At 47.8% G+C, this 260,282-nt stretch overlaps 3 protein-coding genes across 7 annotated transcripts; 2 read left to right on the top strand and 1 right to left on the bottom strand.

Moving 5' to 3' along the window:
* The first annotated feature begins 23,903 nt into the window (after positions 1-23,903).
* Positions 23,904-123,511, top strand: LOC134601104 (high affinity cGMP-specific 3',5'-cyclic phosphodiesterase 9A-like). 4 transcript variants are annotated; one of them, XM_063445538.1, is made up of 12 exons: positions 23,904-23,988; positions 26,666-26,738; positions 62,753-62,821; positions 66,693-66,779; positions 76,445-76,549; positions 77,021-77,103; positions 77,233-77,389; positions 115,178-115,288; positions 117,395-117,499; positions 119,427-119,555; positions 121,902-121,976; positions 123,337-123,511. In XM_063445538.1, exons 1-12 carry the CDS (start codon positions 23,975-23,977, stop codon positions 123,355-123,357), a joined length of 1,029 nt encoding a protein of 342 aa, XP_063301608.1. In that variant the 5' UTR covers positions 23,904-23,974; the 3' UTR covers positions 123,358-123,511. The 4 variants fall into 4 exon arrangements, with proteins under 4 accessions (XP_063301608.1, XP_063301614.1, XP_063301627.1 ...); XM_063445544.1 differs by having other exon boundaries at positions 26,666-26,714; XM_063445557.1 differs by lacking the exon at positions 115,178-115,288.
* A 1,704-nt stretch (positions 123,512-125,215) lies between these two features.
* Positions 125,216-165,301, bottom strand: WDR4 (WD repeat domain 4). The gene is made up of 11 exons (XM_063445526.1): positions 165,204-165,301; positions 159,278-159,343; positions 148,345-148,485; positions 145,675-145,831; positions 143,807-143,919; positions 139,341-139,401; positions 139,148-139,237; positions 131,171-131,235; positions 129,374-129,554; positions 129,020-129,089; positions 125,216-125,637 (listed from the first exon to the last, which is right to left on the bottom strand). The coding sequence occupies exons 1-11, from the start codon at positions 165,269-165,271 to the stop codon at positions 125,474-125,476; spliced, it is 1,176 nt and encodes a 391-aa protein (XP_063301596.1). The 5' UTR covers positions 165,272-165,301; the 3' UTR covers positions 125,216-125,473.
* Positions 165,302-165,343: 42 nt separating this feature from the next.
* Positions 165,344-175,214, top strand: NDUFV3 (NADH:ubiquinone oxidoreductase subunit V3). 2 transcript variants are annotated; one of them, XM_063441791.1, is made up of 4 exons: positions 165,344-165,400; positions 169,964-170,015; positions 170,346-170,432; positions 175,000-175,214. In XM_063441791.1, the coding sequence occupies exons 1-4, from the start codon at positions 165,371-165,373 to the stop codon at positions 175,161-175,163; spliced, it is 333 nt and encodes a 110-aa protein (XP_063297861.1). In that variant the 5' UTR covers positions 165,344-165,370; the 3' UTR covers positions 175,164-175,214. The 2 variants fall into 2 exon arrangements, with proteins under 2 accessions (XP_063297861.1, XP_063297855.1); XM_063441785.1 differs by lacking the exons at positions 165,344-165,400; positions 169,964-170,015; positions 170,346-170,432 and adding an exon at positions 170,439-171,338.
* Positions 175,215-260,282: the final 85,068 nt, after the last annotated feature.

The following is a 260,282-nucleotide window of genomic DNA, read 5'->3' on the forward strand; positions in this document are numbered from 1 at the left end:
CCTTTTGTTCTCAAATGGGCATCAAATTGAACTTTTCATCTGCCTATCACCCTCAGTCTAACGGAGCTGCTGAACGTACTAATCAAAAGATCGAACAGTATCTGCGTTGCTTTGTTTCCGAACACCAGGACGATTGGGTCGGTCTGATTCCTTGGGCGGAGTTCGCACACAATAACCTTGTTTGCGATTCAACTCGCTCTAGCCCTTTCTTCATGAACTATGGCTTTCATCCTTCGATTTTTCCTTCGGTTTCCTCTTCTCAGGGGATACCGTCGGTTGATGATCATGTCGCCAACCTGAAGAAATTATGGGATCAAACTCGACAAATTCTATTACATAGTTCCTCGCTGTTCAAGAAACACGCTGACAAACATAGAAGAGCGGCTCCTGTTTTTGTTCCTGGGGATAGGGTATGGTTGAGTACTAAGAATATTCGCCTAAAAGTTCCGTCCATGAAATTTGCTCCTCGTTACATAGGTCCTTACAGGGTTCTCACTCGTATCAATCCGGTTGCGTATCGCCTTGCTCTGCCACCTGCCTTACGCATTCCTAACTCTTTTCATGTCTCCTTGTTGAAACCCCTCATTTGCAACAAATTCTCCTCTAAGGTCTCCTCGCCTCGTCCTGTTCAGGTGGAGGGTCGGGAGGAGTACGAGGTCAGCTCCATCATTGACTCCAGAATTTCAAGGGGAAAATTGCAATATCTGGTCAACTGGAGGGGATATGGTCCTGAGGAGAGGAGTTGGGTACCTCAGGAGGACGTCCATGCTTCTCGCCTTCGCAGAGCATTTCACCTTCGCTTCCCATCTCGCCCCGGTTCATTCCGCCCGGTGGGCGTATCTGAGAGGGGGGGTACTGTCAGGGTACCTGAGGCCTCTACCTCTAAGGGAGGTAGAGACTTGGTGGTGTATCCGTCCAGGCGAGCTGTCTCCTCCGTTCCTCGCGGTTCATCCAGTCACTTAAACACCGGCCGCGAGGAATCCACGTCCTTTTCTAGCAGGACGCTCAATACGTGACGTCATGACGCTAGCACGAGCAATCTGTCACTCAAGTGTCCGATATCCAATCGGTACTTTTCAGAGGCGTGATTTCCATCCAGAACCAGGGTATTTAAGCTTACTCCTTACTTCAGCTCATTGCCCTGTCGTGGTTCTAGCTTGTCTAGTCACTCAGTGCTCTGGTATTCTAGTTTGCTCTTTTGGTTTTGACTCGGCTCGTTGTACTACCCTGTTTCTCTGTTATCCCTTGACCCGGCTTGTCTCTCGCTTATCTGTCTTCTCGTTCCCTCGACCTCGGCTTGCCTCTGACTATTCTTTACTCTCGGTACGTTAGTCCGGCCATTCTAAGGCCCGGTATACGTACCTTTCCACTCTTTGTACTCTGCGTGTTGGATCCCTGTCCCGATCCTGACACACTCCTGGCAGTCAGCTTACAATCCAATTCCCCCCAAGAACGAGACGACACTTCATTTTGAGGGTTAAACAGGAACTCTGGACTGGCTCATCCAGCCTGGCTTTTATTTCCAACTCACACATACAGGCCACACCCAGGGGGAGGCATAAAATAACCAATCACATAGATGTTACCTCCCACATCCCCTCCCCTTAGTGTGACACATAATCCCATTATGCATACAGTGTAAAATATACTTTTACACAACTTTCATAACTTTAAAACCATACATCACTGTGGCAAACCTAGCCACTTCTGGACTGTATTATTAAAGGTTGTCCGTAGGCTGAATGTATATTGTATATTTTAGATTGTGTATGTACCGTATCATGGCCGTTCGCATGCTGGCAGCCGCACGCTGCCAGCATACAAATCCCTTTCGTCTGACGAAACCCGGCTATCCAGGCCGTTCGCCATACGAATGTGGGCTCCCCAGGTAGACCACCCACTCACCAGTCGTGTGGCACCAATTAGCCGATTGCAACAATGTTGCAATCGGTAATTAAGGGCTCTCCTAGGTGGCCGTCGTTCGGCTACCGACCATGCGGCAGTCGGCCATCTTGGATCCTTTGTCTCCGCAGCGGTGTTCGGTCCTCGAGAGCCTGGAACTGAAAACGGCTACTCAATGATCCGAACACCGCTGGACTTCCAGAGCGTTCGGGAGTTCCGCGTTCGGCACATTATGTTCCCCATAAATCTTCGGTACTTTTAAACCGAACTCCATGTTTTACTGTATTTTGTGCGGCGTTCGGTTAGTTTAGCTGGGATCGGAGCGGTATTCTCCCTAAATGTACCCGCCGACCCCAGCTATCTACCGAACGGTCATTCGTCTAAAAGAGAGTAAAAATGTATAAAATATGGATTTCTGTGTAAATTGTCGGTTTTGCTCCACGAGGGGATAATCCACTTAATCGTCCATTTTAGTGGGAGTATCCCTCTCGTGCAGCAATGCCTGTTGGGATAATTACAATGCCTGATGGGAGAAATCCCCTGTAACATCTGTAAGGAAACCCCTTGCATGGGGAACTGCATAAATATGGAAGTCTGTGAATAAAGCAAGTTAGTTGACTCCCAAACTGTGTTTCGTCCGGTTATTGGGAGGATGGGGAATATTGCCGTGCTTTCTGCTCTGACTGTGGATTTCCTGAGGATACCAACGGATATCGTGAACTAGGATACTGCATTCCGTTACAATTGGTGGCAAGCGACGGGATCCGAACCTTACAGCCGAAAAGCAGAGTTCGTGTAAACTGGAACTACCGAACAAGGAAAGCAAAGGCAATTCGTATGGAGATTGATTATACCATACTGAAACGACAGACTTTAAAGGAACTACTGGAAGCCAGGGGTAAAGTAGCCAGCAGCAAAACCAAGGCGGTACTAATTGCCGAGCTGATGGAAGGAGACCAAGCCCGCAGCGCTACACCCCCAGCAGTGATGGAAGAAACGCTCTATGAAAGAGAGATGAGGACCAGGCTAGCATTTTTGCCGCAGCCTATATCGGATGCCATGTTGAATATGGTGATGGCAAACGTGCAGGAATACGTAATGGCACACAGCCCGCAGCACACCTTGACTCGAACCGAGTCCAACACAGGGTCCCTCTACAACCCGGTAAAGCCCAAGATCCCGTACCAGGCCTTCAGAGCCTTTTGCGAGGAAAAGGATGAGATCGATGGGTATTTGCAGGACTTTGAAAGACTGTGTGATCTACATGAGTTAGAACGGACAGTATGGGTGCAACTGCTAGCAAGCAAACTAGCGGGTCGGGCAGCCGAAGCGTACCGTGCTGTGCCCAGTGAGGACAGCAAAGATTATGAAAAAGTAAAGCGCGCAATCTTGGAGAGGTATGCCATTACCCCAGAGGCATACCGGCGCAAGTTCAGACACTTACGCAAACCAGAGCGAGATTCACACGCAGAATGGGCACACAAACTGGATCAAGCCTCCCAAGGGTGGATACAGGCCAGCAACGCCACCACCATGGAGGAATTGCGTCAGATGATGTTGCTGGAACAGTTTTTTAATGGACTATCCCCGGAGACTCAAGAATGGGTGCGGGACAGGAAACCCCTCACCCTAACTGAAGCAGCTAGATTGGCCGACCAACACTTCGATGCACGGAGGCACCAGGGACCCGTAGCCAAAAGTTACTCCCGACCCACAGGACTACCTAGCGCTACACCACCTCTAGCGCCCACAGCCACCACGTTCCGTCCTTCACAAGGGCATGTACCTCCACCTTCCAGATACAACGGGCGGGCTAACATCCAGTGCCACTCTTGTAGACAATGGGGGCATATGGCCCGGGAATGTACCCAAAACCGTGGCAAGCCCACCTGGAATCAGGGGCGTCCAAACTTCGTACCCAGGGCGGCTGCTCACCATTACCAGCGGGAACCAGCCACTCAGGAGTTGTGGAGTGTTCATGCGGAGGAACCCCTAGGTATCTTGCACGAGGTAATGTCGGTCCGAGCCACCGATAACCGGCAGCATCACCGGCAGCTGGTAACTCTTGAGGGGAACGAGGTTCAGGGACTGCGGGACTCGGGAGCTACCTTAACCCTGATAGCACCCCATTTGGTATCTGAGGGCACGCATACTGGCGGATCTGTGGCCGTTCGGGTAGCCGGGGGAGCTGTATACCGACTACCCACGGCGAAAGTACATTTGAACTGGGGTGCGGGAGAGGGGACAGTAGAAGTGGGACTAATGCAGAACTTACCAGCGGATGTTGTTCTAGGGAATGATTTGGGCCAGATGACCTCTGCCTTTGTTCCACAGGCTCCCTACCAGGAAGCCCATCCAGTAACCACACGGCAACAGGCTCGCACCACGGCTACACCAATACACTCTGAGGCTCAGGTAAGAGACCATGACCCCCACCCGACTCCCATGTCTTGGGATACCCCGACTACCTTTGTGACCGAAGTACAGACCGACCCCACTTTACAAGTCTATAGGGACCGGGCACAAGCTGACCAGACCGGGCTAGAGGGGGAGCGATACACGTGGGAGAAAGGGTTATTATACCGTGTCACGGCCAAGGACGTGGGGGGGGCTGTCACCTTGACTAACAAACAGTTAGTGGTACCGCAGAAATATAGGCAGGAGCTGCTTAGAATTGCTCATGATATCCCCTTGTCAGGACACCTAGGGATGACCCGCACCCGATTACCGCCTGACGCATGCATTTTTCTGGCCCGGAATCTCTCAGGATGTGCGACAGTATTGCACCTCCTGCGACGTCTGCCAGCGAGTAGGTAAACGAGGGGATCGCCACAAGGCCAAGTTATGCCCTCTACCCATTATTGCCGAGCCCTTCAGCAGGGTAGCGGTAGACATAGTAGGGCCCCTGCCAAAACCCAGCCCCTCTGGTAAAAAGTACATTCTAACCGTGGTGGACTACGCCACCAGGTACCCCGAGGCTGTGGCTCTCACTAACATTCATGCTGAAACCGTAGCTGAAGCCTTAATGAAAGTGTTTTCCAGGGTAGGGTTCCCCCAGGAAATAATATCGGACCGGGGCACCCAATTTACTGCCGAGGTCACCCAACATATGTGGAAGGTATGTGGCATTAAGCCAATAGTAAATTCCGCCTACCACCCCCAGTCCAATGGACTATGTGAGAGATTCAATGGGACGCTGAAGCAAATGCTTCGGACGTTCGGGGAAACCCACAAAGACTGGGAGAGGTTCCTGCCTCACCTACTCTTTGCGTATAGAGAGGTCCCCCAAGAATCGACCGGATTCTCACCGTTTGAACTATTGTTTGGAAGAAGGGTACGGGGACCCTTGAACTTGATTAGGGAACACTGGGAGGGAGAGAGTACGACTAGCGAAACCCCTATCGTGTCATATGTACTGGAGTTCAGAGATCGTCTGGAGGCGCTAACTCAGGCTGTGCACACCAACCTCCAGGCGGCTCAGAAATCCCCTGTAACATCTGTAAGGAAACCCCTTGCATGGGGAACTGCATAAATATGGAAGTCTGTGAATAAAGCAAGTTAGTTGACTCCCAAACTGTGTTTCGTCCGGTTATTGGGAGGATGGGGAATATTGCCGTGCTTTCTGCTCTGACTGTGGATTTCCTGAGGATACCAACGGATATCGTGAACTAGGATACTGCATTCCGTTACAATCACATTCACATAAAAATACATATCCACAATCAATCCATTCAGGGGAACAACATATTAAAAAATGGCATGAATCCGACCAGGGGTTCAAAAGTTACTAAAAGTATCTTTTGTTCCTTTCTGGCTGGCAGAAAAACATCCCCACAATGCACCCTGGTTTCCTCCCTTCTGCCCTGGAGTTAATTGGAGAAGTAATCCAATTATCTAGGACTAGAGGCAGACTCCATTAACCACATGGTTGCAAAACGACATAAAACACTTTAAAATACATAAAGTCACATTTACACATAACACACAGACATTTCACCTATCCCCAGATAGCTGGGATCTGCACGCACAAAACTACCGAATAGCGCGCAGATCCTACTCACACAGTACAATTGCCATGGAGCTAAAGTCTTTCCCATAGTCTTTCATTATATGAATAGGCTCCATGGTATAGCTATCTGGGGTATCACATTCCCATAAAGTCTGGTCCATAGTCCAAAGGCAAGAGGCAGGCAAGCAGCCCCCTCCAAGGACACGTGGCGAGGTCGGTTTCGCCACACTTCTCCCCTTTTCCAAATAGACTAAGAGGGTATCTGACCTCCTGCCGGTCAGTGCCCTGGTTAGTCCAGCAGCCCACCCACAAAACAGAAACAGCAGTACAGCCCACCCACAATAAACGGTTACTACACCTGGGTAAGGGAGAATCTGGTCCATGTCCAGGTGCCTTACCATGGCTGTGTGGGGGACTGGTAGGCTGCCTTGGTGGGTTGCTGAGGGGGCAGAGACCAGCGGTACTCTGTCCTGGTGCCCGCACTACCACGGGAGTAGTCTGGTTGGAGCCTGGTTGCTGGAGACTGACTGTCTCCCCTTTAGGTGCATAGCTCGGCTGCCGGAGGGAGAGACCGACTGTCTCCCCTTTGGATACACCGCTCTGTGGCTGGGGGACAGGACCGACCGTCCCTACCCCTTGTGCTGTAAGTGCAGAGACTACGGTCCCATCTGCACAGTTGTGGGGCTTAACATCTCCCCTTGGTGGGTTAGGCTGCCGTTGGAGAGCGGGTGTAACAAGCTCCTCTCTCTGGACGGTGAACTGCCGCTGGGGAGAGGGGTTAGCAGGCTCCTCTCCCTGCCACTCTCTCTGCTGGTGGAAAGGGAGACCAGCTGTCTCCCCTTTCATTCTCTTGTCCTGCTGCTGGGGTGCGAGACTGACTGTCTCTGCCCCCTGCAGGACACACTGCCGCTGGGGAGGATGGACGACACCATCAGCTCCCTGGGGTACACACTGCCGCTGGGGAGGAAGGACGGCACCATCAGCTCCCTGGGGTACACACTGCCGCTTGGGAGGAAGGACGGCACCTTCTGCTCCCTGGGTTACACACTGCCGCTGGGGAGGAAGGACTGCACCTTCTGCTCCCTGGGACACACACTGCCGCTGGGGAGGAAGGACGACACCTTCGGCTCCCTGGGTTACACACTGCCGCTGGGGAGGAAGGACTGCACCTTCTGCTCCCTGGGACACACACTGCCGCTGGGGAGGACGTACGACACCATCAGCTCCCTGGGGTACACACTGCCACTGGGGAGGAAGGACTACACCTTCTGCTCCCTGGGGTACACACTGCCGCTGGGGAGGAAGGACTACACCTTCTGCTCCCTGGGGTACACACTGCCGCTGGGGAGGAAGGACTACACCATCAGCTCCCTGGGGTACACACTGCCACTGGCGAGGAAGGACTACACCTTCTGCTCCCTGGGGTACACACTGCCGCTGGGGAGGAAGGACTACACCTTCTGCTCCCTGGGGTACACACTGCCGCTGGGGAGGAAGGACTACACCTTCTGCTCCCTGGGGTACACACTGCCGCTGGGGAGGAAGGACTACACCTTCTGCTCCCTGGGGTACACACTGCCACTGGGGAGGAAGGACTGCACCTTCTGCTCCCTGGGACACACACTGCCGCTGGGGAGGACGGACGACACCATCAGCTCCCTGGGGTACACACTGCCGCTGGGGAGGAAGGACTGCACCTTCTGCTCCCTGGGACACACACTGCTGCTGGGGAGGACGGACGACACCATCAGCTCCCTGGGGTACACACTGCCGCTGGGGAGGAAGGACTGTACCTTCTGCTCCCTGGGACACACACTGCCGCTGGGGAGGAAGGACGGTACCTTCTGCTCCCTGGGGTACACACTGCCGCTGGGGAGGAAGGACGGCACCTTCTGCTCCCTGGGTTACACACTGCCGCTGGGGAGGACGGACGACACCATCAGCTCCCTGGGGTACACACTGCCGCTGGGGAGGAAGGACGATACCTTCTGCTCCCTGGGTTACACACTGCCGCTGGGGAGGACGGACGACACCATCAGCTCCCTGGGGTACACACTGCCGCTGGGGAGGAAGGACGATACCTTCTGCTCCCTGGGGTACACACTGCCGCTGGGGAGGAAGGGCTGCGCCTTCAGCTCCCTGGGACTTACTCTGCCGCTGGGGAGGAAGGACGACACCTTCAGCTCCCTGGGATTCCTTTTTGGCCAAATCTACTAGGGATTGCAGGTACTCTCCTACTAGTTTCCTGGCGAGCTGCACGGCTCTCTCCGGGGGGTTGGGTCCATAGCCAGACAGCACCTCATTGACCTCTCTGTCCAACTCCTCCTGAGTGTAGTCATATGCCATGCTTGCTCTGCTGAAGTTGATTCTTTTGTAGATAGGGTCGCTGTACGGGTACTAGCGTTGCCCTCAATTTGTAATCCACGGAAATGGTGTTTCCTGTAGCTGTCCTTCTGGCTGTAGGAACGATCCCGCCGCTTGCCACCAATTGTAACGGACCGTTTCAGCATAAAAGGGAATAAAATCCGTTTAGGCGATAATCCCCTTTCTGAGAGACAGGCACAGCTACTGCAGAACACCAAACTCCCGAACTGGATACAAGATAACACTCCGAACTGGAACAGCTGAACAAGAAAAGCATACAATCCGCTTACACTCTTGGCAGTCAGCTTACAATCCAATTCCCCCCAAGAACGAGACGACACTTCATTTTGAGGGTTAAACAGGAACTCTGGACTGGCTCATCCAGCCTGGCTTTTATTTCCAACTCACACATACAGGCCACACCCAGGGGGAGGCATAAAATAACCAATCACATAGATGTTACCTCCCACATCCCCTCCCCTTAGTGTGACACATAATCCCATTATGCATACAGTGTAAAATATACTTTTACACAACTTTCATAACTTTAAAACCATACATCACATTCACATAAAAATACATATCCACAATCAATCCATTCAGGGGAACAACATATTAAAAAATGGCATGAATCCGACCAGGGGTTCAAAAGTTACTAAAAGTATCTTTTGTTCCTTTCTGGCTGGCAGAAAAACATCCCCACAATGCACCCTGGTTTCCTCCCTTCTGCCCTGGAGTTAATTGGAGAAGTAATCCAATTATCTAGGACTAGAGGCAGACTCCATTAACCACATGGTTGCAAAACGACATAAAACACTTTAAAATACATAAAGTCACATTTACACATAACACACAGACATTTCACCTATCCCCAGATAGCTGGGATCTGCACGCACAAAACTACCGAATAGCGCGCAGATCCTACTCACACAGTACAATTGCCATGGAGCTAAAGTCTTTCCCATAGTCTTTCATTATATGAATAGGCTCCATGGTATAGCTATCTGGGGTATCACATTCCCATAAAGTCTGGTCCATAGTCCAAAGGCAAGAGGCAGGCAAGCAGCCCCCTCCAAGGACACGTGGCGAGGTCGGTTTCGCCACAAGGAGCGATTATAGCTCAGTTGGGAGCGGGTAGGGTGATCCCTGACACCGGGATCAAAGGCAGCGTAAACAGGCCATTCGGGAGACGAATGCTCCCCCTGGTGGCCATTCGGCCATATGAACCGGCAGCCATCCAGGGGCGGCACACGCCGCTCGTTGGTTCCCGTGCGGTCTGCGGCCTTCACACCTCGTTAGTGAGGTGTGAATGTTCTAATTGGAGCATCATGGTGGTCCGGCACTGTTCGGGAGACGAATGCTCCAACTGGTGGGCAATGCGAACCGACGGCCACTCAATGGAAGCACAACGCGCTTGTTCCCTTGCGGTTTGTGGTTTTCACACCTCGTTAGCGAGGAGTGAACATTCTAAGTAAACGTTCTAAAAGTGTAGTGTAGGGTTTTACAGGCAAAATTATAGAGAAAGGAATAGGAAAGAGGGCAAACACACATTCTAATAGCCACATGCACACGCAAAAGAAACAAGGCAATTCACAGTTTAGGCAATCCCGCCACACTGCTCCCCTTTAACCAACAACCGGCATTCACTGCCTGATCCCGACGGATCAGCTGGGGAATGTCCGGGGAGAGGGCTCACGGATCATTTGTCTAGGGCTGTCTGTCTGGACAACCCGTCAGCGTTGCCATTCTGCTTACCGGGTCGGTAGTGGATGGTAAAGTCATAGGGTTGTAGGGCCAGGCTCCACCGGAGCAGCCTGGCATTGTCTCCTGTGACCCGGTTAAGCCACACCAACGGGTTGTGATCCGTGAGCAGAGTGAATTGCTGTCCATACAAATAGGGCTGCAGCTTCTTGAGTGCCCACACCACCGCCAGGCACTCCTTCTCAATGGCGGTGTAGCTTACCTCCCTTAGCAGCTTCCTGCTGAGGTAAGCCACGGGGTGTTCTCCGATATTATCCCCGACCTGGCTCAGCACTGCTCCTAATCCAAACATGGAGGCATCTGTGTGAACAAGAAAGCGTTTTCTGGGATTAGAAGCAGCCAGGACAGGACAAGCATTAATCAGGAATGCTTGCTCACACTCTGGGGTCCAGCGGACCTGTCTGGGTAGGAACTTTTTGGTCAGGTCGGTGAGGGGCTTTGCGATGGCACTGTAATTGTGGATGAGCTTCCTATAATAGCCGGCTGTCCCCAAGAAAACCAGTACCTGGGTCTTAGTGAGGGGACGGGGCCAGCTAGCTACTGCCTCCACTTTGGCGGGCTCCGGCTTCTGTGTCCCACAACCCACCCGGTATCCTAGGTATCCCGGTATACCTTCAGCTCCCTGGGGTACACACTGCCGCTGGGGGGGAAGGACGACACCTTCGGCCCCCTGGGGTTCACACTGCCGCTGGGGAGGAAGGACAACACCTTCAGCTCCCTGGGGTACACACTGCCGCTGGGGAGGAAGGACGACACCTTCAGCTCCCTGGGGTACACACTGCCGCTGGGGGGGAAGGACGACACCTTCGGCCACCTGGGGTTCACACTGCAGCTGGGGGGGAGGAACGACACCTTTAGCCTGCTGTAACACATACTGCTTGAGACTGGGTGTCCATATCCTCAACTTCCACAGTAGTCGCTCAAATGCCATTGCCGCACGGTTCTCAGCACTCAACTGGCGCATTACTTTGGAGACCACCTCGTTTGTAAGGTCTGGGCCATAGCAGACCAACCGCCTCTTTACCTCCTCAATGTAATTGTCACCCTCGTAGCAACGTACCATTTTGAGTTGCTCTTCGCAGGGCTCTATCCATGCCTGCTCCATGCTGCTGTAGGTAGGGACGCTGCCCAATGGCTAGCGTTGCCCTCAATTTGTAACTCCAAACGTTACCAGTGTCTCTGAGCTGCTTCTCCTCGCACTAGGACGCCATCCCACCGCTGCCACCAATGTAACGGAGCTCCGTGTACTCCGACCGAGTACCCTCCGTTGATGGATGCTCCTAGCGCTTACAGAGGACTCCAAGCACTGCAGACGACACCACAACCACCGCACGCTCCACAACCGCCGTAGCTTAACTGGAGCCGCGCCGTCTTCCTTCCACCCTGGAATGAACCTCCAGCATTCAGGACCGTGTGGGGAAGACCTCTCCTCCAGGAGAGCGTATCCGGAACAAGCTCTTAAAAGAGCTAAGTGATTGAAAGCTCAGGGGAATATGCAGAGCATAGCAATCCCCAGTGTGATACAGCAATTCCCTCCAATAACGAGACAAGGCTACGTTTTGAAGGGTCAAGAAGAACTAAGGACTGGGACACCCAGCCTGCTTTTAATTACAAAAAGGTACACACAGGACACTCCCAGGGGGAGGATGAAATTAACCAATCACATGCATGGTAACACCCCCACGTCTCCTCCCCACGTCTCCTCCCCTCAGATAAACACATTTTTAGTCAAGTTCTGGATGTACCCTAAAAACAGGGGGTACACCTTTAAATCCAGCATTGCTGGATAGCCCTTGTTCAGGGGAGTAACATATCCGAAAATCAGTCAATTCGGACAAATGGTTCGGGAGATACAGAGTTCCAAAGTTTTGACCGACCGCACAGACCAACTAGCCGAAAATAGTTCCATGAGTTTTGGCCTTGCGGTCGGTCTCCGTTCGCACGGTGAAAAGACACGAAAATCTTGCCATCCATTCGAATCTCGGTGTTCGCTGAAATCCCCATAGACGATTAAGTATAACTACCGAACGGTGGGACGTTCGGTAGTTACAGTACGAATTTATGGAGGTCTGGAGGACTCAGCGGTGTTCGCCTGTTTGCGTATCCGTTTTTAGTTCCATGCGGTTACAGGCAAACACCGCTGTTCGTGCGCAAGATGGCCGCGAACACGTGTAAAGTCCCGAAATGGCGGCCACCTATATTTTACACACGGAATTCGTACTGAACCATAAGAACGGTTTTACTACCGAATTCCAACAAGGCATTTAAACATCTTCTATGTGTCCCTAGTCTCTGTACAGCCCATTTAAAGAGCCACAGACAGCATAATGAAAATTCATTAAGCCCAGATATAGTTTTTAACGTGTAATATGTCCTGGGGCCATAGTCGTAGGGTAGGAGGCTAGCCATAAGTTTCCTACAATGCCCAGTGGCAAATGGCAGTTTGTCACAAGAGCGTATGCTTCTGGGCGGTACAATCCCCACCTGTGGATATACTTGTTGCCTTGATCTTTTGATTAGGAATTTCTTGGGGCCATATCTGGTAGAAGATGGATATAGGAGAGGTCTCTATAAGAATGTTGGAATTCCATGCTCAGATTGTTAGTAATAGATGTTCACCGATGAGGGTATATACAAAGGAAATAAACCAAAATATAGTGCTCTCTGCAAAAAGAAGATTTTCTAAACAAAATGTTCTGAGATGTAATCAGGTGAGTCCAGAGTAGAATAATTAACACTACCTTTATTAGAAATGAATTATAAAACCAAAAAAGGATATTATACTAATGTGTTTCACCTGACAATAGATTTTTTCAAACTGTTTCAGAGATAAGAACCTGTCCTTTTTATATAGATTATACAAATTTAAAAAATAAATGGCCAGATGATGTCATAATCATGTGACCTGAAACATGACGTGCATTAAAACGGATTACAAAGTCAAAGAATTCAAAGAAAAAGGCATATTAATATCTGTAATACTTTTTTAAAAATCATTCATCTCTGTTTTTAAAAAAATTATGTGGTGGACCCCTGGTAACCTTATCGGTTACCTCCGCTGCTCAGGAACCACTTAGAATAGCAAGAGACCTATTTCCCCCCAGTAACTGGACGATACACATCTCTGGAGGTACAACACAATTTTATCGAGGCACACACGTTTTTTATGCATGGCCCCATGCAAGGGGTCTTCAACACACACAAAGAGGGGTCCTGTCCCAAAATTCTCTACACTAGGGAGCCCAAGCGTGGGATCGGGTGGGGGGTTGCTGTCCCTTTGTCTCCCAATTATGGAAAGCCCATCACTCAAGTAAGGGGTCTCCCACACAGGACAACAGGGAGGTCTTCATCCCCAGGAGCCTCTGTGCCTAGGAGCCAAGGTGTGGGAAATGAGACCGTCCCTTTGTCTCCCAGGCACAGAAAAGCCCGCCAAACTAGCCAGTGCCCTAAAAGTGTCCCCACCAACCTCAGGCAACCTCACAATGGCACGTTCCCTGACTAATCTCCATTCGCGAGGTGCTGAAACCTGCAAGATAAGCATCTCCTTTCTGGGTACAAATGCTCCCCCTGGTTGGCGTTTGTCTATACAAAATGGAGGCCACCCAGGGGAGTACTCACCAACTGCTTCAATTGCGGTTTCACACCTATGTTGCGAGTGCGAACGTTCTGTGATGTAATTCCAGTAAAATACAAGTTTAGCAGGCTAAGATTGCCACAAGGCATATGTATGTATATGTGTTTGTAGTATCAGTTGGTTAATTACACGTAGCTAAGATACTGTCATCACTGTACTGACCAGGTGCAGGAATGTAAGAACTGGAATTACGCGTCCCTCTCCTTTGTATCAGATGAGCCACGTGGTTAGACCGGATGGATGAGTTTAGACTCTATTCATTAAATAGGTTAAGGGTATGTGTGGGTGTAGTTAATTGTGGGAGGAGCTACAGTGCTATATAAGGAATGTACTCTATGTATTCAGTACTCAGACTTTGCTGTATTTTGGTGACGCTAGTCCCTCTGAGTCCCGATCGGTGATCCAATAAAGAATCTCTTCCTTCCTGAAGAAACCTGTGTCCATCTCTCTGTGCTTGGCTTCCGTCAGTTTCTCCGGTATCATTTGGTGCATTGGCCGGGAAGCTCATCGTTCAACGGTAGCTGAGAGGCAGAGGCGTGAGACGGTCTATCTTTGCCCACGTTCTCTACGGCTGCACCCCTGAACTTCTGCGTGGACCTCCCTTCGTCTCGGCGCCACTGGTCTGTTGTCCAGGAGATCATCGGCCTCTACGTGAGAAGTGCTGGGGTGTCCCCGTCGATGAGTGTGAACTCAGGTTCAGGAACGAGGAGGTAAGATAACTGCTGTTTTAGACGGCAGGACCCGCTAGGGGTATACCGATTGTGCGGTAGGCCCAAAGGGGTTTTTGAATCTGTATCTGCCCCCTCTGTCGGAGGGAAGGAGCGAAGGCGCACCGCTCGATCGAACGCTCTTTAGTCAGACCGTTTGATTTGGTTAGTCAGGCGGGGTCCTGGTGTAAATAGCCCTAGCCGGACACCGGTGTCTTGTCTAGACTAGCGTTCTAGGGTGTATATTACGTTCGCTAGGTCGGAGGGACCGGGAGACTAAGCGGCGCCTGTGTAAATTCGGTTCGCTAGTTCTCATCCTATCTGGGCTAAGTGGGAAGGCGTGTAAATTTGGAACCCACTAGACTTTTGATAGTACGACTAAGAGGCGCCTGTGTAAATTCGGATCTCTAGCTCGTTGTATAGTGCGACTAAGAGGCGCCTGTGTAAATTCGGTTCTCTAGCTCGCTATGTATATGTGGTGATTGGGCAGTGTGGCTAACCAAAACGGGTGTATATAGTTTTAGGTAGTCCATTCAAGGTACTGGCCAATAGTTTAGTTGGGAATTGTAAATGTGTTAACGATTGTTTAGTAAAGTGTATATCTTGTTAGATAGCGCGAGCTCAGCCGTCTAGCGAGAGTGTTAATAGTGTGTTGCTGTATTATAGTGCACGGTACCATAACCCTGTATATTTACTGACATTGTATAATAAGTACTAATCATTGTCGTCCATTGCATGTTTAACACCATAACCACTAATAATTGTATTGTGACCTTAACTTGTGCTTTGACCTATGCTAACCGTACTGTAACCGCTATTTGTAAAAGACGATGTTACTGGGGTGTGTTATAGACGGGTAATTCGTATATAGAGAATTATAGCGTGGGTGACTGTGTAGTTACGCCAAAGGGCATAATATTGATTATATAGTGACTGGTGTAGCAGCTGTGTGTGTACGGGAATTCCCTGAGTGTTTATTGTTATTGTGTACGTTTCACTTGGTAACCGTACCACGTGGTGCTGTTGCCAGAGGAAACGGGTGTGACTGTTGAATAGTACGCGTGTATAGTAATCGTTGTCGACGACGTTCCACTGTTAAATATGGGTGCGTCGCAGTCAACGATTCCGGATCCCTTAGGATGTATGGTTAAGAATTTTAAAAAGGGATTCAAAGTTTGTGATTTTGGGGTAAAGATGTCTCCTGTACGTTTGGTCACTTTGTGCACTAGGGAGTGGCCTACTTTGGTTGCGGCATGGCCGCCACGTGGCAGTTTGGATCCAACTCTGGTACAGCGCTTACACGTGGCTGTATCAGGTAGGCCTGAACTTTACGGCCAGTTTCCTTATATTGATTGTTGGAGACAGGCCGTAAATGACTCGCCAAAATGGCTCCGGACATGCCACGAGGAACAGTGTCGCCTCATGGTAGCTAGGACTTGTTCGTCCACTAGGACTGGTGTTAGGCCCATTTTGGACACGCCCCCTGAGTCCGAGATCCCTTTGCCGCCCCCTTACTTTCCGGTAAGAGGAAGTGACGCAAATACAGGAAGTCCTGTAACCCTTCCCTCATTACCCTCATCCACTTCCGCTTCCTCCTCCAGTACAGGATCCACCCCCCCTCGTACTAAATCTCCCCTTCCGGAACCAGAACCCACCCCCATTAGAAACGAATATCCTGATTTGGCGCCACTTCAGACTTCCGGTCAAGCTTCATCTAGCTCGGCCCGAAGTGTTCTATTCACTACCTTTTCCCAAAACCAACCTCCCACATCCCCATACCCTATATCTCCTCGACCGGAACCCATGACTGACGCTTCCCTACGTAGCCCCATCCAAACCCGACAGTTGACTGGTGCCCAACAATTAAAGCACTATCAGATGCCTCTTCGCTTAAATCCCGGGTCAGCTTATATCGATGCCGCAGGTCAAATGGCACACGCTGACCCTGTCTTCGTATAAGACCCATAATTCCTCGTATACTGAGAAACCACAAGCCATGACTGATCTGTTCACCTCAATAGTACAGACACATAATCCGACATGGGCTGATTGCCAGCAGTTATTAATGACTTTATTTAACAATGAGGAAAGGACAAGAATAAATCAAGCAGCCATTAAAGCATTAGAGGATAGAGCCCGTGCTTTGAACCAAGCTAATCCAGCAGCATGGGCCGCAACACATTATCCCAACACTGATCCCGATTGGAACGTAAATGGTGCTGATATGGTTCAACTCAGAGCCTATAGAGACGCTATAATTGCTGGCATGAAAGCCGGAGGAAAGAAAGCCATTAACATGTCGAAGACAGTTGAGGTGATCCAGAAAAGCGATGAAGCGCCCAGTGTCTTTTATGACCGATTATTGGAGGCGTACCGCTTGTACACCCCCTTTAATCCGGAAGACGCAGACAATTCCCGAATGGTTAACTCCGCCTTTGTCAGCCAAGCTTACGGAGATATTAAGCGCAAGCTACAAAAGTTAGAAGGGTTTGCAGGTATGTCAATCTCCCAACTAATGGAGGTAGCTAATAAGGTCTATATGAATAGGGAAGACAGGTATATTCCAGCAGCGCAAAGGTCTCGCGATAGAGAAGGTAGGGACTTTGTAGGATTGGCTGACACGGTCATGGAGGACTATTGATACCGACCGGGCTCCATCCCCCTTGGTCGAGCGGAGCCTATGGTCGATGTATCAATAGGGGGGAAAAGGAGTGCGTTCATGATCGACACTGGTGCTGAACATTCAGTGGTGACTAATCTAGTTGCTCCTCCATCTGGAAGGACTATTACTGTGATAGGAGCAACTGGAAGAAGTGCTGAAAGACCGGTTCTTAAAAGTCGACTCTGTACATTGGGAGGCCACGTAGTAAAACACCAATTCCTTTATATGCCTGAATGTCCAGTCCAATTGCTGGGACGTGATATGCTATCCAAATTACAAGCGCAGATTACGTTCCTACCAGATGGAACAACATCTTTAAAGTTTAATGGACCTTCAGGTATTATGACTTTATCCGTACCAAAGGAAGAAGAGTGGCGACTTTATACAGTGTTGACTAGCCAAAACCCTAGGAGTGATGAGACATTGTTTAACATACCAGGAGTTTGGGCAGAGAACAACCCACCAGGACTGGCCCGCAATATTCCACCAATAAAAATTGAACTGAAACATGGGGTTTATCCAGTGAGCCTAAGACAATATCACATTCCGCAGAAGGCTAAGAAGAACATCCAATCCTATCTGGATAAGTTCATACGGTATGGTATCCTAAAATTCTGTACTTCCCCCTGGAACACCCCATTGCTGCCTGTTCAAAAGCCCGGCACAGATGAGTATCGACCTGTGCAGGACTTAAGAGCAGTCAATGATGCGGTTGTTAGCATACATCCAGTTGTACCCAATCCATATAACCTGCTTGCTTTAATTCCGGGCGGGGCTACTTACTTCACAGTCTTAGATCTCAAAGATGCCTTCTTTTGCCTCCGAATTGCCGCAGAAAGTCAATGTATTTTCGCTTTCCAATGGGAGAACGCTGTAACGGGCTCAAAACGCCAAATGACTTGGACAAGACTGCCCCAAGGGTTTAAAAATTCACCTACCCTATTTGGTTCAGCCCTAAGTCAAGATCTATTGGATTTCGAGTCCATCCCAGGAGAGTGTGTATTGTTACAATATGTAGATGACTTGTTGATAGCAGCAGTTACAAAAGAAATCTGTCAGCAAGCAACGCACGATCTACTACACATTCTCTGGAAGGCAGGATACAAGGTGTCTAGAAAGAAGGCTCAGTTGTGTTTGCCAACTGTCAAGTATCTAGGATTCCATATCTCTGAAGGTCAAAGAATTATGGGGCCAGAGAGAAAAGAAGCTGTCTGCCAAATACCAATACCCAAGAATAGAAGACAAGTGCGAGAATTCTTGGGGGCAGCAGGCTTCTGTAGGATATGGATTCCCAGCTATGCGATACTAGCAAAACCTCTGTACGCAGCTATCAAAGGTACAGAGCACGACCCCTTCTTATGGACCCAAGAACAGCAAACGGCATTTGAAGATGTGAAGAAGGCTTTGATGAGTGCCCCAGCATTAGGTCTACCTGATCACACACGACCATTCTACTTATATGTACACGAGCAAAGAAGAATGGCTGTGGGAGTATTGACACAGTACTTGGGATCATGGCAAAGACCTGTTGCCTACATGTCTAAGCAACTGGATGCAGTGGCCAGCGGACTTCCACCTTGTCTAAGAGCCGTAGCTGCAGCCGCCCTGCTAGTAGCTGAAGCCGATAAACTCACTCTGGGTCAAGAACTTTATGTACGAGTCCCACATGCAGTACAGACGTTGTTGGATTACAAAGGAAATCATTGGTTTAGTAACAGCCGTATGACCAAGTATCAAGCAATGTTGTGTGAAAACCCAAGAGTGCATTTAGAGACTGTAAACACCTTAAATCCAGCTACCCTTTTGCCACAACCTACTGAAAGTCAACATGATTGTTTGGAAGTAATGGATGAAGTATTCTCAAGTAGACCAGATCTTCGTGATTTTCCCATCCAGAACCCCGATGTTCAATATTACATCGACGGCAGTAGTTATGTGAAAGAAGGGATCCGCTATGCAGGATATGCAGTGACAACAATAGACAAGGTGATAGAAGCTCGGCCACTGGCGAAAGGAACATCAGCACAAAAGGCAGAATTAATAGCACTAACACGAGCGTTACAATTGGCTGAAGGTTTAAGAGTAAATATCTATACGGACTCTAAGTATGCGTTTTTAACCACTCATGCCCACGGAGCTTTGTATAAAGAAAGAGGACTACTGAATTCAGAAGGCAAAGAAATCAAGTACGCAGCTGAAATCCTACAACTATTGGAAGCAGTGTGGGAGCCGAAAGAAGTCGGTATCATACATTGTCGAGCGCATCTGAGAGGTGATGGTGATGTAACCAAGGGAAATCGGATGGCAGATAGTGCAGCTAAGCGTGCTGCTGAATCAGGAAGACAGGAGTATGTGGGGCATATAGCTGCTCTTATACCAACTCCACTGTCCCAATGGACTCCAGTTTATACAGCTCAAGAAGAGGAGTGGTTAAAGACTGAACCGGGAAAGTATCTGGAGAACAAGTGGTATCAGCTAGAAGATGGAAGAATAGTTATACCAGCATCGCTAGCGGTAGAAATTGTCCAAAATTATCACAACGGGACACATTCTGGGAGAGACAGTACTGAAGAATCTCTTAGAAAACATTTCTACATACCAAGATTGTCCAACTTGACTCAGGCCATTGTACGTAGATGTGTAACGTGTGCTAAGAATAATGCAAGACAAGGACCAGTAAAGCCACCAGGAGTTCAGTTTATGGGGGGACTCCCCATGTCCGATCTACAAATAGACTTTACAGTGATGCCTAAATCGGGTGGACATCGTTACCTGCTGGTAATTGTGTGCACCTATTCAGGCTGGGTAGAAGCATGTCCTACTCGTACAGAGAAAGCAGGAGAAGTTGTGAGATTCCTGCTACGAGAAATAATACCCCGATATGGACTACCCTGTTCTATAGGATCGGACAATGGTCCAGCTTTTGTTCACCAGTGCCTACAACAACTGACTCATATGCTTGGTATAAAGTGGAGGCTTCATACTGCATATAGACCCCAGAGTTCTGGTAAGGTAGAGAGAATGAATAGAACTATAAAGAACCAGTTGGCTAAAATGTGTCAGGAAACCCAACTTAAGTGGAACGTTCTCTTACCCATAGCTTTATTGCGAATCCGCAGTACCCCTACCAGAAGGATGGGCCTCTCTCCTTTTGAAATCATGTATGGGCGACCACCTCCCGTACTTGGTAACTTAAGGGGGGACTTGAGTCAGTTGGGAGAAGGAATTACTCGGCAGCAGGTTGTAGAGTTGGGTAAAACTATGGAGGAGGTACAGAAATGGGTACAAGATAGATTACCTGTGAATATTTATCCCCCTGTTCATAGTTATCATCCAGGAGATCAAGTGTGGATTAAAGAGTGGAATAATGTACCGTTAGGGCCCAAGTGGAGAGGTCCTTATGTTGTTCTTTTGTCTACCCCTACAGCAATAAAAGTAGCAGAAGTGACTCCGTGGATACATCACTCCAGGGTTAAACCAGCAGCAGTCGATTCTTGGCAAGTTACAGCAGATCCAGAGAATCCCTGCAAGATCCGGTTAAAACGCACTACTCAGTCGGAGTAACGAGGAATTATTGTGGATTACAAATTTTATTGTTACAGGTGTGAGTGAGAAGGCCATAATAAAGCCTGTCCGCTTACCATCACATAGTGTATAAGCCAGGAAAGTCTCGAAGGGACACCTGTGAAGATGAGCAGAACTCCATTCCCTGCAGCCCCTCACATCCTGGAAGCTGAGGCGCCATCGCACGGACGAAGACTGAGGATGACGGCGAAAGATGTGCTTTTGATAGTGTTTATTTATATGTGTTTTTATATTCAGGAAGGTAGAGGTACCGACACTCCTAGCTGTGAGGTATGCATTAAGACTACGAGAACAGGTAACCATATTTCCCAAACCCTAATTTGGCATTCACAATACGAATGTAAAGGAGATGTATCGAGATGTAGATACTTAAATATAGATTATAGTGTGTGCCATTTAGGAGTAGGAGAACCTAAGTGCTTCAGTCCGGAGTATCAGCCTCGTACAATTTGGTTGACTCTCAGGAATGGAGATCCTCAGGGGACCCTAATTAATAAAACGGTGTTAGAATCCGTACATTCTTCGGGTGTTCTGCTATTTGATGCGTGTAAAGCGATATCGAGTGGTAGAAAGCCGTGGAATGTATGTGGGGATCTTAGATGGGAGAGGACGTATGGGTCTAACGATAAATATATTTGTCCCAGTAGCAAAAAATAAATATGTAAGTCCTAGATGCCCAAATAGAGATTATAACTTTTGCCCATATTGGTCTTGTGTGGGGTGGGCAACTTGGGGACAGACAGTAGACAAAGACATGATAGTGACTAAGTTGCCGACTAGCCCTTATTGTAAGTCTATGGAATGCAACCCAGTCCATATACTCATTAATAACCCCGACAAGTTCTTAGATAAGTATGGAAATTTATTTGGGTTTCAAATATACGGGACGGGTTTAGATCCTGGGACATTATTGTTTATAGGAATAGAGACTGATACGGTATCCTCCCAGACTCATCAAGTATACCATTCCTTTTACGAAGAGATGAGTATAGATAATAAGATCCCCCATAATGCTAAAAACCTGTTCATCGATTTAGCTGAAAGTATTGCCGGTAGTCTTAATGTTACCAACTGCTATGTGTGTGGAGGTACTAACATGGGAGACCAATGGCCTTGGGAAGCAAAGGAGGTAATGTCCGGTTCTGAGGCAGTTGACCAATTAATATCTACACAAGCCGATTATCATATGAGTGTTAGAGGTAAATCTGAGTGGAGATTAAAGACCTCCATCATAGGTTATGTTTGCATAGCAAGGAAAGGAATAATGTATAATACTTCTGTAGGAGAATTAACTTGTCTAGGGCAAAAAGCTTATGATGATGATACAAAGAATACAACTTGGTGGTCGGCTTCAAATGTCTCAGAACCATCTAACCCGTTTGCTAGATATGCCAATTTAAAGGATGTGTGGTTTGATCTATCCATCACATCTACTTGGAGAGCCCCAGCAAATTTGTACTGGATCTGTGGTAAGAAAGCCTATTCGGAGCTGCCACAGGACTGGGAAGGGGCATGTGTGTTAGGTATGCTCAAACCATCCTTCTTCTTGTTACCGATTGAAACAGGTGAGACTTTAGGTGTTAAAGTGTATGATGTGAATCATAGGAAGAAAAGGGGACCCATAGAGATAGGCGCCTGGGAAGATGATGAATGGCCTCCCCAGCGTATTATAGATTACTATGGGCCAGCCACGTGGGCTGAGGATGGTACCTTTGGTTATAGAACCCCTATTTATATGCTCAACCGTATTATAAGATTACAGGCGGTGGTTGAGATTATCACAAATGAGACATCACAAGCGCTCAATCTTCTAGCGAAGCATAACACCAGGATGAGGACAGCAGTCTACCAAAATAGATTAGCCTTGGATTACCTTTTGGCAGTAGAGGGAGGTGTATGTGGGAAGTTTAACCTAAGTAATTGCTGTCTTCAAATAGATGACGAAGGGCAAGCAATAGCTGAGCTTACTAGCCATATGGTTAAACTAGCGCATGTGCCTACTCAGGTATGGAAAGGGTACAATCCAAGTAGTTGGTTTGGTAGCTGGTATGAGTGGTTTGGAGGGCTTAAGGCAGTGGTAGGTGGAGTCCTACTGATTTTACTGTTGTGTCTACTCCTACCGTGTCTTATACCCTTAGTAGTTAGGTCTGTGCAAAGCCTGATAGGAAGTATAGCAGAGAGGAAGGCTGCTGCACAGATAATGGCGATATATAAGTATAAGGCTCTAGATCAGGGAGAACCAATGCAAGAAGATGAATGTTGAAGATTCACATCATAAGATAAGTCTGGTCTGGTTCATGGTAACCTGAGGTATATGCAAACCAAGGTTAAGTGATGCCTCAAGTAATTGTGAAATATCAGAGGCATCAAAGGGGGGAATGTGATGTAATTCCAGTAAAATACAAGTTTAGCAGGCTAAGATTGCCACAAGGCATATGTATGTATATGTGTTTGTAGTATCAGTTGGTTAATTACACGTAGCTAAGATACTGTCATCACTGTACTGACCAGGTGCAGGAATGTAAGAACTGGAATTACGCGTCCCTCTCCTTTGTATCAGATGAGCCACGTGGTTAGACCGGATGGATGAGTTTAGACTCTATTCATTAAATAGGTTAAGGGTATGTGTGGGTGTAGTTAATTGTGGGAGGAGCTACAGTGCTATATAAGGAATGTACTCTATGTATTCAGTACTCAGACTTTGCTGTATTTTGGTGACGCTAGTCCCTCTGAGTCCCGATCGGTGATCCAATAAAGAATCTCTTCCTTCCTGAAGAAACCTGTGTCCATCTCTCTGTGCTTGGCTTCCGTCAGTTTCTCCGGTATCAGTTCTACTTGAACGTTTTAACTAGCGTTCTAAATGGGATATCAAGGTAGTCCCCATTGGGGAGACGATGGGGTTCCTTTCTTAGGAGCACTCCTGAATAGGGAGCGGGATACAATATACGAAAGGCAAGGGAAAACACACAGTACAAGTCGAAAACACCCGAACAAGCTGTGGTTCTGCCAAAATATATTTGTCTTTTATTTCTGTATATTAGACATTGTGTATATGATGTATCATGTGTGCACGCTGTTTATTCTAGTTATATTGTGTACAGTGACAATCTCTCTTGGTATAGTGAGTTTGAATTTCTGGAGTGGACTTTCCCGAAGTGTCACTATGTATAATGGGTTTGAGCAGGTCATGGTAACGAGGAATGAGGTTTAACTAGTTCATCCCCTAGTTACTGGGCATTGTTTGTGGTTATGGGTTTGGTTAGTGGCTCAGAAACAGAAATTGACAGTTGAGACCTGGAAATTGATAGACGTTTCACAGTTATTCCTCGATTTCAACTTCAGAAAGGAAAATGGAAAACAATACGTGAGTTTAAAAAAAAAAAATATATAAAGTCTCATGTTGGGTGTATAGGATCATATTATTCATCTTATCTTCTCATTTTATAAGTAGAATTTTGGTACGATACATTGTTTGGACACAGTATATTTGTTATATTGTACTGTACAGGACGCTGTATATCCTTTATACTGTACTGGGAGCTGTATATCCTTTCTACTGTACAGGGTGCTGTATATCCTTTATACTGTACAGGGTGCTGTATATCCTTTATACTGTACTGGGAGCTGTATATCCTTTATACTGTACTGGGCGCTGTATATCCTTTATACTGTACTGGGCGCTGTATATCCTTTATACTGTACTGGGTGCTGTATATCCTTTATACTGTACTGGGAGCTGTATATCCTTTATACTGTACTGGGAGCTGTATATCCTTTATACTGTACTGGGTGCTGTATATCCTTTATACTGTACAGGGTGCTGTATATCCTTTATACTGTACAGGGTGCTGTATATCCTTTATACTGTACTGGGTGCTGTATATCCTTTATACTGTACTGGGAGCTGTATATCCTTTATACTGTACTGGGTGCTGTATATCCTTTATACTGTACTGGGAGCTGTATATCCTTTATACTGTACTGGGAGCTGTATATCCTTTATACTGTACTGGGAGCTGTATATCCTTTATACTGTACTGGGCGCTGTATATCCTTTATACTGTACTGGGCGCTGTATATCCTTTATACTGTACTGGGTGCTGTATATCCTTTATACTGTACTGGGAGCTGTATATCCTTTATACTGTACTGGGTGCTGTATATCCTTTATACTGTACAGGGTGCTGTATATCCTTTATACTGTACTGGGAGCTGTATATCCTTTATACTGTACAGGGTGCTGTATATCCTTTATACTGTACAGGGTGCTGTATATCCTTTATACTGTACAGGGTGCTGTATATCCTTTATACTGTACAGGGTGCTGTATATCCTTTATACTGTACAGGGTGCTGTATATCCTTTATACTGTACTGGGAGCTGTATATCCTTTATACTGTACTGGGCGCTGTATATCCTTTATACTGTACAGGGTGCTGTATATCCTTTATACTGTACAGGGTGCTGTATATCCTTTATACTGTACAGGGTGCTGTATATCCTTTATACTGTACAGGGAGCTGTATATCCTTTATACTGTACAGGGAGCTGTATATCCTTTATACTGTACAGGGTGCTGTATATCCTTTATACTGTACAGGGTGCTGTATATCCTTTATACTGTACAGGGAGCTGTATATCCTTTATACTGTACAGGGAGCTGTATATCCTTTATACTGGGGGTAATTTTAAAACATATATATATACACACACACACACACACAGTTTATAACTCACACATATTTCACATACCAATGATCAGCAAATTTATCAACTTGGTATAGCATGTATGTGGCGAAACCGACCTCGCCACGTGTCCTTGGAGGGGGCTGATTGCCCGCCTCTTGCCTTTGGACTATGGACCAGACTTTATGGGAATGTGATACCCCAGATAGCTATACCATGGAGCCTATTCATATAATGAAAGACTATGGGAAAGACTTTAGCTCCATGGCAATTGTACTGTGTGAGTAGGATCTGCGCGCTATTCGGTAGTTTTGTGCGCGCAGATCCCAGCTATCTGGGGATAGGTGAAATGTCTGTGTGTTATGTGTAAATGTGACTTTATGTATTTTAAAGTGTTTTATGTCGTTTTGCAACCATATGGTTAATGGAGTCTGCCTCTAGTCCTGGATAATTGGATTACTTCTCCAATTAACTCCAGGGCAGAAGGGAGGAAACCAGGGTGCATTGTGGGGATGTTTTTCTGCCAGCCAGAAAGGAACAAAAGATACTTTTAGTAACTTTTAAACCCCTGGTCGGATTCATGCCATTTTTTAATATGTTGCTCCCCTGAATGGATTGATTGTGGATATGTATTTTTATGTGAATGTGATGTATGGTTTTAACCCCTTAAGGACACATGACGTGTGTGACACGTCATGATTCAATTTTATTCCAGAAGTTTGGTCCTTAAGGGGTTAAAGTTATGAAAGTTGTGTAAAAGTATATTTTACACTGTATGCATAATGGGATTATGTGTCACACTAAGGGGAGGGGATGTGTGGGAGGTAACATCTATGTCATTGGTTCTTTTATGCCTCCCCCTGGGTGTGGCCTGTATGTGTGAGTTGGAAATAAAAGCCAGACTGGGTGTCCCAGTCTAGAGTTCTTGCTTAACCCTCAAAGCGATGTGTCGTCTCGGTCTTTGGGGGAATGGGATTGTATGCTGACTGCCAAGAGTGTAAGCCGATGTCTGCTTTTCTTGTTCAGCTGTTCCAGTGTTCGTGTGGTTCCAGTCGGGAGAATGGTGTTTGCAGTAGCTGCCTGTGCATCTGGAAAGGGGATTATCGCCTAAACTGGGTTTTATCCTCTTGTAAGTGAAACGGTCCGTTACAATGTAAATAATAAATAAATAAATGTCCTGACAATGGACATTAACAGTGTGAGGAAGGGAGCGGTGGTGGTGGTGGGGGTGGTGCTCAGCATACGTGTAGAATCAGACACCAAGGCAAGAAGCAAAATGGAAAAATATATATTTTAAATTCCTTTTAGGTTGAGCAGGTCCTTGATTATTCACTAACTATCTGCTTTTTTTTCAGTGATTCTCCATGTCACCTTTCATTACAGACCATCAACAAATCGGCAAAGGTAAATGTGACAGAAGACATGAGGGTATGTCAATGCAGGGGAAAGCGATGTGTATGTACCCAGAGAGGTGGCACCTCTGTGCAATAAGAAAGTCAGAGCAGTGGCAGTCGGTGTGTGAGAGGAAGGTAGGAGCTGTGTGAGTGCTGAAAGAAGTGGCAGTCGGTAAGTGAGAGGAAGGTGGGAGCTGTGTGAGTGCTGAGAGCAGTGGCAGTTAGTCTGTGAGAGGAAGGTGGGAGCTGTGTTAGTGCTGAGAGCAGTGGCAGTCGGTGTGTGAGAGGAAGGTGGGAGCTGTGTGAATGCTGAGAGCAGTGGCAGTCGGTGTGTGTGAGGAAGGTGGGAGCTGTGTGAGTGCTGAGAGAAGTGGCAGTCGGTGTGTGTGAGGAAGGTGGGAGCTCTGTGAGTGCTGAGAGCAGTGGCAGTCGGTGTGTGTGAGGAAGGTGGGAGCTGTGTGAGTGCTGAGAGCAGTGGCAGTCGGTGTGTGAGAGGAAGGTGGGAGCTGTGTGAGTGCTGAGAGCAGTGGCAGTCTGTGTGTTAGAGGAAGGTGGGAGCTGTGTGAGTGCTGAGAGCAGTGGCAGTCTGTGTGTGAGAGGAAGGTGGGAGCTGTGTGAGTGCTCAGAGAAGTGGCAGTCGTTGTGTGAGAGGAAGGTGGGAGCTGTGTGAGTGCTCAGAGAAGTGGCAGTCGTTGTGTGAGAGGAAGGTGGGAGCTGTGTGAGTGCTGAGAGCAGTGGCAGTCGGTGTGTGAGAGGAAGGTGGGAGCTATGTGAGTGCTGAGAGAAGTGGCAGTCGGTGTGTGACAGGAAGGTGGGAGCTGTGTGAGTGCTGAGAGAAGTGGCAGTCGGTGTGTGAGAGGAAGGTGGGAGCTGTGTGAGTGCTGAGAGCAGTGGCAGTCGGTGTGTGAGAGGAAGGTGGGAGCTATGTGAGTGCTGAGAGAAGTGGCAGTCGGTGTGTGACAGGAAGGTGGGAGCTGTGTGAGTGCTGAGAGAAGTGGCAGTCGGTGTGTGAGAGGAAGGTGGGAGCTGTGTGAGTGCTGAGAGAAGTGGCAGTCTGTGTGTTAGAGGAAGGTGGGAGCTGTGTGAGTGCTGAGAGCAGTGGCAGTCTGTGTGTGAGAGGAAGGTGGGAGCTGTGTGAGTGCTCAGAGAAGTGGCAGTCGGTGTGTGACAGGAAGGTGGGAGCTGTGTGAGTGCTGAGAGAAGTGGCAGTCGGTGTGTGAGAGGAAGGTGGGAGCTGTGTGAGTGCTGAGAGAAGTGGCAGTCGGTGTGTGAGAGGAAGGTGGGAGCTGTGTGAGTGCTGAGAGCAGTGGCAGTTGGTGTGTGTGAGGAAGGTGGGAGCTGTGTGAGTGCTCAGAGAAGTGGCAGTCGGTGTGTGAGAGGAAGGTGGGAGCTGTGTGAGTGCTGAGAGCAGTGGCAGTCGGTGTGTGAGAGGAAGGTGGGAGCTGTGTGAGTGCTGAGAGCAGTGGCAGTCTGTGTGTGAGAGGAAAGTGGGAGCTGTGTGAGTGCTGAGAGCAGTGGCAGTCTGTGTGTGAGAGGAAGGTGGGAGCTGTGTCAGTGCTCAGAGAAGTGGCAGTCGTTGTGTGAGAGGAAGGTGGGAGCTGTGTGAGTGCTCAGAGAAGTGGCAGTCGTTGTGTGAGAGGAAGGTGGGAGCTGTGTGAGTGCTGAGAGCAGTGGCAGTTGGTGTGTGTGAGGAAGGTGGGAGCTGTGTGAGTGCTCAGAGAAGTGGCAGTCGGTGTGTGAGAGGAAGGTGGGAGCTGTGTGAGTGCTGAGAGCAGTGGCAGTCGGTGTGTGTGAGGAAGGTGGGAGCTGTGTGAGTGCTGAGAGCAGTGGCAGTCGGTGTGTGAGAGGAAGGTGGGAGCTGTGTGAGTGCTGAGAGCAGTGGCAGTCTGTGTGTTAGAGGAAGGTGGGAGCTGTGTGAGTGCTGAGAGCAGTGGCAGTCTGTGTGTGAGAGGAAGGTGGGAGCTGTGTGAGTGCTCAGAGAAGTGGCAGTCGTTGTGTGAGAGGAAGGTGGGAGCTGTGTGAGTGCTCAGAGAAGTGGCAGTCGTTGTGTGAGAGGAAGGTGGGAGCTGTGTGAGTGCTGAGAGCAGTGGCAGTCGGTGTGTGAGAGGAAGGTGGGAGCTATGTGAGTGCTGAGAGAAGTGGCAGTCGGTGTGTGACAGGAAGGTGGGAGCTGTGTGAGTGCTGAGAGAAGTGGCAGTCGGTGTGTGAGAGGAAGGTGGGAGCTGTGTGAGTGCTGAGAGCAGTGGCAGTCGGTGTGTGAGAGGAAGGTGGGAGCTATGTGAGTGCTGAGAGAAGTGGCAGTCGGTGTGTGACAGGAAGGTGGGAGCTGTGTGAGTGCTGAGAGAAGTGGCAGTCGGTGTGTGAGAGGAAGGTGGGAGCTGTGTGAGTGCTGAGAGAAGTGGCAGTCTGTGTGTTAGAGGAAGGTGGGAGCTGTGTGAGTGCTGAGAGCAGTGGCAGTCTGTGTGTGAGAGGAAGGTGGGAGCTGTGTGAGTGCTCAGAGAAGTGGCAGTCGTTGTGTGAGAGGAAGGTGGGAGCTGTGTGAGTGCTCAGAGAAGTGGCAGTCGTTGTGTGAGAGGAAGGTGGGAGCTGTGTGAGTGCTGAGAGCAGTGGCAGTCGGTGTGTGAGAGGAAGGTGGGAGCTATGTGAGTGCTGAGAGAAGTGGCAGTCGGTGTGTGACAGGAAGGTGGGAGCTGTGTGAGTGCTGAGAGAAGTGGCAGTCGGTGTGTGAGAGGAAGGTGGGAGCTGTGTGAGTGCTGAGAGAAGTGGCAGTCGGTGTGTGAGAGGAAGGTGGGAGCTGTGTGAGTGCTGAGAGCAGTGGCAGTTGGTGTGTGTGAGGAAGGTGGGAGCTGTGTGAGTGCTCAGAGAAGTGGCAGTCGGTGTGTGAGAGGAAGGTGGGAGCTGTGTGAGTGCTGAGAGCAGTGGCAGTCGGTGTGTGAGAGGAAGGTGGGAGCTGTGTGAGTGCTGAGAGCAGTGGCAGTCTGTGTGTGAGAGGAAAGTGGGAGCTGTGTGAGTGCTGAGAGCAGTGGCAGTCTGTGTGTGAGAGGAAGGTGGGAGCTGTGTCAGTGCTCAGAGAAGTGGCAGTCGTTGTGTGAGAGGAAGGTGGGAGCTGTGTGAGTGCTCAGAGAAGTGGCAGTCGTTGTGTGAGAGGAAGGTGGGAGCTGTGTGAGTGCTGAGAGCAGTGGCAGTCGGTGTGTGAGAGGAAGGTGGGAGCTGTGTGAGTGCTGAGAGCAGTGGCAGTCTGTGTGTGAGAGGAAGGTGGGAGCTGTGTGAGTGCTCAGAGAAGTGGCAGTCGTTGAGTGAGAGGAAGGTGGGAGCTGTGTGAGTGCTGAGAGCAGTGGCAGTCTGTGTGTGAGAGGAAGGTGGGAGCTGTGTGAGTGCTCAGAGAAGTGGCAGTCGTTGTGTGAGAGGAAGGTGGGAGCTGTGTGAGTGCTGAGAGCAGTGGCAGTTGGTGTGTGTGAGGAAGGTGGGAGCTGTGTGAGTGCTCAGAGAAGTGGCAGTCGGTGTGTGAGAGGAAGGTGGGAGCTGTGTGAGTGCTGAGAGCAGTGGCAGTCGGTGTGTGTGAGGAAGGTGGGAGCTGTGTGAGTGCTGAGAGCAGTGGCAGTCGGTGTGTGAGAGGAAGGTGGGAGCTGTGTGAGTGCTGAGAGCAGTGGCAGTCTGTGTGTTAGAGGAAGGTGGGAGCTGTGTGAGTGCTGAGAGCAGTGGCAGTCTGTGTGTGAGAGGAAGGTGGGAGCTGTGTGAGTGCTCAGAGAAGTGGCAGTCGTTGTGTGAGAGGAAGGTGGGAGCTGTGTGAGTGCTCAGAGAAGTGGCAGTCGTTGTGTGAGAGGAAGGTGGGAGCTGTGTGAGTGCTGAGAGCAGTGGCAGTCGGTGTGTGAGAGGAAGGTGGGAGCTATGTGAGTGCTGAGAGAAGTGGCAGTCGGTGTGTGACAGGAAGGTGGGAGCTGTGTGAGTGCTGAGAGAAGTGGCAGTCGGTGTGTGAGAGGAAGGTGGGAGCTGTGTGAGTGCTGAGAGCAGTGGCAGTCGGTGTGTGAGAGGAAGGTGGGAGCTATGTGAGTGCTGAGAGAAGTGGCAGTCGGTGTGTGACAGGAAGGTGGGAGCTGTGTGAGTGCTGAGAGAAGTGGCAGTCGGTGTGTGAGAGGAAGGTGGGAGCTGTGTGAGTGCTGAGAGAAGTGGCAGTCTGTGTGTTAGAGGAAGGTGGGAGCTGTGTGAGTGCTGAGAGCAGTGGCAGTCTGTGTGTGAGAGGAAGGTGGGAGCTGTGTGAGTGCTCAGAGAAGTGGCAGTCGTTGTGTGAGAGGAAGGTGGGAGCTGTGTGAGTGCTGAGAGCAGTGGCAGTCGGTGTGTGAGAGGAAGGTGGGAGCTGTGTGAGTGCTGAGAGCAGTGGCAGTCTGTGTGTTAGAGGACGGTGGGAGCTGTGTGAGTGCTGAGAGCAGTGGCAGTCTGTGTGTGAGAGGAAGGTGGTAGCTGTGTGAGTGCTCAGAGAAGTGGCAGTCGTTGTGTGAGAGGAAGGTTGGAGCTGTGTGAGTGCTCAGAGAAGTGGCAGTCGTTGTGTGAGAGGAAGGTGGGAGCTGTGTGAGTGCTGAGAGCAGTGGCAGTCGGTGTGTGAGAGGAAGGTGGGAGCTATGTGAGTGCTGAGAGAAGTGGCAGTCGGTGTGTGACAGGAAGGTGGGAGCTGTGTGAGTGCTGAGAGAAGTGGCAGTCGGTGTGTGAGAGGAAGGTGGGAGCTGTGTGAGTGCTGAGAGAAGTGGCAGTCGGTGTGTGAGAGGAAGGTGGGAGCTGTGTGAGTGCTGAGAGAAGTGGCAGTCTGTGTGTGAGAGGAAGGTGGGAGCTGTGTGAGTGCTCAGAGAAGTGGCAGTCGTTGTGTGAGAGGAAGGTGGGAGCTGTGTGAGTGCTGAGAGCAGTGGCAGTCTGTGTGTGAGAGGAAGGTGGGAGCTGTGTGAGTGCTGAGAGCAGTGGCAGTCTGTGTGTGAGAGGAAGGTGGGAGCTGTGTGAGTGCTCAGAGAAGTGGCAGTCGTTGTGTGAGAGGAAGGTGGGAGCTGTGTCAGTGCTCAGAGAAGTGGCAGTCGTTGTGTGAGAGGAAGGTGGGAGCTGTGTGAGTGCTCAGAGAAGTGGCAGTCGTTGTGTGAGAGGAAGGTGGGAGCTGTGTGAGTGCTGAGAGCAGTGGCAGTCGGTGTGTGAGAGGAAGGTGGGAGCTGTGTGAGTGCTGAGAGCAGTGGCAGTCTGTGTGTGAGAGGAAGGTGGGAGCTGTGTGAGTGCTCAGAGAAGTGGCAGTCGTTGAGTGAGAGGAAGGTGGGAGCTGTGTGAGTGCTGAGAGCAGTGGCAGTCTGTGTGTGAGAGGAAGGTGGGAGCTGTGTGAGTGCTCAGAGAAGTGGCAGTCGTTGTGTGAGAGGAAGGTGGGAGCTGTGTGAGTGCTGAGAGCAGTGGCAGTTGGTGTGTGTGAGGAAGGTGGGAGCTGTGTGAGTGCTCAGAGAAGTGGCAGTCGGTGTGTGAGAGGAAGGTGGGAGCTGTGTGAGTGCTGAGAGCAGTGGCAGTCGGTGTGTGTGAGGAAGGTGGGAGCTGTGTGAGTGCTGAGAGCAGTGGCAGTCGGTGTGTGAGAGGAAGGTGGGAGCTGTGTAAATGCTGAGAGAAGTGGCAGTCTGTGTGTTAGAGGAAGGTGGGAGCTGTGTGAGTGCTGAGAGCAGTGGCAGTCTGTGTGTGAGAGGAAGGTGGGAGCTGTGTGAGTGCTCAGAGAAGTGGCAGTCGTTGTGTGAGAGGAAGGTGGGAGCTGTGTGAGTGCTCAGAGAAGTGGCAGTCGTTGTGTGAGAGGAAGGTGGGAGCTGTGTGAGTGCTGAGAGCAGTGGCAGTCGGTGTGTGAGAGGAAGGTGGGAGCTATGTGAGTGCTGAGAGAAGTGGCAGTCGGTGTGTGACAGGAAGGTGGGAGCTGTGTGAGTGCTGAGAGAAGTGGCAGTCGGTGTGTGAGAGGAAGGTGGGAGCTGTGTGAGTGCTGAGAGCAGTGGCAGTCGGTGTGTGAGAGGAAGGTGGGAGCTATGTGAGTGCTGAGAGAAGTGGCAGTCGGTGTGTGACAGGAAGGTGGGAGCTGTGTGAGTGCTGAGAGAAGTGGCAGTCGGTGTGTGAGAGGAAGGTGGGAGCTGTGTGAGTGCTGAGAGAAGTGGCAGTCTGTGTGTTAGAGGAAGGTGGGAGCTGTGTGAGTGCTGAGAGCAGTGGCAGTCTGTGTGTGAGAGGAAGGTGGGAGCTGTGTGAGTGCTCAGAGAAGTGGCAGTCGTTGTGTGAGAGGAAGGTGGGAGCTGTGTGAGTGCTGAGAGCAGTGGCAGTCGGTGTGTGAGAGGAAGGTGGGAGCTGTGTGAGTGCTGAGAGCAGTGGCAGTCTGTGTGTTAGAGGACGGTGGGAGCTGTGTGAGTGCTGAGAGCAGTGGCAGTCTGTGTGTGAGAGGAAGGTGGTAGCTGTGTGAGTGCTCAGAGAAGTGGCAGTCGTTGTGTGAGAGGAAGGTGGGAGCTGTGTGAGTGCTCAGAGAAGTGGCAGTCGTTGTGTGAGAGGAAGGTGGGAGCTGTGTGAGTGCTGAGAGCAGTGGCAGTCGGTGTGTGAGAGGAAGGTGGGAGCTATGTGAGTGCTGAGAGAAGTGGCAGTCGGTGTGTGACAGGAAGGTGGGAGCTGTGTGAGTGCTGAGAGAAGTGGCAGTCGGTGTGTGAGAGGAAGGTGGGAGCTGTGTGAGTGCTGAGAGAAGTGGCAGTCGGTGTGTGAGAGGAAGGTGGGAGCTGTGTGAGTGCTGAGAGCAGTGGCAGTTGGTGTGTGTGAGGAAGGTGGGAGCTGTGTGAGTGCTCAGAGAAGTGGCAGTCGGTGTGTGAGAGGAAGGTGGGAGCTGTGTGAGTGCTGAGAGCAGTGGCAGTCGGTGTGTGAGAGGAAGGTGGGAGCTGTGTGAGTGCTGAGAGCAGTGGCAGTCTGTGTGTGAGAGGAAAGTGGGAGCTGTGTGAGTGCTGAGAGCAGTGGCAGTCTGTGTGTGAGAGGAAGGTGGGAGCTGTGTGAGTGCTCAGAGAAGTGGCAGTCGTTGTGTGAGAGGAAGGTGGGAGCTGTGTGAGTGCTGAGAGCAGTGGCAGTCGGTGTGTGAGAGGAAGGTGGGAGCTGTGTGAGTGCTGAGAGCAGTGGCAGTCGGTGTGTGAGAGGAAGGTGGGAGCTATGTGAGTGCTGAGAGAAGTGGCAGTCGGTGTGTGACAGGAAGGTGGGAGCTGTGTGAGTGCTGAGAGAAGTGGCAGTCGGTGTGTGAGAGGAAGGTGGGAGCTGTGTGAGTGCTGAGAGCAGTGGCAGTCGGTGTGTGAGAGGAAGGTGGGAGCTATGTGAGTGCTGAGAGAAGTGGCAGTCGGTGTGTGACAGGAAGGTGGGAGCTGTGTGAGTGCTGAGAGAAGTGGCAGTCGGTGTGTGAGAGGAAGGTGGGAGCTGTGTGAGTGCTGAGAGAAGTGGCAGTCTGTGTGTTAGAGGAAGGTGGGAGCTGTGTGAGTGCTGAGAGCAGTGGCAGTCTGTGTGTGAGAGGAAGGTGGGAGCTGTGTGAGTGCTCAGAGAAGTGGCAGTCGTTGTGTGAGAGGAAGGTGGGAGCTGTGTGAGTGCTGAGAGCAGTGGCAGTCGGTGTGTGAGAGGAAGGTGGGAGCTGTGTGAGTGCTGAGAGCAGTGGCAGTCTGTGTGTTAGAGGACGGTGGGAGCTGTGTGAGTGCTGAGAGCAGTGGCAGTCTGTGTGTGAGAGGAAGGTGGTAGCTGTGTGAGTGCTCAGAGAAGTGGCAGTCGTTGTGTGAGAGGAAGGTGGGAGCTGTGTGAGTGCTCAGAGAAGTGGCAGTCGTTGTGTGAGAGGAAGGTGGGAGCTGTGTGAGTGCTGAGAGCAGTGGCAGTCGGTGTGTGAGAGGAAGGTGGGAGCTATGTGAGTGCTGAGAGAAGTGGCAGTCGGTGTGTGACAGGAAGGTGGGAGCTGTGTGAGTGCTGAGAGAAGTGGCAGTCGGTGTGTGAGAGGAAGGTGGGAGCTGTGTGAGTGCTGAGAGAAGTGGCAGTCGGTGTGTGAGAGGAAGGTGGGAGCTGTGTGAGTGCTGAGAGCAGTGGCAGTTGGTGTGTGTGAGGAAGGTGGGAGCTGTGTGAGTGCTCAGAGAAGTGGCAGTCGGTGTGTGAGAGGAAGGTGGGAGCTGTGTGAGTGCTGAGAGCAGTGGCAGTCGGTGTGTGTGAGGAAGGTGGGAGCTGTGTGAGTGCTCAGAAAAGTGGCAGTCGGTGTGTGAGAGGAAGGTGGGAGCTGTGTGAGTGCTAAAAGAAGTGGCAGTCGGTGTGTGAGAGGAAGGTGGGAGCTGTGTGAGTGCTGAGAGAAGTGGCAGTCGGTGTGTGAGAGGAAGAGGTGGGAGCTGTGTGAGTGCTGAGAGCAGTGGCAGTCGGTGTGTGAGAGGAAGGTGGGAGCTGTGTGAGTGCTGAGAGCAGTGGCAGTCTGTGTGTGAGAGGAAGGTGGTAGCTGTGTGAGTGCTCAGAGAAGTGGCAGTCGTTGTGTGAGAGGAAGGTGGGAGCTGTGTGAGTGCTCAGAGAAGTGGCAGTCGTTGTGTGAGAGGAAGGTGGGAGCTGTGTGAGTGCTGAGAGCAGTGGCAGTCGGTGTGTGAGAGGAAGGTGGGAGCTATGTGAGTGCTGAGAGAAGTGGCAGTCGGTGTGTGACAGGAAGGTGGGAGCTGTGTGAGTGCTGAGAGAAGTGGCAGTCGGTGTGTGAGAGGAAGGTGGGAGCTGTGTGAGTGCTGAGAGAAGTGGCAGTCGGTGTGTGAGAGGAAGGTGGGAGCTGTGTGAGTGCTGAGAGCAGTGGCAGTTGGTGTGTGTGAGGAAGGTGGGAGCTGTGTGAGTGCTCAGAGAAGTGGCAGTCGGTGTGTGAGAGGAAGGTGGGAGCTGTGTGAGTGCTGAGAGCAGTGGCAGTCGGTGTGTGTGAGGAAGGTGGGAGCTGTGTGAGTGCTCAGAGAAGTGGCAGTCGGTGTGTGAGAGGAAGAGGTGGGAGCTGTGTGAGTGCTGAGAGCAGTGTCAGTCGGTGTGTGAGAGGAAGGTGGGAGCTGTGTGAGTGCTGAGAGCAGTGGCAGTCGGTGTGTGTGAGGAAGGTGGGAGCTGTGTGAGTGCTGAGAGAAGTGGCAGCCGGTGTGTGAGAGGAAAAGGTGGGAGCTGTGTGAGTGCTGAGAGCAGTGGCAGTCGGTGTGTGAGAGGAAGGTGGGAGCTGTGTGAGTGCTGAGAGAAGTGGCAGTCGGTGTGTGAGAGGAAAAGGTGGGAGCTGTGTGAGTGCTGAGAGCAGTGGCAGTCGGTGTGTGAGAGGAAGGTGGGAGCTGTGTGAGTGCTGAGAAAAGTGGCAGTCGGTGTGTGAGAGGAAGGTGGGAGCTGTGTGAGTGCTGAGAGAAGTGGCAGTCTGTGTGTGAGAGGAAGGTGGGAGCTGTGTGAGTGCTGAGAGCAGTGGCAGTCTGTGTGTGAGAGGAAGGTGGGAGCTGTGTGAGTGTTGAGAGCAGTGGCAGTCTGTGTGTGAGAGGAAGGTGGGAGCTGTGTGAGTGCTGAGAGCAGTGGCAGTCTGTGTGTGAGAGGAAGGTGGGAGCTGTGTTAGTGCTGAGAGCAGTGGCAGTTAGTCTGTGAGAGGAAGGTGGGAGCTATTTTAGTGCTGAGAGCAGTGGCAGTCGGTGTGTGAGAGGAAGGTGGGAGCTGTGTGAGTGCTGAGAGAAGTGGCAGTCGTTGTGTGAGAGGAAGGTGGGAGCTGTGTGAGTGCTGAGAGCAGTGGCAGTCGGTGTGTGAGGAAGGTGGGAGCTGTGTGAGTGCTCAGAGAAGTGGCAGTCGGTGTGTGAGAGGAAGGTGGGAGCTGTGTGAGTGCTGAGAGCAGTTGCAGTCGTTGTGTGAGAGGAAGGTGGGAGCTGGGTGAGTGCTGAGAGAAGTGGCAGTCTGTGTGTGTGAGGAAGGTGGGAGCTGTGTGAGTGCTGAGAGCAGTTGCAGTCGTTGTGTGAGAGGAAGGTGGGAGCTGGGTGAGTGCTGAGAGAAGTGGCAGTCTGTGTGTGAGAGGAAGGTGGGAGCTGTTTTAGTGCTGAGAGCAGTGGCAGTTAGTCTGTGAGAGGAAGGTGGGAGCTGTGTTAGTGCTGAGAGCAGTGGCAGTCGGTGTGTGAGAGGAAGGTGGGAGCTGTGTGAGTGCTGAGAGAAGTGGCAGTCGGTGTGTGAGAGGAAGGTGGGAGCTGTGTGAGTGCTGAGAGAAGTGGCAGTCTGTGTGTGAGAGGAAGGTGGGAGCTGTGTGAGTGCTGAGAGCAGTGGCAGTCTGTGTGTGTGAGAGGAAGGTGGGAGCTGTGTTAGTGATGAGAGCAGTGGCAGTCTGTGTGTGAGAGGAATGTGGGAGCTGTGTGAGTGCTGAGAGCAGTGGCAGTCGGTGTGTGAGGAAGGTGGGAGCTGTGTGAGTGCTCAGAGAAGTAGCAGTCGGTGTGTGAGAGGAAGGTGGGAGCTGTGTGAGTGCTGAGAGAAGTGGCAGTCGGTGTGTGAGAGGAAGGTGGGAGCTGTGTGAGTGCTGAGAGAAGTGGCAGTCTGTGTGTGTGAGGAAGGTGGGAGCTCTGTGAGTGCTGAGAGCAGTGGCAGTCTGTGTGTGAGAGGAAGGTGGGAGCTGTTTTAGTGCTGAGAGCAGTGGCAGTTAGTCTGTGAGAGGAAGGTGGGAGCTGTGTTAGTGCTGAGAGCAGTGGCAGTCGGTGTGTGAGAGGAAGGTGGGAGCTGTGTGAGTGCTGAGAGAAGTGGCAGTCGGTGTGTGAGAGGAAGGTGGGAGCTGTGTGAGTGCTGAGAGAAGTGGCAGTCTGTGTGTGAGAGGAAGGTGGGAGCTGTGTGAGTGCTGAGAGCAGTGGCAGTCTGTGTGTGTGAGAGGAAGGTGGGAGCTGTGTTAGTGATGAGAGCAGTGGCAGTCTGTGTGTGAGAGGAAGGTGGGAGCTGTGTGAGTGCTGAGAGCAGTGGCAGTCTGTGTGTGAGAGGAAGGTGGGAGCTGTGTGAGTGCTGAGAGCAGTGGCAGTCGGTGTGTGTGAGGAAGGTGGGAGCTGTGTGAGTGCTGAGAGCAGTGGCAGTTGGTGTGTGTGAGGAAGGTGGGAGCTGTGTGAGTGCTCAGAGAAGTGGCAGTCGTTGTGTGAGATGAAGGTGGTAGCTGTGTAAGTGCTGAGAGAAGTGGCAGTCGGTGTGTGAGAGGAAGGTGGGAGCTGTGTGAGTGCTGAGAGCAGTGGCAGTCGGTGTGTGAGAGGAAGGTGGGAGCTGTGTTAGTGATGAGAGCAGTGGCAGTTAGTCTGTGAGAGGAAGGTGGGAGCTGTGTGAGTGCTGAGAGAAGTGGCAGTCGTTGTGTGAGATGAAGGTGGTAGCTGTGTAAGTGCTGAGAGAAGTGGCAGTCGGTGTGTGAGAGGAAGGTGGGAGCTGTGTGAATGCTGAGAGAAGTGGCAGTCGGTGTGTGTGAGGAAGGTGGGAGCTGTGTGAGTGCTGAGAGAAGTGGCAGTCGGTGTGTGTGAGGAAGGTGGGAGCTCTGTGAGTGCGGAGAGCAGTGGCAGTCTGTGTGTGAGAGGAAGGTGGGAGCTGTGTGAGTGCTGAGAGCAGTGGCAGTCTGTGTGTGAGAGGAAGGCGGGAGCTGTGTGAGTGCTGAGAGCAGTGGCAGTCTGTGTGTGAGAGGAATGTGGGAGCTGTGTGAGTGCTGAGAGCAGTGGCAGTCGGTGTGTGAGAGGAAGGTGGGAGCTGTGTGAGTGCTCAGAGAAGTGGCAGTCGGTGTGTGAGAGGAAGGTGGGAGCTCTGTGAGTGCTGAGAGCAGTGGCAGTCGTTGTGTGAGAGGAAGGTGGGAGCTGTGTGAGTGCTGAGAGCAGTGGCAGTCGGTGTGTGTGAGGAAGGTGGGAGCTGTGTGAGTGCTCAGAGAAGTGGCAGTCGTTGTGTGAGAGGGAGGAAGGTGTGAGTGCTGAGAGAAGTGGCAGTCGGTGTGTGAGAGGAAGGTGGGAGCTGTGTGAGTGCTGAGAGCAGTGGCAGTTGGTGTGTGTGAGGAAGGTGGGAGCTGTGTGAGTGCTGAGAGAAGTGGCAGTCAGTGTGTGAGAGGAAGGTGGGAGCTGTGTGAGTGCTGAGAGAAGTGGCAGTGTGTGTGTTACAGGAAGGTGGGAGCTGTGTGAGTGCTGAGAGCAGTGGCAGTCGGTGTGTGAGTGGAAGGTGGGAGCTGTGTGAGTGCTGAGAGAAGTGGCAGTCGGTGTGTGACAGGAAGGTGGGAGCTGTGTGAGTGCTGAGATTAGTGGCAGTCGGTGTGTAAGAGGAAGGTGGGAGCTGTGTGAGTGCTGAGAGAAGTGGCAGTCAGTGTGTGAGAGGAAGGTGGGAGCTGTGTGAGTGCTGAGAGCAGTGGCAGTCGGTGTGTGAGAGGAAGGTGGGAGCTGTGTGAGTGCTCAGAGAAGTGGCAGTCTGTGTGTGAGAGGAAGGTGGGAGCTGTGTGAGTGCTCAGAGAAGTGGCAGTCGTTGTGTGAGAGGAAGGTGGGAGCTGTGTGAGTGCTGAGAGAAGTGGCAGTCGGTGTGTGAGAGGAAGGTGGGAGCTGTGTGAGTGCTGAGAGCAGTGGCAGTCGGTGTGTGTGAGGAAGGTGGGAGCTGTGTGAGTGCTCAGAGAAGTGGCTGTCGGTGTGTGAGAGGAAGGTGGGAGCTGTGTAAGTGCTGAGAGCAGTGGCAGTCGGTGTGTGAGAGGAAGGTGGGAGCTGTGTGAGTGCTGAGAGAAGTGGCAGTCGGTGTGTGAGAGGAAGAGGTGGGAGCTGTGTGAGTGCTGAGAGCAGTGGCAGTCGGTGTGTGAGAGGAAGGTGGGAGCTGTGTGAGTGCTGAGAGAAGTGGCAGTCGGTGTGTGAGAGGAAGGTGGGAGCTGTGTGAGTGCTGAGAGAAGTGGCAGTCGGTGTGTGAGAGGAAAAGGTGGGAGCTGTGTGAGTGCTGAGAGCAGTGGCAGTCGGTGTGTGAGAGGAAGGTGGGAGCTGTGTGAGTGCTGAGAGAAGTGGCAGTTGGTGTGTGAGAGGAAGGTGGGAGCTGTGTGAGTGCTGAAAGAAGTGGCAGTCGGTGTGTGAGAGGAAGGTGGGAGCTGTGTGAGTGCTGAGAGAAGTGGCAGTCTGTGTGTGAGAGGAAGGTGGGAGCTGTGTGAGTGCTGAGAGCAGTGGCAGTCTGTGTGTGAGAGGAAGGTGGGAGCTGTGTGAGTGTTGAGAGCAGTGGCAGTCTGTGTGTGAGAGGAAGGTGGGAGCTGTGTTAGTGCTGAGAGCAGTGGCAGTTAGTCTGTGAGAGGAAGGTGGGAGCTGTGTTAGTGCTGAGAGCAGTGGCAGTCGGTGTGTGAGAGGAAGGTGGGAGCTGTGTGAGTGCTGAGAGAAGTGGCAGTCGTTGTGTGAGAGGAAGGTGGGAGCTGTGTGAGTGCTGAGAGCAGTGGCAGTCGGTGTGAGAGGAAGGTGGGAGCTGTGTGAGTGCTGAGAGAAGTGGCAGTCAGTGTGTGAGAGGAAGGTGGGAGCTGTGTGAGTGCTGAGAGAAGTGGCAGTGTGTGTGTTAGAGGAAGGTGGGAGCTGTGTGAGTGCTGAGAGCAGTGGCAGTCGGTGTGTGAGAGGAAGGTGGGAGCTGTGTGAGTGCTGAGAGAAGTGGCAGTCGGTGTGTGACAGGAAGGTGGGAGCTGTGTGAGTGCTGAGAGAAGTGGCAGTCGGTGTGTAAGAGGAAGGTGGGAGCTGTGTGAGTGCTGAGAGAAGTGGCAGTCAGTGTGTGAGAGGAAGGTGGGAGCTGTGTGAGTGCTGAGAGCAGTGGCAGTCGGTGTGTGAGAGGAAGGTGGGAGCTGTGTGAGTGCTCAGAGAAGTGGCAGTCGGTGTGTGAGAGGAAGGTGGGAGCTGTGTGAGTGCTCAGAGAAGTGGCAGTCGTTGTGTGAGAGGAAGGTGGGAGCTGTGTGAGTGCTGAGAGCAGTGGCAGTTGGTGTGTGTGAGGAAGGTGGGAGCTGTGTGAGTGCTGAGAGCAGTGGCAGTCGGTGTGTGTGAGGAAGGTGGGAGCTGTGTGAGTGCTCAGAGAAGTGGCTGTCGGTGTGTGAGAGGAAGGTGGGAGCTGTGTAAGTGCTGAGAGCAGTGGCAGTCGGTGTGTAAGAGGAAGGTGGGAGCTGTGTGAGTGCTGAGAGAAGTGGCAGTCGGTGTGTGAGAGGAAGGTGGGAGCTGTGTGAGTGCTGAGAGAAGTGGCAGTCGGTGTGTGAGAGGAAGAGGTGGGAGCTGTGTGAGTGCTGAGAGCAGTGGCATTCGGTGTGTGAGAGGAAGGTGGGAGCTGTGTGAGTGCTGAGAGCAGTGGCAGTCGGTGTGTGTGAGGAAGGTGGGAGCTGTGTGAGTGCTGAGAGAAGTGGCAGTCGGTGTGTGAGAGGAAGAGGTGGGAGCTGTGTGAGTGCTGAGAGCAGTGGCAGTCGGTGTGTGAGAGGAAGGTGGGAGCTGTGTGAGTGCTGAGAGAAGTGGCAGTCGGTGTGTGAGAGGAAGGTGGGAGCTGTGTGAGTGCTGAGAGAAGTGGCAGTCGGTGTGTGAGAGGAAAAGGTGGGAGCTGTGTGAGTGCTGAGAGCAGTGGCAGTCGGTGTGTGAGGAAGGTGGGAGCTGTGTGAGTGCTGAGAGAAGTGGCAGTCGGTGTGTGTGAGGAAGGTGGGAGCTCTGTGAGTGCTGAGAGCAGTGGCAGTCTGTGTGTGAGAGGAAAGTGGGAGCTGTGTGAGTGCTGAGAGCAGTGGCAGTCTGTGTGTGAGAGGAAGGTGGGAGCTGTGTGAGTGCTGAGAGCAGTGGCAGTCTGTGTGTGAGAGGAAGGTGGGAGCTGTTTTAGAGCTGAGAGCAGTGGCAGTCGGTGTGTGAGAGGAAGGTGGGAGCTGTGTGAGTGCTGAGAGAAGTGGCAGTCGGTGTGTGAGAGGAAGGTGGGAGCTGTGTGAGTGCTGAGAGAAGTGGCAGTCCGTGTGTGAGAGGAAGGTGGGAGCTGTGTGAGTGCTGAGAGCAGTGGCAGTCGGTGTGTGAGAGGAAGGTGGGAGCTGTGTGAGTGCTGAGAGAAGTGGCAGTCTGTGTGTGAGAGGAAGGTGGGAGCTGTGTGAGTGCTGAGAGCAGTGGCAGTCTGTGTGTGAGAGGAAGGTGGGAGCTGTGTTAGTGATGAGAGCAGTGGCAGTTAGTCTGTGAGAGGAAGGTGGGAGCTGTGTGAAGGCTGAGAGAAGTGGAAGTCTGTGTGTTAGAGGAAGGTGGGAGCTGTGTGAGTGCTAAGAGAAGTGGCAGTCCGTGTGTGAGAGGAAGGTGGGAGCTGTGTGAGTGCTGAGAGAAGTGGCAGTCTGTGTGTGAGAGGAAGGTGGGAGCTGTGTGAGTGCTGAGAGCAGTGGCAGTCTGTGTGTGAGAGGAAGGTGGGAGCTGTGTGAGTGCTGAGAGCAGTGGCAGTCTGTGTGTGAGAGGAAGGTGGGAGCTGTGTTAGTGCTGAGAGCAGTGGCAGTTAGTCTGTGAGAGGAAGGTGGGAGCTGTGTTAGTGCTGAGAGCAGTGGCAGTCGTTGTGTGAGAGGAAGGTGGGAGCTGTGTGAGTGCTGAAAGCAGTGGCAGTCGGTGTGTGAGGAAGGTGGGAGCTGTGTGAGTGCTGAGAGAAGTGGCAGTCGGTGTGTGTGAGGAAGGTGGGAGCTCTGTGAGTGCTGAGAGCAGTGGCAGTCTGTGTGTGAGAGGAAAGTGGGAGCTGTGTGAGTGCTGAGAGCAGTGGCAGTCTGTGTGTGAGAGGAAGGTGGGAGCTGTGTGAGTGCTGAGAGCAGTGGCAGTCTGTGTGTGAGAGGAAGGTGGGAGCTGTTTTAGAGCTGAGAGCAGTGGCAGTCGGTGTGTGAGAGGAAGGTGGGAGCTGTGTGAGTGCTGAGAGAAGTGGCAGTCGGTGTGTGAGAGGAAGGTGGGAGCTGTGTGAGTGCTGAGAGAAGTGGCAGTCCGTGTGTGAGAGGAAGGTGGGAGCTGTGTGAGTGCTGAGAGCAGTGGCAGTCGGTGTGTGAGAGGAAGGTGGGAGCTGTGTGAGTGCTGAGAGAAGTGGCAGTCTGTGTGTGAGAGGAAGGTGGGAGCTGTGTGAGTGCTGAGAGCAGTGGCAGTCTGTGTGTGAGCGGAAGGTGGGAGCTGTGTTAGTGATGAGAGCAGTGGCAGTTAGTCTGTGAGAGGAAGGTGGGAGCTGTGTGAGTGCTGAGAGAAGTGGAAGTCTGTGTGTTAGAGGAAGGTGGGAGCTGTGTGAGTGCTAAGAGAAGTGGCAGTCCGTGTGTGAGAGGAAGGTGGGAGCTGTGTGAGTGCTGAGAGAAGTGGCAGTCTGTGTGTGAGAGGAAGGTGGGAGCTGTGTGAGTGCTGAGAGCAGTGGCAGTCTGTGTGTGAGAGGAAGGTGGGAGCTGTGTGAATGCTGAGAGCAGTGGCAGTCTTTGTGTGAGAGGAAGGTGGGAGCTGTGTGAGTGCTGAGAGCAGTGGCAGTCTGTGTGTGAGAGAAAGGTGGGAGCTGTGTTAGTGCTGAGAGCAGTGGCAGTTAGTCTGTGAGAGGAAGGTGGGAGCTGTGTTAGTGCTGAGAGCAGTGGCAGTCGGTGTGTGAGAGGAAGGTGGGAGCTGTGTGAGTGCTGAGAGAAGTGGCAGTCGTTGTGTGAGAGGAAGGTGGGAGCTGTGTGAGTGCTGAGAGCAGTGGCAGTCGGTGTGTGAGGAAGGTGGGAGCTGTGTGAGTGCTGAGAGAAGTGGCAGTCGGTGTGTGTGAGGAAGGTGGGAGCTCTGTGAGTGCTGAGAGCAGTGGCAGTCTGTGTGTGAGAGGAAAGTGGGAGCTGTGTGAGTGCTGAGAGCAGTGGCAGTCTATGTGTGAGAGGAAGGTGGGAGCTGTGTGAGTGCTGAGAGGAGTGGCAGTCTGTAAGTGAGAGGAAGGTGGGAGCTGTTTTAGAGCTGAGAGCAGTGGCAGTCGGTGTGTGAGAGGAAGGTAGGAGCTGTGTGAGTGCTGAGAGAAGTGGCAGTCGGTGTGTGAGAGGAAGGTGGGAGCTGTGTGAGTGCTGAGAGAAGTGGCAGTCCGTGTGTGAGAGGAAGGTGGGAGCTGTGTGAGTGCTGAGAGCAGTGGCAGTCGGTGTGTGAGAGGAAGGTGGGAGCTGTGTTAGTGCTGAGAGAAGTGGCAGTCGGTGTGTGAGAGGAAGGTGGGAGCTGTGTGAGTGCTGAGAGAAGTGGCAGTCCGTGTGTGAGAGGAAGGTGGGAGCTGTGTGAGTGCTGAGAGAAGTGGCAGTCCGTGTGTGAGAGGAAGGTGGGAGCTGTGTGAGTGCTGAGAGAAGTGGCAGTCGGTGTGTGGGAGCTGTGTGAGTGCTGAAAGAAGTGGCAGTCGGTGTGTGAGAGCTGTGTGAGTGCTGAGAGAAGTGGCAGTCAGTGTGTGAGAGGAAGGTGGGAGCTGTGTTAGTGATGAGAGCAGTGGCAGTTAGTCTGTGAGAGGAAGGTGGGAGCTGTGTGAGTGCTGAGAGCAGTGGCAATCGGTGTGTGTGAAGACGGTGGGAGCTGTGTGAGTGCTGAGAGCAGTGGCAGTCGGTGTGTGTGAGGAAGGTGGGAGCTCTGTGAGTGCTGAGAGCAGTGGCAGTCTGTGTGTGAGAGGAAGGTGGGAGCTGTGTTAGTGATGAGAGCAGTGGCAGTTAGTCTGTGAGAGGAAGGTGGGAGCTGTGTGAAGGCTGAGAGAAGTGGAAGTCTGTGTGTTAGAGGAAGGTGGGAGCTGTGTGAGTGCTAAGAGAAGTGGCAGTCCGTGTGTGAGAGGAAGGTGGGAGCTGTGTGAGTGCTGAGAGAAGTGGCAGTCTGTGTGTGAGAGGAAGGTGGGAGCTGTGTGAGTGCTGAGAGCAGTGGCAGTCTGTGTGTGAGAGGAAGGTGGGAGCTGTGTGAGTGCTGAGAGCAGTGGCAGTCTGTGTGTGAGAGGAAGGTGGGAGCTGTGTTAGTGCTGAGAGCAGTGGCAGTTAGTCTGTGAGAGGAAGGTGGGAGCTGTGTTAGTGCTGAGAGCAGTGGCAGTCGTTGTGTGAGAGGAAGGTGGGAGCTGTGTGAGTGCTGAAAGCAGTGGCAGTCGGTGTGTGAGGAAGGTGGGAGCTGTGTGAGTGCTGAGAGAAGTGGCAGTCGGTGTGTGTGAGGAAGGTGGGAGCTCTGTGAGTGCTGAGAGCAGTGGCAGTCTGTGTGTGAGAGGAAAGTGGGAGCTGTGTGAGTGCTGAGAGCAGTGGCAGTCTGTGTGTGAGAGGAAGGTGGGAGCTGTGTGAGTGCTGAGAGCAGTGGCAGTCTGTGTGTGAGAGGAAGGTGGGAGCTGTTTTAGAGCTGAGAGCAGTGGCAGTCGGTGTGTGAGAGGAAGGTGGGAGCTGTGTGAGTGCTGAGAGAAGTGGCAGTCGGTGTGTGAGAGGAAGGTGGGAGCTGTGTGAGTGCTGAGAGAAGTGGCAGTCCGTGTGTGAGAGGAAGGTGGGAGCTGTGTGAGTGCTGAGAGCAGTGGCAGTCGGTGTGTGAGAGGAAGGTGGGAGCTGTGTGAGTGCTGAGAGAAGTGGCAGTCTGTGTGTGAGAGGAAGGTGGGAGCTGTGTGAGTGCTGAGAGCAGTGGCAGTCTGTGTGTGAGCGGAAGGTGGGAGCTGTGTTAGTGATGAGAGCAGTGGCAGTTAGTCTGTGAGAGGAAGGTGGGAGCTGTGTGAGTGCTGAGAGAAGTGGAAGTCTGTGTGTTAGAGGAAGGTGGGAGCTGTGTGAGTGCTAAGAGAAGTGGCAGTCCGTGTGTGAGAGGAAGGTGGGAGCTGTGTGAGTGCTGAGAGAAGTGGCAGTCTGTGTGTGAGAGGAAGGTGGGAGCTGTGTGAGTGCTGAGAGCAGTGGCAGTCTGTGTGTGAGAGGAAGGTGGGAGCTGTGTGAATGCTGAGAGCAGTGGCAGTCTTTGTGTGAGAGGAAGGTGGGAGCTGTGTGAGTGCTGAGAGCAGTGGCAGTCTGTGTGTGAGAGAAAGGTGGGAGCTGTGTTAGTGCTGAGAGCAGTGGCAGTTAGTCTGTGAGAGGAAGGTGGGAGCTGTGTTAGTGCTGAGAGCAGTGGCAGTCGGTGTGTGAGAGGAAGGTGGGAGCTGTGTGAGTGCTGAGAGAAGTGGCAGTCGTTGTGTGAGAGGAAGGTGGGAGCTGTGTGAGTGCTGAGAGCAGTGGCAGTCGGTGTGTGAGGAAGGTGGGAGCTGTGTGAGTGCTGAGAGAAGTGGCAGTCGGTGTGTGTGAGGAAGGTGGGAGCTCTGTGAGTGCTGAGAGCAGTGGCAGTCTGTGTGTGAGAGGAAAGTGGGAGCTGTGTGAGTGCTGAGAGCAGTGGCAGTCTATGTGTGAGAGGAAGGTGGGAGCTGTGTGAGTGCTGAGAGGAGTGGCAGTCTGTAAGTGAGAGGAAGGTGGGAGCTGTTTTAGAGCTGAGAGCAGTGGCAGTCGGTGTGTGAGAGGAAGGTAGGAGCTGTGTGAGTGCTGAGAGAAGTGGCAGTCGGTGTGTGAGAGGAAGGTGGGAGCTGTGTGAGTGCTGAGAGAAGTGGCAGTCCGTGTGTGAGAGGAAGGTGGGAGCTGTGTGAGTGCTGAGAGCAGTGGCAGTCGGTGTGTGAGAGGAAGGTGGGAGCTGTGTTAGTGCTGAGAGAAGTGGCAGTCGGTGTGTGAGAGGAAGGTGGGAGCTGTGTGAGTGCTGAGAGAAGTGGCAGTCCGTGTGTGAGAGGAAGGTGGGAGCTGTGTGAGTGCTGAGAGAAGTGGCAGTCCGTGTGTGAGAGGAAGGTGGGAGCTGTGTGAGTGCTGAGAGAAGTGGCAGTCTGTGTGTTAGAGGAAGGTGGGAGCTGTGTGAGTGCTGAAAGAAGTGGCAGTCGGTGTGTGGGAGCTGTGTGAGTGCTGAAAGAAGTGGCAGTCGGTGTGTGAGAGCTGTGTGAGTGCTGAGAGAAGTGGCAGTCAGTGTGTGAGAGGAAGGTGGGAGCTGTGTTAGTGATGAGAGCAGTGGCAGTTAGTCTGTGAGAGGAAGGTGGGAGCTGTGTGAGTGCTGAGAGCAGTGGCAATCGGTGTGTGTGAAGACGGTGGGAGCTGTGTGAGTGCTGAGAGCAGTGGCAGTCGGTGTGTGTGAGGAAGGTGGGAGCTCTGTGAGTGCTGAGAGCAGTGGCAGTCTGTGTGTGAGAGGAAGGTGGGAGCTGTGTGAGTGCTGAGAGCAGTGGCAGTCTGTGTGTGAGAGGAAGGTGGGAGCTGTGTGAGTGCTGAGAGCAGTGGCAGTCTGTGTGTGAGAGGAAGGTGGGAGCTGTGTTAGTGCTGAGAGCAGTGGCAGTTAGTCTGTAAGAGAAAGGTGGGAGCTGTGTTAGTGCTGAGAGCAGTGGCAGTCGGTGTGTGAGAGGAAGGTGGAAGCTGTGTGAGTGCTGAGAGAAGTGGCAGTCCGTGTGTGAGAGGAAGGTGGGAGCTGTGTGAGTGCTGAGAGAAGTGGCAGTCGGTGTGTGAGAGGAAGGTGGGAGCTGTGTGAGTGCTGAGAGAAGTGGCAGTCCGTGTGTGAGAGGAAGGTGGGAGCTGTGTGAGTGCTGAGAGAAGTGGCAGTCTGTGTGTGAGAGGAAGGTGGGAGCTGTGTTAGTGATGAGAGCAGTGGCAGTTAGTCTGTGAGAGGAAGGTGGGAGCTGTGTGAGTGCTGAGAGCAGTGGCAATCGGTGTGTGAGAGGAAGGTGGGAGCTGTGTGAGTGCTGAAAGAAGTGGCAGTCGGTGTGTGAGAGCTGTGTGAGTGCTGAGAGAAGTGGCAGTCTGTGTGTGAGAGGAAGGTGGGAGCTGTGTGAGTGCTGAGAGCAGTGGCAGTCGGTGTGTGAGAGGAAGGTGGGAGTTGTGTGAGTGCTGAGAGAAGTGGCAGTCCGTGTGTGAGAGGAAGGTGGGAGCTGTGTGAGTGCTGAGAGAAGTTTCAGTCTGTGTGTGAGAGGAAGGTGGGAGCTGTGTGAGTGCTGAGGCAGTCGGTTTGTGAGAGGAAGGTGGGAGCTGTGTGAGTGCTGAGAGCAGTGGCAGTCATTGTGTGTGAGAGGAAGGTGGGAGCTGTGTGAGTGCTGAGAGAAGTGGCAGTTGGTGTGTGTGAGGAAGGTGGGAGCTGTGTGAATGCTGAGAGCAGTGGCAGTCGGTGTGTGAGGAAGGTGGGAGCTGTGTGAGTGCTGAGAGAAGTGGCAGTGTGTGTGAGAGGAAGGTGGAAGCTGTGTGAGTGCTGAGAGCAGTGGCAGTCGGTGTGTGAGAGGAAGGTGGGAGCTGTGTGAGTGCTGAGAGCAGTGGCAGTCGGTGTGTGAGAGGAAGGTGGGAGTTGTGTGAGTGCTGAGAGAAGTGGCAGTCGGTGTGTGAGAGGAAGGTGGGAGCTGTGTAAGTGCTGAGAGCAGTGGCAGTCGGTGTGTGAGAGGAAGGTGGGAGCTGTGTGAGTGCTGAGAGAAGTGGCAGTCGGTGTGTGAGAGGAAGGTGGGAGCTGTGTGAGTGCTGAGAGCAGTGGCAGTCGGTGTGTGAGAGGAAGGTGGGAGCTGTGTAAGGGCTGAGAGCAGTGGCAGTCGGTGTGTGAGAGGAAGGTGGGAGCTGTGTGAGTGCTGAGAGAAGTGGCAGTCTGTGTGTGAGAGGAAGGTGGGAGCTGTGTTAGTGATGAGAGCAGTGGCAGTTAGTCTGTGAGAGGAAGGTTGGAGCTGTGTGAGTGCTGAGAGCAGTGGCAATCGGTGTGTGTGAAGACGGTGGGAGCTGTGTGAGTGCTCAGAGAAGTGGCAGTCGTTGTGTGAGATGAAGGTGGTAGCTGTGTAAGTGCTGAGAGCAGAGGCAGTCGGTGTGTGAGAGGAAGGTGGGAGCTGTGTTAGTGCTGAGAGCAGTGGCAGTTAGTCTGTAAGAGAAAGGTGGGAGCTGTGTTAGTGCTGAGAGCAGTGGCAGTCGGTGTGTGAGAGGAAGGTGGAAGCTGTGTGAGTGCTGAGAGAAGTGGCAGTCGGTGTGTGAGAGGAAGGTGGGAGCTGTGTGAGTGCTGAGAGAAGTGGCAGTCCGTGTGTGAGAGGAAGGTGGGAGCTGTGTGAGTGCTGAGAGAAGTGGCAGTCTGTGTGTGAGAGGAAGGTGGGAGCTGTGTTAGTGATGAGAGCAGTGGCAGTTAGTCTGTGAGAGGAAGGTGGGAGCTGTGTGAGTGCTGAGAGCAGTGGCAATCGGTGTGTGAGAGGAAGGTGGGAGCTGTGTGAGTGCTGAAAGAAGTGGCAGTCGGTGTGTGAGAGCTGTGTGAGTGCTGAGAGAAGTGGCAGTCTGTGTGTGAGAGGAAGGTGGGAGCTGTGTGAGTGCTGAGAGCAGTGGCAGTCGGTGTGTGAGAGGAAGGTGGGAGTTGTGTGAGTGCTGAGAGAAGTGGCAGTCCGTGTGTGAGAGGAAGGTGGGAGCTGTGTGAGTGCTGAGAGAAGTTTCAGTCTGTGTGTGAGAGGAAGGTGGGAGCTGTGTGAGTGCTGAGGCAGTCGGTTTGTGAGAGGAAGGTGGGAGCTGTGTGAGTGCTGAGAGCAGTGGCAGTCATTGTGTGTGAGAGGAAGGTGGGAGCTGTGTGAGTGCTGAGAGAAGTGGCAGTTGGTGTGTGTGAGGAAGGTGGGAGCTGTGTGAATGCTGAGAGCAGTGGCAGTCGGTGTGTGAGGAAGGTGGGAGCTGTGTGAGTGCTGAGAGAAGTGGCAGTGTGTGTGAGAGGAAGGTGGAAGCTGTGTGAGTGCTGAGAGCAGTGGCAGTCGGTGTGTGAGAGGAAGGTGGGAGCTGTGTGAGTGCTGAGAGCAGTGGCAGTCGGTGTGTGAGAGGAAGGTGGGAGTTGTGTGAGTGCTGAGAGAAGTGGCAGTCGGTGTGTGAGAGGAAGGTGGGAGCTGTGTAAGTGCTGAGAGCAGTGGCAGTCGGTGTGTGAGAGGAAGGTGGGAGCTGTGTGAGTGCTGAGAGAAGTGGCAGTCGGTGTGTGAGAGGAAGGTGGGAGCTGTGTGAGTGCTGAGAGCAGTGGCAGTCGGTGTGTGAGAGGAAGGTGGGAGCTGTGTAAGGGCTGAGAGCAGTGGCAGTCGGTGTGTGAGAGGAAGGTGGAAGCTGTGTGAGTGCTGAGAGAAGTGGCAGTCTGTGTGTGAGAGGAAGGTGGGAGCTGTGTTAGTGATGAGAGCAGTGGCAGTTAGTCTGTGAGAGGAAGGTTGGAGCTGTGTGAGTGCTGAGAGCAGTGGCAATCGGTGTGTGTGAAGACGGTGGGAGCTGTGTGAGTGCTCAGAGAAGTGGCAGTCGTTGTGTGAGATGAAGGTGGTAGCTGTGTAAGTGCTGAGAGCAGAGGCAGTCGGTGTGTGAGAGGAAGGTGGGAGCTGTGTGAGTGCTGAGAGAAGTGGCAGTCGGTGTGAGAGAGGAAGGTGGAACTGTGTGAGTGCTGAGAGAAGTGGCAGTCGGTGTGTGTGAGGAAGGTGGGAGCTGTGTGAGTGCTGAGAGAAGTGGCAGTCTGTGTGTGAGAGGAAGGTGGGAGCTGTGTGAGTGCTGAGAGAAGTGGCAGTCGGTGTGTGTGAGGAAGGTGGGAGCTCTGTGAGTGCGGAGAGCAGTGGCAGTCTGTGTGTGAGAGGAAGGTGGGAGCTGTGTGAGTGCTGAGAGCAGTGGCAGTCTGTGTGTGAGAGGAAGACGGGAGCTGTGTGAGTGCTGAGAGCAGTGGCAGTCTGTGTGTGAGAGGAAGGTGGGAGCTGTGTTAGTGCTGAGAGCAGTGGCAGTTAGTCTGTGAGAGGAAGGTGGGAGCTGTGTTAGTGCTGAGAGCAGTGGCAGTTAGTCTGTGAGAGGAAGGTGGGAGCTGTGTGAGTGCTGAGAGCAGTTGCAGTCGGTGTGTGTGAGGAAGGTGGGAGCTGTGTGAGTGCTGAGAGAAGTGGAAGTCTGTGTGTTAGAGGAAGGTGGGAGCTGTGTGAGTGCTGAAAGAAGTGGCAGTCGGTGTGTGTGAGGAAGGTGGGAGCGGTGTGAGTGCTGAGAGAAGTGGCAGTCCGTGTGTGAGAGGAAGGTGGGAGCTGTGTGAGTGCTGAGAGAAGTGGCAGTCTGTGTGTGTGAGGAAGGTGGGAGCTGTGTGAGTGCTGAAAGAAGTGGCAGTCGGTGTGTGAGAGCTGTGTGAGTGCTGAGAGAAGTGGCAGTCCGTGTGTGAGAGGAAGGTGGGAGCTGTGTGAGTGCTGAGAGCAGTGGCAGTCGGTGTGTGAGAGGAAGGTGGGAGCTGTGTGAGTGCTAAGAGAAGTGGCAGTCTGTGTGTTAGAGGAAGATGGGAGCTGTGTGAGTGCTGAGAGAAGTGGCAGTCTGTGTGTTAGAGGAAGGTGTGAGCTGTGTGAGTGCTGAGAGAAGTGGCAGTCTGTGTGTTAGAGGAAGGTGGGAGCTGTGTGAGTGCTGAAAGAAGTGGCAGTCGGTGTGTGACAGGAAGGTGGGAGCTGTGTGAGTGCTGAGAGAAGTTTCAGTCTGTGTGTGAGAGGAAGGTGGGAGCTGTGTGAGTACTGAGAGCAGTGGCAGTCGGTGTGTGAGAGGAAGGTGGGAGCTGTGTGAGTGCTCAGAGAAGTGGCAGTTGGTGTGTGAGAGGAAGATCGGAGCTGTGTGAGTGCTGAGAGCAGTGGCAGTCGGTGTGTGAGAGGAAGGTGGGAGCTGTGTGAGTGCTGAGAGAAGTGGCAGTCTGTGTGTTAGAGGAAGGTGGGAGCTGTGTGAGTGCTGAAAGAAGTGGCAGTCGGTGTGTGAGAGCTGTGTGAGTGCTGAGAGAAGTGGCAGTCCGTGTGTGAGAGGAAGGTGGGAGCTGTGTGAGTGCTGAGAGAAGTGGCAGTCTGTGTGTGAGAGGAAGGTGGGAGCTGTGTGAGTGCTGAGGCAGTCGGTGTGTGAGAGGAAGGTGGGAGCTGTGTGAGTGCTGAGAGCAGTGGCAGTCGGTGTGTGAGAGGAAGGTGGGAGCTGTGTGAGTGCTGAGAGAAGTGGCAGTTGGTGTGTGTGAGGAAGGTGGGAGCTGTGTGAATGCTGAGAGCAGTGGCAGTCGGTGTGTGAGGAAGGTGGGAGCTGTGTGAGTGCTGAGAGAAGTGGCAGTGTGTGTGAGAGGAAGGTGGAAGCTGTGTGAGTGCTGAGAGCAGTGGCAGTCGGTGTGTGAGAGGAAGGTGGGAGCTGTGTGAGTGCTGAGAGCAGTGGCAGTCGGTGTGTGAGAGGAAGGTGGGAGTTGTGTGAGTGCTGAGAGAAGTGGCAGTCGGTGTGTGAGAGGAAGGTGGGAGCTGTGTAAGTGCTGAGAGCAGTGGCAGTCGGTGTGTGAGAGGAAGGTGGGAGCTGTGTGAGTGCTGAGAGAAGTGGCAGTCTGTGTGTGAGAGGAAGGTGGGAGCTGTGTGAGTGCTGTAAGAAGTGGCAGTCGGTGTGTGAGAGCTGTGTGAGTGCTGAGAGAAGTGGCAGTCTGTGTGTGAGAGGAAGGTGGGAGCTGTGTGAGTGCTGAGAGCAGTGGCAGTCGGTGTGTGAGAGGAAGGTGGGAGTTGTGTGAGTGCTGAGAGAAGTGGCAGTCCGTGTGTGAGAGGAAGGTGGGAGCTGTGTGAGTGCTGAGAGAAGTTTCAGTCTGTGTGTGAGAGGAAGGTGGGAGCTGTGTGAGTGCTGAGGCAGTCGGTTTGTGAGAGGAAGGTGGGAGCTGTGTGAGTGCTGAGAGCAGTGGCAGTCGGTGTGTGAGAGGAAGGTGGGAGCTGTGTGAGTGCTGAGAGAAGTGGCAGTTGAAGGTGGGAGCTGTGTGAATGCTGAGAGCAGTGGCAGTCGGTGTGTGAGGAAGGTGGGAGCTGTGTGAGTGCTGAGAGAAGTGGCAGTGTGTGTGAGAGGAAGGTGGAAGCTGTGTGAGTGCTGAGAGCAGTGGCAGTCGGTGTGTGAGAGGAAGGTGGGAGCTGTGTGAGTGCTGAGAGCAGTGGCAGTCGGTGTGTGAGAGGAAGGTGGGAGTTGTGTGAGTGCTGAGAGAAGTGGCAGTCGGTGTGTGAGAGGAAGGTGGGAGCTGTGTAAGTGCTGAGAGCAGTGGCAGTCGGTGTGTGAGAGGAAGGTGGGAGCTGTGTGAGTGCTGAGAGAAGTGGCAGTCGGTGTGTGAGAGGAAGGTGGGAGCTGTGTGAGTGCTGAGAGCAGTGGCAGTCGGTGTGTGAGAGGAAGGTGGGAGCTGTGTAAGGGCTGAGAGCAGTGGCAGTCGGTGTGTGAGAGGAAGGTGGGAGCTGTGTGAGTGATGAGAGCAGTGGCAGTCGGTGTGTGAGAGGAAGGTGGGAGCTGTGTGAGTGCTGAGAGAAGTGGCAGTCGGTGTGAGAGAGGAAGGTGGAACTGTGTGAGTGCTGAGAGAAGTGGCAGTCGGTGTGTGTGAGGAAGGTGGGAGCTGTGTGAGTGCTGAGAGAAGTGGCAGTCTGTGTGTGAGAGGAAGGTGGGAGCTGTGTGAGTGCTGAGAGAAGTGGCAGTCGGTGTGTGTGAGGAAGGTGGGAGCTCTGTGAGTGCGGAGAGCAGTGGCAGTCTGTGTGTGAGAGGAAGGTGGGAGCTGTGTGAGTGCTGAGAGCAGTGGCAGTCTGTGTGTGAGAGTAAGACGGGAGCTGTGTGAGTGCTGAGAGCAGTGGCAGTCTGTGTGTGAGAGGAAGGTGGGAGCTGTGTTAGTGCTGAGAGCAGTGGCAGTTAGTCTGTGAGAGGAAGGTGGGAGCTGTGTTAGTGCTGAGAGCAGTGGCAGTTAGTCTGTGAGAGGAAGGTGGGAGCTGTGTGAGTGCTGAGAGCAGTTGCAGTCGGTGTGTGTGAGGAAGGTGGGAGCTGTGTGAGTGCTGAGAGAAGTGGAAGTCTGTGTGTTAGAGGAAGGTGGGAGCTGTGTGAGTGCTGAAAGAAGTGGCAGTCGGTGTGTGTGAGGAAGGTGGGAGCTGTGTGAGTGCTGAGAGAAGTGGCAGTCCGTGTGTGAGAGGAAGGTGGGAGCTGTGTGAGTGCTGAGAGAAGTGGCAGTCTGTGTGTGTGAGGAAGGTGGGAGCTGTGTGAGTGCTGAAAGAAGTGGCAGTCGGTGTGTGAGAGCTGTGTGAGTGCTGAGAGAAGTGGCAGTCCGTGTGTGAGAGGAAGGTGGGAGCTGTGTGAGTGCTGAGAGCAGTGGCAGTCGGTGTGTGAGAGGAAGGTGGGAGCTGTGTGAGTGCTAAGAGAAGTGGCAGTCTGTGTGTTAGAGGAAGATGGGAGCTGTGTGAGTGCTGAGAGAAGTGGCAGTCTGTGTGTTAGAGGAAGGTGTGAGCTGTGTGAGTGCTGAGAGAAGTGGCAGTCTGTGTGTTAGAGGAAGGTGGGAGCTGTGTGAGTGCTGAAAGAAGTGGCAGTCGGTGTGTGACAGGAAGGTGGGAGCTGTGTGAGTGCTGAGAGAAGTTTCAGTCTGTGTGTGAGAGGAAGGTGGGAGCTGTGTGAGTACTGAGAGCAGTGGCAGTCGGTGTGTGAGAGGAAGGTGGGAGCTGTGTGAGTGCTCAGAGAAGTGGCAGTTGGTGTGTGAGAGGAAGATGGGAGCTGTGTGAGTGCTGAGAGCAGTGGCAGTCGGTGTGTGAGAGGAAGGTGGGAGCTGTGTGAGTGCTGAGAGAAGTGGCAGTCTGTGTGTTAGAGGAAGGTGGGAGCTGTGTGAGTGCTGAAAGAAGTGGCAGTCGGTGTGTGAGAGCTGTGTGAGTGCTGAGAGAAGTGGCAGTCCGTGTGTGAGAGGAAGGTGGGAGCTGTGTGAGTGCTGAGAGAAGTGGCAGTCTGTGTGTGAGAGGAAGGTGGGAGCTGTGTGAGTGCTGAGGCAGTCGGTGTGTGAGAGGAAGGTGGGAGCTGTGTGAATGCTGAGAGCAGTGGCAGTCGGTGTGTGAGGAAGGTGGGAGCTGTGTGAGTGCTGAGAGAAGTGGCAGTGTGTGTGAGAGGAAGGTGGAAGCTGTGTGAGTGCTGAGAGCAGTGGCAGTCGGTGTGTGAGAGGAAGGTGGGAGCTGTGTGAGTGCTGAGAGCAGTGGCAGTCGGTGTGTGAGAGGAAGGTGGGAGTTGTGTGAGTGCTGAGAGAAGTGGCAGTCGGTGTGTGAGAGGAAGGTGGGAGCTGTGTGAGTGCTGAGAGAAGTGGCAGTCGGTGTGTGAGAGGAAGGTGGTAGCTGTGTGAGTGCTGAAAGAAGTGGCAGTCGGTGTGTGAGAGGAAGGTGGGAGCTGTGTGAGTGCTGAAAGAAGTGGCAGTCGGTGTGTGAGAGCTGTGTGAGTGCTGAGAGAAGTGGCAGTCTGTGTGTGAGAGGAAGGTGGGAGCTGTGTGAGTGCTGAGAGCAGTGGCAGTCGGTGTGTGAGAGGAAGGTGGGAGTTGTGTGAGTGCTGAGAGAAGTGGCAGTCCGTGTGTGAGAGGAAGGTGGGAGCTGTGTGAGTGCTGAGAGAAGTTTCAGTCTGTGTGTGAGAGGAAGGTGGGAGCTGTGTGAGTGCTGAGGCAGTCGGTTTGTGAGAGGAAGGTGGGAGCTGTGTGAGTGCTGAGAGCAGTGGCAGTCGGTGTGTGAGAGGAAGGTGGGAGCTGTGTGAGTGCTGAGAGAAGTGGCAGTTGAAGGTGGGAGCTGTGTGAATGCTGAGAGCAGTGGCAGTCGGTGTGTGAGGAAGGTGGGAGCTGTGTGAGTGCTGAGAGAAGTGGCAGTGTGTGTGAGAGGAAGGTGGAAGCTGTGTGAGTGCTGAGAGCAGTGGCAGTCGGTGTGTGAGAGGAAGGTGGGAGCTGTGTGAGTGCTGAGAGCAGTGGCAGTCGGTGTGTGAGAGGAAGGTGGGAGTTGTGTGAGTGCTGAGAGAAGTGGCAGTCGGTGTGTGAGAGGAAGGTGGGAGCTGTGTAAGTGCTGAGAGCAGTGGCAGTCGGTGTGTGAGAGGAAGGTGGGAGCTGTGTGAGTGCTGAGAGAAGTGGCAGTCGGTGTGTGAGAGGAAGGTGGGAGCTGTGTGAGTGCTGAGAGCAGTGGCAGTCGGTGTGTGAGAGGAAGGTGGGAGCTGTGTGAGTGATGAGAGAAGTGGCAGTTGGTGTGTGTGAGGAAGGTGGGAGCTGTGTGAATGCTGAGAGCAGTGGCAGTCGGTGTGTGAGGAAGGTGGGAGCTGTGTGAGTGCTGAGAGAAATGGCAGTCCGTGTGTGAGAGGAAGGTGGGAGCTGTGTGAGTGCTGAGAGAAGTGGCAGTCTGTGTGTGAGAGGAAGGTGGGAGCTGTGTGAGTGCTGAGAGCAGTGGCAGTCGGTGTGTGAGAGGAAGGTGGGAGTTGTGTGAGTGCTGAGAGAAGTGGCAGTCCGTGTGTGAGAGGAAGGTGGGAGCTGTGTGAGTGCTGAGAGAAGTTTCAGTCTGTGTGTGAGAGGAAGGTGGGAGCTGTGTGAGTGCTGAGGCAGTCGGTGTGTGAGAGGAAGGTGGGAGCTGTGTGAGTGCTGAGAGCAGTGGCAGTCGGTGTGTGAGAGGAAGGTGGGAGCTGTGTGAGTGCTGAGAGAAGTGGCAGTTGGTGTGTGTGAGGAAGGTGGGAGCTGTGTGAATGCTGAGAGCAGTGGCAGTCGGTGTGTGAGGAAGGTGGGAGCTGTGTGAGTGCTGAGAGAAGTGGCAGTGTGTGTGAGAGGAAGGTGGAAGCTGTGTGAGTGCTGAGAGCAGTGGCAGTCTGTGTGTGAGAGGAAGGTGGGAGCTGTGTGAGTGCTGAGAGCAGTGGCAGTCGGTGTGTGAGAGGAAGGTGGGAGTTGTGTGAGTGCTGAGAGCAGTGGCAGTCGGTGTGTGAGAGGAAGGTGGGAGCTGTGTGAGTGCTGAGAGAAGTGGCAGTCAGTGTGTGAGAGGAAGGTGGGAGCTGTGTGAGTGCTGAGAGCAGTGGCAGTCGGTGTGTGAGAGGAAGGTGGGAGCTGTGTGAGTGCTGAGAGAAGTGGCAGTCGGTGTGTGAGAGGAAGGTGGGAGCTGTGTGAGTGCTGAGAGCAGTGGCAGTCGGTGTGTGAGAGGAAGGTGGGAGCTGTGTAAGGGCTGAGAGCAGTGGCAGTCGGTGTGTGAGAGGAAGGTGGGAGCTGTGTGAGTGATGAGAGCAGTGGCAGTCGGTGTGTGAGAGGAAGGTGGGAGCTGTGTGAGTGCTGAGAGAAGTGGCAGTCGGTGTGAGAGACGAAGGTGGAACTGTGTGAGTGCTGAGAGAAGTGGCAGTCGGTGTGTGTGAGGAAGGTGGGAGCTGTGTGAGTGCTGAGAGAAGTGGCAGTCTGTGTGTGAGAGGAAGGTGGGAGCTGTGTGAGTGCTGAGAGAAGTGGCAGTCGGTGTGTGTGAGGAAGGTGGGAGCTCTGTGAGTGCGGAGAGCAGTGGCAGTCTGTGTGTGAGAGGAAGGTGGGAGCTGTGTGAGTGCTGAGAGCAGTGGCAGTCTGTGTGTGAGAGGAAGACGGGAGCTGTGTGAGTGCTGAGAGCAGTGGCAGTCTGTGTGTGAGAGGAAGGTGGGAGCTGTGTTAGTGCTGAGAGCAGTGGCAGTTAGTCTGTGAGAGGAAGGTGGGAGCTGTGTTAGTGCTGAGAGCAGTGGCAGTTAGTCTGTGAGAGGAAGGTGGGAGCTGTGTGAGTGCTGAGAGCAGTTGCAGTCGGTGTGTGTGAGGAAGGTGGGAGCTGTGTGAGTGCTGAGAGAAGTGGAAGTCTGTGTGTTAGAGGAAGGTGGGAGCTGTGTGAGTGCTGAAAGAAGTGGCAGTCGGTGTGTGTGAGGAAGGTGGGAGCTGTGTGAGTGCTGAGAGAAGTGGCAGTCCGTGTGTGAGAGGAAGGTGGGAGCTGTGTGAGTGCTGAGAGAAGTGGCAGTCTGTGTGTGTGAGGAAGGTGGGAGCTGTGTGAGTGCTGAAAGAAGTGGCAGTCGGTGTGTGAGAGCTGTGTGAGTGCTGAGAGAAGTGGCAGTCCGTGTGTGAGAGGAAGGTGGGAGCTGTGTGAGTGCTGAGAGCAGTGGCAGTCGGTGTGTGAGAGGAAGGTGGGAGCTGTGTGAGTGCTAAGAGAAGTGGCAGTCTGTGTGTTAGAGGAAGATGGGAGCTGTGTGAGTGCTGAGAGAAGTGGCAGTCTGTGTGTTAGAGGAAGGTGTGAGCTGTGTGAGTGCTGAGAGAAGTGGCAGTCTGTGTGTTAGAGGAAGGTGGGAGCTGTGTGAGTGCTGAAAGAAGTGGCAGTCGGTGTGTGACAGGAAGGTGGGAGCTGTGTGAGTGCTGAGAGAAGTTTCAGTCTGTGTGTGAGAGGAAGGTGGGAGCTGTGTGAGTGCTGAGGCAGTCGGTGTGTGAGAGGAAGGTGGGAGCTGTGTGAATGCTGAGAGCAGTGGCAGTCGGTGTGTGAGGAAGGTGGGAGCTGTGTGAGTGCTGAGAGAAGTGGCAGTGTGTGTGAGAGGAAGGTGGAAGCTGTGTGAGTGCTGAGAGCAGTGGCAGTCGGTGTGTGAGAGGAAGGTGGGAGCTGTGTGAGTGCTGAGAGCAGAGGCAGTCGGTGTGTGAGAGGAAGGTGGGAGTTGTGTGAGTGCTGAGAGAAGTGGCAGTCGGTGTGTGAGAGGAAGGTGGGAGCTGTGTGAGTGCTGAGAGAAGTGGCAGTCGGTGTGTGAGAGGAAGGTGGTAGCTGTGTGAGTGCTGAAAGAAGTGGCAGTCGGTGTGTGAGAGGAAGGTGGGAGCTGTGTGAGTGCTGAAAGAAGTGGCAGTCGGTGTGTGAGAGCTGTGTGAGTGCTGAGAGAAGTGGCAGTCTGTGTGTGAGAGGAAGGTGGGAGCTGTGTGAGTGCTGAGAGCAGTGGCAGTCGGTGTGTGAGAGGAAGGTGGGAGTTGTGTGAGTGCTGAGAGAAGTGGCAGTCCGTGTGTGAGAGGAAGGTGGGAGCTGTGTGAGTGCTGAGAGAAGTTTCAGTCTGTGTGTGAGAGGAAGGTGGGAGCTGTGTGAGTGCTGAGGCAGTCGGTTTGTGAGAGGAAGGTGGGAGCTGTGTGAGTGCTGAGAGCAGTGGCAGTCGGTGTGTGAGAGGAAGGTGGGAGCTGTGTGAGTGCTGAGAGAAGTGGCAGTTGAAGGTGGGAGCTGTGTGAATGCTGAGAGCAGTGGCAGTCGGTGTGTGAGGAAGGTGGGAGCTGTGTGAGTGCTGAGAGAAGTGGCAGTGTGTGTGAGAGGAAGGTGGAAGCTGTGTGAGTGCTGAGAGCAGTGGCAGTCGGTGTGTGAGAGGAAGGTGGGAGCTGTGTGAGTGCTGAGAGCAGTGGCAGTTGGTGTGTGAGAGGAAGGTGGGAGTTGTGTGAGTGCTGAGAGAAGTGGCAGTCGGTGTGTGAGAGGAAGGTGGGAGCTGTGTAAGTGCTGAGAGCAGTGGCAGTCGGTGTGTGAGAGGAAGGTGGGAGCTGTGTGAGTGCTGAGAGAAGTGGCAGTCGGTGTGTGAGAGGAAGGTGGGAGCTGTGTGAGTGCTGAGAGCAGTGGCAGTCGGTGTGTGAGAGGAAGGTGGGAGCTGTGTAAGGGCTGAGAGCAGTGGCAGTCGGTGTGTGAGAGGAAGGTGGGAGCTGTGTGAGTGATGAGAGCAGTGGCAGTCGGTGTGTGAGAGGAAGGTGGGAGCTGTGTGAGTGCTGAGGCAGTCGGTGTGTGAGAGGAAGGTGGGAGCTGTGTGAGTGCTGAGAGCAGTGGCAGTCAGTGTGTGAGAGGAAGGTGGGAGCTGTGTGAGTGCTGAGAGAAGTGGCAGTTGGTGTGTGTGAGGAAGGTGGGAGCTGTGTGAATGCTGAGAGCAGTGGCAGTCGGTGTGTGAGGAAGGTGGGAGCTGTGTGAGTGCTGAGAGAAATGGCAGTCCGTGTGTGAGAGGAAGGTGGGAGCTGTGTGAGTGCTGAGAGAAGTGGCAGTCTGTGTGTGAGAGGAAGGTGGGAGCTGTGTGAGTGCTGAGAGCAGTGGCAGTCGGTGTGTGAGAGGAAGGTGGGAGTTGTGTGAGTGCTGAGAGAAGTGGCAGTCCGTGTGTGAGAGGAAGGTGGGAGCTGTGTGAGTGCTGAGAGAAGTTTCAGTCTGTGTGTGAGAGGAAGGTGGGAGCTGTGTGAGTGCTGAGGCAGTCGGTGTGTGAGAGGAAGGTGGGAGCTGTGTGAGTGCTGAGAGCAGTGGCAGTCGGTGTGTGAGAGGAAGGTGGGAGCTGTGTGAGTGCTGAGAGAAGTGGCAGTTGGTGTGTGTGAGGAAGGTGGGAGCTGTGTGAATGCTGAGAGCAGTGGCAGTCGGTGTGTGAGGAAGGTGGGAGCTGTGTGAGTGCTGAGAGAAGTGGCAGTGTGTGTGAGAGGAAGGTGGAAGCTGTGTGAGTGCTGAGAGCAGTGGCAGTCTGTGTGTGAGAGGAAGGTGGGAGCTGTGTGAGTGCTGAGAGCAGTGGCAGTCGGTGTGTGAGAGGAAGGTGGGAGTTGTGTGAGTGCTGAGAGCAGTGGCAGTCGGTGTGTGAGAGGAAGGTGGGAGCTGTGTGAGTGCTGAGAGAAGTGGCAGTCGGTGTGTGAGAGGAAGGTGGGAGCTGTGTGAGTGCTGAGAGAAGTGGCAGTCAGTGTGTGAGAGGAAGGTGGGAGCTGTGTGAGTGCTGAGAGCAGTGGCAGTCGGTGTGTGAGAGGAAGGTGGGAGCTGTGTAAGGGCTGAGAGCAGTGGCAGTCGGTGCGTGAGAGGAAGGTGGGAGCTGTGTGAGTGCTGAGAGAAGTGGCAGTCGGTGTGTGAGAGGAAGGTGGGAGCTGTGTGAGTGCTGAGAGAAGTGGCAGTCGGTGTGTGAGAGGAAGGTGGGAGCTGTGTGAGTGCTGAGAGCAGTGGCAGTCGGTGTGTGAGAGGAAGGTGGGAGCTGTGTAAGGGCTGAGAGCAGTGGCAGTCGGTGTGTGAGAGGAAGGTGGGAGCTGTGTGAGTGTTGAGAGCAGTGGCAGTCCGTGTGTGAGAGGAAGGTGGGAGCTGTGTGAGTGCTGAGAGAAGTTTCAGTCTGTGTGTGAGAGGAAGGTGGGAGCTGTGTGAGTGCTGAGAGCAGTGGCAGTCGGTGTGTGAGAGGAAGGTGGGAGCTGTGTAAGGGCTGAGAGCAGTGGCAGTCGGTGTGTGAGAGGAAGGTGGGAGCTGTGTGAGTGCTGAGAGCAGTGGCAGTCGGTGTGTGAGGAAGGTGGGAGCTGTGTGAGTGCTGAGAGAAGTGGCAGTGTGTGTGAGAGGAAGGTGGAAGCTGTGTGAGTGCTGAGAGCAGTGGCAGTCTGTGTGTGAGAGGAAGGTGGGAGCTGTGTGAGTGCTGAGAGCAGTGGCAGTCGGTGTGTGAGAGGAAGGTGGGAGTTGTGTGAGTGCTGAGAGAAGTGGCAGTCGGTGTGTGAGAGGAAGGTGGGAGCTGTGTAAGTGCTGAGAGCAGTGGCAGTCGGTGTGTGAGAGGAAGGTGGGAGCTGTGTGAGTGCTGAGAGAAGTGGCAGTCGGTGTGTGAGAGGAAGGTGGGAGCTGTGTGAGTGCTGAGAGAAGTGGCAGTCAGTGTGTGAGAGGAAGGTGGGAGCTGTGTGAGTGCTGAGAGCAGTGGCAGTCGGTGTGTGAGAGGAAGGTGGGAGCTGTGTAAGGGCTGAGAGCAGTGGCAGTCGGTGCGTGAGAGGAAGGTGGGAGCTGTGTGAGTGCTGAGAGAAGTGGCAGTCGGTGTGTGAGAGGAAGGTGGGAGCTGTGTGAGTGCTGAGAGAAGTGGCAGTCGGTGTGTGAGAGGAAGGTGGGAGCTGTGTGAGTGCTGAGAGCAGTGGCAGTCGGTGTGTGAGAGGAAGGTGGGAGCTGTGTAAGGGCTGAGAGCAGTGGCAGTCGGTGTGTGAGAGGAAGGTGGGAGCTGTGTGAGTGCTGAGAGCAGTGGCAGTCGGTGTGTGAGAGGAAGGTGGGAGCTGTGTGAGTCCTGAGGCAGTCGGTTTGTGAGAGGAAGGTGGGAGCTGTGTGAGTGCTGAGAGCAGTGGCAGTCGGTGTGTGAGAGGAAGGTGGGAGCTGTGTGAGTGCTGAGAGAAGTGGCAGTTGGTGTGTGTGAGGAAGGTGGGAGCTGTGTGAATGCTGAGAGCAGTGGCAGTCGGTGTGTGAGGAAGGTGGGAGCTGTGTGAGTGCTGAGAGAAGTGGCAGTGTGTGTGAGAGGAAGGTGGAAGCTGTGTGAGTGCTGAGAGCAGTGGCAGTCGGCGTGTGAGAGGAAGGTGGGAGCTGTGTGAGTGCTGAGAGCAGTGGCAGTCGGTGTGTGAGAGGAAGGTGGGAGTTGTGTGAGTGCTGAGAGAAGTGGCAGTCGGTGTGTGAGAGGAAGGTGGGAGCTGTGTGAGTGCTGAGAGAAGTTTCAGTCTGTGTGTGAGAGGAAGGTGGGAGCTGTGTGAGTGCTGAGGCAGTCGGTGTGTGAGAGGAAGGTGGGAGCTGTGTGAGTGCTGAGAGCAGTGGCAGTCGGTGTGTGAGAGGAAGGTGGGAGCTGTGTGAGTGCTGAGAGAAGTGGCAGTTGGTGTGTGTGAGGAAGGTGGGAGCTGTGTGAATGCTGAGAGCAGTGGCAGTCGGTGTGTGAGGAAGGTGGGAGCTGTGTGAGTGCTGAGAGAAGTGGCAGTGTGTGTGAGAGGAAGGTGGAAGCTGTGTGAGTGCTGAGAGCAGTGGCAGTCGGTGTGTGAGAGGAAGGTGGGAGCTGTGTGAGTGCTGAGAGCAGTGGCAGTCGGTGTGTGAGAGGAAGGTGGGAGTTGTGTGAGTGCTGAGAGAAGTGGCAGTCGGTGTGTGAGAGGAAGGTGGGAGCTGTGTGAGTGCTGAGAGAAGTGGCAGTCGGTGTGTGAGAGGAAGGTGGGAGCTGTGTGAGTGCTGAGAGAAGTGGCAGTCAGTGTGTGAGAGGAAGGTGGGAGCTGTGTGAGTGCTGAGAGCAGTGGCAGTCGGTGTGTGAGAGGAAGGTGGGAGCTGTGTAAGGGCTGAGAGCAGTGGCAGTCGGTGCGTGAGAGGAAGGTTGGAGCTGTGTGAGTGCTGAGAGAAGTGGCAGTCGGTGTGTGAGAGGAAGGTGGGAGCTGTGTGAGTGCTGAGAGAAGTGGCAGTCGGTGTGTGAGAGGAAGGTGGGAGCTGTGTGAGTGCTGAGAGCAGTGGCAGTCGGTGTGTGAGAGGAAGGTGGGAGCTGTGTAAGGGCTGAGAGCAGTGGCAGTCGGTGTGTGAGAGGAAGGTGGGAGCTGTGTGAGTGCTGAGAGCAGTGGCAGTCGGTGTGTGTGAGGAAGGTGGGAGCAGTGTAAGAGCTTCTCAACTTGGATGACTGCTGGATGCTGAGAATACCCCTCACTCATCGGAAGAAAGACACCCTCTAGCGGTGGGAACCTCTCTACTCACCGGGGTAACCGCTACACAGGTTAATTCATTTGTTTGTTTTCTTTGTTCCAGTTACCTGAAAGCATCAGAAAAGCTCTAAGAACACGGACCTTAAATGTATGGGAGATAAAGCCGGACCAGGTAAGGATTTGGGGAATAGGTACACTGGCTGTTACCAAAGTGGAGTAAAGTCATTATTTAAGGAACACTATAGGGTCAGGAACACAAACCTGTATTACATCGAACACAAACATGTATTCCTGACCCTATAATATTAAAACCACCACCTAGCTCTCCCCCCCCCCCCCTCCCCCCTCCCCCCTCCCCCCTTCCCCCTTCCCTTGAATCAATGCTTCTCTATGAGGAAAGTTTGGTGAGAGAGAATGTCACTGCCCCAGGAAGCACCTCTAGTAGCAATCAGGGGAGTGCCCCTAGGCTGTAATGTAAACAAACACAAAAAAAAGAGTTCCTGTGCACTAGCCCAAATCCCTAGGTATATTTAAATAAATTGAGATTATTTAGTAACTCCAATGACTATTAGATGTAAGCCCACCTGCCACGTCAAGGTTAAGATAGGAAAGGCAGTGTTTACATTGCTCCCTAGTGATACCTCTAGTGACAGTCACTCACACAGCCAGTAGAGGTGCATCCTAGGACAGTGCTGCACAGTGTGACTGCATGCAGAGGGTGGAGACGCTGAATGTCAGACACTGAACTTTGCTCATAGAGATGCATTGAGTCAAGCCCCCAGAAGCAGATCTCGGCGGAGGTAAGTATACTGTGGCTCCTGGGGCTCAAAGCCGTTACAATATTCCATACTGCTGCAACGGTTTTAAAGCCCATTAAATTGCCGACAGCATGGAATGCTGTGACAGCGTTTTGGGGATAAGCAGTATACTATACATTAAGCTGTATACCGTACATTAAAGGACCACTCTAGTGCCAGGAAAACATACTCGTTTTCCTGGCACTATAGTGCCCTAAGGGTGCCCCCACCCTCAGGGTTCCCCTCCCGCCCGGCTCTGGAAAGGGGAAAAGGGGTAAAACTTACCTTTTTCCAGCGCTGGGCGGGGAGATCTCTACCTCCGATCCTCCTCCGTTCCGCCCCGTCGGCTGAATGCGCACGCGCGGCAAGAGCTGCGCGCGCATTCAGCCGGTCGCATAGGAAAGCATTTACAATGCTTTCCTATGGACGCTTGTGTGCTCTCACTGTGATTTTCACAGTGAGAATCACGCAAGCGCCTCTAGCGGCTGTCAATGAGACAGCCACTAGAGGATTTGGGGGAAGGCTTAACCCATTAATAAACATAGCAGTTTCTCTGAAACTGCTATGTTTATAAAAAAATGGGTTAACCCTAGCTGGACCTGGCACACAGACCACTTCATTAAGCTGAAGTGGTCTGGGTGCCTAGAGTGGTCCTTTAAGCTGTATATTATACATTAAGCTGTATGCCGTACATTAAGCTGTATGCCGTATGTAATGAAACCTGTGGCGAAACCGACCTCGCCACGTGTCCTTGGAGGGGGCTGCTTGCCCGCCTCTTGCCTTTGGACTATGGACCCGACTTTATGTGAATGTGTTAACCCAGATAGCTATGCCATGGAGCCCATTCGCGTAGTTAAAGACTTCGGCTCCATGGCAATTGAACTGTGTGAATAGGATCTGAGTGCTATTTGGTAGTTTTGTGCGCTCAGATCCCAGCTATCTGGGGATATGTGACATGTCTGTGTTTTATGTATAAAATGTGATTTTGTGTATTTTATAGTATTTTAATGCTTTGTGCTCACCATGTGCATAATGGAGTCTTGTCTCTGTCCTGGGAGATAATTGAATTACTTCTCAATTATCTCCAGGATAGAAGACTCTGAAACCGGTCTGGGCCAGATAGCCATGTGCCAGCCAGGGCCCAAAAGATATTTTACTAACTTTTGAACCCCTGGTCTGATTCATGCCATTTTTTAATATGTTCCCATGAATGGATTGATTGTGAATATGTAATTTTTATGTGAATGTGATGTATGGTTTTAGAGTTATGAAAGTTGGGTAAAAAGTATGTTTTAAAATGCATGTATAATTAGATTACCTCCCAGGCTAAGGGGAGGGAATCTGTGGGATGTAACTATTGTGTGATTGGTGTATTGTAAATCCCTCCCTTGCATGGGAGAATCCATTATAAGACAGTGTGTGAATAAATCTGGAGTTCCTGCTTTAACTCTTGGTTCGTGGGTATAAACGGATGAAAATACCAAATAAAATGGCTGTTGCTTGCCTTCATGTGAATCCTCTTGTTTGGATGAGTCTTTCTACCGAACGGTACGAAGCTATGGAAGTCTAGAGGTCTCAGCGGTGTTTGCTTAGTCGACTGTCCGATTTGGGTTCCAGACACTCGATGACCAAACACCGCTGTTCGGGAGTTAAGATGGCCACTGCCACGTGTTCGTATCCCGAATGGCGGCCACCCATAGAACAAAGTACCGATTGCCAATTAGGGGTTTGCAACATTGTTGCGAATGGTAATGAGAGGCACACTTATCCCTGGGGTGGTCTGATTGTTCGGTAGTTTCCCTTGTATAGTAAACGGAGTGATTTTACCGAACAATCAGCCGAATGCTGCATACAATGTGAATACATGGAATAGCAATACACGAAAGCATATTAAAATACACAAATTTTGAGGACAGCCTTAATGCAATCTGCTACACTCTAGCTGTTTGAGAAACAAAGATCCAGCGTTCGTATGTTGGGACCGGTGTTCGGGAAGTCAAGTGTCAGATTTTAGTTCCAGACACGTGGCGTTCGGCAATACAAACAGCAGCAGCACAGGTAGAGGGTTTAATTGAAGCATGCTTTTGAAGTTAACGAGCCAGGGGGTGGTCTCTGATCAGTAGTTACATCTACCGAATGAAAAGGGGAGAAATAACGAACACAAAGAGGGATTTCTTCTACATTAAGCTGTATATTATATATTAAGCTGTATACCGTACATTAAGCTGTATACCATACATTAATCTGCATATTATACATTAAGCTGTATATTATATATTAAGCTGTATACCGTACATTAAGCTGTATACCATACATTAATCTGTATATTATACATTAAGCTGTATATTATATATTAAGCTGTATACCGTACATTAAGCTGTATGCCGTACATTAAGCTGTATATGGTCAGGTCCCCTACCCCTGCGCCGCTCGCAGCGACCTTGCTTACCTCATCACAGCGAGCGGCGTCATATGGTCTCTATCTCCAGGCAGGCAGTGTGTCTGAAGCTGCACGCTCCAGAGCAGCTCCTTATATGTGTGCTGCACCCGGTCATGTGACCCAGCACACAGTGATGACCTAAGAGACCCCAAAGTAGAGAAGAAACTCCTCCCACGTGTTGTGGTTAACACTAATTGGAGATTAGCCAATCAGACACACCCTGTGTGTATATAAGCTAACCCCTCCTTTTTCCTCAGTGCCCTGTTGTGGTCTTGGTTTACCATTGAGCGTTGCACTTGTTATTTGGATTTCCTGGTTACTGATATTTGGCTTTGTCTCTCGTTATTCCATCTCTGTTTCCCTTGACCTCGGCTCGTGTTTTGACTATCCCTTTTTGCATAACCCGACCATTCTAAGGATCGGTATTGCAATTCTCTCTACTCTGTCCTGTCTGCGTGTTAGGGTTCCCTAGTGAACGTTACATGTATTATACATTAAGCTGAATGCCATACATTAAGCTGTAGTTGTTCTGGTGACCATAGTGTCCATTTAAGTCCATCAAGTTTAACCTATTCTGCTGTTAATCCAAAAAAAAGGGGAAAACAAAACTGACCATTGTAGCCATTTCCAATTATGCCACAAAAAGGGTAACAATGTTTTGTTCAAATCGATAGATGTTTGATACAATGTTTTCTTTTATTGATACGTTGTAACCCATGTTTAATACAATCGATAGATGTTTGATACGTTTCCTTTAATTAATATAGGAGATATATGTTTGATAAAATATTTCCTTTAATCAATAGATGTTGACTTACCTGGAACACATGTTCTATGAACTGGACTTAGTGACACAATTCAAGATGGAGCCCGAGATCCTAAAATATTTCTTGGTGAGTAAAGGAGGTGTTACGGTTGCCTCTAGGCTGGCTGGAAGTTGGACCGTAGAAAGGATACTCCTAGCGCTCACCAAAGGACCATCAGCACCGTAGACACCATAACTACTGCGTAGCCACCATAAGTACTGCAGACTCCACGAACCACCGCTGCTGGGCTGGTATCTCGCCGTCTGCTCTGCGCCCTGGACCTACGACCAGGCTCCAGGTTCCAGTAGGTGAACCTCTTCCTTCTGTAGAGCGAAGCAGGATCAGGAACAAGAGCTCTTACAAGAGCTCAGTAGCTAAGGGAGTATGAAGAGCATAGCAATCCATGTAGTGATTATAGCTGTCCCCTACAAACATGAGTCAAGGCTGCAAGTTAGAGGGTCAAGTCATTCTGTTTTATTGGCACGAAAAGAACCTTCTTTTATGCAGGATCCCCTTAGATAGGACGACCCACAGGGTGTTACAAAAGAACCAATCACATCCGTACATTACATAAAACACTCCCAGTAATTACACACAAAATCCTCCCCTCTGCCTGTGATATAATTATGTTACACAAGGGATTAACATAATTATCACAGACAGTAAAAATACAGTTTTTACCCATACCCTGTAACTTTAAAACCATACATCCAATCTTCATACAAATTACATATTTAGAATCAGCAACCTTTAAATATATACATAACCAAAAATCTATCCAGTGGATAAAAAGATAGACGGAAGTCCTTTATGACCGACCGCAAGCACATTTTCCTGCCCAAAACAGTTCCATAGATTTGGGCTGTGCAGCCGGTCAATTTTATGCAGAAAAACTACTAAGTCCCATTCGAATGGGCGTTCGAATCTTCAAACGGGACTTAGTCTCTGCAGCTGAAAGTTCAGTATGGGAGCAGGTAAGGGTCAGCGGTGTTCATGGAAATGTGTAGCCGATTTTAGTTCCATGACACACACCGCTGACCTCGTTCGAATGAACAAAGATGGCCGCCGCGTGTTTGTTTGCACGAACAGCGGCCACCCAGCGCTTGGCAATTAACCTACAGTAACCTCACAGCCTGGGAGGTAAATTGCCTGCACACTTCCACTTCTGGGTGGTCCGCCTGTGTGGTATTTGGTTCAGTAAGACCCATTTACTGAACCAAGTGGGAAAAAGCCAGGGACAAGTTATTTTACAGGTCTGGGGACACCGTCTTAAAGGGGCATTGTTCACCAAAGTCACAATATGTCCCCAGACGGTTCTTAAAGGGCCATACACACCCAATAAAAGTCCATAAGTTTTCAGGGGCACAATCTCCCAGGGGCCATAGTCATGAGGAAGGAGGCTGGCAAATAGGCTTCTCCACAATCCAGGGAAGCAGGGCAATTTATCATTTAAAGGGCCAGTTTCAAATAGAAGTTTGTAACAGGAGGTTTATGTGGAATTTTCAGAATGGAAAAACAAAACTAATAGATATAAAATATAAAGAAAATGTATAAACAAGCCCGGGAGAACAAGGAACTGAACGACCCCCGACAGGCGGTCCAACGGTGACTCCCCCCCCCCCCCCCACACACCCTCCATTTTGCTTACTGGGTCTATAATGGATCGTTGTAATGGTCTTAACTTGGTTGGAGTCCGAAGTGCAGAGATGTTTGCTCACCCTTGCAGATAAACACAACCCACGGTAAGAAGCTACCTGGGCTGTGAATCTGTGCATGAGGGATTGGCAGGAACAATAACCGGGTACGAGGAAACAGACAAGGGCAAATCCAGGAGAGTAGTCAGGCAAAGTTCCAAAGGTCAGGGCAGGCAGCGAACAGGCAATAACAAAATCCAGAAGCAGGGGTCACAAGGCAAGTCAGTCTTGAGCAACAGGAAACAATGAAATGATCCTGTCCTCAGGGAGAGGCAGTGTTATATACGTGGATAACTAGCAATCAGCCTCAGGTGGACTTAGAGTGATAGACTGCAACAACAGGTGAAGTCCAGCCCAGAGGCAGGAAAGATGGTTAGGATACAGAAGGGCCTAGGTTCAAATCCCCTGTTTGGCACCTCTGGGATAGCCACGCCTGGCTGTCTGGATGGCACGGGGAGAACTGTGACAATTGTGAAGTCATAGGGTTGTAGTGCCAACTTAACAGCCTGGCATTGTCTCCAGCGACCCGGTTAAGCCAAACCAATAGGTTGTGATTCATGAGTAGGGTGAATTGCTGTCCGTAGATATAGGGCTGCAGCTTTTTGAGTGCCCACACCACCACCAGACACAATGGCGGCGTAGCTCACCTCCCTGAGTAGTAGTTTTTCGACTGAGGTAAGCTACTGGGTGTTCTCCGACATCATCCCCTACCTGGCTCAGCAATCCAAACATAGATGCATCTGTGTGGATGAGAAAATGTTTATTCGGATTAGGAGCAGCCAGGACAGGGGTATTTATCAAGGCGTTCTTGAGGGCATGGAACACCTGCTCCCACTCTGGGGTCCAGTTTACCTGTCTGTGCAGGTTCTTTTTGGTCAGGTCGGTGAGGGGCTTGGCTAGGGCACTGTAGTTGGGGACAAACTTCCTATAGCCAGCAGTCCCTAGGTCTAAGTGCGGGGACGGGGCCAGTGAGCTACTGCCTCAACCTTGGCTGGCTCGGGCTTCTGCTTCCTACACCCTACTCTGTGTCCCAGGTACTGCACTTCTGCCATCCCTATATGGCACTTACTGTGTTTTAACGTCAATCCTGCCTCCCGGATTCTGTCTAGTTCTGCTATCAGGTGCTCTTCCCAAGTGTCGCTGTATATGGCGTTGTCGTCCAGGTATGCGCATGCATAGTCCTGGAGGCCATCCAACAGCCGGTACACCATCCTTTAGAAAGTGGCCGGGGCATTCTTCATTCCAAATGGCAATACCTTAAATTGGTACATGATAAATGGAGGGACAAATGCCGACTTGGGGAAAGCATTTGCCGCTACGGGGATTTGCCAGTACCCCTTGCACAAATCTATCGTGGTGAGGTACTGCCCACAAGCCATCCTGTCTAATAGCTTGTCTATACATGGCATGGGGTACGCATTCAAGACAGTCTTGGCATTAAGCCTCCTGTAGTCTACACAGAACCGGGTGGCTTTGTATTGTTTGGGGACTACCACTACTGGGGAAGCCCACGGACTCTTGGGCGGCACGATTACCCCTAGTCGGAGCCTCTCCTGGAATTCCTGTCTCATTCTCTCCTGAACCGCCTCTGGTATTCTGTATGGGGCTTGTCGCAGAGGTTGTTGGTCGGGGGTCTCTACTCTGTGGGTGGCTAGTGAGGTAAGCCTTGGCAGATTAGAGAATGTCTCTCGCTTTGCAGACAGCATCTGCGTTTCTTCTCCGTCAGTCGTCCCCTATGTGGACCTCATCTAAGGACCCTGCCTGAACCCTAGACGGGTCCTACTATGAAAAATACCCCTTTCTGTCTCATTAGAGATATATTTGCCAGAAGCTCAAGGAAGCAAGGTGAAGGGTCAGAGTAGGACCCGTCTAGGGGGGTCTGCCTTGACGTTGGCAGGCGGGCATTCCCTTCAGTGGAGTAACTAAATGACCTCCATGTGTTTAAATATACATAGGGATTAAGGAGAGAGCGCAGGTAACTTTATTTATTTTTTTACATTAAAATACATGACTTATATTACACAGAACTGAACCCCCACATTTGACATATCCCCAGATCGCTTGGATCTGTGTGCTCAATAAACCTGAATAGTGCTCAGATCCCACGAACATAGTCGAATCACCATGGGTTTCAAGTGTTTATGTAAGTCTCTTTTGACTGACCGCAAGCATGGCTTTCCTGCCCAAAATAGTTCCACAGATTTTGGCTGTGCAGCCGGTCTATTTCCAATAGTTAAGTTCCGTTCGAATGCACAAATGGGTCCGTTCATGCAAATAGCCAAAGTCAAAGTGGTGTTCGAACTGTCAAATGCCGTTTGACTCCAGTCGAAGTGGCGAAGTTCTGGAGAAGGTAAAGTTCAGTGGTGTTCGTGCCATCGCATGTCCGATTTGAGTTCCATGAACTCGACGACCAAACACAGCTGAACTCGTTCGACTAAACCAGATGGCCGCCGCAACGTGTTCGACCATACGAACGGCAGCCACCCAGCTGTTCGTCAATTAGCTGCAGTTAACCACAGCTCCTGGGAGGTAAATGAGGGACACACTCCACTGGCGGGTGGTCCGGCTGTTTGAAAGTTTGTTCGGCAACCCCAAATACCGAACCATAGCAGGGTAAAGGCACGAACAAGCCTTTCCATAGCCCTAAGACCCATGTTAACATATGGGCCATTGTCCTGGGGTAAGAGGCTGGCAAGCAGGCCCCTCCAAACACCAGTGACGAAGGTGCTTTCTTCACACATCTTCCCTTTACGAGGGAGAGTAACCAGGTACCTGACCTTATGTTGGTCAGTACCTGAGTTAGTCGAATAGCCCACCCACAAAAAGCAATGACTGGACCTGTTGACTCCTGTCGTCAGCTGCGTAGTGGGGAAAGTTGGTAGTTCCTGGATTAAGGACAAGGTGAAGGCAGAGGCTAACTGCGCTCTGCCCGGTTGCCAGCACTTCAGCTTGGGGGGCCTGCAGGTAGTCAGGCCCTGTGCAAAGGGATAGGGGAGTGCAGAGGCCAGCAGCGCTCTGCCCTGATGCCAGCTCTTTTGCTGCAAGGGGGTCAGCGGGTTTGGTAGTCCCATCCACTAACCCCAGAGCCTGGTTGGAAATTGGCTGGTGCTGGGTAGTGGGAGCGACTATTTCCACTCCCAGTGATGCTGGTTGCTGCAGGGACGAGAAACCAACAATCCGAAGATGTGTGCCGAAAGCACCTGTGATGCTGGTAGGGGAGCATGGGGTAACTCAGCCAGGTCTTCCAAGCTGTACAGTCGGGTGGATTGAGGCCGAATTGAGCTTATGAAGTATTGGTAGTCCTGCTCCAGATCCCATTCCCGGGTGACCAGATGGAACAGGTCAGGTTCTAGGTCAACCGCATTAGGGAGATCCAGCATGGCTTCATGATAGTCATGGATGTCCCAGAAGTGGGACTCTGTAGTACTCCCGAAGTCTGGGTTATTAAATGTTTCCCAGAACAGGCCAGGGCCATTGTAATCCTTGCCCTCTGAGTTTTCGTAATTGGCCATCTTGGGAACACGCTGGACAGCGTACCACTGTAGCGCCTGGTACTTGTCACCGAGGTACAGTTGCCTCCACACTAGTATCTCTAATTTCTTTACCCACTCCCCCTGTTGCTGCTCACCCAAAAGAGGCATCCTCATTGCCACTAGGGGCCTGTAGTCGCTGCTGCCTGCTGGGAAGAAGTTTATCTTGCCAACGCTGGACGCTCTCCAGTGCTACGTCCCACAGCTTCTTTCTGGCCTCCTCTCTGTAGTCCAACATGGCCGCCTCCGATATCGGTCCATCCTGTCTGTCCAAAGGGTTCTGCACCCTCCAGTAAAACTCCTCCTCGTATGAGTTTGCTGGATAGGGGCTCACTTGCTCCATGCTGCTGTAAACAGGGGCGCTGTACGAATACTAGCGCTGCCCTCAATATGACTCACACATTACCGGTGTCTCCGAGCTGCTTCTCCTCGCACTAGGACGCTGCCACCACTGTAATGGAATGCCTGGCACCCCGACTGGGAACCTTCAGTTGACGGATGCTCCTAGTGCTTCCCAAAGGCTGCAAGCACTCCACCAGACACCATAACCACCGCAGATCACATGAACCACCACAGCATGGTTGGGGTCTCGCCGTCTCCACCCACCCTGGACCCAAGACCAGGGTTCAGCTTCCAGTAGGTAGACCTCTCTAAAATCCAGAGAGCAGGAACGAGCTCTTACCAGAGCTTAGTGATTATACTCTGGGGAGTATACTGATTATAGCAATCCCCAGAGTGTAGTTCTCCAACCCCCAAACATGAGCTGAAACTTCATGAAGGTACAAGATGATCTGTTTATTGAGCACAAAGGCATTTCTTTTATACACATTCTCAGGCCAGAGGCACACCCCCTGGACCTGATGGAACACAGGGACAAAAGGGACACAAACCAATGGGAACAATAATTAACACAGTAACACTCCCACATACACAGTAAAATCCCTCCCTTCTATCCTGGAGATAATTGGCTTAAGTGACCGTAGTAAACTTAATTATCTCCAGGTACAGAAAATATTTCCAAGTTACAACTGCAACAAAACACATTAAAATACAAAACTTATATTCAACAGAACTGAATCCCCACATTTGACATGTCCCCAGATAGCTTGGATCTGAGCGCTCAATATATCCGAATAGCGCTCAGATCCCAAGTACATAGTCGAATCACCATGGGTTTCAAGTGTTTATGTAAGTCTCTTTTGACCGACCGCAAGAATGGCTTTCCTACCCAAAATAGTTCCACAGATTTTGGCTGTTTCCAATAGTTAAGTTCCGTTCGAATGCACAAATGGGGCCGTTCGTGCAAATACCCAAAGTCAAAGTGTCGTTCGAATTGTTGAACGCCGTTCGACTCCCGTCGAAGTTCTGGAGAAGGTAAAGTTCAGCGGTGTTCGTGCCGTCGCGTGTCCGATTTGAGTTCCATGAACTCGACGACCAAACACCACTGAACGCGTTTGTGGCGGAACCAACCTCGCCACTGTGCACTGGAGAAGCCTGTGGATGATTTTGACATATGTTTGTATTTGGAGTATGCTGATTCGGGAAATGTAAGTTTTATGTGAATGTGATGCATACTTTCAAAGTTATGAATAATGTGGAAAAACTGTATTCCTCTGCCTGTGATAATTATATCACCCATTGTGTTCAGTAATCATATCACAGGCAGAGGGGAGGATTTGTGTGGGAGTGTCTGTGTGTATTGTACGGATTGATTGGTTGTTCTGTAAAACCCTGTGGGCAGTACTATGTTTGTGGATTGGGAATAAAAGAGGCTGTATGTGCCAGTACAGTCAGATTCTGCTTAACCCTCAAAACGAAGTGTCGTCTCGTTATTGGGGGAATTGGATTGTATGCTGACTGCCAGGAGTGTAACCCTTTCGCATGATTTTCCTGTTCGGCTGTTTCCCGGGTTCGTGTGTTTCCAGTTCGGGAGATTGGTGCTTACAGTAGCTGTCGGTGCATCTGGAAAGGGGAATATAGCCTAAATGGTTTTTAACCTCTGGTGAGCAAAACAGTCCGTTACAGCGCTCGACTAAACAAGATGGCTGCCACCACGTGTTCGACCATATGAACGGCGACCACTCAGCCGTTCGGCAATTAGCTGCGGTTAACCACAGCTCCTGGGAGGTAAATGAGGGACACACTCCACTGGTGGGTGGTCCAGCTGTTTGACAGTTTGTTCAGCAACCCCAAATACTGAACCATAGCAGGGGAAAGGCATGAACAACCCTTTCCATAGCCCTAAGACCCATTTTAACATATGGTCCATAGTCCTGGGGTAAGAGGCTAGAAAGCAGGCCCCTCCAAACACCAGTGACGAAGGTGCTTTCGTCACACCGTCAACCTGCTGCAGCTACAGTGGTTATGGTGTCCAGTGCAGTGCTTATGATACTCAGTGAGCACTAGGAAGCCTGATTGGCGGAGGTACCCAGTCGGGGCGCCAGGCGGTCCGCCACAGAAGTGTAAACCTTAAATCTCTCTTTACAGGAAGGGTTTAGGAAGGCTGTGTAAGTCACATGCAGGGAGTTAACTCCTAAAAAAAAGTGAGTTAACTCCTAAATGTGATTTAACTCCTCTCAACTAGATATCATGGCACCTCCTACATTTAAATGCAGCAGGCGCCTCCAACAACAACCCTGGCACACCAAGCTGACTCGATACCTCCAAAAATGCTCCAGAACTGCTGAACGCTGTTGGAGAAAGTCTCACTGTACGTTTGACTTTATTCACTATAAATTTATGCTGCGCTCATACAGCTTGGCTCTTTCCTCTGCAAAAGTAAATTACGGCAATACCCTCATAACCACACTCTCCCGCGAACCCTGTAACAGATCGACGGGCACCCCGACTGGGTACCTCCGTTGAAGGATGCTCCTAGCGCTTCCTGAGGGCTCCAAGCACTCCAGCCGACACCATAACCACCGTGGACTCCTTCAGAGAGCAGGACAGGAACAAGCTCTTACAAGAGCTTAGTAGTGATTTAGCAAGGGAGTATGACAATCCCTTGTAGCAGATTTCCCCAATAAGAGACGGCACTCCAAATTGAGGGTGAAGTAGAACTGACTGTACTGGCACATACAGCCTCTTTTATTCACATTGTACAAACATAGTACTGCCCACAGGGTTTTGCAGAACAACCAATCAATACGTACAATACACTGAGACACTCCCACACAAAATCCTCCCCTCTGCCTGTGATATAATTACTGAACACAATGGTCTAACATAATTATCACAGGCAGGAAAATACACAGTTTTACACAATATTCATAACTCTAAAAGTATACATTCATTACATTTTCAGAATCAGCATACTCCAAATACAAACATACGTCAAAATCATACAAATTGGTCCAGTGGGTCAAAAGTTAGTTGAAAGTCCCTTTGTGACCGTCTGCAAGCATGGCTTGGGTGTGGTAAGCCAATTACCTCCAGCATACAGAAAATAGCTCTATTCACAACAACAGTAAAAACACATAAAAATACATAATTCATATTATACTTAACAGAACCCCCACATTCAACCTATCCCCAGATAGCTTGGATCTGAGCGCTCACTAGATCCGAACAGCACTCAAATACCACAAACACAGTCAAATCGCCATGGGGTTAAAACATAGCAACAAGTTCCAACTGGTCTGGCAGTGTCCCTGGGACAACGCCCTGCTGGAGAACAATAGACAGGAAACGGGGGAGGGGCACACCTTCTCATGTATTCAAAGGGGCAGAAAAAGTGTTTCAAAATCTAATAAGCCCAAATAATGTCTTTAAAGGGCAATACATCCCAGGGGCCATAGTCGCATGGCAGGAGGCTGGCAATCAGTCTTCTCCAATGCCCAGTGGCGAGGTCGGTTTCACTACAAACCCAAACGACTCTTTCACACATTTAACTCTCTCCTTCGCCCTATTGTTCCTCCTCCACCTACTAACTTGACCGCCTCAGACTTTGCAACTCACTTCACTGACAAGATCTCTAAAATCAGGAAAGAGATCTCTCATCTTTCTTCTTCCCCTTACAATACTTCCCCTAACCTCACTTTCTCTGCTATTCTATGTTCATTCGCACCCGCTACAGTGGAAAAGGTTTCTGCTCTACTCCAGTCCTCCCACCCCACCACCTGCTCCCTAGATCCAATTCCCTCACATCTCATCCGTACTCTGTCTTCTTCTCTTTCTCCACCTCTCACTAAAATTCTCAATCTCTCTCTCCTCTGGCATATTTCCATCGCCCTTCAAACATGCAACTGTAACCCCAATTCTAAAGAAGCCCAGCCTTGACCCTAACTCCCTGGTTGTCTGGTTACAACTACATGTTTGCTCGTCCACCCACTGTAAAGCGCTACGGAATTTGTTGGTGCTATATAAATAATATAATAATAAATGACAGTTGAGCAGTGAGACTGCTGGGGCATGACCTATACACCAAAACCACTTATTTGAGAGAATTATTTTCATGCTTAGAGTGCTCCTTTAAGTGTTTCTACAGACTAAACATCCACTGATCACATTGTCACTTCCCCCCCCCCAGCGCTGTGTACAGAATAATTACAGAGACAATCCCTTCCACAACTTCCGGCACGGATTCTGTGTTACTCAGATGATGTACTGCGTGATATGGGCATGTGAGCTGCAGGTACGTCACACAACTACATGTTTGCTCGTCCACCGACTGTAAAGCGCTACTCTGTCTCTATCACTCCCTCACTGTCTCTCCCACACACACACACTCTCTCACTGTCTCTCTCACACACACACTCACTGTGTCTCACACACTCCCTAACTGTCTCTCTCTCACACACACACACACACTCCTTCACTGTCTTTGTCATACATACTCCCTCACTGTCTCTCCCACACACACACACTCTCTCACTGTCTCTCTCACACACACACTCACTGTGTCTCACACACTCCCTAACTGTCTCTCTCTCACACACACACACACACTCCTTCACTGTCTTTGTCACACATACTCCCTCACTGTCTCTCACAGACACTGTCTCATTATGGTCTGTTTCGGGTTCTCTTCTTCTTGGTGGTATCTGTCTGTCAGTCATCCTCCATGTTGTCTGTCCCTTCTGATCTCTCTCTTATTTTATTTCAGGGCTGCCTAACTGCTGCCGATACTGTAAGTCTTATGGTGGCCTCGCTGTGCCATGACTTGGATCACCCTGGTCTCAACAACGCGTGAGTAGAGTCTGGTCATCACACCACGATATAGGAGTTATTATCACGACTCAATATAGGAGTGTTTATCACTATCACGACTCGATATAGGAGTTATTATCACGACTTTAATTAGCAATTTATCTTCAGATATCAGGTTAATGCTTGCACAGAACTGGCTTCTCGATTCCAGAATAAATCACCACTTGAAAACCATCACTGGGCCGTCACATCGCAGATCCTGAGCCAACCGCAGTCCAATATCTTACTCCATGCTGACACAGAAGACGTCCAGCAGATATTAAAGGTGACACCAGAAAAGCAGAAATACGGATGTATTCTTATAGGAATTAGTGATCTAAAATGTGTTCTGGCCAACAGAAAATGCATGTTTCAGTATCTATTCTATCCTATTAAACAAACATAAACGTTAAACTACGAAAAAATACAAACTCCTTTTCCAAGTTACGCACAGGAAAACCTTGGCTAAGTCAGTAAATGCACTGTATTGGAAAAGACCTCAGTGGACATTCAGAACGTAGAGTAAAATACGTACAACAGGAACAAAAATGTCAGTATGTAAAGAAAATTACCGTCGTAGCCTCGATTCCCAGGCTGTGTCTACTATAAATCAAATTGCATAACACAGATATAGTGTGTAGAAAAGGCCACAGCCATTTTTATTTATTAAATCAGTCATTGCCTCCAATTGACATTAAATATATATTGAACCTTATAACAGCATTAGGCAATGTAACACAGGGTTAACATAACCCTAACTAACTTTCAGACCGTAATTAACATAATTAACCATTATTAACCTTTCCAGCATCAGCTGGCTCCAATCCAACTGATGGGACAGAACCGTCTGCCCAGCCCCCCATTTAGGCTAAGAGCCCCTTTTGCGGCTCAAAACCTCTCACCAAGCCTTCATTCGTCTATCACCACATCCTCATTGTGAGGCCATAAACCATCCCCAGGAGCAAGCTACCGCCAATGCCATAGCAGATGACCACTTACTACGCTTGGGCATTTCCACCCAAAATTACCTGACCTATTTGTTCCCTTCTTGTAATTACATGAAAACAAAATCCAATCTAAAGTCTGATAAATGGACCCCAACTGCGGCAACTTCACTTGCATTCCACGGGGCGATGCCTCATCACAACACCCTTCAATTTTCAAGTGATAATTGCCATTAACATATTCACTTTCCCCCTGCTGCACTCCATTGCGCGGATATCCTTCACAAGCCTCCACCGCCACCTAGATACCATCTTGGACTAGACCAGTTTTATCCTAGGGGCCAGTTCCACAATACTCAGCACATCCTTCTACATCACCCATACCAATTCCCTCGTTGGAACCCATCCCATTTTCTTTTACCCAGCATGAATCACCATGATGTCAGGCAGGCTGTCCCAGCAAATGGAATGTGTGGCGAAAGGGACCCCACCACTAGTTTTAGGAGGTGACTGATTACCAGCCTCATGCCTTGGGACAATGGCCCTGGGAGATTGGGCACTTTAAAACCAGTATTGGGGCTTATGGACTTGTATTGGTGTTTAAAAGACAGTTCTGGCCCTTTAATTGGAACTGGCTGCTTTGTCCCTCCTCAAGCTCTATTTCAGCCCTTGCTAAACTTAAACCCATGGTGATTTGACTGTGTTCGTGGGATCTGAGCGCTGTTCGGATATATTGAGCGCTCAGATCCAAGCTATCTGGGGACAGGTTGAATGCGGGTGTTCTGTTCAGTATGATAGGAATGATATATTTTTGTGTATTTTTGCTGTTGTTGTGAATAGAGATATTTTCTGCATGCTGGAGATAATTGGCTTAGCACACCCAATCCATGCTTGCAGTTGGTCAAAAAGGGACTTCCAACTAACTTTTTTTTATAATTCTTTATTTTTGCAGTGACAGACAATACAGCTTGTAAACAGTATTGGGGCTTGTGCAAAAGCCTAGCTTCAAGAGATACAATGGTATTTCAGTGATACAGAAAGAAGATAATGATTTTGTTAGGCATACATTTGATGTTCGGAAGCCCCGCCATTATTTTCTGTGTTATTTTCCTGAGGCCGCAGTCCGTCAGTGTTTTTCCATTGTTATAGAAATAATAAAATTCAAAACCGGAAAACACCATAATTGGTGTATTCCTTGAAATAAAAGGTAATTCTAAAACTTTGGTACATAACCTGTTAATCTATTCTTCTTGTAGTTATCATTTTGTCCTCCCCCCTCCCCCTCAAAGTTATGAATATTGTGTAAAATTGTGTATTTTCCTGCCTGTGATAATTACGTTAGCCCATTGTGTTCAGTAATTTTAGATTTTTTGTGTAATTGCTGGGAGTGTCTGAGTGTATTGTACGTATTGATTGGTTGTTCTGAAAAACCTTGTGGGCGGTACAATGTGTGTAAAATGTGCACAAAAGCTGAGTGTTGGATTAAAGCTTCAGTTCTACTTACTGGGGGAATCTGCTACAAGGGATTGCTATGCTAGTCATACTCTCTTGCTAAATCACTGCTAAGCTCTTGTAAGAGCTTGTTCCTGTCTTGCTCTCTGAAGCAGTCCACGGTGGTTATGGTGTCAGCTGCAGTGCTTGGAGCCCTCAGGAAGCGCTAGGAGCATCCTTCCATGGAGGTACCCAGTCAGGGTGCCAGGTGATCCGTTACATAATGCATAACCATAGGCAAAACCCCTTCCCACAGCATACCCCGGACTCCAAACCACTACACCTGCAAATGCTCCATAGGAAAGCCCAGCTGCAAACCCCATAGCCTAACATAGCCCCATAGCCCATAGCGGCTCTGCTTTCGGACCAGTACACAAAAGAGTGGTCAATGATTCAGGCCACGTATTTCGCCCTTATAACGAAAGGAAGAGAAAACCTGCACACACCGGACCCCAAACGTCCAGAATCTATTGAATTCCCAGAGCCCTATATGCTTAACAATCCTCTCTCCCAGACTTGGTGCATCGTTTCTGTTGTGGCCCCAGTCCTGGAAGAGTGCGTCTTTGAAGTCCTTATGCAGAAGATTCACTGTCGAAAAACCTTTCCGTAACAACCATAGAAAACTGAAACCTAGCAAGAGACATACCATCCACGTGTACTAGCCAGGAACTCCCCCTGCCGGGCACACCGAGAGATACCCCGCAAGGTAATCCACTGGGCAAACAGCACTGCCCGAAACGCTATAGTGAACTGTACGTACTGCTTTTCCAAGCACAGAGACAGACTCCATTGAGCACATGGGGACACAAAGACAGTAAAACACTTTAAAATACATAAATTCACCTTTTACACATAACACACAGACATTTCACCTATCCCCAGATAGCTGGGATCTGAGCGCACAAAACTTCTGAATAGCGCGCAGTTCCTACTCACACAGTTCACTTGCCATGGAGCCGAAGTCTTTAACTACACGAATGGGCTCCATGGCATAGCTATCTGGGTTAACACATTGTCCGCCGCCACCACATGTTTGAAAGGGGCATTGTGCTAAGTCCCAATATGCACAAATAGTGTTTTTAAAAGGCAATACACCCCCGGGGCCCTAGTCACAGGGCAGGAGGCTGGCAAGCAGGCCTCTCTAAAAACCCAGTGGCGAGGTTACTTTCGCCACACTCCCGAACCATTACGTTCGGTACTTTTTATTGTATTTGATACTCCTGAAAGAGACCGACCGCACAGCCTGATTTCATGGAATTCCTTTGGGCAGGAGCCTCGTGTGCGGTCGGTCAAACTGGGACTTCCATGGAAATCCCGAACCCCTGGGTGATTTTTGAATATCTTAGTCCCTCAGATCGGGGCTATCGGGGGATATGACTATATTGGGGTTTGTGTTTTGGGGGTACTTTTAATATATTGAAAAATTTATGTTTTCTGTACCTGGAGATAATTGAGTTTAGTACAGCTTGTGGGGATATTTATGGGATGATAATATTATACAGTTGAGAATTGCCCACTATTTCAATTCTCTTAGATCTTAGAGATCGTTATCATGTAAGTGAAATGTATTCCATACAAATAAAATCACAATTTGTTATAATAATAGATATAATTTATTGTGACAAATAAAATAATAATAATATTAGGCAGCATGCATGATAACAATCAGTGAATATTTTAGTATAACATAAGTATGCAATACAATGGCAATGTTAAAACACATTCCAATGGCTAACAGCATCAACTGTCAAGACTTACAATATTTATGGGGTACTTCACAGACACAGAAAGCAAAACTTCACACAGCCCAGCGAATAGTCGTAAAACCTTCGCCAACAGTTAGATCAACTGAGTAACCCTTTCAATGCTGGCTAGATCCTCCTAGGCATAATATCCTATTATCATGTAATTTTCAATTAAAATAACATTCAAACCAGCTCATTAATCATTTACTGGAACCATCCAATAAGAATAAAATAATCTACTAGATTTTTACAAAAGCCGAATTGTAATTTGCCTAAAAAGATATCTTCTCTTCTTTTAGAGCAAATCAATACACCTGGATAAAAACAGCGGTATGCTAACACGTGATAATATCACATTAATATATAATTATTCTTAATTCCACCTGCAGAATGGAATGTTTATAACTGTTACGGTTGCCTCCAGGCTGGCTGGAAGTTGGACCGTAGAAAGGATGCTCCTAGCGCTCACCAAAGGACCATCAGCACCGTAGACACCATAACTACTGCGTAGCCACCATAAGTACTGCAGACTCCACGAACCACCGCTGCTGGGCTGGTATCTCGCCGTCTGCTCTGCGCCCTGGACCTACGACCAGGCTCCAGGTTCCAGTAGGTGAACCTCTTCCTTCTGTAGAGCGAAGCAGGATCAGGAACAAGAGCTCTTACAAGAGCTCAGTAGCAAAGGGAGTATGAAGAGCATAGCAATCCCTGTAGTGATTATAGCTGTCCCCTACAAACATGAGTCAAGGCTGCAAGTTAGAGGGTCAAGTCATTCTGTTTATTGGCACCAAAAGAACCTTCTTTTATGCAGGTTTTCCTGAAGGGTGTTACAAAACAACCAATCATACACGTACATTACCGAAAACACTCCCAGCAATTACACACAAAATCCTCCCCTCTGCCTATGATATAATTATGTTACACAAGGGATTAACATAATTATCACAGACAGTAAAAATACAGTTTTTATACATACACTGTAACTTTAAAACCATACATCCAATCTAAAAATTACATATTATTAATCAGCACACTTTAAACATAAACGCTCTCAAAAATCAGACAAATCCATCCAGTGGATAAAAAAGATAGACGGAAGTCCTTTATGACCGACCGCAAGCACATTTTCCTGCCCAAAACAGTTCCATAGATTTGGGCTGTGCGGTCGGTCAATTTCATGCAGAAAAACAACCTTCGAACGGGACTTAGTCTCTGCAGCTGAAAGTTCAGTATGGGAGAAGGTAAGGGTCAGCGGTGTTGGCGGAAATGTGTAGCCGATTTCAGTTCCATGGATTTGGCTACCGCTGACCTTGTTCGAACGACACACCCAATAAAAGTCCATACGTTTTCAGGGGCACAATCTCCCAGGGGCCATAGTCATGAGGAAGGAGGCTGGCAAATAGGCTTCTCCACAATCCAGGGAAGCAGGGCAATTTATCATTTAAAGGGCCAGTTACAAATAGCAGTTTGTAACAATAACTATATATTCTTTAGTTAACTAAGATTTCTAAATATTGAAATCTGACCGTGATTTATCCAGTCATATATCATGCTATTAGATTTTAATTAATTTAGATTAATTAAATAAAACCAGCATAATTACCAGTTATGTTCTCATCAGATGAGTAGGTAGTCCCAGGAACTTGAATGCGAGTATGCTTGGTTGTATGGAGGTGTGTAAGTAATAGAGAAAAGTGATGTTGGTTAGAAACTAATAGTAAAATTCTAAGTGTCAAGGAGTGTTTCTTGAGTTGTGTCCAAGAGAGTTTGAGAGTTGAGTGTTAGTGTGTCCAGAATATCTTTCCTGGATCTCTCTGAATTTCCGAATCTGAAAGCCCAAACTAACCTCTCTCTTCCCTTTGTCCTAACTTTTTAAAGGGAAAGATTCTCTGTACGTCATTAGTTGGCAGAACCAATAGGATACTGAAGGTGTCAACCTGCAGATTGCAATTTAGATTTATCGTCCATAGAGGGCGCAATTGCCTAATTAAACCTTCCTATCCAGGAAAGAGTTAACTTTTCCTGATGACGATTTTGACGTCATTTGGCTTATCTAAAATGACTACCATAACTTAAATTTGCTGTCAGTTCAAAGCGTTTGCCTCAGTCTTTGTGGCAACGACTTTAATCGTAATTTCTAAAATTGACAGTTCTAAACTCAATTTCACCCCTTACTTACAATGGGACCTTGTAAAATTTAGAAATTAAAATGAATTACTTAGTCTTCTCTGTCACTAGTGTCTGTGTTTAAAATTATTTCTATTCTATTAACATTTAAACAGAGCATTCCATCCCCCTGCTTCATTGCTTATCACTTGGCTTGTTTATATAATGCATTCCTTAGCTCAGGCTAGTGGCTAGTGTGTCTTTGTTAGCCTGAAGATCCAAAATGGAGTCCGCTCTGTTCTGAGTGACTCTGGCAATATACACTTTTCATTTCTATATTAGCACAAAATGTCTGCCGATATAAATATCCTCGAAAGAAAGAAAACACCCCCTGACGGGGATAGATTCAGTGTGTCGAGATCATATCTCAGTAGGGGATAACCCTAATACTGTATAGAAAAAAGAAAGAAGGAAGTGTAAACCTAGAACCAAAGGTCCAGGAAACACTAGGTGAGATATAGACCTCAGTTGTCTGTTAAAAATATCATTTAATCGGTATACAAAGTCATGAACACAAAAAAGAGATAATGAACGAAATAATAATAATAACAAATAAATAACCCACTCTGGAAGGGAGATCTAAGGAGCTCAGGGAGCTATAGGAGGAGTATGCGTTGGAGTATATAGCTGTTATAGAAATTCATTCTGCCGAATGAAAATATAAAGGAGAGAGACTCTAGTACCTCTCAATAGAGGGCTGGCAGTAGTGATAGTGCCTACAGTTATTTAAAGAGGCACTTAAATCCTAGTAAGGTTTAGAAATGGAGCATACTAATAACTCACACTGACTGGTATATACAGGTTAATCCTCAGTACACAATCCCAGTTAAAGGTATAGAGACAATCAAGCCTCAATGGTGGCTGTAAGGATACTGCTTAGAACAGTGTTACATAGTAGCTCATATTTCATACTAGGTGCAGTTAAACATACCCCCAATATTTATGAATCACACTAACTAGTATACGCAGATCAATCATCAGTACAAGATTACCAAAAATGATGTAGAGACAGACAAGCCTCTTATAATGGCTATACCGGGGGATACTGCTTGGAACAGTGTTGCATAGTAACTAATGTCAACTAGTAGGTGCAATTGCTCATACTCCCAATGCTAGGTGGACAGGAATAGTAATCAAGCTAGAGCTAAAGGGACACTCAAGCATTGACTATTCATACAGATCAATCCTCAGAGTCAATATGCCAATCAAGAATTAGAGAGACATATGAGCCACAATATGGCTATGCTAGAGGATCCTGTTATAATCAATGTTGCCTAGTGACTCATACTGATTACTTGATTGCAAATGCGAACTCTCTCTTGCTACAAGAGGAAAGTATGTAGCTACTGCTAGAGAGAACCCTCAGACACCTGGATCTAGATCAGTATAGCTAGTGGATATATACTGATGAGTTAATACAAAGGGCTCCTAGATAGTGAGAGTACAGCCCGTATAGCAACCCCATCCAGCCCAGTTCTGGTTAAACTGCATTCCCAGATAACGACCAGAGTGTCAGTGGTCTCGCACTGTCTAACTTAACAAACAGTCATCAGTGAAAATACAGCCAGGATTACTGGTAGCACGTTCCCTATAAATCACTCCATACAGGCTCCAACCCCTACTTCCCTAACTAAACACCCCAAACAGTGTAAACAAAAAAATAAAGTGCCGTGGTTATAAAAGCATTATCTGCCTGCCTAAACAAAAAAATAAAGTGCCGTGGTTATAAAAGCATTATCTGCCTGCCTGAGGCAGGCAGATAATGCTTTTATAACCACGGCACTTTATTTTTTTGTTTACACTGTTTGGGGTGTTTAGTTAACCACATTTTTATAAGCGGATGAATATGTGACAGGCGGCCACTGACCTAAGGTTCTTCAAGGACACATGGGACAAATGGTATCCTGAACCCTGATCGAGAAACTGTGCATCCCCCTCCTACCATAGCGGCTTAGCCACAGTAGCATCTCTTCTCGGTTCAATGATGTTCTTCCCCATTTCCCACAACTGCTCCACCAACCTGCCAGCCTTTCCCCGCTTGAAGCATTTAGAGAGGCTGTGGGCTCCCCTGTATTCGGGCACTCATGCTTAATCTGCACAAGGATCCCCACTTACACTAGTTTTTGTTAAACAGCCAGCAGCATCCCTTTTTCCATGAGGCTAGTGAGAAAGTGCTTGCCCCTGCGACGGCTTCTCCCTGAAAGGATGAGGCCTTCTGGGCCATCATGTGCTTTAACCAAAGTGTGATGTCCCTTTGATTCCACTGCATAACCGGATTAGCCGCCAAGCATGGATTAAAATTGTTCATCATAGTACCACCAGACCAGGTTCCCATAGATCCTATAGGCATCCCAAACTTCACCAAATAATGAAAGAGCAACGAACATTCATCCAGCACCTTTTCCACAATAACACTGGCCAGACTACAGAAATCTCTGAGCCAGTTCCCAAACATCTTCGGTATGCTCTGTCTAGCCCTCCTCCTCCTTCTTAAGCCTATCCTCTTTCAGGTCTACCGACTCCTACAGAGGAATGCAAAGATAACATCTCCAATTACTCACCCTTCCATATCCTCTACTTCAAATGATCTTGCAAGAAAGTAAGGCAAGCTGCATCCAGCACCAATATAAACTTTGCGCCTCCCTTGCTCTGCCCCTACTCCAAAACGATTTGACCTGCCATTGTGTGCATGACCCCCAGTGTACCCATGGAATTACCATTCTAACTTCCTTAGATCCTTGCACCCACGCCCCTGATACAGTCCCCGGGACCCTGCCCATGTATCTTTAACACCCAGGTTTGGAAAAAGGCCTGTAGTCCTGCAAGTAAACCGGTCACAAACCCCCATTGTGCCCCTGTCACTCTGTCGGTGTATGAGAAGGTGAAAAGAGAGCCCTCACCTTTGTTCATTCCATCCTCCAGGATGTGAGCCTTGAACCGCCCAAATGACTGCATTCTTGTCCGGATTCCTGATATTTTTCGACTATCCGCCAAACTCAATACTCCTGCAAGGAGAAACAGACCTGGGGAGTGCTGCTTCCAAACTCTTGAGCCATGCCTATTCCTGTCTCGCTTACTTGAAGCCCTGCGGTGCTTATCTTGGGAACTCCTATACCCGTGGACCGAACTTGAGAACGAGACCTTCCAGAAGGGTCAAGGGAATGCCTACTGCATTGAGCCCTGACCCAGTCCAATTTACTCCCACCAGAGGAAGACCCTAATGGGCTAACACTTCAGGAAAGCCAAACTACCCTACTTCATGAATGCCCTCTGCTGTCAGACATAGGTGTGTGTCCCCAAGACTGCTACCACTCTCAGAGCACAAACCGCCCCTACCTGAATGCCACTACACCCTAACCACCTCTGGCCCATATGGAACCCAAAACTCAGACTGGTGCCCCTTTCATTTGACCCCCCCAATGCTTCCACTGACCCAGAGAAACCCCCCAGGTGAACCACTAATATGCTTCCTACCTCCTCCATGGCAATGAGACTCAGGGCTGGAAGGGACTGAAAGAGATAAGGCTGAAACAGCCTCCATTCGCCTGCCCCCCTCCCCCTCCAGGTACTCTCCCCCTTGCTTCTCTTGGACCGTGGTGGAGCCAGCACCCTGCTGAAACTGCCAGGTCCAACAAATGCCTCCACCATTCAAATAGTATTTTGACTTCTAAATTAATTTGTCCAAATACAAGTAAACTACAATTTGTGTAATGTATTTAGCAGAATCTAAGATAGCGCAAAAGTGAGGAGCATATACGAATTACATTAAAAAATGCAGATTTTATTTTGATCGAATTACAATCTAAGAACAATCATAGGCATAAGATAAGTAAAACATAAAAATATTCCAATACAAACTTGCCTTTAAAAAGTAAATGTATATTAAATGAAAAAAGGAGATTGTTCCTATATCTTTAAATCCCAAGTTTGCACACTGGGCTCCCAGGTTTGGAAAGGGAGAGGGCTCTGAATAGAAAAAGTATATCTTATAAACCAAGGTAGTGGAATAGTCCAAAGGACATGGATGAAGAGTCCTGTTACCCACTCTAAGGCTGAGCAAATTATTTGGTGTTGGCAATAATAGGTTCTTAATTTGTCTCTGTGACGAGACCAATCTCGCCACATTGCATTGGAGGAGCCTGGTTGCCCGTCTGTTGCCTCTGGACTATGGCCCTGGGAGATTGGGCCCTTTAAAAACAGTATTCGGCCATACCAGAGTGTATGTCACTCATTCTGGCCCTTTAAATACTGTGGGGAAGGTTTGGCACTTTTTATATGGCACTTCGGATGCAGCCGAAGTGCCAAAGTCGTCGAAGTCGTCAAAGTAACCGCCATTCGACAAAGGAACACGTGGCCATTTTAATTTAGTCGAACGTGGTCAGAGGTGTATGCTAAAGAATCTGTGGAACTAAAATCGGCTACGCAAATACACAAACACTGCTGCACCCTTACCATCACCTCCACTTCGACACTTCGGTTAAAGTCGAAGTACATTCGACAATTCGAACATCCTGTTGCAATGTGCTATTTGCACGAACGGACCTGTTCGTGCCTTCGAAGGGAAAGATTTAGACCTTGCAGTTTTTTAATACTTAGAGACATCAGACCACCCACATGTATAGATATAAATACACATCTACACGTATATTGGAATGCTTCAAACTCCAACATTATAACAGGGAAATATATAAAGACGGGGGAATCGATATATACAGAAGTTCTTGAATAATCCACCTTAGTTGTCTGTTACAAACTGCTATTTGTAACTGGCCCTTTAAATGGAAAATTGCCCTGCTTCCCTGGATTGTGGAGAAGCCTATTTGCCAGCCTCCTTCCTCATGACTATGGCCCCTGGAAGATTGTGCCCCTGAAAACGTATGGACTTTTATTGGGTGTGTATGGCCCTTTAAGAACCGTCTGGGGACATATTGTGACTTTGGTGAACAATGCCCCTTTAAGACGGTGTCCCTAAACCTTTAATACACTGTGTTCCTGGCTTTCTCCCACTTGGTTCAGTAAATGGGGCTTACTGAACCAAGTACCACACAGGCAGACCACCCAGAAGTGGAAGTGTGCCATCAATTTACCTCCCAGGCTGTGAGGTTAGTGCAGGTTAATTGTCGAACGCTGGGTGGCTGCCATTCGACAGTCGAACACGTGGCGGCGGCCATCTTAGTTCTTTCCAACGCGGTCAGCGGTGTATGCTAAAGATTCTGTGGAACTAAAATCGGATGCGCAAATACACGAACACCGCTGACCCTTACCTTCTCCCATACTGAACTTTCAGCTGCAGAGACTAAGTCCTGTTCGAAGATTCGAACGCTCGTTCGAATGGGACTTAGTCGTTTTTCTGCAGGAAATTGACGAACCGCACAGCCCAAATCTATGGAACTGTTTTGGGCAGGAAAATGTGCTTGAGGTCGGTCATAAAGGACTTCCATCTATCTTTTTATCCACGGGAGGGATTGTTATGATTTTTTAGAGTGTTTATGTTTAAAGTATGCTAAGTTCAAATATGTTATAGAGATTGGATATGTGACAGAACCATCCGTCTGTCCATTTCTTTGGTGGATTCGGCTATTTTGTGCCATCCGTTTAAATGACTGATTTGATATATTATGAAGTATGTTTTACCGTTCCAGCCTGTTTCCAGCCGTTCGCATCATTTCGCACGAACTCCATGTATAACATATAGGTGGCCGCCATTTCGGGACTTTTGCACGTGTTCGCGGCCATCTTGCGTGTGAACAGCGGTGTTTGCCTGTGAACGCATGGAACTAAAAACGGATACACAAACAGGCGAACACCGCTGAGACCTCCATGCGCCCAGAAAGTCGTGCTGGAACTACCGAACGACGAGCCATTCGGTAGTTACACGTAATCAGCTATGGGGAATCCAGCGAACTCGGAGATAGTTGTGGATGATGAGAATTTCGTATAGTTTTAACCGGCGAACGGAGACCGACTGCAGGGCCAAAACTTGTGGAACTCTTTTCGGCTAGAAAATCCGTGCAGTCGGTCAAAACTTCAAACATCCATAACTCCCGAACCCCACAACCGAATGGGCTGGAATTTGGACAGTGTTCCCCTAACCAAGACCTTGCAAGCGGTGCTGGACTTAAAGGTGTACCCCCTGTTTTTGGGGTACATCCAGAACTGGGGTAAAATATTGTACGTTATAATTGTGTTATGTGGTTATCTGAGGGGAGGAGACGTGGGGGTGTTACCCTGTGTATTATTGGTTGTTTTCATCCTCCCCCTGGGAGTGTCCTGTGTGTGCCTTTTCCTAATAAAAAGCAGGCTGGGTGTTCCAGTCCTCAGATCTTGTTTGACCCTCAACACGGAGCTTCAGTCTCGTTATTGGGGGGATTCTTATTCACGCTTAAGGACTATTTATGGGAAACTTATGCCGCTTGGTGGATATCGTTATTCAGTTGTTAGCGGCAGTTCGTGGAGTTCGGTTCGGGAACCTGAGTACATTCACGGATCCTGTTCGGGAGATTACCGTTTCCCCTGGTTATGGTTCGTGGAATATACATTATACGAACAAAGACTTGATACGGTGAGAGGGGAAGGTGGACTAAACGGAGATTTACTTATTAAGACAAAAGGTGTCTTAACAGGATGTATGGTTTTAAAGTTACAGGGTATGTGTAAAAACTGTATTTTTACTGTCTGTGATAATTATATCACAGGCAGAGGGGAGGATGTTGTGTGTAATTGCTGGGAGTGTCTTCTGTAATGTACGTGTATAACACCCCGTGGGTGGTCCTATCTAAGGGAAACCATCATAAAAGATTGTTCTTTTGGTGCCAATAAAGAGACCACTGCTTGACAATCAACACGGAGCTCTCTCGTCTTTGGGGGGATTTACTGTATGCTGTTAGAGACTGATTGCCAGGAGTGTAAGCTAAATGTCTGCTTTTCCTGTTCGTCTGCTAGCAGCTATTCGTGAGGTTCCAGTTCGGGAGTTGGAGTGCTATTTTGTATCCAGTTCGGGAGTTTGGTGTTCTGCAGTAGCTGTGCCTGTGTCTCTGGAAGGGAAGATCTACTAAACGGCGCTTTAACCCTTTTATGCCTGGGGGTGCCGTTACAGTCTCCAATGTAGTCTTCTTAAGAATGAGATCTTTTCTATCCATATTTCGGACCTCATTGCAGATATTTCGCAGATGTTGGTAGTTATAGTGTTTTTGCACGATTCTAGTGGTCCGGTTCTGGAATTCTTCCTCTAGTTCCTTGGTCCTGCTACAATTCCTCTTAATTCTCACATATTGGCTTTTTGGAATGTTACGAATCCATCCTTGATGGTGAGCACTTCTAGCATCCAAAAAGCTATTCTAATCTACTTTCTTTCGGTGATTACTGGTTTGGAGACTCCCATTTTCATCCAAGAATATATTTAGATCCAAGAACGTGATGCTAGTTGTACTCATTTCATTTGTGAATTTTAAGTTCATAGTATTGGAGTTGGTATTGATATAGATTCTTTTAAGCAAACAAATAAGTTTGAATGACTATCTGTTCCTGTCCAAATTAGAGATGATTAAATTGCGTATACGCAGAAGTAAATTCACACTGACACACGGAGTTTAGGTTAAAAGAACTTCGAGAAAATGTAATGGCATCTGAATAAAAAGCGGGCTCGCAGACCCTTATAAAAGCAATATTACATCATCATAGAATATCAAGATAACAACAAATAAACATTATTAATTGGATTAGGTGTTAAGTGGTTAAGTCAATACCCTCCCATCAATATTATTAATTGGTCTAGGTGTTAAGTGGCTAGTTGGGCATCCTCCCATCATGGGATGTCGTCATCTTTGACACGGGAGTGGACATAAGATACAAGCGCCATTGTTGTTTAGCACGAGGCTCGCTCGATGGGAGGGGGGATCTGGCAGCCAGCCATTTTGAGTACTTGGCACCATTTAGCTTCAAGGTTAGTTTCTCAAGCTTTAGTGAATAGACATTTTATTAGTACAGTTCTCATGATCTAACTATGGCATACAATGTTTCATAATACAGGAACTTGACTGTTCCGGTGCTGCTCATAACCTTCTAGAAAAGCATTTCCTTCTAATATTCTAAATACTGTTAGGAAAATGAATAATGGTCAATCAATAATAGGTAATTTAATAATTCTACAACAGTCCCCCCTATAAAATGTTAGTCACTAAAAGATAAACTATATATGTTAGTTCCAGAAGACATGTTAGCCCAAAGGCACAAAACCCTATGAAGTAACGGTTCCTAAAGTCTTTTTAGTTCTTCAGAGGGACATCATAAAATAGACAAGCTTACATTACCATATGGACCTGTGTTATCTGGAATATAGGCACAACAAGTCATGGTGACAGGTAGTATTTTACATACACCCCCCTTCTCAGCTAGAATCATGTCTAAGGCCATTCTGTTCTGGAAGGTCATCTGGGATGTGGCCTGCAACTGTTCGGCCAAGCCCTGGAGGGCATCTCTAGTGTAGTTGACAAAACGTTGTTGGTTGCAATAGATATAATAAATGCAAATCAAAATATTATTATTAGCAGTGACGGTTGGGAAAATGGACTCAAACTTTTCTTTAACTGCAGAATCATCTGGTACCCCCCTTGGCACACCTATGGCATCAATATATATGTATATATGTGTCAAACTTCCCTTTAGAGGGGTGCTCCTTTTTTTGTTCTGAAGCATGAATGTGGTGTGTCAAGAGTACCTTGTCATGTATTATGTGTATGGACATAATAACCTTGGCTAGGGCACATTTACTTATTCATCATAGTATTAAACCTGTCCCACACTACATCAGTGTAGGTGGACTCGGATCATATAGTCAATATTAATATCACCACAAACTCAGGATGGGCAGATAATCCTGAGGAAGCTTGGCGTTTGAATCTCTTTAGCTTCACGAGGTCTCCTTTTGGGGTCCTCGGCTTTCCATCGATGGCAGGTGGTCAGGCGTTATTATGGCCATCAAAACACCTACTCGTTGATATCATTTTAAGCAACTTTTCCTTTAGAATCAAAGGTTTGTCAAGATCAACAAATGTTACTTCCCATGTTGCAGAGAGAGAGTCTTGAATCTGGAATGGTGAATCCACTGAGTGATCTCTGCAACTTTCACGATGCATTACTGGGTTATCACATTGATGACCGGCTAGGTTTCTGGTCATCCTGACAAAATGTCTATTATAAATATAGCATATTTGAACCGGCAACTCTCTGGCACCTGGATATAGTCACTTGGATTCTTGAAAGGGATAGTGAGAGTTAGCTAGATGCTTAGGATTCTCCTCCTCTTCTGCCTGAGCTGTCCTTGGCACAAATGACACAGGATCGGCAGTAACTGTTGATTAGAGGAGTAATTCTAGGTGCTTCAGAGTATTTAGAGATCAAAGAGTTCATGAGGGTCTTGGATAGGTATAAAACTCCATGGGCCCACTGCCCAGTACATGTTTTTGGGTAAACAGAACTTGAGAGTGTTGGAGTACAGCCCGTCTTCAAGGGTTGCCCCTTTCTGTTTTCCAGCGTTGTATTTCTTCAGGGTCAGCAGCTGCTTGTCATTCTTTCAGGAGCTTGAGATCTGTGGATAGGATCTACATGGTGAGTATAGAAGTTTCTTCAGCGGACACCCTTCTGTCCACTTCCCTTGGTGCACTTGTGGCTTGGTTGGCAGCTTGGTCAGCTGAGTGGTGCTTCTTCTAAATTCAGTTTTCCGTGGGCCTTTACCTTCAGTATGGCCACTTCTTCAGCAGGAGTAGGGCATCCACCAACTTCTTAATAGCCGTGCTTTGCTTAACTGGCGTGCCAGTCGCTGTGTGAAATCTTCTTGTCTTCCAGTTTGACATTTTGTATGCCACTGAGAAGGCTGTCAATTCGGCGTCTTGAGCAGATGTGGGTGAGGAAAGTGAAGATGTGTGTACCTGATCTTCTGTGGCAACAGCAAATCCAGTATGGTACCTTTCCTCTTCATCCGCAAACAGAGTGGAGTCAGGATCTGGCAAAGCTACTGCATGCCCTGTTGAGAGGTGTCTTGTTTCCTCTTTCATCTGTTCAAAGCAACCATGAGGAGCAGTAGGAGAGGTATCCTCACCTATTTCTGTGTGAGATGGAGGGTATTTGTCTTTCCATTTATAGTTCTCTTGCTGACCCCCCTCTGTAGAGAGCTGATATCGATTTTAGTGTTTCATGTTTTTGTTCTAATGAGTCAGGTTCCTTTCATGAGATTTCTGGGGACTTAGTGAAGAAAACATGAGGGACAGCCACCTCCCAGTGATGATACATTTGTCTTACTTCCATGGGTATCTTGATCAGGACCGCACTATTTCCTTGAGAGTGCCCAAAACAGGTCTTTTTTTTTCGTAGTGTGGTATTCCCCCCTGGGAAGTGGCGGAAGAGTGGCCGGAGCAACTTTTCTGCAAAATATGATGTCAGGTAGAGGCAGAGTTGTCTGTGGGCGGAAATGTCTTAGAGAAGTAAGGTGCATTGGCTGGATACAATAGAGAATAGAATTAATATCGTGAGGAGCAAGAATTATTAGGACCGGCACTAGAGGTGCCACACCACTGGGGGCTGCCATATTGGGTGTGGGCAAGACTTGAGCAAGTTGAGGCAGGGTAGGCGTGATCGGGGTAGGGGGTGTGGCAATGGAAGGTACATGGGAAGTGGCAAGTGGCTGAATAGGGCGGAGTTGCATGGTAAGGGTAGGAGAATGGCCAGGCCATTTGGGCAGATGCCAGGGTGGGGCACGGGTAGGGCGGAGGAGATGGGTAGGGATTAAGAAGAGAGGAAGCATATAAAGGATATAGATATGGTGGTGGGGAGATGTAGGAATGAGTAGCGGGTGGAGTAGGAGGGGAAAAAAGGTGGGGTAGGAAGGCCATGAGATGAGGGAGGAGGAGGAGGAGAAGGTGGAGTAGGAAGGACAGGAGGAATAGGAGGAGGAGAAGGTGGAGTAGGAAGGACGGGAGGAGTAGGAGGAGGAGAAGGTGGAGTAGGAAGGACGGGAGGAGTAGGAGGAGGAGAAGGGGGAGTAGGAAGGACAGGAGATGAAGGAGGAGGAGGGATCGGTGGAAGGAGTAAGAGGAGGTGGGCAGGTAAGGGAGCAGACAGGTGATGAAGCAGTGGAGGTGGGCAGGGTTTGAAGGATGGGTTTGAAGGGAGAAAAAGTGGACGGGAGAAATGGATTAGAGGGGGAGGGTGGTAAAGGAGAGGATGAGGGTGACGAGATCTATAGGACTGATGGGGGGGGAAGAATAAGGATCCATCAGCATTCAAGACCAGGTAGAAGGCCGCAAATAGCCCATTTACAACAACTATTAACTGACCCTATGCTTTCCCTATAGAAAAATAATAAAAGGCTAACATGCTCATCTGTCTGAAAAGGCCTCGAACGCTTCACTCCGTGGGTATCCCGCAGTGGCTAACCCACTACATCTCCCACACCAGACTTGTGCCCGTGGAGACAGACGCTATCCCTGACTCTCGTTCTTTATTTTATTTATTTATTTCTAACATCTCAAAATATAATTCTTACATACATCACAAATATACATTATCACAATTTTATGTCTCGCAAAAGGGATAAAACTTATTCTACTCTTCACTGATAATGTATTAAAACATACAAAATAGACAAATAACATTGTCTTCTGCGAAATAAATGAAAAAGATAATGGAGATTTTGTTAAGCTTTATAAATAGCTATACATTAATTCACCTTTCTTGTTTTCCAGTTTCTGGCTGTTAATGACAATGTACAATGTAATAGAGCAGCAGGAAATCCTAGCAGAATGCTTGGTTGTATAGGGAGAGGTATTAGCAGTAGGAAGAGGGAAGTGCTCATGCCATTGTACAGAACACTGGTGAGACCTCACTTGGAGTACTGTATACAGTACTGGAGACCATATCTTCAGAAGGATATTGATACCTTAGAGAGAGTTCAAAGAAGGGCTACTAAACTTGTTCATGGATTGTAGGATAAAACTTACCAGGAAAGGTTAAAGGATCTTAACATGTATAGCTTTGTGGAAAGACGAGACAGGGGGAATATGATAGAAACATTTAAATTCATAAAGAGGGAATCAACACAGTAAAGGCGGAGACTATATTTAAAAGAAGAAAAACTACCACAACAAGAGGACATAGTCTAAAATTAGAGGGACAAAGGTTTAAAAATAATATCAGTAAGTATTACTTTACTGAGAGGGTAGTGGATGCATGGAATAGCCTTCCAGCTGAAGTGGTAGAGGTTAACACAGTAAAGGAGTTTAAGCATGCGTGGGATAGGCATAAGGCTATCCTAACTATAAGATAATGCCAGGGACTAATGAAAGTATTTAGAATACTGGGCAGACTAGATGGGCCAAATGGTTCTTATCTGCCGTCACATTCTATGTTTCTATGTAATCCACTTGCTGCTAGTAACAGATCTGGAATCAATACATTATAATGCCCAAAGTCTCGACTTATATGCATATGCAATAATAAAATATCTGGGCTTACATCAAAAATTATGTTAGTCAGTCTTTAATCTTGGAGGCTATCATTATCCAATAAAGACAGATTGGAGCACACTCCCACCTTATCCATTTGTTAATAGTTAGGCTTATAATGTTTTCTGGTTCCTTTTTAATTAGATCAAAACATTTTGAGACCAATCTTTAATTGTGTTACCATTAAATTAAATTATTGAAACTCTCTAATTTTTCCCTTTAGTAATTATAACTTTCCTGTTCATAATATGTGGGATTCAAGGAGAACAGCATGTCTTAAGATAGGATGAGCATGATAGGAGTAGGTCTTATGATCGAGGCAGCCATGACAGGGGCGTGGAAGGAAATGATGAGAAAGGAAGAGACTGGAGGTAAGGGCAGAAGTAAGGGCAGAAGTGATGTCACCTTAGGGCCAACCTTCTTTTGTACTAGGGGCCATTTTTCTTTAGGGCGTTTCAACATTACACTATATTATAGCTAATAAGATAAATCAGAGAAGCAACATTCTGTTCAGCAAAATGAAATACTAAACTATAAACAAACCTGGCAGGTTAAATAAGACAGTTGAAAACAACATGCATCTAACAGCCCGTAAAGCTGTCTCTATACTTTGAAATAACATGATGCTAAATAAACTCACGGAATGCAACCAATCTTCCCCATCATTCACCAGCCATTAATCACTTCACATACTAACTTATTCCTCTATTCTTGTAGCAGATTCATTTTCCTAACCTCCGTAATCATATACACCAGTCTTTACTTTGCATCGCGAAAGAAAATACAGCCTCAGAAAGGTGGAATGCATTCTTGTGAGCTAGTCTCCCCCACGATGCTCACTGCCTTATCACAAAACACAATATATATATAAAGCGCTACGGAATCTGTTGGCGTCATATAAATGGCAACAACAATAACAATATACAAACCCTAGAAACCTCTTATACGACACATCACTCCTTAACCATCCTATCAACTCCTATGTAAATAACAAAATACACAATTAGAATATTTTCTAGCAAAAATTCCATTGCTAACTCTTATCAGTAGCTTCTGAATAACTCTACGGAACACTGAAGAGACAGACCTGAATCGCAAGCATGTCACCCCCTCTTCCCCCCCTCGCGTCTCACAGAAGACAAGGAGGGAAGGGTGGGAGGAAGAGGGGGAGAGGAACAAGAGAGAGAGAGAGCAAGCATGAATTTAACCATGTCAACGCTGTACAGTAACAAGACAGAAGGACAATTACATTACAATTATTGCAAGCAAAGAGACACAAAAACACAACATTTACCCATACTATAGTAGAAAGTAATATGGCCATGTACACATTAGAATAATCATATAAACAGTAAGAAACAGCAAATCGCTCCTGATCCAGTCAGGTCAATCATAATATAGTAATAATCTCAGTGAAACTCAATACAAAACCCCAACCCTCTACTAGGGTGGTCCTCTGCCATCTAATGGCTAACACAAAATACAAAAACCCCACAGCATTTAAGATTGGGGTAGGGTGGGGACCAGGGATGGTGACCGTGGTCAGCTACATTTCGGTCATTACTGACGGGATGATGGGAGTGGTCACCTCCCGGACATAATAATGTAATAATAGGGCGTTGGCTGGGAGAACTTCCCAGTAACACAATTATTATGATATACATACATTCTTAACCCTTTGTGATCAATTTCTTCCTTAACCCAACCTTCCTGCTGAATAGCTCTTGCTACTCTGTACCAGGCTTCTGCTGTACGAAGCAAATCATTATCTGTAAGCTTGCCTCTCTTCTCTGTCAGTAATCTGCGCCAGCTCTCTGGCTGTAATCTACCACATGAAGGTACAGCAATTCCACACACTTTAGCAATCTTTTCAACTTTCTTAACCATCTCTTCACCCTCTCTGTCTTCAACTAGATCACATGCTAACCAGCCCTTACTGGGCTTATCTAACCCCTGTCCCATTCCCCCTATAAAAGGCGTCCCAGATATAGAGGAAGAGAGAGAAACAGAGTGTCTACTATGCTCGACTGCTACGTAAGGGTGGGTCCCTACATACGTCTTCCCAAAACGTAGACTAGTCACTTATTCCGCCTACCCGAGGTAGCCACGGATTGGAGCGAGGTGAGAAGTGTGTGACCAATCACTTCTCTCACAAAGAGAAATAGAAGGGGAAAGTGTAAATAACACAGGAAGTAGAGTAAAAGTAAAAAGTGAAAGTAGAGATAGACACAGGAGTTTGAATGACTCCCAATTAAGACAACATTTCAATTAAAAATACAGTGCATGCATCACAGTTCAAATAGATTCAACAGTAATCCCTTTCCTTTACTCATGTGGCCAAAGCCACCTCCCTCAACCTCGTAGTGTCCCCGCTCGGAGAACGACTTCCTCAAGTCTCACTACCAGCGGGGCGGAAAACAGCTAACACCGGCCCGAGTTCCGTACGCCTCCCCGTTACAGTGGTCCGGTACCCGTGACCACCACTTCCCTCACTCCCGTAGTGCCCCTACGGACCCACCCGTAAGTCTCACTACCACGTGGTGATGGAGACAGCAATGCCTGCCCGAATCCACGCGCCACAAATAAAGAAAAAATTGGAATGCCACCAGCCTCAGCGCTCGAGGCTGGAGGGTACCACCTCTCTGCAAGCAGAGCAATGTGCACAATGAGGCTAGCTAGGCTATCAAAGTGACACCAGAGGAACCCCCAGGAAGCTATGAGTCTACACAAACCTCCACAGATCCCTCTCCCTTTTTTCCTTACTGCCACAGCCACGTGGCACCTAAAAAGGGCAAACAGGCAATAGAGGACCCCCAGGAAAACTTCCACAGGTCCACCCCCCTTTTTCCTTACAGCCACAGCCACGTGGCTCCTAAAAGGGGTAAACAGGCAATAGAGGACCCCCAGGAAAACTTCCACAGGTCCACCCCCCTTTTTCCTTACAGCCACAGCCACGTGGCTCCTAAAAGGGGTAAACAGGCATTCACTCTACCCGGGCACTAAGCTAAAAACAAAGCAAGGCAAACACACCCAGGCAACAGATAGTCAACATGCAGGTAAAATAGGTATTAACAAATAAGGTATAGGTTCTCTGGGCAAGATATTACCTGTCTTTGATGTCCTCTTGGCAGCCAATCACAGACACTGGGACAGGTAAATCACATGGAAATGGAACATACCGGCCAGGCCAGGTGCTGCAGCAAACTCTACCGTGTATTCAGAGGTGATCAATCTCCTTCCTTCCCCCAGGATTCATCCACCCAGCGTCTTCTTGGACGGCTGCCAGATAGGTCATAACCCAGAGCTCCACGTTGGATGCGCCAAATTGATATAGATTCTTTTAAGCAAACAAATAAGTTTGAATGACTATCTGTTCCTGTCCAAATTAGAGATGATTAAATTGCGTATACGCAGAAGTTAATTCACACTGACACACGGAGTTCAGGTTAAAAGAACTTCGAGAACATTTAATGGCATCTGAATAAAAAGAGGGCTCGCAGACCCTTATAAAAGCAATATTACATCATCATAGAATATCAAGATAACAACAAATAAACAGTATTAATTGGATTAGGTGTTAAGTGGTTAAGTCAATACCCTCCCATCAATATTATTAATTGGTCTAGGTGTTAAGTGGCTAGTTGGGCATCCTCCCATCATGGGATGTCGTCATCTTTGACACGGGAGTGGACATAAGATACAAGCGCCATTGTTGTTTAGCACGAGGCTCGCTCGATGGGAGGGGGGATCTGGCAGCCAGCCATTTTGAGTACTTGGCACCATTTAGCTTCAAGGTTAGTTTCTCACGCTTTAGTGAATAGACATTTTATTAGTACAGTTCTCATGATCTAACTATGGCATACAATGTTTCATACTACAGGAACTTGACTGTTCCGGTGCTGCTCATAACCTTCTAGAAAAGCATTTCCTTCTAATATTCTAAATACTGTTAGGAAAATGAATAATAGTCAATCAATAATAGGTAATTTAATATATAGCGAGGTTACATCCAAACTTTCTAGAAGACAGTCTTGGGTCCACTCTGTATCGGGTATAAGTTGTAGTAGGTGAGTAATGTCTTTTAGGTATGAGTCTAAATGAATCACCATGTGTTGTAGGAACAAAAATCCACATATGCTGATAGGTTACTGGTTAGGGAATCTATTCCTGATATGATGGGTCTGCAGAGGGGGTTCTTCTTTATGGATCTTGGGTAGATGGGAAAAATCTGGCTGTCACTTGTTTTTTTTTGTTTTTGTTTTTTATATAAAAAGTAGGACTTCTCCTGGGTGACCACCCCTTTTTCCTTGGCTTCTAGGAGTAATGTGAGTAGATCTTTCTTAAATTCTTGGGTGGGATCCTTGTCCAATTTTTTATATGTATTCAGGTCTTCAAGTAGTCTATGGGCTTCTTTGTTATAGTCTTTGTAACGAAGTTTCCTCTACCCCGGCTGGGTACCTCCGCCGACGGATGCTCCTAGTGCTTACTGAGGGCTCCAAGCACTTCTCCAGACACCATAAGTACTGCAGAACCCACGAACCGCCGCAGCTTGGTTCGGGTCTCGCTGTCTCCTACCCACCCTGGTACAAGGCTGACAAGGCTCCAGGTTCCAGTGGGTGAACCTCTCTTCCTTCAGAAAGCATAGCAGGAGCTCTCTTACAAGAGCTAGTGATTATCCAAGGGAGTATGATGATCATAGCAATCCCTTGAAGTACCGAATGACCACACGAAATACACTTTAATATACATTTCTCATAAAAGTCACGAATACATAAGTGGGGAAAAAGTACCGAAAGTACCGAAAGACCGGCGCTCCCGAATGGCCTGGAAGTCCAGCGTTGTTCGTGACGTCGAGTAGCCGATTTTAGTTCCAGGCACTCGACGGCCAAACACCGCTGGGCAAAAAGGGAATCCAAGATGGCCGCCGCCTCGTGGTCGGTAGCCGAACGACGGCCACCCTGTGAATCAATTAACAGCCGATAGATACATTGTTGCAATCGGTTAATGGGAGCCACACGACCCCCTGTGTGTGGGCTCCCATTCGGTACTTTGTTCGTTTCACGAACAGTGTTGAAAATCACTGTTCGTGAAACTACCATATGAATGCTAGCGGCTTTCATACAAATTCCCTCTTTCACATTTTAGGCGAACACATCAAACACCATATATAAACCAGTCTCTCTAGGGCAACCCTCAGATATAACAAAAAAATAGTCTTAGGTGGCTAGGTTTGCTACAATGAAGACAGAACCAACCCGGCTTACACAGTCTGATCCCAATGGATCGGCTTGGGGATGTTCGGAGGAGTACTCACAGATCATTTTTTAAGTTCAGTTTGTCTGGATAACCCGTCGGTGTTGCCATTTTGCTTCCCAGGGCGATAATGAATGGTAAAGTCGAATGGCTGCAGCGCCAAGCTCCAGTGCAGCAGCCTGGCATTGTCCCCAGCAACACGGTTCAGCCACACCAACGGGTTGTGATCTGTGAGTAAGGAAAAGGGTTGCCCATACAAATAAGGTTGCAACTTTTTGAGGGCCCACACCACGGCCAGGCATTCTTTTTCAATGGCGGCGTAGCTTAATTCACGTGGTAATAACTTTCTGCTTAAGTAAGCTATGGGATGTTCTCCGCCATCTGCTCCAACTTGGCTCAGCACTGCTCCCAATCCAAACATTGATGCGTCTGTGTGAACAAGAAATTGTTTAGTTGGATCAGGAGCAGCAAGTACAGGTGCATTGGTTAAAGCAGTCTTGAGTTGTTGAAATGCCTGATCACACTCTGGGGCCCAGATGACCGGTCGAAGATTTTTGCGGGTCAAGTAAGTAAGGGGTTTGGCGAGGGCACTGTAATTGTGTACAAACTTCCGGTAGTATCCTGCGGTACCCAGGAAGGCTAACACCTAGGTTTTTGTCCAGGGAGTAGGCAACTTAGCTACAGCCTCTATTTTGGCTGGTTCCGGATTTTGCTGCCCACTCCATACCCTGTGCCCAAGGTACTGTACCTCTGCCATCCGTATATGACACTTGCTGGGTTTTAGCCTCAACCCTGTCTCTCCAATACGGTCAATGACAGCTCCAATATGTCGCAGATGGTCTGTCCACGTCTGGCTATAGGTTGCGATATCGTCCAGGTATGCACATGCTGTAGAATATTGCATATTCTGTATATTCCTATTCAAATACATATTAAGGTGTGGCTGTCTAATGGGTTAAACAGAAACGATGGTGTTTCCTATTCTGTACCATGAGGTCTCTGGAATTTGCTGTATAAGAGATTTGGGGTGGTCTTTATATGGGGAATTTCCTTATATGGCTATTCTAAACTAAATGTTATGACGTAATTTGGGCTATAAAGGGCAGAGGACAAAGGACCACGTTCTCTTGCCTTTCCTGCTACAATCCGTGTTGCCTCCTCGCTGCTATGCTGAATTGCTGATACAAAGACGACACTCTGTAACCTCATTAAGAAATACCATCTGTTAAGTATATTATGATTTGCTATTGAAGTAGAATAAATACTTATTTTTTATAAAGAACGTCAGATTGCGTATTAATACTTTGCAATAATATAGACATATATTATTGTGGCGAGCATTTGGCCCAAGACTATATATATATATATATATAAAAGACTTACTAAACTAAATAAACACACAGGCAATTATTACACATGCATACTCCTGGAACCCATCCAGTAGCCGATCTACCATCCTTTGAAAAGTAGCCGGAGCGTTTTTCATCCCGAATGGCATGACTCGAAACTGGTACAGGCCAAATGGGGTGACAAACGCCGACTTGGGGATGGCATCCTTGGCTAAAGGAATCTGCCAGTACCCTTTGCACAAGTCAATTGTAGTGAGGTGCTGGCCTCGTGCCATCTTATCTAGCAGCTCATCTATCCGGGGCATCGGGTAAGCATCAGACACTGTTTTGTCATTTAACCTCCGGTAGTCAACACAGAACCGTGTTGTGCCATCCTTCTTGGGTACTAGTGTTTTAGATCAAAGAAAACTTTGATTAGTTGTCTATCTACACCTTCCAAATTGATTGATTAATGCGTGCACGCTTTCCCTAGAAGTAATTCACACCAGAGACAACGTTTCTGATCAGTGAAAAACTAAGGAATGCTTTATTCCCCAGAGTGGGAGCTCCTTCTTAAAGCAAAAATACGTCACAGTTTAAACATACAGTATACATTCAACAATTGGTTAACAGTCTAAGGGGTCTTGTCTAAACCCACCCTACAGGATGTGATGTCATCATTACAGAGTTCTCCCACCCATATTCCAGCTCCATCTTGGATGGATACACGATGGGAGGGGGAGTGAGTAATTTCTTTCAGTGATTCTTCATTTTGTTACACGTGGCATATAGCTGTTAACTGGCACAAAGGAAGTGGGGGAGGGGAGGAGTTAGTAAAGGAAGCTTGTTCGTTTAACACAGGAATTTGTTACAGAGGAAAGAGTTACTGAGCACACATGTGTAAGACATTATGCCTCTTACAAGGATATTAGGGAATGTGTGACACAAATGTATAATAGTAAAAAAAGACATTTTAGTATTCTATCCATAACAGTCCCCCCTTGAAATGACTATTTTACTAACAACTACTATCTCTAACTCTAATACTGTCCCTATAGAAAAATAACAAAAAGGCTATCTTGCACATCTGTCTGAACAGGCCTCGAACGCTTCACTGCGCGGGTGACCCATAGCAGCTTGTCCACTACTTCTCCCGCGACAGACTTCTGCCCGTAGAGACAGACGCTATCCCTGAATGTCCTTAAGAGGAAGTAGCTGTTGATTTAGTGCGGTGGGACTGTTTCGGTGTATGTGGTGTATCACGGTCTATGTAACGGACCGTTTCACTTACAAGAGGATAAAACCCAGTTTAGGCGATATCCCCCTTTCCAGATGCACAGGCAGCTACTGCAAACACCATTCTCCCGACTGGAACCACACGAACACTGGAACAGCTGAACAAGAAAAGCAGACATCGGCTTACACTCTTGGCAGTCAGCATACAATCCCATTCCCCCAAAGACCGAGACGACACATCGCTTTGAGGGTTAAGCAAGAACTCTGGACTGGGACACCCAGTCTGGCTTTTATTACAACCAAGTACATACAGGACACTCCCAGGGGGAGGATGAATTTAACCATTGACATGGATGTACCTCCCACACATTTCCTCCCCTTAGATTAGCACTTAACATAATTATACCGTACACCTTTTTCCCCAATTCCTGGATGTACCCCAAATACATATGCTACACCTCCAAAACAGGTATCCCCTGATAGCCCTTATTCAGGGGGACAACATATTCAAGAATCAGGTCATTCGGATGAATGGTTCGGGAGATATGAGGTTCCAAAGATTTGACCGACCGCATGGGTAAAGTATCCGAAAACAGTTCCATGCATTTTGGCCCTGCGGTCGGTCACAAACAAGTGAATGAAACAGACGAATTACTTGGGTTATAGAGACTAAGGGGGATTCGCATGAATCCCCTAGTTCGTATGTTTCTTTCTACCGAACGGCGGGTCATTCGGTAGTTTCTATACGAATTTCTGGGAGTATGGAGGTCTCAGCGGTGTTTGCCTAGTCAAGTGTCCGATTTCAGTTCCAGACACTCGACGGCAAAACACCGCTGTTCGGTAGTTTAAGATGGCCGCCGCCACGTGTTTGTTTCCCGAATGGCGGCCACCCAGAGGACAAAGAATACATTACATGGATTGCCAATTACCTGTTTGCAACATTGTTGCAAACTGTAATTGGAGGCACACTTATTCCTGGGTGGTCTGGTTGTTCGGTAGTTTCACTCAATATAATGAATGGAGTGATTCTACCGAACAATCGGTGAATGCTGCATACATATCACCCAGGTTAAACTTAACACATGAATACATATACAATATACAGGCAGTACAATAGAATATGCTTCACAGTCTTAAAGGGACAGTAGTCCCAAAATGTCCATCGCTGATTTTAAAGGGCCAGTAGCAGCAATATAAATTATTACATGCCCAATTATAGTTTTGAAAGTGCAATATGTCCAGGGGCCATAGTCAGCGGGCAGGAGGCTAGCAACCAGGCCTCTCCAGTTCACAGTGGCGAAGTTGGTTTCGCCACAGTCTATGTCGTCAATCTCTTGGTGCAGGAAGGTCGGGGTGGTCTGGTCGATTGTCTGATCAACTGTCTTTTGTAGGCATTTCTTAAGACAAGGTAACACACAACAAACAAGAAGAGCGAGGATGATTATCGTTATTAAAATGGCAACACCTATTTGGGCCAGAGCCCCTTGCCATCCAGACATCCATCCATACCATCTTTCCCATGGATCTGTGGCCCCAGAATTCCTTTTCAGTTCATTGGATAAACTCTTTAACTTTTCTATTGCCAACATTACCTTACCATTAGGGCCTGTATTATCTGGGATATAGGTTCAGCATGTCATGGTGTCTGGGAGTATTTTACATACTCCCCCTTTCTCTGCCAGAATCATCTCTAAGGCCATTCTATTCTGGAAGGTCATCTGAGAGGTAGCTTGTAACCGCCCTATCCCACCAAAAATCCCATAACCAGTATAGTTCCCTGGATGCCTTTGTCTTGTTTAATATTTTTAGTAATGATTGGGTATTCATTTTCCATGACTCGCATGCTGACCGCTTAGGTTTAAATATAGTGTAGAGACTTAAAAAGCATACCTCATATCCGGAGGAAGGTTCAGGGATACAGTACCTGGGTGAGGCCTCGCTCCTCCGCAGACATAGCAGTAGACTTGTTATGTTTAGTAGCATTGTATTTCATCCATTCAAGTCACAAGTTAGTGTCAGAGAAATCTGTCTCTACAGTCATAGTATCCTCAAATATGGGATGACTACCATGTCTTTTAAAGTCCTAATGTGTGGTTTGAGGGGATTAACAGTCATGTACGTGGCACTTACCCATTCAGGTGAGTCCTACATGTCCAGTAAGTAAAGGGTCTCCTGCTTATTGTATGAAGCTCCTCCCTTCCAATTCAGATTTTATTAGCTGTAATGCTTGGGAGAATAGATTCAAACTTAGTTTATTACCTTAAAATCATTTGGTACCCCCCTTGACACCCCTATGGCATTAATATATATATATGTGTGGGTAACACCGCCCTTTATAGGGGTGCTCCTTTTTGTCCTGGAGCACGAATGTGGTGTGTCAAGAGTACCTTGGTGATTGTCATGTATTATGTGTATGGACATAATAACCTTGGCTAGGGCACATTTACTTATTGTTAATCTTATAAACTTTGTCTCATGCTACCCTAGCACTAGCGGACTCAGATCATTTAAAAATTCAATATTAATATCACCACAAACTCAAGATAAGCAGACCATTCTGAAGAAGCTTCAACTGTGCGTAGGCACCTCAGACGTGAGGGCTGCAGAGTAAGGAGTACATCTGTTTCTCTTTAGTTTCACGAGGTCCCCTTTTGGGGTATTCGGCTTTCCATCAATGGCAGGTGGTCAGGCATTATTATGGCCATCAAAACACCCACTTGTTGATATTTTCTTCAACAAGTATCTTCGCTCTCTAAGAATGGAGTTTCAAAAAGGGTTGTCAAGATCAACAAATGCTACTTCCCATGAAGCAGAGGCAGGCTTTATTCTGGAATGATGAATCCACGGGGTGATCTCTGTAACTTTCAAGGTGCACTACTCAGCATGTGGTCTTGGTTATCACTTTGGTGGCTGGGTAGGCCTATGGCCATCCTGAAAACATGTCTACTATAACTAGTGCATATTTGAACCAGCCACTCTTTGGCATTCTGGGTGTAGTCAACTTGACTCTTCTGGAAGAGATAGTGAGGTTTGGCTAGATGCTTGGGGCTTTCCTCCATTCTTCCTTAGTTGCCCTTGGCACAAATGGCACAAGATCTACAGTAACTGCTGGTCAGAGAGGCAATTCCTGGTACTTCAGAGTATTTGTTGATCAAAAGAGTTCATGAGGGTTCGTTCTGGACAGATATGATGCTCCGTAGGCCCACTGGACCACTGCTGAGTATATGTTCTTGGGTAAGCAGAACTTGAAATTGTTGGGGTACAGCCCGTCTGCAAGGGCTGCCCTTTTCTGTTTCCAGCTTGTGTTTCTTCAGGGTCAGTAGCTGCTTGTGTTTCCTTCAGGAGCTTGAGGTCTGTGGGTAGGATCTTACATGGTGAATATGGGGGTTTCTTCAGCAGACACTCTATTGTCCACTTCCCTTAGTGCACTTACAACTTATCAGAGGATATATCAGGGGATATGTTGTGTTTTGGTGGACTTATGGGACTTTATAAAATATGAGGTTTTTCTGCCTGGAGATAATTGAGTTACATACAGTACTTTACTCAATTATCTCCCATGCAGAGGGGAGGGATTGTGTGGAGTATGTGGGAGTGTCAGGCATTGTAACACTGTTTTTATTGGTTTGTCAACTTTGTAACTCTGTGCCCCATCAGGTCCAGGTGGGTGTTCCCTTGCATGGGGACTTGCATATAAGGCCAGCTGTGGCACCATTAAAATTGAGTCCTGCTTAACCCTCAATCCATAGCTTGGTCTCGTGATTGGAGGGGAACTGCTATATCACTAGCTCTTATAATAGCTATACAGCTATACTCTCCTGGAGAAGAGGTCTTTCCCTCACGGTCCTGGATATCAGAGGTTGGTCCATGGTGGGAGGAAGACGGCGATATCCCAGCTAAGTTACGGCAGTTGTGGAGTGTAGGGGACCTGGCTGGTTATCCCCTTTGGTTAGAGTAGGTCAGACCCATTTCCACATTAAAGGGAAACTCCAGTGCCAGGAAAACGATCCGTTTTCCTGGCACTGGAGGGTCCTTCTCCCTCCCACCCACCAATCCCCAGTTACTGAAGGGGTGAAAACCCCTTCAGTCACTTACCTGAGGCAGCGGCGATGTCCCTCGCCGCTGTCTCCTCCTCCGCGACGCTCCTCCTACTGGCTCCGGCGGCCGCCGGGCGAGACTGATCCCGCCCACCGGCCAAGGAGACCTAATGCGCATGCGCGGCAATTCCGCGCATGCGCATTAGGTCTCCCCATAGGAAAGCATTGAAAACGAATTTCAATGCTTTCCTATGGGGATTTGAGCGACGCTGGAGGTCCTCACACAGCGTGAGGACGTCCAGTGACGCTCTAGCACAGGTTTCCTGTGCCATGGACCAGGAAGAGACCTCTAGTGGCTGTCTAGTAGACAGCCACTAGAGGTGGAGTTAACCCTGCAAGGTAATTATTGCAGTTTTTAAAAAATTGCAATAATTACACTTACAGGGTTAGGAGTAGTGAGAGTTGGCACCCAGACCACTCCAATGAGCAGAAGTGGTCTGGCTGCCTACAGTGTCCCTTTAAGGGCACACAGCTTTTTATGCACAGTCCCCCGTAGGGGGTTTCCATTCAGCACAGCACACACACATACAGGAGAGGGCTGGGGAACTGATAATCATCTCCCGCTCTGGGAGATACCAACAGGACACAGGGACACACATGAGTGCACTTCACATACAGGGGGGTGAACTTTGGGGCTTGACGCCCCTGGACGGGAATGGGGTACAGGGTTAAATTTTGTATGGAGGGATAGCACTGGGTCCCATCTGGGATCCCTGCAAAAAGTGGGTTGATCGGATGTACAGAGCCGGAGATAGCAGCGTCGAAAGTCTGGGGCTCAAGGCTCTGTACATCCCCGGAATCAGTTCCATGGTGTTGCTTGGTTTAGTGCGGTGAATTCAAACTTCGCGCCTAAACCAAGCAACGACCAATCAGCCGAACTGAAGTGAACCAAATCGCACCAATCAGCATTAGGGAAAGGAAGGAGTTTCGCCGCACAATCCGAAGAGAGGGTGCGAAACTTGGCTGCACCAATCCGTGCTTAAGGAGGATGGGGGTTTCGCGGCCCAATCAGAAGATAGGGTACGAAACCAGATGTCACCATTCCACTGAAAAGCGCGAAACGCATTCGCGCCAATCAGTGCCCAGGGACGGGAGGGTTTCGTCGCCCAATCAGATGGAAGGGCGCAAAACCCTGTTTGAATGAGCACTCATATTTGGATTGGTTGCTCACTCCCTGCAGAAAAAGTGGAAAATAGCTCAGTTGGGAGCAGGTAGAGTGATCCGTGACACTGGGATCAAAGTCAGTGTACACAGGCCGTTCGGGAGACGAATGCTCCCCCTGGTGACAGTTCGGCAATACAAACTGGCGGCCACCCAAGGGAAGCACACGCCGCTCGTTCCCTTGCAGTTTGTGGTTTTCACGCCTCGTTAGCGAGGTGTGAACATTCTAAGTAAACGTTCTAACTGAGATGCCAGGGTGGTCCGGCGCACAGGGCGCCGTGTGCCAAGCGCCCCCGGTCAGTCAAAAAAGTGTAGTGCAGGATTTACAGGCAAAATTATAGAAAAAGGGAAAGGAAAGAGGGGGAAACACACATTCTAATAGGCACATGCAATTAACAGTTTAGGCAATCCCGCCACATGGAGTCTTGTTGTGTCCGGTGCGGTACTTACGGTCCTCAGCAGCAGCTAGGAAGCATCTGTTGGTGGAGGTGCCCAGTCGGGGTACCAGGTGATCCGTTACACATGTCTTTTGGACTATTCCACTACCTTGGTTTATAAGATATACTTTTTCTATTCAGAGCCCTCTCCCTTTCCAAACCTGGGAGCCCAGTGTGCAAACTTGGGATTTAAAGATACAGGAACAATCTCCTTTTTTCATTTAATATACATTTACTTTTTAAAGGCAAGTTTGTATTGAAATATTTTTATGTTTTACTTATCTTATGCCTATGATTGTTCTTAGATTGTAATTCGATCAAAATAAAATCTGCATTGTTTTATGTAATCTGTATATGCGCCTCACTTTTGCGCTATCTTAGATTCTGCTAAATACATTACACGAGCAGCATTGGCGTGGACTCCATATACTTTACAAAATATTGTTTTCCACTGACTTTGGTGTCTATTACCCCAGAGCCACTTTATTCTGAACTATAATTTGTGATTGTGGATCCCGCTGAATGCATTTGGTTCTGAATTGTATTAATTGTATACTTTGTATAGGGTTCAGATGCAAACGCACCAATTTTGAATTATTAATGTTATTTACTAACGTGACAAGTGCAGAGAATTCATTTTGAATTTCAAAATTTAGACGCAGAGGTGCCCGAAAAGTGGGCAGAATTTAGCAGGATATTACTGGCAGTGCAGGGATTAGCGGGATATTACTGGCAGTGCAGGGATTAGCGGGATATTACTGGCAGTGCAGGGATTAGCGGGATATTACTGGCAGTGCAGGGATAAGCGGGATATTACTGGCAGTGCAGGGATTAGCGGGATATTACTGGCAGTGCAGGGATTAGCGGGATATTACTGGCAGTGCAGGGATTAGCTGGATATTACTGGCAGTGCAGGGATTAGCTGGATATTACTGGCAGTGCAGGGATTAGAGGGATATTACTGGCAGTGCAGGGATTAGCGGGATATTACTGGCAGTGCAGGGATTAGCAGGATATTACTGGCAGTGCAGGGATTAGCGGGATATTACTGGCAGTGCAGGGATTAGCGGGATATTACTGGCAGTGCAGGGATTAGCGGGATATTACTGGCAGTGCAGGGATTAGCGGGATATTACTGGCAGTGCATGGAATAGCGGGATATTACTGGCAGTGCAGGGATTAGCGGGATATTACTGGCAGTGCAGGTATTAGTGGGATATTACTGTCAGTGCAGGGATTAGCTGGATATTACTGGCAGTGCATGGATTAGTGGGATATTACTGGCAGTGCAGGGATTAGCAGGATATTACTGGCAGTGCAGGGATTAGCTGGATATTACTGGCAGTGCAGGGATTAGCGGGATATTACTGGCAGTGCATGGAATAGCGGGATATTACTGGCAGTGCAGGGATTAGCGGGATATTACTGGCAGTGCAGGGATTAGTGGGATATTACTGTCAGTGCAGGGATTAGCTGGATATTACTGGCAGTGCATGGATTAGTGGGATATTACTGGCAGTGCAGGGATTAGCTGGATATTACTGGCAGTGCAGGGATTAGAGGGATATTACTGGCAGTGCAGGGATTAGCGGGATATTACTGGCAGTGCAGGGATTAGCGGGATATTACTGGCAGTGCAGGGATTAGCGGGATATTACTGGCAGTGCAGGGATTAGCTGGATATTACTGGCAGTGCAGGGATTAGAGGGATATTACTGGCAGTGCAGGGATTAGCTGGATATTACTGGCAGTGCATGGATTAGTGGGATATTACTGGCAGTGCAGGGATTAGCTGGATATTACTGGCAGTGCAGGGATTAGCGGGATATTACTGGCAGTGCAGGGATTAGCGGGATATTACTGGCAGTGCAGGGATTAGCGGGATATTACTGGCAGTGCAGGGATTAGCGGGATATTACTGGCAGTGCAGGTATTAGCTGGATATTACTGGCAGTGCAGGGATTAGCGGGATATTACTGGCAGTACAGGGATTAGCAGGATATTACTGGCAGTGCATGGATTAGTGGGATATTACTGGCAGTGCAGGGATTAGCTGGATATTACTGGCAGTGCAGGGATTAGCGGGATATTACTGGCAGTGCAGGGATTAGCGGGATATTACTGGCAGTGCAGGGATTAGCGGGATATTACTGGCAGTGCAGGGATTAGCGGGATATTACTGGCAGTGCAGGGATTAGCTGGATATTACTGGCAGTGCAGGGATTAGAGGGATATTACTGGCAGTGCAGGGATTAGCTGGATATTACTGGCAGTGCATGGATTAGTGGGATATTACTGGCAGTGCAGGGATTAGCTGGATATTACTGGCAGTGCAGGGGTTAGCGGGATATTACTGGCAGTGCAGGGATTAGCGGGATATTACTGGCAGTGCAGGGATTAGCGGGATATTACTGGCAGTGCAGGGATTAGAGGGATATTACTGGCAGTGCAGGGATTAGCGGGATATTACTGGCAGTGCAGGGATTAGCTGGATATTACTGGCAGTGCAGGGATTAGAGGGATATTACTGGCAGTGCAGGGATTATCTGATATTACTGGCAGTGCATGGAATAGCGGGATATTACTGGCAGTGCATGGAATAGCGGGATATTACTGGCAGTGCATGGAATAGCGGGATATTACTGGCAGTGCATGGAATAGCGGGATATTACTGGCAGTGCATGGAATAGCGGGATATTACTGGCAGTGCAGGGATTAGCGGGATATTACTGGCAGTGCAGGGATTAGCAGGATATTACTGGCAGTGCAGTGATTAGCTGGATATTACTGGCAGTGCAGGGATTAGCGGGATATTACTGGCAGTGCAGGGATTAGCTGGATATTACTGGCAGTGCAGGGATTAGCTGGATATTACTGGCAGTGCAGGGATTAGAGGGATATTACTGGCAGTGTAGGGATTAGCGGGATATTACTGGCAGTGCAGGGATTAGCTGGATATCACTGACAGTGCAGGGATTAGCTGGATATTACTGGCAGTGCAGGGATTAGCAGGATATTACTGGCAGTGCAGGTATTAGCTGGATATTACTGGCAGTGCAGGGATTAGCGGGATATTACTGGCAGTGCAGGGATTAGCGGGATATTACTGGCAGTGCAGGTATTAGCTGGATATTACTGGCAGTGCAGGGATAAGCGGGATATTACTGGCAGTACAGGGATTAGCTGGATATTACTAGCAGTGCAGGGATTAGCTGGATATTACTGGCAGTGCAGGGATTAGCGGGATATTACTGGCAGTGCAGGGATTAGCTGGATATTACTGGCAGTGCAGGGTTTAGCGGGATATTACTGGCAGTGCAGGGATTAGCGGGATATTACTGGCAGTGCATGGATTAGCGGGATATTACTGGCAGTGCAGGGATTAGCTGGATATTACTGGCAGTGCAGGGATTAGAGGGATATTACTGGCAGTGCAGGGATTAGCTGGATATTACTGGCAGTGCAGGGTTTAGCGGGATATTACTGGCAGTGCAGGGATTAGCGGGATATTACTGGCAGTGCATGGATTAGCGGGATATTACTGGCAGTGCAGGGATTAGCTGGATATTACTGGCAGTGCAGGGATTAGCAGGATATTACTGACAGTGCAGGGATTAGCTGGATATTACTGGCAGTGCAGGGATTAGCGGGATATTACTGGCAGTGCAGGTATTAGCTGGATATTACTGGCAGTGCAGGGATAAGCGGGATATTACTGGCAGTACAGGGATTAGCAGGATATTACTGAAAGTGCAGGGATTAGCGGGATATTACTGGCAGTGCAGGGATTAGCTGGATATTACTGGCAGTGCAGGGATTAGCTGGATATTACTAGCAGTGCAGGGATTAGCTGGATATTACTGGCAGTGCAGGGATTAGCGGGATATTACTGGCAGTGCAGGGATTAGCTGGATATTACTGGCAGTGCAGGGTTTAGCGGGATATTACTGGCAGTGCAGGGATTAGCGGGATATTACTGGCAGTGCATGGATTAGCGGGATATTACTGGCAGTGCAGGGATTAGCTGGATATTACTGGCAGTGCAGGGATTAGAGGGATATTACTGGCAGTGCAGGGATTAGCGGGATATTACTGGCAGTGCAGGGATTAGCTGGATATTACTGGCAGTGCAGGGATTAGAGGGATATTACTGTCAGTGCAGGGATTATCTGATATTACTGGCAGTGCATGGAATAGCGGGATATTACTGGCAGTGCATGGAATAGCGGGATATTACTGGCAGTGCATGGAATAGCGGGATATTACTGGCAGTGCAGGGATTAGCGGGATATTACTGGCAGTGCAGGGATTAGCAGGATATTACTGGCAGTGCAGTGATTAGCTGGATATTACTGGCAGTGCAGGGATTAGCGGGATATTACTGGCAGTGCAGGGATTAGCTGGATATTACTGGCAGTGCAGGGATTAGAGGGATATTACTGGCAGTGTAGGGATTAGCGGGATATCACTGGCAGTGCAGGGATTAGCTGGATATCACTGACAGTGCAGGGATTAGCTGGATATTACTGGCAGTGCAGGGATTAGCGGGATATTACTGGCAGTGCAGGTATTAGCTGGATATTACTGGCAGTGCAGGGATAAGCGGGATATTACTGGCAGTACAGGGATTAGCAGGATATTACTGAAAGTGCAGGGATTAGAGGGATATTACTGGCAGTGCAGGGATTAGCAGGATATTACTGACAGTGCAGGGATTAGCTGGATATTACTGGCAGTGCAGGGATTAGCGGGATATTACTGGCAGTGCAGGTATTAGCTGGATATTACTGGCAGTGCAGGGATAAGCGGGATATTACTGGCAGTACAGGGATTAGCGGGATATTACTGGCAGTGCAGGGATTAGCTGGATATTACTGGCAGTGCAGGGATTAGAGGGATATTACTAGCAGTGCAGGGATTAGCTGGATATTACTGGCAGTGCAGGGATTAGCGGGATATTACTGGCAGTGCAGGGATTAGCGGGAGATTACTGGCAGTGCAGGGCTTAGCGGGATATTACTGGCAGTGCAGGGATTAGCGGGATATTACTGGCAGTGCAGGGATTAGCGGGATATTACTGGCAGTGCAGGGATTAGCGGGATATTACTGGCAGTGCAGGGATTAGCGGGATATTACTGGCAGTGCAGGGATTAGCAGGATATTACTGGCAGTGCAGGGATTAGCAGGATATTACTGACAGTGCAGGGATTAGCTGGATATTACTGGCAGTGCAGGGATTAGCGGGATATTACTGGCAGTGCAGGTATTAGCTGGATATTACTGGCAGTGCGGGGATAAGCGGGATATTACTGGCAGTACAGGGATTAGCAGGATATTACTGAAAGTGCAGGGATTAGAGGGATATTACTGGCAGTGCAGGGATTAGCTGGATATTACTGGCAGTGTAGGGATTAGCTGGATATAACTGTCAGTGCAGGGATTAGCTGGATACTTCTGGCAGTGCAGGAATTAGCTGGATATTACTAGCAGTGTAGGGATTAGCTGGATATGACTGGCAGTGCAGGGATTAGAGGGATATTACTGGCAGTGCAGGGATTAGCAGGATATTACTGGCAGTGCAGGGATTAGAGGGATATTACTGGCAGTGCAGGGATTAGCAGGATATTACTGGCAGTGCAGGGATTAGCTGGATATTACTGGCAGTGCAGAGATTAGCACAAATAGTTACAGTAATTAACTTCCATTTTACTGATTACAGTCAATTAAGGATCTGATTTTAGCAACTGACATGTCCCATCATTCTGAAATACTGCGAACATTACAGCAAACAGAGATCTTAAACCTATCAAACGCAGAACACGTGACAATGGTAAATAACTATAACAACTTCTCTGCATCCCGTATTCCTATCACAGACACCTTAGCCTATAACTGTACATATCACTGCTCTATTACAGGACCCTCACCCTATAACTGTACCTATCACTGGTCTATTACAGGACCCCTCACCCTATAACTGTACCTATCGCTGGTCTATTACAGGACCCCTCACCCTATAACTGTACCTATCACTGGTCTATTACAGGACCCCTCACCCTATAACTGTACCTATCACTGGTCTATTACAGGACCCCTCACCCTATAACTGTACCTATCGCTGGTCTATTACAGGACCCCTCACCCTATAACTGTACCTATCACTGCTCTATTACAGGACCCCTCACCCTATAACTGTACCTATCACTGCTCTATTACAGGACCCCTCACCCTATAAATGTATCTATCACTGGTCTATTACAGGACCCCTCACCCTATAACTGTACCTATCACTGGTCTATTACAGGACCCCTCACCCTATAACTGTACCTATCACTGCTCTATTACAGGACCCCTTACCCTATAAATGTATCTATCACTGGTCTATTACAGGACCTCTCACTCTATAACTGTACCTATCACTGGTCTATTACAGGACCTCTCACTCTATAACTGTACCTATCGCTGGTCTATTACAGGACCCCTCACCCTATAACTGTACCTATCACTGGTCTATTACAGGACCCCTCACCCTATAACTGTACCTATCACTGGTCTATTACAGGACCCCTCACCCTATAACTGTACCTATCACTGCTCTATTACAGGACCCCTCACCCTATAACTGTACCTATCACTGCTCTATTACAGGACCCCTCACCCTATAACTGTACCTATCACTGGTCTATTACAGGACCCCTCACCCTATAACTGTACCTATCACTGGTCTATTACATTTCCCCTCACCCTATAACTGTACCTATCACTGCTCTATTACAGGACCCCTCACCCTATAAATGTATCTATCACTGGTCTATTACAGGACCCCTCACCCTATAACTGTACCTATCACTGGTCTATTACAGGACCCCTCACCCTATAACTGTACCTATCACTGGTCTATTACAGGACCCCTCACCCTATAACTGTACCCATCGCTGGTCTATTACAGGACCCCTCACCCTATAACTGTACCTATCACTGCTCTATTACAGGACCCCTCACCCTATAAATGTATCTATCACTGGTCTATTACAGGACCCCTCACCCTATAACTGTACCTATCACTGGTCTATTACAGGACCCCTCACCCTATAACTGTACCTATCACTGGTCTATTACAGGACCCCTCACCTTATAACTGTACCTATCGCTGGTCTATTACAGGACCCCTCACCCTATAACTGTACCTATCACTGCTCTATTACAGGACCCCTCACCCTATAAATGTATCTATCACTGGTCTATTACAGGACCCCTCACCCTATAACTGTACCTATCACTGGTCTATTACAGGACCCCTCACCCTATAACTGTACCTATCACTGGTCTATTACAGGACCCCTCACCTTATAACTGTACCCATCGCTGGTCTATTACAGGACCCCTCACCCTATAACTGTACCTATCACTGCTCTATTACAGGACCCCTCACCCTATAAATGTATCTATCACTGGTCTATTACAGGACCCCTCACCCTATAACTGTACCTATCACTGGTCTATTACAGGACCCCTCACCCTATAACTGTACCTATCACTGGTCTATTACAGGACCCCTCACCTTATAACTGTACCTATCACTGGTCTATTACAGGACCCCTCATCCTATAACTGTACCTATCGCTGGTCTATTACAGGACCTCTCACTCTATAACTGTACCTATCCCTGGTCTATTACAGGACCCCTCACCCTATAACTGTACCTATCACTGGTCTATTACAGGACCCCTCACCTTATAACTGTACCTATCACTGGTCTATTACAGGACCCCTCATCCTATAACTGTACCTATCGCTGGTCTATTACAGGACCTCTCACTCTATAACTGTACCTATCCCTGGTCTATTACAGGACCCCTCGTCCTATAACTATAAAAGTTTATTGTTTTAGTCAATATATGTGGTTGTAACACATTTATTTTGTTACAATTCAAAGCTGAAGAAGAGTTTGATCAAATTCTGTGACATTTCTAATGAGGCTCGACCTGCAGATCAGGCAGATATTTGGGCAGACGCGTTATTTGAAGAGTACTTTATTCAGGTACAGTGTCAGTTTTATGTTTTATGTTTCCTTAGGTGTGTTTCTTCAAAATGTGGACAAAGCGACATTGTAAACATCAACGCTACTTCATCAAAAAGAATGGTTTTAATTCACAGTGGTATTGGTCTCTGACAATTTAAAAACTTTGCCCTTTCTGAGAAACCTCACAGAGCTCCGTTGGGTTCAATGCTTCTCACAGAGCTCCGCTGGATTCAATGCTTCTCACAGAGCTCCGCTGGATTCAATGCTTCTCACAGAGCTCCGCTGGATTCAATGCTTCTCACAGAGCTCCGTTGGGTTCAATGCCTCTCACAGAGCTCCGCAGGATTCAATGCTTCTCACAGAGCACCTCTGGATTCAATGCTTCTCACAGAGCTCTGCTGGATTCAATGCTTCTCACAGAGCTCTGCTGGATTCAATGCTTCTCACAGAGCTCCGCTGGATTCAATGAATCTCACAGAGCTCCGCTGGGTTCAATGCTTCTCACAGAGCTCCGTTGGGTTCAATGCTTCTCACAGAGCTCCGCTGGGTTCAATGCTTCTCACAGAGCTCCGCTGGGTTCAATGCTTCTCACAGAGCTCCGCTGGGTTCAATGCTTCTCACAGAGCTCCGCTGGGTTCAATGCTTCTCACAGAGCTCCGTTGGGTTCAATGCTTCTCACAGAGCTCCGTTGGGTTCAATGCTTCTCACAGAGCTCCGCTGGGTTCAATGCTTCTCACAGAGCTCCGCTGGGTTCAATGCTTCTCACAGAGCTCCACTGGGTTCAATGCTTCTCACAGAGTTCCGCAGGGTTCAATGCTTCTCACAGAGTTCCGCTGGATTCAATGCTTCTCACAGAGCTCTGCTGGATTCAATGCTTCTCACAGCACTCCGCTGGGTTCAATGCTTCTCACAGAGCTCCGTTGGGTTCAATGCTTCTCACAGAGCTCCGTTGGGTTCAATGCTTCTCACAGAGCTCCGTTGGGTTCAATGCTTCTCACAGAGCTCCGCTGGGTTCAATGCTTCTCACAGAGCTCCGCTGGGTTCAATGCTTCTCACAGAGCTGCGCTGGGTTCAATGCTTCTCACAGAGCTCCGCTGGGTTCAATGCTTCTCACAGAGCTCCGCTGGGTTCAATGCTTCTCACAGAGCTCCGCAGGATTCAATGCTTCTCACAGAGCTCTACTGGATTCAATGCTTCTCAGAGAGCTCCGCTGGATTCAATGCTTTTTACAGAGCTCCACTGGAATCAATGCTTCTCTCAGAGCTCAGCTGGATTCAATGCTTTTTACAGAGCTCCGCTGGATTCAATGCTTCTCACAGAGCTCTGCTGGATTCAATGCTTTTTACAGAGCACCGCTCGGTTTAATGTTTCTGTGAGAAGCACTGGTTCTCTATGAGAGGCATTGGATTGGACAAAAGTCATTAGAACGGATGAGTTCTTTAGAGAAGCATTTGATTGGACAGTTTCACTTGCTAAGCAGGCATGCGCATGCTCGGAGCTGGAAAAGGGGCAAAGACAGGGTTGACAGAGGGAAGGCGGTGAAGTTACAGTTGAAAAACAAAAACAAGGCTAATGGGAGGTAGGGACAGTGGTGAAAACTTAAATTAAAGCAGGGTGGGAGGGAGCAGTGTACGCTGACATCATACGTAATTTTTGCACAGACTTTGGAACAATGTTCTAGGCTGCCTAATTCACGTGTTACACCCCCTGACACAAGTTCAAATATTTCAACATGTGCAATGTTTCAGCTAGAAATACTACACATCCAGATTCCTACCAGCATAAACACTTCTAAAAGTGTTAACGCCGTAAAATGCAACCTTTGAAAAGCTGCTATTAAACATCATAACTATTTCAAATTATCTAAAGGGAATTGATTGGAGGGTAGATAAATATTAGTTATTTAAATTTTCACCTGATTTTACATGACATGCTTCCCTTTCAGAGTGACCGCGAGAAAGCTGAAGATCTCCCTGTCACCCCATACATGGACCGAGATATTGTGTCAAAAGCCGAATCCCAGAGCTCATTCATCAGCTTCCTGATTATTCCCTTGTGTCAGACACTCGGCAAGGTAAGACAGAGCATTGGGGACAGTATGAGGTCAGAACTTGGGGACAGGATGACATCAGACACAGAGCATGGGGACAGTGTGAGATCACAACCTGGAGACAGAATGACATCAGACAAGGAGCATGGGGACCGTGTGAGTTCAGAACCTGGAGACAGAATGACATCAAACACAGAGCATGGGGACAGTGTGAGGTCACAACCTGGAAACAGAATGACATCAGACACAGGGCATGGGGACAGTGTGAGGTCACAAACTGGAGCCTGGAGACAGAATGACATCAGACACAGAGCGTGGGGACAGTGTGAGGCCACAACCTGGAGACAGAATGACATCAGACACAGAGCATGGGGACAGTGTAAGTTCAGAACCTGGAGAACGAATGACATCAGACGCAGAACACGGGGACAGTGTGAGATCACAACCTGGAGACAGAATGACATCAGACACAGAGCATGGGGACAGTGTGAGGTCAGAATCTGGAGACAGAATGACATCAGAAGCAGAGCATGGGGACACAGAATGACATCAGACGCAGAGCATGGGGACAGTGTGAGGTCACAACATGGATACAGAATGACATCAGACGCAGAGCGTGGGGACAGGATAACATCATACCTAGTGCATTGGGGACAGTGTAAGGTCAGAACCTGGGGACCGGATAACATCATACGTAGAGCATCGGGGACAGTGTGAGGTCAGAACCTGGGGACAGGATGACAGACACAGAGCATGGGGACAGTGTGAGGTCAGAATCTGGAGACAGAATGACATCAGACGCAGAGCATGGGGACACAGAATGACATCAGACGCAGAGCATGGGGACAGTGTGAGGTCACAACCTGGAGACAAAATTACATCAGACGCAGAGCATGGGGACAGTGTGAGGTCACAATCTGGAGCCTGGAGACAGAATGACATCAGACAAGGAGCATGGGGACAGTGTGAGTTCAGATCCTGGAGACAGAATGACATCAGACACAGAGCGTGGGGACAGTGTGAGATCACAACCTGGAGACAGAATGACATCAGACAAGGAGCATGGGGACAGTGTGAGTTCAGAACCTGGAGACAGAATGACATCAGACACAATTTCAGGGATGTACAGAGCCTCTAGCCCCAGACTTTGGATGCTGATATTTTGGGCTCTGTACATCCAATCGTCCACTTTTTGCAGGGTTCGCAGGTGGGACCCGGGGCTATTTATCCATATACATTTCAACCCAGTAACCCATCCCCGTACCGGGGCACCGAGCCCCAAAGTTCACCCCCCTGTATGTAATGTGTTTTCATGTGTGTCCTGTTAGTATCTCCCAGAGCGGGAAATGGTTATCTGTAACCCAGCCCCCTTCTGCCCGGGAACTGCTTTGTATTGGATGGAGACCCCCTTGTGGGGGGGGGGGGGGTCTGTGCATAAAAAGCGGTGTGCCCAAATAAAGATTTTTAATGGTTGTACCCTGGAACTGCGTGTCATCCAGTTACTAGGGGAAATGGGTCTGACCTATAAAGGAAGGGAATAACCAGCCCGGTTGGCTGTGGCAACTTTCAGCAGGATAATGTGCCCTGTCACACTGTAAAAATTGTTCAGGAATGGTTTGAGGAACATGACAAAGTGTTCATGATGCTGCAATGACCTCCACATTCCCCTGATCTCATTTCGATTAAACATTTGTGGGATGTGCTGGAACAATAAATCCAATCAATGGAGGCCCCATCTCGCAACTTGCAGGACTTAAAGGATCTTCCGCTTATGTCTTGGTGCCAGATACTACAGTACACATTCAGGGGTCTTGTGGATTCCATACCACAACGTATAAAGCTGTTTTGGCAGCATGAGGTGGAGCTATACGATATTAGGCAGGTGGTTTTAATGGTGAGGCTAAGCTGTGTATTTAATTTTTTTGTTCCAGGAGTATCAATACGTTGTGTTTGACCCCTTAAGGACCAAACTTCTGGAATAAAAGGGAATCATGACGTGTCAGACATGTCATGTGTTCTTAAGGGGTTAAAGTGGATTTGTCACATCAAACTAGTGTTTCTACTATTATTTCCACATCTCTTCCTCTTTCAGAATCTGTTCTTTTCTGAGATCCCTTAAAACAAAGGACAAAGTAGGGGCTTTCATGGAAAAATATATAGTCCCTACTTTGTCTTGTGTTTTAAGAAATGGGTCAGAAATGAAAAAAAGATGAACAGACTGAAAGAGGAAGATAAGAGGAAACAATAGGATAAAGGTAAGCTTGAGGTGACAGATCCCTATTCTCTCTCCTTTTGTCCTATTTTCACCCTACCTGTACATTTTGTGAGGTTAATATATCAACATGCTAACACCTAATATTCTGATCTCAGATCTTACCACAGCTGAACACCCTGATGATGGAACCGTTATCAGAAGCAAAGCAACGTTACCAAGAGCAAATGGAGGTAATAATGGAGCAAAACTGGAAAGAGGAAAAGGGGGAGAAATAGCAAAGAGCATTAGGAGGATGGAGAATAAAGGGAGACCTAGAGGCAATGTATGATCAGAAAATAAAAAGAATAGTAAAATGAGGAAAGGTAAGTCAAAGATAACATAATGAAGGCTTTAGAGAAGGTTTAAAACAGAAAAAAATAAAATAAAACATGAAACTGACAAGCTGAGGGAAAGAAGGAGCTTGAGTAATAACTATCGCTAAAATGGGACAAAGAAGATAAATAAATATCAGGAAGTGAGGACAAGCAGAATAGGAAGGAGTGAGACACGGGGATGGTAGAAGAGCCTAGAGCAGCCATGAAGGAGGTGGGAAGCAAAGAAAAAGTCACAAAGGAAGGGAGAAGAGGAAATAATGAGCCCTTTGGGAAGGTAAGAGAGGATAGAGCAAGCCATAGATTAGGTAGAAGAGCACAGACCAGCAATAGATTAGGTAGGAGATAGAGTAAGCAATGAGGAAGGTCAGAGGTAAGATAGAGGATAGAGCAAGCCATAGATTAGGTAGAAGAGCACAGACCAGCAATAGATTAGGTAGGAGATAGAGTAAGCAATGAGGAAGGTCAGAGGTAAGATAGAGGATAGAGCAAGCCATAGATTAGGTAGAAGAGCACAGACCAGCAATAGATTAGGTAGGAGATAGAGTAAGCAATGAGGAAGGTCAGAGGTAAGAGAGGATAGAGCAAGCCATAGATTAGGTAGAAGAGCACAGACCAGCAATAGATTAGGTAGGAGATAGAGTAAGCAATGAGGAAGGTCAGAGGTAAGAGAGGATAGAGCAAGCCATAGATTAGGTAGAAGAGCACAGACCAGCCATAGATTAGGTAGGAGATAGAGTAAGCAATGAGGAAGGTCAGAGGTAAGAGAGGATAGAGCAAGCCATAGATTAGGTAGAAGAGCACAGACCAGCCATAGATTAGGTAGGAGATAGAGTAAGCAATGAGGAAGGTCAGAGGTAAGAGAGGATAGAGCAAGCCATAGATTAGGTAGAAGAGCACAGACCAGCCATAGATTAGGTAGGAGATAGAGTAAGCAATGAGGAAGGTCAGAGGTAAGAGAGGATAGAGCAAGCTAACGGGTGAGGAAGAAGGTGAAAGAGCGAGCCAATGGGGGAGGAAGATAGAGCAAGTAAACGGGAGAGGAAGGAAGGGAATAGAGTGAGCCAATTGGGGAGGAAGATAGAGCAAGCTAACGGGTGAGGAAGAAGGTGAAAGAGCGAGCCAATGGGGGAGGAATGAGGGCAGAGTGCGACAGTGAGTAAATGGGATGGAGGGGAATTGGAAGTTCTCGTCTGTACTAACACTTAGTATTTTCCAGGCTCAGAAGGCGGCCTTATGATGTCACCGAGTCTGTTGTCCACACAATGTGGTTACGGCCATGAACAGTGGGGCCTGGAAATCACCATGGTGTTTGGATTCTCTCTCATTGATTTGTAAAATATTATTTTAATAGTTTTGAATGTAAGAATAAAAGTGTGTCCTGTTTTATTCCACATGATATTTCGGTTTCTTTCTCGGTGTCTTAAAGGGACTCTCCAGTGCCAGAAAAACAAACTGTTTTCCTGGCACTGCAGGTCACCCCCCATCCCATGTTGCTGAACGGTTAAAACCCCTTCAGTGACTTACCTGTTGTGCAGAAAATAAGACGTATTTTCGGCATTTTCTTCTTTTATGCGTGACTTTCCACTGTATTCGTTTATTTGGGATTTATTGGTTCGGTAGATTAAACTACCGAACACCGACCACCCTCCTGGCTAATTACCTTCAAAGGGAACAGTCTATTAAGCGCTCTCTGGGCGGATGCCGTTCGTAAATGCGAATGCCACGTGGAAGAGAAAACGGCAGCCATCTTGTTTTCACGAAAGGAGGCAGCAGGACTTGGTCGTCAAGTGTCTGGAACTAAAATCGGACACTCGACTTCCCGAACCACCGCTGAAGCATGCAAACGCCTGCTTCCTTTTGTTGCCGAACAGCTAGGAGAGCGCCATTCAGTAGTTTGGTTCATACGAACACGGGGAGCAATCGCTCCTATGAGCCTGGAGGCTCCATTCGTGCTTTTATTCGTTTTTATGCTGTTCTCTGAATTGACCGACCGCACACACTGAATTTGTGTAACTGTTTTTGGACAGGAGCCTCGTGTGCGGTCGGTGAACTAAGACTTCCATACTTTGAGAACCCCCGAACCGATCTGGGTGAAATTTAAATATGTTGGTCTCCCAGATCAGGGCTATCAGGGGACATTTGTGAGGATACCTTGTGTATAAAGGGGTGATCCAAGTTTTGGGGAAATTGTGTGTCCTCTGCCTGGAGATAATTGGGTTATTCCTTAACTTATCTCAGAATCTCCAAGGCAGAGGAAGGGAGGGTTTTACTGTAAAACTGTATTATGATTGGTTGTTCCTTTTGCAGGAGGATTTCCATAAAAGCCAGTGTGGCGTCAATAAAGATTATTCCTGTTGTACCCTTCATGAAGTCTAGGCTCATGCTTGGGGAATATTTTATTTGCTGGTGAAAAGCGTCTTGGAAGCTGCATTCATCTACACTATTCCTACACCCTAACTGCAGTTATAATCACTTATGCTTAGCTATTGGGAAAGGAATAGAAGACCTCAGTACCATAACCACTGAAGGTCTTAACACCTGTATCCGATGTCCCTCGGCGCTGAGTCAGGGTCCGCCCACGCTCCTCCCGCACCTTCATCCAGTGGGGGAAACCTATTGAGCATGTGCGGCCGCCGGCGGGGGAAACCTAATGCACATAAAAAAAAAAAAAATGCTTTCAATCCTTTCCTATGGGGATTTCAGCGACACTGGAGGTCCTCACATAGCGTGAGGACGTCCAGCGACGTTATAGCACACCTTTCATGTGCTATAAACATGGAAGTGCCCTCTAGTAGCGGTCTAGTAGACAGTCACTAGAGGAGGAGTTAAACCTGCAAGGTAATTATATAATTTATGAAAACTGCAATAATTACACTTGCAGGGTTAAGGCTGGTGGGAGTTGGCACCCAGACCACTTCAATGAGCAGAAGTGGTCTGGGTGCCTGGAGTGTCCCTTTAAATTTCACAACAGATGGTGAATAAAACCCTAATATTGGACTCACAGGCAGTAACATTCCCGCCATAGTCATCCTCACACAATGAGTGTGTGTTATAAGAGAAAGTAGAAGTAGATCTTACACAGTAAAATAAGTAAGTAAAGGGCTCTCAGCCCAAAAAGTGACAATTTACTGAGAAACACACAAAATGCAGATATTCCATAACATGATAAATCCAGGCACTATTTACAATAAGCAGATTCCACCACTGTCCTCATTGAAGAACATTCCCAGTCTTCTTACTAGAGCCATTCTCTGGTCATTAAAAACAATTAGAAATGATAAACATTCAAAGAATCCTGACCGACTTCCTCTGTACTGGAGTCCGGTGCCATCACGCTGAGAATCACTTTAAAACTACCGTTCAGTTTTACGCAGTTTACTGGCCAGATCTGGATGATCGGAAGTGGTCTTGCGTTTTTCCGTTTCAAGCCGTGCTTCTTTCTTGCGTAGATAAGAAGCCATATTATCACACATCACTTTATACAAACCCTTGAAACGATTTTCAGGGGTCGCAGATCCTGCAGAGAGATTATTAAAAAAAGTAAAGAATTTTAAAAAGGGGTTTTGTTTTTTTAAGTTTGCCGGAACATATATTTTAGTCACACTTTATACAGAATGCCCCATACTGCACGCATGCGAGAGGAAGACCTGCCTCTCACTTCCTCCATGATTGGGGGTCAGAATGGATGCACGCACCATTCCATTGTGAGATGGTCATATCTATTCACAGAGCACCACCACCTCTGCCCTCACTCTGCAACAGCCATGAGAACGCTCAGCTTCTGCTATGCAGCTTTTATGGTAGGAGGTGGACAAGTGGGGAGAGATCAGAACATGGAAGCAATGAGAGAAGCTAGCCTGTCCACAGAAGCAATGAGAGGAGTTGGATGGGAGGGGCCAGCCTGATGACAGGAGCAATAAAAGGGGTTGGATGGTAGGGGCCAGCCTGATGACAGGAGCAATGAGAGGAGTTGGATGGGAGGGGCCAGCCTGATGACAGGAGCAATAAGAGGAGTTGGATAGGAGGGGCCAGCCTGATGACAGGAGCAATGAGAGGGGTTGGATGGGAGGGGCCAGCCTGATGACAGGAGCAATGAGAGGAGTTGGATGGGAGGGGCCAGCCTGATGACAGGAGCAATGAGAGGGGTTGGATGGTAGGGGCCAGCCTGATGACAGGAGCAATAAGAGGAGTTGGATAGGAGGGGCCAGCCTGATGACAGGAGCAATAAAAGGGGTTGGATGGGAGGGGCCAGCCTGATGACAGGAGCAATGAGAGGAGTTGGGTGGGAGGAGCCAGCCTGATGACAGGAGCAATGAGAGGAGTTGGATGGGAGGGGCCAGCCTGATGACAGGAGCAATAAGAGGAGTTGGATAGGAGGGGCCAGCCTGATGACAGGAGCAATAAAAGGGGTTGGATGGTAGGGGCCAGCCTGATGACAGGAGCAATGAGAGGAGTTGGATGGGAGGGGCCAGCCTGATGACAGGAGCAATGAGAGGGGTTGGATGGGAGGGGCCAGCCTGATGACAGGAGCAATGAGAGGAGTTGGATGGGAGGGGCCAGCCTGATGACAGGAGCAATGAGAGGGGTTGGATGGTAGGGGCCAGCCTGATGACAGGAGCAATAAGAGGAGTTGGATAGGAGGGGCCAGCCTGATGACAGGAGCAATGAGAGGGGTTGGATGGGAGGGGCCAGCCTGATGACAGGAGCAATGAGAGGGGTTGGATGGTAGGGGCCAGCCTGATGACAGGAGCAATGAGAGGAGTTGGATGGGAGGAGCCAGCCTGATGACAGGAGCAATGAGAGGAGTTGGATGGGAGGGGCCAGCCTGATGACAGGAGCAATGAGAGGGGTTGGATGGTAGGGGCCAGCCTGATGACAGGAGCAATAAGAGGAGTTGGATAGGAGGGGCCAGCCTGATGACAGGAGCAATGAGAGGGGTTGGATGGGAGGGGCCAGCCTGATGACAGGAGCAATGAGAGGGGTTGGATGGTAGGGGCCAGCCTGATGACAGGAGCAATGAGAGGAGTTGGATGGGAGGAGCCAGCCTGATGACAGGAGCAATGAGAGGAGTTGGATGGGAGGGGCCAGCCTGATGACAGGAGCAATGAGAGGAGTTGGATGGGAGGGGCCAGCCTGATGACAGGAGCAATGAGAGGGGTTGGATGGGAGGGGCCAGCCTGATGACAGGAGCAATGAGAGGAGTTGGATGGGAGGGGCCAGCCTGATGACAGGAGCAATGAGAGGGGTTGGATGGTAGGGGCCAGCCTGATGACAGGAGCAATAAGAGGAGTTGGATAGGAGGGGCCAGCCTGATGACAGGAGCAATGAGAGGGGTTGGATGGGAGGGGCCAGCCTGATGACAGGAGCAATGAGAGGAGTTGGATGGGAGGAGCCAGCCTGATGACAGGAGCAATGAGAGGAGTTGGATGGGAGGAGCCAGCCTGATGACAGGAGCAATGAGGAGTTGGATGGGAGGGGCCAGCCTGATGACAGGAGCAATAAAAGGGGTTGGATGGGAGGGGCCAGCCTGATGACAGGAGCAATGAGAGGAGTTGGGTGGGAGTAGCCAGCCTGATGACAGGAGCAATAAAAGGGGTTGGATGGGAGGGGCCAGCCTGATGACAGGAGCAATGAGAGGAGTTGGATGGGAGGGGCCAGCCTGATGACAGGAGCAATAAAAGGGGTTGGATGGGAGGGGCCAGCCTGATGACAGGAGCAATGAGAGGAGTTGGGTGGGAGTAGCCAGTCTGATGACAGGAGCAATGAGAGGAGTTGGATGGGAGGGGCCAGCCTGATGACAGGAGCAATAAAAGGGGTTGGATGGGAGGGGCCAGCCTGATGACAGGAGCAATGAGAGGAGTTGGATGGGAGGAGCCAGCCTGATGACAGGAGCAATGAGAGGAGTTGGATGGGAGGGGCCAGCCTGATGACAGGTGCAATGAGAGGAGTTGGATGGGAGGGGCCAGCCTGATGACAGGTGCAATGAGAGGAGTTGGATGGGAGGGGCCAGCCTGATGACAGGAGCAATGAGAGGAGTTGGATGGGAGGGGCCAGCCTGATGACAGGCGCAATGAGAGGAGTTGGATGGGAGGGGCCAGCCTGATGACAGGAGCAATGAGAGGAGTTGGATGGGAGGGGCCAGCCTGATGACAGGTGCAATGAGAGGAGTTGGATGGGAGGGGCCAGCCTGATGACAGGAGCAATGAGAGGAGTTGGATGGGAGGGGCCAGCCTGATGACAGGAGCAATGAGAGGAGTTGGATGGGAGGGGCCAGCCTGATGACAGGAGCAATGAGAGGAGTTGGATGGGAGGGGCCAGCCTGATGACAGGAGCAATGAGAGGAGTGGGATGGGAGGGGCCAGCCTGATGACAGGAGCAATGAGAGGAGTTGGATGGGAGGGGCCAGCCTGATGACAGGAGCAATAAAAGGGGTTGGATGGGAGGGGCCAGCCTGATGACAGGAGCAATGAGAGGAGTTGGGTGGGAGGAGCCAGCCTGATGACAGGAGCAATGAGAGGAGTTGGATGGGAGGGGCCAGCCTGATGACAGGAGCAATGAGAGGAGTTGGATGGGAGGGGCCAGCCTGATGACAGGAGCAATAAAAGGGGTTGGATGGGAGGGGCCAGCCTGATGACAGGAGCAATGAGAGGAGTTGGGTGGGAGGAGCCAGCCTGATGACAGGAGCAATGAGAGGAGTTGGATGGGAGGGGCCAGCCTGATGACAGGAGCAATGAGAGGAGTTGGATGGGAGGGGCCAGCCTGATAGGCGCAATGAGAGGAGTTGGATGGGAGGGGCCAGCCTGATGACAGGAGCAATGAGAGGAGTTGGATGGGAGGGGCCAGCCTGATGCTATAATTATGAGCTAGGGAAGAAGAGAGGCCCAAAAGCCCTAGCTTACCTTGCAGAAGGTCCCAGTTTTTTCTTATGGCCTCTGAAAAACTCTGAAAGGAGCCATTTTCTTGTACAGGCTGAAAATAGAACCAGCCATAATGTTAGACATACCGTATGAATCTTGCCCAGGCACTGTTCCCATCAGTAAGTGTCTAACACATGGATGACGTGTAACCTCCCCCAGTCTTTCAAGTCTGCCCTTGGTCAGAGCATGTCACCCCCAGCCTCAAAACTCCCTGCCTGGATGCAGCGGCACTCCCGCCAGCACTCAACATTTGTCTAAAAATGGTCCCCAAGCTTTCTCAGATGTCCCGATCCTGGCTAATCCTGCTGGAATATAATAGGAATGGAAGGTGCTCACCTGCCAGTGAAGGTCGGTCTGTCTGTACTGCACGAGAGGCTTGTTTGCGTCACTGCTTAACACCCAAAGAGAGGCAGAGTCATCAAAATCCAAATCCAAGGGGGTGGACGAGAGAGATAAATACTGCGTGTGTACCAGGCGCGGGGCAGCAGAAACAGAGAACAGGTATATACCAGGAATGCTGCAACGAGACATAACTAGAGATTAAACAAGGTCACATGGTAAGTGCCAAAAAATGTAAAAAAGACCTCGTGTGTGGTGGCAGATTATACAAAATTAAATGTCCACATAGCAGAATGGCTCACACATTCCAATAACACTGCGTAGTGTATAGAGCAGGCCTTTTCACATGTCATCTCCCCCTCTGTCTAGAAAGGCTATTGGGGTCCTGTGTCTGTTTTAACTGACAGATCACACTTTAGAAAACCGTACTGCACAGATGGCGAGGTCATCCAATTATTGTCCGTAACGAACGAGTAATAATGCACGGATACCATGAGTGCAGTCTGTGGCCTCAGAGAGTTTACTCTGGAAACTAATTGTAACGGAACCGCTTGCATCCCGACTGGGTACCTTCCGGTGATGGATGCTCCTAGTGCTTCCCGAGGACTCCAAGCACTCCACCATAACCACTGTAGACTCCCACGAACCGCCGCAGCTTGGTTGGGGTCTCGCCGTCTCCACCCACTCTGGACCCAAGACCAGGGTCCAGCTTCCAGTAGGTCAACCTCTCCGAATTCCAGAGAGCAGGAACAGGAACAAGCTCTTAGCAGAGCTTAGTGATCATTCCCTGGGGAGTATAGTGATTATAGCAATGCCCAGAGTGTAGTTCTCCAATCCCCCAAACAAGAGCCAAAACTTCATGAAGGTACAAGATGATCTGACTCCAATGAGCGTTTATTACTCCTTATATACAAGTTTTCAGGCCAGAGGCACACCCCCTGGACCTGGTGGTAAACTGTGACAAAAGGGACACAAACCAGTGGGAACACTAATTAACATAATAACACTCCCACGTACACAATATAATCCCTCCTCTCCATCCTGGAGATAATTGGCTTAAGGCACTGCAGTAAACTCAATTATCTCCAGGTACCAAAAATATCTACATTTTACACTAGCAGCAAAAATACGTAAAAGTACATAAAAATTACATAATTCTGATTATATTACACAGAACCCCCACATTTAACATATCCCCAGATAGCTCGGATCTGAGCGCCCAATCTAGGTGAACAGCGCTCAGATCCCATGAACAGAGTAAATTTGCCATGGGGTAAAGCATAGCAAGGGCTGTTGAGAGACCAAGGAGGGACAAAAGCAGTCAGTTCCAACTGGTTTGGCAGTGTGCCTGGGACAACGTCCTGCTGGAGAACAATAGACAGAAAACGGGGGAGGGGAAGAAACACACCTTCCCATGGATTCAAATGGGCACAAAGTCTTTAGAAGCCAATAAGCCCCAAAAAAGTATTTTTAAATGGCAATACATCCCAGGGCCATAGTCATGAGGAAGGAGGCTGGCAATCAGGCTCCCCCAACAGCCGGGGGCAAAGGGCAGCTTGTCACCTAACAGTCCAGTGACAAAAGGCATTTTGTCACACTAACGTTACCTTGGAAGAACTGAAGTCAAATAGAGTGCCTGTCCTATAATAGGCAAAGATGTTGTAGGAGAGGGATTGAACCCTACTGTGTTAACACAACCCTTGATCATTTAGCCAGGATGTCCCATATAACCTTTACATGTATATCTCCATCTCCCACCCAACACGCAGCAAGCAGTACTATATTGTAACTTACCCTTCACACAGGACCGCCACAGTGCGCCCTCGCGTGCAACAAGCCATTCTGGAAATGGCAAATCTCTGCAGAAACAAGGGTAATGAATTAAGTTATAGTACATTATATATAAACACATTATTCCTGGTTTATTCCATGCCAGCATCACACATGGTTTAAACTCCTCCCTCTCAGCAGATAGGAGGGAATAATTCAATTCAATTAATGTATATGAAGGATCCTCCTCCTAATAGCAGCAGTCTTGTTCCTGTCCTCCAGCTGTTAAGGACACATGACGGAAATATTCCGTCATGATTCCCTTTTATTCCAGAAGTTGTGTCATTAAGAGGTTAAATAGGAAGTGTTTTTATTTATTTGGAAATGATACTGCACTTACACCAGTGTGCTCTACTTGATAGCATTATTAATTACAGATAAATAATGATCTTGTGCTTGCCATACTCCATTTATAACAATTCAACGGTGTGAAAAGAATATACTTCTATTTTTTTTATTTAGCATTTTAACAAGCTCACAATTGATAAGGTTAAACAGAGTCATTTTTCATTTTTGGTGTAAACATTGCAGTAAAGATACATCAATGCACTTTGTACATTTAGAAGGTTATTGCTATCTAGTGGAGTCATAGTCCATGAGAAATATCCAGGGTGTTGTGTACCACGCAGGGTTTTATTTTATAAGGGGAGGGGGGTATGTAAGCACCAAGTCTTGTGGATGTGGTATGTCAAAGCTATGCTCAAGGGATTTACCCTTTAGATTGGGTAATTGGTTAAAACCATAGGGTCTAGACCATCTCAGCTTTTAGTGCAAGCATGTCAAACTCAAAGGCTAGCACAGGCCAAAAAAAAAAAAAAATGCCTTAAAGGATCACTATAGGGTCAGGAGCACAAACATGTCAAACTGAAAGGCTAGCACAGGCCAAAAAAAAAAAAAAATGCCTTAAAGGATCACTATAGGGTCAGGAGCACAAACATGTCAAACTCAAAGGCTAGCACAGGCCAAAAAAAAAAAAAATGCCTTAAAGGATCACTATAGGGTCAGGAGCACAAACATGTCAAACTCAAAGGCTAGCACAGGCCAAAAAAAAAAAAATGCCTTAAAGGATCACTATAGGGTCAGGAGCACAAACATGTCAAACTCAAAGGCTAGCACAGGCCAAAAAAAAAAAATGCCTTAAAGGATCACTATAGGGTCAGGAGCACAAACATGTCAAACTCAAAGGCTAGCACAGGCCAAAAAAAAAAAAAATGCCTTAAAGGATCACTATAGGGTCAGGATCACAAACATGTCAAACTCAAAGGCTAGCACAGGCCAAAAAAAAAAAAAATGCCTTAAAGGATCACTATAGGGTCAGGAGCACAAACATGTCAAACTCAAAGGCTAGCACAGGCCAAAAAAAAAAAATGCCTTAAAGGATCACTATAGGGCCAGGAACACAAACATGTATTCCTGACCATTTAGGTGGCTTGTCCCCTCTTAGCCCCCCTATAAGAGTTTAAATCCCCTTATTGCCAGCGCCACGTGGGTCAGCCGGCGCTGGCATCGTCCCCTTTGTGACATCACCAAAATGCCCGATTTTAGCCAATCCAATGCTTTCCCATAGGGAAAGCATTGGATTGGTTAAAATCGGCACGGGGCGGGGCCAAATGCAGTTTTGCCCAATCAGGGCCTCCTCATAGAGATGCATTGAATTAGAAACTGTTCGTATGGAGCGCAAGTAAAAACATACGAACAAACACAAATAGAGGGGAAAAAACACTATGAATTACACACAGCAATTTACGGACAGGCAGAGGTCCTGCCACATTAATGAAAGGTAATGTTTTTATTATTCGGTTTTCTCCTAAGCTGGAGTATGTTTTAGATAAGAGTTTTGTTTGTGGCTATTGATTAATATAGGCTTTTTCGAAGTCCGTCAGCTTCAGCGCATTTACATTGTGCTCCTGATTTTTAAAAAGGTTTTCATAACCAAGACAACAATGTGTGGGGAAAAAATGGCGTTGATGGTATTCCCTTATCCCTCTGTAAGGAGGAGAATGACTGAAGTTTGCTGTCTTCCCCAAAGATGAATACGGTAAGTCTAGTGATGCCGTGAGCACACCGAATCCTGTAATTAAAATATGGGATTACATTTACCACGGAATGTAATGAGGGGACAGGTGGGGAGGGCAAGGTAGATGCGATATGGTGTTTGTGTGTGTCCCATATTGACAGAGTGATTTTGGTTGTGTCTAGAAGGGATATGCTTGATGGTCTATATTCCCTAGGGAGCCACACCTGGGCTTCCAGCGTGTGTCCTTGTGCCCAATAAGCCTACATTTTTGTCCACTGTGGAACAGGTCCTACCGCATTTGCAGTGATTGTGGTACTTATTGGAGCTGCATGATAATATTGTTTAATATTTGGGAGCCTTAAGCCGCCCTGTTCGAAAGACATGTGTAATGTTTTATCGGCCATTTTGGGGATTTTCATATTCCATATGAAGTTTGTGAGTAGTTTTTGTGTGTCGTTCAAGTATGACGGTGGTATGGATATAATTATATCCATGATATTAATTTACCTTTCCATCCTTGCAGTATAATTTTAATTTCCTGTTGTAATTTAGGGTAGTTGGCTTTGTAGAGGCCTTGTTTTTGTGTCGTGAACTACACCTAAAAATTTTACATAGTCTGATCTCCAATCGTAAGTAAAGGCATGCTCCGCGCCTGCAAATTTTGGGTAGGGATGTTTAGTCCGATGGCTTGGAGATGTTCAATTTGTAATAAGAGCACCTGCTATAGGTTGCGACAATGGAGAGAAGATTTGGTAGGGATATAAGCGGTTCGCTTATAGTTAAGAGAATATCGTTGACGAACAGGGATACTTTATATTCTGTATCATTGACCCTGATGCCATGTATATTTCAGTTGGTTCTAATCATAGTGGTCAGGGGTTCCAATGCCAATACATACAGTATAGGAGAGAACGGACAACCTTGCCTTGAGCCATTCGTGATAGTAAAGGTGTTGGAAAAGAAGCCATTGTTGCTCACTCTAGCGGTTGGATGGCTATATAGTGATTTTACAAAAGAGAGGAACCTTTGGCGGAAGTTAAAGCATTGTAATACAGCCATGAGGAAGGGCCAGTGCAGCCTGTCAAATGCTTTTTCCACAACAGTACTACACGCCCTCCCCCCGTTTTGTTTTGACTTCGTAAGATGTCCAGGACTTTTCGGATCCCTGTCTGCAGGGCACAAACGAAACCTCGTCTTCGTGTACTATTGTGGCCAATCGATTTGTATAAATTTTTGCCAGGAGCTTAACATCTGTATTAAACAGCGAAATAGGAGATGAATTGTGGCTTTTGTTGGGTGGCTTACCCGGTTTAGGGAATGTAACAATTTTTGCCAATTTAGTCCCTGGCCTTATCTTATAGCTAGGATAGCCTTATGCCTGTCCCACGCATGCTTAAACTCCTTTACTGTGTTAACCTCTACCACTTCAGCTGGAAGGCTATCCCATGCATCCACTACCCTCTCAGTAAAGTAATACTTCCTAATATTTTTAAACTTTTGCCCCTATAATTTAAGACTCTTGTTGTGGTAGTTTTTCTTTGTTTAAATATGGTCTCCTCCTTTACTGTGTTGATTCCCTTTATGTATTTAAATGTTTCTATCATATCCCCCCTGTCTCGTCTTTCCTCCAAGCTATACATGTTAAGATCCTTTAACCTTTCCTGGTAAGTTTTATCCTGCAATCCATGAACCAGTTTAGTAGCCCTTCTCTGAACTCTCTCTAAAGTATCAATATCCTTCTGAAGATCAGTTTGGTGTGGCTCCCTGAGAGTATATATGGAGTTTTAGATTGTGTTAGTTTGCTGCAATGTGTTTTCCTGCCTTGTTTGGAGCATTTTAGTGGTTTTGGCAAGTTCAAGTTCGTTCAGTAAGGTCGGTTGTGGTGTTTTGTGTAGAAAGTGTGTTCTAGTGGTAACCCGTAATTGTCTCAGTAAGGAGACTTTATCTAGATGGTATGTTGTAACGGAGCTCCCTGTTGCCCGGCTGGGTACCTCCGCCAAGGACCGCTTCCTAGCTGGAACAGGATAGGGCACTAGCTCTATTCCCTCCCAGGGACTGGAAGGCACACAGTCCTGGGAACTCTAGTCCTTACAAGGACTTTCCTCGCTGAATAGTCCACAAGCTGGAACACTGATTAGCCCTTTCCCCTCCCAGTAACTAGACAACACCTAATTCTGTGAGTACAACTGAACTGTTTAATGGGACATGGTACAGCCAAGTTATACACAGGCCCCCAGCAGGGTGTCTCTATACAATTACACAAAACTTTCACCAATGGGAATCCAGAACAGGTCACAGAGAAAGAACTACAAAGCAACAAAGTGATTCCTTACACTAGTTACTAGCCCATCGCTGTAGTAGATCGACTTGCTGGCTCCCACGGCAGGAGATCACTTACAGTGCAGCATTTAACTTGATTAACAAACAGAATACATTTCACACCTAGCTATACTTTACAGTAGAGCTGCTGCCCCCTCCACCACCTCTTTCTTGACCCAACTGCTCTACGTAGAATACAGGCACACAACACAGCAACATCTAGACACATGGAAAACCATCACAAAAATGGCGCCACCAGCTTGTGGCCCGCGCCAAACAGGTCAGGCCATTCATCACAGATCATCCCCCCCCTCAGAAATAGACAGACCTCTGACCAGACTCACGGCGGGCCTGCAACAAGACCCCCCTGAGTCCACAGTCCAAGTCTTTGGGGGTCCAGTGTGGCTGGACAAGTGCTTGGGCACGGTACTCAGTGACTGTGTTCCGTCACATTCTTTCCTTGTTTTTTTTGTGTTATTTTGGGGTTTTGAAGGAGGGCGTCAGCTGAAGTTTCCGCTTTGAGGGTATTTGTCAGATAGTGGGACGGTAATCGGTGCATGGTTCGACCAATGTAGGTCACCTATATTGCGGACTTATAAAAGTGACAAAGAGGACCATGTCATAAGAATTAGGTTGATCCGGTAGTGAGTCTTGTGGACTGCTGCGAAATAAGAGGTACGCTCTGCAGGGTGCGACACCCGCCAGACGCCATAAAAGTCAAATTTGATCAATAATTTCGTAATGGCTGTGTGGCGGAACACCGCCACCAAGTACCATGCCCACTGATTATGTATATATTTTGCATTTGTATTCACAATGTGTATTCTCACGATTTTTCTTTGTACTTTGTGTTTCCCAATATATGGAATTGTGTTGGATTTGTGTGTTTTACCTGCTACCCGGTCGGGAGAGCTCAGACGAACGGGTTCTGTTCGGCTCCCGAACGGGGACCACCCTGATACCCCATTTAGAATGTTCACACCTCGATAACGGCACGGCTTTCCCCTGGGTGGCCGCTGGTTATAACCGAACACCCACTAGGGGCAGCATTCGTATCCCAAACTGGCATGCACACACTGTCTCCAGTCACTGTCTCCCAACGGAGCTATAATCACCGTTTCTCCCCCCTCGGCTCATAGCTGCCCAGGAAAGCACTCTCTCCGGTGGATACCAGCATGGGAATACCCACCGGAGAGAGGGGCGCACGCCAGAAGGGAATCTCTACAGCTGTGAGTCAGTCTCGTGGCTGCAGAGTCCCACTGGCCGCATGGAAGTCCGTGCGGACCAATGGGAGAGGACGCGCACATTCAAAGTTTGTCAGTGTTTTAACCTCCAGAACTGTGTGTCACCCTGTTACTGGAGGGAAGGAAGATTTAACCCATGTGTGTCTGCTGTTCCAGCTTGCAGGGGATGCAACGGGGAAAGTCCTTGTAAGTACTAAGAGCTTCCAGGACTGAGTGTCGTCTCTTCCTGGGAGCGCATAGAGCCTAGTCCCCTAACCATGTAAGAGTTGGTGATCGGCTGAAGGAAGGGAACTAGCGGGGTAACCAGTCGCTACAGGCTGCGCAGTGAGTTTTAAGCGTTTTGAACCGTGGGGATGATTTGTGGAGGGTGGTGTCCATATAAGGGTCAAAGACATGATTCATGTCACCACAAATTATTGTAATGCCTTGTTGGATTGGGGCTGTTTTCGATAGGATCTTGTGTAAGAAGTTCCGCTGTTGGTTGTTAGGGGAGTATAGATTTACGATAGTGTACAGTATGTTATTAATCATGCACACAAGAATAAGAGAACGGCCATCTTGGATTAGGCGTATCAGTTTAAAGGTGAGGGATTGGTGGAGACATAAGGACATTACTCTAGATTTGGATGTGTGTGTAGAGTGGAATATTGCCTGAGGCCACATGTGGGTATTTCGTTTTTTAGAAAATGGGTTTCTTGTAAACAAAGGACATCAGCCTCTCCAAGTTTAGCTTCATCAAGGAGCATGCAGTGTTTATGAGGTGTATTCTCATGTTGATTTAAGAAGAGGTGATTAGGGAAGTGGTGGTTAGGGTTAGGGTGTGGATATTGGTGCATGGGGCATAGTGCTAATAAAGAATAGTGATGCTGTGGGAATTTCATCATGGTGCGGGGGTGTACCCGGTGCTATACAGGTAAGGAGGAACCATAACATACATGAACACGTACATAAACAGAAAAATAACAATGAGGAGAAGATCACCATTTTAGTAAAAAGTAAAATTGCTGCTCTTAATTCTGTACCAGAAATAACAAATATCCAATGTTTGCTGGATCCATCCAACATTTCATGAGGAGTGTAATGAGAACCAGACTCCCCATGAAGAATTTTGCTCCTGTATGGAGTCTGCCTACGGTACTGCATAGTATTAGCAGCTCTCCTTTTTAACCGTTCGAGTCTTCGACTGTATGGGATTTAACACAAATAATTTCTGGATTGCCATTACGTCTGCTCGCAGAGCTTGTGAATTACAGACACCATCAGTAGAACCTCCATTTACTCAATTCCTGAGAGACAAAGTCGCTCTTAGGCCGGTTCCAGAATTTCAAGATTTCATCTTAAATCAGGAAATAATTCTATCTTTGTTTTTTTCCAGAATCTTCCTCAGAACTTTGATGTGGTTACAACACAAAAAAAAACCTATCTTGAAAGAAGCAAGAATATTAGGAAATCCAAAATGCTTTTTACAATTTCTTTTGGTTATGGGAAAGCTTAACCAGCATCGATCCCAACAATACAAAGGCGGAGAACAACTACTATTCAAAAAGCATATAAAGTGGCAGGAAAACTGATCCCTGGATAACTCAATCTCTGCTTGTGCACCGTTCTCCAAACTCTGGCCCTCTAGATGGTGCGTAATTATCTGGCCATTTCATTGAAGCGATCATGGGAGTTGTAGTTCAGCAACAGCTGGAAAGATTATAAACCATGTTCTAGACCAGTGTCCCAACCCAGTCCTCAAGTACCCCATAACAGTCCAGGATTTAGGGATTACCTAGTTGTATCTAAGGTGTGTTAAGAAGGAAACACACACACACACAGAGCAATCCCTAAATCCCAAACTGGTAGGAGGTACTTGAGGACTGCGTTTGGATTATCTAGACCAGTAATCCCATCTCAGTAATGGCCCACAAACACTGGAGATAACCAATGGCCGACAACTGGATTAACAAATTATAGATAACCCAGTTGTTTTTTTTTCACCAAAATGGTGAAAAAAAAGAAAAAAAAAAAAAACACACCTTCTTGACTCCAAAGTGTTAGATTTCTCCTTGGGTTAGCAATCGTATCTGAAATTAACTATTCCATCATGGAAGGTTGTATCATCGGTACTGACCCAGATAAGACACTTCTTTGGGTAGAAAATTACACATCTCTACGGTTGTCTAAATGGGTGATCTCTGGTCCTTTATACAGTCCTGCCAATAGTGGATTACCAGAGAGGTGGAGTGTAAGAGTCTTTAGCTGCAGCTTTATCCTGTGTGTGTGTGTGACTAGATGGCTTGGTCTAATTACAGACATACTGGATAGCTAGCCTCTACACTCAACAACTTTATGCACTGTGGATGCAGGACGGCTTACCTGGCTTCCTTCAGACTCCGCAGACCGACTTAAGTTCCAGTTGTGAATCTCGACCCCAGCATCATACTCCCAAAGTCGCAGAAATCCATCCTGGGATGCGGGAGACAAGAAATAACCAAGACAATGAGTGCTTGAAATGAGACATGTAGGCAGAGAGAGGGACAACGTGGGAGCAAGGAATGATAGCACTTACCCCAGATCCAGACAGAAGCAGCTTCTGAGCCCCAGGAAGAACCAAAAGTTGTGAGACAAACCTGGAAGAAAGTTAGAAAATTTACATGGAAAATCTAGAACTGCAACGCCGCACTCTAAGCCAGAGGAAGAAACAAAGAGAAAGCACCTAAAACAACCAGGGTGAGAAGATGCCACCTGGATATACCGAAAGGTATAGTTATAATCGTAGAATCTCTCTGATTAAAGATACACAAATAGCAACTTGATTGAGATTGAGGTATGAATAAATAATAACAATAGTTAACAAACTAAAGGCTTCTCCTTGACCCATAATAAAATTAAATCATTAGAGGCTAGGGACAGTTCTGTAGATAAACGACAATGAGAAGAAACGGGCTTTAATCTCCTGGCCAATATGCTCACGAAAGTCGATCCTGCAGTAATCTAATGACCCTACCTATAGGGGAGTAGAAAGTAAAATATCTCTCTCATATCTCTGTCATTACATCAGATGCATACTGCCAAGGCCATGATGAAACACGTTACTGGCTATGCGCCTTGTGACGCTGGTTTATGGAGTGATACAGGTTCCTCTGAAGAGAGAAAAGATTCTCAAGAAATCCATCAAGAGACCATGCTCATGGTCCTCAGACTGTGGATATAATAAAAGACATCCCCCTGTGAGCCCCTCATTAATTACTTGGATATCCCTCCCTAACATATTGCAAGCATTACAGGAATTCGGACAACTTTCCAACCTCAAAATAAACTTGAGCAAGTCATTCATACTTAATGTTTCCATCCCGGAGCACAGAGCGGAACCATTACGCCAACGTTACACCTTTCACTGGGCGACCCAAAAAATTAAATACCTAGGTATTTGGCTAACAAAAAGGGATGGGGATATGTTCAGGGAAAACTTCACCACCATGCAGAAGAAAATGCACACGGACATGCAAGAATGGGCATTCCCATACATCTCATGGCTGGGTAGGATACAGGTGGTGAAAATGAACTTCCTCCCACGCCTTCTTTACCTGTTCCAAACCATCCCCATAGCAATCCCCCGTCCCTTCTTCACCTCACTACGTACGGCCCTAGGACACTACGTATGGGGCGGTAGGCAACCTAGGCTCCGCCATGCACTATTAACACAACCTAAAGACAGGGGTGGACTAGCTCTGCCAGATTTCACTCTACTACAAGGCATGCCACTTCCTGCGGATCCTGGAGTGGTCTAAGGCAGGGATCCATAAACTATGGAAACAGGCAGAGGAACATGCAGCGGGCATACAGATCGCAGTCTTGCCATGGCTGCCTCCGGAGGCCTCTACAGGAGAAGTGAAACAGTCCCCATACACTAGAGCAACCCTACAGGTATGGAATCGCACGAAAGGGAGACACTGCCTAACCACACACCCGACCCCCCTATTCACTCACACACAATTCGACCTTTCCACCGGGTCTAGACCCAAGAGCATTCAGAGACCTAATACGTGACCCAATACCTAGGCTACTACACACGCACACGACAGAAGGCATCAAGACACTAGAGGACCTGCAAGGAACCGCGGAACAAACCCTCTTGACATGACTGAAATACAAACAAATCCGCAGCTACATAGCCTCACTCCCTCAGGGGCCGATACTGACCAGGGCAACCACCGCCTTTGAGAATCTCTGCTTAGACCCGAACCCATTGGCACACGGGGTCTCCACCCTATACACCCTCCTACTAACACTCACACCTACAGAACAACCGAGATTCTACGGGAAATGGGAGGCGGCACTAGGCCACACACTGGAAAAGGCAGATTGGGAGAAAATATGTTACCTTACTCACCACTGCTCCAGCTTTAGTAAAACACAAGAGACGGCCTATAAGCTGTTGTCACAGTGGTACTATACCCCTGAGAACCTACACACGAGAATCCCATCGCACTCCCCCCAGTGCTGGCGCTGCGAGGAGGAAAAGGGCTCCCTCCTACACATATGGTGGGAGTGCAAAAAGCCCCATACTGGGAGGCCATACACAAGATACTGCAACGATTCACGGGCGACCCACCACCATTTAACCCAGCAGCCATGCTGCTTCACCACACCACAACCCCCAGATCTGCTTACAAGAAATCGCTCACTGTGGCGAAACCAGCTTCGCCACTGTGAACTGGAGAGGCCTGGCTGCTAGCCTCCTGCCCTGCGACTACGGCCCCTGGACATATTGCTCTAGAAACACTATATTTGGGCATGTAATAATTCATATTGCTGCTACTGGCCCTTTAAAAGCAGCGATGGACATATTGGGACTTTTGGGACTACTGTACCTTTAAGACTGTGGAGCGTAGTACAGTAATCCTGCCTTTAATACTTTAATGTCATGCATGTATTTTTGTATGCAGTTAACCTGGGTTATATATATGTACAGCATTCATCTGATTGTTCGGTAGAATCACTCCATTCATTGTATTGAGGAAACTACCGAACAACCAGACCACCCAGGACTAAGTGTGCCTCCAATTACCGTTTGCAACAATGTTGCAAGCGGGTAATTGGCAATCAGTGTAGTGTGGTTTGTGTCCTCTGGGTGGCCGCCATTCGGGAAACAAACACGTGGCGGCGGCCATCTTAAACTACCGAACAGCGGTGTTTTGCCGTCGAGTGTCTGGAACTGAAATCGGACACTTGACTAGGCAAACACCGCTGAGACCTCCATACTCCCAGAAATTCGTATAGAAACTACCGAATGACCCGCCGTTCGGTAGAAGGAAACATACGAACTAGGGGATTCATGCGAATCCCCCTTAGTCTCTATAACCCAAGTAATTCATCTGTTTCATTCACTTGTTTGTGACCGACCGCAGGGCCAAAATGCATGGAACTGTTTTCGGATACTTTACCCATGCGGTCGGTCAAATCTTTGGAACCTCATATCTCCCGAACCATTCATCCGAATGACCTGATTCTTGGATATGTTGTCCCCCTGAATAAGGGCTATCAGGGGGTACCTGTTTTGGAGGTGTAGCATATGTATTTGGGGTACATCCAGGAATTGGGGAAAAAGGTGTACGGTATAATTATGTTAAGTGCTAATCTAAGGGGAGGAAATGTGTGGGAGGTACATCCATGTGATTGGTTAAATTCATCCTCCCCCTGGGAGTGTCCTGTATGTACTTGGTTGTAATAAAAGCCAGACTGGGTGTCCCAGTCCAGAGTTCTTGCTTAACCCTCAAAGCGATGTGTCGTCTCGGTCTTTGGGGGAATGGGATTGTATGCTGACTGCCAAGAGTGTAAGCCGATGTCTGCTTTTCTTGTTCAGCTGTTCCAGTGTTCGTGTGGTTCCAGTCGGGAGAATGGTGTTTGCAGTAGCTGCCTGTGCATCTGGAAAGGGGATTATCGCCTAAACTGGGTTTTATCCTCTTGTAAGTGAAACGGTCCGTTACACTCACGATACGCATCTTGAACACAGCCAAACCACTGATACCACAGTTCTGGAAACAAAGGGACACCCCACCCCTAAAAACATGGCTCATACAAATGGAGGAACTAAGATCCTTAGAAGAACTTCACCATACCGCTAATGACTCATTCCAAAAGTACTTAAACACATGGACACACTGGATTCTCCAGACATCCAAACCCAACTTCACAACCATACTACAAGACACACTTCCAGCCAGCACACAGGCACCCCCAGGGGGTAGTATTGATTAACCCTTCTTCCTACGCTGATGTAATTTGAATTTGCAAAATGCTTATATGTCATGCAAGACAAAATCTCAATAAAAACGAAATTTACAAAAAAAAAAAAATTAATTACTTGGATAATAAATATCAATTGGCACTCCTCCTCAGAATTTACAGCGATCTTTGGCTCCACTAACATTACCACTTATTCTCCATTACTCTTACTATGCTCTGTCTAAACCATTTCTAAAAGACAATTGATATCTGATGCAATGACAGATACAAGAGAGATGTTATATAAGCTTACCTTTTACTCTCTACTCCCTGTAGATTATCCCCGGTAGGGACATTAGATTACTGTAGGATCGACTTTCGGGAGCATATTCTCCAGGGGATTAAAGCCCGTTTCTACAGAACTGTCCCCTTGCCTCTATGGATTTTATTATGGGTCAAGAGAGATTCTACGATTATAACGATACGGTTATATGCAGGTGGTATCTTCTCACTGTGGTGTGATTAGGGGCTTTCTCTTTGTTTCCATACGAATTGGGGTTATGCCCTTGGACACCCCTGGAGTGTCCTGCTGGTGTGTAGACTCTGTGGAAGGATATTTTTATTTATTTTTCAGATGCTTTCCTTTCTTTTTCCTCTTTTAATCCAGAGGAAGGCATGCACATCACATTCTGCATGCTTGTCATTTTTTTTGGGTAGAAATATGCCCACTATTCTGTAACACCATGATGGGCCCTCCTCCCATGACAACTCATGATAGTCCCTGGCCACCACAGAGTACCCCCTTACTCGGTGTGTCCCAGGCAGAAGGTGCTGATCACATGGGGAGAGTCCCAGAGGCTGACACGGATTTTCTCATCGCGGTCACAAGTGATGATATGTTTGCCATCCGGACTCATAGCCTGTAGGAGAGACAACAGAAAGCTATGAGACAATGGAAGCACCACACAGAGTGACCTCACCGTATATACACAGTGTATAATGTCACCGCGCTGGATGTTCCAATACACAGTATTTAACCCCTTAAGGACACAACTTCTGGAATAAAAGGGAATCATGATGGAATATTTCCATAATGTGTCCTTAAGGGGATAATCTCTGTATTTTCACCGCGCCGGATGCTACAATACACGGTATATAATCTCTGTATTCTCAACGCGCTGGATGTTACAATACGCTGTGTATAATCTCTGTATTCTCAACGCGCTGGATGTTACAATACGCGGTATATAATCTCTATTCTCAACGCGCTGGATGCTACAATACACAGTATATAATCTCTGTATTCTCAACGCGCTGGATGTTACAATACGCTGTGTATAATCTCTGTATTCTCAACGCGCTGGATGTTACAATACGCTGTGTATAATCTCTGTATTCTCAACGCACTGGATGTTACAATACGCTGTGTATAATCTCTGTATTCTCAACGCGCTGGATGTTACAATACGCTGTGTATAATCTCTGTATTCTCAACGCGCTGGATGTTACAATACGCTGTGTATAATCTCTGTATTCTCAACGCGCTGGATGTTACAATACGCTGTGTATAATCTCTGTATTCTCAACGCGCTGGATGTTACAATACGCGGTATATAATCTCTGTATTCTCAACGCGCTGGATGTTACAATACGCTGTGTATAATCTCTGTATTCTCAACGCGCTGGATGTTACAATACACAGTATATAATCTCTGTATTCTCAACGCGCTGGATGTTACAATACGCTGTATATAATCTCTGTATTCTCAACGCGCTGGATGTTACAATACGCTGTGTATAATCTCTGTATTCTCAACGCGCTGGATGTTACAATACGCTGTGTATAATCTCTGTATTCTCAACGCGCTGGATGTTACAATACGCTGTATATAATCTCTGTATTCTCAACGCGCTGGATGTTACAATACGCTGTGTATAATCTCTGTATTCTCAACGCGCTGGATGTTACAATACGCTGTGTATAATCTCTGTATTCTCAACGCGCTGGATGTTACAATACGCTGTATATAATCTCTGTATTCTCAACGCGCTGGATGTTACAATACGCTGTGTATAATCTCTGTATTCTCAACGCGCTGGATGTTACAATACGCTGTATATAATCTCTGTATTCTCAACGCGCTGGATGTTACAATACGCTGTATATAATCTCTGTATTCTCAACGCGCTGGATGTTACAATACGCTGTGTATAATCTCTGTATTCTCAACGCGCTGGATGTTACAATACGCTGTATATAATCTCTGTATTCTCAACGCGCTGGATGTTACAATACGCTGTATATAATCTCTGTATTCTCAACGCGCTGGATGTTACAATACGCTGTGTATAATCTCTGTATTCTCAACGCGCTGGATGTTACAATACGCTGTGTATAATCTCTGTATTCTCAACGCGCTGGATGTTACAATACGCTGTGTATAATCTCTGTATTCTCAACGCGCTGGATGTTACAATACGCTGTGTATAATCTCTGTATTCTCAACGCGCTGGATGTTACAATACGCTGTGTATAATCTCTGTATTCTAAACGCGCTGGATGTTACAATACGCTGTGTATAATCTCTGTATTCTCAACGCGCTGGATGTTACAATACGCTGTGTATAATCTCTGTATTCTCACTGCACACTAGACGCTATAAGCACACACTCACCACATCTAATAACATGGATAAATGTCCCAGCTCTAGACGTCCCTCCTCTTGTGCTCGGATCACAGAAAATGAGAAAACATCCCCAGATTTATCTGCAGCCAGGATATGTCTCTCACAGGCTGAGAAAGTGAGCGCCGTACAGCGCCTTGAAACCGACCTGGACAAAAACAAAAAAGGAGATTTTATTTCATAGCATCTCCCAGAATCCACCAGCTGTAGATAGACATACATTTAACATACAGGAAGTACATTGTGTACACTGTACGCCCATCAGCTAAAACCGGCTGTCTCACCAATTAAAGGGAAACTCCATGTATTTGGGAAGTATCAGCCTCTGTAAAATGCGGTTTTGTGCAAGCTGAAATGTGGATAGATTTTGCATCTTTCTGCCTTATCAATTTTAGGCTGAACTCAAAAAAGTATTTAAAAAACAAATTGGGCAGGTTTTTGTGTTTTGCCAATGTCGTCTTTATTTTTAATGCTCACACATGAAAGGCACAATAATAATTTAACCCCTTAGGGACGGAGGACGGTTCAGGACCGTCATCGGCATTTTTGCGTTGCCGACCGGTGACGGTCCTGAACCGTCCAATGTACTTACCCGATCGCCGTCGTTCCCCCGGCGGCGCTCCCGGTGTGGGGAGACTGCCTGCAGCCCAGACAGTCTCCCCATGGCGGTTTAGGACCCCTGTGGCCATGTGATCACCCAACAGGGCGACCACATGGTCACAATAGGTGTCCTAGTCTCTGCCTGCAGGGGGACTGTCTGTGCTGACAGGCAGTCTCCCTGCGGCTGTAAAATCAGTGTAAAATCAAAAAAAAATTAAAGTTATAGTTAATAAAAAAAATATTATATATGTGTATATATATGATATATAGACATATATTATACCTATATAATATATGTCTATATATCATATATATAATGTCATGCTAAGTGTATTTTTATATTAATATGTACATATATTAATATAAAAATACACTTATAATTAATTTACACACGTATATATAATATATATAATAACTATATATATTGTATATATATATATATTATAAAATACGAATAATAAATAATTTAAATTAAATTAAAAAAATTAAAAATAATAATAAAAATTAAAAAAAATTATATCTATACGAAATTTTATTCTAACTGTATTTTGATATTAATATATATAAATTTATATCAAAATACACTTAGAATGAAATTGTATATATATCTATGTATATATAAATAAATTAAAATAATGCGAACTATTGATATGTCCATATACAAAATTACATAAATAATTATATAAATATACACGTAGACTTCAAATATATAAATATGCATATATATTTAAATTCTACGTGCGTATTTTTGTAATATTTTTACATAATTAAGTTATTTTATTGATTGCAATTTAAGGGACCTGCCTGCCAACCCAGGCCGAAAGTACAGAGAATTTAATTTGCTATCACTGTATTTTACCCTGTAACGTTCTACGACACCCTAAAACCTGTACATGGGTGGTACGGTTTTACTCGGGAGACTTCGCTGAACACAAATATTGGGGATTCAAAACAGTAAAACATATCACAGCGATGATATTGTCAGTGAATGTGACTTTTTTTGCATTTTTCACACACAAACAGCACTTTTACTGATGATATAATTGTTGTGATACATTTTCCAGTTTTTAAACACTAATATTTGTGTTCAGCAAAGTCTCCTGAGTAGAACAGGACCCCCCATGTACAGGTTTTATAGCGTTTTTGAAAGTTACAGGGTCAAATATATGGGCCAAATAGTTTTACATTGAAAATGGCCAGGTTGGTTACGTTGCCTTTAAGAGCGTATGGTAGCCCAGGAATGAGAATTACCCCCATGATGGCATACCATTTGCAAAAGAAGACAACTCAAGGTATTGCAAATAGGGCATGTCCAGTCTTTTTTAGTAACCACTTAGTCACAAACACTGGGCAAAATTAGCGTTCAATTTAGTTTTTTACTTTTTTCACACACAAACAAATATGAACGCTAACTTTGGCCAGTGTTTGCGACTAAGTGGCTACTAAAAAAGTCTGGACATACCCCATATTGAATACCCTGGGTTGTCTACTTTTAAAAAAAATATGTACATGTGGGGTGTTATTTAGCAATTTATGACAGATAATAGTGTTACAATGTCACTATTGATACATTTTAAAAATGTATGTTTTGAAACCGCAATATCCTACTTGTACTTATAGCCCTATAACATGCAAAAAAATAGCAAAACGCATGTAAACACTGGGTATTTTTGAACTCAGGACAACATTTTGAATCTATTTAGCAGTTTTTTTCATTCGCTTTTGTAGATGAGTAAAAGATTTTTCACATAAAATTCAAAAAACACGTATATTTTTTTCAATTTTTCATCATATTTTTTCATTTTTTTAAAATTAAATTACATGAGATTATATAAATAATGGTATGTAAAGAAAGACCCTTTTGTCCTGAAAAAAACAATATATAATTTGTATGGGAACAGTAAATGAGAGAGCGGAAAATTACAGCTAAACACAAACACCACAAAAGTGTCAAAAAGATGCCTGGTCGCAAATGTACAACATCGCAAAAAAAGTCCGGTCCTTAAGGGGTTAAAATCAAAAAATGCAGTGAGTGAACACTCACTATAGCAAACACCTCACCTCACGCTCACCTTCTCCCAGGCTGGCTGGGTTTGGAACAAAACTAGCCTCTTACGGTCATCAGTCACAGCAAAGAATTCTCCGGACGGGGAGAACGCGGCTGCAAGAATCTGATCTGAAACTGCTTCAGAGGAGTCCTGTCTGCAATGGGTGTAAAGATATACGAAAAAGAGAAGAATGACAAACACAAATTAACCAGCAGGAAACAGAGAAAAGGGGTGAGATAAAGAACAGGCAGATCCCCATTTACTCACCCCTAAATGGACACAATAGACATCAGCACCACTACACTAACATGGAGCCAATCATTGCAGGCTGAGCAGTGTAAACGCTATTTCTGCTGTCTATCAGTCGGACAATCAATCACCAATAGCTACCAGAGGGACTTCCTGGGTTCGGTCCTGTAATCTTTGCAGGACACACACTGCTCAGAGACGCTGAACGCTTCCCACAGAGATGCACTGACTTAATTTGCCAGATATGCACACTAATCTCCCGATGCTTCCCAGCAGAATGAATGATCTCGGAGACCGGCGCACCAGGGAAAACAAAGCGAGTGAATCTTTTTCTAACTTCAGGGGTTATGCAATAATCCAAATAGGTCATATAACAAATGCATGTCTATATTATTAACATACACGGCCTCTTTGAAATGGGCTACTGTCATTACCCTGGATTTTCAATATCATTTTACTTACCCCAATATAAAACAAATATTAAAATCTAGAAATCTACACCTCTGTATCCTGTAATTGGGCGTCTCCATCTTAGCTCCCTGTCAGCCATTGTTATACGCTCTGTCCTGTAACTGGGCGTCTCCATCTTAGCTCCCTGTCAGCCATTGTTATACGCTCTGTCCTGTAACTGGGCGTCTCCATCTTAGCTCCCTGTCAGCCATTGTTATACGCTCTGTCCTGTAACTGGGCGTCTCCATCTTAGCTCCCTGTCAGCCATTGTTATACGCTCTGTCCTGTAACTGGGCGTCTCCATCTTAGCTCCCTGTCAGCCATTGTTATACGCTCTGTCCTGTAACCGGGCGTCTCCATCTTAGCTCCCTGCCAGCCATTGTTATACGCTCTGTCCTGTAACTGGGCGTCTCCATCTTAGCTCCCTGTCAGCCATTGTTATACGCTCTGTCCTGTAACCGGGCGTCTCCATCTTAGCTCCCTGTCAGCCATTGTTATACGCTCTGTCCTGTAACTGGGCGTCTCCATCTTAGCTCCCTGTCAGCCATTGTTATACGCTCTGTCCTGTAACCGGGCGTCTCCATCTTAGCTCCCTGTCAGCCATTGTTATACGCTCTGTCCTGTAACTGGGCGTCTCCATCTTAGCTCCCTGTCAGCCATTGTTATACGCTCTGTCCTGTAACTGGGCGCCTCCATCTTAGCTCCCCGTCGGCCATTGTTATACGCTCTGTCCTGTAACTGGGCGTCTCCATCTTAGCTCCCTGTCAGCCATTGTTATACGCTCTGTCCTGTAACTGGGTGTCTCCATCTTAGCTCCCTGTCAGCCATTGTTATACGCTCTGTCCTGTAACTGGGCGCCTCCATCTTAGCTCCCTGTCAGCCATTGTTATACGCTCTGTCCTGTAACTGGGCGTCTCCATCTTAGCTCCCTGCCAGCCATTGTTATACGCTCTGTCCTGTAACTGGGCGCCTCCATCTTAGCTCCCCGTCGGCCATTGTTATACGCTCTGTCCTGTAACTGGGCGCCTCCATCTTAGCTCCCTGTCAGCCATTGTTATACGCTCTGTCCTGTAACTGGGCGTCTCCATCTTAGCTCCCTGTCAGCCATTGTTATACGCTCTGTCCTGTAACTGGGCGTCTCCATCTTAGCTCCCTGTCAGCCATTGTTATACGCTCTGTCCTGTAACTGGGCGTCTCCATCTTAGCTCCCTGTCAGCCATTGTTATACGCTCTGTCCTGTAACTGGGCGTCTCCATCTTAGCTCCCTGTCAGCCATTGTTATACGCTCTGTCCTGTAACTGGGCGTCTCCATCTTAGCTCCGTCGGCCATTGTTATACGCTCTGTCCTGTAACCGGGCGTCTCCATCTTAGCTCCCTGTCAGCCATTGTTATACGCTCTGTCCTGTAACCGGGCGTCTCCATCTTAGCTCCCTGTCAGCCATTGTTATACGCTCTGTCCTGTAACTGGGCGTCTCCATCTTAGCTCCCTGTCAGCCATTGTTATACGCTCTGTCCTGTAAATGGGCGTCTCCATCTTAGCTCCCTGTCAGCCATTGTTATACGCTCTGTCCTATAACTGGGCGTCTCCATCTTAGCTCCCTGTCAGCCATTGTTATACGCTCTGTCCTGTAACCGGGCGTCTCCATCTTAGCTCCCTGTCAGCCATTGTTATATGCTCTGTCCTGTAACTGGGCGCCTCCATCTTAGCTCCCTGTCAGCCATTGTTATACGCTCTGTCCTATAACTGGGCGTCTCCATCTTAGCTCCCTGTCAGCCATTGTTATACGCTCTGTCCTATAACTGGGCGTCTCCATCTTAGCTCCCTGTCAGCCATTGTTATACGCTCTGTCCTGTAACTGGGCGTCTCCATCTTAGCTCCCTGTCAGCCATTGTTATACGCTCTGTCCTGTAACTGGGCGTCTCCATCTTAGCTCCCTGTCAGCCATTGTTATATGCTGTGTCCTGTAACCGGGCGTCTCCATCTTAGCTCCCTGTCAGCCATTGTTATACGCTCTGTCCTGTAAATGGGCGTCTCCATCTTAGCTCCCTGTCAGCCATTGTTATACGCTCTGTCCTATAACTGGGCGTCTCCATCTTAGCTCCCTGTCAGCCATTGTTATACGCTCTGTCCTGTAACCGGGCGTCTCCATCTTAGCTCCCTGTCAGCCATTGTTATATGCTCTGTCCTGTAAATGGGCGTCTCCATCTTAGCTCCCTGTCAGCCATTGTTATACGCTCTGTCCTATAACTGGGCGTCTCCATCTTAGCTCCCTGTCAGCCATTGTTATACGCTCTGTCCTGTAACTGGGCGTCTCCATCTTAGCTCCCTGTCAGCCATTGTTATATGCTGTGTCCTGTAACCGGGCGTCTCCATCTTAGCTCCCTGTCAGCCATTGTTATATGCTGTGTCCTGTAACTGGGCGCCTCCATCTTAGCTCCCTGCCAGCCATTGTTATACGCTCTGTCCTGTAACTGGGAGTCTCCATCTTAGCTCCCTGTCAGCCATTGTTATACGCTCTGTCCTGTAACTGGGAGTCTCCATCTTAGCTCCCTAACAGCCATTGTTATACGCTCTGTCCTGTAACTGGGCGTCTCCATCTTAGCTCCCTGTCAGCCATTGTTATACGCTCTGTCCTGTAACTGGGCGTCTCCATCTTAGCTCCCTGTCAGCCATTGTTATACGCTCTGTCCTGTAACTGGGCGTCTCCATCTTAGCTCCCTGTCAGCCATTGTTATACGCTCTGTCCTGTAACTGGGAGTCTCCATCTTAGCTCCCTAACAGCCATTGTTATACGCTCTGTCCTGTAACTGGGCGTCTCCATCTTAGCTCCCTGTCAGCCATTGTTATACGCTCTGTCCTGTAACTGGGCGTCTCCATCTTAGCTCCCTGTCAGCCATTGTTATACGCTCTGTCCTGTAACTGGGCGTCTCCATCTTAGCTCCCTGTCAGCCATTGTTATACGCTCTGTCCTGTAACTGGGCGTCTCCATCTTAGCTCCCTGTCAGCCATTGTTATACGCTCTGTCCTGTAAATGGGCGTCTCCATCTTAGCTCCCTGCCAGCCATTGTTATACGCTCTGTCCTGTAACCGGGCGTCTCCATCTTAGCTCCCTGTCAGCCATTGTTATACGCTCTGTCCTGTAACTGGGCGCCTCCATCTTAGCTCCCTGTCAGCCATTGTTATACGCTCTGTCCTGTAACCGGGCGTCTCCATCTTAGCTCCCTGTCAGCCATTGTTATACGCTCTGTCCTGTAACTGGGCGCCTCCATCTTAGCTCCCTGTCAGCCATTGTTATACGCTCTGTCCTGTAAATGGGCGTCTCCATCTTAGCTCCCCGTCAGCCATTGTTATACGCTCTGTCCTGTAAATGGGCGTCTCCATCTTAGCTCCCTGTCAGCCATTGTTATACGCTCTGTCCTGTAACTGGGCGTCTCCATCTTAGCTCCCTGTCAGCCATTGTTATATGCTGTGTCCTGTAACTGGGCGCCTCCATCTTAGCTCCCTGCCAGCCATTGTTATACGCTCTGTCCTGTAACTGGGAGTCTCCATCTTAGCTCCCTGTCAGCCATTGTTATACGCTCTGTCCTGTAACTGGGCGCCTCCATCTTAGCTCCCTGCCAGCCATTGTTATACGCTCTGTCCTGTAACCGGGCGTCTCCATCTTAGCTCCCTGTCAGCCATTGTTATATGCTGTGTCCTGTAACTGGGCGCCTCCATCTTAGCTCCCTGCCAGCCATTGTTATACGCTCTGTCCTGTAACTGGGAGTCTCCATCTTAGCTCCCTGTCAGCCATTGTTATACGCTCTGTCCTGTAACTGGGCGCCTCCATCTTAGCTCCCTGCCAGCCATTGTTATACGCTCTGTCCTGTAACTGGGAGTCTCCATCTCAGCTCCCCGTCAGCCATTGTTATACGCTCTGTCCTGTAACTGGGCGTCTCCATCTTAGCTCCCTGCCAGCCATTGTTATACGCTCTGTCCTGTAACTGGGCGTCTCCATCTTAGCTCCCTGTCAGCCATTGTTATATGCTGTGTCCTGTAACTGGGCGCCTCCATCTTAGCTCCCTGCCAGCCATTGTTATATGCTGTGTCCTGTAACTGGGCGTCTCCATCTTAGCTCCCTGTCAGCCATTGTTATACGCTCTGTCCTGTAACTGGGCGCCTCCATCTTAGCTCCCTGCCAGCCATTGTTATACGCTCTGTCCTGTAACTGGGCGTCTCCATCTTAGCTCCCTGTCAGCCATTGTTATATGCTGTGTCCTGTAACTGTGCGCCTCCATCTTACCTCCCTGTCAGCCATTGTTATACGCTCTGTCCTGTAACTGGGCGTCTCCATCTTAGCTCCCTGTCAGCCATTGTTATACGCTCTGTCCTGTAACTGGGCGTCCCCATCTTAGCTCCCCGTCAGCCATTGTTATACGCTCTGTCCTGTAACTGGGCGTCTCCATCTTAGCTCCCTGTCAGCCATTGTTATACGCTCTGTCCTGTAACTGGGCGTCTCCATCTTAGCTCCCCGTCAGCCATTGTTATATGCTGTGTCCTGTAACTGTGCGCCTCCATCTTACCTCCCTGTCAGCCATTGTTATATGCTGTGTCCTGTAACTGGGCGTCTCCATCTTAGCTCCCTGTCAGCCATTGTTATACGCTCTGTCCTGTAACTGGGCGTCTCCATCTTAGCTCCCTGTCAGCCATTGTTATATGCTGTGTCCTGTAACTGGGCGTCTCCATCTTAGCTCCCTGTCGGCCATTGTTATACGCTCTGTCCTGTAACTGGGCGTCTCCATCTTAGCTCCCTGTCAGCCATTGTTATACGCTCTGTCCTGTAACTGGGCGTCTCCATCTTAGCTCCCGGTCAGCCATTGTTATACGCTCTGTCCTGTAACTGGGCGTCTCCATCTTAGCTCCCCGTCAGCCATTGTTATACGCTCTGTCCTGTAACTGGGCGTCTCCATCTTAGCTCCCGGTCAGCCATTGTTATACGCTCTGTCCTGTAACTGGGCGCCTCCATCTTAGCTCCCTGTCGGCCATTGTTATACGCTCTGTCCTGTAACTGGGCGTCTCCATCTTAGCTCCCCGTCAGCCATTGTTATACGCTCTGTCCTGTAACTGGGCGTCTCCATCTTAGCTCCCGGTCAGCCATTGTTATACACTCTGTCCTGTAACTGGGCGCCTCCATCTTAGCTCCCTGTCGGCCATTGTTATACGCTCTGTCCTATAACTGGGCGCCTCCATCTTAGCTCCCCGTCAGCCATTGTTATACGCTCTGTCCTGTAACTGGGCGTCTCCATCTTAGCTCCCGGTCAGCCATTGTTATACGCTCTGTCCTGTAACTGGGCGTCTCCATCTTAGCTCCCCGTCAGCCATTGTTATACGCTCTGTCCTGTAACTGGGCGTCTCCATCTTAGCTCCCCGTCAGCCATTGTTATACGCTCTGTCCTGTAACTGGGCGTCTCCATCTTAGCTCCCTGTCAGCCATTGTTATATGCTCTGTCCTGTAACTGGGCGTCTCCATCTTAGCTCCCTGTCAGCCATTGTTATACGCTCTGTCCTGTAACTGGGCGTCTTCATCTTAGCTCCCTGTCAGCCATTGTTATACGCTCTCTCCTGTAACTGGGCGTCTCCATCTTAGCTCCCCGTCAGCCATTGTTATACGCTCTGTCCTGTAACTGGGCGTCTCCATCTTAGCTCCCTGTCAGCCATTGTTATACGCTCTGTCCTGTAACTGGGCGTCTCCATCTTAGCTCCCTGTCAGCCATTGTTATACGCTCTGTCCTGTAACTGGGCGTCTTCATCTTAGCTCCCTGTCAGCCATTGCTATACGCTCTCTCCTGTAACTGGGCGTCTCCATCTTAGCTCCCTGTCAGCCATTGTTATACGCTCTGACCTATAACTGGCGTCTCCATCTTAGCTCCCTGTCAGCCATTGCTATACGCTCTCTCCTGTAACTGGGCGTCTCCATCTTAGCTCCCTGTCAGCCATTGTTATACGCTCTGACCTATAACTGGGCGTCTCCATCTTAGCTCCCTGTCAGCCATTGTTATACGCTCTGACCTGTAACTGGATGCCTCCATCTTAGCTCCCTGTCGGCCATTGTTATACGCTCTGTCCTGTAACTGGATGCCTCCATCTTAGCTCCCTGTCGGCCATTGTTATACGCTCTGTCCTGTAACTGGGCGCCTCCATCTTAGCTCCCTGTCGGCCATTGTTATACGCTCTGTCCTGTAACTGGGCGCCTCCATCTTAGCTCCCTGTCAGCCATTGTTATAGTCTCTGTCCTGTAACTGGGCGTCTCCATCTTAGCTCCCTGTCGGCCATTGTTATACGCTCTGTCCTGTAACTGGGCGCCTCCATCTTAGCTCCCTGTCAGCCATTGTTATACGCTCAGTCCTGTAACTGGGCGCCTCCATCTTAGCTCCCTGTCAGCCATTGTTATACACTGTCCTGTAACTGGGCGTCTCCATCTTAGCTCCCTGTCGGCCATTGTTATACGCTCTGTCCTGTAACTGGGCGTCTCCATCTTAGCTCCCTGTCGGCCATTGTTATACGCTCTGTCCTGTAACTGGGCGCCTCCATCTTAGCTCCCTGTCAGCCATTGTTATACGCTCAGTCCTGTAACTGGGCGTCTCCATCTTAGCTCCCTGTCGGCCATTGTTATACGCTCTGTCCTGTAACTGGGCGTCTCCATCTTAGCTCCCTGTCGGCCATTGTTATACGCTCAGTCCTGTAACTGGGCGCCTCCATCTTAGCTCCCTGTCAGCCATTGTTATACGCTCTGTCCTGTAACTGGGCGTCTCCATCTTAGCTCCCTGTCGGCCATTGTTATACGCTCTGTCCTGTAACTGGGCGTCTCCATCTTAGCTCCCTGTCAGCCATTGTTATACGCTCTGTCCTGCAACTGGGCGTCTCTATCTAAGCTCCCTGTCAGCCATTGTTATACGCTCTGTCCTATAACTGGGCGCCTCCATCTTAGCTCCCTGTCAGCCATTGTTATACGCTCTGTCCTGTAACTGGGCGTCTCCATCTTAGCTCCATGTCAGCCATTGTTATACGCTCTGTCCTATAACTGGGCGCCTCCATCTTAGCTCCCTGTCAGCCATTGTTATAAGCTCTGTCCTGTAACTGGGCGCCTCCATCTTAGCTCCCTGTCAGCCATTGTTATACGCTCTGTCCTGTAACTGGGCGCCTCCATCTTAGCTCCCCGTCAACCATTGTTATACGCTCTGTCCTGTAACTGGGCGTCTCCATCTTAGCTCCCTGTCAGCCATTGTTATACGCTCTGTCCTGTAACTGGGCGTCTCTATCTTAGCTCCCTGTCAGCCATTGTTATACGCTCTGTCCTGTAACTGGGCGTCTCCATCTTAGCTCCCTGTCAGCCATTGTTATATGCTGTGTCCTGTAACTGTGCGTCTCCATCTTAGCTCCCTGTCAGCCATTGTTATACGCTCTGTCCTGTAACTGGGCGTCTCCATCTTAGCTCCCTGCAAGCCATTGTTATACGCTCTGTCCTGTAACTGGGCGTCTCCATCTTAGCTCCCTGTCAGCCATTGTTATATGCTGTGTCCTGTAACCGGGCGTCTCCATCTTAGCTCCCTGTCAGCCATTGTTATATGCTGTGTCCTGTAACTGGATGCCTCCATCTTAGCTCCCTGTCGGCCATTGTTATACGCTCTGTCCTGTAACTGTGCGTCTCCATCTTAGCTCCCTGTCAGCCATTGTTATACGCTCTGTCCTGTAACTGGGCGTCTCCATCTTAGCTCCCTGCAAGCCATTGTTATACGCTCTGTCCTGTAACTGGGCGTCTCCATCTTAGCTCCCTGCCAGCCATTGTTATACGCTCTGTCCTGTAACTGGGCGTCTCCATCTTAGCTCCCTGTCAGCCATTGTTATACGCTCTGTCCTGTAACTGGGCGTCTCCATCTTAGCTCCCTGTCAGCCATTGTTATACGCTCTGTCCTGTAACTGGGCGTCTCCATCTTAGCTCCCTGCAAGCCATTGTTATACGCTCTGTCCTGTAACTGGGCGTCTCCATCTTAGCTCCCTGCCAGCCATTGTTATACGCGCTGTCCTGTAACTGGGCGTCTCCATCTTAGCTCCCTGTCGGCCATTGTTATACGCTCTGTCCTGTAACTGGGCGTCTCCATCTTAGCTCCCTGTCGGCCATTGTTATACGCTCTGTCCTGTAACTGTGCGTCTCCATCTTAGCTCCCTGTCGGCCATTGTTATACGCTCTGTCCTGTAACTGGGCGTCTCCATCTTAGCTCCCTGTCGGCCATTGTTATACTCTCTGTCCTGTAACTGGGCGTCTCCATCTTAGCTCCCTGTCAGCCATTGTTATACGCTCTGTCCTGTAACTGGGCGTCTCCATCTTAGCTCCCTGTCAGCCATTGTTATACGCTCTGTCCTGTAACTGGGCGCCTCCATCTTAGCTCCCTGTCAGCCATTGTTATACGCTCTGTCCTGTAACTGGGCGTCTCCATCTTAGCTCCCTGTCAGCCATTGTTATACGCTCTGTCCTGTAACTGGGCGCCTCCATCTTAGCTCCCTGTCAGCCATTGATATACGCTCTGTCCTGTAACTGGGCGTCTCCATCTTAGCTCCCTGTCAGCCATTGTTATACGCTCTGTCCTGTAACTGGGTGTCTCCATCTTAGCTCCCCGTCGGCCATTGTTATACGCTCTGTCCTGTAACTGGGCGTCTCCATCTTAGCTCCCTGTCAGCCATTGTTATACGCTCTGTCCTGTAACTGGGCGTCTCCATCTTAGCTCCCCGTCAGCCATTGTTATACGCTCTGTCCTGTAACTGGGCGTCTCCATCTTAGCTCCCTGTCAGCCATTGTTATACGCTCTGTCCTGTAACTGGGCGTCTCCATCTTAGCTCCCTGTCAGCCATTGTTATACGCTCTGTCCTGTAACTGGGCGTCTCCATCTTAGCTCCCTGTCAGCCATTGTTATACGCTCTGTCCTGTAACTGGGCGTCTCCATCTTAGCTCCCTGTCAGCCATTGTTATACGCTCTGTCCTGTAACTGGGCGTCTCCATCTTAGCTCCCTGTCAGCCATTGTTATACGCTCTGTCCTGTAACTGGGCGCCTCCATCTTAGCTCCCTGTCAGCCATTGTTATACGCTCTGTCCTGTAACTGGGCGTCTCCATCTTAGCTCCCTGTCAGCCATTGTTATACGCTCTGTCCTGTAACTGGGCGCCTCCATCTTAGCTCCCTGTCAGCCATTGTTATACGCTCTGTCCTGTAACTGGGCGCCTCCATCTTAGCTCCCTGTCAGCCATTGTTATACGCTCTGTCCTGTAACTGGGCGTCTCCATCTTAGCTCCCTGTCAGCCATTGTTATACGCTCTGTCCTGTAACTGGGCGCCTCCATCTTAGCTCCCTGTCAGCCATTGTTATACGCTCTGTCCTGTAACTGGGCGTCTCCATCTTAGCTCCCGGTCAGCCATTGTTATACGCTCTGTCCTATAACTGGGCGTCTCCATCTTAGCTCCCTGCCAGCCATTGTTATACGCTCTGTCCTGTAACTGGGCGTCTCCATCTTAGCTCCCTGTCGGCCATTGTTATACGCTCTGTCCTGTAACTGGGCGTCTCCATCTTAGCTCCCTGTCGGCCATTGTTATACGCTCTGTCCTGTAACTGTGCGTCTCCATCTTAGCTCCCTGTCGGCCATTGTTATACGCCCTGTCCTGTAACTGGGCGTCTCCATCTTAGCTCCCTGTCGGCCATTGTTATACTCTCTGTCCTGTAACTGGGCGTCTCCATCTTAGCTCCCTGCCAGCCATTGTTATACGCTCTGTCCTGTAACTGGGCGTCTCCATCTTAGCTCCCTGTCAGCCATTGTTATACGCTCTGTCCTGTAACTGGGCGTCTCCATCTTAGCTCCCTGTCAGCCATTGTTATACGCTCTGTCCTGTAACTGGGCGTCTCCATCTTAGCTCCCTGCCAGCCATTGTTATACGCTCTGTCCTGTAACTGGGCGTCTCCATCTTAGCTCCCTGTCAGCCATTGTTATGCGCTCTGTCCTGTAACTGGGCGTCTCCATAGTAGCTCCCTGTCGGCCATTGTTGTACGCTCTGTCCTTTACACAGTCAGTATAGAGAGCATACAGAGAAGGAGACATGAAACAATGTGTGCCATGGCTGTGCCTTGTCTGAACTGGATGTCATTTGCTAAATCTTTAATGGTAAATTTAAGAGAAACTGGAGCACCTTCTGAGGTTTTATTTAAGCAGTATAGAGTAACTCACCCTGGCATCGGGGCTGGTTTCTCCAACAAACTGCAATCAAACAAGAAGAAGGGAGCAGGATCCAGTCTGTGGATTCAGACAGTGTTAGAGAATACAAACACCCCTCGCCCCCCAGTGTGGGTACCCCAGTATTAGGCCCCCCTTTATAACACTTCTTATACAGCAGGATCCAGTCTGTGGATTCAGACAGTGTTAGAGAATACAAACACCCCTCGCCCCCCAGTGTGGGTACCCCAGTATTAGGCCCCCCTTTATAACACTTCTTATACAGCAGGATCCAGTCTGTGGATTCAGACAGTGTTAGAGAATACAAACACCCCTCGCCCCCCAGTGTGGGTACCCCAGTATTAGGCCCCCCGTTATAACACTTCTTTTACAGCAGGATTTGTCCACAACGCTTTAAACTGCAGCCTCCTTGTCCGCTAATATTACGACTTCCCGACTGGGCAGATTGACTAGCAGCTGATGGGTAATCGACAGAGAGTTCTGCCCTGCAGGGTGTAGTATTCAAACCCCACAAGCGGGGGAAACAAATCAGTACAGACAGAGAATTAGCTGTTTAACACGTTCTGCACAGATTATGTAACAGAGATATCCAGCCATAACAGTCACTATGGCAACAACAGTACCACCTATAACAGTCACTATGGCAACAACAGTACCACCTATAACAGTCACTATGGCAACAACAGTACCACCTATAACAGTCACTATGGCAACAACAGTACCACCTATAACAGTCACTATGGTGTAACGGACCGTTTCAGCATACAAGGGGAAAAATGCGTTTAGGCGATAATCCCCTTTTCCATAGACAGGCACAGCTACTGCAGAACATCAGAACTCACGAGCTGGATACGAAATACACTCCGAACTGGAACAGCTGAACAAGAAAAGCATACAATCGGCTTACACTCTTGGCAGTCAGCTTACAATCCAATCCCCCCCAAGAACGAGACGACACTTCATTTTGAGGGTTAAGCAGGAACTCAAGACTGGGACACCCAGTCTGGCTTTTATTACCAACAAGTACATACAGGACACTCCCAGGGGGAGGATGAAATTAACCAATCACATGGATGTACCTCCCACACATTTCCTCCCCTTAGATTAACACTTAACACAATTATACTGTACACCTTTTTCCCCAATTCCTGGATGTACCCCAAATACATATGCTACACCTCCAAAACAGGTATCCCCTGATAGCCCTTATTCAGGGGGACAACATATGCAAGAATCAGCCCATTCGGATAAACGGTTCGGGAGTTATGGGACTTTAAAGTATTGACCGACCGCATGGGTAAAGTATCCGAAAACAGTTCCATGCATTTTGGCCCTGCGGTCGGTCACAAACAAGGGAACGCAAACAGACGAATTACTTGGGTTATAGAGACTAAGGGGAATTCGCATGAATCCCCTAGTTCGTATGTTTCTTTCTACCGAACGACGGGTCATTCGGTAGTTTCTATACGAAATCCTGGAAGTCTGGAGGTCTCAGCGGTGTTTGCCTAGTCGAGTGTCCGATTTCAGTTCCAGACACTCGACGGCAAAACACCGCTGTTCGGTAGTTTAAGATGGCCGCCGCCACGTGTTTGTTTCCCGAATGGCGGCCACCCAGAGGACAAAGAACACATTACATGATTGCCAATTACCTGTTTGCAACATTGTTGCAAACGGTAATTGGAGGCACACTTAGTCCTGGGTGGTCTGGTTGTTCGGTAGTTTCCTCCATACAATGAATGGAGTGATTCTACCGAACAAGCAGATGAATGCTGACACATATATAACCCAGGTTAACTGCATACAAAAATACATACATGACAGGAAAGTATTAAAGGCAGGATTACTGTACTACGCTCCACAGTCTTAAAGGTACAGTAGTCCCAAAAGTTCCAATATGTCCATCGCTGCTTTTAAAGGGCCAGCAGCAGCAATACAAATTGTTACATGCCCAAATATAGTTTTTAAAGTGCAGCATGTCCAGGGGCCATAGTCAGCGGGCAGGAGGCTAGCAGCCAGGCCTCTCCAGTTCACAGTGGCGAAGCTGGTTTCGCCACATATGGCAACAACAGTACCACCTATAACAGTCACTATGGCAACAACAGTACCACCTATAACAGTCACTATGGCAACAACAGTACCACCTATAACAGTCACTATGGCAACAACAGTACCACCTATAACAGTCACTATGGCAACAACAGTACCACCTATAACAGTCACTATGGCAACAACAGTACCACCTATAACAGTCACTATGGCAACAACAGTACCACCTATAACAGTCACTATGGCAACAGAGATACCCCCCTATAACAGTCGCCCCCCTATAACAGTCGCCCCCCTATAACAGTCGCCCCCCTATAACAGTCGCCCCCCTATAACAGTCGCCCCCCTATAACAGTCGCCCCCCTATAACAGTCGCCCCCCTATAACAGTCGCCCCCCATAACAGTCACCCCCCATAACAGTCACCCCCCATAACAGTCACCCCCCATAACAGTCACCCCCCATAACAGTCACCCCCTATAACAGTCACCCCCTATAACAGTCACCCCCTATAACAGTCACCCCCTATAACAGTCACCCCCTATAACAGTCACCCCCTATAACAGTCACCCCCTATAACAGTTACCCCCTATAACAGTTACCCCCTATAACAGTTACCCCCTATAACAGTTACCCCCTATAACAGTTACCCCCTATAAACAGTTAATATGGTAACAGATACCCCCTATAACAGTCACTATGGTAACAGATACCCCCTATAACAGTTACTATGGTAACAGATACCCCCTATAACAGTTACTATGGTAACAGATACCCCCTATAACAGTTAATATGGTAACAGATACCCCCTATAACAGTCACTATGGTAACAGATACCCCCTATAACAGTCACTATGGTAACAGATACCCCCTATAACAGTCACTATGGTAACAGATACCCCCTATAACAGTCACTATGGTAACAGATACCCCCTATAACAGTCACTATGGTAACAGATACCCCTTATAACAGTTACTATGGTAACAGTTACCCCCTATAACAGTCACTATGGTAACAGATACCCCCTATAACAGTTACTATGGTAACAGTTACCCCCTATAACAGTTACTATGGTAACAGTTACCCCCTATAACAGTTACTATGGTAACAGTTACCCCCTATAACAGTCACTATGGTAACAGTTACCCCCTATAACAGTCACTATGGTAACAGATACCCCCTATAACAGTCATTATGGTAACAGATACCCCCTATAACAGTCATTATGGTAACAGTTACCCCCTATAACAGTCACTATGGTAACAGTTACCCCCTATAACAGTCACTATGGTAACAGTTACCCCCTATAACAGTCACTATGGTAACAGTTACCCCCTATAACAGTCACTATGGTAACAGTTACCCCCTATAACAGTCACTATGGTAACAGTTACCCCCTATAACAGTCACTATGGTAACAGTTACCCCCTATAACAGTCACTATGGTAACAGTTACCCCCTATAACAGTCACTATGGTAACAGTTACCCCCTATAACAGTCACTATGGTAACAGTTACCCCCTATAACAGTCACTATGGTAACAGTTACCCCCTATAACAGTCACTATGGTAACAGTTACCCCCTATAACAGTCACTATGGTAACAGTTACCCCCTATAACAGTCACTATGGTAACAGTTACCCCCTATAACAGTCACTATGGTAACAGTTACCCCCTATAACAGTCACTATGGTAACAGTTACCCCCTATAACAGTCACTATGGTAACAGTTACCCCCTATAACAGTCACTATGGTAACAGTTACCCCCTATAACAGTCACCATGGTAACAGATACCCCCTATAACAGTCACTATGGTAACAGATACCCCCTATAACAGTTACTATGGTAACAGATACCCCCTATAACAGTTACTATGGTAACAGATACCCCCTATAACAGTTACTATGGTAACAGATACCCCCTATAACAGTTACTATGGTAACAGATACCCCCTATAACAGTTACTATGGTAACAGATACCCCCTATAACAGTTACTATGGTAACAGATACCCCCTATAACAGTTACTATGGTAACAGATACCCCCTATAACAGTTACTATGGTAACAGATACCCCCTATAACAGTTACTATGGTAACAGATACCCCCTATAACAGTTACTATGGTAACAGATACCCCCTATAACAGTTACTATGGTAACAGATACCCCCTATAACAGTTACTATGGTAACAGATACCCCCTATAACAGTTACTATGGTAACAGATACCCCCTATAACAGTTACTATGGTAACAGATACCCCCTATAACAGTTACTATGGTAACAGATACCCCCTATAACAGTTACTATGGTAACAGATACCCCCTATAACAGTCACTATGGTAACAGTTACCCCCTATAACAGTCACTATGGTAACAGTTACCCCCTATAACAGTCACTATGGTAACAGTTACCCCCTATAACAGTCACTATGGTAACAGTTACCCCCTATAACAGTCACTATGGTAACAGTTACCCCCTATAACACTCACTATGGTAACAGATACCCCCTATAACAGTCACTATGGTAACAGTTACCCCCTATAACAGTCACTATGGTAACAGTTACCCCCTATAACAGTCACTATGGTAACAGTTACCCCCTATAACAGTCACTATGGTAACAGTTACCCCCTATAACAGTCACTATGGTAACAGTTACCCCCTATAGCAGTTACTATGGTAACAGTTACCCCCTATAACAGTCACCATGGTAACAGTTACACCCTATAACAGTCACCATGGTAACAGTTACCCCCTATAACAGTCACCATGGTAACAGATACCCCCTATAACAGTCACCATGGTAACAGATACCCCCTATAACAGTCACCATGGTAACAGATACCCCCTATAACAGTCACCATGGTAACAGATACCCCCTATAACAGTTACCATGGTAACAGATACCCCCTATAACAGTTACCATGGTAACAGATACCCCCTATAACAGTTACTATGGTAACAGATACCCCCTATAACAGTTACTATGGTAACAGATACCCCCTATAACAGTTACTATGGTAACAGATACCCCCTATAACAGTTACTATGGTAACAGATACCCCCTATAACAGTTACTATGGTAACAGATACCCCCTATAACAGTTACTATGGTAACAGATACCCCCTATAACAGTTACTATGGTAACAGATACCCCCTATAACAGTTACTATGGTAACAGATACCCCCTATAGCAGTTACTATGGTAACGGATACCCCCTATAGCAGTTACTATGGTAACAGATACCCCCTATAACAGTCACTATGGTAACAGTTACCCCCTATAACAGTCACCATGGTAACAGATACCCCCTATAACAGTCACCATGGTAACAGATACCCCCTATAACAGTCACCATGGTAACAGATACCCCCTATAACAGTCACCATGGTAACAGATACCCCCTATAACAGTTACCATGGTAACAGATACCCCCTATAACAGTTACCATGGTAACAGATACCCCCTATAACAGTTACTATGGTAACAGATACCCCCTATAACAGTTACTATGGTAACAGATACCCCCTATAACAGTTACTATGGTAACAGATACCCCCTATAACAGTTACTATGGTAACAGATACCCCCTATAACAGTTACTATGGTAACAGATACCCCCTATAACAGTTACTATGGTAACAGATACCCCCTATAACAGTTACTATGGTAACAGATACCCCCTATAACAGTTACTATGGTAACAGATACCCCCTATAGCAGTTACTATGGTAACGGATACCCCCTATAGCAGTTACTATGGTAACAGATACCCCCTATAACAGTCACTATGGTAACAGTTACCCCCTATAGCAGTTACTATGGTAACAGATACCCCCTATAACAGTTACTATGGTAACGGTTACCCCGTGGTGCCCCCCAGCAGCCCGCTGCCCCCGGTGACGCTCAGTCTCCCCGCTCTCAGTCTCAGCATTGCTGCCGGTGTCGGTCCTCGTGTTTCCGGTTACCGTCGCCCTTTTATGACGTCACATTCACTTCCGGACACGTGACCGAGCGCAGAGTCAGGGTCAACATGGCGACCACAGGGCGAGCACTGCGGGGGGTGAGAGCCGGGTGACGTCACGGGGCAGCGAGTGGCTGGGGATGACGTCACGGGGCAGTGAGTGGCTGGGGATGATGTCACGGGGCAGTGAGTGGCTGGGGATGACGTCACGGGGCAGTGAGTGGCTGGGGATGATGTCACGGGGCAGCGAGTGGCTGGGGATGATGTCACGGGGCAGCGAGTGGCTGGGGATGATGTCACGGGGCAGCGAGTGGCTGGGGATGATGTCACGGGGCAGCGAGTGGCTGGGGATGATGTCACGGGGCAGCGAGTGGCTGGGGATGATGTCACGGGGCAGCGAGTGGCTGGGGATGACGTCACGGGGCAGCGAGTGGCTGGGGATGACGTCACGGGGCAGCGAGTGGCTGGGGATGATGTCACGGGGCAGCGAGTGGCTGGGGATGATGTCACGGGGCAGCGAGTGGCTGGGGATGATGTCACGGGGCAGCGAGTGGCTGGGGATGATGTCACGGGGCAGTGAGTGGCTGGGGATGACGTCACGGGGCAGTGAGTGGCTGGGGATGATGTCACGGGGCAGCGAGTGGCTGGGGGTGACGTCACGGGGCAGCGAGTGGCTGGGGATGACGTCACGGGGCAGTGAGTGGCTGGGGATGATGTCACGGGGCAGCGAGTGGCTGGGGATGATGTCACGGGGCAGCGAGTGGCTGGGGATGATGTCACGGGGCAGCGAGTGGCTGGGGATGATGTCACGGGGCAGCGAGTGGCTGGGGATGATGTCACGGGGCAGCGAGTGGCTGGGGATGATGTCACGGGGCAGCGAGTGGCTGGGGATGATGTCACGGGGCAGCGAGTGGCTGGGGATGATGTCACGGGGCAGCGAGTGGCTGGGGATGATGTCACGGGGCAGCGAGTGGCTGGGGATGATGTCACGGGGCAGTGAGTGGCTGGGGATGATGTCACGGGGCAGTGAGTGGCTGGGGATGACGTCACGGGGCAGTGAGTGGCTGGGGATGATGTCACGGGGCAGCGAGTGGCAGGGGATGATGTCACGGGGCAGTGAGTGGCTGGGGATGACGTCACGGGGCAGCGAGTGGCTGGGGATGACGTCACTGGGCAGCGAGTGGCTGGGGATGACGTCACGGGGCAGCGAGTGGCTGGGGATGACGTCACGGGGCAGTGAGTGGCTGGGGATGATGTCACGGGGCAGCGAGTGGCAGGGGATGACGTCACGGGGCAGTGAGTGGCTGGGGATGACGTCACGGGGCAGTGAGTGGCTGGGGATGATGTCACGGGGCAGCGAGTGGCAGGGGATGATGTCACGGGGCAGCGAGTGGCTGGGGATGACGTCACGGGGCAGCGAGTGGCTGGGGATGATGTCACTGGGCAGTGAGTGGCTGGGGATGACGTCACGGGGCAGTGAGTGGCTGGGGATGATGTCACGGGGCAGCGAGTGGCTGGGGATGATGTCACGGGGCAGTGAGTGGCTGGGGATGATGTCACGGGGCAGTGAGTGGCTGGGGATGATGTCACGGGGCAGTGAGTGGCTGGGGATGATGTCACGGGGCAGCGAGTGGCTGGGGATGATGTCACGGGGCAGCGAGTGGCTGGGGATGACGTCACGGGGCAGTGAGTGGCTGGGGATGATGTCACGGGGCAGCGAGTGGCAGGGGATGATGTCACGGGGCAGTGAGTGGCTGGGGATGACGTCACGGGGCAGCGAGTGGCTGGGGATGATGTCACTGGGCAGCGAGTGGCTGGGGATGACGTCACGGGGCAGTGAGTGGCTGGGGATGATGTCACGGGGCAGCGAGTGGCAGGGGATGATGTCACGGGGCAGCGAGTGGCTGGGGATGATGTCACGGGGCAGCGAGTGGCTGGGGATGACGTCACGGGGCAGTGAGTGGCTGGGGATGATGTCACGGGGCAGCGAGTGGCAGGGGATGATGTCACGGGGCAGTGAGTGGCTGGGGATGATGTCACGGGGCAGTGAGTGGCTGGGGATGACGTCACGGGGCAGTGAGTGGCTGGGGATGACGTCACGGGGCAGTGAGTGGCTGGGGATGATGTCACGGGGCAGCGAGTGGCAGGGGATGATGTCACGGGGCAGCGAGTGGCTGGGGATGACGTCACGGGGCAGTGAGTGGCTGGGGATGATGTCACGGGGCAGCGAGTGGCAGGGGATGATGTCACGGGGCAGTGAGTGGCTGGGGATGACGTCACGGGGCAGCGAGTGGCTGGGGATGATGTCACTGGGCAGCGAGTGGCTGGGGATGACGTCACGGGGCAGTGAGTGGCTGGGGATGATGTCACGGGGCAGCGAGTGGCAGGGGATGGTGTCACGGGGCAGCGAGTGGCTGGGGATGATGTCACGGGGCAGCGAGTGGCTGGGGATGATGTCACGGGGCAGCGAGTGGCTGGGGATGATGTCACGGGGCAGTGAGTGGCTGGGGATGATGTCACGGGGCAGTGAGTGGCTGGGGATGATGTCACGGGGCAGCGAGTGGCAGGGGATGATGTCACGGGGCAGCGAGTGACTGGGGATGATGTCACGGGGCAGCGAGTGACTGGGGATGATGTCACGGGGCAGCGAGTGGCTGGGGATGATGTCACGGGGCAGCGAGTGGCTGGGGATGATGTCACGGGGCAGCGAGTGGCTGGGGATGATGTCATGGGGCAGCGAGTGGCTGGGGATGACGTCACGTGGGCAGTGAGTGGTTGGGGATGATGTCACGGGGCAGCGAGTGGCAGGGGATGATGTCACGGGGCAGCGAGTGGCAGGGGATGATGTCACGGGGCAGCGAGTGGCTGGGGATGAGGTCACGGGGCAGCGAGTGGCTTGGGATGATGTCACGGGGTAGTGAGTGGCTAGGGGCAGTGAGTGGCTGGGGATGACGTCACGGGGCAGCGAGTGGCTGGGGATGATGTCACTGGGCAGTGAGTGGCTGGGGATGATGTCACTGGGCAGTGAGTGGCTGGGGATGACGTCACGGGGCAGTGAGTGGCAGGGGATGACGTCACGGGGCAGTGAGTGGCAGGGGATGACGTCACGGGGCAGTGAGTGGCAGGGGATGACGTCACGGGGCAGTGAGTGGCAGGGGATGACGTCACGGGGCAGTGAGTGGCAGGGGATGACGTCACGGGGCAGTGAGTGGCAGGGGATGACGTCACGGGGCAGTGAGTGGCTGGGGATGACGTCACGGGGCAGTGAGTGGCTGGGGATGACGTCACAGGGCAGTGAGTGGCTGGGGATGACGTCACGGGGCAGTGAGTGGCTGGGGATGACGTCACGGGGCAGTGAGTGGCAGGGGATGACGTCACTGGGCAGTGAGTGGTAGAAGGATGACGTCACGTGGGCAGCGAGTGGCTGGGGATGACGTCACGGGGCAGCGAGTGGCTGGGGATGACGTCACGGGGCAGCGAGTGGCTGGGGATGACGTCACGGGGCAGCGAGTGGCTGGGGATGATGTCACAGGGCAGCGAGTGGCTGGGGATGATGTCACGGGGCAGCGAGTGGCTGGGGATGATGTCACGGGGCAGCGAGTGGCAGGGGGTGATGTCACGGGGCAGCGAGTGGCAGGGGATGATGTCACGGGGCAGTGAGTGGCAGGGAATGATGTCACGGGGCAGTGAGTGGCAGGGGATGAAGTCACGGGGCAGTGAGTGGCTGTGGATGACGTCACTGGGCAGTGAGTTGCAAGGATGATGTCACGGGGCAGTGAGTGGTAGAAGGATGATGTCACGGGGCAGCGAGTGGCTGGGGATGATGTCACGGGGCAGCGAGTGGCTGGGGATGATGTCACGGGGCAGCGAGTTGCAGGGGATGATGTCACGGGGCAGCGAGTGGCAGGGGATGATGTCACGGGGCAGCGAGTGGCAGGGGATGATGTCACGGGGCAGCGAGTGGCAGGGGATGATGTCACGGGGCAGTGAGTGGCAGGGGATGATGTCACGGGGCAGTGAGTGGCAGGGGATGAAGTCACGGGGCAGTGAATTGCTGGGGATGACGTCACTGGGCAGTGAGTGGTAGAAGGATGATGTCACGGGGCAGTGAGTGGTAGAAGGATGATGTCACGGGGCAGTGTGTGGCTCGGGATGACGTCACGGGGCAGTGAGTGGTAGAAGGATGATGTCACAGGGCAGTGAGTGGTAAAGAGATGATGTCACGGGCAGTGAGTGGTAGAAGGATGATTTCACCGGGCAGTGAGTGGCTGGGGATGATGTCACGGGGCAGTGAGTGGCTAGGGATGATGTCACGGGGCAGTGAGTTGCTGGGGATGATGTCACAGGGCAGTGAGTGGTAGAAGGATGATGTGACGGGGCAGTGAGTGACAGGGGATGATGTCACGGGGCAGTGAGTGGTAGACGGATGATGTCACGGGGCAGTGAGTGGCTGGGGATGATGTCACGGGGCAGTGAGTGGCTGGGGATGATGTCACAGGGCAGTGAGTGGCTAGGGATGATGTCACGGGGCAGTGAGTGGCTAGGGATGATGTCACGGGGCAGTGAGTGGCTGGGGATTATGTCACGGGGCAGTGAGTGGCAGAGGGATGACATCACGGGCAAGCGTATTGTGAACCTAGTGATGTTGTATTTATCCAACAGGTTTTCCGGTTGAAGATGCTTGGTGTGAGATTATTCCATTTGCAGAGGACAGGTGAGACCAAAGTTTTTAAATAAATAAATAGACGTCAGTGAAGGTGCAGTTAATTTATTGGGGCATATTCATTAAAAAGCCAATTGTAAAGAATTGAAATTACAGGCTAAAGCTGTCAAGTTGTGTTTACATGATGTCTATTTTGACATACAAGCAGTTTAGGTAAGAGAATCGAGTGAAACCTGTATTTGTATAATATGAATTCTAAAGAATTATCCTGGCTTGAAGAAGCCCGGATTCTACCATGGGAAGGTCACTTATAGCTAGGCTGCGATAACTCCAATGAGGTGTTGGTCAAAGAAACATTAAGTGCATCTGTTTTTGTCTTAGGTAACGCAGCTTCTCAAACTGGAGGCAGCAAGACTCTGGTCTCATTCCCAGTGAAGTTCTCGTCCGGCTCCAAGGATTCAGTGAAAGGTGAGGACAAAAGTCAAAGTGTCCCACCTCCTCTGTCTACTCCAATGAAACCTATCGAGGAAGGTGTGGGCCTGGTGAAGGTCTTGGAGAAAAATGACTCAGACAGGGTTGTGCAGGCAGGAGATGAGGTGAAGAACAGAGAAATTGGGTCAAATCAGGAAGAACATTCATCTTCTTCTTCCTCCAGTTCTGATTCTGACTCTGATTCAGAAAGCGAGGAATCTGACCCTCAAAACGGGAAGCCTGCAAGATCTGGAAGCTACACAGTGGGTGAAAATGGAGACGTTGCAGGATGGTCCCATCAATCTATTCCAGAGAATCCAGCAAATAATGCGGGGTCTCCTGCAGCTTCAAAAGATGATAAATTGAAGGTGCCTATCCCAGAGAATATTTGGAAAGAGAAACAGTCTACACCCCTAATTCCAAACACTTTAGGGGATGTATATCCTACATCTTCAATACAAAATACCCAAGGGGGCAAACAAACTTTGCCTCCAATTCCAAACACTGTAGGGGATGTACATCCTACACCTTCAATACAGAATACCCAAGGGGGCAAACAAGCTTCACCTCCGATTCCAAACACCCTAGGGGATGTACAACCTTTGCCTTCAATACAGAATACCCAAGGGGGCAAACAAACGTCCCCTCCAGTTCCAAATACTCTAGGGGATGTATATCCTTCACCTCTAAGCACAGAGAAAGATGCACAAATAAATCCGAGACCAGCTGACAATGTTCTGCCTATTGAGGAAGAAGCAAGTATTCCTGTAGAGGATGAGAAGCTTCCGAGTGGACGGTCACCTTCAGTGGAGACTAGAGCGGAGTTTGATAAGACCCCAGTGCTTGAAGAGCAAGTGTGTGATGAACCTCAAACAGCAGCCAGACAGGAGCCTGAAACATCATGTGAGCAGTGATCTGTAGGAATTATTCCCCTGCCCCCCTCTCTGCCTTACCTTAGAAGAGGGGTGACGAACCTTCGGCCCTCCAGATGTTTTGGACTACATCTCCTATATGTAGCCATCAAGCCATAATGCTGGCAAAGCATCAAGGGAGATGTAGTCCAAAACATCTGAAAGGGCCAAATGTTCCCCACCCCTGCCTTAGAAGATTCTTCTTTAATCCAGTGTGTCTCAGCCTGTGTCACGCGCACTGTGTTGCATTGCTAGGGATCAGTAGTTGTAGGAAGCCAAGATAAGGTTTAGAAACATTGGTCTTATTAAATCCTTGGTACGCCCCCCTGGCTTTTCTAAATATAGCTCGCTGTCATGTTGCTCCCCTGCTTTATGTCACCGCTGTCCTGTCTCTCTCCTGCTTTATGTCACCGCTGTCCTGTCTCTCTCCTGCTTTATGTCACCGCTGTCGTGTCTCTCTCCTGCTTTATGTCACCGCTGTCGTGTCTCTCTCCTGCTTTATGCACCGCTGTCGTTTCTCTCTCCTGCTTTATGTCACCGCTGTCGTTTCTCTCTCCTGCTTTATGTCACCGCTGTCGTGTCTCTCTCCTGCTTTATGTCACCGCTGTCGTGTCTCTCTCCTGCTTTATGTCACCGCTGTCGTGTCTCTCTCCTGCTTTATGTCACCGCTGTCGTGTCTCTCTCCTGCTTTATGTCACCGCTGTTGTGTCTCTCTCCTGCTTTATGTCACCGCTGTTGTGTCGACTTTCCTGGTTTATGTCACCGCTGTCGTCTCTCTCTCCTGCTTTATGTCACCGCTGTCGTCTCTCTCCTGGTTTATATCACCGCTGTCGTCTCTCTCCTGCTTTATGTCACCGCTGTCGTGTCTCTCTCCTGCTTTATGTCACCGCTGTTGTGTCGACTTTCCTGGTTTATGTCACCGCTGTCGTCTCTCTCTCCTGCTTTATGTCACCGCTGTCGTGTCTCTCTCCTGGTTTATATCACCGCTGTCGTGTCTCTCTCCTGCTTTATGTCACCGCTGTCGCGTCTCTCTCCTGCTTTGTCACCGCTGTCGTGTCTCCTGGTTTATGTCACCGCTGTCATGTCGCCTTTCCTGGTTTATGTCACCGCTGTCATGTCGCCTTTCCTGGTTTATGTCACCGCTGTCGTGTCGCTCTCCTGGTTTATGTCACTGCTGTCGTGTGGCTTTTTCTGGTTTATGTCACCGCTGTCGTGTCTCTCTCCTGCTTTATCTCACCGCTGTTGTGTCGACTTTCCTGGTTTATTTCACCGCTGTCGTGTCTCTCTCCTGCTTTGTCACCGCTGTCGTGTCTCCTGGTTTATGTCACCGCTGTCATGTCGCCTTTCCTGGTTTATGTCACCGCTGTCGTGTCGCTCTCCTGGTTTATGTCACTGCTGTCGTGTTGCCTTTTCTGGTTTATGTCACCGCTGTCGTGTCTCTCTCCTGCTTTATGTCACCGCTGTCGTGTCTCTCATGCTTTATGTCACCGCTGTCGTGTCTCTATCCTGCTTTGTCACCGCTGTCGTGTCTCCTGGTTTATGTCACTGCTGTCGTGTTGCCTTTTCTGGTTTATGTCACTGCTGTCATGTCGCCTTTCCTGGTTTATGTCACCGCTGTCGTGTCGCTCTCCTGGTTTATGTCACCGCTGTCGTGTCTCTCTACTGGTTTATTTCACCGCTGTCGTCTCTCTCTCCTGCTTTATGTCACCGCTGTCGTATCGCTCTCCTGCTTTGTCACCGCTGTCGTGTCTCCTGGTTTATGTCACCGCTGTCGTGTCTCTCTACTGGTTTATTTCACCGCTGTCGTATCGCTCTCCTGCTTTAGGTCACCGCTGTCGTGTCTCTCTCCTGCTTTATGTCACCGCTGTCGTGTCTCTCTCCTGCTTTATGTCACCGCTGTCGTGTCTCTCTCCTGCTTTATGCCACCGCTGTCGTGTCTCTCCTGCTTTATGTCACCGCTGTCGTGTCTCTCTCCTGCTTTATGCCACCGCTGTCGTGTCTCTCATGCTTTATGTCACCGCTGTCGTGTCTCTCTCCTGCTTTGTCACCGCTGTCGTGTCTCCTGGTTTATGTCACTGCTGTCATGTCGCCTTTCCTGGTTTATGTCACCGCTGTCGTGTCGCTCTCCTGGTTTATGTCACCGCTGTCGTCTCTCTCTCCTGCTTTATGTCACCGCTGTCGTATCGCTCTCCTGCTTTATGTCACCGCTGTCCTGGCTTATGGAAGATGCTGTCTACTGATGCTCTTGTGGTTCACACGACACGCTCTATCCTGATGCAGTCATGGTTAACATGGCACTCTCTACCGAGACGCTTATGTGGTTAATCTTGTGCGCTCTCTTCTTGCACAGTGTACTCTGCCGTGCCTCTAACAATTCTCATGGTGCTCTCAGCCCTGACGCTCTAGTGATTCATGCTGCGCAGTCTGCACTCTCGTGGTTCACGCAGGGTCTTGTACATCTGTGTTAAACTTCTAGTAGATCATTATTTTCAAATTTCCAGTATTATTGGGAAATCTATGATTATAAAGATTTGCCCAGCACTAGGCCCTCGTGGTGCCCTTCATGCATGTATTGTAATGACAAACTGCAGATCCCATCAACAGATTAATAGAGCCTCCCAATGAAAACGACTGGAGAAGCAGGATTGACCGAGCAATCTCAGCCGTTACATGGGCCCAGGATAAAGTATATATTTTTTATTTTGTTTGCACATTATTTTCATTATTCCTTAAATAAGAGGCCACCTCTTTTAAGCACCAAAACAACTTTAGGTTATGTAGATTATCATTCCCTAGCTCAATTATCTGTTCTCTAGGTAAGTAAACTGTAATAACTATGTATATATTAAGGGTGATTGGAATATATATAGAGTTCTTTTTTATGTATATACTTTAAAATGGCGTAATATCCTTCTATATCACCCAAAAATATGAATATGCAATCTGACGTTCTTTATAAAAATATATACATTTATTGTACTCCCCACGCAAACAGCGGTACATACGTAAAAAGACTTAACAGATGTTATAGACCAAGATCTTCTGGAGAATAAGTGCCTTGGTCCAGAAAGTCAGGGGACGAGAATGTTGTCCTCTGTCTACTGTACTATTATAAACTGTGACCATATAAGGACACATGTGAAGACCCTCAATTCTCTTATTATACGCTCACATTCCTGCTTTCTCGTGATACAGAATAGCAAATGAGGCATCAATACCTAGTATGAACAATAACATGGAATATGTTCTATTCTACATAAACATATTGCAGTACGTGAAGCTAAAACATTTGAGCTCTTTTTTAGGAAGTGTGTAGAGAGGCTCTGTGAGTGTCAGCCAGGGAGGTGTGACTAGGACTGCATTAACTCCTAAATGGCAGAGAATTGACTCTGCACCATCAAGTTAAAGTTGTTTTGATGTCCCTTCAAGGGAGAAAATAGGCTGGAAGTCCAGAACCAAACTTGATTTGTGAGCAGACTGTTGTCAAGGTTAGATAGTCGGCAGATCAAGCTTCATGTCAAAGGAGGCATGACCGATCACCATAGCTCCTGCTTGTCCATCTTGTATTCTCATTGCGTTTGCAAGGCAACTGATTTATTCCTAATCTAATTCTGGTGCTCTCTCTCACCATCTTCTCTTCACTCCTCTCCTAGTGCCATCACCTGCCGCAGTCTCTGATCTGCCCTCTGATAACTCCAGGTATCAGAACCTGCAGCACTACTCCTACACGCCTTTCACCTTTGTGGATTATGATGTCAGTCTCGCCCAGTTCCGCCTCCCTCAGCCCTCCTCAAGAAGACTGACCCCGCAGCTCTGAGATGTCATGGAGTGTGTAATAATAAATCCTGTAGCTATATGTATAATCTGATCACATGTCTTGTCATTATTACAATGAAACCCATTAACACATGCATTGCGAGGGCTCTGAAAATATCCTGGTTGGGTGTTGGAATATTGTTATAGGGATAACGGCACAGACTATAGCTGAAACTGGAGTAAAAATACTGAAAGTTGCAACCCCCCTATTTTAAGGTACAAAATACACCCTGTACCAAATGATATTTTTCTCATTTACCTAAATAATTGATGTAAATAATAGTCAGCATAATTCTCATGTTTATCAACTATTAAGAGTACAATTCAAATTTTATTGAACAAACCTCCTAATGATAACAGTATTTTTTATAAACATAAACTTACAATGCACTGTTCCAAATTATTACGCACCGTAGGTTTCAAAACACTTTATAGGTTGTAAAGAACTGAAAATTGTCATTTGTTGTGTTTGCAGCATATTTACTGAAATCAAAAGCTATTTCAATCAAACTTATAACAACATTTTAACTTTTTAAACATTTTAACAGGTCACGTTACATTTTAACATAGGACCCCTTATTTGATAGCAGCTTTACAAGTCTTGCATCCATTGAACTTGTGAGTTTTTGGACAGTTTCTGCTTGAATTTGTTTGCAAGATGTCAGAATAGCCTCCCAGAGCTGATGTTTGGATGTAAACTGCCTCCCACCCTCATAGATCTTTTGCTTGAGGATGTCCCAAAGGTTCTCAATAGGATTGAGGTCAGGAGAGGATGGAGGCCACACCATGACTTTCTCTCCTTTTATCCCCATAGCAGCCATTGATGCAGAGGTATTCTTTGCAGCATGAGATGGTGCATTGTCATGCATGAAGATGATTTTATTATGGAAAGCATCGTTCTTTCTTCTGTACCAGGGAAGGAAGTGGTCAGTCAGAAACTCCACATACTTTGCAGAGGTCATCTTTACACCTTCGGGGACCCTAAAGGGGCCAACCAGCTCTCTTCCCATGATTCTGGCCCAAAACATGACTCCACCACCGCCTTGCTGATGTTGCAGCCTTGTTGGAACAGGGTGGCCGTTCACCAACCATCCACTACTCCATCCATCTTGACCATCCAGGGTTGCCACAAATCTCTTAATAGTGCGATGATCACGCTTAAGTTTTCGTGAAATATCTAATGTTTTCATACCTCGTCCAAGGCATTGAACTTTCACTCTTTTCGGCAGCAGAGAGATCCTTTTTCTTCCCCATATTGCATGAAAATGGTGCTCTGCTTAATAATGTGGAATACCCTCCTTTAGTAGTTTTTTCCTTAAATTGGGCTCACCTGGCAATCTAATTATCACAGGTGTCCGAGATTGTTTTCAGTGATCAAAAGAGCCCTGAGACACAATGCCATCCATGAGTTAAACTGAAAAACTAAATATTTAATCTTTGGGACACAAATAGAATTTATATAATAATTTGGAACAGGGTGTAAAGCCGAAACTACATCCGATATAAAAGTGGTTAATTATATTTTACTATTAACATGACGTATCGTCAAGATTTTATTACATAACATCAACAAGGAAACCGGTATATTGAGAGCTGTGCAAAAACGTGCAGGCTAGCCTCTATATAGGGATCGCTCCCCAAATCCCTCAATCCAAAGTGCACAATATATATATTCAAAAAAATGATCTATATACAAGATAGGGTGCCACAATCACATAGATGTAATCTTATTTACCACTCAAAGGATGAATGCATGTAAATTTCTAGAGAAAGAGAAAAAATATATCATAGTATAGTATTTACTAACAAACAAAATGATATTGAAAAAGTTAAAATCACACTCACAAAAGAAATGGCGCAATTAGAAGTATTCCTAAATTGTGCAAGAAAGCATATAAGCCACTCAAAGTTCCCAGGTGCAGCCTTGAATACCTCTCGGTTGACAGGCAGTCCCACCTCCTAAGATTTCCAAATGTTCAATTCTGTAGGAAGGTCCAAGTGATATTCTTTTAACAGAGGTGATGGCTGAAACACTCCTTTGGGAATAGTCGGTGCTCGACCCGTTTCGTCTCAATCGACTTTATCAAGAGCGTAGCGTCCTTCTGTGTTCAGCTTCTTTTTAAGTCTGAATTTCGCGCACGTTTCCTTATCCTGAATGCGCGGGCGACAGTCTGAACGCAATATACGTAATTACGCTCGACTTGTCCCACCGCGCATGCGCAAACAGCATCCTGGAACGCAAAATAACTTTATTGGTGCTGTTCGCAGACAAACAGCACGTCCAGTCACACATCGTATTTGTTAGGGAATATGCCGTCCGCGAGATTGAAGCAGAAGATCGTATATTTTATAACATAATCAAGATATATAAGATAATAAATGGTAATCAACCTTACAATTAAAATGTATTTAATTAAGGACGTTTTGAATAAATGCATTATAAATTAAAAGCAAATTGAGTTAAGAACATACAAATCAAGAACATATATTACATTTGTACATTGTCTAATTAAAAAAATAAGGAGGAGAACACTCGGGAGTAATCCAGGAAATTAACAAGAATAAAAAAATAGTAATTAATGATAAATAATAAAAATAAAGATGAAAAATAAATATATATATATATACGAACAATAAAAATAAATATAAATATATATATATACGAACAATAAAAATAAAATAAAAAAGTGAATGAAAACAGGATCGAATTGAATCTAAAAACCTGAGATAAAACAGTGAAATATACTCAATTAAAAGGCTCAAGCATATATCAAGTGTAAAAAAATTATTAAACCCAATGAAAACTTATTGACTCGAGTATAAGACTAGGGTGGGAAATGCAGTAGCTACTGGTAAATTTCTAAATAAAATTAGATCCTAAAAAAATTATGTTAATTGAATATTTATTTACAGTGTGTGTATATAATGAATGCAGAGTGTGTGTGTGTGTGTGTATAATGAATGCAGAGTGTGTGTGTATACAATTAATGAATGCGGTGTGTGTGTTTGTGTGTGTATATAATGAATGCAGTGTGTGTATATAATAATGAATGCAGTGTGTGTGTATAGAATGAATGCAGAGTGTGTGTATATAATTAATGCAGTGTGTGTGTGTGTGTGTATATATAATTAATGCAGTGTGTGTGTGTGTGTATAATGAATGCAGAGTGTGTGTGTATATAATGAATGCAGAGTGTGTGTGTATAATGAATGCAGTGTGTGTGTGTGTATATAATGAATGCAGTGTGTGTATATAATAATGAATGCAGTGTGTGTGTGTATAGAATGAATGCAGTGTGTGTATATAATAATGAATGCAGTGTGTGTGTGTATATAATGAATGCAGTGTGTGTATATAATAATGAATGCAGTGTGTGTGTATATAATAATGAATGCAGTGTGTGTGTGTATAGAATGAATGCAGAGTGTGTGTATATAATTAATGCAGTGTGTGTGTGTATAATGAATGCAGTGTGTGTGTGTATATAATTAATGCAGAGTGTGTGTATATAATTAATGCAGTGTGTGTGTGTGTGTGTGTGTGTGTATATATAATGAATGCAGTGTGTGTGTGTGTATATAATGAATGCAGTGTGTGTGTGTGTATACTGAATGCAGTGTGTGTGTGTGTGTGTGTGTATATATATAATGAATGCAGTGTGTGTGTGTGTGTATATATATAAGGAATGCAGTGTGTGTGTATATAATTAATGCAGTGTGTGTGTGTGTGTGTGTATATATAATTAATGCAGTGTGTGTGTATAATGAATGCAGTGTGTGTGTGTGTGTATATAATGAATGCAGAGTGTGTGTATATAATTAATGCAGTGTGTGTGTGTTTGTATATATAATGAATGCAGTGTGTGTGTGTGTGTATATAATGAATGCAATGTGTGTGTATATAATGAATGCAGTGTGTGTGTGTGTATATATATAATGAATGCAGTGTGTGTGTGTGTGTATATAATGAATGCAGTGTGTGTGTGTGTGTGTGTGTGTATATAATGAATGCAGTGTGTGTGTGTGTATATATAATGAATGCAGAGTGTGTGTGTATATAATTAATGAATGCAGAGTGTGTGTTTGTGTGAATGCAATGTGTGTGTGTATATTATTATTATTATTATCGCCATTTATATAGCGCCAACAGATTCCGTAGCGCTTTACAATATTATGAGAGGGGATTTAACTATAAATAGGACAGTTACAAATAAACTTACAGGAACAATAGGTAGAAGAGGACCCTGCTCAATCGAGCTTACATTCTATAGGAGGTGGGGTGTAAAACACATTAGGACAGGAAGACTGCATTTAATACCAGAAATGGACACTATGAATATCTATTGATGCCATTCGGGTTGTGCAATGCTCCAGCGGTTTTCCAAGATTTCATTAACGATGTACTCAGGGATTACATTTACTTGTTTGTCTTGGTCTATCTGGATGATATCCTTATTTATTCTCCTGACCTCCAGTCTCACCACGATCACGTTAAACAAGTTCTGCAAACCTTGTTAAAAAAAAACAACTTTATTGTAAATTGGAAAAAATGTATCTTTGACCAGTCTGAAGTACAGTTTTTAGGATATAATATCTCTGCCTCTGGGTTTCAGATGGATCCTAAAAAACTAGAGTCTGTTCTACAGTGGCATTTACCCACTGGGTTGAAAGCCATTCAAAGGTTCATTGGTTTCACCAATTATTTATAAAGGGATTTTCTTCCGTAATTGCTCCCATCACCAATATGACACGCAAGGGGGCTAGTAGTACGATATGGGCTAAGGAGGCAATTGAAGCCTTTGAAACTCTCAAACAGCGGTTTGCCTCCGCCGACATATTGATACATCCTGACACCGGTAAGCCTTTCATACTGGAGGTTGATGCTTCAGAGACAGGGGTAGGGGCAGTTCTCTCCCGGAGGGAGAGCCAGGATACTCCATTGCATCCTTGTGGTTACTACTCTAGAAGGTTGTCTCCTGCTGAGCGCAATTATGATATTGGCAATAGAAAATTGTTGGCCATTATTCTAGCTTCAGTGTGTGTGTGTGTATATAATGAATGCAGTGTGTGTGTGTGTGTGTGTGTGTATATAATGAATGCAGTGTGTGTGTGTATATAATGAATGCAGAGTGTGTGTGTATATAATTAATGCAGAGTGTGTGTTTGTGTGAATGCAATGTGTGTGTGTATATTATTATTATTATCGCCATTTATATAGCGCCAACAGATTCCGTAGCGCTTTACAATATTATGAGAGGGGGGATGTAACTATAAATAGGACAATTACAAATAAACTAACAGGAACAATAGGTTGAAGAGGACCCTGCTCAAACGAGCTTACATTCTATAGGAGGTGGGGTGTAAAACACATTAGGACAGGAATTTGCAATCAAATAAGGTGGGCTGCCCTTTAGGAGAGGGCAAGAGACAGGTATGTGAGGTAGGGGATAGTCTTGGAGGCCATAAGCTTTCCTAAAGAGATGGGTTTTAAGGCACTTCTTAAAGGATTGAAGACTAGGGGAGTGTCTGATGGCGGTAGGCAGGCTATTCCATAGGAAGGGAGCCGCCCGCGAGAAGTCCTGCAAGCGCGAGTTGGCTCTAAGGGTGCGGACAACAGACAGGAGGTGGTCACGGGCAGAGCGGAGAGACCGAGAAGGGACATACCTATGGATCTGTGAGGAGATATAAGAGGGGCTAGAGTTGTTCAGTGCTTTATAGGTGTGAGTTAGTACCTTGAATTGACTCCTATAGCATACAGGAAGCCAATGTATATGATGCAGAGTGTGTGTGTTTGTGTAGTGTGTGTAAACTGGGTGGGGGGGAAGGCATTTTTGTTTTAATATTGTTATTATATTATTATTTTTACCTGGCCAGGGAGGGGGGCTATCTTAATCCCTGGTGGTCCAGTGGATGGGCTGTGCAGTGGGGGGGCTGGGAGCAAGCTCTTACCTGTGCAGCAGCTCACAGTGTATATCTCGCGGTCTGCTCACAGTGTAGATCTCGCGGTCTGCGTGCCACGCGGAATGTTGCCACGGTAACCCGTGGCAACGCTCTGATGGCCGCGGTTCTCACAAGATTTACACTGTGAGCAGACCGCGAGATCTACACTGTGAGCTGCTGCACAGGTAAGTAAGAGCTTGCTCCCGGCCCCCAACAGGGCCGCCGGGCTTGTAATGAGCCCGGTGGTCCTGGTCTGTTTTATGGCAATGTAAATTGCCATAATACAGACATTGACTCGAGTATAAGCCGAGGGGGGCTTTTTCTTCACAAAAAATGTGTTGAAAAACTCAGCTTATACTAGAGTATGTATGGTAAATGACAAAATTCAAAAAGTTACTAGTAGCAGCATTAATAGAAATCTATTACAATATAATCCTATATTGCATATGTATGGTACGTATTCAGGACCTTTAATCCATAAAGACCAACAGGTCTAGATCTACATTCAGACCCATATAGGTACTGAGGTTTTTAGCTTATGGATCCATACGGTCTCTCTCATAGCTAAAGTTTTCTCTATGTCACCTCCTCTCCAATATGGAGAGATGACATCTATACCGATACAAATGAAATTAAGAAAGCTAAAATCCTTACAATTGCCACAATGTTTCGGTACACTGTGCTTGAAATTCTGTTAATCCCACTAAAATCTTCTAAAAGCCTAACATGCAGTTTTCTAATAATGCGGCCCACAAATTGCATACCGCATTTACATTGCAGTAGATATATTACGTTAATAAAATGTTTGATTGTAAAGCTTTCTTTAGTCACTGTGCTCTTAAACTCAGTTGTTTTTGAGGCTTGAAATTTGCACGTGCTACAATGGCCGCATTCGAAAAACCTTTTGGTTTTTCACTTAAAAAAAAAGAGTTTTTTTTTTTTTCATTTTTAGGTAAAACACTCGATGCTAAAATAGATTTTAAATTTTTGGGTCTTTCTATATAAGACATGAGTTTTTTGGGGGGAAAACATTTTTAACCCCTTAAGGACGGCGGGCGTTCTATGCCGTCCTTAAAGGACCACTCTAGGCACCCAGACCACTTCAGCTTAATGAAGTGGTCTGGGTGCCAGGTCCAGCTAGGGTTAACCCATTGTTTTATAAACATAGCAGTTTCAGAGAAACTGCTATGTTTATTAATGGGTTAAGCCTTCCCCCAAATCCTCTAGTGGCTGTCTCACTGACAGCTGCTAGAGGCGCTTGCGTGTTTCTCACTGTGAAAATCACAGTGAGAGCACGCAAGTGTCCATAGGAAAGCATTCAGACGACGGGGCGGAACAGAGGAGGATCGGAGGCAGAGAGCTCCCCGCCCAGCGCTGGAAAAAGGTAAGTTTTACCCCTTTTCCCCTTTCCAGAGCCGGGCGGGAGGGGGACCCTGAGGGTGGGGGCACCCTCAGGCAGGGCCGTCTATAATATGATTAGGACCCTGGGCAATGCATTTTCTTGGGCCCCCTGGGCCCTGCCCCTCCTATCCCTCCCCCCCAATTACGCCCAATGTGCAATCACACTAACAGACGTACTGGCACATACAGACACAGACAGACATTAAAACATTCACAGATACACACTGACACACAAATATATACTGACAGACATACTGACACACACACACAGACATACATACACACACAGACACATACACTGGCAGACATACTGTCACATATACTGACACATACACTGACAGACGTATTGACACACACACAGGCATACTGACACACACACAGGCATACTGACACACACACAGGCATACTGACATACACATAGACAGACGTACTTGCACATACACACTGACAGACATTAAAACATTCACAGATACATACTGACACACACATACACTGGCACACAAATATATACTGGCAGACATACTGACACACACACAGACATACATACATACACACACAGGCACATACACTGACAGATATACTGACACACACACACAGACATACATACACACACACAGACACATACACTGACAGATGTATTGACACACACACAGACAGACAGACATACACACACAGACACATACACTGACAGATATACTGACACACACACAGACACATACACTGACAGAAGTATTGACACACACACACAGGCATACTGACATACACATAGACAGACATACTGACACACACAGGCCTACTGACATACACACACACATACATACATACACAGACATACTTACACACAAGCATACATTTAGCCACCCTCCAGGTTCTTACCTTTTCCTGGAGGGTGGTTTCCCTGGGGTCCAGTGGCAGGCTGAGGCAGATGGGAGTTCTCATCTGGAACTCCACTCCCTGCCATTCTCCTCCCGCGCGGCTGTGCTCTCCGTCGGGAGGAAGTGACGTCACTTCCTCCCAGCCGGTACAGGAAGGGGCCCGGTCGCGCTGTTTAAGCGTCACAGCGCCAGACCGGGCCCCTGCTCACACATGCTCTCCGGGTGGCCCTTAGTGCATGAGCCACCCGGGGAGCCTCCTCAGCGTGCGGGCCGGTGCGGCTCTGTGCAGCCGCACCGCCGGGTCCAAGGGGGGCTGCGCAAATTGCGGGGCCCACGGGGCAGCTGCTCTGGGCCCCCCAGGAGCAACTGGGCCCGGGGCAGCTGCCCCGTTTGCCCCGCGTTAAAGACGGCCCTGCCCTCAGGGCACTATAGTGCCAGGAAAACGAGTATGTTTTCCTGGCACTAGAGTGGTCCTTTAAGGAACCGGCTCTAAACGCCGGAGGGCGGCATAGATCGCCCAAACCGTCCTTTCTACTTACCTGGTCGCCGGTGATCGCGGTATGGGGACTCTTCGACCCCTCTGGGCCATGTGATCGCGAGGTGCTTTCAAGGACCTCGCGATCACATGGACGGCATTGCCAGCAGGGGGAGTGCCTGTAATGACAGGTACTCCCCGTGCTGCCTGAAAATAAAATAAGTAAAGTTTAAAACATTGTAAAAATAAATAATATATACTTAGATCATATATATATATAAACAAAACTGAAAACAGGAGCACTCTCTTGGATTTCAAAAAATGTAATTCAAAAAATCACCACCTCTACATCAACGTTTCGACCCTTCAGGGTCTTTATCAAGGGTCGAAACGTTGATGTAGAGGTGGTGATTTTTTTAATTAAATTTTTTGAAATCCAAGAGAGTGCTCCTGTTTTCAGTTTTGTTTATATTATTGCTGGGAAGCACCCGGGTACATGTTATTGGCTTGTGAATTTGTTTTAGGTTGAGTGACAGAGGTTGGACATTTTTATATATATATATACACACATATACATACATACATACACATACACTGTCTGTCTACGTGTATTTTAATATTTATATATATATATATATAATTATAAATATAAATTAATATCAAAATATACGTACAATGATATTGATTAAATATATATATATATATATAATTTTCATTATATATATATATATATATATAATAAATAAATCTGTAAATACGTAAAAAAATAATAAAAAAAATAATAATAAATATATATGTGTAAATTCATTCTAACTGTATTTTAAAATTAATATATATATTGATATAAAAATACATGTAGAACGAAATAATAAATCTATATACATAAGTATATACGTATATATCACTATATATTTACCTATATATAAATAAAAATAATGTAAAAAATGATATACATATATTTATATACACACACATACATATATATATAATAATTCTATGTATATATTTCTGTAATAATTTTACATAATTAGGTCATTTTATTAATTACAATTAGCAGGACCTGCCTGCCAACCCAGGCCAAAAGTCCAGGGAATTTAATTTGCTAGCACTGTATTTAACCCTGTAACTTTCAAAGACACCATAAAACCTGTACATGGGGGGGGTACTGTTTTACTCGGGAGAATTCGCTGAACACAAATATTAGTGTTTCAAAACAGTAACGTATTACAACGACGATATTGTCAGTGAAAGTGACATTTTTTGCATTTTTCACATCCAAATGGCACTCACTGTTGACCAAGTGGTTACTAAAAAATACTGGACATACCCCATTTGCAATATCTTGGGTTGTCTACTTTTGCAAATGGTATGCCATCATGGGGGTAATTCTCATTCCTGGGCTAACGTACGGTCTCAAAGGCAACGAAACCAATCTGGCCAATTTCAATGTGTAAAAACTGAAAAATGTAACATGCTATATTTGACCCTGTAACTTCCCAAAACACCATAAAACCTGGACACAGGGGGTACTGTTTTACACGTGAGACTTTGCTGAATACAAATATGTGTATTTTATTGCAGTAAAATCAAACAGTATTATGACATTCACAGTTAGAATGTCACGTAGAACTAAACATTTTTTTAAAATTCTTATTTTCTCCCATTTTGTTATATTGTATTCATATTAAATTATGTTTTATACCTAAATATTTGATGTTAAATGGACGCCTTGTTTCCCCTGAATAAAATGATATATAATAAGTGTGGGTGCCCAAAATATGAAAGAGGTTAATTACGCCTGAACAGACATATAGCGCAAATTCCAGTTTTTGTTTACGTTTTGTTTTGATCACAACGTAGAAATTTGGCTCAGTCCTTAAGGGGTTAAAAACTATCTTGCGTTAGTATTGACCAGTGCTTTCTCAATTAAATGTGCTTTGCTATTATATTTAGTAATAAATGATACGCTAAAATCCAGGGGTCAAGTCCTGGGGGGAAAAGTGTGGGAACTCCCCCTCCCCCCAAAAAACAAAACACTCGTATGCAAATATAAACGCGTGCACACACACATTCAGACACACACATACACTCACAGACACACACATACTCAGACACACACAGTGGTGTATTTTAATTTTGTGCTGCCCTAAGCATGACTATACCTGATCACCCCCCTAATCCAAATTTACCACCCCTTCCTGTCAAGGGCGCACCACTTCCTGATTAAGAACCCACCCCTTCCTCTTTAGACTCCACCTTTTCCTGCTCCTTTTAAAGAAATACTATAGTGCCAGAAAAACAAAGCTGTTTTCCTGGCACTATAACTCCCTATAGTGACCCCCTCCCTCATGTCCTCCCCTCCCCCACTCGACACTAAAGGGGTTAAAATCCTATGGGTATTTAGCAGATGCTGGATGTCCTCATGCACAGGGTGAGGACGTCCAGAATCAGTTAGGCGACTTTTGGTCACCTAACCACCCGAAAGTCCCTCTAGTGGCTCTAGGTGGTGTTACCCCTCAAGGTAATTATTGCAGTTTCTGAGAAACTGCAATAATTACACTTGCAGGTTTAAGGGGACTGGGACACTGCACCCAGACCACTCCGGTGAGCTGAAGTTGTCTGGGTGCCTATAGTGTCCCTTTAAGCAAACTCTCTGACAGACACCCACACTGGCAGATACACACTGACAGTAACACACACACTCAATGATGAACACACAGACGTCACTGATTTGACACACACACATTCACTGACACACACTCATTCATTGACAGAGACACAAACAAACAGACTGACAGACACACACACACTAATAGTCACACACACTAAATGACAAACAGACTCTCACTGATTTGACAGACACTTACAAACATACACTAACAGAAGCACATACACGCAAACATACACATGCATACACTAACAGAAGCACATACACATGCATACACTAACAGAAGCACATACACTCATACACACACACGTGACTCATACACACATACGTGCATACACTAACAGAAGCACATACTCTCATACACACACACGTACATATGCTAACAGACATAAATACACTCATACACACACACTGACACAAACACACACATACACTAACAGACATACATACATACACTAACAGACATACACGCACACACTAACATACACACACACACTAACAGACACACACTGACACTAACAGACACACACATATACGCTAACAGACATACACTAACACACACATACACTAACAGACACACACATACACTAACAGACATACACACATACACTAACAGACATACACACACACACTAACAGACATACACTAACACACACATACACTAACAGACACACACACTAACAGACATACACACATACACTAACAGACATACACACACATACACTAACAGACACACACACACTAACAGACATACACACATACACTAACAGACATACACACACATACACTAACAGACATACACACACATACACTAACAGACATACATATCTACAAATTATTAATATTATTAAAATTAACATTTCCCACCCAGCCAGCCTCTCTACCTTTTAGGAAAGCTGGCATGGATGGGTCCCTGGGGTCCAGTGGGGCTGCAGTGAGGCGGGCGTCTCTCTCCCTGTCACACGCGGTGAGGGAGCTGTGTCCTCTCTGCTCCCTCTCGCCGTGCGGGTTGTCTGCTGATGCAGGGAGCCGGAATATGACGTCATATTCCGTCTCCCTGCATCAGAAAACGGCGCGCGGCGAGAGGGAGCAGAGAGGACACAGCTCCCTCACCGCGTGTGACAGGGAGAGAGCCGCCCGCTGGGGGGGTCCATCAGGTGCCCCTCCCCCCCCCAAGAGGGAACACAGGGCATTTGGGGCGGCATCCGCCCCCTGAGTGCCTGCAGGGGGAACGGCGTTCCTGCCATGAAAAAAGTGCAGGAACGCCGTTCCCACGTGTTCCTGCAGGACTCGAGCCCTGCTAAAATCCTTAGAACCTTTGGACTGTTTGTGAAGTGTGTGTATAGTGAATGCAGTGTGTTTGTGTAGTGTGTGAATATAATGAATGTAGTGTGTTTGTGTAGTGCATGGGTTGTCAACCTGGTCCCTACAGCCCACTAGTGGGCGTTTCAGGATTCCAGGTGGGCGGTAGGGATTTTCTAATTTTGAGAGATTGGGCAGGCGGGTGCGAGCCAGCGGGAACCCCTGCGACCGGGTACTGCCATCACCACTTGCGGCCCGGGGCCGCATATGGAGGGGTCCATCGGGTGGCCCATGCTGTCAGGGCCACCCGATGGATGTGGATTGTAAGGGGGCCCGGTCAGCGCTGGGCGCTTTAACAGCGCGACCAGGCCCCCTGTGATTACATCACAGAGTTGGGAGGAAGTGACTGCACGTCACTCCTCCCAGCTAACACACAGACCTCGCGGGAGGAAGGAGGAGGGAGTCTGAGTGGGAACTCTGACTCCCATCCACCTGAGCTGGACCCCAGGGAAAGTCACCCTCCTGCACCTAAAAGGTAGGAAACAGGAGGGTGACTAAAATAGTGTGTTTGTTTGTTTGTGTATGTCTTTGTATGTATGTCTTGTGTGTGTCTGTATGTATGTCTCATGTAAGTGTATTTGTATGTATGTGTGTGTCTTTGTATGTATCGTGTGTGTGTGTCTGTGTGTTGTGTGTGTATGTGTCTTTGTATGTATGTCTTATGTGTGTGTCTTTGTATGTGTGTGCCTGTTTGTTTGTTTGTTTGTATGTATGTGTCGTGTGTCTGTCTGTATGTGTGTCGTGTGTGTGTGTGTCTGTATGTGTGTCTTGTGTGTGTGTGTGTCTGTCTGTATGTATGTGTGCCTGTCTGTTATAGTGGGCTATAGTAAGTAATAGTAAGTGGGATACCTAGCTCAGCCTTCCTACTGGGCATTGCTCTAAGGAAGGTTAAAACATTTTTTTTAAAAAGGTGGGGAGGGGAATTGAGGAGGGAGAGGAGGGAAGCTGACGCACAGATGAGAAATCATATTATGCGCAAACAGAGAAGTCGTCTGAATATCACCGAAAGAGGAGACCTTAGTTTGTTCCTTACGAAAATCGAACTAGATATCAAATATTTAGTCTTGCAGTATCAACCTCAAGGATCTCATGAAATCACTAGTAAAGGTAATTTCTATTTATTTTATTGTTTTCTCATTAAACTTTATAAAGTTTAAGTAGAAATAAAAAGATATATGTACGTACATTTTTTTTTTTTTTTTTTAAAACACCCTCCTTTCTAAAAAATATTCTGCACTTGCGCGAAAACTGGTAGGCGCTAAGGAAATGTTTTCAACCAAAAAGATGCATTAGTGGGCGGTAGGTAGAAAAAGGTTGACTACCACTGGTGTAGTGTGTTTATATAATGCAGTGTGTGTGTTTGTGTAGTGTGTTTATATAATGCACACTACACAAACACACTGCATTATATACACACACTACACAAACACACACACTGCATTATATAAACACACACTGCATTATATATAGACATGTGCAATTCGACTCATAACTCTCTGGTTGGTGGATTAAGTAACCTGTTAGAGAGTTATGAGTCAAATGACACAGCGTGGGAATTTCGGGACTTCGGCACTTCTATTGCAGCTGCTTAGTAGATAACTTAGTAGATAATTATATATATTAATATCAAAATACACTTAGACAGTGTATGTGTGTGTGTGTGTGTATATATATATATATATATATATGATCTAAGTATATATCATTTTATTTTAAACTGTATTTTTTTTTTTTTTTTTTTTTTAAAGGGGGTTAAAGAACACAATAGAATGCATACAAACATAAATAACAATAATCCCTGGTGATGATAGAGATGGAAGCCTAAGATAGAAAAATATGGAGATCCTAGTCAAGTACTCAACTAGAGAAAACAGATCCATGAATAGCAGAACAAGATATCAAACTGAAACAAAAGGAAATGTGTGGTAACATAGACATGGAAGGAAGACCACAAAGCATAGTCATCATTGTCATGAACGCACCCTACTTCAAGAGTCTGCGTGACATAGTTGTGGTGAAGGGGTTAAAGTTCACTATTTGTCTGCACTAGACCGGAAATAATGATATAATCCCCCTTAACACCACCCACACTTAAGCATAATAATATAAATATTACTATTTTAACGCTGCCACCACCAAGACAATTTATAAATGGGGTGCCTTGGTCCCTAGGTAAACTTAATTAAAAAAAACACCAAATGTAACTAACACAATATTTATGTAATTTCAAAATACTAATTAGTCTCTTCAAGTAATATGATTCTTTACCAGACAAAGGCAGACGTTCTAAACACTTACTCAGGGGGTCTCTGGTAAGAAAGATGGTAACTCCCTTAATATTAGATTCTGGCCCCTCAAGCAATGCACACTTCGGTATCGTTAAGAGATGTTCCCTGTGGATTACCAAGCCTCGCTCAGAGGTGGAGATAAGGCGTACCTATAATAATTATGAGTTACCACACCCCCCTGTGTTCCTGACCAACATCAATCCAAATAGAAACATTTTGTTCTATCTCCTCTTATGTACTTGCCACATAAATAATAATTGCATCTATGAATTTGTTACCTGTGACGAGAGCAATCTCGCCACATTTCATTGGAGAAGCCTGGTTGCCCACCTGCTGCCTTTGGACTATGGCCCTGGGAGATTGGGCCCTTTAAAAACAGTATTCGGCCATACCAGAGTGTATGTCACTCATTCTGGCCCTTTAAATACTGTGGGGAAGGTTTGGCACTTTTTATATGGCACTTCGGATGAAGCCGAAGTGCCGAAGTCGTCGAAGTGGCCGCCATTTAACAAAGGAACACGTGGCGGCGGCCATTCTAATTTAGTCGAACGCGGTCAGCGGTGTATGCTAAAGAATCTGTGGAACTAAAATCGGCTACGCAAATACACGAACACCGCTGACCCTTACCGTCGCCTCCACTTCGGTAACAAAATTTGAACATACTGTTTTAATTCTATTTGCACGAATGGACCTGTTCGTGCCTTCGAATGGGACTTAGCCGTTTTTCTACAGGAAATTGACCGACCGCACAGCCTAAATCTATGGAACTGTTTTGGGCATGAAAATGTGCCTGCGGTCGGTCATAAAGGACTTCCAGCTATTTTTTTATCTACTGGGGGGGTTTGTATGATTTTTGAGAGTGTTTATGTTTAAAGTATGCTGAGTATGCTAAATATGTAATTTTTATGGAGATTGGATGTATGGTTTTAAAGTTAGAGGGTATGTGGAAAAACTGTATTTTTACTGTCTGTGATAATTATGTTAAACCATTGTGTAACATAATCGTATCACAGGCAGAGGGAAGGATTTTGTGTGTAAATGCTGGGAGTGTCTTTTGAAATGTACGTGTATGATTGGTTATTTTGTAACACCCTGTGGGTGGTCCTACCTAAGGGAAACTGTCATAAAAGAAGGTTCTTTTGGTGCCATTAAACAGACCACTGCTTGACCCTCAACACGGAGCTCTGTCTCGTTCTTGGGGAATTCACTGTATGTTGTTAGAGACTGATTGCCAGGAGTGTAAGCTGATTATCTGCTTTTCTTGTTCGTCTGCTAGCAGCTATTTGTGAGGTTCCAGTTCAGGAGTTGGAGTGCTATTTTGTATCCAGTTCGGGAGTTTGGTGTTCTGCAGTAGCTGTGCCTGTATCTCTGGAAGGGGAAGATCTACTAAACGGCGGTGTAACCCTTTTATGCCTGGGGGTGCCGTTACATTACCATTTTCCCATCCCATAGATATGTTACCGTTCTTACTTGTGACCCAATATAGCGGACATCACAATCCCTTCCCCTATGGTTAAGTTATGCCAATCATGTCTGGGCTTGTTTAGAAGATGGCGCTTGTCACATTCCAAATATAACAAAATTGACGCTTCAGTATTATTCTGTGGGTAAATATTAATGTTTCTTTCTTTTGGATATGATACTGGAACACAAGGCTTGTTTTTTCTCTTTTCTTGAAAGCTGATGATTAGTAACATATCAAAGAAATTCACTCATCAATTAAAAGGTAGAGGCCATATGGCTGAAGTCAGCTAGTTTACATTGGAGCTAGACTTCCAGGTAATTTATGTGTGACGTCTCACACTTTACAGAGCCTTTGATTAATCAAGGAATTAACCGTATGCAAACCATCTGCCTCCTTTCACATTCCTATGCAATTCACACTACCCCTTCTGTCACCAAGTTGCCAATTCATATCTGCACTACATAAATGACAGTAAATGGAAATATTCTATAGTGCAACAATGAATTATGCACCCTTGGCGTGACAATCATAAATATCAATGGCATAACTATTCCAAAACATCTAAATCAACACTATGTAGACTAAAGCTACTGTGAAATGGTGTCAGGAGCAAGGATTTGGCTTTATTTCTCATGGTAGCTCTGTTTGGAATGGAAATAAACTGTACAAAAAAGATGGTTTGCATCTTTCTTAAAAGGGAACAAATGTTCTCAGTGAGCAGTTCAGAGGTTTTGCTAGGATGTATTTAAACTAGGAGGGGGGGGGGGGGCAAAAGGGTGATAAAACATCAATCCAATTGCCCCCCAAAACAAGGACAGAAGGTGCCTGTAGCAAGTGTGTTAAAAAATGATAAGCTTAGAGTCATGTCTACAAATGCTTACAGTTTAGGGAATAAGATCCATGAACTTGTGGCAATAATGGCAACTGATAGTGTAGATTTAGTCGCTGTTACTGAGACATGGTATAATGAGAAAAATGACTGGGACATAGCAATACCAGGGTACTCTTTATATAGAAAAGACAGGGAAGGCAAGAAAGGGCGAGGGGAGGCCCTGTATGTGAAGGATAGCATAAAATCTAGCCTAATAAAAGTTAGTGAGGTGAACATAGAGTCCGTTTGGGTTACGTTAGAATTTGGTAATCACACAGTAATTTGTGTAGGTGTGATTTATAGGCCCCCAGGACAAATTGAACAGTTAGATAATCTACTAGTTGAAGAAATAGCTAAAATGATAATGAAGGGGGAAGTTATCATCATGGGTGACTTTAATCTTCCTGATGTGAATTGGAAAACCAAAATAGCTGCTTGTGCCAGGAGCACAGATATTCTAAACTCCCCACTGGGATTGTCTCTAAAACAAGTCATTGAGGAACCAACTCGTAAAGAGGCCATACTAGATTTAGTGTTAACAAATGGAGATTTTGTATCAGATATTACTGTAGGTGAAAGTTTAGGATCCAGTGATCATCAGTCAGTGTGGTTTAATATAAGAACAGTGACTGAGTCACACCACACAAAAACAAAAGTTTTAGACTTTAGAAAAACAGACTTTTCTAAAATTAGAATATGTGTAAAGGAGTCATTATCAGACTGGAGCAATTTAAATGGAGTCCAAGAGAAATGGGATTTTTTTTAAAAGTTGCACTACTGAAGGCAACAGAAAATTGCATTAGGCTTGTCAGTAAAAGCAAAAAATTCAAGAAACCACTGTGGAACTCCGCAGATGTGGCCAAAATAGTAAAAAACAAAAAGTTAGCATTTAGTAATTATAAAAAAACCCAGAGTGAGGAAGACAGAATGATCTATAAGATTAGGCAGAAAGAGGCTAAGCAAGTTATAAGAGCTTCCAAATCACACACAGAAGAGAAAATAGCACAGTCAGTAAAAAAGGGGGACAAAACTTTTTTTAGATACATAAATGAGAAAAGAAAAGTAAAACAAGGATTAGTTAGATTAAAAACAAAAGAAGGAAGGTATGTAGAAGAGGATAAAGGTCTAGCTGACTGCCTCAATGAATATTTGTGTTCAGTATTTACAGATGAAAATGAAGGAAAGGGACCTCAGTTAAGAAAAAGGATAAATTAGTCATTCATTACACGTGAGTTTACAGAGGAAGAGGTTCTATTTCAACTGTCGAAAGTAAAGACAAATAAGTCAATGGGACCTGATGGAATACACCCAAAGCTATTAAAAGAGCTTAGTGGTGTACTAGCAAAACCATTAACAGATTTATTTAACCAATCATTGTTAACAGGAGTAGTCCCAGAAGATTGGAAGTTAGCGAATGTTGTGCCCATTCACAAGAAAGGTAATAGGGAGGAGTCGGGCAACTATAGACCAGTAAGCCTTACTTCAGTAGTGGGGAAAGTGATGGAAACCATGTTAAAGGATATGATTGTTGAACATCTAAAAACACATGGATTTCAAGATCAGAGACAACATGGGTTTACTTCAGGGAGATCATGTCAAACTAATCTTATTGATTTTTTTGATTGGGTAACTAAAATTATAGATCAGGGTGGTGCAGTAGACATTGCTTACCTAGATTTCAGTAAGGCTTTTGACACTGTTGCACATAGAAGGCTTATCAATAAACTGCAATCTTTGAGTTTGGATTCCAATATTGTTGAATGGGTAAGGCAGTGGCTCAGTGACAGGCAACAGAGGGTTGTAGTCAATGGAGAATATTCAAAGCTTGGGCTTGTCACCAGTGGGGTACCTCAGGGATCTATACTTGGACCCATTCTCTTCAATGTTTTTATTAGTGATATTGCAGAAGGTCTTGATGGTAAGGTATGTCTTTTTGCTGATGATACTAAGATATGTAACAGGGTTGATGTTCCCGGAGGGATAAGCCAAATGGCAAGTGATTTAGGTAAACTAGAAAAATGGTCAGAGTTGTGACAACTGACATTTAATGTTGATAAGTGCAAGATAATGCATCTTGGACGTAAAAACCCAAGGGCAGAGTACAGAATATTTGATAGAGTCCTAACCTGTCGCCTAGGCGTCTCTGTGTCTGGGAGATAATTAAATTGATAACCGGTAAATTAATTATCTCCCGGACACATCCCCGGAGGGGATCCATTCTGTGAAAAGAGCGATCTGATTAACTTTTAGACCGACCGCTGTTAAAGTTCTTCATATAGTTTCAGGCAGTCAGGGCTAGGTCGCAGTCATTTACCAGGGGTTCTAGCAGGCTGAAAAAGGGGGTCTCCCTCCATTTCACAGGGAGCAACTGTTTAGGAGGAGGGAGGTAAGATAACCTCCAAAGAGCGCCTTCCTAGCTCTTTGGGAAAGGGATTAAAACAAGGGTATAAAAAGGTGTCAGGATTACTAGTTGATCCAGCATGTAGGATTCTGTCACACTGAGGACTAATAGGTAACATATTACCGGGCCTTAAAATGGTCGTACTTAATGCACCAAAGAATAGTCAGGATACTTACCGAGGTCAGTGGACACAGAATGAGACACAACGATAAGGTAAAGCTAGAAGTCAGGGATACCAGAATACAGGGAAGTCAAATGAAGCCAAAGTAAAACCAGAATTTAAACGCTCAGGAACTGTAACATATTCCTCCTCACCTTGCGGTATTTGCACCCAGCAGCCGTGGGTCTATACAAATGACTCTTGCAACATGCTAATGGACGCCGGCCGCTGCGGATCCATGCCAAATTATACCCCCACGTCCGCCCATGTTGGGGACGATGTGCAGGTGACATCACGCGGGAGAAGAGCGCGAACGTTTTGGGGTCAAAGGCCGTTCTCTGCCAATCAAAAATGTAAAGGACTTATTTAAGCTCAAAATTACTTTTTCTCATTGTCTTGTCGTGGCTTCCTTGGTGGTTGTCCGAGAGTGTGGTCTTGAGCATTTTTTTCTTGTTATTGACTTTGGCTTCGTTTGACTTCCCTGTATTCTGGTATCCCTGACTTCTAGCTTTCCCTTATCGTTGTGTCTCGTTCCGTGTCCCCTGATCTTGGCAAGTATCCTGACTACTCTTTGATGCGTTAAGTCCAGCCATTCTAAGGCCTAGTAATACATTACCTATTAGTCCTCTGTGTGACACTATCCTACGTGCTGAATCAACTAGTAATCCTGACAGGAACACACTCTCAGACAACCACTTGGGAAACCCTGACAGGGAAAAGAGGAAAAGTAATTTTGAGCTTAAATATGTGATTTACATTTCTAATTGGCCGAGAACAGCCTTTGACCCCAAAACGTGACATCACGCTCACGCGACGTCATCATTAACGTGGGCAGACGTGGGGGTATAATTTGGCGTGGATCCGCAGAGGCCGGCGTCCATTAACATGTTGCAAGAGTAATTTGTACAGACGCACGGCCGCTTGGCGCAAATTCTACAAGGTGAGGAGGAATATGGGCAGGCAGGAACAGGCTTGAGAGGAAAATTGGCATGAAAAGAACATATTTTGCGGCCAGCATGTATATCAGATGCCGGAACCCAAGAACGATCGGCTGGTCCTTAACCTTTCCAATCCACCAAGTACTATAAAGTGCCCCGAGAAAACCTGGAATCAATTATGGAGGAGACCTCATACTCTTCCTGTCCAGAAACAACTAAGGGAGGGGGAGGGACACTTGAGACCGTATATTTATTGCAAACAAGAGGTTTGAGCAAGGTCACATGAAAGGTATTAAGAATTTTCAAGGAGGCCGGAAGGGCCAGAGAGTACGCAACAGGATTGATCCTACGAAGGACACGAAAAGGTCCAAGGAACCTAGGAGCAAATTTCATGCTAGGGACTTTGAGCCTGATATTACAAGAAGATAACCAAACCCTCTCCCCCCCACTTGGTAAACAGGGTTGGCACCTCGACATGTATAAGCATAATGCTTGAAACGGTCAGCAGCAGTACCCAGAGCAGATTGAACTTTAACCCAGGTATCACGGATGGAAGCCAGATGGTCATCCAAAGCAGGAATAGCCGTATCAGAAAAAACAGCCGATAGGACTATGCCCAGAGGAGTCATGGTCAGCATTGTTCCTAGCAAACTCAGCCCATGGTAGTAATTCGGACCAATTGTCTTGAGTGCTATTAACGAAACAACGCAAATATAATTCCAAGGACTGGTTAGCCCTCTCAGCTGTACCATTGGTCTGGGGGTGGTAAAAGGATGAAAAAGACAATTCAATCCCTAATTGTTTATTGAAGGCCCTCCAAAACCGAGACACAAACTGAGAACCTCTGTCAGATACTATATTGTGAGGAATGCCATGCAGACAGACAATTTCTCGTATAAAGATTAGTACCAGGTCTTGAGATGACGGCAATTTCTTGAGAGGAATAAAATGAGCCATTTTAGAAAAAAGGTCCACAACCATGAGAATGGTGGTATAACCGTTAGAACTAGGAAGATCCACAATGAAGTCCATGGACAAGTGGGACCATGGGACCTCAGGAATAGGAAGAGGTTGTAACAAGCCACAAGGGAGTTTATGAGGCACTTTGGAAACCGCACAAACAGAACAAGCCTGCACATATTCCTTAACATCCTTCCTGAGGGAATCCCACCAGAATGACCTCATGATAGCAGAAGTGGATTTATTAATAATGGGTGACCAGCAGACACATTGTCGTGAAACACCTTCATGATATTAACCCTTTCCCCCAATGGAACGAACAGTTTGTCCTGAGGTTTACCGCGGGGCGCCTGAGACTGAGCCTCCATGATGGCGCCAAGCAGTGAAGAGGACAATGAAAGGACAGTGGACGCAATGATACATTCCGTGGGGAATGATATGGGATGTTTCTTGCTCTAGTATAGCCTCAGGATCAAACTGCCTGGATAAGGCATCGACCTTGACATTTTTAGAACCAGGTCTGTAGGTGATAAGAAAATTAAAGCGAGAAAGAAATAGAGACCACCTAGCTTGTCTAGAAGACAATCGTTTAGCATCTCCTATGTAAGCCAGGTTTTTGTGATCAGTAATGATCAAAAGGGGGTCCTTGGAACCCTCTAGAAGATGTCGCCACTCCTTGAGAGCTAGAATAATGGCCAACAATTTTCTATTGCCAATATCGTAATTGCGCTCAGCAGGAGACAACTTTCTAGAAAAGTAACCACAAGGATGTAACAGAGTTTCCTGGCTCTCCCTCCGGGAGAGAACTGCCCCTACCCCTGTCTCTGAAGCATCAACCTCCAGTATGAAAGGCTTACTGGTGTCAGGATGTATCAATATGTCGGCGGAGGCAAACCGCTGTTTGAGAGTTTCAAAGGCTTCAATTGCCTCCTTAGCCCATATCGTACTACTAGCCCCCTTGCGTGTCATATTGGTGATGGGAGCAATTACGGAAGAAAATCCCTTTATAAATAATTGGTGAAACCAATGAACCTTTGAATGGCTTTCAACCCAGTGGGTAAATGCCACTGTAGAACAGACTCTAGTTTTTTAGGATCCATCTGAAACCCAGAGGCAGAAATATTATATCCTAAAAACTGTACTTCTGTAACGAGAATATACCCCTACACGCAGGATCCAGCTAAACAGAAGGCAGAACAGAGGAGAGATACGTCTACCGGACCTTAGAATGGCCGGACTCGACGTATATAGGAGAAGTACAGAGTCAGGAACAATCCGAGGCCAAGGGCACAAAGAGACAGCGTAAACGAGGACAAGCCGGGGTCTGGTACACAGGAAACAGCAAGCCGGCAAACAGAACAGACAAGGATAAAGCGAAAACGAAGTCAGAATACAAAGCCAAGGTCAAATACGGAGGAACACAACTGAACACAACAAGCGCTAAAGGGAACTGAAACAGAAACCACGATAGGGCAAGGAACTAAGGGAAAAGGGTAAGTATAAATAGGTTCAAAACTAATGTGATTGGCTCCTGTCACTTCCACACCCCCAAAAGGTAAATGGGGTGTGTGGGATGACAGGGGCCAATGGGAGCCTTTTGGCAATTTAGGCTCCCACTGTCTCTTTAAGAGCGCGCCCGAGACTTGCGGAGCGCTCTTAGATTCAGGCGGGACATGTGACCGCATCTCGCGGTCACTGCCCGCCTTCCTGTCTGAAGCGTCGGATGAGCCGCGCGCGGCTCGTGCAGCCGCAGGACCGCGCGCGGCTTGAAGAGAGGACCGCGGCCGGCCCCTGGGAAAGGTGAGTAACGCTACAACTTCAGACTGGTCAAAGATACATTTTTCCAATTTACAATAAAGTTGTTTTTTTAACAAGATTTGCAGAACTTGTTTAACGTGATCGTGGTGAGACTGGAGGTCAGGAGAATAAATAAGGATATCATCCAGATAGACCAAGACAAACAAGTAAATGTAATCCCTGAGTACATCGTTAATGAAATCTTGGAAAACCGCTGGAGCATTGCACAACCCGAATGGCATCAATAGATATTCATAGTGTCCATTTCTGGCATTAAATGCAGTCTTCCTGTCCTAATGTGTTTTACACCCCACCTCCTATAGAATGCAAGCTCGATTGAGCAGGGTCCTCTTCTACCCATTGTTCCTGTAAGTTTATTTGTAACTGTCCTATTTATAGTTAAATCCCCTCTCATAATATTGTAAAGCGCTACGGAATCTGTTGGCGCTATATAAATGGCAATAATAAATAAATAAAAATAAATCTTCCACTCATGGTTTTCCTTGATTCTCACTAAATTGTAAGCGCTTCTAAGGTCAAGCTCAGACAGACTTTAGCGCCCTGGAGTCTGTCAAATAATTCAGCAATAAGAGGAATGGGGTAGGCGTTCTTAATGGTGATTTTGTTCAATGCTATGTAATCGATACATGGGCACAACTCACCATCCTTTTTAGATACAAAAAATAATCCAGTACCAGCAGGTGAGGATGATTTTCGTATATGGCCTTTATTCAATGAATCTTTAATATATTCCTCCATTACACTACTCTCCTGAGGAGATAGAGCATAAACTGCTCCCTTAGGTGGCATAGCACCTGGTAGTAAGTTAATGGAACAGTCATATGGCCTGTGAGGAGGTAGAGTATTAGACTGAGTCTTGCTGAATCCTTCTTTAATGTCTTGGTATTGTATAGGGATCTCGGGATTTTGAGGTGTACTAGTTACATAGTTACATAGTTACATAGTTACATAGTTACATAGCTGAAAAGGGACTTGCGTCCATCAAGTTCAGCCTTCCTCACACTAGTGGGTAGTGATGTCCCGAACAGTTCGCCGGGAACCGTTCGCCAGCGAACATAGCGTGTTTGCGGTCGCGAACACGGGCGATGTTCGGTCCGCCCCCTATTCGTCATCGAGTAAACTTTGACCCTGTACCTCACAGTCAGCAGACACATTCCAGCCAATCAGCAGCAGACCCTCCCTCCCACCTCCATGACGAATAGGGGGCGGACCGAACATCGCACGTGTTCGCGACCGCGAACACGCTATGTTCGCCAGCGAACGGTTCCCTGCGAACTATTCGGGACATCACTACTAGTGGGTAATTCAATAGTGCCCACTCTTTTGATGACATGCAATATGCACCTTTCATTACAATCCTTACCCCATTCTAATATTTCCCCATTAGCCCAGTCAATATGAGGGTTATGCTTGCTAAGCCATGGGAATCCTAATATAATAGGACAAGAAGGAGATGCAATCACCTGAAATGTAATCTCTTCCTTATGTAAGGCACCAATGGAAATATTAATGGGTAAGGTTTCATGCGTTATCAATGGTTGTGAGAGTGGTTTCCCATCAATAGCTTCAACAGCTAGGGGTGATAGTCTCTCTTTGATAGGTATAGTATTACCCTTGAATGTTGATGAAGTTTCTAGCAGCACCTGAATCCATCAGGGCTTTGCATGAAAAGTTATTTTTGTCAAAGGCGATAGAAATGTCAAGGAGAAATCTATTTTTATTATTTTCAGAGGGCGTTTCCATTACACCTAAGACCTGTCCCCTTAAGATGCTTAGGTGCGGTAGTTTTCCGCATGTATGGGACAATTGTTTCTCATATGTCCCTTCCTACCGCAGTAAGACATAGGCCTTCTTTTCTCCTATATTGTCTTTCTGCTTCCGACAGTCTAGTGACCCCCAACTGCATGGGTTTGGGTTCGGACTGTACAGGAATTTCAGGGACAATAGGTCTGGAGAAATGAGGTGCTAAATGCATACTCATGCGTCTGGTCTTGTTTCTAGTAGCTTCTCTGGTTCTTAATCTATTATTGTCAGGATCCCGCGGGCGGCTGCGAGGGGAGGCTGCAGTCCGCTCGCAGCACTCACCCTCCAGCCGTCCGCGGTCCCCTTCTTGCTGTGCGCTCGGCGGGTGGCATCCTCCCAGCCACGGATGCCGCCCGCGTCTTCCTTTCTGTCCCCCAGCGGCAGCATGCATGACGCTGCACGCTGGGAGACCGCCCAGTTGTATAAACGCCGGGGTCAGCCACCTGACCCGGCGTTAAAGGCACAGTGCCTCAATCACAGTGGGAGGTATAAATATCTCCCACGTGTGATTGGATAATTTCCAATCAGAATTAACAACCAGAATTAATCAATAGGTTTAAATACTTACCTTTCCTGTCTCTCCCCGCCCTGTTGTGGTCTTTGCTTTCTAGTATTGCTACTGAAACTTTTGCTTCTGGTTACGTACTCTCTGGCTTGTTTATCTGACTTTGTGACTTTCTCCTACCCTTTGACCTCGGCTTGTTTCTCGTTATTCTGTCTTCTGGTTCCCCTTACTCGGTTTGTCTCCTGACTATTCTTTGTGTGCTTAGCCCGACCACTCTAAGGTCCAGTACAGCACCTTTTCTGTGTGTGTGTTAGCGTGTTTGGTTCCCAGAATCGTGACAATTATCAATCTGCATGACAAAAGTGATCAATTCATTAAGCTTTTTGGGTACCGGTAAGTCTTTGGCGGCAATCTCATCTAGCATAGTTTCAGATAATCCCTTTTTTTTTTTTTATAAATTCTTTATTTTGAAAGATTTTTGTTTTATGGGGTGGGGGTACAGAAAAGAAAACGGGGGATTAAAAAGTTGTAGTACAAATTTCACAAAACTATCTTGTATTTCTTGCGGTAGACAAACAGTTCAAGTGTTTATATCATATAACTGTTGGTGGTTTCCACCTGCTGTAATTGCAAATAAACATTTTCTACCTTCTGGTCGATATCTTTTGTGTCTGGGGATTGGGGTGGGGAACAGAAATGAAAAGGGTGGGGAGTAGGGTACATTTTCCTTTACTTTGCGTCTCGAGCATTGTTCCAATGATGATTCCGTGCATTGTTTATGGTTGTAACCAATATTTTTTTTTTTTTTTTTTTTTTTAAATAAATTCCTTATTTTCTTTTATGCACGGAGTAACATTTAGGTTCTCTGGACCACAATAGTTACAGAGAATTCTTGAGTAATAATACAAAACATATCATATCAATAACATTGCGCACATTTTTAAGGCAACAAATATTAAATCTAAAACTATGTATGAGTATAGGTATAACCGGGCTTGTCAGGCGATTGAGTTAGCGGTTGAAGACAATGTATAGAGTGAATGGATTGTGTGTAGGAGATCTTATAACGTGTCTTTCACCTGAACAGTGTCGTTGCAGTTGTAGGGTCGTATCTATCTAGACGATGTACTTTTTGACAGACATTACCAGTTAGTATACATTCTTTTCAAAACTTAATATAAAACATAATATAAAACATCAACAGGTGTGCAGAAGAAAACTTAGGGTGGCTTGCACAGAAGCCTATGCTCTTGTGGTTATTAAGGTGGTTTAACAGAAAGGAAGGTTTTGGTTAATAGCATGGTCATTGAATGTTGGTATCATACAGTTGGTTTGCGCAGAGACCAATACTGCGGGCTTAATCGATCTTGCCCGTCTTGGGTAGTTATTCCTTCCTGTTTGATTTCCCGTATCGGGAGTACCTGTGGAGGCATTTGGATGTGTTGTCTAGGTTACGTCGGGGGGGGGGGGGGTAGGTAAAACAGTTTGGGGGCGGGGGTAAGGTTATAGGGTTTGTAAATCGTGGTCGTATGTTTTATTGTGGCTGAAAGTTACCAGTTATTGTCTGTTTCAGATGTTGTAGCGATTCGTCTGCTATGTGGTTTTTAGCCTCTGATACGACTGTTTCTGGTATGGGTCTGGGGGTTGGGAAGTGGGGTGTTTGAACTTGGTCGGGGGCAGGGTAGTTCTCTATCCGGCGATGTAGCCGGGGAGGAAATGATCTAATCTCCCACAGTCGTGTGGGGTGTCTATTGTAGCAATTTAGTGGTGTGTTTAAGTCGCTATTGTTGGGTGTGAGGTGGGGTTGTCGTATGTGTGTGTGTTCGTAGGTATTGTTTGGTGTCTTCATTTTTTGGGGGGGGGGGTGGAGGTGTGGGGTCTGTCTCAGTGTGTGGTTCGTGTGGAGTCTGACATGGGTCGGGGGGGTAAGTGTTGAGTGGTGTGTATCATTTGTGAGAGTGTGTTGGAGATATCCGTCTCCTCGGTGTCTGGTTGGGTGGGGTCTCTCTTAGATTGGGGCATTCAGTGCGGCCATGCCTGGGTTAGGGGGGATGTGCGTGTGTCTGCCAGTTTTTGTCCGTTGTAGGTTAGGGTGGTGTTTGTGGTGGGCTGGCTGGCGGATCATTGGCGTGTGGTGTCGATGCGGTAGGGCTGCGGTGTTGGAGTAGGCATGGATGAGGTGTGTGTTAGGGGGGGGGAGGAGGGAGTAGGGGGAGAGAGAGAGGGATAAGGGGGGGGGAAGAGTAGAGCCAGAAAAAAAGGGGGGGTAACCTCGCGTGTCCTCCGCCCCCCCGCCCCCCCCTCCCTCGGGGAAGGGGCGGGAGGTTAGGTTGGTAGGGGGTATATGTGGGGGGGTTATGGCAGTGTTGCCGTTCTCATTATTCAGGGGTCCCATACCTTGTGGAAAGATTTAGTCGTGTCATGGATCAGGGCCGATAGTTTATCCATTTCCACGGCTTCTTCTATGCGCCTTTGGACTTCAGGCATGGAGGGGGTGGTGTTGTTGCCCCAGTGTCTGGCTATGGTGCGTCGTGTGGCTAGTGCCACTCGGGCTGTGAGCTTGTTTTGGGCTCGTGTTAGGGTGTCGTGTGGTTTAGAGAGGAGCCATATCCAGGGGTCTAGCGGTAGGTTGCTATGGAGTAGTCTGTTTGTCAACTGGGCAATTTCGCTCCAAAGTGGGGTGATCGTGGGGCATTCCCACCAGAGGTGGAGGTAGGTGCCCTGTTCTCCGCATCCCTTCCAGCATCGGTCTGAGGTGGAGAAGCGCATTTGCTTCAACCTCAGGGGAGTGATGTACCATCGGAACATCGTCTTGTACGCCTGTTCTTTGTGTGTGACACAGATTGTGAGCGAGGCCGTAGCGTCCCATACTTCTTTCCAATCCGATGGGTCTTCTGGTTGTCCTATGTCTCTCTCCCATGCTGCCGTGTATGAGAGGGCATCACGAGAGGCGGAGTTGTGGAGTATACCGTAGATAATGGATATCTGCCCTCTTTGTATTGGGGAGTGCATGCACATTTTTTCAAAGGTCGTGGCCGGCGTGGTGGCCGCTTGGTGGTTGAGTGGTTGGGATAAGAAGCTCTTAATTTGTAGGTAGCGGAAGTGGTCGAACGTGGTGAGTGGAGTGGTGTTCGGTAGTTCCGGGAAGGGGAGTAGTTGTGGTCCTCTAAAAAAGTGGCAGAATCTGGTCAAGTCATTATCTTCGAAGAGTGCAAAATCCTGTGGGGTCATTCCCGGTTCGAATTGGGTGTTGCGTAATATGGGTGTCAACGGGGATGGGGAGTTAATGATTTTATGTTTGCGGGTGACTTGGTCCCAGAGTTGTATGGAGTGCGTTAGTGCGGGTGTTGTTGGGGGGGTCTGTGGTCTGTCGTTTTTTGGTAGCCATAAAAGTAGGGAGGGGAAGTCCCGACCGAGCAGGTCGTGCTCCAAATCTACCCAGATTTTTTGCCCAACTGGGGCATGTAAGTTCTGTATTTGTGCGAGTTGGGCCGCCTGGTGGTAATCCCACAAGTTGGGTAGGCCCAGTCCCCCCATTTTATGCGGTACGTATAATGTTGCTCTTTTGACCCGTGCCTTCTTTCCCGCCCAGATAAATTTGTCTATGCGTGTCTGTAGAGATCTAAAGTCTGCTTTGGATATGGGTATGGGCAAGGCTTGGAATAGGAATAGGAATCGTGGGAGGAGGTTCATTTTTATTGATGCCAGGCGGCCCAGCCAAGAGATGGAGAGGTGTTGCCAGGTCTCCAAGTCCTGTGTTGCCTTGTTTAATAGTGGGCGGTAGTTAATTTGGTACGTCATGTTGAGTTCTGCCGGTAGTCGCGTTCCTAGATATTGTATGGATTGTGGTTCGTATCGGAACGGGTGTGTCAGTTTAAGTGCCTCTAAGGCTGTGTGGGGGATGTGGATTTGGAGGGCTTCCGTCTTGTTGAGGTTCAGTTTGTATCCTGACACTGTTGCGTAGTCTTCTAGGAGGGTCAGCAGTGGGGGGAGGGATGTCGTGGGGTTTGTCAGTGTCAGCAGGAGGTCGTCCGCGTAGGCCGCCACCTTATAGTCTGTGTCTCGATTTTTAATGCCGGTAATGGTTGTGTCCTGTCGAATTGCTTGTAGGAGGGGTTCCAGGGAGAGGGCGAAGAGGAGAGGGGAGAGGGGGCAGCCCTGTCTTGTACCGTTGTGGATCGTGAAGGTGGGAGGTTGGGTATTTGGGATGAGAAGGTTTGCTGTGGGTTGAGAGTACAGTCCTTTGATCATTCCGATAAAGGTCTCGGGGAAGCCCATTTTGTTGAGGGTTGTGAATAGGTAGGGCCAAAGGATGCGGTCAAACGCCTTCTCGGCATCTAGGGAGAGGAGGAGTGTGGGGTGGTTGCGTTTGTTTGCAAGCCAGATGAGGTCAAATGTTCTCCGGGTGTTGTCGCTGGCCTGGCGGTAGGGGATGAAACCTACTTGGTCCGGGTGTATCAGTTTAGGTAAGAATGGGAGAAGACGATTGGCGAGTAGTTTCGTGAGGATTTTGATGTCGGTGTTGAGTAGTGAAATGGGTCTGTAGTGGCCTGGGTCTTGGTGGTCTTTATCGGGTTTCGGTATCAGGCATATATTTGCCCTTAACATGTCTGGGGGGGGGGGTTCTCCGTCCATGATGGAGTTGAATAGTGTTAGTAGGTGCGGGAGGAGTTCCGTTGGGTAAGTTTTATAATAGAGGCCGGAGTAACCGTCGGGTCCTGGGCATTTGTTCGGTTTAAGGGATTTTATAGCTTGTGCGATTTCCTCGGTGGTGATTGGTGTGGAGAGTGTTTGGCGGCCCTCTTCCGTTAGTGAGGGCAGGGGGATGCGTTCCAGGAATGCTTCTATTCTCGTTTGCGCAAGGGCGGGGTTCTGTCTAATGTCAGGGGTATGGTCGTAGAGTGAGGCATAGTATTTTTGAAAGGCGTTCGCGATCTGGTGAGGTAGCGTGTGCATTTGTCCGTCGGGTGTTTTTATTCGGGTTATCTGTTTAGCTCTCTACCGCCGGCGTAGTCTGTGAGCCAGTAATGTGTCCGCCTTGTTTGACTTTTCATAAAACATCTGCCTCGTCCATTGGAGTGCTTTTCGGGAGTCCTGCGCCATAAATTTTTGTATGCTGTTTCTATGCGTTTGCAGTTGGGCTGTCAGTGCGGGTGTAGGATTTGTTTTGTGTAGAAGTTCTGTCTTCCTGAGGGCTGTGAGGTGTAGTTCGAGTTCTGCTAGTTGTTTCTTTTTATGTGCTGTGGCTGTTGCTATCAGCTTGCCTCTAATAACGGCCTTGTGCGCCGCCCATAGGGTGCCCGCTGAAGATACTGAGTGTTTGTTAAGTTCGAAGTAGGTTTGAATGTCCTGTCTGATGGCTTCTTTAATGGCTGGGTTGTGGAGGTGGGTCGGGTTGAGTCTCCAGGACCACACTTTGGTAGTGTCTGGGATGATGAGTTGAAGGAGGATCTCTGCGTGGTCTGACCATGTGATCGACCCTATCGATGTTTGTGTTATATATGGGAGTAGGGTGGGGGAGGTGAGGAACATGTCTATGCGCGAGTACGAGGTGTGGGGGTGTGAGAAGAAGGTGAAGTCTGTTGTGGTGGGGTGCATCGTTCTCCAAATATCTACTAGTTGTGTTCGCGTGGCGAATGCTTGTAGTAGTTTGTCCGTACGGGTAGTTGGTGGGGTCCTTGTGCCTAGGGTATGCGTCCTTTTCCTGTCTATGTCCGGGGCTAGGGTCGCATTGTAGTCCCCACCTACGATCATATGGTGTGATGGGAAGAGTCGGAGGTGGGTCTGGAAGGTGTCCCAGAAGTTCGGGTCCGGGAGGGTAGGGGCATAGATGGAGGTGATTGCGTACCTATGGGGGCCTATGTGTCCTGTTACTGTGACGTATCGGCCTTGTGGGTCGGCCACTGTGCGTGTAACTGTGAGTGGGCAGGAGGTGCGAACCAGTATGGCTACCCCGTTTTTCTTTTCGGCTGGGGAGTTCGCTAGATGACAGTCCCTATAATATCTATTGCGAAGAGGGAATGCTCTGGAGTTTTCATAGTGCGTCTCCTGGAGCAGGATGACGTCGGCTTTGGTTCGGTTCGCCCATCTAAGTAGGCGGTGTCTTTTGATCGGGTTGTTTAGGCCTTTACAGTTTATGGATATGCAGGTGAGATGTTTAGGTTTGGGTTTGGGTTCCGGTCTTGGGGTGTGGGCTGGCCTCTCTGTGGGTCCGGTTGTTGGGCTCTTCGGCATCGGAAGGGGGGGAGCGAGGGGGGGGAGGAGACGCGAGGTGGTAGCGGGTGGAAAAATGAAGACTGAGAGAGACGGGAGGGGGGAGAGGGGGCGGGGGTGGGTTTTAGATCGTGTGAGTGGTGGGTGTGTAGGTGTCTGAAATGGGGGGTTGTCTACACGGTAGACCTGGTCTTATGACAGGGTTGCCAGGTCGTATGTGGGGGTGGCCGTGGACGTGGGGGTCTCTGACCGGTCGGTGTGAACCTTTGGTCCTGTGTAGGGGGTGAGGTGGGCGAGGAGTGGAGCCTCCCTCTTCCCTGCTTAGATTCATGTGTTATGGGTTACGAGTTGTACGTCATGTGTTAGGAGGTCGGCGGTGTGGGTTCCTAGGGATTTTGCGGTCGTCCCATGTGGGCGGTGTTGGGTGGGGTTTTGTCGCGGCTTGACCTCCAGCAGTGGAGGTGGGGGTTCGTCAGGGGCCAGAGGGGCATTGTGCGTTAGGGGTGCCTGTTTAGGTTGAGGATCCGATCCGACCTGGGGTTGAGTGTGGTAGTCATGGTTGTAGTCTAACTGTCGTGTTGCTAGGGTTGTAGGGTCCCCTTGTCTGGGTAGTGTGATTGGCGGTCCTCCTACCTGTCTCTGCGGTCAGCGGTGGTTTAGGGGGAGGTGTGTGCTTTATAAGTCAGCGTCCCCATGGGTCGTTGAGGTGCGGACTGTGGGTCGGGCGTGGGCGTCTCTCCTGTCTGGGCGTGTCACTACTCGGAGTCCCGTGATTGGTGTTCGATGTGTCATGGGGGGGGAGTCGTGGCATCTAGGTGTCAAGCTTTCTCCTTTCCTATGCCTCTATTACCATGTTATATGAAGTGCTGCAGAAAATAAGGCAAATAAATACAGCAATCTCGACAAATAAACTTTACATGTATCATGAGAGAGTTGCTGGTCGGTGGAGGGGTTAAGTTGTAGGGTATCCATCGGGGGGGAGGGGGGGGTCTTCGGCATGGTAGTGCAGCATGATACATGAGGATCAGACATATAAGGATAAGACATATGAGGATATAACGTCTTCGTGACAGTGTCGATGGCTCTGGTTCCCCCTACTCCTGCGTTATCGGGTTCCCTCCTTAATTATTGATTGTCACCGGGCCCTGTGCCGGGTGTCTGGGGGTTTGTGGGCGGGTAGGCGGAGCCCAAGGTTGGTCCCAGGTGTGAGTGGGTTGCTTTATGGGGTGATTGATATCCGGGAGCCGGGTATATTAGCAGTAGTTGGGGCCCCCAGGGTATCTAGTGTTGGTCATAAGTATCAGGGGCGGGGGGGGGAGGCATCGACTCTGTCATCTTAGTCAGACGTTTCCGTGTGCTGTAGCACAATACATTATTTAACAATTTCACGTGCAGCAACCATAAATAATACAAAACGATATAACAGAATACGATAATACGATAATACGATACCCCTCCTAGGTCAGCATCTGTGAGTGGGTGACTTGCACCGTGTGTCAGAGTCTCTAGTTCTTGGTGCTAGTTGGACGAGGGTGGGTCCGGTTCGTGTTCGGGTCCTGGGGGGGCGTTGGTTGCGGTTTCATTGTCCAGGTAGGTGCATGAGGAGCATCTGGGTGGGAGCATAGCGGGGCTGTCCGGGTGGATACGTCCATTGAGTTCCTTGAGTTCCTTGAGCGGTATAGGTGACATTCTGGGGAGACCTGGGGGGGGGTTATGTCCATGGGGTGTCTCAGGGTGTTTTCCAGGTCTCTGGCGTTGGCTTGAGGTCGGAGGGGGTACCAAGTTGGGTCAACCAGGGGAGCAGTTGTTTGCGGGTGTGTCGGTCGGAGGCACATGTGAGAGGTGATAGGGCTGTGTTTAGTTCTGTTCTTCAGGCCTCATGGGGAGCCTCTTCCGTGGCGTTCGGCGAGGGGAGTCCGAGAGCCTGTCGCGTTGGGTGCGTGGTCTGTTTCTCACGTTCATGGAGTTTGTTTGCTGGGCTGGTAGGAGGGTAAGTCCCAGTGAGTCCGCAAAGGGGGTCATTTCTGTCGCACTCACCAGAACGTGCGTTTGGCCGTCCTTTCTGACGATCAGTTTGAAGGGGTGACCCCACATGTAGCGGATTCCGTAGTGGTTCAGCGTGAGGGTGAGCTGCTTGAGGTCTCTTCTTTTCTTTAGTGTGGATGGGGCTAGGTCTTGGAAAAAGGCCAGACGGGTCCCTTGATATTGGGGGGGGTTGTCTCTTGAGAGGTTGAGGATTCTTTCTTTTATCGCAAAGAAGTGCATGCGGACTATAACGTCCCTGGGGGATTCGGAATTGAGGGTCGGTGGCCTGAGTGCTCGGTGGGCTCGGTCCATTAGTAGGTCCTGTGTGGAGGCCTCCGGTAGTATAGTGCGGAACAGGTCTGTTAGGGTGGTGTGGAGAGCTTCTGGTGTGACCTTTTCAGGTAGGCCTCTGATCCGAATGTTGTTGCGTCGCGACCTATTATTTAGGTCTTCAATGTTTTCCTCCATGGTTTCAATCTTTGCGTATAGATATGCAAGCTCTTGGGAGTGTTCACGGGATTTGGAGGTGAGTTCCGTGATGTGTTCTTCGGTATCGTCTGCTCTCTGTGTCAGGGATGTGATATCTTCACGAAGGCCTACGAGCCTTTTGTCGAGCTCCGTTGCCATGTGGGATTTAATGTCTGCCGTGGCTTCGTGGAGCATTTGTCGCATTACTTGCAGGGTGAGTGGGGCGTCCCGCATAGGGCTGTTGGGGTCGGCTGTGTTTCCATCTCTGTCTGCTGTGTGTCTGTCCGTCATGTTTTGGCGGCAGGATGGCCCTTCGGGCTCCGGTTGGGAGCGGAACATCGTGGCGACAGATGGAGTCTGTTCTTTGGGGTCTTTTTTTTGTTTTCCGCCGCCCATGTCTCTGCTTCGTGTGAGGGGTGCCCAATACAACGTTGTCCGGGTTGTCTGTGGCGTTTTGGGTGCTCGTAACTGCGGATGTTTGCGGATTCAAATAGTGGGGAAGAGGGAGCTACAGGATTATGCTGCCATCTTCCTCGGCGGTCAGGCCACGCCCCAGATAATCCCTTTTTAAATGCAGAGATTAACCCACTATTAGTCTAGTCTACCTCGGAAGCTAGGGTACGAAATTCTATGGCATATTCCGAGATAGACCGGTTCCCTTGTCTGATGTGCATCAGGGCAGTAGAGGCGTCATCCTCTCTGCCTAAAGGTTCAAATGTAAGTTTGAATTCCGTAAGGAACCCCTGGTAATTGTGTGCCACACTCCTATTACTCTCCCATAATGGATTGGCCCAAGCTAAAGCTTTACCTTTTAATTGATTCATTAGGTTTGACACTGTTGCACATAGAAGGCTTATCAATAAACTACAATCTTTGAGTTTGGATTCCAATATTGTTGAATGGGTAAGGCAGTGGCTGAGTGACAGGCAACAGAGGGTTGTAGTCAATGGAGTATATTCAAAGCTTGGGCTTGTCACCAGTGGGGTACCTCAGGGATCTGTACTTGGACCCATTCTCTTTAATATTTGTATTAGTGATATTGCAGAAGGTCTTGATGGTAAGGTGTGTCTTTTTGCGGATGATACGTAACAGGGTTGATGTTCAAGGAGGGATAAGCCAAATGGAAAATGATTTAGATAAACTAGAAAAATGGTCAGAGTTGTGGCAACTGACATTTAATGTGGATAAGTGCAAGATAATGCATCTTGGACGTAAAAACCCAAGGGCAGAGTACAGAATATTTGATAGAGTCCTAACCTCAACATCTGAGGAAAGGGATTTAGGGGTGATTATTTCTGATGACTTAAAGGTAGGCAGACAATGTAATAGAGCAGCAGGAAATGCTAGCAGAATGCTGGGTTGTATAGGCAGAGGTATTAGCAGTAGAAAGAGGGAAGTGCTCATGCCATTGTACAGAACACTGGTGAGACCTCACTTGGAGTACTGTACACAGTACTGGAGACCCTATCTTCAGAAGGATATTGATACCTTAGAGAGAGTTCAAAGAAGGGCTACTAAACTGGTTCATGGATTGCAGGATAAAACTTACCAGGAAAGGTTAAAGGATCTTAACATGTATAGCTTGGAGGAAAGACGAGACAGGGGGGATATGATAGAAACATTTAAATACATAAAGGGAATCAACACAGTAAAGGAGGAGACTATATTTAAACAAAGAAAAACTACCACAACAAGAGGACATAGTCTTAAATTAGAGGGACAAAGGTTTAAAGATAATATCAGGAAGTATTACTTTACTGAGAGGGTAGTGGATGCATGGAATAGCCTTCCAGCTGAAGTGGTAGAGGTTAACACAGTAAAGGAGTTTAAGCATGCGTGGGATAGGCATAAGGCTATCCTAACTATAAGATAATGCCAGGGACTAATGAAAGTATTTAGAAAACTGGGCAGACTAGATGGGCCGAATGGTTCTTATCTGCCGTCACATTCTATGTTTCTATGTAACCAATTTTAGCTCTGTCTGTGGGAAAAGATCCCGGTGAGGCCTCAAAATGATACTCCATTTGGTTAATAAATCCACGGCATTTTTAAATATTACCATCAAAATGCAGGGGAGGAGATAGGGAGATTGTAGGTGCCTTGTGTACTATAGCTGGAGGTACACAAGGTGGAGGTGAGGCCGCAGGTTGCAGATGCGCTGTTTGGGTAAGAAGTGTACTGAAGGCCTGGGCAAATTGATCCACGCGGTGATCATTATCCTCCAGTTTCCTTTTACAAGCAGCTATGTGCTTACACAATTCTACAGGATTTATGGCCATGTCGTAATGTCAGGATTACAGAATGATCCAGCACGTAGAATTGTATAACATAGAGGACTGATAGGTAACGTATACCGGACCTAACGAATGGCCAGACTAACGTACGAAAGAATAGTCAGGAATAGCCGAGGTCAAAGGAAACAGAAAGAGACACAACGATAAGGAAAAGTCAGGAGTCAGGGAAGTCAAAAACAATGCCAAAGTCAAATAACCAGAATAACCAGAACCAATAACGCGATCTCGGACAACCACAAGGGAAACCACGACAGGGCACTGAGCAGGATGAGAACTGGGCCTAAATACCCCTCCTCTAGATCTGATAGGCTGTAACCGGTCTTTGACCCCAAAGGCAGTTACCAGGTTCCATTTGCATAATTGCTGCTCAGCATTAACCCTTCTGTGGATTAGGTTGCTGCTCGGCACAACTTTTCCTGTGTTGACAGTAAATGCCATTAACCACATTTTTATAAGCGGATGAATACGTGACAATGTCTTCTTCTACCACAGGCATAGGCCCTCTTTTCTCCTTTATTGTCTTTCTGTCTCTGACAGTCTAGTGACCCCCAACTGCATAGGTTCGGACTGAACAAGAGGTTCAGGAACAATCGGTCTGGAGAAACGAGGTGCCAGTGACACAGCCATACGTCTAGTTTTATTCCTGGTATTTTCTCTAGTTCTTAATCTATTATCAATCTGCATGACTAATGTTATCAACTCATTCCATTGTTTAGGTAAATCTTTGACCAAGCGTATCAGAAACACCTCAGTGGGAAAGGAGAAAACAAAGGTAAACAAGTAAAACTAATTTACCCTAATTAAACAGTAATTTGCATGCAGAATAGGACTCCTCCGGGTCCTCAACAACAAAGAATACACAATACCAGAAAACCGGTTACTACAAAGCAAAAAGAGAAGACATAGGGCAATATTGCTGTATACAGAGTAATATTTAAATCTGTAACGGTACACTCACAAACCACAATTGATTGAAGGCGTATCAGTATGTTATAGAATATCTTCGTATCAATGCCACAGCATATAGGAGAGAAATAAAAAGATAATGGTGCAGAGTTTATATGGCAAAATAAACCTTTTAATAAACATTGCACTTACAAGATAAAATCAATTCATAGGCACATTACCAAGAAATAACTCAATATAGGAAGCAGGAACTCCCTCAGAGATGGTGTAGAAAAAGCGGGGACCTTCTGGTAGTGCCAGAAAAAAGACAGTATAAAATTACATCTAAAAAAAAAAAAAATAATCCTCTGAACAACATAAGAACTAAAGCCCTACGCGTTTCGTTCAATTACTGCACTTTCTCAGGGGCAACAAAGTAACAATATATCTCCTTGTGCTCATCTCAATAAACAACAGACCATGGAGCGTTTAAGTACGTGTAGAGATTCCCGCAGGTTGCTAGCAGCCTATCGGCACGAAGCGCAGCTGTATTCCATTCTGCCGTGATGTGTGTTTCAAGCCTCATTCTTGTCTGGGAATTCTTTGCCGTCAGCTGTGTGATGTCATCATTTGCCGCCATTATGCGGTCCACGGTCGTGAATGCGTTCCATTTGCATTCCGGAAGTTAAAAGTCCAAATTTTGCAAAATGAAAGAGATACTAAGATATATATTAAAAATATAAAATTAGTCATCAACTACATGAGAGTAAAAGAAATATAAAAAGAAGACAACACTGAGATACCATATGTATATATTGACATAAAAAGTGTAGTGTCCGGGGGCGTGGCCTAGACACCGAAGGGAGCAGACGCACGGCGACTGAGCTCCCGCTGCATATCCCACAGAATTAGATAAAGAGGGAATTATCACCCCAACATCGACGACCGCCGACCCTACAAACTCCACCCGAGATGGGGAAAAAGGCTAAAAAGCTGAAAACCCTGAACGGGGAAGGCTCTCGCAACATTGGAGACCTCCTGCAGCAGAGGCCTAAACCTAAGATGGCGGCGCCACTCGACTCTCCCTACACCTCCTCCTCCGAGGAAGGCATGGACGCCCTGGATAAAATACCACACACAACGGGCCACCTACCCACATCACTAGCGGGGGACCTGTCGGCTCCAGCTACAAAAGGAGACATACAGTCCCTCCTAAATAACATACGGGCCTTCTTTAACGCGGACCTCGACATTATCCGCGAGGACATCGCTGCGGTAACGGCTCGAGTAGGGGCAACGGAGGAACACCTCTCCACGGTAACCCACCAACAAGACAACAACAACGAGAAAATTCGCAATCTGCAAGCTGCCCACAGGGCCCTACAGATTAAACTGGACAACATGGAGGACGCTCGAAGACATTAAAACCTCATGATAAGAGGTATCGCTGAAACGGTTGATGACCAAGAGCTGCCACACTTCCTAAGGCGCCTCTTTACCTCTCTTATGCAGCAACGCTCAGTGAAAAATATACAATTGGATGGCTGTTTTCGCCTAGCACAGTCCAACAGGGCCCCGGCTGGAGCTACCCGTGATGTCCTGGTACGCTTTGTACTTACCCGAGACAGAGCGGCGGTCCAAGAGGCAGTTAGAAACAAGACGCCTTATGGCTTCGAGGACATGCAACTAATATTTCTGCAGGATTTATGCCGCTCGACACTACAATGGAGGGGATCCCTCAAAGAAGTCACACAGACCCTGCGCACTACGGGCATCGCCTATAAATGGGGCCCCTCTCGAACTCTCCAAGCCACCAAAGATGGCCGCACCTACCCACTCACCTATGCGGACGACACCGAGGAGTTTCTTAAGAAACTGGGCATACCCCCACCCACAGGCTCAGGAAGCGGGCCACGCAGCACATGGGACATTGCCAAGGTGGTACCCTTCATCCCAAGAGCCGCTGCTGACACCGGCTGAGGGCAGACAGTAATTCCAGAAGTGGGCTCTGACCGGGCCGCAAATAACACTAGAGCTACGTGTTTAATTTGTTTACTTTTCTTTATACTGTTTACCTTTTTTCAGTTTAATTTTTATTGTGTACGATACGTTGGTTCACACATAACATATAGAACATAGCGGAGACACTATATCGGTGTCTGCAACCCCCCCACCCCCTTATACTGCTCAGGGGTTATTGAGCGGAACCTCTTAGACTGAGGTCCTACTACAATTACCACAGCACGGAAATGTGCCTACACCTCAGATCTCCTGTACTGTAATACAGGAGTCCATGCAATTGATAGCCCTGCACGCTGCCCTCACCCTACATTTAACCGAGGCCTCCTCTTAACTGAATACCCGACCCAAAAGTATAGCCGGTTGACATGTGGAGTGTTGGCGGGTGCGGGCACACAGTAACGCATAATAATAGTAAAACTGCAAACACAGACTGAGAGACGCACCTTAAACAAACGCCTCACGAACATGCTCTTAATTCTCTTATAAATTATCCCTCTTATGTATCGTTTTTTTTTTTTTTAAACCTAAGACTACTGACACCTACGGCTAACACTTATGACTAACTCTAAAAATGTGCAATGTATGTCAATGTCATGCTTTAGTTACTTGATGTTAATTGTTGACTTGTGAACATATGCTGTTGGGGCATGTCAAAAGTATTTGTTACCATTATTACTTTATGCACGCAAAAATAAAGAATTGGAAAAAAAAAAGTGTAGTGCCAATCCATATAACAGGGAGAGATAGTTGCAGGATGTGTAAATAGGCTAAAAAATGAAAAAAGGCAATTTAAAAACAAAAATTAAGAATATAAATAAAAATAATAAGAATAAAAATCTAAATTAAATTAAAAAGAAAATGAAGAGTATAATAAACTCAAATATATATATTTTTTTATAAATCAGAAATAGAAAATTAAAAAATTGTATTTATAAAAAGATTATAAAAAACACACCAGGTTGAAATCAGCGTTAAGACCCCTAGAGCTCAGTCTGCGCGGAGCCCTCCATGGGTGAAGGATTATTATTTTTTGTATTTTTTTATATTCTTTATTTTTCACTACGTAAAACATAGCAAGTGTACATTCCCTTTGGGTGAGCCAAGTATTCAACATGAATACAATTCTCAAAAAACATAAAGCATGTCAACAAAATACAATACATGCCCATACATTATAAAACCTTCGGTACTCGCCGTCCATTGAGGGTTTTTATAATAAAGGACAGGCATTTAGGCAATACCAGTAGCCCATTCTATTCGAGTACTAAACTTGTTTGTGTGCTACCTTGTTCCTCCAACCGTATACTCATGCCTGGAGAAAATAAAAAAGCAATTTTCCGAGGAAAAGCCCGGGAAAGGGCTATAAAAAGAGAAAAAATAAGAACACAAAATAAAATGAGACCGAATATGCGTGAAAGTCTAGAGATAAGGAAGAGATAAGAAAAAAGATGTAGTCAAAAAAGGGAGAGCAGAGAGGATATAAAGAGGAAAAGGAAGAAAAGGATAGGAAGGAAGGCAGAGGGGGGGGCGGCAGGGGAGGGCTGGCAGCCTTTGACCTGGGGGGCAAATCCAGTCAAGTGGCCCATTGCACCAAGAGGAGAGTAAAAACACCTTTCCCATGTGATTGAAAGGGGGGGCGGGGGGAGCAGTCACCTAAACAGACACTCAATGACAAGCACACACACACTTGCTGATTTGGCGCACACTAAAAAACACAAACTCACTGACAGGCACACGCACACACTCACTGACAGGCACACAGACACACACAGAAAGACACACTGTTACAGGCATACTGACTCAGACAGACAGACAGACATACTGACACACACACACACACAGGCATACTGGCTGACATACACACACACAAACTGGCACACACTGAGACATACTTGCACGCACACACAGACATACTGGCGCACGCACACACACAGACTTTACACTTTTAAAACCAGTAGACAGTGGCTGAGTATAGGGACAGGGCTGTAGTGGGGGGACAGGGGCTGTAGTGGAGGGTATAAACTGTAATTGGGGGGTTTAGGAAATGTAGGTGGGGATAGGGGCTTAAGTAGGTTGATGGCTACAATTTGGGAAAGGGGTTGTGGTGTGGGTGATATGGGTTGCAATTGGGGGAAGAGGAGCTGTAGTGGGGATGTTATGGGGCTGTAGTGGGAGGCATGGGGCTGAGAAAGGGGGCAGGAGCTGAGGGGGAAAAAAGGAGCAGGGAAAGGGTGGGACAGAGCCTTACTAAGGGACCAGAGCCTGACTAAGGGACAGGGGATGGCTGAGGAGGGGGCCAGGGATTGAGGAGGGGGGGAAGGGGCTGAGGAGGGGGACAGGGGCTGAGGAGGGGGGGGGCAGGGCTGAGGAGGGGACAGGGGCTGAGGAGGGGGGGCAGGGCTGAGGAGGGGACAGGGGCGAGGAGGGGACAGGGGCTGAGGAGGGGGGGCAGGGCTGAGGAGGGGGGAAGAGAGGGGGCAGGGCTGAGGAGGGGAAAAGGGGCTGAGGAGGGGGGGCAGGGCTGAGGAGGGGGGAAGAGAGGGGGCAGGGCTGAGGAGGGGACAGGGGCTGAGGAGGGGGGGCAGGGCTGAGGAGGGGACAGGGGCGAGGAGGGGACAGGGGCTGAGGAGGGGGGGGCAGGGCTGAGGAGGGGGGAAGAGAGGGGGCAGGGCTGAGGAGGGGAAAAGGGGCTGAGGAGGGGGGGCAGGGCTGAGGAGGGGACAGGGGCGAGGAGGGGACAGGGGCTGAGGAGGGGGGGGCAGGGCTGAGGAGGGGGGAAGAGAGGGGGCAGGGCTGAGGAGGGGACAGGGGCTGAGGAGGGGGGGCAGGGCTGAGGAGGGGACAGGGGCGAGGAGGGGACAGGGGCTGAGGAGGGGGGGCAGGGCTGAGGAGGGGGGAAGAGAGGGGGCAGGGCTGAGGAGGGGAAAAGGGGCTGAGGAGGGGGGGCAGGGCTGAGGAGGGGACAGGGGCGAGGAGGGGACAGGGGCTGAGGAGGGGGGGGCAGGGCTGAGGAGGGGGGAAGAGAGGGGGCAGGGCTGAGGAGGGGACAGGGGCTGAGGAGGGGGGGGCAGGGCTGAGGAGGGGGGAAGAGAGGGGGCAGGGCTGAGGAGGGGACAGGGGCTGAGGAGGGGGGGCAGGGCTGAGGAGGGGACAGGGGCGAGGAGGGGACAGGGGCTGAGGAGGGGGGGGCAGGGCTGAGGAGGGGGAAGAGAGGGGGCAGGGCTGAGGAGGGGACAGGGGCTGAGGAGGGGGGAAGAGAGGGGGAAGGGCTGTGGAGGGGGCAGGCGCTGAGGAGGGGGGAGGTAGGGCTGAGGAGGGGGAGAGGGGGGAGGTAGGGCTGAGGAGGGGGGAAGGGCTGAGGAGGGGAATAAAAAAAAAAACGTGTATTTCCCCCTCCCTGAGTCTTACCTTAAGCCAGGGAGGGGTGGGCAGCAGCCAGCATACAGTAACAGTCAGTGAAGTCTGTAGCCTGCAGTCAGTGGAGTCGGCTAGCCTCTCCTGATGATGTCAGGAGGAGGGGGCGTGGCTTCCTCTGCTCTTCTCCCAGACTCCCCAGCGGTCCTGGGAGAAGAGCAGTGAAAGTCACGCCCCCTCCTCCTGACATCATCAGGAGAGGCCGGCCGACTCCACTGACTGCAGACTGCAGAGAGTGAGGTAAGTTGAAAAATCTGAGTCCTCAGCCAGAGGCAGGGGATTCAGATTTTCCTTTTTTTGGTGGATGTGGGCAGCCCTGGCCCCTGGGTTTAGGGCGGACTGGGGGGCAATTGCCTCCGAGCCCCCCTTCCCAGCCCGCCCCTGGGGGGCGGAAACCTTGCAACAACAGTGTGGGAATCATGTCCCCCTCTAGGAGGGATCTCCTCTAAATCTGGACATATACCCCAATAAAAGGCCCTGTCATTCTCCGTTTGAGCCCACTAAACTGCTGTCCCATGGTTCCCAAATTTTTTGAAACGTCGCTATTGACCCTCTTACTCTTGCTGTCAAGTCGTCCATGATTCTACATTCTCTGATCCTAGATATTACCCCAGATAATTCTGGGCCCTCTGGTGAGAGCCATGCGGTCGCTATAGCACGGCGTGCACTTAGAGTTATCTTATGCACTAATTTCTGTTCTCTCCTAGTCCATCCGTCCAGAGATCTATTTAACAGGTATATCCATGGGTCCATGTCCAGAGGCCTGTTGAACGTCTGTCTCAAAAGACCCTCCACGGACCTCCAGAAGCTACTTATCTTCGGGCAGTCCCACCACATGTGAATATATGTGCCTCGGGATCCACAACCCCGCCAACAGTCGTGAGTATTCATTTTGTGCATTCAATATAATTTAACTGGCGTGGTATACCACCGAAGCATAGTTTTCCATGCTTGCTCCTGAAGAGTGACACAGATTCAAACAGTGGCATTTGCCTCCCATATCTCCTGCCACTCAACTCCCTCCAAGACTTCCCAGAGGTCCGTTTCCCATTGATCTGTATAAGTCAGACTTCCCCATTCTCCATTTTCTGCACTAAGATGAGCGTATAAAAGCGTGATCATACCTTTGGGGGCTGCCCCATCCAAGCAGAGCCTTTCATAAAAGGTCAGCTTTCCCAAGGCTGCTGTTTTAACGTGAAGTCTTCTAGCAAAGTCGCGGATCTGGACATATCGGAAAAAATCCGCAGGAGTTAAGTGGGAGCCTTGTTGGAGTTCAGCAAATTGAATGACCGCACCATTCCGATATAGCTGATGAAGCCGTTGGAGTCTGGTCCTTTCTATATAACTAAATTCTCTGGGTGCCATGCCAGGGAGAAATTCTCTGTTTCTAAGGATTGGAGTCATAGGGGAGGGGGACGCTGCTAGCCCATATTTTGTTATACATGTGTAAACTGGGGGACATCAACCCCTACCATCATAGACTCGATATCCACCCACCTTCTCTCCTCCGGTGGGGAGTGCCACATGGCCACCTGCGTCAATTGAGCCGCGAGATAGTAGAAATATAAATCCGGGAGGCCTAACCCTCCCCTGTCTTTACGTCTATGCAGTACTTGTCTGGAGATTCTATGCCTCTTATTTTGCCAAATAAAGTCCCCCATCGATCTTTGCAGAGGGATCAATTGAGTTTTTGTGACGCGAATGGGTAACGCCTGAAACAAGAATAGTATACGTGGAAGGTATGTTCATCTTCACGGAATTGATCCGGCCTATCCAAGAGATAGGCTTATCCGTCCACTTGTCTACGTCTCCTATCAGGGCTCTAATCATCGGGACATAATTAGCAAGGTACAGGCGCCGGGGTCAGCCGTCAAATGAATCCCTAGGTACTTTATAGAGTCTGTTTCCATCCGGATTTGATAGGTCTCCCTAATCCGAGCTGTATCTGCCTCCGTCAGACAGACCGGAAGATCGCTGGATTTCTGGATGTTTTCTTTGTATCCCGATAAAGCACCGTATTCTATCATGACCTCCTGTAGCGCCGACATCGATTCCATCGGGTTCGTAACGGTCAGAAGGACATCGTCCGCGTAGGCCGATACCGTAAATTCTGTGTCACCCACCCTAACTCCTCCAATGTTCGGATGCTGACGAATAGCTTGCAACAAAGGCTCTAAAGTCAATACGAAGAGGATGGGGGAAAGAGGGCACCCTTGTCTGGTTCCATTATACAGCAGAAAAGGGGTCCGTGGCGCTCCCGTTATCGGCACCTGAGCTCGCACATTATGGTACATTGCTCTCGTTATCGCCAGATAACCCTCCGAGAAGCCCATATTCCTCAGTACCGGGAAAAGCAATTGCCAGCAGACTCTGTCGAAGGCCTTTTCTGCGTCTATATTGATTTGTTTCCAAATCAAATCAATATTCCTCCAAGTGTTTTCAAACAATTGCCTACCTTGGATAAAACATCCTTGATCTGCATGGATGAGTGAGTTCAACAACGGGTTCAGTCTGTCCGCTTGTATCTTTGCCAAAATCTTCAGATCATGATTAATTAGTGATATGGGCCTGTAATTTTCAGGAAGAAGTGGATCCTTTCCTGGTTTGGGCAGCAACACAATGGTAGCCAGAGACATATCAGGGTCCAGTTGTCCTCCCTGTCTTAGGTGTTCAAAAAGGCACACCATATGAGGAGCAAGCTCCTCCCTAAAGGTTTTGTAATATGTGCCGTCAAATCCATCCGGCCCCGGTGCTCTGTTACCTTTCAAACTCGAGATAGCTTTGTCCACTTCGTCCTCTGTAATTTCCGCCGCCAAAATGCCCACTGCTTCTCCACTCAGTTTATTCATCCCTAGGTTGTCCAAATATTGCAATATGTGATCCTCCTCATGGTCCCCAGAGGGACTTCTGTCCGGCGTGTGGTTGTATAACCTTTTATAAAAATCTTCGAACACCCTAGCTATCTCGGTGGGTGTCGATTTCGTCGTACCGTCAGGATGTCTGATGGCTGTAATGTGAGTCCGTTCCTGCCTGGGCCGGAGTGTCCTAGCCAGGAGAGTGTCCATTTTGTTAGCCTTTTCATAGTATGTCCGTTTTGACCAAACCATAGATCTGCCCGTATCATCCAGCAAAAGTGTACGGATGTCTCTTCGTACTGCTTCTAATTGCCTGTAGATTCTCTCATCCGGCACAGTTTGGTGTTTCTGTTCGAGGGTTCTCAATTGTGCCAGTAAGGTCTCCAGTTTCTGGTGTTTCATTTTCTTCCTCCTGGTAGCGAGTTTGATCAAATTCCCTCTCGTGACCACTTTATAAGCCGCCCATAATGTGCTCGTGGGAACTTCTGGGGTGGTGTTCAATTCAAAGTATTCAATGATCCCTTTCCGAATCTGTTCTCGTATCTCCCCGTCCCGTAGCAAGGACGTGTTCAGTTTCCACGTCCATGGTGATGCTACACATAGGTTGCCCAATGCGATAGACACATCCGCGTGATCCGACCACGATATATTACCCACCGTTGACCCGACAATTCGAGACATGCCCGACGCGTTAGCCAAGAAAAGGTCTATCCTCGAGTACGTGCCATGGGGAGCTGAGTAAAACGAGTATTCTTTATCACCCGGATGGTGAGCCCGCCATATGTCCACCAACCCTGTTTCCGCTATGAAGTCTTTAAGTAGCCTATCCTGACCACCCCTGCCCTGGGATCCAGGTATTACATCACGCGTGCTCCTGTCAACGGCCGGGCACAGGGCACCGTTAAAATCGCCCCCCATGTACACCATGCCGTGGGGTAGTGCCGAGAGTTTTTAGCGGAGCACAGTCCAAAAACCTGGGTCCGGTTGATTTGGCGCGTAAATGTTTATCAGATGGATGGTATGCGAGTGTAGAGTACCCGAAATGAGGACAAAGCGCCCCTCCGGGTCTGCCTCCTGAGAATTCACTTGAAAAGGGCAGCTGCGTCTAATAAGTATCACCACCCCATTACGTTTGCGATGGGATCTGGCTTCATACGAACCGGCAAAGGTGTGGTCTCTAAGCCGAAACTGGGCCTGTTTTGGCAAATGGGTCTCTTGGACAAAAGCTATATCAGATTTCATCCTTTTCAGTTCTTTGAACATTAGTCGGCGCTTCCTTGGGGCATTAAGACCCTTAACGTTCAAGGAGGTGATCTTAATCTCCATCTCGTGATACGTTCACTCCTACCATACATACTAGACATAGTTTCTTTTCCATTTCACTCCCTTTCAAGTCCCCAGGTACCCGCCTCCGCCAACCCCCAGCCGCCCCCCCAGAATAGGATAAAAGACAAAAGGAAGTAGGAAAGAAGAAAAGGATAGAAAAAAGGAAAACAGCATCTGGACACAGTACGATGCAAAACTACTCTGGTCTTACCAGTAGCCAGAGTTTTGTGGGGAACATGTTCCCACATCCCTGCCACGATCAATATACGAGGAACAATAGGTCTATGAGCTCCTACAACCTAGGCGCCTCCCTTTGGATAAATTGGCCTCTGGTTCGCCCCCCATCGTATTGGTGTTTCTGTGAACCATTAGGAAACCCATCCCTTCTCCTGGTCGCTTCTAGTATTCTCGGGGATTCCCGGGTCGGGGCCTTGCCGTTAACTTTTCTATATAAGTCAGTGGGGGCCTATATATACGACTATGGCTAAATCTCCTTATTAGCATTCATAAAGGACCTATGTCTCCCTCCTAATGAAAAATGCCCATGTCCATCTCTGGTCCTCCTGAAAGTCGGCTGTTGGCCCTGTCCCGTATTCCCTAGGTCCTCAGTACGTCAAGTGCACCGCTTATGTCCGCCAGTCCATGATGCTCTGTGTCTTCGTGCCTCCTTGCTTCCTAGCCCATACCAACCCGTCTAGATATATGTAGTAACCTGGCTGCTGTCCTCCACCCGGGGGGGGGGGGGGGAAGAATCAATGTATCTAAATGTATGATTTCGCCTGCCCACTTCTGGAATCTCCCCCCTAGGCACGGATTAAGTCTCCCCATAAAAGGGCACTGAAGTCGGCCACCATCCTCTCTATCCAATGTTTGGCTACCAGATCCCTACCATGAAATGGGTGCGCCATTTGGTGTCGGGCATTTTTTGCCCTCCAAGGTGCCCCTCGAAAACAGCCAGACTATAGTACAATATGAATCAAGGGAAAAAACAATGGCGAATTGAACTATTATACACATTTAAATATGACCTAGGTCCCCTTCCCAGCTGTTCACTGCTTTTTCTATGAGCGACAGTCTACCTGTCACGACAGTGACCCCTTCACACAGCGTGAAACCCACAGGAAGACAGTTACCGGACCTTAGAATGGCCGGACTAGCATCTGAGAATAGTTAAAGGAATAGCCAGAGGTCAAGCGATTACGGAAGACGGGCACATGATTATCCAAGCCAAGTAACGGGAAACCAGAAAACAGAATAGTCGGAGAGATAGCCAAGGGTCAAATACCAAGAAGGACAAGCAGAAATAAATAGCACTAGGGGACTTTAAACAAGAACCACACTAGGGCATCTGACAAGTGTCACGATAGCCCTTTTATAGTGTGGGTTCTTTGACTTTCATTTTGAAGCCACGCCCCCAAAAAGTCCGGGAGTGTGGCCACGTTTACATTTTGGCGGCACTTTCATTCTGACGTCGGCGCGCATGCGCCGCGTCATAAAGGTGGGCGTGTTCCGAGCGGCTGGCATCAGAAGGACTGAACCGCCTCCCGGAAGTATGGGAGGAGGACGCCATGCTGCGCGGGACCGGCGGGGAAAGGTAAGCGCTTGTTACAGTACCCCCCCTCAAGAACCGCCCACAGGGCGGGCAGAACCAGACCCACGAGAACGTCGCCTCTCAAATAGACGAACCAGGCGAGGGGCGTGAACATCAGAGGCATCCACCCACGAACGTTCCTCGGGACCGTACCCTTTCCAATCAAGGAGATATTGCAATTTACCCCGAGAAATCCGGGTGTGGCAGGAGGAGTGGAGATATTCTGAGTGTAACGATTACATATTAAAGGTTTGAGGAGGGAAACATGAAAAGCGTTAGGAATCTTCATAGTATTCGGCAATCTCAAGCTATAACAGACTGGATTGATACGTTTGAGTATTTGGAACGGACCTATGAAACGGGGAGCGAATTTCATCGAGGGTACCTTTAACTTTATGTTGCGAGTACTCAGCCATACCCTGTCACCTGCTACGAATGTGGGAGCAGCCCTGCGTCGTCTATCCGCATTATCCTTTTGAATTTTAGCCTTTTGAGTTAAGATATGTTTAACCCCTAACCAAGTTTCTTATATATTGTTAAGAGTGCTGTCAACACTAGGCACTCCTGTAGATGAAAAAGAACTCGGCAAAGTTGTAGGATTAAAACCATAATTAATAAAAAAGGGACTATGTTGAGTGGATTCGTGCATCAGATTATTATGGGCGAATTCAGCCCATGGAAGCAGTTCCACCCAATCGTCTTGGTGCTCAGAAGTGAAACAACGGATGTATTGTTTCAGGCGTTGATTCATCCTTTCCGTAACCCCATTAGATTGGGGATGGTAGGAAGAAGAAAGGTTAAGGATAATACCTAATTGGTCACAAAATGCCCTCCAGAACCGTGAAATGAATTGTGGCCCCCTGTCAGAAGTAATATCTTGAGGTATGCCATGTAAATAAAGAGGCCAGTTCAGAAGAAGAAGGCAATTTGATTAGTGGGATGAGATGAGTCATCTTAGCGAATCTGTCGATTATAGTCAATATAACCCTATGATTCTTGGAGGGAGGTAGGTCCACTACAAAATCCATGGCAATACTCGACCAGGGTTTATCGGGAATGGACAATGGCAAGAGGAGGCCCAAAGGACGACCTTTGGATGATTTTGTGGAGGCACAGACCCTACAAGCAAGAACGAACTCGCGAACGTCCTTCTTGTATGAAGGCCACCAAAATTGTTCTTCGAGTAAAGACTCAGTTTTGTGAATGCCCGGATGCCCTGCCAATTTGGAGTTGTGTACAAGGAATAAGACCTTTTTTCAATAAGCCAAGGGTACGTATAATTTTCCCCTGGGAACAGTTAATGAGGTACGATCCTGAAACCTTGATAATTCTTCCATTAACCCCGAAGAGATTTTAGCATGGACGGTGGCGAATATGTGGTTGGATGGGATTATGGAAGAAAAATGAGTTACTGGAGGCGATAAATGTTCATGTTGACGGGATAAGGCCTGGTCTGTAAGTTACAATGTAATTGAATCGTGTTAAAAATAAAGACTATCGAATCTGCCTGTCTGACATCCAAAATACGAAAGGTTTTTGTGATCCGTAAGGATGGTGATAGGAATGGTTGACCCTTCTAACAGATGGCACCACTCCTTGAGAGCTGAGCTAATAGCCAATAATTCCCTGTCCCCAATGTCATCTCTCTTTTCTGTCTCAGTTAATTTCTTAGAAAAAAATCCACAGGGATGCAATGGTTGATTATCAGATGGATGTTGAGATAGCACCGCTCCAATACCAGTTTCTGATGCATCCACCTCTAATATAAAATACCGGCGCTGAAGAAAAAGCCATTTTTAATCTCTCAAAAGCTTCCTTGGCCTCGAGATTCCATTCCATGGAATTCCGTCCTTTTTTGGTCATGGCAGTGATAGGGGCAGTGATAGAGGAGAAACCCTTAATAAATTTTCTATAATAATTGGCAAATCCCAGGAAACGTTGGATGGCTTTGAGTCCAACGGGCAGGGGCCAATTTAGGATTGCTTCTAGTTTTTTCTTATCCATTTGAAATCCAGACCCTGAAATTATATAGCCCAGGAAATGCACAGTGTCCTTATCAAATAGACATTTCTCTAACTTACAGTAAAGCCCGTTTTCTTAGAGTTTAGAAAGAACCAGCCTAACATGAGTATGGTGGTCTTTAATATTCTTGGAGTAGATTAGAATATCGTCTAAGTCAGTGGTAGTCAACCTTTTTTTACCTACCGCCCACTAATGCATCTTTTTGGTTGAAAAAATGTCCTTACCGCCCACCAGTTTTCGCGCAAATGCAGAATATTTTTTAGAAAGGAGGGTGTTTTACAAAAAATAAATGTACGTACATTTATCTTTTTATTTCTACTTAATGCAGGTTTATAAGGTTTTTAACTTTATAAAGTTTAATGAGAAAACAATAAAGTAAATTGAAATTACCTTTACTAGTGATTAATGAGATCCTTGAGGTTGATGCTGCGAGACTAAATATTTGATATCTGGTTCGATTTTCGTAAGGAACAAACGAAGGTCTCTTTCAGTGATATTCAGACGACTTCTCTGTTTGCGCATAATATGATTTCTCATTTGTGCGTCAGCTCATCTCCTCTCCCTCCTCAATTCCCCTCCCCACCTTTTTTTTCCCCTTTTTTCTATTTTTTTTTTTTAATTCTTTATTTTATTTGTGCGTAAAGGAACAACAAGCGTGCAGAGCCACAACAGCAGCTGCATGCATTTTCATGTCACTACAAAGTGTGGCAAGTTAAAACAGCACATTTTTTTGTTTAACATGAAAAGAACAAGTTATGAGGCATCAGTAGTGTGTAGTATACATGCTAAGTTAAAGATTCATATGATGATGTCAGTTACGTTTGAGCATCTGGTATGATAAGTAACATTACATTTGCAAGGGGGGAGATGAGTATACGTATGGCAATATTGCAACGTTATAGAGGATTGCAGTCTAAATTAATGCTTGCTACCGAGGTGATGGGCTAGAGAGCCTAAGGTGCCTCTCTATGCGTGTTACATGTTGGGAATTAATAAAAATAAGAAAATAAAAATTAACGATTGTGATCCAAAGTTAAACCAGCGTAAGTCATATAACTATTGTTTGCTAAGCGAGGGGCGTTAGCTTTTAGACAGTGACATTTGGTGTGAAACAAAATAAGCTATTACAAAACATTGGTTAGATCTCTGAATGTCTAGTTAAGACTTTGAATGATAAAACAATAATCAAGAAACACCAGCTAGCCATGTGTGGTAGGTCTCTATAATGAGAAACTAAACTGCTGAAACCTGGCTTTCATTAAAATTATTACAAGCTGATCTAAAGCAGTAAGTATGAAGTTACCTGCCGACCATAAACATGCTAAATAAAACAGTCGAGTGGCTAACAGTTGTAACTGCTCAGCAGGCCACCCCATGGTAACTGTGCTTTGAGTAGGCAAGGACTAAGTGAAAACATATATTAAAATAAACATTTTTAAAATAAACTCTGTTTGGAGATATAAAGATGACTTTGCTGTCCGTTTCTAATGGATGCCAGGAGGGGACAAAATAAGGGACAGTGAGTCCCAGTGAGTCCATTCACAGTTCCCACCCTAACCAATGCCTTCAGAGGGTAGGAAACAGTCCGGCATGTTGTGGGGATAGCGGGAGCTGCTTGGGTTCATTGCTGTCTCAATGTTGTCCTGCCGTCCCAGCCGGGGTGCTGTGTGCGGTCTTCTGTGTATGGGGTCCCCTCTCCTCTTCTCCCGAGGGGCATGTTGCTCAGCAGCCTTCGTGGCTAAGTCCCTCTGGGGCAAGGGATGGTTGGTGCTCCCTCTGTTTCGTCGCCGCCGGCCGTGGTGGGTCCCCAGCCTCTGTGGTGTGTGTCTGGTTCGTAGCTTGGGGGCAGTTACTTTGCCTGGGGTGAAGGATCTCTTCCTACCGCTCACAACTCCAGTCTTGCGCTTTGCCTGCCTGTGCGATGGTGCCTGTCTTCTTTCCCCATAGGGACGATTCAGCTTACTCGTTCTTGGGGATGTTTGCAGTGTTGCTCGGGGTGCTTGCAGCCGTTCGTTTAGGTTGTGCCAGAAGCGGGTAAAGGCAGCTTCTATACGCCGCATAACATCGCTGAAGGGTCTCCGTTTCAGGATCGCAGCTCGGCTTGCTTGTCGCCGCCATTTTGGATGCGCCATGTGCTCGGCTGCCCAAGTGCTGCGGTGAGTCAAACTGTGGGTTCAGCCTGTGACTGCTCCTCCTGTCGTTTAGAGCGGACCGAGATGACCCCCATCGGTCCAGAGGGGGGGGGGGTAGGAGGTGGTAACACCGAGGAATCTCTGTCCAGGTCAGTCAGCGCGGGGAGCGGCCGTCTCCCCGCTGCTCGATCTCCGGCAGGCCTCAGGGTATTTTGTCGGGTCCCCGGAGGGTTACAGGCTTGGGTTTGGTGTCGGGAGATTCCCCCGGGTGTCCCCGACATGATAGCAGCCATTTAGTGCGCGTTTGTGCTGTTTTTAGGGGAATTCACCCCAGAAAGTGTGGATTAGAGAGGGAGCTGAGGTTCAGCACAACCACTCAGTCCGGCTGCTAGGCTCCGCCCCCCCCTTTTTTCTATTTTTTAACCTTCCTTGTAGCAATGCCCAGTAGGAAGGCTGAGCTAGGTAGCCCACTTACTATATAGTCCACTATAACAGACAGACACACGTACAAGACACACATACAAGACACACATACAGACACACATACAGACACACATACAGACACACATACACACACGACACATACATACACACACACGACACATACATACACACACACGACACATACATACACACACACACGACACATACATACACACACACACGACACACATACAGACACACATACAGACACACATACAGACACACATACAGACACACATACAGACACACATACACAAATACAGACACATACATACACACACACGACACATACATACACACACACACACACGACACACATACACAAATACAGACACATACATACACACACACGACACATACATACATACACGACACACATACAGACACAGATACACACACGACACATACATACACACATGACACATACATACACACACACACGACACATACATACACACACGACACATACATACACACACACACACACAGACATACGGACACACACGACACATACAGACACACACGACACATACAGACACACACAACACATACATACACACATACATACATACACACACACACACACACATATACACACACATACACAAGACACACACGACACATACAGGAACACAGACAGACACACATACACACAAGACACATACATACAGACACACACAAGACACACATACCAACAGACAGTCACACATACATACACACACACACACAAAACACACATATATACAGACACACACACACACAACATACATACAAAGACACACACACACACACAAGACATACATACAAAGACACACACACACACATTATATTTAAGTCACCCTCCTGTTTCCTACCTTTTAGATTCAGGAGGGTGACTTTCCCTGGGGTCCAGTGGTGGCTCAGGTGGATGGGAGTCAGAGTTCCCACTCTGACTCCCTGGTCTTCCTCCCGCGCGGCTCTCAGTGTTAGCTGGGAGTAGTGACGTGCAGTCACTTCCTCCCAGCTCTGCGATGTCATCACAGGGAGCCCGGTCGCGCTGTTAAAGCGCCCAGCGCTGACCGGGCCCCCTCACAATACACATCCATCGGGTGGCCCTGACAGCATGGGCCACCCGATGGACCCCTCCATATGCGGCCCCGGCGGTTTGCCGCGCGGGCCGGGGCCCCAAATTGTCACGCCGGAACCCAGTCGCAGGGGTACCGCCGGCTCGCACCCGCCCGCCCGGTCGTCAAAACCTGGAAATCCCTACCGCCCACCTGTAATCCTAAAACGCCCACTAGTGGGCGGTAGGGACCAGGTTGACGACCCATGGTCTAAGTAGACAATAACAAACATCTGTAAATATTCCCTTAAAACATCATTAATGAAGTCTTGAAAGACTGCTGGGGCATTACATAACCCGAAGGGCATGACCCCGATACTTGTAGTGACCATAGCAAGTGTTAAAAGCAGTCTTCCATTCGTGCCCTTTCTTAATCCTGACTAGATTGTATGCTCCCCGCAGATCCAATTTCGTAGAAATTGTCGCCCCTTTTAATCTGTCGAAAAGTTCTGTAATTAAAGGAATAGGATAGGCGTTACGTATAGTTATTTTGTTTAAACCCCGATAATCGATACAGGGTCTTAAATCCCCTTCCTTCTTGGAAACAAAAAAAAACCCAGCGCCAGCTGGGGAGGAAGATTTAGTAATAAATCCCTTTCTTAAATTTTCCGTGATATATTCTTCTAGTACTTTATTCTCGGTTACAGAGAGAGGGTAGACTGTGCCTCTAGGGGGCATAGTGCCGGGTAATAAGTCAATGGGACAGTCATAGGTCCGATGTGGAGGTAATTTTTCTGCCTCTCGCGGTTCAAAAACTGCTTTCAGATCCCAATATTGTTTGGGTATCTGAGTGGTTAAAGGTTCTATAGTAGGTACATTAAGTAGACCTACGTGCTTAATAGGAGTAATACACTTTCTGCGACAAGTCTCACTCCATTTTAAAATTTCTTTTTTCTCCCAATCTATAGAAGGGTTATGTTTAGAGAGCCAAGGAAAGCCAAGAATAACAGGAAAAATGGGAGAAGTGACCTGTTGCAGGATTATAACCTCCCTATGCAGGGAACCTACGGACAATACCACTGGAAGAGTCTCTTGTGTGATAAAAGGGATTGATAATGGTCTACCATCTATGGCCTCAACGGCCAAGGGTGTTGATCTGCTTTGAAATGGGAGAGCATGTTCCTGACCGAATTTGTGATCAACAAAATTCTCGGCCGCCCCAGAGTCTATCAAGGCAATGGTTGGCACCTTTTTTCCTTCCCACTCAATTACTATAGGTAGAAGAAGCCTATGTTCTTTTTTATCATTAAAGAAGGACATACACATTACACCCAAGGCCTGTCCTCCTTGAGGGCTTAGGTGCGGGAGTTTTCCGGCCGGTTGGGACAGGTTGAACGAGAATGACCCTTTCGGCCACAATATAGGCATAGTTCTCCCTACGACGGTATTGTCTTTCATTCTCAGACAAACGCGTAACTCCCAGTTGCATAGGTCCTGGGGGAGCGACTGCTGTTGTCTCGGATGAAGGATAAGTCAATGCCAGGCGTTCTGGCACCCGTCTAGGTCTGTCTATGTCGGAGGCGCTCATCAATGTGGGAAAGATATGTGATCAGTTCCTCCAGCACATTGGGTAAGTCTCTAGTGGCAACTTCATCTAGAAGTTTATCAGAAAGCCCACTCATGAATACGTCAACAAACTCTTGTTCATTCCATCTAACCTCGGCCGCATGGGTACGGAATTCTAGAGCGTAATCAACAAGAGAACGAGACCCCTGTCTCATACGTAACAAGGTCTTGGCAGCATTAGACCTCCTCCCTGGGGGATCAAAAGTTCTCCTAAAAGCTGCGACAAATTCTACATAGTTAAACACTATCGGGTTGTCGTTCTCCCATAGAGGATTCGCCCAAACTAACGCCCTATCAATCAATAAGGTGATGATGTAACCTATTTTTGCCCTATCTGTAGGGTATGCTCTCGGATGAAGCTCAAAATAGATAGGATCACCCCCGTAACGGAGAGGGGAGGTTGCATGATTGGGAGTACCCATAACAACCATTTCCACAAGTTGTTCCTGAGGTCTGAGTACTGGGATTTGCTCCTCCGGTTGGAGATGGGCAGTACGTGCTAGCACAGTTTGTACTGCAATAGCGAACTGGTCCATGCGATGGTCCAGTTCTTCAAACCAGTCATCAGATACCGTCCCAAGAGGGTTAACACCTGCATGGTCCATGGCCCTAGTGTAATGTCACAACAGTGACCCCTTCACACAGCGTGAAACCCACAGGAAGACGGTTACCGGACCTTAGAATGGCCGGACTAGCGTCTGAGAATAGTTAAAGGAATAGCCAGAGGTCAAGGGATTACGGAAGACGGGCACACGATTATCCAAGCCAAGTAACGGGAAACCAGAAAACAGAATAGTCGGAGAGATAGCCATGGGTCAAATACCAAGAAGGACAAGCAGAAATAAATAGCACTAGGGGACTTTAAACAAGAGTTACCCTCCCGCTTCCTTACCAATGGTCGAAAAAGCAACCCCCTCCCACCAATTCCAGGTTGTTGCCCAATTAGCTCCCTTCCATTTTGACAGCTTGCACCTTCCCCCGGCACCGCATCCAGCAGGGCACGTCGGTGTCAGAGGGAGGCGAACAGCCACGTATACATCACCCTCCCACCACACACAGAAGCAGTAGTGACCCCCCCCCACATGTGTCTCCTGACCCGTTGAAACCAAGAAGCCAAATGGGTCCGAAATTATATGGTGTATAGGTCGGACCATAGATATACCGAGTTGGGGTAGAAATCTAGAGAATAGAATCAGGTCACGTAATGGTATACCTCTAGTCCGTCCCCCGCGAAGCCATGTTAGGTGTGTATTGTGTAAAAATACGCATTGGTTTAGTACATTGTACAATTTACAATTTACGATGTACAATTTCGCAATTTCCTATATGACTCCATTCCCATCTATTTTTTTATTATTTTTCATTTAGCATTTTTATTTTATATTTAAATGGTTTTTTTTTTTCTTCCTGTAAGGGATTTGTTATCCCTCTTTTAAACATATTTGTTACCCTAAAAAATGATTATTATTTTTTTAATTTTTTCCCTTTTAAAAGTTTTCAAATAACTAAATAAATTTCTCGGAGGAAAAGAGAGAACCCAGAAGTCAAAGATTATCTGGACCAATGCCTGTTCCATAGATATTTCCAACTTGGGGGAGGGTTGGGGAACATTTTATCTCCCTCCGGGAGGATTATTTTTTTTTGGCGCACGTTTTTTTTTTTTTTTTTTTTATAATTGCGTCGGTTATTATGATTTTTTATTTGTCCTTTTTTGGGACTGAAAAAAGAAGATTTTAGAAGAAAGAAAACATCGAATGGTAAGTTGTATTTTATTTTTTACAGGTACTTAGTTAAAGGTCCCCCCCTCATTAGTTTTTAGGGTGAGGGGGTAGGTAGGTGGATAATTTTTATTGGGGGGGGGAAGGGGGTGACTAGGGGTTTGTGGACCCCTAGTCACCTGGGGGGGACGGGGACATTTTATTAGGGCCCCCAGGGGTGGGGGGGCCAGGGGGGAGGACCCCCTTATTATTATTTAGGGCCCCCACCCGCCGCTGGAGGCCAGGGGGGAGGACATTAGGTCCCCCCCTTATTAGTATTTAGGGCCCCCACCCGCCGCTCAGGGGTAGGGGCTAGGGGCAAGGACAATAGGTCCGGGGGGGCACTATTTTTTTTTTTAAACAGTGAGCAGTCACAGGCTGCTCACTGTTTACTAGACATGCCCCTACTCGCGGTATAGCGAGTAGGGGCAAAATTTACTAATACTAAGTAATCTTTACTTAGTATTAGTAAATTTGACTGAAAGACCAATTTAGATCTTCCAGTCTTTTGGTAGATAACTCCCTAATACCGTGGGAATTAGGGAGTTATCTACCAAGCGGCTGCAAGAGAAGTCCCGAGGTGCCGAAGTCCCGAAATTCCGAAGTGTCGAAGTTGCCGAATTTCCGAAGTGTCGAAGTGGTGAAGTGCCGAAGTTGCCAAATTTCCGAATTGCGAAAATCCCGAATTTCGGAATGCCGAACCGAACCAAAAATGTTCCCCATGCACATGCCTAGTAAAAATAACAGAACTTCAAAACATAATAATGGACTATAAAAATAAAACAAAATTAGAAGGGATAAACGAATTTAGAGACATTGCCAAAATATATCCAGATCGGGATATGTTCATGGCACAAAATAAAGAACCAGTGCCGAAATTGAAAAGATATTCAGAGTTCTTCTGTTATTCTGTTCTACAAGTAGATACCATACCACAAGCACCAGTTATTGTATCAGAATTATTTCATGCAAGGCAAGCACCTACAGGATTCTCTATGCAGACTCGACCAATGTCTATGGCAGATAAAGACAATTTCCAGAAATGGTGGGGAAGTATGCCAATTAACCACTAATAACAGTGTGTCTGATCAGGCAGGAAGAATTGCTGCAACTAATTTCCATCTACTTAGCATAGAGAAAGAAATAGCGAATATTAGCATGAGGCCAACAGATGGTCCTAGAGAGGTAGCCCAGCCATCGGTTATTGTTCTGGTCTACATTGCGCCAACCTCAACAGCCCCTGGTGTTGGGCTCACCAGAACACATTGCTAAAGTAATGGAAGCCCTTCCCTGGGAGTGTCAAGAATTTGTCAGGCTTTTTGATCCAACACAACAGACTTAGATATGGTACTAACTAGAGCTGACAATTGGTGGATCAAGCATCCTTTCACAGACCAGGCCTGCTCTGTTTCAGCTGTAAGAACATTCAAGGTTGAGTCTGGTAAAGATATAAATGGTAAATGGAGAAACCAGAGGTGGGATGTACCCCAGAACAAGAGGGATAAATGAGAACTGGAAACCAAAACAGGACTTTGACAAAAGATGGAGAGATCCACAGAGGGACCATAGGAATAGGGACAGTGCTAAAGGAAGCAATGTAATGGGAGATAATTGAAGAAATAGGTTGGAAGAGCCTCAGGAAATCAACAATCATTGGAATAATAATACCTGGGAGAGGCTAAAAAGAAGAATTAATAACTGGGAAAATCACAGTTGGGGAGAAAAACGAAGAAACAACAGGAACAGTTATTGGGAGAATAATTGGAGGAACCATAGATGGGATGAGCAGCAGACCAATAGACGGAATTGAGATACTTGGAAGAATAAAGAAGGGAATAGAGAATACTGGGACCTAAAGAGACAGACTGAAAGATTGGAGGCAGACATGAAAGAGCTTAGAGAACAGATGAGAGAGGAGGGATAGATTGATCAATTGGGGGGTCCCAGCAATTAATAACTCCCATAATTTGTGTTTGTTTTTGTTCTCTACATCTGTGTGTATGGTTTTTTTTGTTTGTTTGTTTGTTTTGTTCTTTCTCTCAGTCTTCCAGTCTCCTGTAAAGCTATACATTTCTATTGATGAGATCTAGTGTTCCCACAGAGCAAGGCAAAGCTGTATTAGGATGATGATGTGTGTCAACAGAAGATCGTGGTGGATCCTTGTTACAGGATGGATAAGTATAAGCTGTATCACAGTAGGGATGGGGAGACAGGCAATACGGCCAGAATGCTCCAAATAAGGGAGTCAGTTTAAAAAGATCAGAGTCTACATTTTAATAATCCTTCTATTCCTCCAAGGTGTCTGGAACAACAGCGGCATTGGTTTAGGCAAAGCAGGGAGTTGGGAAAAACGGGACATACTTGCAGCCCTTCTGGGAGGAGTCGGAACTGGATTGGGAGTAGAGACACATCTAGCCCTACGAACTCTGTCGCTAGTACTCGTTATAACACTATACTTTTGTGTGGCAATTAAATAGATGAGGAAGATACTAGGCCCTGGGGAGATCGCGTAGCTAAGCGGACAAGGGCACATGTAGGAGTGTGGGGATAGATGCATGGGATTGGTTGGGAAAGAATGTGTGGGTGGGATTATGTTCTGTGTAAATTAGTGTGGGGGAGGTCTTACCTCAGTGCCACTTGGGATTCGGGCCAGCAAACAGCTTCCCTCCCGCCCTATTGGTATATTTAGTCACAGCAAGCCAGGGGTATGTCCTTGCCAATTGAGTTTGAGGGGTTACGTTTAATGAGATAAACAAGTTTTAAGGTCTCAACCTCCCCTGCTTAAAAGGGTTAACCATAGGTTACCTGGGATGTCGTGCCCATCGAGCGTGGATAAGGTCGGCTGGTGGCAGGCACTGGAAGGAAATTATTTTTATGACGAGGGGGGAGGTGGAGGTGAGAGGAAGGGCGCATGCTCAGTTTATTGGCAAGGACGGTTGGGTTCACTGTATGACACTATGTGTTAAGTTATGGTTATTTCTGTTTAACGTTATGGTTACAGAAGAAGAGAAATTATTAAATAAATTCTGGATGTGTTATACAGTATTTATCATATGTTATAATAAATACTGTGGCCTGTTTCATCCATACTACATTGTCTGTCATTATTTTGGAAAATTGTTGAGTTGGGTTGGTCTATGTATTATGCTGCATCGCGATTCCCCACTACGTACAGGGGCGTTTTAGCCACGAGGCAAACAAGGCATTTGCCTTGGGCGGCATTGCCCAGGGCAAATGCCTTGTTAGCCTTGCGGCTAACTGGGCTCCCGGTCGGGCTGATGGGCTGGGCGGGCGGCTGGCGAGGGAGCTCTTCCTCTGAGCTGTCATGACGTTATCTTCCGGCTCCCAGCCTCACTCTGCGGCGCGCGAGGGAGCTGAGCAGACAGCTCAGAGGAAGAGCTCCCTCGCCAGCCGCCTACCCGCCAGCGCACAGCAGCCTGCACGCCCGGCCGGCAGCCACTGGACCACCAGGGAGAAAGAGACCCCCCCCCAGCATTCCCAAAGGTAAGGAGGCTGGGGGGTAGGTTAAATTAACAAATATATATATATATATATATATATGTTAATGTGTGTGTGTGTGTGTGTGTGTGTTTGTCTGACTGTGTGTGTGTGTGTCTGACTGTGTGTGTGTGACTGTGTGTGTGTGTCTGACTGTGTGTGTGTGTCTGACTGTGTGTGTGTGTCTCTGACTGTGTGTGTCTGTTAGTGAGTGTGTCTGTTAGTGAGTGTGTGTCTGCTAGTGAGTGTGTGTGTGTGTGTCTGCTAGTGAGTGTGTATGTGTCTGACTGTGTGTGTGTCTGTTAGTGTGAGTGTGTGTGTCTGTTAGCTAGTGTATGCGTATCTGTCAGTGAATGTGTGTGTGTATTTAGAAGGCGGGACGGGGGGGGGAAGGGTTGGGTGGGGGTGGCGCGGGGGGGGGGGGGGTGGAGAGAGGGGCGCCTGAGTTTTGTCCTGCACAAAACCAGGATACACCACTGATTACGTACATACATGAAAAGAGGGATATATTTTAAATGTTTTGTTTTTTTCTTCTCTCTTATTATTATTGCCATTTATATAGCGCCAACAGATTCCGTAGCACTTTACAATATTATGAGAGGAGGATTTAACTATAAATAGGACAATTACAAAAACCTTACGGGAACAATAGGTTGAAGAGGACCCTGCCCTTTAGGAGAGAGCAAGAGACAGGTATGTGAGGTAGAGGTTAGTCTTGGAGGCCATAAGCTTTCCTAAAGTGATGGGTTTTAAGGCACTTCTTAAAAGATGCAAGACTAGGGGAGAGTCTGATGGCGGTAGGCAGGCTATTCCATAGGAGGGGAGCCGCCCGCAAGAAGTCCTGCAAGCGAGAGTTGGCCGTACAGGTGCGGACAACGGACAGGAGGTGGTCACGGGCAGAGCAGAGAGACCGAGAAGGGACATACCTATGGATATGTGAGGAGATATGAGGGGCTAGAGTTGTTCAGTGCTTTATAGGTGTGAATTAATACCTTGAATTGACTCCTATAGCATACAGGAAGCCAATGTAAGGACTGGCAGAGGGGTGAGGTGTGAGAGAACCGACTAGAGAGGAAAATCAGTCTGGCAGCAGCGTTTATTATGGACTGTAGCGGTGCAGTACGGCTTTTGGGAAGACCAATCAGGAGAGGGTTACAATAATCCATGCGGGAAATTATTAGAGCATGGACAAGCTCCTTGGTAGTATCTGGTGCAAGAAAGGGGCGGATGCGGGCTATGTTTTTAAGATGGAATCTACAGAATTTGGCAACATGTTGGATGTGAGGCTCAAAGGTGAGGCCAGAATCAAGTATGACGCCAAGACAGCACGCTTGCAAGGATGGACTGATGTGGGTACCACAAACTTGAAGGGAGAGCGAAAGAGGAGGATCAGTATTAGGAGGAGGAAAGACAAAGAGATTGAGTTTCAGAAAGCGGGAGGACATCCATTCAGAGATGGAAGAAAGGCAAGCAGTGACACGTTGCAGGACGGCAGGGGAGAGGTCCGGGGAGGAGAGATATAACTGGGTGTCATCAACGTATAGGTGGTAGTGGAATCCAAAAGAGGTAATAAGTTTGCCAAGAGAGGCAGTATAGAGAGAAAATAGAAGGGGACCAAGGACAGAGCCTTGGGGGACTCCAACCGAGACAGGAAGAGGGGAGGAGGTATCATTAGAAAAGGAAACACTGAATGAGCGTTGGGAGAGATAAGAGGAAAACCACGAGAGGACAGAGTCACAGAGACCAAGGGATTGAAGAGTTTGAAGAAGGAGAGCATGATCAACGGTGTCAAAGGCCGCAGACAGGTCAAGAAGAATAAGTATGGAGTAGTGGCCTTTGGATTTAGCTGCGATTAGGTCGTTAGTAACTTTGATAAGCGCAGTCTCAGTAGAGTGGAGAGGGCGGAAACCAGATTGAAGAGGGTCAAGGAGAGAGTTGGAATTGAGGAAATGAGACACGCGGGTAAAGACAAGTCTTTCCAGAAGCTTTGAGGAAAAAGGGAGCAGGGATATGGGACGATAGTTAGAGGGGGTGGACGGGTCGAGGGGTGTTTTTTTTAGTATAGGTACTACAGTGGCATGTTTAAGGTCAGCAGGGACAATGCCAGAAGAGAGAGAGCAGTTGAATATGTGAGTTAAGGAAGGCACGAGACAAGTGGAGAGAGATCTAATAAGGTGAGATGGGACAGGATCGAGCAGGCAAGTGGTGGGGCGAGAGGAAAAGAGAAGAGCAGCCACCTCTTGGTCAGTAGCCGGGGAGAATGTCTGAAGGGTAGGAAAGGCATGATCTATGTGTGGTTGAGAAACAGAATGGCAAGGAGGGGAAAATTCTTTCCTTAGCTGTTCTACCTTGTCAGTAAAGTAACATGCAAAGTTCTCAGCAGTAAGGTTAGTTTGGGGGGTGGCCACAGCAGGGCGAAGAAGAGAATTAAAGGTGTCAAAGAGACGCCTGGGATTGCGGGAGCATGAACTAATGAGAGTGGAAAAGTAGGACTGTTTGGCAAGGGCAAGGGCTGCGCTGTATAAACACAATATGAATCTATAATGGAGAAAGTCTGACTGGGTGCGAGACTTCCTCCAGGAGCGTTAAGCACAACGGGAGCATCTTTGCAGGTAGTATGTTGATTTAGTATGCCACGGTTGGGGGTGGGTCCTCCTCAAGGTGCTGGTTTGGAGCGGTGCTGCAGCGTTCAAGGCAGAGGTACGGCCAACTCGCGCTTGCAGGACTTCTCGCGGGCGGCTCCCTTCCTATGGAATAGCCTGCCTACCGCCATCAGACTCTCCCCTAGTCTTGCATCTTTTAAGAAGTGCCTTAAAACTCATCTCTTTAGGAAAGCATATGGCCTCCAAGACTAACCCTTACCTCACATACCTGTCTCTTGCCCTCTCCTAAAGGGCAGTCCACCTTATTTGATTGCAAATTCCTGTCCTAATGTGTTTTACACCCACCTCCTATAGAATGTAAGCTCGATCGAGCAGGGTCCTCTTCAACCTATTGTTCCTGTAAGTTTATTTGTAATTGTCCTATCTATAGTTAAATCCCTTCTCATAATATTGTAAAGCGCTACGGAATCTGTTGGCGCTATATAAATTGCAATAATAATAATAATAATAATAATAGAGGTGAGGGTAGTGTTATATGCTCTCTGTGGCGAAACCAACCTCGCCACTGGGCCCTGGAGAAGCCTGTTTGCTAGTCTCCTACCTGCTGACTATGGCCCCTGGGTTATTTGGGGCATATTGTACTTTATATTGCTGCAACTGGCCCTTTTAAAATCATCGATGGACATATTGGGACTTTTTGGGATTGTGGCGAAACCGACCTCGCCACGTGTCCTTGGAGGGGGCCGATTGCCCGCCTCTTGCCTTTGGACTATGGACCAGACTTTATGGGAATGTGATACCCCAGATAGCTATACCATGGAGCCTATTCATAATGAAAGACTATGGGAAAGACTTTAGCTCCATGGCAATTGTACTGTGTGAATAGGATCTGAGCGCTATTCGTTAGTTGTGTGCGCGCAGATCCCAGCTATCTGGGGATAGGTGAAATGTCTGTGTGTTATGTGTAAAAGGTGAATTTATGTATTTTAAAGTGTTTTACTGTCTTTGGGTCCCCATGTGCTTAATGGAGTCTGTCTTTGTGCTGGGAGATAATTGGATTACTTCTCCAGCACAGAGAAGGCCCTGGAAAGCTAGGGGTTTTAAAAGATACTTTACTAACTTTTGAACCCCTGGTCTGATCCATGCCATTTTTTAATATGTTGTTCCCCTGAATGGATTGATTGTGGATATGTATTTTTATGTGAATGTGATGTATGGTTTTGAAGTTACAGATATTGTGTAAAAGTTATGTTTTAAACTGTATAATAAGTGGATTATCTCTCAGGCTAAGGGGAGGGGATGTGTGGGTTGTACCATATCTCGGATTGGTTATTTTATGCCTCCCCCTGGGTGTGGCCTGTATGTGTGAGATGGAAATAAAAGCCAGGCTGGATGAGCCAGTCCAGAGTTCCTGTTTTACCCTCAAAGTGAAGTGTCGTCTCATTATTGGGGGAAGGATTTATTGCATGCTGTTCCAGTTGACTGCTAGGAATGTAAGCCTATTCGTATGGTTCCTATTCAACGGTCTACAGCATTCATATGCTAGAGAGGATTCCTATGCTTCTCTGATTTGGTGATTGTGGTGTCTGCCAGAGTGCTTGGAGTCCTCAGGAAGCGCTAGGAGCATCCATTAACGGAGGTACCAAGTCGGGGTGCCAGGTGATCCGTTACATTGGTGGCAGCGGTGGGATGGCGTCCTAGTGTGAGGTAAAGCAGCTCAGAGACACTGTTTGGATTTACAAATTGAGGGCAACGCTAGCAGTCGTGCAGCGCCCCTGGGAGCAGACAAGTATGGAAGGTTCTGGCTCTGGAGATGATTGGCTGGCCGAGGTGAGGCAGCGAGTGGCCGAGTATGGGGATGATATACCCATGGAGACACGCCGGGTGATCTGGAACCAGGTCATGGCTGAGCGAAACACAAGGCTGGACCAAGAATTCCGGTTGGCAAAAGAGAGGAAGTATGCTCAGCAGCAGGAGCGTTACAGCAGCCGAGTAGAGGCTGCATCCGAGGAGGTTAGCCGTCTTTCCCTGAGGCGGCGGGAGGAACCCGAAGTGGGGGTCCTCATAGACTGGTCCTGTGAGGAACCACAACAGGCAGGTAGAGATGGGACCAAGGTCTCTCCACCGGGCCCACCGGGATGCTGGGCAGCCGGCCCAGATCCCCAGCAGCAGCCAGAGTTGCCGGGTGGGGAAGCAGGTGGCCCTTACTCACAAATGTTGAGGGGCCTCACGGATTGGTCCTGGGAAGACCCACAGATGGCAGGTGGAGATGGGACTGCGGTCTCTCTACCGGCCCTACAGGGATGCTGGGCAGTCGGCCCAGATCCCCAGCGGCAGTGTGCGTTACAGGGAGCTGAAGGTGCCGTTCTTGCTCCCCAGAGGCAGTCTACGGTGCAGGGAGAGGAGCCTGTTATCCCCTCTCCCCAGCGGCTGAAGGTGTGTAAGGGAGAGGAGTTTGTTATTCCCTCTCCCCAGCGGCAGCGCAGCTCACCAAGGGGAGACAGTAAGCCCCTCACCAGCGCAGATGGGACCGTGGTCTCTGAGCCCTGCCTACAGGGAGTACAGAGGGTCAGCCCTGCTCCCCAGCGGCTGAAAGTGTGTAAGGGAGAGGAGTTTGTTACCCCCTCTCCCCAGCGGCAGCTTAGCGCACCAAGGGGAGACAGTAAGCCCCACACCAGCGCAGATGGGACCGTGGTCTCTGCGCCCAAGTTAAAGGGAGCTGAAGGGGCCGTCCTCCCTCCCCAGCGGCAGTGTGATTTGTTGGGAATTGGGAGCCCAGTCTCCTTTCCCCAGCGGCAGAGTGTCCAGCAGGGAATAGAGAGCCCAGTCTCCTTTCCCCAGCAGCAGGACACTGCATTGGGAGGAGAGACAGTCGGTCTCCCTCCACAAAGACTGAAAGTATGCATGGGAGAGGAGATTGTTACCACCTCTCCCCAGCAGCAGAGTGTTCTAATGGGAGAGGAGCTGGTTACCACCTCTCCCCAGCGGCAGCTTAATGTACCAGGGGGAGACTGTAAGCCCCACAACTGTGCAGATGGGACTGTGGTCTCTGCACCTACAGCACAGGGGGTAAGGACAGTCAGTCCTGTCCCCCAGCAACAAGGCTGCTTAGCCAAAGGGGAGACAGTCGGTCTCCCCCTCCAACAGCGGAGCTATGTATCCAAAGGGGAGACAGTCGGTCTCCAGCAGCAGAGCTGTGCAGCTAAAGAGGAGACAGTCGGTCTCCAGCAACCAGGCTCCAACCAGACTACTCCCGTGGTAGTGCTGGCACCAGGACAGAGTACCGCTGGTCTCTGCCCCCTCAGCAACCCACCAAGGCAGCCTACCAGTCCCCCACACAGCCTTGGTAAGGCACCTGGACATGGACAAGATTCTCCCTTACCCAGGTGTAGTAACCATTTATTGCGGGTGGGCTGTACTGCTGTTTCTGTCTTGTGGGTGGGCTGCTGGACTAACAAGGGCACTGACCGGCAAGAGGTCAGGTACCCTGTTAGTCTGTTTGGAAAAGGGGAGAAATGTGGCGAAACCAACCTCGCCACTGGGCCCTGGAGAAGCCTGTTTGCTAGCCTCCTACCTGCTGACTATGGCCCCTGGGTTATTTGGGGCATATTGTACTTTATATTGCTGCAACTGGCCCTTTTAAAATCATCGATGGACATATTGGGACTTTTTGGGATTGTGGCGAAACCGACCTCGCCACGTGTCCTTGGAGGGGGCCGATTGCCCGCCTCTTGCCTTTGGACTATGGACCAGACTTTATGGGAATGTGATACCCCAGATAGCTATACCATGGAGCCTATTCATAATGAAAGACTATGGGAAAGACTTTAGCTCCATGGCAATTGTACTGTGTGAATAGGATCTGAGCGCTATTCGTTAGTTGTGTGCGCGCAGATCCCAGCTATCTGGGGATAGGTGAAATGTCTGTGTGTTATGTGTAAAAGGTGAATTTATGTATTTTAAAGTGTTTTACTGTCTTTGGGTCCCCATGTGCTTAATGGAGTCTGTCTTTGTGCTGGGAGATAATTGGATTACTTCTCCAGCACAGAGAAGGCCCTGGAAAGCTAGGGGTTTTAAAAGATACTTTACTAACTTTTGAACCCCTGGTCTGATCCATGCCATTTTTTAATATGTTGTTCCCCTGAATGGATTGATTGTGGATATGTATTTTTATGTGAATGTGATGTATGGTTTTGAAGTTACAGATATTGTGTAAAAGTTATGTTTTAAACTGTATAATAAGTGGATTATCTCTCAGGCTAAGGGGAGGGGATGTGTGAGTTGTACCATATCTCGGATTGGTTATTTTATGCCTCCCCCTGGGTGTGGCCTGTATGTGTGAGATGGAAATAAAAGCCAGGCTGGATGAGCCAGTCCAGAGTTCCTGTTTTACCCTCAAAGTTAAGTGTCGTCGCATTATTGGGGGAAGGATTTATTGCATGCTGTTCCAGTTGACTGCTAGGAGTGTAAGCCTATTCGTATGGTTCCTATTCAACGGTCTACAGCATTCATATGCTAGAGAGGATTCCTATGCTTCTCTGATTCGGTGATTGTGGTGTCTGCCAGAGTGCTTGGAGTCCTCAGGAAGCGCTAGGAGCATCCATTAACGGAGGTACCAAGTCGGGGTGCCAGGTGATCCGTTACACTCTCTCTCTCAAACATTCTTCAATACATTTTTACATTGCACATACATAAACATTTATCACACACACTCACCTAAATTCTATAAGTTCTGGGTTTTTTGTGACAAATTTGTATAATATGTAAATTGACAGCCATAGGAAAGTACAGGAGAACTTATGTCGCTGAGGGAACTATTCCGTAGGGACGGTGGGTTGAATTTCTCCTGTATAACAGGTTTTTGCTCCCACTAGGTTCTCTTGTACTAGAGGGATAACTAGATAATGGAGCAACATAGAAGAAGAAAAAGTGGGGGAATGTGGGGTGTTGCAACCCCTATTTGACTTTTCTTTCACCTTGCTTATCTCATTCACTATAATTCCTATGCTCCCCTTTTCTACTTCTGATCTCATAGTGTATATAGGTAAGAGGGATATATTATTATTTTTAAATGTGCTCAACATAAGAGAAGAAAAAAGAAAATACACCAAAACCACACTCAATTTTCACAAGAATCGCACAAGTCTTATATCCCCGAATAGTCTGGATCCGAGCGCCCAAGTTGTCCAAATAGTGCTTGGATCCTTTCAGTGGAACGGAATCGCCATCGGGTGAAGTTTTGATCGGCCAGCCATGAGGTTGTGGGCCAAAACAGTTCCATGGCAAAAAGGCTGCAGGTGGTCAACTTTCCGGGGTTCCTGTGTGCATAAAACCAAATGCTCCCACTGGCTCTAGGGAGCGTATGCTCCTCTTGTTCGTATGAGTTGTTGTCCTGAAAAGCATTCTCCTGGCTTATTTAGGAGGGAAGTGTCACGTATTCATCCGCTTATAAAAATCTGGTTAATGACATTTACTGTCCAGACAGGAAAAGTTGTGCCGAGCAGCAACCAAAGCCACAGAAGGGTTAATGCAATTATGCAAATGGGAACCTGGTAACTGATTTGGGGTCAAAGGCTGGTTACAGCCTATCAGATCAAGAGGAGAGGTATTTAGGCCCAGTTCTCATCCTGCTCAGTGCCCTGTCGTGGTTTCCCTTGTGGTTGTCCGAGAGTGCGTTATTAATTCTGGTTATTTGACTTTGGCATTGTTTTTGACTTCCATGTTTTCTGGCATCCCTGACTCCTTGATTTTCCTTATCGTTCTGTCTCTTTCTGTTTCCCTTGACCTCGGCTATTCCTGACTATTCTTTGGTATGTTAGTCCGGCCATTCTAAGGTCTGGTATACGTTACCTATCAGTCCTCTGTGTTATACAATTCTACGTGCTGGATCATTCTGTAATCCTGACAGGAAGCAGGCGGCGGTACAAGTTCAGTGTTCGCAAGGTAGCGTGTCCGATTTCAGTTCTGTGGTGTACCGCCAGTATATCGCCACCACAGACTCCCTTCCCAGTGTGAAGTAGCTCTACCAAGTTGTGGAAGTGATTATAGCTGGTATAGCTCCCACCCCCATACATTAGTCGAGACTGAATACTGGGAGTAGATCTGTTTATTTCAGGCAAGCACTCTCAATTTAAACACAGACCCCCGGCAGATGGTCTCCATACAAAAATAGCGTGCCTGAGTAAAAGTAACCCCAAAATACATGGAAACCCCTCAAGATTCATATCCCCGGATAGCCCTGATCTGAGCGTCCAACATATCCAAACAGCGCTCAGATCGGTTCGGTGGTATGAAATTGCCACTGGGGTAAAGTTGTGACTGGCCGGCCACAAGGTAGAAACCCAAAATAGTTCCAGGGAAATGGTGGCAGCGCTGGGATGGCTTCCTAGCAACTGGGGAAACATCCCTGGGATACCTGCACATCTTCTGGAGAGGGATAGCGCTAGCACTCGTACAGCGTCCTTTTCGGGAAAGGAGTTCCAGAAGAGAGTGTCTGAGGGATTGGCTTTCTTCAGGGGCAATCCATAAGTAGAGGTGCCCACAGACTTGGAGCAGGCAACCATTACATCCTCTGACTCTTACTCAGAGTTTCTGTTCGAGGTGCGGCAGCGACTTGCCTTGTATGGCTCTAATGTTTTGATGGAGACCTTCCAGACAACCAGGAACCAGGTGACTGTCGATATACAAGTCAAGCGAGACCACAAGTTCCTGATGGCAAAGATGAGGGAAGGAGGTCTCCAGCGAAAAGAGGTTTGCAGCGGCCCTTCGGCAGAGGTGGTGACACTGATCTAGGAGGATTTGCCCACAGATTTAATTGACTTTACATCAGAGAATGTTAGCCTCCCTCTCCTGCAGCAGCTAGAGTTACTGGGAGCGGAGACAATCGGCCTACCTCTCCAGCGGCAGGGTGCAACCTCAGCGGAAGAGCTAGCAGCAGGGCAGAGTGCTGCTAGACTCTGTCTACAACAATCGGTGGCACAGGACTGTCGAGTATCGGCCACCGAAATTGCAGCCGTCACTCCAGCAGGAGAGTTGGTCTCTGCCCACAATCCCCTGAGGTCTTTGGCACGGGAGGTGTGGATAGGACCGTGGTCTCCACAACTGTATCACAGGAATGCTGGGCAGTCAGCCCAGATCCCCAACCCCTTAGCATGGGAGCCCAAGCCACCCTGATATCTTACCACCAGCAGAGTAAGTGTCTAGGATATGGTGCAGGGGATGTGGTCCCATCTACCCAGCGGCAGAAAGAGCTCCGCAGTGGTTCTGTATGTACCAGGGAGAGGAGCTGAGGGGGGCTTTCTCCCCAGCAGCAGAATGACGAGCTCACCACAACCCCAGCTGAAACGCTGACATCAGGACAGAGTATGGCTGGCCTCTGTTTCCAACTATTAAAAGAGGTGTGACAAACTCCCCTCTCCAAGTGACTTTGCCACAAGCTCCTGGAGGAGCCCGCTTGCCAGCCTCCTGCCCACAGACTATGGGTCCTGCAGAGAAACCTGTAAAAGAAAAACTACCAAACTTGACCAACTGTTAGCACTGATTTCTCTGGAACTGTTTGGGGCATAGGGCCATGCATGCAGTCGGTCAAAACCAGGGCCGCCATCAGGGGGTGACAACCGTGACAGTTGTCACGGGCCCGGCGGCCCTGGGGGGCCCGGACTGCTCTGGCAGTCCTGGGCCCCACTTTCCCTCCCTGCACACATAGATAGCGAATATCGCGATCTATGTGTGCAGCCGCGGGCCCCCCGGCTTCCGTTACCGCAGAGGGGGCCCAGGCAGCACACAGCCTCTCCTCTTCTCCTCCCTGCTAATAACTCTCGCGAGACCCGGTTGCCATGGCAACGCTCCGCGGGTCTCGCGAGAGTTATTGGAGGAGAGAAGAGGAGAGGCTGTGTGCTGCCTGGGCCCCCTCTGCGGTAACAGGAAGCCGGGGGGCCCCACCATGCCACCGGACCACCAGGGATGGAATCTCCCCCCTCCCTAGACACAGGTAAGCAGGGAGGGGGGAGAAACAATTTAATTAATTACATTTTTTTTAAAAAATAATGTTAAAATGCCCCCCTCCCCCTCCTCATTGGACATTTACACACACACACTATATACACTAACACAACACACACACACACACTACATACACTAACACAACACACACTCTGCATACACTGACACAACACACACTGCATACACTGACACAACACACACACACTGCATACACTGACACAACACACACACTGCATACACTAACACAGCACTCACTGCATACACTAACACAACACACACTGCATACACTAACACAACACACACTGCATACACTAACACAACACACACACACACACACTACATACACTGACACTACATACACTGACACAACACACACACACACTACATACACTGACACAACACACACACTGCATATACCAACACAACACACACTGCATACACTAACACAACACACACTCTGCATACACTGACACAACACACACTGCATACACTGACACAACACACACTGCATACACTAACACAACACACACTCTGCATACACTGACACAACACACACACTGCATACACTAACACAACACACACTCTGCATACACTGACACAACACACACCGCATACACTAACACAACACACACACACTGCATACACTAACACAACACACACTGCATACACTGACACAACACACACACTCTGCATACACTGACACAACACACACACTGCATACACTAACACAGCACTCACTGCATACACTAACACAACACACACTGCATACACTAACACAACACACACTGCATACACTAACACAACACACACTCTGCATACACTGACACAACACACACACTGCATACACTAACACAACACACACTCTGCATACACTGACACAACACACACCGCATACACTAACACAACACACACACACTGCATACACTAACACAACACACACTGCATACACTGACACAACACACACTCTGCATACACTGACACAACACACACACTGCATACACTAACACAGCACTCACTGCATACACTAACACAACACACACTGCATACACTAACACAATACACACTGCATACACTAATACAACACACACTGCATACACAAACACACACACTACATACACTAATACAACACACACTGCATACACTAACACACACACTGCATACACTAATACATCACACACTGCATACACAAACACACACACACTGCATACACTAATACAACACACACTGCATACACTAACACACACAGTGCATACACTAATACAATACACACACTGCATTCACTAATACAACATGCACTCTGCATACACTACACACTAACACACTCACTGCATCCACTATACTGACACACACTCTGCATTCGCTACACATTACCACACTCTGCATTCACTACACATTAACACTCTGCATTCACTACACTAACACAGACTCTGCATCTGCTACACACTAACACACTCTCTGCATTCACTACACATTAACACATTCTCTGCATTCACTACACATTAACACATTATCTGCATTCACTACACATTAACACACTCTCTGCATTCACTACACTAACACACTCTCTGCATTCACTACACATTAACACACTCTCTGCATTCACTACAAATTTACACACACACTACATTCATTACACTGACACACTCTGCATTCACTACACCCTAACACACACTCTGCATTTATTACACACTAACACACACTCTGCATTCACTAAACTATGCACACACTCTGGATTCACTATACTGACACACACTCTGCATTCACTACACTAACATACACTCTGCATCAACTGTACACACAGCATCCATTACACAAACATCCTGTATTCACAGTACACACACTACATCCACCACAAATTGAAACATTCTGCATTCACTATACACAGACACTGTGTCTAATACACACACTACATCCACTACAGACACTGCATCCACTAAACACATTTCATCTAGTACATACAAACACTACATCCACTACACAAAAACACACTACATCACTGTACACACACTACATCCACTACTCAAACACTCTCTGCATTCACTACACATTAACACTCTGCATTCACTACACTAACACACACTCTGCATCCGCTACACACTAACACACCATCTGCATTCACTACACATTAACACACACTCTGCATTCACTACACATTTACAAACACTCTGCATTCACTGCACTAACACACACACTACATTCATTACACTGACACACTCTGCATTCACTACACACTAACACACACTCTGCATTCATTACACACTAACACACACTCTGCATTCACTAAACTATGCACACACTCTGGATTCACTATACTGACACACACTCTGCATTAACTGTACACACAGCATCCACTACACAAACATCCTGTATTCACAGTACACACACTACATCCACCACAAATTGAAACATTCTGCATTCACTATACACAGACACTGTGTCTAATACACACACTACATCCACTACAGACACTGCATCCACTAAACACATTTCATCTAGTACATACAAACACTACATCCACTACACAAAAACACACTACATCACTGTACACACACTACATCCACTACTCAAACACTCTCTGCATTCACTACACATTAACACTCTGCATTCACTACACTAACACACACTCTGCATCCGCTACACACTAACACACCATCTGCATTCACTACACATTAACACACACTCTGCATTCACTACACATTTACAAACACTCTGCATTCACTGCACTAACACACACACTACATTCATTACACTGACACACTCTGCATTCACTACACACTAACACACACTCTGCATTCATTACACACTAACACACACTCTGCATTCACTAAACTATGCACACACTCTGGATTCACTATACTGACACACACTCTGCATTAACTGTACACACAGCATCCACTACACAAACATCCTGTATTCACAGTACACACACTACATCCACCACAAATTGAAACACTCTGCATTCACTATACACAGACACTGCGTCTAATACACACACTACATCAACTACAGACACTGCATCCACTAAACACATTTCATCTAGTACATACAAACACTACATCCACTACACAAACACACACTACATCACTGTACACACACTACATCCACTACTCAAACACACTCTGCGTTCACTATACACACTGCATCCGCTACACTAACACACTCTGCATTCACTGCACAAACAGTATCTAATACACACAAACACTACATCCATTACACACAATCTAATTCACTTCCACTATACACACCACATTCAGTCCCGCATCATTGTCAGCGGACTAGGTAGGGTGTGGGCGGGCCCGGGAGGGGGTGGGGGGCCCAGACCTTGTGCTTTGTCAGGGGCCCCAAAATTTCTGATGGCAGCCCTGGTCAAAACTATGACTTTCAGGAATTTCCTGAACCCCTGCTCTGATCTGGGTGATTTTTGGATATGTTGTTCACCCAGATCAGGGCTAATAGGGGATGTAGTTTTGGGGATACTTTCTGAACTTTGTGAAAATGTGTTTTTTCTGCCTGGAGATAATAGAGTTACTTACAGAACTTTACTTAACCCCTTAAGGACACATGACATGTGTGACATGTCATGATTCCCTTTTATTCCAGAAGTTTGGTCCTTAAGGGGTTAAAGGGACTCTCCAGGCAGCAGTTTTTACTCACCTGGTTCCAGCGCCGGGAGCCTCGTGAAGCCGCACCCCCTATTTTGTCAAAATGACAAAATAGGCGGTCGCGAGCAGGGAGCAATCAGACGCTTCCATTTGGAAGCGTCATTGCTCCCTTGTGCGCATGCGCGGCTTCGCCACACATGCGCACATACTTCAGAGGGCGGCATTCATGCCGCCCTCTGAAGTCCTGAGCGCACTACCGCGCATGCGCGCGGCCGTGAGCTGAGCTGACTGACAGCTCAGCTCGCGGTCTTTGCCCGCCCCCTCCGCTGCTGACAGGCTGGAGAGAGAAGGCGCGCACACAGTGCCTTCTCTCTCCTGAACACGTCAGACGTATTTTAATTGCATGATAGGAAGTCCCTCTGGTGGCCATCTGAGTGACGGCCACTGGAGGTATTCCTATCAATCAATGTAAACACTGTATTTTCTCTGAAAATACAGTGTTTACATTAGATTGCCTGCAGGGAGCTGTAGATCATACCTGAACAATTACATTAAGCTGTAATTGTTCAGGTGACTATAGTGTCCCTTTAATTATCACCATATCAGAGGGGAGGGATTGTGTGCTTTACATGGGCGTGTCACAAACTGTATGTTTGTTCTGGTTTATGTCCTTTGTGTTCCTGTGCCCCATAAGGTCCAGGGGGTGTTCCTTTGACCTGGAAAATCGTATAAAAGGCAAGTGTGTCCCATTAAACTTCAGATTCCTGCTTACACTCCAAAACTGTGTGTCGGCCAGTTATTGGTGGGAAAGAAGATTTGTTCCTGTGTCCGCTGTTCCAGCTTGCAGAAGATTCAACGGAGAAAGTCCTTGTAAGGACTAGAGCTAATTCCCAATTTGGTTCCAGAGTTCCCAGGACTGAGTGTCGTCCAGTGCCTGGAGGTGTCAGAGCTAATTTCCCCTTCGGCTCCAGGAGGGAGGTGGCGGTTCAAGGGCCCCAGTCAAGCTACGGCGACTGAGGGCAAGAAGTGCTGCGGTTTGTCACCTGTTCCAGCTAAAAACGGTCCTTTGGCAGAGGTACCCAGTCGGGGTGCCAGGTGATCCGTTACAAGAGGATATTTGTCCTTTATTGGTGCAGGGGATTACTGTCTTCACCAGTGTAATCCTTGGATGCTGGGCAGCCTGGCCACTCCACTACCTCCTCAGCAACCGGCAGAGTTACTGTGAGTGAAGACAGTTGGTCTTGGGTTGCCGGGAGTGGAGGTTGTCAGTCTCCCTCCCCAACGAGACAATGAACTTACAGGATGGAACTTTAGGAGACTACAAGGTTGGCAGGATGTTTGGGAGCGGGTTGCCGGACTAACTCAGGAACAGACCGATTGGAGGTCTGGCACCTGGTTAGTCTACCTTTGGGGGAGCAGAAGGACACTTTAAAGTGGTTCCTAAGTCTGGTTTGCCAGCTCTCCTGTACTGCTGAGTATTGCTACCAACTAGTTGGATTTGGCTATGGAGCCTGTGTAGCGCCCTCTGTTGGTAGTAGCAGCAGCAACATGCACTACCTGAATAGCAAGGCTGGTTAATTTGCATATTCAGGTAAATTTGCATATTGCGGTTTCTGCAGGCAGGAGAGATGTTTTGTGTTTAATACGGTCTTCCACACCCCTTTTATAAAAATGTTTGTTATTAAAATTTTCTGTATATTTTGTGACGTTTTTTTTTTTTTATTTCATTAGGTTTTGTATGTCAGTTCCTATTGGAACTTGTGTCCAGTGTGGATTTGTATGGATCCAGTGACAGAGTGTTGGGACCAGTTTGCTGGTTGCAGGATCCCTCTAGCCCTGGGATGAAGCAGGAGAGCTAGGCCTGAGAGCCGAAAGTGTCTTTTTTAAAGACAAGAGCTATTGCAGGCGGACGTGGATACCTGCCTGGAAGAAGGGCTGCGGCAGAAGAGGCAGAGGGTACTATACCTGCCTGGAAGCAGGGGTGCAGTGTATGAGGCAAAGGAGACGATATCTGCAGCCTGGTCGGTGGAAAAGCTCCAGAAGGACCCCAGTCAAGCTTTGGCAACTGGGGCTGAAGCGTTCCAGGGTCCCTGCAAGCGGCTAGGAAGCGTACTGGGCGGAGGTACTCTGTCGAAGTACAGGAGCTCCATCAAAAGTTCCATGCAGTCGACGTCCAAGTACCGCCTGCCTTCGAGAGACAAAATGGCCATCACTCTACAAAACACATGTGTTCGGTCATACGAATGGCGGCCACCCAGAAGAGCACTTAAGTTAATGGGTTCTTCAAAGTTAATGAGCCAGGGGCTGGTCTTGGTTCGGGAGGTATAAGTGGGAAAAACTGGGCTTTGTTTGGTAACCGAACAACCAGTGGTAAAACAAACTAAAAAAGTCTAATGAATGATGGGGTGGTCTGTCATACAGATTAAATCCTGGAGGATCAGAGAGGGAGCAGATTAAATCACACAGGATCAGGGAGGAAGTAGATTACATTACAAACTATAAGGGAGTAAAGCAGTCCTATAATACACTTCTTCAGCATAGTTAAAAGAACAATTTATTATGAAAATGATTTCTCCAACATGAAGGATATAACTCATAGGGCTTCAAAATAAACAAAATAACTGCTTTATTTTAAGCAGATGCAGAAGTCCACAATTCAGCCCCATTACCTTGATATCTTGTAATGGTATGGAGACATTGACTATTGCTTGTCATTGACACACGCACCATCAGACTAAAATTGGCTGCAGAAAATAAATGATGGTCCAGGCATTTAAGGTAAATCTAAAGTGAGCAGATTTATTGGAGCAGATGAAAGCAATGTATCGGCCCACAACAGGGCCAAAGCTTGACAAATAAACCTGCTCCCGTTGAATTTACCTTGAGTGCCTAGACCATCATTTATTTTCTGCAAATTACATTGTGAGGATTGGCCAACCTGGGATCCAGAAGAGTGCAGTATCCTTTACAGTAATTAAAATTGCCTGCATGTCATTTATACCAGGCTTTAATTAACAACATTAAAGGAACTGTATAGGTAAAGAAAAAACATGCATATCATTCCCTCCCTAACAGTAAACCTAGTGTCACTTAATCCTTTTTTCCCTAAATAGTGTAAAAATTAGCTTTAGAAGCACCTGTTTTAATCTTTATTTTGATCAGATTTTCTGCTCCTCCTCTGATTGCATGTCATTTCTCCCTGACTGAAATACAGGAAGCAGGGAGAAAGCAGACTGTCCACCAATGGCCATGCTCCAGTGAATCTCTATGAGAATCAGTAATGACACGCCCACAATGTCTGTCCACCAATGGCCATGCTCCAGTGAATCTCTATGAGAATCAGTAATGACACGCCCACAATGTCTGTCCACCAATGGCCATGCTCCAGGGATTCTGTATGAGAATCAGTAATGACACGCCCACAATGTCTGTCCACCAATGGCCATGCTCCAGTGAATCTCTATGAGAATCAGTAATGACACGCCCACAATGTCTGTCCACCAATGGCCATGCTCCAGGGATTCTGTATGAGAATCAGTAATGACACGCCCACAATGTCTGTCCACCAATGGCCATGCTCCAGTGAATCTCTATGAGAATCAGTAATGACACGCCCACAATGTCTGTCCACCAATGGCCATGCTCCAGTGATTCTGTATGAGAATCAGTAATGACACGCCCACAATGTCTGTCCACCAATGGCCATGCTCCAGTGATTCTGTATGAGAATCAGTAATGACACGCCCACAATGTCTGTCCACCAATGGCCATGCTCCAGTGAATCTCTATGAGAATCAGTAATGACACGCCCACAATGTCTGTCCACCAATGGCCATGCTCCAGTGATTCTGTATGAGAATCAGTAATGACACGCCCACAATGTCTGTCCACCAATGGCCATGCTCCAGTGAATCTCTATGAGAATCAGTAATGACACGCCCACAATGTCTGTCCACCAATGGCCATGCTCTATGAGAATCGGTAATGACACGCCCACAATGTCTGTCCACCAATGGCCATGCTCCAGTGATTCTGTATGAGAATCAGTAATGACACGCCCACAATGTCTGTCCACCAATGGCCATGCTCCAGTGAATCTCTATGAGAATCAGTAATGACACGCCCACAATGTCTGTCCACCAATGGCCATGCTCCAGTGAATCTCTATGAGAATCAGTAATGACACGCCCACAATGTCTGTCCACCAATGGCCATGCTCCAGTGATTCTGTATGAGAATCAGTAATGACACGCCCACAATGTCTGTCCACCAATGGCCATGCTCCAGTGAATCTCTATGAGAATCAGTAATGACACGCCCACAATGTCTGTCCACCAATGGCCATGCTCCAGTGATTCTGTATGAGAATCAGTAATGACACGCCCACAATGTCTGTCCACCAATGGCCATGCTCCAGTGAATCTCTATGAGAATCAGTAATGACACGCCCACAATGTCTGTCCACCAATGGCCATGCTCTATGAGAATCGGTAATGACACGCCCACAATGTCTGTCCACCAATGGCAATGCTCCAGTGAATCTCTATAAGAATCAGTAATGACACGCCCACAATGTCTGTCCACCAATGGCCATGCTCCAGGGATTCTGTATGAGAATCAGTAATGACACGCCCACAATGTCTGTCCACCAATGGCCATGCTCCAGTGATTCTGTATGAGAATCAGTAATGACACGCCCACAATGTCTGTCCACCAATGGCCATGCTCCAGTGAATCTCTATGAGAATCAGTAATGACACGCCCACAATGTCTGTCCACCAATGGCCATGCTCTATGAGAATCGGTAATGACACGCCCACAATGTCTGTCCACCAATGGCCATGCTCCAGTGAATCTCTATGAGAATCAGTAATGACACGCCCACAATGTCTGTCCACCAATGGCCATGCTCCAGTGATTCTGTATGAGAATCAGTAATGACACGCCCACAATGTCTGTCCACCAATGGCCATGCTCCAGTGAATCTCTATGAGAATCAGTAATGACACGCCCACAATGTCTGTCCACCAATGGCCATGCTCTATGAGAATCGGTAATGACACGCCCACAATGTCTGTCCACCAATGGCCATGCTCCAGTGAATCTCTATGAGAATCAGTAATGACACGCCCACAATGTCTGTCCACCAATGGCCATGCTCTATGAGAATCGGTAATGACACGCCCACAATGTCTGTCCACCAATGGCAATGCTCCAGTGAATCTCTATAAGAATCAGTAATGACACGCCCACAATGTCTGTCCACCAATGGCCATGCTCCAGGGATTCTGTATGAGAATCAGTAATGACACGCCCACAATGTCTGTCCACCAATGGCCATGCTCCAGTGAATCTCTATGAGAATCAGTAATGACACGCCCACAATGTCTGTCCACCAATGGCCATGCTCCAGTGAATCTCTATGAGAATCAGTAATGACACGCCCACAATGTCTGTCCACCAATGGCCATGCTCTATGAGAATCGGTAATGACACGCCCACAATGTCTGTCCACCAATGGCCATGCTCTATGAGAATCGGTAATGACACGCCCACAATGTCTGTCCACCAATGGCAATGCTCCAGTGAATCTCTATAAGAATCAGTAATGACACGCCCACAATGTCTGTCCACCAATGGCCATGCTCCAGGGATTCTGTATGAGAATCAGTAATGACACGCCCACAATGTCTGTCCACCAATGGCCATGCTCCAGTGATTCTGTATGAGAATCAGTAATGACACGCCCACAATGTCTGTCCACCAATGGCCATGCTCCAGTGAATCTCTATGAGAATCAGTAATGACACGCCCACAATGTCTGTCCACCAATGGCCATGCTCCAGTGATTCTGTATGAGAATCAGTAATGACACGCCCACAATGTCTGTCCACCAATGGCCATGCTCCAGTGAATCTCTATGAGAATCAGTAATGACACGCCCACAATGTCTGTCCACCAATGGCCATGCTCTATGAGAATCGGTAATGACACGCCCACAATGTCTGTCCACCAATGGCCATGCTCCAGTGAATCTCTATGAGAATCAGTAATGACACGCCCACAATGTCTGTCCACCAATGGCCATGCTCTATGAGAATCGGTAATGACACGCCCACAATGTCTGTCCACCAATGGCCATGCTCCAGTGAATCTCTATGAGAATCAGTAATGACACGCCCACAATGTCTGTCCACCAATGGCCATGCTCCAGTGAATCTCTATGAGAATCAGTAATGACACGCCCACAATGTCTGTCCACCAATGGCCATGCTCCAGTGATTCTGTATGAGAATCAGTAATGACACGCCCACAATGTCTGTCCACCAATGGCCATGCTCCAGTGAATCTCTATGAGAATCAGTAATGACACGCCCACAATGTCTGTCCACCAATGGCCATGCTCCAGTGATTCTGTATGAGAATCAGTAATGACACGCCCACAATGTCTGTCCACCAATGGCCATGCTCCAGTGAATCTCTATGAGAATCAGTAATGACACGCCCACAATGTCTGTCCACCAATGGCCATGCTCTATGAGAATCGGTAATGACACGCCCACAATGTCTGTCCACCAATGGCAATGCTCCAGTGAATCTCTATAAGAATCAGTAATGACACGCCCACAATGTCTGTCCACCAATGGCCATGCTCCAGTGATTCTCTATAAGAATCAGTAATGACACGCCTTACTGGGAGTGCCTGAGTTTCAATCAGCTTAACACATACCCCAAATGCCTGGCCACGCCTCCTCGGAGTCCTCAGTATTCAGACACTAGAACTTATAAACCACATCACACACACACACACACACACACAAACATTTCCTCACCACATTAGGTTTCAAATAGTGTCATTTTTTAATTATAAATACATATAGAGACAGAAAAACTCAAATACCTATAAAGCTATATATCTATATATATATATATCTCTCATAGGGAGGTTGACTGGGACTGGCAGAGAAGGGGTTAACAGCGGATAGTGAGGTTGGCTGACAGGGAAGGGATAAACTGTGGATAGTGAGGTTGGCTGACAGGGAAGGGATAAACTGTGGGTAGTGAGGTTGGCTGCAGGGCCGGCACTTCCTATAGGCCATTTAGGCGGCCAATTGGGAAGGGAGCGAGGGGCTTGCGGACTGCTCGATTGAGTCAGGGTGTTTCTATGGATCTGTCTGTGTCTGTATGGGTCAATGTGTGTCTATATGGATCTGTCTGTATGGGTCAGTGTGTGTCTCTATGATCTGTCTGTACGTATGTATGTGTCTGTATTGATTTTTCTGTGTCTGTATGAATGTGTCTCTGTCTTTATGGATCTGTGTGTCTGTATGGGTCAGTGTGTGTCTGTATGTGTCTGAATCTGTCTGCATGGGAGTTTGTGAGTCAGTGTGCTTATGTCAGCATGTGTGTCAGTCTGCATGAGTGGGTGGAGCGAATGGGGCAGCAAGTTTTTTTTGCCTCTCGGCAAAGATTTTTGCACCAGCTCTGGTTGGCTGACTGTGACTGGCAGGGAAGGGATTAACTGTGGGTAGGGAGGTTGGTTGACAGTGAAGGGGGTTAACAGTGGACAGTGAGTAACAGTGGCTGACTGGGACTGGCAGGGAAGAGGTTAACAGTGGGTAGTGAGGTTGGCTGACTGGGACTGGCAATGAAGGGGTTTACTGTGGGTAGGGAGATTGGCTGGGTGGGACTGGCAATAAAGGGGTTTACTGCGGGTAGGGAGATTGGCTGGATGGGACTGGCAAGGAGGTTACTGTGGGTAGGGAGGTTGGCTGACAGGGAAGGGGTTAACTGTGGTTAGGGAGGCTGGCGGGGAATGTATTACTTGCATTCCTTACACTAGATAAGACATGCCTCTATTCTCATTGGCTGCAAAAGGTATGTTTCTTTCAGAGACTGGGAATCAGGAACATATTGAAATTTGAGAAGGGGTTGGCTAAGGAGGCTGGGTTACACTGCTGAAATCAGCAAAACATTTCACAGCACTGCAAGAAAACTATACAGAATTGAAAGAAAATAAACTAACCACAGGTATTTTGAGCTTATTAACGTTAATTTAAGCTAATTTAACTTGTTTAGCTGCCTGGAGTGTCCCTTTAAATACAGGCTGATTTTTTTTTAAAGGTTTTGGGATCTGCATCCTGTTCTATAGTTGGGAGTATTAAAACTGTGTGCATTTCATTCTGACCTTTTAAAGGATATTTCACTGCCGCACCCGGAGACTGATGCACTGACTGCCACACTCACCGACTTACATATTCACATACACGCATGCACTCACTGACTGCCACACTCACTGACTTACATATTCACATACACGCATGCACTGACTGCCACACTCACTGACTTACATATTCACATATACACACTCACTGACTGCCACGCACCCCGAGACTGCCACACTCACCGACTGAGACACACACACTGACTTACATATTCACATACACGCATGCACTCACTGACTGCCACACTCACTGGCTTACATATTCACATATACGCATGCACTGACTGCCACACTCACTGACTTACATATTCACATATACGCACTCACTGACTGCCACACTCACCCACTGAGACACACACACTGACTTACATATTCACATAAACGCATGCACTCACTGACTTAAATATTCACATACACGCACTCACTGACTGCCACGCACCCAGAGACTGCCACACTCACCGACTGAGACACACACACACACTGACTTACATATTCACATACACACATGCACTCACTGACTGCCACACTCACTGACTTAAATATTCACATACACGCACTCACTGACTGCCACGCACCCCGAGACTGCCACATTCACTGACTAAGACACACACACACTGACTTACATATTCACATACACGCACGCACTCACTCACTAACTGACTGACAAAGACACACTCAGGGGAAAATATGTTGGGTTCCCCTGGTGTCCTAGTCCAGCCCTGTTGAGAAAACAGCCTATTAAATAGTATACTCTTGGGGAGGGAACAGACTTGCATTCACTATTGCAGTGATTCCTTACCCACCCCCAAGATAAGCCAATGGGTATCCAGACAAATTCTGGACCACTAGTGATCCGGAAAAGGAAGATCACACTCCGAAAGCAAATAGTAAATATTGCTAATCTTTGCACAGTGACACAAACAGCCTGACCCATGGCAAATATTGCCTTTGTTTAATAAATTTGTAAATGTTTGTTATTTTTCTAGTTCAATTCTGAGCATTTTTCACTGGATGTCTAGGCTTCATTGTGCCATGAGTGTGGCTCTATTCCCTTGGTGACAAGAGTGGTTCTATGTGGATCTATTTCATTAAACAATATGTTCTAGA

The sequence above is a fragment of the Pelobates fuscus genome, chromosome 1, assembly GCF_036172605.1.
Source record: "Pelobates fuscus isolate aPelFus1 chromosome 1, aPelFus1.pri, whole genome shotgun sequence".
NCBI lineage: Eukaryota > Metazoa > Chordata > Amphibia > Anura > Pelobatidae > Pelobates > Pelobates fuscus.

Coding starts and splice junctions, on each gene's coding strand:
- LOC134601104 (XM_063445538.1), top strand. Junction 76,550..77,020: donor TATGGGCATGTGAGCTGCAG/GTACGTCACACA, acceptor ATTTTATTTCAG/GGCTGCCTAACTGCTGCCGA. Junction 121,977..123,336: donor GTTACCAAGAGCAAATGGAG/GTAATAATGGAG, acceptor AGTATTTTCCAG/GCTCAGAAGGCGGCCTTATG.
- WDR4 (XM_063445526.1), bottom strand. CDS start 165,271: ATGCTGAGACTGAGAGCGGGGAGACTGAGCGTCACCGGGGGCAGCGGG. Junction 145,832..148,344: donor TGGGAGAAGGTGAGCGTGAG/GTGAGGTGTTTG, acceptor GTTTTTGTCCAG/GTCGGTTTCAAGGCGCTGTA. Junction 125,638..129,019: donor AAACTGGGACCTTCTGCAAG/GTAAGCTAGGGC, acceptor ATCTCTCTGCAG/GATCTGCGACCCCTGAAAAT.
- NDUFV3 (XM_063441785.1), top strand. CDS start 170,477: ATGAAACCTATCGAGGAAGGTGTGGGCCTGGTGAAGGTCTTGGAGAAA. Junction 171,339..174,999: donor ACAGGAGCCTGAAACATCAT/GTGAGCAGTGAT, acceptor CTCCTCTCCTAG/TGCCATCACCTGCCGCAGTC.